Source organism: Astyanax mexicanus, chromosome 11 (assembly GCF_023375975.1).
Source record: "Astyanax mexicanus isolate ESR-SI-001 chromosome 11, AstMex3_surface, whole genome shotgun sequence".
In the NCBI taxonomy this organism is placed as follows: domain Eukaryota; kingdom Metazoa; phylum Chordata; class Actinopteri; order Characiformes; family Acestrorhamphidae; genus Astyanax; species Astyanax mexicanus.
Genome location: NC_064418.1, coordinates 42,247,367 through 42,490,426, shown reverse-complemented (window position 1 = coordinate 42,490,426; position 243,060 = coordinate 42,247,367). Strand labels below are relative to the sequence as shown.

Here is a 243,060-nt window from a genome sequence, read left to right as displayed (position 1 = left end):
CGGAGGTGGGCGGGGTAAGATTGATGGCAGAGAGGACCAATAGATTTTAAGCAGCTGAAGGAACACAGCCAATTGGAAAGCAGATATCTACAGAGGGCTGGCGGTAACCAAGGCCAAGAAGCGCGGTTGCTAGATAGATAACAAGCTTTTTAAATGAATGAGGTTTTGCTTGGGTTGTGCTCTTTTGGTTTTTGTGTGTATTTGTAAGTTTGTGGGGTAACCTTTAAATGAATATATATATGTATATATATATATATATATATATATATATATATATATATATATATATATATATATATATATATATATTTACCATCAATATATGTATAGTGGTATAGCACAACCTTAAAATGACAATTATTTTTTATAGTAATAATTTTTAGGAACAGTACATCACTCTAAAAATTGGTTATCATGACACGATCAATGACACATTTGTGAATTCTGCTCTTTATTCTGCTCATATTATAAACAGATGGCCACAGTGCCACACCAATAAGAGACTTTTAACTCTCACCTGAAATTCACCTACCTGTATGTTTATTTGACATGAGTTCTTAAAATTTTATTTAATATGATGTCTCGTATAAAGATAGTTAGTTTTCCAGGTATATTGTCATGTAACTATTGATCCTCTAAAGGAAACATCAACATCAGAAGAAGCATTAGTACTTCCATCCATCAGCCCATGCTTACTCTGAGGCCTTCAACTGTGACAGAATGACCACATTATATTTTCAATGGCCAACATGACTCTTGTTAGACTTGCTACACATGACAGAGTGTAATGTCAGGATTAGCATAAGCGCTGTGCTGTGTCTAGTGAGGTTGAGATTAATATCGCAGCAGATAAAGAACACTCAGACTTCTAGTGACCTTTTACCTACACCGTGACAACATGAACCATGAATGACTTCCATGCAGGGAGCTCTGCCACTTACCATACTTAGAAACAGGCACATTATGTGTTCATTAATGGCATGAGAAAGAAAGCTGATGTGGTCTCAGTGTGCGAGTGTGTGTGCGTTTGTGTGTGTGTGTGTGCCTTTGCGGGTTTAATGGCAAGATAATGAACCATCAGGCCTTAATTGTAACCATGTACACATTTTGTTTAACAGTATGCATGGACACCACTTCTAATGAATGGATGCGGATGTGCAAATGCACAAGCACAGCTTGTCCAGTCCCTGTAGAGAAGTCTTGCCAAAAGAATAGGACTCTCTAAAGCAGCACTAGTGCTCAGGGGCTTTATATCCCTCTTGCTGTTGCATATCTTGGAATGGGCATGATGATGATCTTAGCATCAAGTGGGGCTGCTCCAGAGAGTTATTTTCTATTGGAAATTCTTATGTATGGAGATTAAACAAGATTTGTGGATTTAAACACTTATGCTATAAGAATAAACGTACCTGTATTGGGACACCTACATATTTTTGCTTCTTCTAAACAAAGGTATTAAAATGTGTTTACCCTGCTTTTGTTGGAGTAACTGTCTCTAATGTCCAGGAAAAGCCTTCTACTGGATTTTGAAAGATTGTTATGAAGATGTTATTTCATTCAATGCCAAAATACTAAGAAAAGTTACTATCTATTCTTATTCCAGAGAGTCCTATTCTCTTGGTAATACTTCTCTAAGCTGTGTATGTGTGTGTTCAACATCTGTGTTAGCAATCTGTGCCACTTTTACTTATTAAATTTACTTATTATGGTAATTTGGCTATTTATAGGTATATGTTTGAGTAAAATTAACAATGTTGTTTTATTCTATAAACGAAGGACAACACTTCTCCCAAATTCCAAATAAAAATATTGTTATTTAGAGCATTTATTTGCAGAAAATGAGAAATGGCTAAAATAACAAGTTCATATTCATATAGTATTAAGACTTCTGAAATCAATATTTGGTGAAATACCCCTTGTTTTTAATCACAGTTTTCATGCATCTTGGCATGCTCTCCTCCACCAGTTTTACACACTGCTTTCGGAAAGCTTTTCAGCTTGGTTTGATGGCTTGTGATCATCTTCTTCTTGATTATATTCCAGAGGTTTCCAATTTAGTAAAATCAAAGAAACTCATCATTTTTAAGTGGTCTCTTATTTTTTTTTCCAGAGCTGTATATTGTAAACTGTATTACTGTAAAGGTGAACTTGTACTGTATAAGTGTGTTATATTAAACTGCAGTTATATAAGACGAGTAAGTTACTGAAAAGTGATGCTCTCCATTCTTTCACTAGTGTTTTGCCTGCAGTGTGTTTAAGCTATTCCTATAGCCATGACAAAAGGCTAAGCACTCATCCCATTCTTCATATACGCTCTATTCATATCTCTTTTGCTGTCCTGGTTTTTACAAATGGATTTTTTTACTCTAGATACATCTTACTGCTTATGTTCAACACAAAAAGCACTGCATCTCAAACAGAAGCAGCCAGGCTTAGGTAATGCAAGTTTCTTCTTTTCATAATGCTATCACATCCTCAGGCAAGAAGAACAGACCCCTTCTCTCTCTCTCTCTCTCTCTCTCTCTCTCTCTCTCTCTCTCTCTCTCTCACACACACACACACACACACCAGTGTTTTTCCCTCTAGTGGTCTGTTGTCAGTCTGTCATCAGTCCGGACACAAACACTGGCATCTTTAATTAGCTGATCTTTCATAAATGTAACAAGTTTAGTTGTGAAAATTTGGCGTATTCCAGTGGAATGGAAAACAGAAAATCCCTCACTATATACAGTCCTATTAGGGGTGCAAAATATATATTTTCAGCATTGTTATTACTATACTGTGCATGCACTATTGTCACTATCCATGACATGTAATATCCTGTGCATTGTAAAATTATAATATACAGATGAGATGTCTCTCCAAACCATCACTGATCATCAGTAAATTTTGCATTTAATTTGTAAATCAAGGGATCAGAGTCTGGAGGAAGAGTGGAGAAACACACAGTCCAAACTGCTTGAGGTCTAGTGTGAAGTGTCCACCTATCAGGGATGGTTTGGAGAGACATGTCATCTGCTGGTGTTGATCCACTGTGTTTTATTATCAAGTATAAAGTCAGAGCAGTTTTGTTTTCCCACAAAATCTTACAGCACTTCATTCAATTCAAAAGTACCAATTGGCCTTATATAATATTCTAAATTTCTGAGATACTGATTTTTAGGTTTTCATTGGCTGTAAGCCATAATCATCAACAATTAAAGAAACAAACGCTTAAAATAAATCACTGTGTGTGTAATACATGCTATATAATATATGAGTTTTACATTTTGAACCGATTTTCTAAAATAAAGTAACTTTTCATTGATATTCTAATTTTTGAGATATATATATATAGATGTATATTTCTGTATATATTTTGCTGTTTGACGGAAAAAGAAAACACTAAATATCCAAATGTTTGTGGGCAGTGGTGACTCAGTGGTTAGAGCACTGGGTTATTAATGACAGGGCAATGAGTCTGTTGCCCATGTTTGCTAAGGTGCCACTGTTGGGCCCTTAAGTAGGAACTGCCAAAAGAATAGATCAGGCAACTTACCTAATGCCGAAATAGACAAAAAAGGTAGTATTACTGTAAAATCACTTACAGCACACTCTGGGAACAGCACAGTATGGGAATCATTAAAAATCATAATACTGTGTTTTATATGTTAACAATTATATTTAATTAAAGCAAAACAAGTGTGTTAGGCCAGAAATGTTAGATCAAACAAATAATTCAGATTTACTTTTAATTATTTACCCAGACATTAATGTTTCTATATGCAGAGAAAGAGGAAAACTTTTAGAAAAACAGTTTGAATGTGGCAATTAATAAACAAATAAAATAAACAGTATCGAAACACACAAACAGAAAGAAAAGGCAAAAATAATGAAATAACGAAAATAATCTTTCAGTTCAACACAAAACAAGAAAAATAAAACTTACATTACATTTTAAAAAAACTTGTTAAATTAGATAAATATTAAAAGTCACACAATAAAATCTATAAAAAAACAAGGTCAGCATTCAAACTTTACACTTCAGAATTTTTCAATATCAGCAAACATATAATTGAGATGATATTCAGTGTAATAAGTATACTCTTAAATACACTTACTTTTATACACTTATTGTGTATGCAGTAACGGTAACAGTGAAATTAGCCTAAATGTCTCAGAGATCTGTCTACTGTACTTCTGTTTCTCATACACTATATGATCAAAAGTATTGGGACACCTGCAATAAAGTTATCCTAAGCATTAGTTAAGAGTTTATAATGCTTTTGTTGGTTTAACTGTGCCTACTGTCCAGGGAAGACTTTTTTACTAGTTTTTTGAATATTGCTGTGAGGACTTGATAGCATTCAGCAACAAGAGCCCCGCCACCTCATCTCCAACTCCCTAACTCCTCAAATATTAGATGGGGAATAAGGCATTAGATATGATGTATGTAGGTGCCTGTTTTGTTTTGTGCTCCAGAGAGTCCTACTCTCTCTACAGGGACTAGACAATTTGTTTCTGTGTGTGCATTTGCACATCTGTTTCAGCGATAAGTACTATTAAAAGTAGCTAAATGCATTCATTAGAAAATGTGCTCAAAAACTAACAGTTTTGGAAAAAATTAAGAGACCACTTCAGTTTCTAAATGAGTTTCTCTGATTTTGTTATTTATAGGTATATGTTTGAGTAAAATGAATATTGTGAATATTTCTCCCGAATTCCAAATAAATATATTATCATTTAGAGCATTTAGAGAGTTTAGAGAGTTCATATTCATAAAGTTTTAAGAGATCAGAAATCAATGTTTGATCGAATAACCCTGATTTTTAATCACAGTTTTCATACATCTCGGCATGTTCTCCTCCACCAGTCTAACACACTGCTTTTAGATAACTTTATGCCACTCCTGGTGCAAAAATTCAAGCATTACAGTTTGGTTTGATGGCTTGTGATCATCCATCTTCCTCTTGATTCCAGAGGTTTTTTAAGTGGTCTCTTTTTTTTCCAGAGCTGTATATCTGGACATATAGTGTATTATCATGTTCAGAGGATATCAGTAACACTGGAACTTGATATCAGTTTAATTAAAATAAAGTCCTCCACTTGATTCTTCTTCATTATAATAAGCTCTTCATTAAAAGCTCTTCAGTTCAGTCACAAGGCTTTTTATTACAGTAGTGTGACCAGAGATAATGATCCGTGCATCCACCTACACACACACTATACACAATATAAACCAATGGCTCATAAGCACCTCATATATCATCATTCTAAAAGGACTAAATACGTAAACAAGTGCTTTTCTCCTCCGCAGGGCCTGAGATGACCTTGCTGTTAGCTCTCTCTCTCTCTCTCTCTCTCTCTCTCTCTTTACTGCAGCATCAGCTGCTTGTATCACAGCTATGCTAATGAGACATGGGGGTGAGGAGGGCCACCATATCATCACTTTATGACCTAGTGCACTGTGGGAAATGGTGCATCATTTGCGCTGAATCATCCTCTGGGCCTGGCCGCGAGACACTTAAAGAGCAGCTGCAGAGACGTATCAACACACAGCAGAACCACAGCTTAATGCATCTGCTCAGGTCACGCAAACACGCAGAGCATTCAGATTTATAATAAATTACACAAGGCCTTCAATGAAAAACCACATATTAACGATTTTCTTCCTTCTGGGTTTTATTTTTATTTAATTTCTGGTAAAAAAAAATGTGTGCTTTATTTAAACCTATATTTTTTGATACATAAAAGAAATATAGGTCCGTTTTTGGGCCCGTTTAGACATTGTATTCTCTGGGCTTTTTTGTTCAGAGTGGTCTTGCTTGCCAACTAAGTGACTATGTGAAAACTGAAACATGCCTTCTAATGGCATTCTTTATTCATAAAATATTAATAAAGAGGTATATATTAAAGAATAGAAAAGTTTCTCTTTTATGCTAACATTCATTTTTTGACATAATGTAAATCTGGCAGTTGTTTTTTGCATTGTGTGTTGCAAAATTATCTAATAAATAGAAAATCTTCAGAAGTAAAAGTAGAAATTACTTGGAATTACATCTTTTACACTGACCTTTATTGAAATGTTATTCTTTTGGTAATTTTCCTTCTCCATGTTGGTGATACGAGATATTTCCTCCCAAAAATATATATTTATATATATAAATATACATTATATACATATATGATTATTCAGAAGGGCTCACATGTATGTGAGCATAAATATATATATTGTTAAAAGGGTAATTTTTGTAGTGGCCATTCCCAAGCTGTTCCCTGTACTGTTGGTTGTACCCTAAGATTTTTCTATATATTTCGTCAGTGTATATAGGAGAATAGTACACTATGCACAACATTTAGTCAAAAACTGATTCAGTTAGTCTATGAAATATATGAAATAGTTCTGTTTTCAGTGTATTTTTTTTCAGTGTATTTCCACAAAAAAATGTTCTTTCCTTATTTTTGGCCTGTAGTGTAACTATGTTTCTATTGTCTCTATAGTGCCATGTTTAGTTTAGTGCATTGTTTCCTTTTCCAAAAGCCTTAACATTACAATAATTCCATTGTTACAGACCCTGGCTTTCCACAGAGCATTGTCTAACTCCCCTCACCTCACCTCTGTTCAAACAAAAGTGGGTTTAAGGTCCTCTTTAAAGTTAACCACAGGGTGCGAGGAGCGGCACAGCTCCTCAAATTCACTGTCCGAAGTTTCGGAGGTGCTGCTGCTTCCGCTGGAGGCGTACGGGTTGTGCAGGCAGGCTTCACAGTAGGGTCGGTGGTAGTAGCAGTAATCCTCTGAGCTGCTGGACTCTGAGTCTGAGTATCCGTACGGATCTGGATCTCTAGTCCCGTCTAAATGTCTATGTCCTTCCAAGGGACTTTTAGGACGTCTTGCAGAGGACGACCTTCGATATCGTCTAGAACCTCTCCTGTCCAGCCGTGATTGGCTGCGTGAAAGACGGCATGACCCTGTATGACCATGACCTCCGTTACTGTCCTCATCACTTCCAGCTTGATGATTGTTTGAGTCTGGTTGTGTAGGAGTGCAGTTCGCCTGAGCAGAAGTGGAGGCTGTTTTGGGGTCTTGTTCCTGCAGTCTCTCTTGGCCTGGTGGTGCAGAACCCCTTCGGCAAGCTGTAGGAGGTGCTGAACCTGGGTAATAGTAAGGAGGCGGGCCCATTCTGGAGGTGTGGAAAGGAGGCCTGCGCTTTCGCATCATGTAGGGTGATATGCTGGGGAGGTGGAAGTGCCTGGGTGATCGAGGAGAGAGAGGAGAGAGTGGAGAGAAAGGGACGAGGCCGCTCAAGTCCTCTTGAGCAGGATTGGAGGGATTTCTCACTCCTCTGACAGTGTTCACACTCAAGTCCTGCAAAATCTCCTGCAGCTGCTCGCTGCTCACAAAGCCTTGCCGGCCTCCCGTTGGTACATTATGCTCTACCACTGATGCGGTGGTCTCACCCTGAGGTGGACTGGTACCAGCAGGGGACAGGGGTGTGCAGTCCTGTGGTTTATTCAAGCTTATTAGCTTGTGAAGTTCTGCTGAAGGTCCAGGCCCCACAGATACACTTATAATGTTCACACTTGCATTGGGTTTCTGCATCTTCTGCATCATTTCACCTGTGTTCCTTGTCAAACTCTCACACTCAAGCTTCAACTGGACATCCTGAGACTTCTGCGATGATCCGTCAGGACTGCGAGAAGACAAAGGTGGAGAAAAAGCCGAAGAAGCCAAAGGAGCTGAAGGAGCTGCATCAGGATGTACCAAACAAGGCACCAAATGAGGTTCAGACTCAGAAGGATGTGAAGGTGGATGCACATAAGGTGGAGGAGACAGAGCAGCAGAAGGAGAAGGCTCTGGATCTGGCAGAGGAGAAGGAGGAGCGTCTAGAGGGACCACAGTGGTCTGCGTGGAGCAGGAGTTGAGGTTTGTGTTGGAAGAGTCCAGTTCTCTGTCGTCCTGGAGGTGACCCACAGACATCAGCTTCAGAAGTTTGTCCTTGGCATTGTTCACCTGTTCTTGGAGGCTGTCTATGACTGCGTTTTTCTGTGAAGACAGAGATATAATAAAATTATTTTTCAGATGTTAAAAACCTGATATATATATATGATATATACACTGTGGCTAGTGCTAGTGGTTAGCCGCTAACGGTGCTGCACCCAGCCTTAGTGGAAATCTGGAAATCAACAATTGGGATTGTTGCTCTATTAGGATTTAATTGCAATATTAAGTCCTACAGGTTGCTCAAACATTGTGCTTTTAGAAAAAATGACAAGACAGTGCACAAAAAAGAAGGTACATTAGTTTCAAACTGGATTTGTATAATACAAATTACATTATCTTAGAAATATTAGAATATTACCATATATATATATATATATATAGGTAACTCTGTGTCAGGCCGAATCAAACACACTCAAGAGAAAACTTTAGTCTGTAGTCCACACTGTGGCCAGCCCTGCTCTAGATCATCAGGTTTCCTCTAAGATGACTCAATAGACGACTTCTGGTTTCCATAAATATGTAGGCCTTGAGAAATGGCCAAAATGCCTCAAGCTGATAGAGATCACTTGGAGTGAATGAGAGAGGAAGGAAAAGCTTGAACAGGATGTGAGGTCACAAAGCAGTGCCTTGAGGAAATGTAAAACAAAAGGGCTGAGCCTCGGATATGGGTCAGTGACGCATGGAAATGCGCGCCTCACGCCCACCTCTGGAATCTGGGTTCAGGAGCTTTCACAAACCTCTAATCTGAGAGCTTGTGGTGTTATCATCTTCACTGAGAGCTGGCTTTAGATTTGTAATTGTATAGGAACACCCACAGGACAGAAACAGTCCCCTAAATGGAGTACAGCCTTTACCTGAGAGCTCACCTGGCCTATAGTGCAGAATGTGATAAAGTTTCTAATGGATTTGAAATAAACCAGTGCTATAAGTTACAATAATATATAATAACAGCCTTTGCTTCATAATGTGCACATGGACAATAATCACATCACAAGACATTAAATGTATGGTGCATTTTAAAACAGAAAAAAGGAAAATTTACACTGTTCCATAACATATCTACCGTATGTACATTTAATCTGCTCTATATTATTTAGCATTTAATGAATCCAATAGTACATTATTAATATCAGGACATGGATCACATGTTCATTTACATTTACATGTATGGCATTTAGCTGACACTCTTATCTAGAGAAACTTATAAGTATTACAGAGGTGGGACAATGTAATGTTAGGAGTCTGCCCTTGTCGTTCCTGAGTCACTTCAGTCTGCCTGCTTTCGATGCTGAACTATAGAACAAAGACTCCACTTCCCAGCATGCACTTACACCAGACTTCCCAGACTCTGCTGATCATGTGACGCTTTGGTGTTCTCGCTCCCCCAGTTACTGATTGTTTCCACCTGGCCTCTCTAGTATAAATACCCCTCAGTTTGCTCTGTTCCTTGCCTGAGTATTGAATCTAGTTATCTAGCTCTTCTACAACATGGTTCCTTTGTTTATTTCCTTTTGTTTCCGACTCTTGATTTTTGCCTGTGTTGTCAACCACTTTTGTGTACTTTTTTTGACTACTCTTTTGCCTTAGCCATCTCTTTGCTGGCTTTACTGTGTTTGACCCTGTTTTGCCAGACCATGCTCTGTTATGTTGTTTATAATAGCTGCCATATTGTTACTGACCCTGCCTGTCCCTTACTACTCCTGTAAGCCTAGCCCTTTTGTTAATAAACCTTGTGTTTTTTATATGCAAAATTTTCTGTTGTGTGTCTGGCCAGCATGACAGCCCTTCCAGCAGGACAGTCTTCCACATGATGTGGTAGTTCACTGACAGGGGGTGGTGTTATCCACTGCGCCACACCAACCACTGGTTCACATGTTCTGGTGAAATCTTATAAATATATGCCTGTATTATTTTTAAAATTGCAATATATCAGAGTGGGCAAAGTTGGAATCAAAGCTAAATGTGCTACTTTAAAGAATCTAAAGTATAAAACATAAAAGTATTTTGGTTTGTTGGTTTGTTTAACACTTTTTTTTTTGGTTTACTTTATACAGTTATTGCATCTGCGTTCCTTCATAGATTTGATGTCTTCAATATTAATCTATGAAATGGCATTTGTTTTTTTTTTACTTTTAACTGAATATGTATCAGAGAAAAAAAGCATTTTGCTCTGTAGGTTCTTTCCCACTTTTTCCACTATTTATTCTGCAAGCTCAGCAGAATGTCAGAAGTTTACACCCATTCCGGCTGAGCCATATTGGAAACAGCCTTTTCTAAATGTTGTAATATTTTCCATTACGTATATACAGCTTGCCAAGATATATGTAGCATATAGATACATATATACTAGTCATACACCCTCCTCCTGAAGGCAAACTGCTGTACAGGGCTGTGAATAATTGAACTCACATGCTCCCCCTAATCACGTTCAGCAGGAATATCAGGGCCAGGTGTATTTGATTATGGCTGGAAGTGAGCTCTGTAGGAGGGAAGATCTATAAGTGAAGGCTGTAGGCTGCCCTGCTGCACAGTGACACATATTTCAGCGATGAGAAGATGGCCCATACCTCACTGATTAGCCTCTTCATGGAGTCGTTCTCTCCGAGCAAGTAGTAGACCTCGTCCTCGCTGTACATGGAGCGCAGGCTCTTGCTTGGACTGCTGAAGTACTTGGCCATCTGACTGGGGTGGGGGTTCACCTCCTCTTCAAACTGCCTCCATTGGGTTAACTAAGAAGATACAGAGTAAAGAATGTTGTGTACATTTCTTACATACATTCCCTTCTTCCAGATGGAGGTACGTTTTTTTTGTTTAAACCACAGAGAGACGCTGTTTGAGGCCTTTACTGATGTGTATGATTCATCAGTCAAACCCTTCCTCTGAAGAGTTCCACTGATGTGCTTTATCTTACCATTAGCCACACACACACACTTAAGGCCGATCACATGTATACATAGTTTACATAGTCTCCTGTCAACATGTACATTTAGACCACTCTTGGCCTTGAAGCTGAGTGCAGTGTGTGTGATTTATGCTATATTTATGCTGTGTGGATACCATGCCGGTGCCAGTCCAGAAAGAGCTTATTCAATCCTTGAACTCTAATATGTTAGGTTTTAATATTAGGTTAATGATCATAATGCAGAAACTATTGTTAATTATTTGGAAATTATTTGATGTAGTGAAACTCATGGAGTCCCACAGGGTTCTATTTAAAGGCCTGTTATAATAGGCGTTTAATAAGGACAGTAAGGTACAGTAGTGAAAATATGAAGTGTGCTTTTTTATACAGGGGGTTAAAGAAACAGTTTTGCAAACAATCTATTTAACTCAATTTGTTATAAGAACAAACATACAGAAGTCTGAATTGTATAAGTAATTATTTGCACAGATCGCAGTTCAACTGACAATACTAATAAATTACGGTAAGTAAAAGTTTATTTAAGTAAAAGTTAAATTAAGTAAAAGTTTATTTAACTAAAACTGCTTTGTTGGTTTCTCTGTCTGGTTCAAGTGCCACGTAATGGAAAACTGTATTTATCTAGTATAATTTAAGTTAGTATAGTTCATTACATGGCACTGACTTAATAAATATATACGCTGAAATTCTGATATTATTTTTTAATAGAATCAATTTCTACTCATCCCTAACCAGCCCAAAATCAGCGCTTCTCCCAAAATACCACACTGATTTTGTACTAAAACATGTAATAATTTCTTCAACACAGAACAATATCAAATGTTTCAGCACTTCAGATCCATTTTCAAACCTTTTAAACTCAGTGCTCGAACTGTAACTCCATTATCAGCTCATCAACCAATCAGCACACAGTAGCAGTAATGCTAGTGCCTCTACTTTATACTAATACATACTGTACACTAATACTTTACTCTACTTTCCAAAATTAAAGGAATACAGTTCAGCATTCACACAAAAATTTACAAGTGTTTAATGAACGTGCACAACACTGTTAACAGAGATTTCAACTCCAAATCTATTATCACCCTGGAAATAGAACACTGCTGTCTTCTCTCACCGGACTGTGAGTTACTGACTCCTGACAGACACTAGATAATCAGGATATCCAGAACAAACCCTAACTTCAAAAGCTGTGCTGCAGTAATATCAGCCAAGATCCACTCCGTCAAAGAGCTGAGGCCAGCAGTGTACTCTCCATGCTGACATGGACGTCTGGGTAAACAGCTCTGATGCTGGATGCTGAGTCACCACTTCTTCAGATAGTTTTATTGATTGATAATGCTTTGATTCATTCTTTTTACTCAAAGTAAAATCAATAGGGAGAAGATGTGAATAAAGTTTGAGGTAAAAGTTTATGGGCAACTGAGTGGTCCAGCGGTCTAAAGTACTACCACTATGATTGGGAGATCGCTGGTTTGAATCCTGGTTATGCAGCTTGTCATTGGCAGCCGGAGCCCTGAGAGAGCACAAATGGCCTTGCTCTGTCTGGGAGGGTAGATAGATGGTGCTCTTTCCCCACATCACTCTAAAGGGTGATGTTGATCAGCACAAGGCGTCTGTAAGCTGATGTATCGGAAATGAGTCGCTGCACTTTCCTCCAAACATGCTGCAATGCTACTCGGCAATGCTACATCAGCAGCAGTTCAAAAAGAGGTGGTGGCAGACTTCACATGTATCGGAGGAGGCATGTGCTAGTCTTTACCCTCCTGGTGTTGGGGTATTACTAGTGATAGGGGGTAGGGGGGTTCTAATAAGTGGGTTGGGTAGTTGGCCTTTTTCACACATTTTCACACATGATGCATTTTTACACACCCCATCAGCTGCCAAAGCCCCTAAAGAGCACAATTGGCCTTGCTCTCTCTGGGTGGGTACAGAGGATGGCGCTCTCTTCCCACATCACTCCAAAGGGTGATGTCGCTCAGCACAAGGCATCTGTGAGCTGATGTATCAGAACATGTCACTGTGCATTCCTCCGAGCACGCTGTGATGCTACTCGATAATGATGCATCAGCAGCAGTTTGAAAAGAGGCCGAGTATGAGTCTGAGTTTACTGTGTTCACCATCTCTCTCCTGTCCAGTTTTTTTTTTGTAGCACAGTTCCCTGCATGTTTGCTCACCTGAGGAACGAAGAGGAGGCAGTTGATGGTGGTGGTGCAGATGAAGATGGCTCCAGATATCACGCTGTAGACCAGGTTAGGCCAGGCATACAGGTAGCGAGAGACAGGCACAGCCACAGCCGTAGACGCCGTAACCAGACACACGGCAGCCGTGATGGTCATAGACTGGTTGACTGGGGGCAGGCTCACGTTGCTGGTCAGTCCGGCCAGGTATGTGCCGTACAGCAGAAGACTGCACTGTAGCAGAGGAGGAGAGAGCTGTGTTAATTATAATGATGTGTTTTTACACTCCATATCCAAAAGTATCCAAAATACTTGCTAATGCGTTCCCACATTTGCTGACACATGATTAATAGCAGCACACACACACACAGTTTGTCCAATGCCAAGTGTAAGATTTGAGCTACAGAGCAGTGTAACTGTGTTCTCTATCTTTGGAATGCAATGCAGTGGCATTTGTGAACAAGAAAATATCATGCAGCATCGGAATGCAATCAAATCCTCACAGAAATGTACCAATCTCTTGTGTAAAGCCTTTCCTAAAGAGTAGAGACTCATTGATAGTCTAGAGTAGAACTGTGTTCTCTAGTGGTGTGACGAGATCTCGTTCCATGAGATCTCATGACATTAAAAAAACGCCACAATATTTCTGGTCAGGTGTTAAATGAGTGTTGTGAGATTTTGCACAGGTAGCCAAAACAAATGTTCGATCAATCTGGATGGCATACAGCAGCACACACACACACACACACCTGCCTCTTTGTATCTGACTTAAAACTTTGTTCTGTGTTGCAATAATCTTGTGGTCTACTAAGCCTAAGATTTGGTCATAGGTTGCCAGGTCTGTATAAAACACTGAATACAAAACCTTCACTTGGGGGATTCTAACAATAATTCTAAGATCTGAAATTGATAGGTCTATGGTAAAACCAGCTGCAGTACTTATATGCATACTGTTCTGTATTTTACTGCAAATAATAAATAATACATAATTCATAATCAGAGAAAAAAATGATTGCCATCCATTACAAGATGATTACTTACAAAATATTTTTAATCATTTAAATAAAAAAATAAAAAAATAAATCACCTGAAGTTTTGCATTTTGTGAGTTTCAGTCTAATAAAATATTTTTAATCATATATAAATTTGTAATAAAAAACTAGTCTTGTCTCATGAACCCAGTATTGTCTTGTCAAATGCGATGAGTCTCGTCACATCCCTAAAAATATATTGGAGTGGCGATAGTGATCAAGAATTGATTGTCCAACATGAGTTCCTGACTATACGTTCTATAGTGTTCTTATATCTAGTGTAAATACTTCTCAGAAATGTAGATTATGTTGTTGCTTAATTCCCTTAATTTCAGAAGAGAGAGTTGCCAGATGAGTGCAGATGAACAGGTGTCTATTCTCTTACATACCTCAAATAACTATATAATTAACACGCAGCCTGAATTAATCCCTCTAACACTTTACATTAAAGGGTGAATGTTTGCATTAGTAGGATGTACAGCATGTCGTAAGAGAGGTTTTACCTTGACGGCACAGAGGAGAATGGCCCACAGGTCTGAGTAGTGAGAGGAGCAGGAGTCCAGCTGAGATAAGGAGTAATGCACATCAAACTCTACCACCTAATAAATGAGAGAAAATTAGTTTTGCAAACACACTAAAATATTTATAATATATTTTTTATTTTTTTTTTGCTTCAGCAAACTGTGCTTAAAGAGCATAATGAGTATATCACAGTTATACCAGTTATTACCAGTCCTAATAAGTTAATTTAAAGAGGGTCTGGGGTCCTAGGATTTAGAATATCAAATATATAATTGAATGAGGTAAATTCAGTACCTTGACCACTGCACTGACTGAGCGGGAACACCTGACAGGATCAGTCAGACCCCACGCAGTCAGAACCACCACATCCACCAGAATCAGCAGAGCCACCAAACCCATAAGCTGAATATCTCTGATTATCTGAAACACAGGAGACCAAACAGGAAAAAATGCTGAAAACAGGACTGAAGACTGACTGAACAAAATATCAGCATATCAGATACGAGTAACACTTTATTTAAACTGTACCTACATACGTAATTACCAAACTCATAAGCATTAAAGAATGCATTTATAAAGCAATACTTCAATATTTATATATATAATGCCAGTACACAGGACACAGGAAAATACTTGCCTGTTAAGAATATGAGTGGGACAAATATCTATAAGACGCACCAGATTTTAAGGCGCATTATCAATAAATGTCTATTTTCTGGTCTATTTTCATATATAAGGCGCACCGGATTATATAGCGCACTGTCAATTTTTTGGGAAATTAAAGGATTTTATGTGCGCCTTATAATCAGAAAAATACAGTAATACAAAAATGCTTTTGTTTGGGATACATTATCAATACATGGAGTCAAATATCTCTATATTTTTTGAAACCCAGGTGCTTCGAACTCCCTAAGACCTGCCCCCTAATTTGTCTTTATGAAAAAGTTACTGCTTTTTTGCCCACATGGTGGCACTAATCAAATGAATAGGATAAACCTGTAGTGAAGAAAATTGGTTGTTAAATTCTGTTAAACTGACTCTAATACATTTATAATTTCTGATATTTTCTTTTTTAGGAGTATTTTTTTTCTCTTCAGAAGCATATATAAAAAAAAAGTAAAGTATCATAGAGAATTGTCTTGCAATTTTCTAAGAATCGCTATTTTGGGCAATGTATCGTCATAATATTGTATCATGAGATGCCCTGTGATTACCATTAGATAAGAAGCACATTTTTCCGCTTCATAAAGGAATTTAATGTCCTTAAACTAATGTGATATAACTTTGCTTCAATTATAAGTTTTGTTTTTCTTGGAATGTTTGGAAGTTTATAATATAGACACATATTGTTATAAATCTATGAATGGTGGCACATTCTCTAGATATGTTGAGTGAAAAAAAAAATTAAAAGCAATAAAAAAAAGGATCAGAATGTGATCTGCTCTAAATTTATTTATAGCTAACACACAAATGTCACTAAAATGTCACTGATATTTAATGAGTGTTGTGTCAATACCGTCATGTTGCATGTACTGGAATTATGTATTTTTAAATATTTATAACCATTGATTATAAAGTGCTTGTAAATGTGTTATGAAACCCTTATGTAGGTCCCCTTTAATCTTACAGCTTTATAGATTTTCTCACCACTCTCTTGTCCGGTACGCGCTGGGTAAAGACCCTGTACAGACGCCACGTTTTACCCAGGATTGGTCCAAACACGAGAGAGCTGCCAATACACAGTGTCCAGACTCTTGCCTGATACAAACAGACAGACAGACAGATAGAAAGTCAGTATTATTGTAAGCATAATGAATATAAACCCACTGAGAGGTATTCCTGTATTATCTCTATATTAAGCATATTTGATATTTTGTTAGTCACAGTGACAGCAGCCGTTAAATCTGATGATCTCTTGAGCCGAAGCCAAGACACTACTGCACTCTTACTGCAAACTATACAAGAGAATGAATTATGGTGTGTGGTTTCCACATAATTCCGATTTTATGATTATCGCTTATGAAGTGTCTAAACACTGAATGAAAGCCAAATGGTGGATGTGTGTCAGTTCCTGAGAATAAAACTAGTCTAGCAGCTTTTACAGGCCAGCAGCACAAACTCAAATACAGATGCACTGTAAATCACCACTGCTGGTTATTAAAATGCATTAAATAGGGCTGTGTGACATAGTAAAAGTATTACATCATGATATTTTAAGGCAGTTTCATGATACATACTTTTTTATATGTAAAAAAAACAGACCAGTAACTGCAGATTTTTAAATAATGTCCCAAAACACCATCCATTTAAATTAAACTATTAAACAAAGCTAGTTACACACTCATATGAATCACAATAATAGTATTTATTACAATATGTTAAATATAAAAAAATGTAAGTCACCTCTAGCATTAAACACACCAATATTATTATTCAATATCAGTATTCATATCTGTATCTGTAATTTATAATACATTAGCTGGACATGCACAAATCTTCACACACAGATAAGACAGGTTTAGTAACTAGAAAAGTGGTGGCACAGCTAACATTGCTCCCACCATTTACTATGGTTGTTTCTATGGTGTTGCTAAGTGGTTGCAAGGCGGTTGCTAAGGTGATTGCTAAGGTGTTGCCTGGTGGTTGCTAAAGTATTGCTCTGGCCGTGGAAGTTGCTATGGTGTTGCTAAGTGGTTGCTAGGTGGCTTGTAGGGTGTTGCTATGGTGTTCGTGGTAGTTGCTATGGTTTTGCTAAGTGGTTGCTAGGTGGTTGCTAAGGTGTTTCTATGATATCAGTGTTGGTTGCTATGTAGTTTCATAGTGGTTTCTAGGTAGCTGCTAAAGTGTTGCTAGGTGGTTGCTAAGGTGTTGCTATGGTGTCTGTGGTGGTTACTATGGTGTCCATGGTGGTTGCTAAGGTGTTCCTAAGCGGTTGCTAGGTGGTTGCTATGGTGCCTGTGGTGGTTGCTAAGGTGTTGCTAAGAGGTTGCCAAGGTGTTGCTAGGTGGTTCCTATTTCTTAGATACAGAAAATATATAACAATAAACAACCTATGTTTTATTTGCAGTAGCATTTTTTCTTTTGTTCTAGAGGTCTAAACCTGAAAGAACTCTCAAACTCTCTGTTTTATGGCAAAAAACTCTTGTGTGTGCTTGTGTGTGTGTGTGTGTGTGTGTACCTGCAGTACCGCTCTGGGCCCTGCTGAATGTACGGGTGATCTGTCATCCACAGCAAACAGGAAGCCGCTAGTGTAGGTCAGCACACTCCCAAACAGAGTGAGAGCGTTCAGATTAGGACTGGACATCTTCACTATCCTGTAAACAGAGTAATCAAGTATATGCACTGCAATTTAAATAGTTTATGATGAATTTTAAAATATTACTAAAGTATCATTGAAATTGACATTATTCTGAGATGCAAGGTTTTAGAACATTAGTAGACCATGATGTAACAAATAAATACTATGACTATGAAGCTAAAGGACTAAAGGACATATACACAAAAATGATGATCTCATGCTCCCTGAACCCTGAACTCTTTCACATCTCCAGCCCCATGAATCCTGACATTGTCATCTTGGAATATGCCTGCGTCATCAGGTAAGAATAAATCCATTGATGGAATAACCTGGTCTATATTTAGTATATTCAGGTAGTCAGCTGACCTCATTCTTTCAGCACATACTGTTGCTGAACCTAAACCTGCAGACCAAATGCAGCATCAACCCCACATCATTTACTTACTTACATCCAATTTTTTTTTTTGGCCAGGCACTGTATGTTTATGTACGTTCCACTAATATATATATATATATATTAGTAGACCATACTAATACATATATAATGTTATATTAGGGGTGAGAGATTTCTTTACCTGTTGTTTTTATAACGGATGGTAAAGATGAAGAAGAAGAAGGCCAGGAGGATCCCACAGGAGTGCAGCGTCCAAACCAAGGCACAAAGAACTGGAGACAGAGATCTGCTCTGCACCTCCACTACCCTCTACACACACACACACACACACACACACACACACACACAATTAAATAGTTATTACAAATTCCTAGAATCACATGTGTGACTGTCATTGCTGTAATATATATGTAATAAAAAGTAAATAAAGTGTATGCGTCCGTCTGTGTGTGTGTGTGTATGGTGAGTGTGTGTGTGTGTGTGTGTGTGTGTGCGTGTGTGTGTGTGTGTGTTTGTGTGTGTGTGTGTGAGATTACCGTGGACAGTGAGCAGAGTCTCAGCAGGATGTCCCAGCTGTGTGGGCTGCTCACCGCAGGATGAATGAAGCAGGATCCTGCCTCACACTCAGCGCTGCAGTTCGGCCTGAGTTCCATCACCAGCCTCAGTCCCGCCTACAGCTCACACACACATCCTGAGAGATGCACACACACAACCGCACACACACACACAAAGAGACAGACAAAGACAGGTCAAATTAATACTACTTTAAACCTTACCTGACTTACAGTAAATACATTCTAATACACTATATACCTGCTTCTATTGAATGCATTCAGTTACTTTAATTTGTACCAATTGTTGATACAGATTTACAAATGTAGACACATACAGCACATACAGTCTAGTCCCTGTAGAGAAGTACTGCCAATAGAATAGGACTCTCTGGAGCAGACAAACATGAAACTATTGCAGGATACAGGGGTATAAAGCCCCCAAGCATTGAAATAAGCTTCCACTGTGTTCTCTCGAATGGTGGTGCTCCATCCAATACTTTGGGGATGAGTTAGGGAGTTTAATATAAAGCTTAATAATAGATAAAGATAGATAAAGATAAAGTAAGGTGCTCATGTGCCTGAATGCAATCAAATCCAGAAATCTTTCTTTAAAGTATCTTTATTATTTTTGTGTATTGAGTATTTGACTTGCCTTTTTAGTGTGTAAACACTTTATATGGATTTATATAATACTTTTTGTGTGTTTTTAGCATCTCTTATTAAGTTACAATATTAAATCTATAAAATATATCTTATTCCATGCTTTTAAATGAGTGAAAGATGAAGTAAAGGTGAGTTACAGTAAGTAAAGAGCACTTATCCAGCAGTAGCACTGCACATGCTGACCACCAGAGGGCTCTCTTCTGCACATTAAAACTCTATAAGACACACACACACACCTGGCCCATGAACTTAACTGGCCCTCAGTGTTGTTACATAATGTTCATCATCATCATCATCATCATCATCATCATCATCATCATATAGAAGAGGGCGTTTTCTCTCTGAACAAAGGCCTGGGAAACGAAGCCCCCTGTTAAACTCAAAGCTCAAAAAAATGATGAGTAAAATTTAGTTTGAAAAAGTTTCTGAACTTTCTGCATTTGCTTTTTTAAAGCAAATTTAATTTCAGATAAATTTAAGTAACTTCAACTTGGTTTCAAGACTTAAATGTTACATAGAGTAAATAAGTGAACTGAACTTTTTTTGAGTAAACTTTACTTAATTTATTTTTGCTGAATCAATCCTTTCTTTTAGTAACCTTTACTTAATATCTGCATACAATATTACCAAATCACAATTACTTAATTTATACAAGATGACTCAAATAATATATGATACATAATATTTTATAATTCCTGAAATTTAAATATTTGTAGTTAAAACACACACATTACACTCTCTCAACACATGGATGGCACATGGATAAATTTCAGGAATTATAATATATTATGTATTCAATTATTTAAGTAATATTGTATGAATTAAGCAATTGTAATTAGGTAATATTGTATGCAGAAATTAAGTAACTTTTACTAAAAGAAAGGATTGACTGAAGTTCAGTAACATTTAAGTCTTGAAACAGGGTTGAAGTTACTTAAATTTATCTACAAATATAATTTACTTAAAAAAAGCAAATGCATAAAGTTGCAAAACTTTTTTTAACTAAATTTTACTCATCATTTTTTTTAGTGTGGGAGCCCATTTATCATTATATAATAGCACCTCTCCTCCAAACACATAAACACTCCACTCCTGCAGATAAATGAGAGAGTAGGGGAAACGCCAGTGTCTTCACGCCACGCTTTACGCTGTTTAACACACTACACTAACACTGCAGCAGCTCATCATCTCATCAGACTCCCAGCACACAATGAACCAGCCCTCATCAGACTGGAGCATAAGCCCCGAATGCCCGGGCAGAGCGGGCGTGGCGTTACAGTGGGATCTCCACAAAAGACTGACAGATCCCCTTCTCCCTCTCTAAAGCACAAAACACAATACCCGCTGATCCGCTCGCGGTGTGAGTGATGGTTTTATGGCAGCAGAAGTGTTGTACAGACTTGTAGTGATGACGTCCTCGTGCTTAACAGAATGTAAAATCTTCCAGGTCTAATTGTGCGCAATTCCATGTGCGCCCGATCTTACCATAACATTACCTTTGCATGAGTGTGTCTGTGTGTGTGTATGAGTGTGTGACTTCCTTGGAAGTGTGTGATTGTGATGTGTTTAAGGCCCATACTTATCAAGCTTCTTCCTTGGTAAGGAGAACATCAAACGGAGAAGATACCTCTTAGTACTGATATCTAGTACAGAACAATACCAGCAGATAATCATCATCATAATTATCATAATAATCAGGCATGTCACAAGAAATATTTTTAGTTTGAACAATACACTGGCCTAGAAAAGATAAGCTATAGAATAAATGTATATATATTTAATTTTCAAGCTATGAAAATACATATATTTTTCACTTTTTGAAACAGAATCTTACAGGTGTGTTTATAGTGTGTCATACTGTGACTAAATGTCATGAGTAATGGAACAATCTGACCAAAATGCTCTGGAATTTCTTGAATTATAATCATTTCCCATTGTCTTTCATCGAAGAGTATTTACTCTGCTGTTTTTGAGATCATTTTGAGCTTTTTGCATGACTGAATATTCAGTCATAATATACTGCATAGAGCAGGGGTGTCCAAACTTTTTTTGTTGGGGGCCAGAAGGAGAAATATATTTGAAGTCACGGGCCACAGACTCTGCAATAAAACAAATGAAATAAACCACTTTAAATAATACATGTTCCTGATTATTTTCATTTACACACCATTTTACTTGACTTACTATCTTTATCTTTGAGAGTGTTGTGTAAACTAAGATTTTTCAAATTGATGTTTCATTTCATGATGTCTCTTAATATTAAACTCCTTAATTACGGCAACTTTTAGACTCTTTTGCCCTTTTTCTACGCTACAACTGAGCACTCTCGCCCCTTTTAGACTCTTTGGTCCCGTTTTCTGCACTACAACTGAGCACTCTCTCCGCTTTTAGACTCTTTGGCCTATTTATCTGCGCTACAACTGAAAACTTTTGCCACTTTTATACTCTCTGGCCCGTTTGTCTGCGCTACAACTGCGCACTCTCTCCGTTTTTATACTCTTTGGCCTGTTTTTCTGCGCTACAACTGAGCACTCTCGCCCCTTTTTGACTCTTTGGCCTGTTTTTCTACGCTACAACTGCGCACTCTCTCCGCTTTTAGACTCTTTGGTCCCTTTTTCTGCGCTACAACTGCACACTCTCTGCTTTTATACTCTTTGGCCTGTTTTTCTGCGCTACAACTGAGCACTCTCGCCCCTTTTTGACTCTTTGGCCTGTTTTTCTACGCTACAACTGCGCACTCTCTCCGCTTTTAGACTCTTTGGTCCCTTTTTCTGCGCTACAACTGAGCACTCTCTCCGCTTTTAGACTCTTTGGTCCCTTTTTCTACGCTACAACTGCGCACTCTCTCCGCTTTTAGACTCTTTGGTCCCTTTTTCTGCGCTACAACTGCGCACTCTCTCCGCTTTTAGACTCTTTGGTCCCTTTTTCTGCGCTACAACTGAGCACTCTCTCCGCTTTTAGACTCTTTGGTCTCTTTTTCTGCACTACAACTGAGCAGTCCCTCCGCTTTTAGACTCTTTGGTCTATTTATCTGCCCTACAACTGAACACTTTTGCCACTTTTAGACTCTTTGGCCCATATTTCTGTGCTACAACTGCGCACCCTCTCTGCTTTTAGACTCTTTGGCCCGTTTTTCTGCAGTAGAACTGAGCACCCTCTCCGCTTTTAGACTCTTTGGCTTGTTTTTCTGCGCAACAACTGCGCACTCTCTCCGCTTTTAGACGCAAATTGTCCACTGGCCATAGTTTGGACACCCCTGGCATAGTGGATACATTCAGGTGAATGTACGCAAAAGAACAAACAGCTATATAAATGGCTAATTAAAGGTTTAAAGACTCTCATTTGACACACCAAAGAGGCAAAGAGGTTTTTAAGAATGTTGACAATGAACATCCTATTATATAAGTACTGTTAATGCACACATTGTGATAAGCATCCTGAAGTACATGGTGCAGCCCTATTATTAAGTAGTTTATTGTAGTTAGTGAATTATAAGCATGCCGTTTAAAGGTTTAAGTAGATAATATAAAGCTGTGGTTTGGTATAAGTCATGCATTCCCGTAGGCTTTATTTGACTGTTGGAGCAGTTTGACCAGTTTGAGCACCGTTCTTCTTCTCTTCAGTGAAGTGAGTTCAGTTAAAACTGCTAACTGGACCAAATGAACTTAGATTCTTCCACATGCAAATCTTACACAAATTGACTAAACCGTTGTAGAGAGAAAGTGCCCCTAAATAACTGTCAAATTAAAGATGATAAATATCAAAATTAAACACTCTTAGCATCTAAAGTATTACATATAATCTCAAATGCTTAACTAGTGTTGCAATAGTTTAAGGTTTTCATGGATCATAATCATCTCAAAAATATTATGATTACATGGTATTACAGTATACAGTATTTCACTATTCTTCCTCTTTTTAATGTTCTTATTATTTTGCTCATTAAAGACATTCATTTTTTTTGATTGAAGAAATCCAGGTCTGGAAAAAATGTATATCAAATCAAATATATATCAAATTTCTTAATTTCTTAATTCTTAAAACTTTATGGATATGAACTCAGGTCTGAAAGCTCTGCATCTTTTTTATTATTTCAGACATTCATCATTTTCTGCAAATAAATGCTCTAAAACTATATTTGGAATTTAGGAGAAATGTTGTATATAGTGTATGTTTATATAAAATATCTCTCTTTTGAAAATAAGTAAAGCTACTTCCTGCATGTGAGAATCTTCTAAATAATTTTCTTCCAACCAATGATTTTTTAAATTAATATATTTCTCAATATATTTATGTTTTGTTTGGAAAATAGTAAAACATTTGTGGGATTCTCTGTTTTGCCCAATACTGGTATTAATTAAGCATACGGTACACATTATAATAACCATTAATGTTCAAACTTTTGTTTCTTTATTTTTTGCCAAACTTTTTGCTCTAATAACAGTATCCCTGTTCTTATAAACTCCCCTTATTTTATATTCCTTAAGTCCCTTTTGATGAAAATAATCTGAAATTAACTTTCATTTGCTTTTATTTTATTGTATTTTTTTTGTTCCACCTTAAATGCAGCAGCATCTGCCATTTGCTGCATCAATTTAAGGTGGAATGGGAAAGTTAGACAGCTAGCTAGCTGCTTTTTGTTAGGAAGAAAATGTCCAAAAACCTTACAACTGCGTATTTAACAATGGTTATATAGTAGTTATTGTAATTTATACAACAGTTAGTTCCGACCTTACAATCTGATTGATTAAGAAGTGTTTTAACCGTGCTGATATTTGTGATAACAGCATGGCCTTCTCACACTAAATCTGCCATTTTTTGCTGAGTAAAGGCATGTACACACAGGACAGTTTTGAATGATTGCCTTCAGAAGCAACAGCATTAGCTTAGCACAGGCTAGCGCCCAGCCAAGCCGGAAAGGTAACCACCAGCCAGGCTAGGCTATGCTAATGCTAAGCTAAAGCAAGCTACGCTAACCTAACCACAGTCCAGCCGGCTAGTTAACCAACACCACCCAGCAAAACAAGCAGAAATTCTTGCAAAAGCGCGCAGCTTTCACATGAAAACGACTCCACAGAGCAGGAGAGGAGAGTTTCAGCGTTATTATAAGGTCCTAATGTTTACTAATCCCTCCTTATTACTTAATTTTGATTTCAAGCTAACGTATAAACCATACGCCGTTTTGTATTTACAGTTCTGTTACAGTTCACTTGTTCTACTTTTTGGCAGAAGGCACAATCCGTATTAAAGCATTATATTTTTTCATTTTCATTATATTTATTTTTTATTTATTTTGTCTTTTATTTTCTTTATTCATCTTGTGAAAAAACTGTTAAAAGCAATAGAACACTCAAAGTTGTGTGGTATCGCGAATAACATCATTATTATTCACGATAACACACATTTCCTTTTGTGTTCTATTGCTCAATTTAACAAGGAAAACACTTAAATTTATGGTTTCTTTTGTCGCTTGTGTCAGTGCCATCTTGCCAGTAATTCTCATAGTCCTCTGTTTTGAGCGTGCCTCTGAAAAATCTCGGGTTGGAGTCCCATGTAACCTTAACACTTATCCCTACCCAATTTTTATTATTGTCATTCATATTATGTTCAAAGCAACTACTGTGACGATTCTGTTTACATGCTTGGCAGCTCTATAACACATAACTTCATAAAGCCTTACAATAGTGTCATAGTATCATCCATGACTATATATGTACAGACTGTCTGTTTGTCTGACTGTCTGTATGATCAGAGGTCTGTCTGATGTCTGTGTTTATAAAATAAAGCACCTGTAAGTGTCAGAAATCACAGAAACAGTAAGTGAGTAATCTCCTGACTGGAGTTATATCAGTGACAGTGTTTGTATGATGCTGTTTCTGTGACTACACGCTTGTTAAAAGTCTGAATGTGTGTCAGCTTCTCCAGGTATGACTAAGCGCTGGTGGTTGAGAGGGTGTCTATGTATGAAGGTGAGCTCCGTTTAAAAGCCCTGAGGCCTTCTCACTCAGTCACACACCACCATCACAGGCACAGACACATTTATATAGCAGTGTTTATGCAACTCTGCTGGAAATGACTGATAGAACAGACGATCAAAGATCTTTTCAGTTTCATTTTACTGTATCTTACACCCTGTGCAATGTAACATTTTTCCAAAATCGTGCAGCCTTATCACTATATACCCTATATCTCACTAGAAAAGGTTTGTGTACACCCCTAATATATAAATAAATGCATTTAGCTAGGTCTGTCACAATAACTGTTTTTTATCATCTATTGTAATTGCAATACATTATTTTAATATCATATAATGCCATTGATTTAATGAAAATACAGTAAAATAACAATGCATTTACACATTACTAGGTGTATACAGCCCCCAGCACTGAGCTGTGGAGCAGTGGAACTGTGTTCTCGGGAATGACGGTACTCCATCAAATACATTTGGGATTAGTTGGGGAGTTTGGGATGAGGTGGGGTGGTGATCATCCAACATCCTGACTATACATGTTATTGAAATCCGGTTGCTTTTGAGAACTAAGATAATAAATACCTGACTGTGACTATGAAATACTGGAAAAATAGAATCCCAGTGGGAGTACTGTGAATGAATAATCATGGAAAGAATTTCATTTACACAGCATTGTTTCTAATGCCTGTGTTTCAGGGTGAACCTGTGTCTGTGTTACCTACACTGTGCCCCTTTCTGATAGAGCACTTATGCTTTGCACCCCATAAATACAAACAGAACTAATTTAATCCCAGTATTATGTGTTTTTTTAACTAATAATAATGTGATGTATAATAATGTGAATCTGGCAACTGTGTTTGACATTGTGCTATAATTTCATGATAAATGGATCAATAGGAATGCTCCAAAATTAACTGTTATAAAATAATTTTACACTGGCTTCCATGTACAATTATAAAGGTTTTTAACTTATCCGGTGATGTTCCCATTTGGAGAAAATCAAGATACTATCATCATTATTCTAACATTTCTGCTGCGTTTGACTGCTTGTTTTTCTAGCATTTTTAGAGTTTTTAAACATTTTAATATTGCAGTTCCAGTTGTTTGAATAAATACTTGGACATCTTCGGTTAGCTCATTTGGGGTTACATTTGTTTTTCATTTGTTTAGTTTCTTTTTGTTTTAGTTCCGGATTTCTATAAAGCTGCTTTGTGGCAGCGTCAGGCTGTAAAAAGGGCTATACAAAGACTTGACTTGACATGACAGCATTCCAGTCCCTAAAAACAGGAAGGAAGGAATAAAGCTATTTATTCTTATTATTGTTTGGCTATTTATCAGAAAAACACACCTGTCCACAAGTCAGCTGTTAGGTAATGGTAACAGGTGCATATGAAGGCTGTGCCCTGATGCTGGTGCTTCACTTTATGAATCTTTAAAGATCAGAGGCAAATATGCATTTAGATTGAATAAGAAACTGTAGAGCATAACTCAATATACACCAACTGAACACTTAGTAATTCAGACTGTAGTTTTGTATGTGTTTTTTCTACAGACTTAATTATCCTCCTTTCACCCTGTTTTTCAATAATCAAGACCCCACAGAGTTGTGCTGGAGTGGATCAGATACAGCAGTGCTGCTGGAGTTTTTAAACACCTCAGTGTCACTGCTAGACTGAGAGTAGTCCCCCAAATAGAAATATCCATTCAAAACCTAGGTAGGAGTTTGTAATTGACAATGAGTGAATACAGTGTTTAAAAACTCCAGCAGCAATGCTGTATCTGAGCCACTCATACCAACACAACACACACTGACACCTCATACACCACCACCACCATGCTAATCAGTGCTAATCACAGCAGTGCTGAGAATAATGATCCACCACCCAAATAATAATAGCTGCCATGTTGTAATAATTATAAATATAATCACATATAATACATCACATAGTCATAGACCACTGGAAAAATGATCCACATTAGAAACGTAACTGAAAAAGTACCATTCTGTTTAGTCAGTAAACAGCACTTAGGCCAAAGGGTCCACAACATTCATTCACTCCCAGTCCATTAGAACCACAGCAGTGCACGGTTTAAGCAGACTGCCTGCTCCAGTACACCCCATTACACTCAGAAACTGTGATAATGGTCCAGTGTGTTGAATCAGCTGGGCTGAAGAGGAGAAACTCTGCAGTAAGCAGTAAGACGTAAGGCCTGAGGGCAGGGAGGGGGGCTCGTTCACAGCATTACTCATTTACACACACGCACAGTCACAGAAGCTACAGACGGTCCATATTTTATCGGGCAAATAAAACATAATAAATGACTAAGCTTTCTGCAACAAATATTAGTGATGTATTGATATGAGACAATAATACAGACATAAAATGTATAAATCATAGATTAATACTTTTGCTACTGCTTTTCGGTAGTACAATAAATACACCACCAAATATTAAACAAACAGTAGAAAATTAATGTCAGTACAAAGATTGATAGATCCTTAGTCATCCATAATCCTGCTACCAGTTAATCAGCTGTCTATCTGTGCCTTGTTTAACATGTCAGGGTCCTCAGAATTCTAGAACGAAGTGAGGAGCAATTATGAGATTAATGTTATTGATGTAAAAATTAGTGATTTCTTTGCACGATCAACACTATGCCCCTATAACTTGCATTGTGAGTCTGTTGGGAGCATCGGCTAAAAGCGCTGTGTTAAAATACTAGGGGTGAACAGAGGCAGACTGTTAAACAAAAGTTTGTATTCCTTATCATGTTTCACTGCACCCACATACATTTGCACACTGCATTTCTCCTTTATATTAATCCTTTATATTCAATTAAATTTATAAACAGACAATATCTAATGTGTAAAATAACCTACAGTGTCTTCTATGTGACCCATTGTCTTAATAAAACAAGCATAGGTTTGCTAATACTGTAGAAGGTGTAACTTTCTAATAATCATGGATTTAACTCTGTAAATCAGTTTGTTAACTGTAATGTGGGAGGTTTGGAAATTCCTCCAGTTCCTTTCTCAAACTCTATCGTCACCTTCCCAAATTTAGATCTGTAGCTGACAGTTTCCTGCAGGCCAGACCGGTGGAGAAAGGCATTTCCGACCATTTTTCACAGAACCCGCCGGCCACTCTACGGGGATGAAGCCTGCAGCAGGAGGCCGAGGCTGTGTCCAGAAACTTTTGCTACTCCTCCTCCTTTCCTACTGCTCCTCTCCCACCCCAGAAAAAGTGGTGGAGGAATAGAGAGGAGCAGCAGGAGGAGTGGAGAGATGGAGCAGTAATTAGGGAAATGAGACAGCTGAGATTTTTCCAGTATGATATTGACTACTTATAGGAGCCAACTGCCTCCTAAATGGCTTTAGGAAAATGGACATATTAGGCACGTCTGTAGGATTACTTTGTTTTACTTTGTTTGTGATGAATAAAACTCAAGATTTAAAACGTGAACTTGTGTGGATTCACGTTTTACTTTTGGTTCATGAAACCCATTACACTACTATTGAACTAAGCCAAACTAATTGCTCACTTTTATCTCCCCTTTTAACACTGCCCCTCCAATCACAGCTGATGCAAGCAGCCAGCACATATGTGGTTTACATGTTGGCCCCACATATGGATGCCCAGCAGGATCAGTGATGCGAGCAGGAGGGGTTAAACATGGGCCTCATTTAGGGTTAAACCCTCTACATGAAGTCTATATGGAGGCCATAAGAGATTAAGTTGATGGACCTGCTCAAAAGCCATGCCCACCTGGGACCCACCCAGTCCACATACTACCCATGCAAGCCCTACATATCCTTGTTAAGTGGATTTTCAAATTTGGATTTCCAAAGTTTTGCTGAGATTTAGCATTTTTCGATCCACAGTGTCTCATGTGTACCAGGAATACATCATAAACGGCTTTGCCACCCACACTGGACTCTTAGTGTAATGAGTGGTAATGATATGATCGAGACCGTTAGCATCTGGCTAGAATTGTCCATGCGAACAGACAAGCACCCCTGGCAGAAATCTCATCCATACTCCCCATTCATTGCAGAAGGCCTCACACACACACATATCCTGTAGGTCTGTAAAGCATTCTTTAGCTTCCGTAGGACGTGGCAAAAGTCATGGCACACGATTCTAGTTCTTGTCTCATGACGTGAGTCATGTCAGTGTATAACCTAGCTATGTTACCCATGAGGAAACAAAGCACAGGTTTAAAGTGCTTTAGAATTTTTCACTGTAGGCCAAACAGACAGGCCTCTTTTCCTACTTTCAAGGGGTTAAAATAACACACAGCACACACTGCTGGTGGGATTTGCTAAGTGCTGACAGGAGTGTGTGTCTTTTCCTGTTAAAGAGGATTTACCCACCATTAAAGAGAAATGGTGAGGAAAAAAGGGCAAAAGGCAATGGAAACTGCTTCTCCAACCCACTGCATTACACTGTAGATCTATATGGCTTTATAATAGACCTAAGAGGTCTAGCAATCTTTATCCTGTACCCATAACTAGACTTAAGCACAGCTTTAAAAAAAATAAATTGTGCTGAAACAGTTTCATAATTAAGTTTATTTTTTTCATTTTAAAAGCATTTAACTATACTAAACTAAATCATTTACACTTCTTATTTTCAGTGTATTTTCATAAACTGCCTTTAGAGGTGTGCAGTATCATATCATGCACAATTATATTGCCAACAATTAATTTATTTATTTATTTTAATCGTTTAGTTGCCATTTACATCCACTACATATAATTTGGTGGTATTTTTTGTTACATTACTTTTTTATGTTTGTTTTCTGGGACTACTCAACTCCATATTTACTTTATACACAGAGTGTGTTATTAATACTATGAAATGTTAGATAGTTGATTTGTGGTCCTTATTTTTATATCAAAAATAAAAATATTGTGAAGTATTTTTTTATATATATTGTGCAGCCCTAATAAAATATAAAATATAATCCCTGTGTTTTTACAATAAACTTTTGTATTTGAACAATGAACATAAATAAATACTTGCTGTAGCATGAATGTAGTATGAATGAGTGTCTAATATGCTTGGTGTAAAAAGTAATTTACTTCAAATTGACACACACACTATTTTGTGTGTCAATTTACTTTTATTTATATTTTAACTATATAACAAGTATCAAATAAAGTATAATATTATGTTACAATTAAGTGCTGAAATACAGATTAAATATTTTTACAAATCTGTTTCTTTGCATATAGCTGAAGATTATTGTTATAGTAAAATATTCTATACACTATTATTAAAAAGTTCTCTACTACAGCACGCTTACATTTTCCACTAGATTAGAGCTGTTGGCACTTTTTAATCCAGTTGACCACACAAACTCAATCTCTCACTCTCTGACTCTTTCTTTCCTGATCCTTCTGTAGAGATTAGGCTCTTGTGGAGCAGCTGAATGAGACGCTGAGGGTTTTTGGGGGGTAATATTGAAACATTCCCCATCACTCTGAAATCCGATTAGCAATTTAATCTGATCTGATCGAGGAAGAATGCCAGTTAAGCTGCACCCTGCCACTTCATCTGCTTTGAAAATATACCAATAGCTATTGTTAGACACACTGGAGGACATTGTTCAGATTTTTGTGGATATAATCTGCATTATTTGGCTAGTCATGTATCAGTTTATAGCAATATTTGTTAGGGTTCAAATGCTAAATAAAACCACCACCACCAGGCTTATTATAAAGCTGAGTGAGCGATACAAGCTCTGTGTGTCAAATTGGGTGAACTGAAAACAATTGCTTTTATTTTACAGTAAATATTTATCATAACATCCTGTATTCAGAGATTAGTGCATATTACCATATTTCCTCTGCACGCCCTTTTTAACTATTTACCTTCAGACAACAGAAACTAAAACTGACTTTTACAAGTACTGTAAATGTTTATATTTTATATCAAGATATACTATATGCAGTTTTAGTCAATTAATACTTACTCTATTACACTATTTACAAAATGAGGTAGTATTTGCAGTAGTGTCCTTGATGTTTAACATTTATTTAAAAAGTTATAACTGTAATTAAGCATTAATTACATTCTTTATCTATAAATACACGGTTAAATTTATTGTATATACACTGCATAATACTGTTTTTTATTTGTTTGTTTTTTACAGTAATTTATTGGGTTTTTAATTTCTGTAAAGTTAATATAAAATAAATTGCAATCCATAAAAAATGCACTTTGATTGGTCATTAACCTAAAGTAATTGTACAATAAAATTGTATTTTGTTGCTTCATATTTTAGCCTTTCCACTTATCTTTTTTTTGGGGGGAATTATTATTTCATTTCTTCTTTATCAATTCTTATATTGTTTGCTTGTTTTTCTAATGCTTTTACCATTTAATTTAGACTGTTTTTTTTTTGTTAAGTGTCTCATTTTAGCTCACCTGAATAAACATGTGATTTTAATTTTAATTTATTTTTCAGTTCCTTTAAGTTGTAAATGAATGGCTCAAAATATTACCAAGTGACAATAAAGGTTGATTGATTAATTGATTGACATACAAGACACCACTACATACAATCACTGCCTGGCCAAAAGGACACACACTCTAATATATCGTTGGACTGTCTTTATCTTTGATTGCAGCACACATTCACTGTAAAATAAAGAAATAAGTTTCTGCAATGTTACAAGGTTTATTTCAATCCAGTGTTGCTGGATTAATTTTTCACCAAGATCTTGCAGCAGCATTGATGATGTTAGAGTCTGACCACTGCACAAAGCCTCTCTTCTCCATCCAGCACATCCCAAAGATTCTCAATGAGGTTAAGGTCTGGACTCTGTGGTGAACTCTCTCTCAATCCATGTGTGAAAATGATGATCTCATTCTCCCTGAACCCTGAACTCACAATTCCAGCCCCATGAATACTGACATTGTCATCTTGGAATATACCCATGCCATCAAGGAAGAAAAAATCCATTGATAGAATAACCTGGTCTATATTCAGTATATTCAGGTAGTCAGCTGACCTCATTCTTTCAAAACATAACTGTTACTGTTGCTGAACCTAAACCTGCAGACCAACTGCAGCAACTTCTTATTTTTGGTCAGGCAGTGTATTTATTGAAGCTACTTTTTACTAGGGGTGGGCGATATGGCTCTAAAATAATATCACGATATTTCAGGGTATTTTTGCGATAACAATATACTTGGCGATATAGGAAAACAAAAATAATTAATTAATTTCAGGAATATAGTATAATAGTATAACAGTATAATCATAATGAGGCAAGATAAATAATATAGCATAAAATAATATAATGCAGCAAATAATATTGCAGAAAATTTAGTGCATGCATATAAACTGCAAACTAAAACAATTACACAATAAATACACCTAAAGCTTCACAGTAAATAATAGACTACTTTTAAGACAGAACAGCCCTATTATCACGATATGGATTTTTAATATCATGATATTTCTGTGTCACGATATATTGTATACCATATAATATTGCCCACCCCTACTTTTTACGCACACCTTTAACACACCTTAAGCAGAATAACCACAACAAGCACGAGGGCAGAAAAGTTCTATAAATGTTGACAAACCTGTAGTAAAGGCATGACAAGCAGCAGATCACTCATCCACAAACTTCTCCTCCTTCTTCTGAGCGCCATCCTCTCCTCAATCAACCCCAAACCAGCCGCCCGGTTACAGCATGAGTTTAACCACAGCTCTCCACACGAGATTATAATACACACACACACACACACTTTATACCTCCACCCTGCTCCCTCTGCTCCTCCTCACTGACTGAGAGAGAGAGAGAGAGAGAGGGGAGGATGGAAGTGGGCTGGACCAGCTCAGGGTAATTGCTGGGTTGTAGACGGTCCTCCCTGTGCGCATGCGCTGAAAGGCTACACGCTGCTGTATGGGGTGAGCACGCGCGCGTTTTACCCCATTGCTGTTGTTGTTGGGGCTCAGCTGAGACAGTGCTGCTGTCTGACTGGCTTACACATCCTTTTCCCATGGATTTTAAATTATACTGTAGTACTAAACCCAGCCACACCCCTTCCAAACACTCAAATCTCTGGCTGTTTAACAAGTGAAAATAATTAGAGGGTCCATATCCTACATTTTTCTCCCCTTTATTGTATGCCCCCTCCCCTTTAACATCCACTTATGACGTTTGTGTGGTTTTGTGTGTTTTTGTGTACCAAGAAAATTTCTTTTCAGCCTCTCTTTATTCCTAAAAGATGAGTGGAATTTTTTTTACATAGCTTAGCATAGTTGAATAATGAGAGATCAGCAAAGTAATGTTTTATACTGTAACCTATACCCAGCTGGTGAACATTGACATTTGGTTGAAGTAATGTATGAAGTAATGTTAAAACAGCCTGTAATGTTAAATGGTTGTGCCAATGTTGAAAGTTAAACATTAAATCAACATAATGTCCTCAATTTTCAGTTTTTTTCTTTTGAAGTAGCATTTTATATTTCATCACCATACAATAAAAAATGGTTGGACAAAGGGATGAAAAAGTGGTTTTACTTCCATTTGCAGTAATTGCTATTTAATTTGGCACCGATTCTTCACCCTTATTTGGCATCAATTCGTCATTCCAATGTTGTTGCATTACTTTATACTATTTTTATGTTATCACACTATTATTATTTTATACAAAATCTTGGTATCTAACTGTTTGCAAAATAGACAAGATAGATGTAATTGTATACAAACCATTGTTACGTCAAGTGTCAAGTAACCGTTACCTTACATAAGCAGGAATTTTGGTTATTTTTACTTAACTGGAGAAAATATTTATCAGACGACTTTTTACTTCTACACACCTTACATTTCTAAACAATTAACTTAACTTTCTACTCTTTAAATTAAAAAACAATATCTTTGTTACTCCTATTTCATTTCAGCTTGTTTTCATTAGGCTTCTCATGGTTAAAAAAACTCTATCCAGATAAATCTCTCTATCCAGATAAAGTAAATCTGATTATGGTTGAATGTAGAGAAGTATAAACAAACACCATTCCAACTCCCTATTGGTTTATACTGTGATCCATCACACCTGCACAAGTCCCCCCCCCACACACACACACACTCCAGCAAGAACATAGCAGACGTATGAAGATGATCCGTGCAGAGACTCAAGAGAACTCCAGCCAAACTCCAGTCCAACGAAGCTTTAACTTTAATATATTTACAATATACTAAAATACATTTATTTACAATGGGCATATATGCAGCTGAAACACTAGGCAGCCTAGTGCATCCCAAATTTATCAACATTAACATTTTAATAATATAACATTATAGCTTTTAGACCCACGCCAGGTGTGGGTTAGATGGGTGTAAAGCCTCCCAGTGTTGAGCTGCATTCTCTGAAATGATGGAGCTTCATCCAGTACTCGAGTAATTGAATATAAGGTGGGGTGGTGATCATTTAACTAAAGTCACAAATCAACAGGCTCTACAAAACATGAAATGTTGTGATATGAAAAACTGTAAATAATTATTTGAAAGCATATTTTTGTTATTGTTTTAGGAGCATCTTCCATCCCACAATGTTTGCTTATTGTGTAACTGTTTATCCAGATGAGTTTATGATTTGTGTGAGAGAAGTTGATTCAGACGGGGGGGCTCTCGTGGGACAGGGTGTATGCCACCAGTGACCGCTCACTGTTCAAATAAATACTGTCCTATCATAATACACAGCTGAGCCAACGGAAAGAAATGCATGTTTATGACAGTCACCAGCTCCATTACGCATTACGCAGGTGTGTGTGTGTGTGTGAGAGAGAGAGAGAGAGAGAGAGAGAGAGAGAGAGAAAGAGACAGACAGACAGATAGATTTTATTATTTAGTAATTACAGTTACTTTTATTTTATTCTAATTTTGTTGTTATTATATTATATTATATGTTATTATATTGTGTAATGCTGTTCTAATAATGTTGTCTTTGACTGTTCAGTCTTTATTTTAATTAATGATATTTCTAATCACTACTCTTATTATTTTGTAATTATTGATTCTTTTAGGGAGAGACAGACTAGGAGAGACAGCAGACAGCAAGGAGCGAGAGACTATGAGAGAGAGTGCGAGAGAGAGAGAGAGAGAGAGAGAGAGAGAGAGAGAGAGACAACAGAGACAGGGAGAGAGAGACAAGGAGTGATAGAGAAAGAGTGAGAGAGAGGGAGATACAGACAAAAGAGAGAGAGACAGTCAGACTGAGAGAGAGAGGGAGAGAGAAAAACAAAAGAGCAATAGACAGAGAGATGTACAGAAAGAAAGAGATACTTAAAGAGAGTAGACAGACAGAGAGAGAGAGGAAGAGACAAACCGAAAGAAAAATAAAAAAGAGACTGGGATGCTGAAACAGAGTAGACAGAGAGAGACAGAGAGAGAGAGGGAGAGAGAAAGACAGACAGAGAGAAAGACAGACAGAGACTGAGATACTAAAAGAGAGTAGACAGACAGAGACAGAGAGAGGGAGAGACAGAGAGAGCGGAAGACAGACAGAGACTGCAGCAGCTCTGTGTCTGGACATGTGCTCATCAGTATCTCAGTGGTTTCTGTAGAAGAGCCATCATGCGCAGAGAACTGTGATCTACATATTTCAGGATCTTCTTCTTCCCACTCAGAGAAGTGAAAGGTGTCATTAAAGTGTCCTGGGGGAATTTACAGGGTCATTCCTGCAGAGGGAGTGCCGCCCACAGACCTGCTGATCAACGTCACTCTCAACACTCTGAGGTGAAACCACTTGGCTGCCAGATCTGCCCTCCTTACCCACTGACACTAAATATACTCATATACTGCTGCAAATATGCTATATATTATAATAAAACCGGTTATTTTCACACATAACTAAAGACAGCGGTGTTTTTACGCACAAGTTTAGCAGGAATTGTACAAAGCAAAAGGTGAGAGGGGAAGTAATTCATATTTTTTTGTCATTTTTATTAATATTGTGTAATTGAATACAATCACCCAACATACAATTACCCAGATCATAAACTAAAAATAAATTACTCATATTTATTACTCAAGTAATTGTAAGCTTCTCCTGCTTTTGCATAGTTTCTAATTCACTTTTAATTTCACTTCTAATTCTAACTCTATGCTTAACAACCCTGTTACTGCCGATTTAAACCATTACTTGACAATCTTTGTAAAATCCATAGGGCACCACAGATGAGGAAATAGTTAATCATATGCTTCCTTAGAATCAATTCTGACATTTTATAAAAGAGAAGTTTGTAAATTTTCTATTATGGATAAAGGGTTTTACACACCTAGACAATGAGCAACTCTCAGCTAAATGAAACAACTTGCTAGGTAATCCTTACCAAAGAAATATGAAGTATAATTCACTATCTATAAAATATTTAGTAAAGGCATAGTTTTATCATTATAAAAAGCAGTTATATAAAATAATACTAAGTATACATTTTTATTAAGTACATCACCAGTACAAAATTAGCATAGCCAAATAAATTATACTTTTTCAAAGTATACTGAAACGCAGTTTAAGTAAGTAAAAATGCAAGCATAAGAAGAAAAAATATACTTTAATTATTACGCATTATTGCACATGTACATATTTGTATTTATTGTCTAACAGTGTTTTATTGTACTGTACAACCCAGTATCAGTATAATGACAAAAAATAAGAATTATTTTGAATAACACACTTGTTAAGAATGTACGCTTAGCAAAATGACAATTTCTCATCTTACTATTCGTTATTTTATTTTATTATATTATCCTATTTCTGTCTAGGCCTGTTAATTGACCATTTGAGCTCATTAAACACACATCACCACTGCTGCCCTCTAGAGGTAGATAACCAATAGGTCTCACCAAAAGCAGGCTGTGTTGTCTAGTAAAAAGCCAGTGTAATAATAAATGTTTAATTATTTGTACCTTACTTTGGATTGACTCACAAGTAAAGACAGCTTGGCCATGGTTTCAGGTTCCTCTAGGTCCTGTAGGTCAGCAGCACACCTGAGGTCAGCACTGTACCTCATTCAGTACTGCATCTCATTAACACTTGATTTAACCTCCCCAGGCTCCTTAGGAGCTGAATTTGTTGGTATTTGTGCACTGTGGCTCAGCAGGACCTGAGTTTTACACTCTAGTGCTGGAGAAAAGCAGTCCGTGTGTTGGTGTGATAATCCACCAGCAGGTGTCAATGTTCAGTTCTAGCTGGAATTTGTTGGGCAGATGTGATGTGATGTCCTGTTTTTCACTAGCTACAGTATCTTCAGATCACACACTGAAAATATGCTGTTTCTGATAGATATATATGGGACATTCCAGGATTTTGGTACATTTCCTGTCCCACCACTTAAATTTCAAATGTACGTATCCACAATATCTAAATGACTATTTTTGTGAACAATGTACGTTATAAGACAAACTGTAAAATATGGTGGAAAAATAAGCTCCTTAGATATTATTCAAAAGACCGAATACCTTTGAACCACCAAAAAAAATGGCCGTTTTCTCTTGTCCCACACATTGGGTGACCAACTCCTTTGGCAAATTTAACAATTAAAATAAGCTCTAAATAAATCACTTCCTCTTGTATATTGTTGACATGCATCCCCTTTACTTATGAAAACAACTTCATTGGTCTACACTGTTTTGCATGTTACAGTTTTTATGCTATTAAGTTGTGTCCCACAACATGCACGCAACCCTGTTACCATAAAGAATTTTACCTGGCAGAGAGGAAGTGACATCACAAGGACATTTTCTGCCCACATGGCAAGACCAAGAGTAAGTGCTCTAACAATTGTCAAGTTTTTTTTCTAAATATATTTGTCCAAGTTGTGTCACTCAGTGAATGCAACCCTGTTACTCATACTGTAAGACTAATAATGAGTAGAGTCAAAATTTACTTTATATACTTATATAACCATTTTTGTCCCTGATCTTGTATACATAGCTAAATTTTACAGTTAGCATCTGTTCCTGGGTTAAACCACAACCCTGTTACTCGCAACCCTGTTACTGTAAGTTACCAAATATATTGCATAATCTAATTAAAAAACTGCTTTGATACCTGAGCTTGACGAATCAAACTTTTTGATAGTCTATTACCTGCATTTAATAAATATATGACTAAAAATGATCAAATTGAAGATCAAATTTTCAGAAGTGACCACCCCTGAAATGTACCTAAATCCTGGAATGTCCCTTATATAATGACAATCTTTTTTTTTTTTTATGATTTTAAGGTCTGAATGTATGTCCACTTAACAAAGTTGGGACCTTGGTGACTTCTGATTGAACTTGCTTGATTTAAAATAAAATTAAAGCTATTTAAAAAATCAACATAATGCTTTTTAAACATGTACCATTCATATGAGTGTTTCTCACTTCTGGTATGATGATCTGGGAAACCATTGCATATGACATTTGGTCAAGGTACATAAACAGCTCATCGATATGAACAAGGCATCCTGCGTACTGCATACATGCTGTATGCTGACTCAAATGGCAGGACCTCTAAACGGCATTTTTTATTGAGCAAGGGTTTCCCAGGAATCTCTCACCAGACTGCAGCACTTTCTTGGCCTGCCTAGTTGCCAGATTTATCAACAAATGAGCATTTATGGGACCAGCTTCAGCAACCTATGAGTGTGCAGGATCTAATTTGCACTATATGAGCTGATTATTATATAGCCATCAGTGATCAGGCGTGTTGGGAGCAGGGAAGAGTCTAAAAAGTGCAGGACAGTGATCCTCCATGACCAGGGCTGAAAAACACTGATATATACCAGGCTAGATTATACAGTGTATCATATAGCCAAGGTTCTACAATTGAGACAATCCTGCATGTAACATCATGCCTATATAATTGCTAAAGGTCTGAAGTAATATCTGTAAATTGCTGCTGTATATGAATGAGGATTAGTTCTCACAGTGTTGCGTGAGGATCTGAGCACAGGCCTCAGATCAGGTTAGACTCAGAGAGTAGATATTGTGCTTCCAGACTCAAGTTGCAAAGTGCTGTTTAATATTTCATCCAGGGCAGCCAGCAGTAGATGGTTGACATTCACAGTAAGAAACAAATAGACTTCCAAAACCAAAGTCTGGATAAGTTAAATTTAACTTTTTTATTTTATTTTATTATTAATATTTACTGAAAACTTATTAATTTTGTCAGGAAACAGATTTCTATTTAGTCTTCTTTTTTATTTAACTTTGGAAAAAATTAAGAGAGTAGGTTGTTTTATTCTATAAACTACAAACAACATTTATTGTCATTTAGAGCATTTATTTTCAGAAAATTAAATTGTTCAAATAACAAAAAGATGCAGAGCTTTCAGACCTCAAATAATGCAAACAAAACAAGTTCATATTCATAAAGTTTTAAAGGTTCAGAAATCAATATTTGATGAAATGACCCTGGTTTTTAATCACAATTTTCATGCATCCTGGCATGTTCTCCTCCACCAGTCTTACACACTGCTTTTGGATAACTTTATTATGCCACTCCTGGTGCAAAAATTCAAGCAGTTCAGTTTGGTTTGATGGCTTGTGATCATCCATCTTCCTCTTGTTTATATTCCAGAGCTTTTTAATTTGGTAAAATCAAAGGACCTCATCATATTTAAGTGGTCTCTTTTTTCCAGAGCTGTATATATGTAAAATACTCAGAAAATAGGTGGAGAAAATGCTATAAAAAAGAAAGTGCTATAGAGTGGACACAGTAGCAGAGAATTGACGACTTGCTCTTACAGCCTACAACAGATAATCATAAAGTATGATCTATAGTTTTAACTCATAGACTGTGTATAGCTGGACAGAGCATCGTTTCTCAAAAGTGAAGCCACCACAGGTTGGGCGCCCCCTGCTGTTCAGTTGCAGAAAGCTGTGTAACCCCACCCATCCCCATAGGTTTCAATGGCAAAACAGACAACTTTAAATCACGTTTTTTTCCCAATATACTGTAATTCTACCACCATTATTTAAATGCAACAGCTAGTGTAACCTCTGCTTATATCGTACATTTTTTATATCCCCACAGAATTCGTTTTTAAAAACGTTATTCAGCTCTATTTAAAAAAGGTGTGGTTGTTGTAAAAGGGCTGGGTTACACCTAGCCGGGGTGGGACCAGTGACTGTATGGGCGGGACCATAGACTGTGTGAGCTCTGTGGAGGCAGCCCTCAGGGGCGAGGTTATTTAAATGAGTAGGCTGTCTCTCCACAGTCTTTCTCCCTCCTCTGGTCTCTACTGCGCAGACTCGGGTTTCAGGATTGCCATCGTGGTGGAAGATTTTGGCTTCATTTTCATTGAATGAATGGGAACGGCGACGCGGCGTCCATCTTTTTTACATTCTCTGTTTTAACCTAATTGAGGTAGCCTGGAGGGAAATGACTACACACTGATGGTGAGTGTCAGAAACTGAGGGACACAACCAGTTTGCAAATATAGTGTGGCAAAAACCAATGCAACAGACTAAATTAATTTATTATAAGTTGATTTAACTCAAATGTCTCCATTAGAATGTATATGTGGCCATTCTGTTCACCAACTAAATGTTAAAACAGACTTGATTTATTTGAGTTCAAACTAACTGTATGTTTACAGTGTAGACATGTATTTGTTTTGCGCAGCGAAAGGCTTCAGTATGTCAGGCTTTTTCATCAATTAAAGCAATTACGACAATGTTGTAAGAGACCAAACCCAAGCCAGACTGCAAACTGCACCAGATTATCTCTGCTTGTGGTTGATCTTCCATTATTTTCAAGGCAACTGTGCAGAGAATAGTGTGTCCGGAAGACCCTGACAGAACATGAAAATTTACTGCGTTTGTTCTGCAGGGGTCATGGTCTAAGGAAGCTGCACAGCATATCTCTGTTCTGGAAGACAAGGCAATCTTTTGACTCTGTGCAAAGCCCCTTTCCTGACCTCCCCCTGCGGCATGTGTAGTGTAGTATTCAAGCTATGCTATTACACCACTGGCTTTCTACAGTTACAGTGCACCTTCACACATGAGTTTAGTAGACCACCAGAATGTTCTACACTTTTTTCAGGTTTATTTATCCTGTGGGTGTGATTTCTGTCAGAATTAATTGTCTATACGCAGACACTGCATGTCACGGTCATTGCCACCCACTGCACTGTTCATTGCTGGTGGCAATGCCTTCTGTGATGTTTTCTTAAATGTGACACTGTGGATCGAGGAATGTTAAAGGTCTCATTCCATTATTTTTTATTCATTTTAAAATGTCTAGTTGTGGTGTGTAGTATGAATCAATACCATGTGAGCTGGTTTTTGTGAGAAAAAGGGCTCCGGTGATGGTATAACCGTGTTTTAGTCCCGTGGAGGACTGGGCGAGGGGAAACAATACGATTTTGGCACTGCGACACCAGGAGGCAGTGGGACGGACAACAGTTAGAAATGTCATATGTCACTTCACAACATGTGTAATGCCTTGCTAAGTGCAGTTCAGCCACTGAGCTAGTCTTAGGGTCTCTGTAAAACGCAAAATCCACCGGAGATCTTATGTAAACCTATAGTTACACACAAAGGTGGGTAGTCCAGGTCTAGAGAAAAGGTGAATTTTAGTGGAAGGAAACTTCAACACTCTTCAACACTCACAAGATAACACCTCACAACTTATACAGGCGTGGGCATTCACAACCCTTCCCCTTGAAGTGTTATCTTACTTCTGCTTAATGATACCAAATTCATTTACTGTACATTTTATTTTCTTAAAAAAAAAAAAAAAAAAAAAAAACTAAACAGCCTTAGAATATGGATACTATGGAGACGTAAAGAGGTTTAAGGATCCATTTTCTAGACAGGGTTTAAGCCTAGAAAAATAGGCTTTTAATGGAAAATCTCCATTAAAAAATGCTTAGTATTCCAAGACCAAACTTATTCTCTTTCTAGGAAACTGCTGCTACTGGTTAAGGAGATTTCACCTCATACTGTATGTCTTACCTGCAGAGAAGCTCCAGACAGTCTCCACTGATGCTTATCTCAAACTCCTGGCTGCTCAGCTGATCTTCAGTCCATCGCCCAGGCCGTACTCCATCCTTCCAGGAACGCAGAAGCACCAGTGGGATTAGCACCCAGGTTAACAGCTCCTCCTGATTCACACTTCTAAATGAACGCCTCTTCTGCTGATGGAGTGCTGCACGTCACTGAGAACTTCACTTTGTTCACCATTCTCCTCTTACAGACGTTTAAACTGGAGCGATTGGGTTTCATCCTGGCGTCTTCCACGTGGCTCCCTGGGTCGGGTTGCAGGTGACAGCAGGCTCACACACAAACATGATGTGTGCTTATGCTCATCTAACACACACACCTGGCTGTTGCTTGGTGATCTTCATTAGTTCGCAGCAGACACACCCTCCCTCAGACACCTCCAGAGACCCGGGACTGCATGTTCTGTAATCAGAGGTGTGTAAAATAGCTTAAATCAGTGATTCTCAAATTGTGGTAAGTGTAACACTGGGGGTAAACGAATCGCCCAAGGTGGTATAAAAAAAAACACAGAATGTAGAGAGTGTAGAAAGTGTCTTAAGAAGTCTGTAAACTTAAACTTAAGCCCTATTCGGATGGGATTAGTTTCTCAGGGGGTTCTGGGGTCATTTTCTCCTTTATGGGAGGTCCTCTGTGATTTTATTCCCATCCAGAACGATCATGTATGTGTTTGTCTCAGACGTCCTCTGAGAAAATGACAGGCTGAATAATCTACACTTTGGGCGCACTTTTCTACGGACATTCACGTAAAAACACAACAGCGAGTGGAAATGGGGGAGCTACTGAACACGATGTCATGTGACCGAGAAAACCTGAAAAAAAACCTCACTGGTCCTCCTGAGTTTTATCACAGTAGAGCAACTGTCTATAAGTATTGTGGATTAAGTGGGACCTCTCTGGTGAGAAAATTACATTGAGGATTTGCAAAAGTATTTTTTGAATGCCTGGTAATATAAAAAAATACTGTGTGAAAATTTTACTGTTTTTTTTTTTTTAGTATACTAGTGTTTTGTTCATTTAGTTTTTTGAAATACTATTAAAATGTAATTACATTCAACAAACCTACCAGACAACTATTTTAAAAGTTGAGAAAGTTAAGAAAACTCAAAATTTCAAAGCAACTTACTGCACTACATTTTTGAGTTTTGAGGCCAACTCAAACTTTTAAGTTTCAAAAAAAAAAAAACAAACACCACCAGTTGTGCCCATTAGAAATCTTTAGTTTTAGAAAATTCATTTTTCATACGTATAAAAATTTGGCCAGGCAGTTATATATATAACTATATTAAACATATAGAAATCCCAAGAAAAGATAGCCTGTGGGGAATGACTACACACTGATGGTGAGTGAGAGATGGGAGGACACGCCCAATATGCAAATAGTGTTACCAACATCGGGTTAAAATCCCTGTATAATTGTTCAGTAGACCACGTTTATCTAAAGAGTCAAACTGAGCATGTGCAGTAGTGCAGAGTAGTTGGGTTGGTCTCAAGTAGAGTTCGACTACAATTTGTAAATTTTGCCAAAACAGATTATTTAGTTATACCAACAATTTAACAAGAAACTTAATAATTTTAGTTGAGGCGACTAGTTTGCTATAGTTTACAGTGTAATTTAATATTTTTTTGCGCTTCAGTGATTTAAAAATCACATTAAGGGACAAGAATAAGTTTCATTTTTTTAAAGTGTACTTACTTTAATAAAGTGAGGATTCTGAAAGAAGATCCACATATGCAGGAATCTTCTCAGCTGATCTTCTGTCTATCTCGTTCATTAGAATCCTAGAAAGCCCTTAAAGACGGTTCCTTGTCGGACTGAAGTGAACCTAGAGCTCTGAGACCAGAGGCAGTGTGAGCACCAGCAAAGCAGCTCATCCAAGTGCTTAACTCTTTAAAAGATGGATTATAGACTGGAAGAGGCAGGTCTGGAAGATCTTCACCAATGAACATCTGTAAACTCAAGTCAACACCTTTTGTTCTCCAGACGTGGTTCATCAAAACAGTGAAGGACCAGCCGGCGTTAACCCGCATTACTGTCTGACTGAGCATTCCTGTGGTCAGAGATCCAGTTTGCTGTGTACAGGTAGATGCATGCACAGCATGAACTGGTGTGTGAAGTTAACAGTGAGTGAACCTACATGATTTAGGACATGCATACAGCTCTGGAAAAAATTAAGGGACCACTTTAGTTTCTAAATCAGTTGATTTTGCTATTTATAGGTATATGTTTGAGTAAAATGATGAACTACAGAAAACATTTCTCCCAAATTCCAAATAAAAATATTGTCATTTAGATCATTTATTCGCAGAAAATGAGAAATGGCTGAAATAACAAAAAAGATGCAGAGCTTTCAGACCTCAAATAATGCAAAGAAAACAAGTTCATATTCTTAATGTTTTAAGAGTTTAGAAATCAATATTTGGCGGAATAACCCTGGTTTTTAATCACAGTTTTCATGCATCTTGGTATGTTCTCCTCCACCAGTCTTACACACTGCTTTTGGATAACTTTATGCCTTTACTCCTGGTGCAAAAATTCAAGCGGTTCAGCTTGGTTTGATGGCTTGTGATCATCCATCTTCCTCTTGATTATATTCCAGAGGGTTTCAATTTGGTAAAATCAAGAAAAACATCATCATTAAGTGGTCTCTTTTCTTTTTTTTTCCAGAGCTGTATATTGATTAAATCAGTATGTATATTTAGCTACAAAATGAGAAAAGAGAATTTTAAAATATGGAAAACTGGACCTAATCATTGCAGCTCATTTAATTATTTCTTGAATTACATCATATACATTTTCTGAAGACTTGTTTTGGAATTATACGTTTTAGCTGGCTCTGCTGTTTTTTCATAGGCCATCCATCTTTCTCTTGATTTTATTCCATCGGTTTAAATTCCTGTTTTTAATTTGGTAAAATCAAAGAAACTCATTTTTAGGTGGTCTCATTTGTTCCAGAGAGGGTTGAAGGCTAACTGAATTACTGAATTCATTATATAATGTAGTGTAATGTAGTGTAAATCAACTCAACAATCTCCTGCTGCTTGGTCCTGTGTGCACTCATAATGAGCAAGTGTGAAGAAGAGTATGTCTATGTGCTTTCAGCTTTTATTTATAGACTTACAGCTTGTTGGGTAATCACTAGTGAAAGAGACAAACACCCACCGACTAAACCACACAGAGAAACTCTTCTGTTCTGCTGTCAGTGAAACACCAGGGGGCCTAGAGCTCCTAAGAAACCTTTAAAAGCAGTCAAACAACAGCAAACAGCAAACAACATCTCTGTCCTTCAAAACCATCAAAGTCCCGACAGAAATCCCTCTCCAACATCACACAGGCTGAGCACAGGGTGTAGAGAGAGAATAGAGAGCGGTGTGTGTGTTTGTGTGTTAACGGGTTCTGAACTGAGAGAAAGAGTGTGTTGTAATGGACTACAAGTTTGGGATGTGAGGTGTAAAGGAGATCTTTCTGTATTCAGCAGCGCTGGAGCGTTCCCTATTCATATGCTAATACAGGAAACCTGGCCCTGAACTCTGTACCACTCACCAAGCTGAGGGGCATCTGTTGGGTGGGCTATAAAAAAACAGCTAAAACTTATGAGCCCCTAAACAAGTCTGTAAAATAGGATGTGATGTAATTCCAGAAATTACATAAAATAATCTTTTCTAATTTTGCAGCTAAATATAAATAATCAATATACAGCTCTGTTAAAAAAAATAAGAGACCACTTGATGATGATGTTTTTCCTTGATTTTACCAAATTGAAAACCTCTGGAATATAATCAAGAGGAAGATGGATGATCACAACCCAACAAACCAAGCTGACCTCTTCGAATTTTTGCACCAGGAGTAAAGCAGTATAAAGTTATCCAAAAGCAGTGTGTAAGACTGGTGGAGGAGAACATGCCAAGATGCATGAAAACTGTGATTAAAAACAGGATTATTCCACCAAATATTGATTTCTGAACTTGTTTTTGCATTATTTGAGGTTTGAAAACTCTGCGTCTCTTTTGTTATTTCAGAGAATTCTCATTTTCTGCAAATAAATGTTCTAAATGACTCATTTTATTTGGAATTTGGAAGAAATGTCTGTAGTTTATAGAATATAACATCAATGTTCATTTTACTCAAACATTTACCTTTAAATATCAAAATCAGAGAAACTGATTCAGAAACTGAAGTGGTCTCTTAATATTGTCCAGAGCTGTATGTTTCCTGGCTCTTTGAAGATTTGAAGACTTGAAGTCTTGACTAAAAAAAAAAAAAAAAACTGTTCTCAAAAAAATTAAAAATTAAAAAATTCTTTAAGAGAATCTCATGTGTCCCTGATTATGAGCTAATATAAAACAATATAAAAACAAAGAACACAAACTAATCTACCTTAGAATGTTTAAAAATTAAACACTGAATTTGATCTGAATTTGAATGGTCTCGTTTATATTGAAATGATGTGGCAAGATCTGGAACACTCAAATCAAAACATAGAAATATCATTGAACTGTACAAAATCAGGAATTTGACCTAGAGGCTAACGCTTTCACAGCACTCTATGCGCAACCTGTTACAAAAAATGCAAAAATACCCATTTTTTAATAAAACACTTTATTACAAGTTTGTATATTAGAGATAAAAGTGCATTTCTACAAAACCATTAGAAGTAGAGTAGAGTAGTGAGGACTAACTCAGCCTTCATCATCTGAAATGAAATATATACGTACCATAAAGATTCAGAACACAAGAGAGAAGATTACTCGGTACAAAAGCAACATACACAGAGTTAAATACAGATTAAAATATAAATCACATTTGTTTGCATAGTCATTAATACCCACTGTACGTTCAGTAAAAGGTAAAATGAAAGTTAAGGAGCTCAACTAGAGGGGGCAACATTCAGACTGCTTCACACAGCCCAACACCTTGACTTTTAGTCAAAGTTATGTGATTAAAAAAAGGGTACGTTTTAAAACCCAACAACAGGTGGGTTTTCAATTAAAAATAGGTGGACTTTAAGTCATACAAAAGCGTTTAATTGTTCTGTTATAGGACAGAAATGCCTTATTTGATCGATTTGTAAAGATGGAGATTAAATATGTGTAAAGAAATTAATCATAATAGTAACATTTTAAAATAAGAGTCTCTAATTGTGAATCGGTAATTGCTACTTGCACATTAATAAATTAAGACAACAGCAAGGTAACAATGGGTGATGTACAGCCCTGTAGTTATTAGATGGATTATTATGTGTATGTGTATTTAAAGATTTTTTAATATAAAATTAGATTAAATTGAACGGTTGCAGGACATTACCCAAAAATGTCACTTTTATTAACAGGTAGAAATAGTAGGTTTTTTATTAATGGGGACCTCAGGAACTGAACCCTTCCTGCCAGTAGTTTTAGGCTCTCAAATGAGTGTAACAGCTATCTTCAAAGACAGCATATATGTTTGTTTTTTTGTAGAAACTAAAAAAAAAAAAAATGCATTAAAAGCGACTACTCATGGATGTGCGTGACTGCAGCCAGATACTGAGAGAGAGGCCTCAGAGAAGTAGAACATGACCGGTCACGATAACTATATTTTTAATATTTTATTGGTATTTGTGATCAAATATACCAGTTTTTCCATTTTAAAAGCGTTCTACAGCTCTTGAAAAAAAGAAGAGATCACTTAAAAATGATGAGCTTTTGATTTTACCAAAATTAAAAATCTCTGGAATATAATCAAGAGGAAGATGGATGATCACAAGCCATCAAACCAAACTGAACTGCTTGAATTTTTGCACCAGGAGTAAAGTCATAAAGTTATTCAAAAGCAGTGTGTAAGACTGGTGGAGGAGAACATACCAAGATGCATGAAAACTGATTAAAAACCAGGGTTATTCCACCAAATATTGATTTCTGAACTCTTAAAACTTTGTGAATATGAACTTGTTTTCTTTTAATTATTTGAGGTTTGAAAGCTCTGCATCTTTTTTGTTATTTCAGCCATTTCTCATTTTCTGCAAATAAATGCTCTAAATGACAATATTTTTATTTGGAATTTGGGAGAAACGTTGTCTGCAGTTTACTCAAACATAAACCTATAAATAGCAAAATCAGAGAAACTGATTCAGAAACTGAAGTGGTCTCTTAACTTTTTCCAGAGCTGCATGTCACTTATATAATGATATAAAATAGCATATTCAGAGATGGCATCATTAAAGCATTGGTAATTGCACACACACTGGACTCGGACAGAGAGCATAATAAAGAATAGAAAATGTGACTGGCTTAAATCAGTGTCTTTGCTAAATTATATACAATTAAACACAATAGGCAATATCAGCAAAAATATTCGGGGTCATGTCCATGATATACTGTATGATAAGCCAATGATGTAATCATCGTGACAGGCCTAAGTAGGACAGTTATAAAAAAAAAAAGCAACTGCAAGGCCAACGGTTATGAGGCCTCTAGTAAGACCATTATAACGTCTGTATGAACTCTTTTACTCACACTCTTTCATACACATACACACACACACACATATACAAACACACATACACATGTACAATTTTAGACCTCAGTCTGTCAAGGCAAGATCACGTCTTTGTTCCCAGCCTTGTTTTTTTTTCTTTTTTTTATCTGTTAACTTCACAGTAAATCTGTAGATAAAGTGTGCGTTGCTTAGCAAGAAAAGACAGCATTTAGAGACCTCCACATCTCCACACTTCCAACAACCAGAGACTCAGAGTCTCTCACTGAGAGCTATAAAGTTCATAAGAGCTAGGCACTTCAAAAGATTTCATAACCCATGCATTAACCAAGGCACTTTTACTCCTAAACATAAAGGTGCTGTTAAGAGTTCTTTAAGAGACAGCATAGAAGAGTTAGTTTAACTACATAAAATAAGCCTGTTTTAAATAGAAATTGTTTAGATAGTGAGAGTGAGAAACCCCTAAATTAGCTTCTTCACACTACACTATATTTAATTTAAATGTTTGTGAACACCCTTTCTAATGAAGGTATGCAGGTATATTAAGACCCAAAGCCACCAGCATTGAATGTGGGTATATTGACCTCACTAACAGTGCTGGGTGGTATACAGGTTCATATGGTATACCGGAGGGGGAAATGCATTTTTCACATACCGCCATTCCACTAGAGGCGCTGTAGAGCGCTGTGTAGAACAGCACCGCCAAAAAAAAAGCACAGTAGCAGAGCTCGCTAGCTAACGCTAGCCAGTTAGCATAACAAGCCAACACAGCCTCATGCTTTCCTGTCTGGAGAAACATGAGAACAGAACTGAGAACAGATTAATACTGTAGAGTGAAGGATATTATTAATTCACACTGAATTACTGAATGTATTTGTTAACTGGAGAAAGAAGGGAATTGTGATAAACTGATAAAACAGCTGCTTTAACACTTTAATGACTCTAATGGCTTGATTAAACAGATATTAAACTTGTGTCTTCCTTGTGCAATAGAGCTTCTGAAAGATATCTCTTTTGAATAAAAATTTAATATTTTAGGTCTGTTCATAGTGTTTATGGAAATAAAATATTTTGCTAGTTTTGTAAAGGAAGTCATGTTAAATATGTTGCCGTATCTATTTTTAAGGTCTATTATTTATATTCTTCAGCTGTTTTTCTAGTAGAAAGTTTTTGCTGGATAGGAAAAATGCACTTGATTTGTCTTAATACTAAAAGTGTAGTTCTTTATGAAACTAAACGTGGTTCTTCTATAGTATTGCTCAAAAGAACTCTCTGTAGCACCTTGATTTTAAGAGTTTGTTGCACAAATTAGTTAAATAAACTACTAAATACTAAACTACAATAACCAGTATGCATTCAGAAGATTCTGGAGCCACACAGTAGAGGCCCCCTGTTTAACCCTTGAAGTTGCAGTTATCTCCGGTGATAACAATATAAACGGCATATTCAAACAAAACACTTTTTTGTGAAAAAGGAGAATATTTCATGATATTATTACGTTTTAATAATAAGTCTTTAAGTCTTGTTTTACCAAAAATAAATATTTTGCCATTTCTTTCCATACGGAACATTAATGCAATCTAACATGCAACAATCTACACTGTTAAATATGTAATTTCATTTACATACTACAGCCAAACTCGACATCTCAGGGCTAACCTAGGCCAAACTTACTATTACACTAGCGGGTCTTAAACCCTCTTTAGCTGTGTAAACACAGCAACCCGCTGCTGCAGGCCCATTACATTCTCCTCAGTCTAGTATCTTGGAATTACTAGGTTAGAACATGAACGGTAGTTAGTGATGAGGAGGCGTGTAGTGTTGAAAAGCAGCTCTCCCACTGCACCGGAGCACTTCACTCTCAACATGCTTCAACTGGCTAAAAAAAGAACATTTTTGGCCTCAGATGACAAAACAAACATGTCATGAAGAAGTTCAGTGTTTGGTGGAGTAGCACCAGAGAGAGAGAGGGTGAGGAGGACTGAGAGAGTAGACAGGATGTTTGTGGGAGTGTAAACAGTGCTATCCCAGCAGTACTCTCTGCAGACGGTCAGCCGGCACGCTCTGGTCATCGTCTGAGTCGGCGTCGCTCTGTGGGTTGGAGCTGCAGGGAGAGGTGCATTCTGGGGAACACAGGTAGTGCATGAGTGGCAGCCGGTACTTCCCACAGAAATCCACGAACTTGATGTGCCGCACGCACGAGTCGAAGTACACACCTAGAGAAGAGGAGATAAGAGTATATAAATGTATGGATTTCAATTCAATATAGTATTATTATTCTATAAACTACTGACAACATTTCTCCGAAATTCCAAATAAAATTTATTTGCAGAAAATTAGAAATGACTAAAATAACAAAAAAGATGTAGAGCTTTCAGACCTTGAATAATGCAAAGAAAACAAGTTTATATTCATAAAGTTTTAAGAGATCAGAAATCAATATTTGGTGGAATAACCCTGGTTTTTAATCACAGTTTTAATGTATCTTAGCATTTTTTCCTCCACCAGTCTTACACACTGCTTTTGGATAACTTTATGCCACTTCTGGTGCAAAAATTCAAGCAGTTCAGCTTGGTTTGATGGCTTGTGATCATCCATCTTCCTCTTGATTACATTCCAGAGGTTTTCTGTACTGGATTCGGCTCAGCTCGTCTTACCTGCACACTTGGGGTTGGGGCACTTGCTGGCGAGGTCCAGGTAATTGAGCAGGTGGGCAGGCATGTCCTCCACAGAGTAGCGAAGGTTGCGTGATTTGATGGTCCGACCAGCCAGTTCCAGCAGCGACGGAGGATCATAGGTCATGTCCTTCACAAAACGCACGACCAGAGGGTTTCCACGCAGACTGAGCTCCTGCAGCTGCACCAGGCTGAGGATCTCACGGGGCAGGTAGGTCAGGAGGTTGTTGTGGAGACTGAGAGAACGCAGGGAATGAAGCCTGGAGGTGAGAGACACAAAATATTAAAAACCGAGGCAGAGTGAACAGAAAAGAAAGAGAGGGATACAGTTACTTAATTTGAAGGGGAAGTCGTCAAATACTGAAATCCTGTAGAAGCTGTGTGATGTTATCCTGTGAGTGAGGTTGAACATTGGCCAATGTTATCATGGCAAGGTGGCATGAGACATGACTTGAGTGAGGCCTGATAGTGAGGACATTGCATTTCTGAAGTTCTGCACGCATTTAACATTCCTTGATGATCCACAGAATCATGTGTGTACTGGGCATTAATCACAAAAGGCATTACCACTCACAGTGGAGAGTAAAGTGGGTGGTAATGATAAAGACTGGCGATGTCTCTCTATAATTGTCAGTGCTAACAGAATATTGACTCTTGCAGAAATCATCTTTTCTGCCACATGACACTGGGGAGGGAAAATGTCTAATTCGGCACAATTTGGCCATTTTACTTAAGTGTGTACTCACTTTTGTTGCCAGCAGTTTATTTAATGGCTGTGTGTTAAGTTATTTTAAATGCACAACAAATTCACACTGTCATATATAGGCTGAACACTGACTACTTTACATTGTATAAAAATGTCATATCTTCAGTGTTAAATTTTTTATAAATTAAAAATGTAAGATCTATTTTTAAAAATGTGAGGGCTGTACTCACTGTGAGATATTGTAAATAACAGAGAGTAGAAGTGTGTGTGGTGCACCGGTGGTGGGGTGTTTACCTGGTAAACTGTGGTGGGATGCTCTGGATGCGGTTGTCACACAGCACCAAATAGCTGAGGACAGGCAGGTTGGCCAGCTCTACTGGGATATCCGAGATTAGATTCCCTCCCAAATACAGCAACTCCAAACTGCACAAACAAACACACACAAAACAGACAATGCATGAAATTATCAGTCATGAAATGTCCAACCTCGTAAAGTTATGCTGTGGAGCTTAGTACAGAAACGCCTCCAATGTTCTGCTAAACCAATAAATACAAAGTTGGACCGGCTCCACATTATTAATGTATGTGGGTTTATAATGGGATGACATGAAGCTTAAGTCTAAGCCTAAGAATATGCAAGTGTAATGAGTAGGTTTCCCACATTGTAGGGAGGGCAGAAAGAAAGGGTGAAAAAGAGAGAAAGAGCGAGAAAGAGAGAGAAAGACCGAGAGAAAGAGAGAAAGGCAGTGGGAGCTGTGCTGCCCTTTCTACTCCACTGAGCTGCTCTTTCCGCACGGTCGAAAAAGAGCCATTCATTTCTGCTTCAATACCTCATTCTCCTGCAGAGCCAGCCCTCCACAATTACTGCTGTAGAGAGAGGGAGAAGGAGAGAGAGAGAGAGAGAGAGAGAGAGAGAGAGAGAGAGAAAGAGAGAGAAAGAGAGAGAAAGAGAGAGAGAGAAAGAGAGAGAGAGAGAGCGCAGCAAGAACGGAAGTGGGAAAGAGAGGATCAGCTGCTCTAATAGACAGACCTGGTATCTAATATGGGCCAACAGGGCAGCCGTCGATGTGTGTGTGCGTATGTGTGTGTGAGAGTGTCAGAGAGTGACTGGCTGTAGGCCCAGCTGGACCCTGTTGACCCGATGTTCCTACAAAACTCTCTGCTGCATCACCCGCCATCAAACTGCAGCCCAACCTGAAACACTACTGCTGCTCAAACCATGACTGTCCCAAATCAATCTGAATTATACCTGTATGAAGAAAACCCTCAGAAATAACAGTATATTTCCACAGTAATCAAGACAAAATACACTGTAAATTAGCTAAATTCCCAAGAAAGCATTACAATCAACACGTGATATGTGTATTATGGCTATAGTTTACTCAAGTCATTAGATATTACCATTCCAACATTAGCTGATGTTTGATATCAGAATGACGTTTGTTGGTTAGATATGGTATGTTTGCTCTTTGAAACTGTGTGTATAATGTATGTACATTACTCTGGTCTGCCAAAAGACTGGGATTCTCTAAAGTTCATTAGTACCATGCCTAAAGCCAGGTGTGGGCAAAAATGTTTTCCTTTATCTAAATGAAAATGAATTCAAAGCCATTTTGAAGCATTTCTATTGGTTCATTCACCATGAAACCGTTACACAATGTAAATAATAATGACCAAACTTAGAGTATATAAAATGTACACTTATATATCACCTTTCTGGACACCCAAGGATGCACACACCAGACATACAGACTTGAAGTTATTCTCATTATTACTAAACTGCTTGGTCAGGTTAACTAAAAAAATGTTGACTGCTTATCTGATAATGTGAATGTAAATGCACTTATTGACCCTGAGCTGATATCTCTGTACTTTGCTCTGAGGAATTCAAGAAACGAAAACCTCTTTACTGCTCCTCTCTCACGTCTCCTGGACATGGATCCAGCTAAGCAAACTGGATATGCTTATAAACTCTTGTATGCCATTTCTTTCTTCCTGGTGTTGATATTGGCAAGGCTACCATTGACTAGATGTTTATTGTATTTTTTAAAGAGCTCTCGGCAAAAATGGGTGGGTAAAATGTCAAAAAAATCTATCACACTATTTAGACACAGATTGAATGCACCTGTAGATAAAAAAAAGGTTATTAAAACATCTTAGTACACAGACATTCAAAATCAGCTAAAGTACGTCAAAATAAAGTTTATTATTTTATTTCTAAATTTTCACCCATTTTCCCGCCAATTTAGCTAAGCCACTTGTCCCACCCATTCAGATGCTACTCAGCTGTATATCCTCTGTAGTGATGCTACAACCCCAGGAGTGTAAAAAAATAGCACACGCCTCCTCAACACATGCGAACTGTTGTTGATGCAGCATTTCCAAGTAGCATCACAGTGCGCTTGGAGGAAAGCGCAGTGACTCGGTTCAGATACATCAGCTCACAGATGCCTTGTACTGATCAACATCATCCTAGGAGTGATGAGGGGTAAGAGCGCCATCTACCCACCCAGAGAGATCAAGGCCAATTGTGCTCTCTCAGGGCTCCGGCAGCTGATGGTAACCAGCGATCTACCAATCATAGTGGGAACGCACACCTCTAACTTAAGCTCCTCAATTAATATTGCCATGTAAAGCTATTTCAAAGCTTTAAACCTTTTTCTAACGTATTATGTTAACATTAGTCTACACAGTTCCTGTTGTTATGTCCTGGTCTACTTTACTTAGCTATACCACACAGCAAACTACAAGTTTAGACTGTATTTATATCTATATTTTAGATTAGTTACTTTTTAAAAGTACATGATCTGCCATTTCCTTCTGCCATCACCTCATTTCCAATAGTTATGGATCAATACTATCTCCAGATCTACCTCAGAACCAATTCTTATGTCTGGACACTAAAAGATCTATACTGGCCAAGCCAAATGTAATGATTGGTCTTTAACAATTCAATAAAACAAACTTAGACATTCTGATAAGGTGGGACTGAATGGGTGGAGTAATCACAGCACAGAATGTGTTTTATCAGTCTGGACTGAATCATTACTGATCTGTTGCATCACTGAGTCTCTAAATCGGAGAGCTGAGCTCAGCTAAGACAGTGAGAGTTTCTGTCAGTGGGACAAAGAGTTGAGATAAACTCTACTGGGGGCAGTCAAGAGTGAAGAGAAGAAGAAAGACATGTTCAAAATAAAAAAGTCAGGAATTGGACACCAGTCTGTTAAAATCTAGTTCATCTAATATAGTATCAAGAGCTAAGTCAACATAATCAACAATTAAATACTGTTGATAATAAAATGGCTGACTCCAATATTCAGTGTAAACTAAAAATGTTTTGCTTAGTTTTTTACTGGATGTGTCGACATAGTTTGGTTTTCAAAATCCTCTGAGCTGAAGCACCTTCAGGAACTTCTTTAAGATGCTGATAAGACTACAGTAGTAAAGCCACTCCGCTGAAGTACAGCATTATAAACGAATTTCAGTTTAGTTTCCAACAGTATTAGCATTAGCTGCTAACCGCGCAAAAAAGCTAGCTCTTTGGCCGTCCAGAGGTGAGTATTATCCGCCGGTACCCTGCTGCTAACCCCGGCTAGCACCCGCTTGGGCAGCATTAGCATTAGCCGCTAACCACACTAGCAGTTAATGGTAATGCTCCAGCTCCAGTGGAAATATGGAAATCTAAGCTTACTGTAAATAAACGGGAGTGCTTTTTAGTCACCCAAATAAACCGTTTTTAAGAGAGAAATTAACATTCAGCACACTTTTGACTTGTCTTACATTTTTTTTAAAGAATTACAATTTTATTTAGCTTAGTTTAGCTTTACAGCTGAATTTAGAAAGAAATGAAACGAAAAATACCGTATTTTGTTTGACCGCCTTTAGATTTGATTGCTTTGAGGCTTTGACGCATTCTCTGTTGCATGATTTCAATAACCTTCTGCAATGTTACAAGATTTATTTAAATCCAGTACTGCATTAACTTTTTCAAGATCTTGCACTGATAATGGTAGAGTCTGACTGCTGCACAAAGCCTTCTCCAGCACATCCCAAAGATTCTCAATAGGGTTAAGGTCTGGATTCTGTGGTGAACCCGCTCAATCCATGTGTAAAAATGATGATCTCACGCTCCCTGAACCACTCTTTCATAATTCCAGCTCCATGAATCTTGTCATTGTCATTTTGGAATATATATGGAATATGCCCGTGCCATCAGGTAAAAAAAATCCATTAATGGGATGATCTGGTCTTTATTCAGTATATTCAGGTAGTCAGCCTCATTCTTTTAGCACTTAAGTTACTGTTGCTGAACCTAGACCTGTCCAACTGCAGCAAACCAACATCATTTAACTGTTACTTAGTTAAATCTTAAACATTTTTATATTATTAATATTATTCTACAGAAGTCTTGGCAAGTTAATGTTTACTTTAATGTAGTTATAAACTGCTTTATTTATAATGAATCTCCTCACCTGGTCAGATTCTCGATCTCGGCCGGGATCCCCTTCAGCCTGTTTCCCCCGAGAGAGAGCGACTGCAGGCGGCGGAGCTGCAGGAACTGCGCCGGGATCTCCTCGAAGCGGTTCCCGCTGAGGTTCAGCAGCTCCAGCGGCAGCGAGCCGAACTCCTTGGGGAGCGAAAACTCGTCCAGGCGGTTGTTTTTGGCTATGAGAGTCCTGAGCCTGGTCAGGCGGGTGATACCCTCGCTGAGAACCGAGAGCCCGTTGTTACTGAGGTCCAGAAACTCGAGGTTGGTGAAGCGCTCGATGGAGGCTGGGAGCGCCGTGAGTCGGTTGTAGCACAGATGGAGCTGCTTGGTTTCTTCTCGCCTTTTCTCGCTCACGTTGTCGAAACTCACCACGCTGAAGTTCAGATGAGACAAATCCAGCACTGCCTCTCCGCTGCCGACCCCCTCGAACACCTCCATGCTTTAGTTTCCTCTCAGTCTTCGGAAATACACGTAAATAAATCTAAATAATCGGGTTTTAGTGGGGAAATTGGGACGGTCCGGGGTCTCAGACAGCTGACCCTGCAGATCGATAACCTAGCTGTGATTTAAACAGGATCATCCATAGAAATTAGTTAGTTAAAGTAGATTTCTAAAGCTAGATTAGCTCAATCTCAGTTCCCAGGCTCATTTAGACCCTACACACACACACCCCCATTCGGTAATATAGGTCATCCTCCAGCACCCGCACAGGCTCGCAGCCCGCTGTCTGCGCAGAGCCGGAGTTCAGAGCCAGAGCCGCGGTCAGAACCTGAATAAACCCCGCGGCTCCGCAGCCGGAGCACTGTAAAATACCCGCTATTCATGTTCCAGGGCTGGCCTCCCTGACCACGCCCACACTGTATTAACCCCTTACTGCCGGTCAGCTGTGCAGGGAGACACGTGCAGCAGTACAGCTCAGCTCCTACCGCACTGATATTACAGCTTATCAATATAACAACATAATAACATACAGGACAGTGAGTGCTGTGATCATGCGTTGGCTGGATAATTCTCAGAAAATTAATATCTGATTTAGTGTCATGTAGGAATTGGGTCTTTTAAAAAAGTGGGGTTTGGAGCCCCCCTGGACCCCTGGTGGTTATGCAACTGCACCTGCTACTAGGATTTTATTATGCAAGAGGGGAAGAAGCTTGCCTCATGCAGTCTTTCTACTTTTTTCTATGTTTTTACGGAATTATAAACATCTAGCCAGCCAAATGTGTAATTTATGCTAAACAAATATTTAACATATACAGAAACCCGTGCAGAATTATTGTGTACAAAAATGCTTAAAAAAAACTCAGTGCATCACATTCAGAGTAAAGAAAGTAATAAAACAATTACAAAGGAGGACACATAAAGTAACCAAAAATAGTGGAACAATTCTTTATTGATGTTCAGTACAGAGCCAAAAGTCTTAATACAAGTAAACTTAAATCAAGTTAAACAAGACTTTACACTGGAATGGATGAATTGTCTTACACTCTTCAAAATAAAGGTGCTTCAAATAGTACATTTAAACAAATACAGCAAAACAATCAATGTAGTTCATCAAATGAACTAACAGGCTTGAATTGCTTCTGGATTTTTTTTTACTGTAAAATACTTTTTATGCTTTTTAACCATTTACCCAATTATGGTTCTTCTTTGGCACAACTCAAAGAATCTTTCGAAGCTTCATTTTTAAGAGTGTAGTTGGTGTGAAATGACAAATTGCAGTCACTCACTGCATAACTTCTGCATAACTATCATAATACTGCAAAGTTCCTCATGGACTCCTACAACAGATGGTTAGAGTTAGATATGAGAAGGCCATTCTACCTGTGGCGCTAAGGATATATATATTTAAGGCACTCGTTACCACAAAAGATCCTTAATATTAGTGGAATTTAGTGGAAAATGAAGGAAAAAAGCTAACACACTCTTATATCCACTCTCTCTTACACATACACACACATATACATTTGCAGGTACACACACACTCAGCAAGAATGCATCGAAGCTAAAGAGGTGACAGCGATTCTAATCCTTATTCTGACCGCTCTTTGAAATAAAAGGTATAGTGTTGTTGCTGGGTCCAGAGTAGTGGTTTACCTGGAGGTTTTGTAAAACATTTAAACAACCTAAACATCATGCTTTGGTTTCAGGCGACCCTGCTTATGCTCATCCCGTTCAGTGCCATCAAACGCTCGCAGAATGAAAAAATTGGACACATTAACACTGGTCATAATTCAGCAGTGCTCAGATTTCTGTCTTTCACTAAGATGGTTCATGTAGCTTTTAATCATATTCATAATCCCAAAATGAGCCAATTCTAACAGAAATGAGCACAGCAATAGAGCTGCAACACTGACTATTCCTACATAAAGCAACTAAATTACAGGCAGGAGAAGCAGGTCCAACACAGAAGCATCTGATCTGTTCCTAGAAAGCGTTCCTGTCTGAATAGAGATAAAAGGAACAGAATGCTCTGTCTGGTCAAACCACAGGCTGTTCACAGGCGACCTGAAGGAAGCAATCTTATCAAAGCAGAATTACATAATCAAAATGATCCAGACGCTCTATCACAAAGATTAAGAGTCAGCAATAGGCTTAATAGATACAGTCAATCCCAAAGATGTTCATCAGAGCTTCATAACTCCATTTTATCCCAACACTTATCAATAGAGCTTCATGACTCCAAGTTTCATTGGCTCAACTCATCCCAGGACTTTAATAATCCATCTCATCACAAAGGTGTTTAGCAGAACTTCATAACTCCATCTTATCTTATCAGTTTTTAATAGAGCTTGATTGGTTCAACTCATCCCAATGGCATTTATGTTTTATAGCATAATTTCAAATCATCATCCCAAAAAAGTTCCACCAAGGTTTATGACTCCAACTCATCCCAAAAGCATTCAACAGAGCTTCATGACTTATTGTTACAACTCATCTCAAATGTGTTTTCATGAATTTCTTTACTCAAACTTCTACCAAAAAGTGTATAACAGAGCTTTGTGACTCAAATATTCATTGCTACAACTCATCCAAGTGGTTAGTAGATATTCTTCACTCCAACTTAAGCATTCCAAAGGTGTTTAGTAGAGATTTGTCAGTCCAACTCATCCAAAAGTTGTTCAGTAGTGATTTGTTAGTCCAACTCATCCCAAAGGTGTTTAGTAGAAATTTGTCAGTCCAACTCATCAAAAAGTTGTTCAGTAGTGATTTGTTAGTCCAACTCATCCCAAAGGTGTTTAGTAGAGATTTGTCAGTCCAACTCATCGCAAAGGTGGTCAACAGAGATTTGTCACTCCAACTCATCCATCCCAAAGGTGTTCAGTATTAATTTGTCAGTCCAACTCATCCCAGAGGTGTTCAGTAACGATTCGTCAGTCCAACTCATCCCAAAGGTGAAGGTGGTGCTTTGCCATTCCAAAGATCATACTTTGACTGCTCTCTACAATCCATTGTTAGCAGGTTTACACTCCTCTAGCCAGTACTTAAGATTGTGTGTGTGGTGACCTTAAGCATTTGTGCTGTTCCAAAGCATTCCATTTTCAGCAATGGTTGCACCATGCAGTAACTGAATCTGCTAATTAGAAGAGGCGTCTGGATAATTTTGGGTATGTAGCATGTCATCCAAAATTCTGACCATACCACAGTTCTCCCAATGCCTGAGTCTTCTGGGTCTCTGCTTTAGCACTATAAGCTATCTACTACTTCTACTACTACTACGCAAACTAGAAGTAATCTAGAAGTACGCATGCAAGAGGGCAATACTGCAAACAGAAGAATACGTATTAGCACCTTTTCGAAAGGTCTCAAGACTATGACTGCCTTGTCTCTGTGGAGAGAGAGAGAGAGTGTGAAGGAGACATGAAACGTGTTTTTTTTAATACCCTGAAAAATGTAGGGCATGTCATCACAGCTGATCTTATGGATTCATTCTCCCTCCATCACACTTCTTCTCCATCTAACTGCCATTGTCTCAATCAAAAGCAACATGTATACAAAACCTAAATCTAATAGACAAATACATGGTAAAAAAAATCATAATACAGTACATAAAAAAATAACAACAGCGTACAAAATAGCCCCTATATAAAGTGCTGGGGCCTCTTAGGCAAGGCTTAGAGTGATACAACAAAACAAAAAGTACAGCACTTGGTGATACGCAGACGTACAAAACATTATCAGACATTATTAGGCTAAAAGTAGAATTGGGCTACAACTGCGATCTAACAAACATCGACTGAAAAATCGATTATAACGACGTTATACAGAAAGAGAATAATAATAATAGATAAACAGACTATATTCATAGAGATAAAACAATAAAATGGTGTGGTTCTCCCAGCAACAGTACGTCATCTCAGGAGTCCTGATTGTGGTCAGTAGGAGAGGAAACTCATCCCCTCTGTCTCTCCTTCTTCCTTCTCACCCCTCTTCACTCTCGTTTGCCTGGACTTTAAACTTCCTTTGTGCTGGACTTCATCTTCTCCACTGTCTCCTATAGAGGAAGAGAAGATGATTAAGAAGTTCAGTCTAGCTCGGTTTAGACCAGATTCATTTATAACATGGAGAGGTGGAGCAATGAAAATTTACAACAAGACATCTGTAAAGTTTATGACAGGTAGAAAACCTCATTATAAATGACTGAGATGGGAGCGGTTACTGGTACTTCATTTGTAGTGTGGTATGCATGGCAAATTGGTTAGAGTGAGCTAGTAAAATATGAAATATGAGTTAAATCTCATAACTAACACTCACTCTCTTACACCTCCCTTTACTCATTCTTTTGCTTCTCTCTCTCTATTTCTCTTTTACACACACATACATATACAGAACTACCTTTGTGTAGATATTTTATGTTTTTTTAAATAACCTTATTGTGGTGCATCATTGTGTGTGCAAAATATGTTTGAAAAATAATACGAATATATTTACACAAAAAATATGTTTGTGCAATTTTCATTCCTTTTTTTTATTTTCAAACAGCAAAACTACCACTAAACATGACTTCAACAGATAAATAGGAGATTAAGCAGGTGGAAAAGAAAACATGGCCAACTTATGCTGCACAGGAGTGTGAATGGGTGTGTGAGTGAGAGAAAGAAAGAGAGATAGAGAGAAAGAAAGAGAGAGAGAGAGAAGCAGAAATATTTAATCCTTATTTTAACATGAATAAAAATTAATCTTCCTTCTTGAGTCCAGAAGGACACAATAGCGACACAGTGTTTTACATCGTTAAATAAAAACGCTAATGCTAATATTTCACCAGGCTCTCAAAAAAGAGCAAATTATCAGAGGATGTTGGGGCTAAACTGAAGAACAATACATTTAAGTTTCCAAAATAATCACATGCATTAATATTGATGGCACTAAATCATATATAAACATATATAAGGGAGTAATAATTAATTTTAGTTTGAAAGTTAGCAGCTGTTTGCTATTTTGAAGCACAAAACTTGCTTAAAGCTGCAGATGCGTGTTGCAACCTTTGTCTTGTCTTCTGGATTTGAGTGCTAAAGTTTTCCACATTCTTAAACGACCCAAGTTACCTGTGCCATGCACTACGAAACTAAACGCCTCCTCGTGCTCCTCTATACAATAAGAAAAACCCCACATCATCACTTCCACAGTGTTTGAAGAAATATATAACATATGTGGATTTGCACAGGATTAATATAGTCTAATATGGACTAAAATCACTGAAAACTAATCCCATCCAAATAGGGTTTACGACTGTAATTTGCTCCTCTATCTATTCTACTGTAATCCTACACATTAATTTTTATTACCTGATGTCTCTCTTATCTCTGATCTGTAATTGCTGGCCTGTGTGCCAGGCTTTAAGCTGTGAGTGGCTTGTTTGTGATGCTCTGTTAAAAACATCTAAATCAAGGCAAAGTCAAGGCCAGCAGAATATAAAGAATAGACAGATCATATTTAAGCCACAATACCATCCACGAAGACGAAGCACATCAAACTCAGCCTGTGGCCATGAGGAATTCTTTACGGGTTTGACAAGGCTTGCAGTTTATAGCAGTGTTTAGTATATTGGTGTGTAAAAGCAGCAAGGCCACGGGCTTTCTGACATTAAATCAGGCTGTGTGATCCAAAGCTGCTCTTGCACGAGTTCTGCTTTTACAGCCGCACACCACTGACTCTCACTTAATAAAACAACAGGGACAAAGTCTACTGCTGTTATTTTGGGAATTAGTTTTTTTTTAAGGCTAATAATTAGCATGGGTCCAAATGTACATAACAGGTGCCTCTTTTAGGAAGAACATAATACTAATTAGATACAAACGTCAATATTAGGTGATGTGTTAATGATCAGTAAATTGCACTGTACCTAAAAGGCATTTCTTAACATTGACAGTATCAGTCAAAGTTCTGAAAAACCTTTTCATTATTGTTTTTTTTTCTTTATTTATTTCTTTTTCTATATTGCTAAGGAACACATTTAGAAAAAAACAAGTGTTTGCTCTTTACAATCCTAACCCACTAAACCTAAAAACTAACTGAGGTGATTTGGGATGAGTTGGTCTCTAATGTAGAAACCAAAAAAAATAAGTAAATAAAAACATTAATTAAGGAGTGTGTCCAAACATTTTTTAACTGGTACAGTACATACTGTACATCATCACACAAACAGTCTCCAAAGTGTCATCTATCCAGAAAAGGAAGAAATCCTCTCAATTTTAATGGAAGTCCATAAAAACAGATTTTATTCCAAGTCACTTTGGAGCATGTCTATTGGTCCATTCATCATTCATATATGATGGTACTGTATATGGTCATTGAAAGAGTGCGCAAACCTGATGTTTGTTGAGTTCGGCCACACGACGGCTCCACTCTTCCTCGGTCATCTCCTCATCACCAGTAGCTGCCTCAGGTGCTGGACTTTTCTCTGTAAATAAAATAAAACTGTGATTATTATCTTTATTTCTTTGGGCTGTCTTTAGCTCAGTGGTCGAATTAGAACCGGTCTGTTTTTTTTTTTACTGTTATAAAATCTTGACCAACCCTTCATTAAGAACAAAAAAACAAAACAAAAAAAATTATCTCTTAAAGTCCAGAGTTTATGTACAATGTTTCATGATGTATCAACAGTTATAACATCTGTACTACTATTTGTGGATCTGCATTTTCTGTGGAATCAACTACAGATTTTAGTTACTCAAATTGTATGCATTTGATTACGTTTATACTATTACAATTTTCCTAAAGTTTATTAAAACATGATGTACTAAAATATCCTAAATAATAATCCCTGTATTGTGATACACTACCAATGCACAGCCCTGTGCTGTTGCATACTAATAAGACTAAGTAAATATCAGAAAAGTTGGATTTTTTTCTCTTGAATTTTCAGTTTTACTTAAAATGAAGAAACAGCTAAAACTTGGATAAGAATCTGGCCAATAAGAAGCCAACTTGAATTTGAACTTTTAAACAAACATCAAAGTCTGTGGACTTTGCCGTCTCTCTGTTTGCAACATGGTCAAAACGATAATTTTCATTTTTTCTTTATTTAGTTCTCTAAAATGACTTTTGACCTATTTCAAGCGTGACTCAGCAGCTGCTGTTACCTTAAAGATTATCAACTAGCAGATACAGGGCACAAGTTTAGCCGCATGGGATGCATGGGAAACTGGACCTTGAACTGGATGGAACTTGAACTGGACCTTGTACTGGAATACTCCTGACACTGTAAAACTTGAACTTATTTCTCACATTGTCTCACGTGGTCTTTGCTAATGCCTGCAGACCAATTTCCCTATACCAGAACTACTATACAGTTTTAATTTGAACTGTCCTCAGTAGACTAAACGATATCCACTGCTTACAAGTAATACTAGTGCTTTAATGAAATCACATTAGGAGAGGCTGGTTCCAGTCCTGAAAAGCAGGAGTCCAAATTTACCAGTCCAAACTAGAATTTAGATTCTCTGCCTGAGCCCAAGTCCAAACTGATCCCTTGGGCCGAAATTTCCCACCAGTTTCTTTGGGCCAGGTCGGGTCTCAAGAAAATAATCTGTGACATAGGCGTCTGTTTTTTAAGGCTAATTTTATTTTATATAAAGCTATGGTGTGATAATCAAAATATAGCAAAGTAACAAATCAAACTGTGTTTAAAAAAAAGTTTCCCAAGTTAGAATGTTATAATCATGCAGCTCTAGGATCACACTTGAAAATGCTTTTAAAAAGCTCAGTTTAAATCAGGTTGGGCTCATAATAAAAGAACGTGCACGGGCTCAGGCCAGATCGGGCCCGATTTAAGCTCTAGTCCAAACAGACCTGTTATGTACCTTTTGTCTGAACAGGGAAATCATCAAACTGCAAGTTTACTTCCTTCTGAATGCTGCCAAGAATGATTTGTCACAAAGCAAATTTGCCTGAGTTAAATAAACACTGATAGAAAGTGGTGACCTTTTAATCTCCCACTAGTATAACTTGTGAAAATAATGGAAGAAACAGTTTGCATTTCTTCTTATTTACAGAACAGTCAGGGAATAAGATTTAACATTTACTTTGTTGGATGGATGGATGATATTCTCCTTTCAATAGAAAATATCCATTAAAAACACTGCGTTGTCCATGACTTGGCTTCATCCCAGTCTGGTAAACTGTCCCTAAGTTCTAAAATGTGCAGTGCTGTATAAGTTTGAACTAATCTAGTGTTTTGTTTGTCTCACCGTCGCAGGTCATGGCTGTGCAGACCCAGTTGCCACATGCACAGACACAGCGGTTACACTCCACCTGCGTTTCTGCTCCGTCTTCATAGGTCTCGTCTTCCAAAGCACACTCTGCAACACACAACACACCAGTTACACTCACTGCTAACACTCAGCCAGTTCATTCCAGCCTCAAACCATTACCCAAAAATATACAATCTATCAAACATCTAATTCCAGCTAGCTTTGTCTTGGCTGATTTGCAATAACACATGGTGGAACACAGCAAAAATCCTTATAAATCAAGTCGAAATATGTAAAATGTTTAGATTTAAATAATAAATATTAGATGGAAATCTTGTTTAAATTAACTGAACTTATTTTAAAGCAGAGTTTGGCATATCTGGCTTCTGGGGTCTCCCTATGCAATTTTCTACAGAACGACACACTTTCCACAGGCATTTCTGGACAAGCTGAGAGAACTAAAAGAATCATGTGGACTGAAGTGACAGGGTAATGTTGCAGGATTTTACATAAATATACTGTAAAGCAGTGTTATGATGCAGTTCTGATAAACATTGCTTTTGATTAGCAATGACAGACAGCATGCTTATTATCACAGCCAGTGGGGCACCAATATGATTTTAAAGCCAATATTTTAAACCAGGGTTAAGCAGTCATTCCTTAAACTAATCAAAATATTATGTTAAAATTTGTCAGTAGAACAATCACCATAAGCTAGAAGAATAAGTTCAAATCAATGATTCTTATAATATTTCTATAATAAAAATAAAAAGTAGATAAGACTACATTTAAGAGGATATATTTATTATCAAGATTTTGTGTAACACTTGCAATAACCATAAGGGTACATTAATTAAAAATGTAAAAAATTATGACAGAATGTCTCAGCTAATTTTCAATGTCCTGACACTAATACTGTACCTCAATTCATTATGCTTTAAAACATTTTTAAGCATTTAAAAGAATGAGTAATGTTTATTAATAACAGGTCTTATCTAGTGTCACTTAATAATTGTTTCTGACATTACTTAACCATATAACAATATTTATTACGGACAAAAGTACTGTTAATTGTGACCCATATTGTAAAGTGTTACCAGATTATCATTAATAGCTAATTTTGTTTAAAAAAGACAGACAGCTCTCTGAAGAAGTACAATGCCATAAGCAGCAACTGGAGATCTCCTGTCTCCTGTAAACAGAATATCTTACTTCTTTCCTAGGAAAGATATTTTAAGAGAGGTCTTGCAAAACTGTAGGAATTTGCTGACAGATAATCATCAGCAGGCTGTCCCCTCAGTGTGAAAGCATGGAATTCTTCACTGTAAGTCATATTTCTCTTGTTGTCCAGTACAAGAACAGGGAGAAACAGGGAAGAAATCAACACGTAACCTTTCACCCAGTTCTCAAACTCTGTGGTGTTTAGCTGAGTTTAACTCCCGAAAGTTTCCATAAAAATTACACAACTCTTACAAAACATCCTGACAAATATAAAGACTGGTTTCCTCTACAAGAATTACAAAGCAAAGAGATAGAGAGAAAAAGAGAGAGAGAAAGAGAGAGAGAAAGGACCAAACATGAGGCAAATTCTACTATCTAAATTCTTTATAGAAACATTTCCAAAACAGGAAAAGAAAAACTGGAGAGAAGAGAGAGAGAAACAAAGAGAGAGAGAGAGAGAGAGAGAGGCAAAAGAGCCACTCGATATACACTATATGACCACATGCTCCAGTTCTCAGAAACTACTACTGCTCTTAGCATTCTAAGAAATCTGTTTCTAATTTTGCGCAGTCCAGCAAAGTAGACATCACAGAAACCTTTCAACTTTCTGCATGCAGCACAGTTTATTATGTTCTGGTATAACTTGGTATACATTTGCTTCTCCAAACTCTAAATCTTTCCATTTTCCCTCTTTCTATCATGACGTATCTATTTTTGCTCCTTAGTTTCTCCATCTTCTGCTCTCTGCCTCTGTCCTCTTTTCCTAGCTGCAGTTTTCCTGTAGTAAATATAAATCAGAGCCATGTTTCTGGGCTGGAATGTGTGTGCGAGTTGTGTCAGATAGTGAAGAAGTAAACCACCCTCTCCCTCTGAGGTGAACTCTGACCTACTTTTCCTACTTCTCTCTGCTCCCCATGCAAACACAGTCAGACAGCAGCAGAACAGCAGCTGAGAAAAGCAGATTTAATCTCAGGTTCAAATCTGCGCTGCTAAAAATGACTACAGCTATTTCACTTCCAAGAGTGAAATCTATTTTGTATATTCTATTTCTTTTATTGTATTCTTTTTTTATCTATATATCTATTAATAACAGCTCTTTGGGTGTAAAACTGGATAGTGAGATCACAATTTCGTTCCACCTCATGTACCACATGTGATGCGAATGACAATAAAATCTCCTTGAATCACAACAACGCACAGCTATATAGAGAAGTCTGAACACTGAAATTCCGGGGATTTCATATGTGGGTTTTAAAGGGTTTACTCTAAGTTTCTAAAAAGGGTTACTTTTGTAAGGTCCTGGAGTTAATATGAGAACAACTGGGGTTTTATCAGGGTCTATGGCTTTCTGGGGGTAGTTGTATTAGTTTCTTGAGGTTTAGTGTATGAGTTTCTATTGGTTTATGAGTTTCTAAAGGCTTTGAGTATTGAGTTTTTTTTTCAGCCCTAGTGTACGGGTTTCTGGGGTTTAGTGTGTGGGTATTCAATCCCTTAACAGACCTTGGCCTGTATACGGGTTACAGGTGTAGGTGATTCCAAACCCTTTATCTCTGCAGTAAAATAAGTAATTTATATTCTGAAAATGTAAGAGCTTTGAAGAGATTCTCATACAGAACAGATGGAGAAGCTGCATGTTCACTCTGTACTCTTAATCATTTTATATCAGTTTTAAGAGAAATCAACCCCAAATTCTGCATGATTGAAAATAGATATAAAAACTAGACAATTGTAACAAAATGAACAGTTTGGAGGACATGAAATGATTCATTTGTATTTAGGAAAATATTGATTTTAAAATGTTAAACATTTAGGAAAGTGCCAATTTTATGTTTACAGTTGCAGATTTACTATTTTTCAACATTTTCTATTACAATTACACCTTTATATGCTTAAAACGAAATCCTAAAGATATAACTGTGTAATATTAGGCATACATTTTACAAAAATTCTGGCATGTTAAGGGGTGAAAGGGATTTAGTGGGTGAGTTTTTAAGGGCTTAGTGTGTAAATATTAGGGCAGGGGTGTCAAACTCATTTTGGCCGAGGGCCACATTGGCATATTGGCTGTCCTCCGAGGGCCAGATGTAACTTATAAATATAAGAAAATGTAACCAAATGTAATATATGTAAATGAATGTAATTACTCCTTAATGTTAAATAACTCTCAATATATTATTTATTCAATCAAATATTACAGTTGCATGGAAAAAATGTTTGCTTGTTGCTCTATTAACATAAATCCTGTTATGAAATCCAAAAACTCCATCAATCAAGAACCAAACTATACAAGTGAATAGAAATGACATAAAATACAAGTTATATTAACTTTGATCAAAACGTTTGATACTGAAAAGAGGCTTAATAAATATAAAATCAAAAATTGTGAGCTGTGACAGATTTAGCATTTCCTCATCCAACCACTAGTGGGAGCTGCAGCAGCACAAGCCCACAGTCTTTACTGAGTCAGAGCTACAGCCCGGCCACGGGCTACAGGACTCAGCTGAGCCAGTCTGGAGCGTTTTTAAAATTTTAAGTTCTTCTGTGTATGAAATAAAATAACCCCACTAACCGGATAATACAGCTCTCTACAGTTCATATTTCAGCCCAAGCAGCTAACAGCAGCAGTTTAGAGCAGCCATCCCGGAGTCACTGCTCGGATTACATTATAAACAGGTCAGTTAGCGCGCTGCTAACCTCAGGATGTTTATAACTACGGAGTTTAGAACACACCACGGCTGCAAGGTTAGACTGTTGAAGGCTACTGGAGACTATTAAAGGCTATTGGAGGTTATTGAAAGGGTTATTGGGGGCAGAAATCAGTAAAGGCTGGTTAGATAAGTGATTCACCTCCTCGTCCTTTGCTGAGGTGAAACTGCGACTAGCCATGTCACAGTGATGTTTATTAACCTCATTAAAACAGATTTTATCAGCTATTGTCTTATAAATATTTACACATAATTTATATCTCTTCTAAAAAGCGTTTATTTTGGTCAGTAACACAAAATGCATACCGGTCTTTCGCCTTGAAGCACAGCCGTCCGTCTGCATCAACTTTTCTTTTTCTGGATATTATGGGATAAACATTCCAATTCCACCCGCGAAGTTACACCTTCCCTCCGGCAGGGTTTCCACATCAATGACTACACTGCCGTGTAGTGGCAGTAAGCCGTAACTTTGCGGGTAATACAATCGACAAGCATTGTGGGAAATGTATTTTTTGGTCAAAGAACGCTTCTGACCTATTTATTATAGACACTAAGATTTTACAAGCTCTCGCGGGCCACATAAAAAGACGTGGCGGGCCACATTTGGCCCGCGGGCCTTGTGTTTGACACATGTGTATTAGGGGGTTTTAAAGTTTTGTTTCAGAGTTTTTGGGGTACTTTGGGTGTGAGCCTCTGGGGGTTTACTAACTGATCTTCTGAGGTTTTAGTTTGTGATGTTCTGGGGTTTAGTTTGTTCTCTGGACTCTCTAAGGGTCAGTATATGAGCTTCTTGTGATTTAGTTTGTACTTTTCTTTTTTGTGTTTTTCTTGGTGTTTACTGTAGAACTGGAATGTCATTGTGCGTTGAATAGTTTCTAGGGGTTATTCTGAAAGTAGTATATGGTATATGGGTATATGGGTCTCTAGAGGTTTAATATGCAAGTTTATGAAGCATTAATGTGAGAGTTTGGGGGTTAGTTTGTAAGTTTCTTGGAGTTTTAGTGGGATTTTAGTGTGAGAGATTCTGATGTTTAATTGTATAATTTCTAACAACTGGAAGTGTGGATATTTTCTGTAGTTTGAACATAAATATCACACTGTTTGAACCAGTAAATCATTGACATCAAGAGTTGATACTTTAATACATTACATGCTGGATTATGGATGGTGATTGGATAATGATGTGAATGTAGAATGTATAGTGTGAAAACAAAGCAAGAAATGTGTGTTCTTACTCTTCTCTGGGGGGTTGAATCCTGGGCGCAGGCAGTTGAGGAACTCATCAAAGCTCAGCTTCCAGTCCGAGTTCTGGTCTGAAAGCTCAATCAGAGCATCGACACACAGGCTCCTGAAACACAGTCAGAGAGAACAGGGGCAATATTACTGCATTTATGTGTTGAAAAGTGTTAGTAGTTGGTCCCTTTAACCAATATCCCTGTGATTCAGGACGAAAAGCTCAGTGTCCAGCTGCCCACACACAGGAAGCGGCTGTGCTGGGCAGCAGTGGAATGTTTGGCTGAGGCAGTGCAGCGATTGTCGGCGGGGATTTTTCCTTTGGCTTCTGTTCACTCAGGTCGCTCTGAACTCATACAACTCTGACTGTTTCATAAGCACACACTGTCTCTATCTGCCTCTGCTCTTCTGCCTGTTACCTATCTAAGGTTGTTTCACACTTTTCCTGTAAAAATGAGTCCATATCCAGGACCAATTCTGGGCTTGTTTAGGGGAGGGGCTCCTTATCTGTGGTTTGTTCTTAAACGCAAGAACTCAATCTGAACTATAGCCCAATCATACCTTACCACTTTTCTACGTGTGGGATTACGAAAGCTTCAGTCATTTGCTGCTTTTTTGTTTTCTTTTTTGGGCCCTATTTTAGTGATCTGTTAAATTGCGGATCATGCAGCTTGATTAAGGGCGTCAGTGTGTCTTTCGTATCGTTAGGATGCAAAAAGACACCTTGCACGGCTCGAAACGCGCAAAAGGCACGTAGTAATTCTGTTAATTAATCATGGGTGCGTTTTGGGCATAATGTGAAATAAACCAATATGTGATTTACTTGCCATTTTCTTTAAGAGTCAGGTGAGCTCTGACTTTGGCGTGTTTGTATCTTAACAGTGCAGCGCTTTGTGCGTTTCAGCAGAGGATACTGACCTGCCTGTTCACGCAGTGAAGGTATGCTAGCAGCTCAGTTAAGGGAACAGCAACGTTATTTTATACTTTATTCTGTTTATTGGGTTTGTTTACCGAGCGAAGGTGTATGCACGCTGGGTGCACCTATAGCAATGGACTCTGACGATTGACTGTTGTCTGGGTTTACTTCAATGAGTGGTGCACCTGTGTTTGAGGCTGCCAAAATAGCAAAACACCGGAAATTTACCTGAACTGTAGATTTATACCTAAACTCTGTCATTGTTCAAGAAGTATTTTTTGCAAAAACAGTGGCTTAATATGGGGACAGTAGTTTATTATAATTACTAAAATAAAAAAAAATAAAAAAATTATCCTTGACATTTGGGATCAGAAGGACCCAACAAGTCCATAAACAATGTCAGCTTGTACAGTAAATAAAAGAACATTTTAAACATACAATTTTATTAGAATTTTTACCTGGTCCATATTTCTGTCTGGACTGGCTGTGGAAACTTTTAACTGGGATTCCCACCATCTTGTTTTCAGTTAATTGAGTTAATAATTCACGTACAAATGTATAGGTTATAGTGATTATAATAGTATATAATAATAGTATCTATATTTAAAGTGGCAGTTCGTATTACAGCCTTAACAAGCAGAACTCTTTTATCGCTGAGAGAAAATGTGCTTAGGTTTCCACAGCACTGCTGTAAAGACGGTCTTAAAATAACTTTTTAAGCTTTACACCAAGAGTCTTTACTGCATCATGGAAACAGAACATATGATATGTGTCTTATATAGTCTGGTATGGAGAGCCCTGATTTTGTGTTAGTGTGTCAGTGTGTTAGGTTTCAGCAGTGTAGTAAAACAACTGACATGAAAACATATTTAAATTTTTTAACTTTACTGTTTTTTTTTTCATAATTTTCAGTAAACTTTTCTGAGCCTTGTGATATACTCTATATGGACTATGGCTATTCATTGTTTCTTAAAAATAGTATTTATTGGTATTAAACATCATTTATTCTGCTTGTGTTGGAGTAACTGTCTTTACTGTATAGGGAAGTATTTTACAGCTACAGTTCTTTCTGTCATTCAGGATACTTTTTAAACCAGCTCTGTAGCTTCAAACTAACCCTGTAAAATAGCAGATTAAGCACAATAATAATACTATTAAGCAAGCATTTCAAATCATGAATAGTTTAATGATTTCCGGTATTAATGCTTCTGTATGTACACAGGTTTTTGTGCACATATTTTTATGTTTGCGTGTGTGTGTGTGTGTGTGTGTGTGTGTGTATGTGTTTGTGTGTGTGTGTGTGTATGTGTGTTTGTGTGTGTTACCTAAGCAGGCGGTTGTTCTCCTCCTCTGCGTATGAGCTCAGCTCCACCGCTGACTCGTTGTGCTGGATGAAGTGGAGCAGTTCAGTGGAGTCCATCTGAGAGTCGCCGTTATCGTAGTTCTTCAGTAAAAGCAGAGAACAGCACACTTCAGTGTTACACATAAAAAACAGTATTTTGATGATTCGAAACAGAAAAGTTCATTTGTATCAAAATGTTTGTGAATAAGCTTTCTAAAGTAGCTGACACTGATGTGCAAATGCAGACAGACAGCTTGACTTTGAAGAAATTTAATGAACTTATTGGCATCATGCCTAATGCCAGGTGTGGGCTAGATAGGTATAAAGTCTACAGAACTGAACTGTGGAGCAGTTTTTACAGAGAGGCCAGGACATTGATTATAAAATGTAATCTACTGGGGGATCTACCACAGACCAGTGGAAAACAGAGCTAGTTTATCTACACACTGTTAACATGTCACAGATTACGGTGCCAATCTTCCTTGTGAACTTCAGAAATGTTGGTTATATATATTTTACCAGAGTAATTATTTTTCAAGTGACTTTTTACTTCTACTTCTTACATTTTCACACAATTATCAGAGCTTCCTTCTTCTTACATTTTAAAAATAGCCTCGCTTTTTCATTTCAGCTTGTTTTCATTCCAGGTTCTCATCTTTCAATAAAACCCATATTCAGATAAATCTCTCCATCCAGATAGAGTGAATCTGATTGTGATTGGATAAGAAGTATAAACATATACCATTCCGACACCCTATTGGTTTATACAATCCATCACACCTGCACACGTCCCGCCCCATTTACATTTACATTGCATTTAAGTATTTAGCAGACGGCCTTATCCAGAGCGACTTACAACAGTTGTGGTGGAAATACCTGTGACGATTAATAAAGACAAATATTAAGTTCTGAGTCGTGTCAAATGAGTAACAAGGTTTTATTAATGCAAAATATTGAGAGTACAATCAGTCATGAAACCATCACGCTCTGAAGGTGCTCTGAGTGTGCTCTGAGAGTCCAACAGTTCCTCAGAGTGTGTAATCTATTCTCACTCTGCCTTATTATGAAAACATAAACCATACATGGGCATAGCCTGAACCTGCATCCTTCAAAACTCCCTTCTGTTCTGTTCCCAGACAGAGTCTAATGTCAGCATAACCTCTTCTCACACAAAATGGTTATCAGACAAGGTTTCTCTGCTAGTCAGCACATACACAAAGTGTCACACTAACTCAAGAGCAAGTTTGCAAATGAACTAATATGAGTGAATTACCACTGTGAATAATAAGTGTGAATAAGCACATCTAATAAAATGAAACATGCATACAAATGATCACCTCTAGTGAAATGAATAATCATACATATGATCACACCTAGTGAAATGAATAATCATACATATGATCACACCTAGTGAAATGAACATGCATAAAATGATTACATTTGTCATAACAAGGTGGTTATAATGGTGATAATGAAATTTCCCACGTCACTGTGCTTCTATGTTACTTCAAATATCTATGGCTAATTTGTACACTAGGATCAAGAGATAGCCCTACACTCCAGCAAGAACATAGCAGACGTATGTAGCCTAGTATGAAGATGATCCGTGCAGAGACTCATTGGAGCTTTTAGAAAAATGTGTTTTGGGGGGAGTGCACTGTAGGACCCTGTGGTGCATCACTTGTACTTTTATACTTTAAGCAGTTTTGAAACCAGAACTTTTACACTTTTACTTGAGTAAAAAGCTTGATAAAAAGAAGTATTTTTAACCTTAGTATCTATACTTTTACCTACTTACCTTAAAGTACTTCAGCAGGATGTCGGTGAAGTTGGAGCCCTTAGTGAACCAGCCGTCTGGCACCACCTCAGTCTGCAGCCACTCAATCACACGCCTACGCAGTTCATTACGATCAGCCACATAGCAAACCACTGCACACACACAGAACAGATACACACATACATTTATAGTATACAGCAATAACAAGACAAATGTGGAGAGACACTGAACCCTAGTTTAGTGAGAGCCCTGTGAAGTGAGAGTCCAGGGACAAATGTGAAAGTTACATTTGCTCATTTATCCATATTGTGTGTAATAAAAAAACTATAAAAAATGGGTAAAATGTAAAAAATGAAATGAAAAGAAAATGAATTTGACCTGCCTGAAAAAAGGCTTGAATTTGTGCCCACTTGCCTCCTTGATCCGAAATCAAAGTCAGCAAGACCCACTCACGGGTTTATACATTTCACAGAGCATGGTAGGGTGTTAACTGCTTAATTATATCAAGTGAAAAAAAACTCTTCCTGCTGGGAAACATCTGCTTTTGCTATGTTTCTACTTTCAATTAGTCAGGCTTTTATGTTAATTTGTTACTCATCTGCACAAATGTTCTTAAAAGAGTCAATCAATGCCATCCCTGATCTGTAATATCTATAAGTATAAAGAAACATTTTACAACTACATTTTTAGAAATGAATGAAATATAATATATATATATAACTTACAGTATATATCTTTATATATAACTTTATAGCTCTTAGGATACACATTTTTAGAAGTAATAAATCACATGTAAATGTATGTAAAAGTCATGAGTAAATGGCCTTATGTGACCTAATGTGCTCTACCTGTACAGAGGATTATCTAATTCTTAAGGTGCAGCAGGGACTTATTAGCTGCACTAATGAACCTGCAGTAGACCCCGAGAGCTCAGTGCTGACCAAGCACACTCTGCTGTGTCCTCAATCTCCTCCATACCCTCACTCTGCTGATCAGCAGTACAGGAGCTGATCAGTGTGCCAGGCTGATAAGCAGTGAGATAGGAAAAATCGGTCAGATGCTGACGCTTCACTCACCTGGACTGGCAGCGGCTTTCTCTGTTTTCCTCTCTGCAAGAGACAATCAGAATCAGATCAGTCTTCCATTATTCAGGCACAAAATGTACAGTCTGAGTTAGTTAGTCACTGGCTTAGCGTTCTTTTATCAGTCAGAGAAAGTCATCATTTATCAATCAGTCAGTCGTTGGTACACTTTATCTATGTGCTAATATGTTAATTATCATCATATTTAACAAACAAACTAAGAACTTTCATCCCACTTCTTTTAAAACATCTATTTAAAAGAAGTGGGAAAAGAAAGATTGACCAGAAACATCTGGATTAGATAAAGAAAACCATATTAGCAAAAGTATTTGCTCCACTGTCTTCGCAATACAAACTTAAGTGATATCCCCTTCCTAATCCATAAGGCATAATATGAGCTCCAACTCTTATTAAACATCAGCTCAAACTTTTCTGGGAAAACTTTCCACAAGGTTTAGGAGTGTGTTTATGGGAATTTTTAACCATTCTCCCAGAAGAACATTTGTGAGGTTAGACATTGATGTTGGACAAACAAAAGACTGGCTGCAGTCTCTACTTTAATTTAGTGATATGCCCTTCCTAATCCATAAGGTACAATATGAGCTCCATCTCTTATTAAACATCAGCTCGAACTTTTCTGGGAAAGCTTTCCACAAGGTTTAGGAGTGTGTTTATGGGGATTTTTACCATTCTCCCAGAAGCACATTTGTGAGGTCAGACACTGGCGTTGGCTGAGAAGGACTGGCTAGCAGTTTTCACTCTAATTTTACTATAAAACTGTTTTATCAGGTTAAGGTCAGGGCTCTCTACAGGACAGTTAAGTTTTTCCACACCAAACTCAATCATCTATGTCTTTTATAGACCTTGCTTTGTGCATTAGTGTGTGCATTCAAGTTGGAAAAGGAAGGCTATCCCCAAACTGTTCTAGCAATGTTGGGAGTATGAAATTTTTCAATATATAATAAAGCAAAGTTTAATTAAATTTAAGGTATTAAATAATAAAAAAACTTGTTTCATATGTGTTTCAAATAGTTTCCTATTGCAGCGAGGCCGTTTAGAGGTTGCAGAGACATGAAATGTATTACCCTCCTCCAGGCAGAAGTTAGAGATTTGTGTTCTTTGGAAAAACTCAAATATAATGATCGATATGAACTTGCTGTGAACTTGTGTGTATGAACTGGTTGTGAACCCTGCACCTGATGGAACAGGTGCTGTACTGATTTGCATGCTGAGAGGACAATTATTTTTTATATGTATTTACATATTTGAATGTATAAATAGGGCCACTGAGAATTTAATTTTTTTGAAAGCGTTATCTATATTACAGTACAGTATAGTGCAGTCCATCAAAGAGCAACCTTTTCACCTCTCCATATGACCTTCTTGCCTGATTTGTTGACTCTACGTTTTAATCTCATCTTATATTAGAAACTGGAAAATAGAATTAGTGTTTTAATGTTAATAGAAAAAAATAATGTATTAGGCTAAAGCATTAAGAAAAACAACCCATAATCCCCCTCCACCAAAATTTACACTCGCAGGCACAATGCAGTCAGAAAAGGACGGTTCACCTGGCAACCGCCCTAGCCAGAAACATCCATCGGATTGCCAGAAAATACATCTTTTCTGCACTGAAGTCCAGTACACTGCAATGCTGCACTGTCCATGTTTTTCTATGGCCACTGATTTCGCGTTAATTATTACTAACAAACAGTTCAAAATATAGAGATTACTTAGTTGTAAATAATTTCTGGACATCACCAAAAGAGATAAACACAGCCATCTTCTGTTGCTGCTTTTCTGTGAGTCTTTCTGCTTTAATTTGGCCTTTAGTAAGTGATAAAATCAGGTAAATAACTACACTTTGAGAACAATGTACTTCAGCCTTAAGAAACTCTTGGGTTGTTTTGCTGTATGAGTTAATGACTGTGTAAACTGTGTAATATGAACTCTATGTTCTAGTCGCGTCACATCCGGAACATTACTCCAGCTGAGTGAAACGTTTTGATCGTGTTGCAATATGAAATGATCTAATGATGCACTATGAACCTGAGATCTAAGAGAACTGCCTGGTCAACGTCCAGCTAATCGACCCAGTCATTAATGAGTCCAACAGGTTTAATGAGGTTTCTGCTGGTTCATATCCGCACACAGCTCAGCTCACTGATGCACGGCCAGATCAGTCCAGATCTCAGAGAACACCACAGCCTTTACTCACTGTGATGTAATCTGTTCCTCAACAGAATCATGTACATCCTGTATAAACATCTGATGGAAACTCAATAAACGTCTTACATCTTTAAATGCAGGAGATATTAAATACCCATAGGAATTAATCATTGCATGCAAAAAAATATATATTAATACAAAATAAAGAGTTTTAATTAAGGAACTAAACACTAGTGTAGCTCCATGTAGCTCCGTGTGTGTGTGTGTTTTTGTGTGAATATGAGAATGACAGAGGTAGAGTGCGTAAACTTCAGCATAAATAAAATGGATTCAAACTCTAGAAACTTTAAACCCACTAAAACTTCACCAGGCATGATTATTCTTCTGTAATTCTTTGTCTTGATTTTCAAAATGTAACATTTTATTAAGTGCCCAGCATCCCAAAATACCCTGGCTCACCTCTGCAGTGCCCATCATGAGCCACCTGGATCTTCAGACCAGTAAGGCAGGCGTCTCTGTGCAGCTCACAGTGGTTTCTGTACGTCTTTCCGTTACTGCCACACACTGAGCGCTTGTGAGGCTTACATTGCTGAAAATGAGAGGAAGAGAGAAAGAGAAAGTATTGGGACACCTGCTCATTCATTGTTTCTTCCTAAACCAAATGCAATCAGGTCCTCACAGCAATGTTCTGAAATCTATACGGCCCAATGAAATTGTTTAATTTTCCCAAAAATCATCAGTGTGCCTTATAATCTTGTGCACCATATGTATTAAATCTACTAGTCAGGTATTAAGGAGCAGTAAAGCCACTCTGCTGAAGTACAGCGTTATACAGGAGTTTCAGTGAAGTTTCTCCAGCATCCGAGACTGGAGCAGTATTAGCATTAGCCGCTATAGCAGCGCTAGCTTTTTCGACGCTCAGAGCTAAGTAAATTGAACTGTAGTCTGTGTGTTTACTGTGTTAAAAACAAGTTACATGGGAGGAACTGCTAACTGATAACACCCTGGCTTACCGGAACACTCAGGGTCCATTAGTGTAGCGCTGTCAGGGGCATTTACTAGCGTAAAATCTGTGTAGATTAACAACATGGTGACACCTTTGTTCCTTACTATTGTTGCTAAAAATGTGCCTTATGTAAGAAAATAGACCAGAAAATAAACGTTAAACGTTAAGTGCACATTATAATCCTTCATAATTAATCTGTTATTATGAAGAGATGCACCTTTAGACAGAGCAGTACTCTGTTCTCTGTGTGCGTGTGTGTGGTTTAAATGAGCCTTTGAAGTCAATAATCTGTCAGGCCGTGTGGCAGACACGCGACACACACACCCTTTTTACCAGAACACAGACCATTATTACCCCACATGACCACAACGCCTGACCCACACTGCCACCCATGAGATTTAGGCTAGTTAATCCCTCTATTCATAATCATGCCACATTGTTCTCAATAAACAGGGGGTATGATTATTATTATGATGGCTCTCACCATTACGTACAGTCAACTAAACTGCATGATTAAATATATAACATACCAGATGTACCCGTAATTGTGATAAATCAGCACTGATTAATTGGCAGGTTGCAAAAAAATATCATGTTAAGGTTTAATATAAAGGTTTTGTATTTGTTTCTTCGTCATTTCAAATTTTAAACAATCACCAACAAAAACAATGGAAAAACACTGTAAAATTATTTTTTACAGTTAAGTTTTTCATAATCTTTAAATATCTTTATAAAGTCTTGCTACGTCATAAAATGTTTCAATCTGGTCAATTCAGTCTGGTGGTGAAAGTGTCAAGTATAAATACTGGAATATTTTCTCAGTATTTCTTTTTTTATTACTTAAGGCTTAAGTAAAGCCATGCCAGTGGCATGTTAAATATCAGTGATAGAAGCTGGCTGCAATGGCTGGCTGAGTGAAACAATAGCATCTTTATAAGCCCCTACACTGGGTGGGCTTTCAGTGCAGTGTATAGAATGGCTTTTTTCTACCACTAATAAAAGCATGATGTTTTACAGAGGTTTAAAGGCTTAAAGCAAAGAGTTACGTTTACTGGGCACAGAATCTCAGTATAATAGATTAGCTTTTAAATTAGAACTAAAAATGAATGAATGCTCAATAATACATACATATATTACATTCATAAAAGTCATGAACTAATTCTGTTAATTAATCATGAGTGTGATTTGGGTGTGTTCCTATCTTAATAGTATAGTGCTTTTGCGCGTCTCAGCAGAGGATACACCAGCAGCTTATTTAAGGGAACAGCAATGTTATTTTATTCTTTTTTTTTTTCTTCTAATTTTTCCCATTTTCTCCCCAATTTACACAGCCAATTACCCAACCCACTCCCCCTATCACTAGTGATGCCCCAACACACCAGGTGAAGACTAACACATGCTTCCTCCGATACATGTGAAGTCAGCCACCGCTTCTTTTCGAGCTGCTGCTGATGCAGCATTACCGAGCAGCCAGCGCGCTTGGAGGAAAGCGCAGCGGCTCGGCTCCGGTACATCAGCTCACAGACGCCCTGTGCTGCAGACATCCCCGTAGGAGTGATGTGGAGAGAGAGCGCCATCTACCCACCCAGAGGGAAGCTCCCTCTGGTGGGGAAGCTGCTTTACCGGCAGCTTGATGGTAAAGCTGCATGAGCTGGGGTTCGAACCTGCGACCTCCTGCTCATAGTGGCAGCGCTTTAGACCGCTGGACCACTCGGCGCCCTGTTATTTTATTCTTTGTTCTGTTTATTGTTGAGGTAAAAGTCTGGATTGCAAACTGCAGCATGTCCATGTGTGTGTGTGTGTGTGTGTGTTTAATGAGCGGGTGTGTACGTATGCTGGGTGGACTCTTGACTGTTGTCTAGGTTCATTTCAGTCAGTAGAGCACCTGTGTTTTCTGCCGCCAAAGGTTCAATTGAACCTGAACCTGTTTGCGGGCTGTAAGATGGGTAAATAAAATCAGATAGGGCTCTTTATCTTACCTCAATACACAAGCAGCTGGGCTCTCCTTTCTCAGTGACTGAACACTCTCTCCCTGCTCCACAGAACACATTAGCACACACCTTTGACTTGCTCTGTGATTCCTGTAACACAAACACACACAGAAACATCACTGTCACATTACCTTAACATGCATTACAAAATACATTAAATACAAAATACACAAAATACATTACTGTAAAATCATGTGTGGTTGGGTCAGCATTCTGCAAGCATGAATGGCATACTCTATATGCTTTAAAACACATACTACCAATACAATAAGAAATGTATCACAATATGATAAATATTGTCATTTTGATCAGCTTTTTTTTTATCAGCCTCTTTTTTAAACTAATGTTTGTAACAGCAGACTGCATGGCTGGGTGATTGATTTTGTATACAAAGTTGGACAGTTTAATAGAATACAACACCTGAATTCAGTCTAAACAAGTTTAATATAAAGCTCTGGAAAAAATTAAGAGACCACTTCAGTTTCTGAATCAGCTTCTCTGATTGTGCTATTTATAGGTATATGTTTGAGTAAAATTAACATTGTTCTTTTATTCTATAAACTACAGACAAATTTCTCCCAAATTCCAAATAAAAGTATTGTAACTTAGAGCATGTATTTGCAGAAAATGAGAAATGGCTGAAGTAACAAAAAAGATGCAGAGCTTTCAGACTTCAAATAATCAAAAAAAAAAAAACAAGTTCATATTCATAAAGTTTCAAGAGTTCAGAAATCAATATTTGGTGAAATAACCCTGTTTTTAATCATAGTTTTCTCCTCCACCAGTCTTACACACTGCTTTGGGATAACATTATGCCTTTACTCCTGGTGCAAAAAATTAAGCAGTTCAACTTAGTTCGATGGCTTGTGATCATCCATCTTCCTCTTGATTATATTCTAGAGGTTTTCAATTCGGTAAAATCAAAGAAACAAATTTTTAAGTGCTCTCTTTTTCCAGAGCTGTACGTCCGTATATTGTACACTGGGGCCCAGCAGGAAGGTTTATTGTTGCAGTTACACACACTCAGCACTAGGTGGGGCTGTTACACTGTTCAGATTAAAGAAATCAATTAAGCTGTTGGTTTGATCCCCAGGTCTCAGGACATTCAGCTGTTCCAGCCACGCACCACAACACCTGACTGATTCATCTGACTAATGAAGTTTTCTTCTTTATTATTAAGCAGAAAAACTCTGATAAGTCTAAGTGCTGAGGTCCTCATTATGCACCAGTCCTGCAGAAAATGACAAACTGAAAACGTCCACACTGAGTTCATACTGACTTCTCATTAAAACATCAAGGTATTCTCATCAAGCCGCTTTTTAAACAAACATTAGGCTTTCTCTAAATACATATCGGGTCATTGAATCCCCCAGGCGTGAAGACCCCATGCACCGCAGACGGCTGTGTTTTCTCTAATCTAACTCACTTAATTCAACTCATCAACTCACTCTGCTAATTACCAGGGCCTTAATGAGCCGGGCCAGGTGTGCTGGAGCAGAGGAACAGTGAAATGTGCACAGCATAAACCCCCCCGCGGACAGGAACAGTGAATTACTGCGGTACCCTCTCACTGTTCACTGCGTTTTCCAATCAGGCACGCTGAGTGTGGGCTGGGTTTTACTGAGGGGAAGTAAGGGTGTGCCATACTGAACTGTATGGGATGATACTGATAATATTTTTGAAACTATATTTTAAAAATCCCATATTTTTGCAATAGTAAGTTTCTGTCTTGAAAGTTGTCTATTTTGTTTGTGTTTTAATACACACTGTAAAGCTTCAAATGTTTTTATATATATATATAGTTGGTTTCTATGGTCCGAATCGGTTGATGAGTTCCCCCGATTAGTTTCACACAGGCATACACCTAAACGCACCAAAATACGCAGCAATAAACCACGTGAGCACGTTGTCTCCTCTAATTGGTCAGAACTATCTGGCACTAGAGCAAGAAAGTAGAAATAGAGTGAGAAGATTCGAGAGGGGGTTTGATCCTCAAACGGCAACTGGCAACAGGAAGTGACACCTACTGGCACCTGCCTTTCAGGAGTGGCACTGGCCACGAACTGCGCCTGTAAACTCTGTTTACTAAACAGCATGGAGCAGAAGAGACAGCGTTTGTTCATAGCTGTGGTAATTAGCATTATCTGAGTAATATATCAGATTAAACTGAGCCTTGGCAGCAGTTTAGCTCAAATAAATGGACTATGTTTAATAGCTGGGTCGGATCAAGGAGTTTTCAAACCGACACTATTTGGTCCGGTTAAAACGAACTCTGGTCCGTTTGTAACTTCAGTGCGTTTTATTTGGGCAGGTGTGAAAACAGTAATCGAACTCGGGTGTGAATCAAAAGAATCGGACCGAGACGACCTCTTCTAGCTGGTCCCAAACGAACTCTGGAGCGGTTCGCATGTGGTGAGAACGTGATCCGGTCTCGATCCGACCCAGGGTGTTTCCACACCTGTAGTTCGTTTCTCTGGTCCCAAATCAGTTGATGAGTTCGTTTTCTTGGAGCGTTTTCTCGCTCTGTTCGGTCTGGTTTCACACAGGCATAAACCTAAACGCACCAAAATGCGCACCAATAAACCACGTGAGCAGTCTGTGTCCACTGTGTTTCAGCGCACATATCTGTGCTTTAACACTGAACGTTGAAACGCTGCGCTTTCAAACACAGTGTTTCTATTTGCAGCGCAGATTTATACATAATAAACAGAGTCACGCGGCTGTGAGCAGTGAAGGCAGCGCAGAAGGCGCCTGCTTTGACACGGCGTTTGTTCATAGCTGTGGTAATTAAATTAGCGTTATCTGGCTAATATATATTAGTTTAAACTGTGCTTGCTCCAACAGCAGTTTAGCTCAAATAAATAGATCATATTTAATAGCTGGGTCGAATTGAGACCGGATCACGTTCTCACCACAAGCGAACCGCTCCAGAGTTCGTTTGGTACCGGACCCAGACCACCTCCTCTAGCTGGTCTCGGTCCGGTTCTTTTGATCCGCACCCGAGTGCGAATACAGTTTTTACACCTGCTCAATCGAACCGCACTAAAGTTACAAACGGACCTGAGTTTCTTTTTAACCGGACCAAATAGTGCTGGTGTGAAAACGCCCTAATATTACATTTACAAAAATCATAAAAATAAAGAAAACACATTAAATGAGAATGAGTGGGTGTTTCCAAACTTTTCACTGGTACTGTATGTCTGTGTCCTTTTCATTTAGTTTCTCTTTCTTTTCTGAAATAAAAGGGTTATAGTAAACAATACTTGTATTTTGTTAGAATACGTTCTGTGTTTTGCTGCAATATAGTTTTCACAAAAATATTCTATATTGTGATATTATTTTAGGGCTATTTCGTGCTCCCTTACTGAGAGGACATGAAAATCGTCCCTGACGCCTATAGAGTTTCACTATCTCCTCTGAAATACACCAAACAGTCATTTCAAAACCACAGGGAACACACACACACACACGCAGCGCCTGGGGAGGGGAGATACATATCTGACTCTAAAAACAGCAGAACCCTCTCAGTTCCCTGCAAACTCCCATAAGGCCGCCAGCCACTGGTTACCCTGACAACAAGATGTTCTCAGTGAAAACGAGAGCGAGTATGGTGTCGAACGCGTCCCCCCGCCTGTTCCATAATAAATGGTACTCCTCTGGGGGACACAAGCCGCAGAACGCCCTGGACCCACGCGGCAGCATGTCCAGCAACAACCCAAGCAAAGAGATACACAGAGCTCCCAAATACACACTGCATGAGCTCAGTTCCAAACCCAGCTGCATTTTGGGTCATTGAAGCTGTTCCAACTGAAGGGCCCTTCATTTATAGAGCTGCAAATGATGATTATTTTGGTACTTGACTAATCGGTTGAATGTTTTTTTTTTGGATTATTTGATTAGTTGATTTTTTTCTGACTTCAACTGCTTTAAAGAGCTACTAAAACCTAAACCATATCTTTTCCATTAGTAGCTGAAATGCGTTCCTTTGAAGTAATGAAACAGTCCTACTGAAAAATTTGATAAACCTTTCCTAAACTTTATATTTATTGTGGTAATTTCTGCCTCTGCAGTGCCCTCTCAGGTTCAACTGTGCTAGGAGTAGAGTATGATGTTTCCGAGTACTTTGGTACGCAAACACATCACAACATGCAAATCAGTCTATTAATAATCCCACCCCCCTTCATGACGTCCAATCCTTCTGCAACTCAACCAATTGGCTCTACCTCCTGCCCTACCTCTAAACCCATACATCACCCAGTGCCCCTCCCAAAACTTTAGCCTTTTTCAAATTGGAGGTTTATGCTGTTTACCTGTATTGACCTTGCTTTCTCTGACCACCCCTTTGTCTTATACTTTATTTAATAAAAATATTCTTTGATTTGCATCTGCACCTTTCTAAGCCCTACTCAACTACGACCCCATCCTGGCCCAGAGCAGGGTTTTCAGCAGGGTGTCCCCCACCAAGTCATTCATTTAATAAGTAAAAAGGAAATTCGTCACATGACGCCAAATGTGTATCTGGTGGCAGTTTCAGATTATGCCACTTTCAGTATGAAATGTAAACCAGTGAGTTAACAGCACACCCCCCAACTATTGTGCCAGGAGTGTCACCCAAGTCACCCAAAAGCAGTGTGTAAGACTGGTGGAGGAGAACATGCCAAGACACATGAAAGCTGTGAATAAAAGCCAGGGTTATTCCACTAAATATTGATTTCTGAACTTTTAAATCCTTAGTTTTGTTATTTCTTAATATATATAAACTCGTTTTCGTTATTTTGACAATTTCTCATTTTTCTGGAGTGGTATGTAAATGTGCTTATTGTCATGAGATTACAAAAACAGGCCATTAAAAACCATTAAAAAGTAAACTTTATATACTATAAACACCAATACTACACAAGTCTCAAAGCTATGGTCCTTTAACACTGTTCATACTATACTCACAACCTTACATTCCTGCTGTATGACATTCATCCACCCCTGGCTGTAGATTCACAGACAGGTTATCTACAGTAGGGGGCAGCACTGAGCCTGAAAACAAGTTCCTCCACTACAAGCCCAGATTTTGGACTGCTCTTTTTTTGGAGTCTTTCTTTCCTCCAGCTTTGTTTCTTCCTTCTTTGGTTCTCCTGGAGTTGAGAACTCTTGGAGTGGTGGTGTGTTTCTTGTGTCTGCATTTCTGACACTTTTAGTCCAGTTTCTCCTTCAGGCTCGAACAAAACTCAAGGCAGCCCCTGTTTTTCTTCCCTTCTTTCTTTTTTCTCTCCGTCGTTCTTTCTTTCTTTCTCTCTCCTCCCCTGAGGTAAGGATCATGTGAGCAGAGGGCCAACCAATCACGTGCTGCCAAGTTGAGCTGGAAGTAAGGATTTTGGAGGCCAGAGCATGCACAGACACACACACACACACACCCCAGAAATGTCTCCTGTGTCCAGCTCTCCTACAGAACTGCTCAAGGACAGTGGTAGAGTTAAGGACTGGCCTCTGCAGTTTGTACTGTATGAAGCGAAACTGAATCAGGATCAGTTTTGCAGAATTTATGTGGTAATAACTAACATGGCCATCAGCAGATTCATAAATATACGACAAAAAAATACTTAAACAACATATATTTTACAAAATACAGGAAAAACAGGGCTCATTTGAGCTAGTCTTATGATCACATTTTTTATTCTATTGTGAACCTGAGCCATTATGAGCCTGAAAAAAGATGTAAAAATCTAAACATCTAAAAACCCATTTAACAGACTCTACATTCTTAAATATAATTTTGTATTTGATATTTGATATACATTTTTATAGTTTTTTTTTCATCTTGAAGCCAACAATTTTAAATGATCTCTTCATTTAAAATGCAAACACGTCTAAGAAATCCAAAAATCCTGGCAAATAAACACCAAAACTTTAGATTAGATATTAGATTTATCTTTGATTGGCATGTTTAACATTATCAGTAAGAGAAACATTTTTTAGGATATATATATATATATATATATATATATATATATATATATATATATATATATATATATACGTATATATATGTACGTATATATATATACGTATATATATATATATATATATATATATATATATATACGTATATATATATATATATATACGTATATATATATATATATATATATATATATATATATATATATATATATATATAGCTTTCTGTACTGGCATTGCTAAACCATTTAAACAAGCTGAACTTAAAGCAGCATTTTTTTTTAATTAGTTATTTTAAATTATAAGCAGTAATATTCCTAAATGGGGAGAAGACAAATATTCTTCTACATACAGCTTCTACAAGATTTGTCCTGCAAAGACAAATATATTCATTCTAAAAACAGTGTATTTTTGATTTACAGCTTTTGCTGGTTAAATGAACAACAGAGCTGCTGATAGTGCTGATACAAGAGCTACTGCGATCATGGAGACAGTAAACTCAGTCTTCATCTGCGTATTCACACACAGTTAATCCAAATGAAACATATTTAAACTGAAAAGAGCTGCTGTGTTGTGAGTGCAATAGTGTTCATCTCTCTTTTTTCTTTTTTTTTTAGCTCTTTTCTACTTCTCTCACAAAATTTTACATTTTTTCTCTTTAACTGTCTTATTCTTGCTCTTTTGTTCCTTACTCTCTCTTTTTATCCATATTTCTCTCTTTCTCTTTGTCTCATTCTCAGTTTCTCTCCCTCACTGACTCTCTCACTCTCTCTCTCTCTCTCTCTCTCTCTCTCTGTCTATTTTCAACTCTGTCTAGTTTTTACTTTTTCTCTCTCTCTCTCTCTCTCTCTCTCTCTCTCTCTTCTTTCTCTCTCTGAGTCAGTACTCTCTGGAAGCAGTTCTTTTCTAATGGGATCTAATGGCCGATATGTGTGTTTTCTGCAAGGGGTGATTTCACATCTGGATTCTGGCATGTTCTCTCTTTTCCCATGAACTGTGTTTGTTGCAGCCACACACACACACACACACACACAGTCTGTAAGTGGGTCGAACTTGTGTGTAGTCAAGTACACTTGAACACAGACACTCTTTCCCCTCCATGTATGACTCAAGCAGTGAAGCTGAATTTTCCATAGCTGAGATCTTTCCTGTTTGTTAAAATGAGAACAGGCTAAATCAAATACACATATTACATACAAACATTACATACAGATAGTTGTACACATCTTTACTTTACTCATGTTGAGGTCTGATTTTGGGCTGAACTGGAAATCTGACCTAAATGTTTTCCATTTGTAAATAATTTGCTGAACAGTGAAATGGCTGATTTCACATTACAAGCCACATGGCTTAAATCCAGTTTATTTCTCAGATCAGATTTGACTAACTTGACGGTTCACATTCACAAATGTAAGTGACCTGTATATGTGTGAAATGTGAACAAATATGTCCCTGAAACACTTCACATGCTGCACACTGATACGTGTATAAACGTCTCCTTCTTCACAAACAACAAAAAACGTCATATTTGAGAGACGACTCGTAGCTTTATAAAGGGAAATTGATGAGTTAGCAGCCATATGTGGAGCATCTTTTGCTGGAGTGTAGAGTAAACAGCTGGTCTGAAGTTCATGCTCAGGTCGAGGAGGTGAAAAAAGGCCAGGCGGTTTGCTTTTGCTGTTTTTGCAGCTACAGTTGCACAGCTGCATCAATAGATGTGTGAGTACGAGAGAGAAGCACGTAGCGCAGTGTAAAAAAAAAAAAGATGCATGAATTCCGATTTGACCATTTACATTCATGTTGCATGTCCATGGATCGGATACGCATTCGATTTAGGACCACATTTGATAAAGTGACTTAAATCTGATTTGAAAAAAAAAAAAAAACGGATTTGGCATGTTCACACAGCCAAGAAAAAAATCAGATCAGAGCTACTTTGAGCAAAAAATCTGATTTGAGTCACTTGATACTGTTAATGTGAACAGAGCCTTAGAGAGAGCTCTTTGGATCTGGCCATATTAATTCCACTCACTTCGACAATCAAGATCATTAAAAAGTGCAGCTACATACCATGAAATCCAAACATCGCAGGTAAATCGCTAACATTTTAGTTAGTTTTTTTAGTTATCTAAAACTGCTGTATTAAAAAAGTAGTAAAAAACAAAAAAAGCTCGAATTTAGACTCTGCTTCATGTGAAGATCTGCAGGGATAAGATCCGGTCTGGAATTCCAGCAGGAATAATCGCTCGCATTAGGGAAAGGACAGCAGAGACTTCTGGCATTTGGAGCGATGAAGCGTCCTCCCTCTGCTGAACCGGGAGAGTGAAACTGACATTTACTTAACGAGCGGCGAGGCGCACTTTTAGCTCCACCAAATAAAAAATCGAGAAAAAAAGAAACTCTGAACTTCAGCAGTCACCATGGCAACCAGACAGCGGGGGCTGAGAAACGGATGGTAGACAGATGGAGAGATGGATGAAGAGAAAGAAAGAGAGGCGCGTAAGCCCTTTGAACTTTAACCTGGTGGCTCTCCAACTGTGCTTCCGAAGAAAAGGCAGGAAGAGCAGGGTCAAAACATCAACACAGAAAAATCACGGATCCTGATTCAACAGACAAATAGAGGAAATCTACGCCTGACAGTTTCACAGGTTAGTATCTGATGATGGAATCAAGCACTGTATTATCTGGAACCACGGTGAGAACTACCTGCACTACACTACCTCTAGTAGCCAGTCCATCACATGGTACCTTATTTACTGCTCCTTACTGCTAGGAGGTATAGTTCTATCAATTTTAACCCTCTGCAGAATCTAAAATTCCTCCTAGCTTAAAGGGTTTCATCCATGTTCTTGCTGTTTTGTGTGATGTTGGGTTCAGAACCTTTCAGAAATCATTAGCCAAAACACTGGTATACCCTCTAAACAGGGTGCCAGTCCATCACAGGGTACCACACACTTATTCAATTAGACTAATGGACAATTTAGTTCAACCTCATCACCTACCATGCATCTTTGAGAGTACCTAGGGACAAGGACGCAAACCAACTTCTAACCAAACTCCGCACAGAAAGTGACTGGGAAAGGGAATAAACCAACAACCCTAGGCCCCTGGAGTGTTGGGACTGTGTTCCACAGTGTTCCATAGAGTTCTAATAAATTGTTTTAATGATACAGGACATTTGATTATAGGGGTTTTGAAACTAATTGGTATCTCAATTCAGTACCTACAAGAGGCAAATTTTTCCTAAAGATTAGAGAAGTAAGACTGGAAGGTTGCTGGTTCGATACCCTGGTTCACCAGGAGTTGAAGACACTGAAGGAAGTAAAGACATGGAAAAATAAAGAAACAGTCCCTTTCCCTTTGCCAATTTTGTGACTAACATCCCAGGATTTGTGGTTAAGGCTCGTCCCATCAAATACCAACAACTTTTTGTTGGTTTCTTGGGATCAAATGGTTGCTGGTTTAAAACCCCGGACAAGCAGTAAGTAAAAACATGGCGACTGAAGAAACAGTGCCTTTCCTTTCCTCAAATTTCTTGACTAACGTGCCAGAATTTGTGGTTGAGGATCTTCCCATCAAATTCCAAAGACGTTTTTGTTGGTTCTAGGGGCGTATGGTTGCAGGTTTTAAATCCCTGGAACAGCAGTAAGTAAAGACATTCTCTTCCTTAACATACTTTAACAATGTGCCACAATTTGTGGTTAAGGCTTTTTCTACCAAATTCCAAGGACTTTTGTAGGTTCTAGAGGCCATAAGGTTCCTAGTTTACACCCCTGGACCAGCAGTAAGTAAAGACAAAGGGACTGAAAAAACAGTGCCATTCCCTTCCTCAACATACTTCACTAATGTGCCAGAATTTGTGGTTAAGTCCCTTCACTTCAAATTCCAAGGACGTTTTGTTGTTTCTAGGAATCGTAAGGTTGCTGGTTTAAACTCCTGGACCAGAAGTAAGTAAAGACAGGGCAACTGAGGAAACAGTGCCATTTCCTTTCTCAAAACTATTGCCTAATGTTTAACAATTTGTGGTTAAGGATCTTCCCATCAAATTCCAAGGAGGTTTTTGTTGGTTCTAGGGGCCATAAGGTTGCAGGGTTTAAACCCCTGGACCAGTAGTAAGTAAAGACAAGTGGACTGAAGAAACAGTGCCATTGCCTTCCTCAAAATACTTTACTAATATGCCAGAATTTGTGGCTGAGGTCCGTTGGAACCAGAAGGTTGCCGGTTTAAACCCCTGGTCCAGTAGTAAATAAAGAAACTGGCAGTGAAGCAACATTGCCTATTTCTTCCTTATTAAAATTGGTGACTAAGGTGCCAAACTTCATGTCTAAGGCACACTACAGAAACTAAGCAGTCAGAGAGGGGTCAAGACTTTGCCTCATCGCAAATTCTGACATTTAAGTTAATTTTATGTTCCATCAGTGGCTCAGTGGGGTTCCTCCAGCCCACAGATCTGCAGGTTGTCGGATGCTGATTTAGGCAATACTTTTAATGACCTACTGCTATTAGTGTACAATAGGCTGCTCCAGGGGTGCTGTAATGTAACTCCCATTTCCTCCCACACTTCTGCACCAGCCTCTTTCTACACAGACCCCCCACGTATAATTACAGGCTATATAACTTGATAAGCCAAACACTTTTCTTCCTATCTGGCAACAACCTATTTTATGCCTTTAAAGAAAGGTTTCAAAGTCTGTGTTACTTTGTTGAAACAGACATAGAACAAGCAAAGTAGTTTTCATAAAAAAAAAATCTGTAAAATTCAGTTGGAGCCAATGTTTGTATTGTTTTATTTACAGTTAAAAGTTCAGTTTTTGCTTCCTTCTCTTTTAGTGCTGGTTATGTATTTCTCAGCTTGTCCAGAAATGCATGTGAAAAGTGTGTCTTTTAGCCAAGGCTTAAACTGTTATTCTTGCATAAACATGTAACTATACATAGATTAGCATGTGAGACAATAAACAAAGTAAACCAACATGGAGGCTATGCAAGTAGTGCTTCAAAGAAATATTGACAATACAGAATCATTTTAAATAATTAGTTTACATGTAGAGATTGGTGTCAGAAGTGGTTAATTTAGTGTTGTGTTTAAACTTCGACCATTAAATAGATTTTATAAATATATATTTTCCTAAATTTGATCTAAATCTTAACTAATACATATCTTATTGCCAAGTTCTTGCCAATACACAATACAGAAGTTTGGGAGTGTCGTATATATATGTAAGTAATTAAAAAGAAAATAAACATCATACCATGTGCACAGTGTTGCACTTTTTATAAGGAAAAGTGACATCTGATATCATCTGGTGACAACGGGGAAGCATTTTAGCTAAAAGTGTAAAATGCTCACAAATTATATCCTTTCATGATGCAGGCAAGAGACTCATCTTAATTGAATGTGTAATTCTGAAAGCATGGAACTGCTTTTTTTGCTGTGAAACAAATAAAACACATTAGCCTGCCAGTTACTCAGCTTAAATGAATCATCTCACCAAGGTCACTGCAACCGCTGGATATTTTGAGCTCTGTACAGTTGTATGGGTGGGCAAGGTTGTTAGAAAAGTTCAGGTGATGCAAATTTCAAAGCTTTTATAAATAATCAAATACTCCTGAAACCCTTTTGGCTAGTTCAGTTTATAATGTAAAGACTGATAAAGACTGATACTCTGGAGTGGTGGTGCACTATTCTACTGTGTGGCAATACTTGAACAAACATGACCTTCATGTAAAAATACAACAGAAGAAGATATTTCTTCTTTTTTGTTTTGTTTTGTTTTTAAATACTTGCACTGTTATGTGTAAGTGCTTGTATGCATGTTTGTTTTTATGCACTATACCTTTTGTCTATGGCTGTGTTGTTAAGTGCTTTGAGTTTTTAGGAAATGCGCTATATAAATAAAATATTATTATTACTATTATTATTTCCTGCATCTTCATTACAAAGTTTAGTTTCTTTAATAATGCAGAATAAACTAAACTAAACTAAATCATACCTTGAAAAACTCAATCAAAATCAAACCACATACTGTATAGTAAGAGATTTAGGAGTTTAGGTAAAAACACATACATACTGAAAGACTTGGGCCATTGTAGTGTTAGGAGTCTTGCCCAAGGACTCTTAATGGTGTATCACAGTATAGTCACCCAGACTGGGAATTAAACCCCAGTCTCTCACATGATGTGGAGGCTCACAAGCAGACAGTGGTGTTATCCATTGCACCACACCAACCACCAACCATTATACTATATATTAATGATTATTATTTATAACAAAGCTATTCACTATGCTCTCACCAGGCTGGTTACGCTCTGAAAGTTCTGGAATCAGGATTTTAGTTTGCTGCCTGTGGACACATGCTCTTCTGCCCTTGTGTCAGAACAGCACAAATCCCAGCTGCCCTGGCATTTCATTTTCATTCTCCTGTCACTTCTCAAACTTATGGCTGCAGCCACGGGCCAGTGGCATTCTGGGACCTGAGAGAGGCTTTCTTTCCCTCTGTGCTCTGGAATTGTTGATACACACACACACACACAAACACACATTGTAAGGCAGTGTGAACAGTGTTGCCGCTGTTTACCCTGTGGGCTGCTCTGGCAGAGAAAATGAGCGATGGAGAGAGGGATAGATAGAGTGAGTGAGAGAGGTAGGAATGGAGGGAGAGAGAGAGAAAGAGAGCGAGAGACAGAAAGCAAACATTCCCTCTGGAGAGAAGTCATGGAATGTAGGACAGAGTGTGTCTCTGGAGTTACGACCCCAAAGAAATACACACTTCTCGCTAATGGTCTGGTGACAGTGATAGCAGTGCTAAATCAACCAGTAAAGACCAAATTAGAGCTTGTTTGTTAAAAGTATCCACAAACTCCGCCACAGCAATGCTGATATATGAATATGTCCTGAGATGTGGACAGTTTTGTTTGGAGTGCATATTTAATTTATCCAAGCTATTTGGGATTAGAAGAACCTAACAAGAATAAAAACTTAACTTTTTCTTTGTACAGGAAGTCATTTTTGCAAAAAAAATTAAATAAATAAATAAAAATAATGTCCACATATGGAGACAGTAGTTTATTTGCCACCTGGGATCAGAGGAACCAGTTAGTTCAGTTAGTCTAATTAGTTTTAAACATACAATTTGCCTGGCCCAAGTTTCTGTCTGAACTGGCTGTAAAAACGTTTGACTGGGATTCCCACCATCTTATTTTTCATCAATTGAGTGTTATGTTGTCATTTGACCACTAGATGATACGGGCAGTGTCTCCATATAAGGCCAAAGGGTTAAAGATTTTAAAAAGTGTCATGATGCAAAGAAGCAGAAATGTAATGTCCCCATATGAAGATGCAGGGTCTCAAGGGTTTAAGCTTATTAAACATGATTTTGTGGGAATAAAGAATGCAGGCCATCTTTAAACATGTCACAATAAAAATAGACCATTTGGGATAGACAATACAGTTAAATTTGATAACATTTTTAGCAAGACAAAAATACACTTAATCTATGTAATTTATTAAATTGCAAACAACAAGCATCTGTGGGATGTGCAACAGATAATAATAATAATAATACCACTCACAGCTAATAGAGGAATATTTTTTGCACCATTTCTTGGCATATATCTATCCAAAAGCAGTGTGTAAGACTGGTGGAGGAGAACATGATGCCAAGATGCATGAAGACTGTGATTAAAAAACAGGGTTACTCAACCAAACTTTGATTTCTGAACTCTTAAAACTTTGTGAATATGAACTTGTTTTCTTTGCATTATTTAAGGTCTGAAAGATCTGCATCTTTTTTTCAGCCATTTCTCATTTTCTGCAAATAAATGCTTTAAATGACAATATTTTTATTTGGAATTTGGGAGAAATATTGTCTGTAGTTTATAGAATAAAACAACAATGTTCATTTTACTCAAACAAAAACCTATAAATATCAAAATCTGAGAAACTGATTCAGAAAATGAAGTGGTTATTTTTTTTTCCAGAGCTGTATGTCATTTAGGAACTTCATGAGTTAAAATAAGGGACAGAGTGCTTTAAGGAACTTTCAATATCTGTGACACATATATGTCACCATGGGCTCTTTTGGGTAAACACAAACACTCTCATTATGCCAAGGCATGTTTGGTGTCTGAGATTTGCTCCTTTAGTTTTGTGTAAATTAGATTTTTTTGGTGAATCATTCCTTTAATCATCACTTTGGGATGCACTGACTCATTTACCATCATAGCTCTTTCCTTTAAGCCTCCTCTGCCATGCCCTTTCTCAAAGCTGTTAAAATTTCTGGGAAGATTCGGTTTAGATAATTAGCTAGAGCAGGAGCTCACAGAAGCAGAGCTAGCAGAGTCCAGATTTTCAGACTTTTCATTTTTGACCAAAATTTAGTCTTGATCATGGTGGGGTTAGTCTACAATAAGAAAGCAATTCTAGATGTTTAGTACATTCAGACTAATTACAAGAAGTTGAAGCATCAGAATCTGATTCCTCTTGTTGTGCAGATGTTTGAATGTAAATGCTTATGCTGGTGATTCCTGTATCTACTGTGACAGTAGATTTAAAAAAAAAAAAAATATACGGATTATTACAGTTATCTGTTACTCTCATGCTGAAGTGAGTGAGACACACTCATCTATATAGGGAGTTAAATTCGGGCAAAGAGGCAGAATTTAGCACAACACCTGCAAACTCGGCAACTTGGCAACTCAACAGCATGCTGTTGTTTGATGCACACCCTTCTACAAACCAATCATTGTGACTTCTAAGGAGACAGCCATCCATGTAGGTGATGTCAGGAAAGTTCCTTGGTCTGCTTACTAAGACCCCCGTCCACATGAATCCAGATATTTTTAAAAATGGAGATATCAAAAAATATCCTCGTCCACACATAAGCACCGTATTCCTCATAAACATTGAAACAAACGTCCACAAGCAATCTAATAATAGCTGTTTTCCTATGATGCAAGGTCGAAGTATTTCACTCGAAGACACAACAGATTCTCTAGACCAGAGTCCTGCACGAGTCGGTTTTTTGAGACCCGCACCCACCCATATCCGCAGAGTACAGCACACACCCACTCGCAAACCCGTGGTTATTTCAAAGTTAAATCCGTACCCGCCCAGACCTGTTAATGTTCTACCTGTTACCCACCTGTGCCCGTGAAAAAACACACAAATCGAAAGTATTCCCATAGCACACGTTATTTTTTAATGCACCTGTGAAAAAAACAACCCACGAGGCTTCTATAGGAAATAAGTGCCAAGCTATTGGTAACATGAGACATTTTTGTTTCAAATTTTTGTTTTATTTTCGACGAAAAACATCAGTATGACAAAGTAAAATCGCCCTGGGCATGGTAGGGGCTATCTTAATATCTATTTATCTCAGGTTGCTGTGCAGGAACAGTAGCCTCTGTTAATTACGTAGCAAAAATGGCTACTAAAAATGACTGCTTATTCACATGCCACCCATGCTACCCACCCGTATTTAACTTACCCGCCCGCATACCCACCCATAAAATTTTGGTATTTATAAAACCCACCCGTTTCAGCATCTATTTGCCCGTGTCCGCGGGTACCCAACCCGGTGCAGGACTCTGCTCTATCCATTCAGAGGTTTTCTCACCACTTCTCAGCAACAAATACCTCATTTTCAAAATTGTCACACCAGGTGGGTGCTTGTTCATCCAGGCCTGGTCCAGAATCTCAGTTCGCAGTAAGGTTTGTACCACAAGACACCATTTTTGAAAAGCTCAGTTTTCAGTGATCAAAAATGCCATTTTAAAGTGGACAGAAGTCCAAAAAGAATACAAAGACCTCAGTTTTTAAAAATGTCTGGATTCGTCTGGACGGAGCCCAAAACTGCAGTGTGAATCCAAATCTAACCCAATGTATACAACCTAGCCAACACAAAGCCACTGGTTCAGACTCCGATCACGGAGTATAAAGGTATAAAAAACAACCACAGAAAAGTACTGAAAAAAGACCAGTAGTAGAAGCTGTTCAGTGAACTGAAAAGACAGGAAAATGTTCAGAGCACTAGTATTCATTTAGAAACAGAGAGAATAGAGAAGAAGACTGTAAACGTAGAGTGACACGACACGTCTCTATCAATAAAGCTTCACAAGCCCTGCAGAGAGTGTGAGGAAAAACGGAGTGTATTAAAACATGCAGAGTTAATTTACTCATGAACAGCATTATCAGATGGCAGGATAATTGAATCTGCTGCTTTATATTCATGTAGAGAAAATTTATAGAGGCTAAATTGGCCTACGGAAAATGATACTTTTAGCACAAAATACTGGAAGTTAAAGTCGTTGGACCATTTCTACTGGTCCATTCATCAGGAAATTCTGATTTATTGTAAACAACTACCAGATTCATTAGGAAGTGAGGTGTGTTTAGGTTGAAGTGCCACTGATTAATTTAAACCTTAACAAAAGTCAACCAGCAGACGTTCATTCCTACACGTGTGCACCCCTACTCGTTACACACGAATATGCAGCAGCAGCAGTGCACAAACCCAACTATTACATCAACCATATACAGAGTACTACATAAATAGCATCTCTGTTCCTGTAAATAACTTGCTCTTGCACCTTCACAGCGTAAACCAACAGAAATAGCACTGCATTGTTAAAATAGCAATCCGCCAAAGTCAGAGCATACCTTGTTCCTCTAAGGAATGGCATTACTACATACCTTTTTTTGCGTTTTAAGACGCACAAGCTGCCCCAAATAAAGCTGTGCATTTGATGGCTCGCCTATAGAACACTAAAATAGGGCCTACAGTGATGTAATTACCATGAGAAGCGCTACTCACGCTAGTTAGTGCATCATTAGTATACAGATAATAATATACAGCTTTGGAAAAAATTAAGAGACCACTTCAGTTTCTGAATCAGTTTCTCTGATTTTGCTATGTATAGGTTTATGTTTGAGTAAAATGAACATTGTTGTTTTATTTTATAAACTACAGACAACATTTCTTCAAAATTCTAAATAAAATATTGTCATTTAGAGCTTTTATTTGCAGAAATTTAGAAATGGCTGAAATAACAAAAAAGATGCAGAGCTTTCAGACCTCAAATAATGCAAAGAAAACAAGTTCATAATGTTTTAAGAGTTCAGAAATCAATATTTGGTAGAATAACCCTGGTTTTTAATCACAGTTTTCATGCATCTTGGCATTTTCTCCTTCACCAGTCTTACACACTGCTTTTGGATAACTTTATGCTACTCACTCCTGGTGCAAAAATTCAAGCAGTCCAGTTTGGTTTGATGGTTGGTGATCATCCATCTTCCTCTTGATTATATTCCAGAGTTTTTCAATTTGGTCAAATCAAAGAAACTCATCATTTTTAAGTGGTCTCTTACTTTTTTTCCAGAGCTGTACACTCACTATAAATATAAAAACTAAGAACTGAATAAAAAAAGGTTATTTTAAGGTACATTATGGCTAAGGTCAGGTTGAATGGTTTAGGTTTAGAGTGAACAAACCGTTTTCGCAGCCACTCTGGCTGAAACTACGGCTGTTTCAGATTCACTGAGTCCTGAGCCTCAGGTTAGAGCAGCCTGCTCTGACTGACAGCCGGCTAAATCCCGGCAGATTCAGAGAGCCGAGCAGAGCGGGTAAACAGGAGGGGGCTGACAAAAGACAAAAGCGAGGGAGTGGAAGAGAGGCAGGAGATAGAAGAGAGAGTTAGAGAGAAAAGCACTCGGCGCAGAGGGAGAGAGTGGGGCGCTGTAATTAAACGACAGAGCTGGAGAGAAACACACTTCAGTCATGCACATCCCCTTTTTACATTACTGCTCACAACAAGCCTTTAATACTTTCCCCTCGCAGTACAGTTCAAACCGGAGCGTAACGCAGCGCTCGGGATCCGCTTCAGTGCGCAAACACTTGTTCCTTTTCAACAAGCCTTAAACACAATCAATAAAGATAATAAATAATAAATAACACCATACCTAGACGTCTTACTCTTCTGCAGAGTCATCCTGCAGCCCGGCTGCTGCATAATGGAAAGCAGCTCTAAGGTAGCAGCAATCGATAGAACAAAATGGTGTAAATAACCTCAGGTTATTACTCATTTTTACTTTTTATTCGGGCAGCTATCAGTCCAGTCCTGAACATACACAGTTTAATAATTACATATTGACCAAAGCACAAGAAGACTGATGGTTTCTGGGACACACCTGGCTGTAATGAAAATAAATGTGCCCCTAGTGAGTTAATAGAACTCCATTCACAGAGAGAGCGAGCACAGTGCTACCAAACTCTACATACATCACTGTCTGATTCTTGGTCTAAAGGAATACTCCAGTGCTGCATTCAAACAAAGCTCAAGCGTGACAACTATGAATGCACCGACATGATATTAGGATCAGATATTGATCCTGATATTAACAAGATTAGATGGATTAGGAATTAATTAAATGGGATGATCCATGGGACAGATTCATTTACTAAACCCAGTGCCCTTACTTTTCTGTGCTTTCTAAAATCAACCACATTCACCATGTTCTGAACCTCTGAATTAACCCCCTTCTGCTTTTAACCATTCTTGCACACACAAACTAGTGAGCACAAACACATAGTAATACAGTAAATACACATGTGCAGAGTGGTGAACAGCCAATTCTTGCCTTAGGGTTAAGGACCTTGAGGCCCAAGGGGGGCAGCACAACAAACTTTGGTAACCTATAACCGTGTCTTTAATAACCCGGCATGTCTGGAGTCAAAATGCATATTTATAATGGAAGCCAAGTTGGGAGTAAAGCTGGATGATACTCGGAACAACAGACCTTGCATTTTCTGTGATATTACTGTGTTATTAAAAACATTAGATTAGATTTCACAAAATGTCAGTGAGCCAACACATTGTGACAACACTGCTAAAACAAAATATGTACAACCCTTAATTGAAAAAATGCATTTAATGTTGTAAAAATTTTTTGGTGTTTTTATTTTATTGATGCCATATTTTAAATTTCCCCCATTCCCCCCCCCCCCCCTACTTTTGCCATTATGTGAATAACCTGGTGCTTCTTTTTTTTTTTTTTTTTTACAATGTCTCATTTTTTAGGGATGCACCAAGGTGGGAATTCTGGGCCGATGCCAATACCAGAGTATGTACAGTATTTATAAATTAAGGAGAGACTAGACACCCTGGTATGATTTTATAACTAATAAAAATTAATAAAAAGTAGATTAAATGAATAAATTAATTAGTACAGTGTCAGCCAATTGTAAAATTGCAACCAGTTTTGTTAGGCCTTTTTCAGCATACAATAAATATGTCAGCAAGTAGGGATGCATTGAAACCATTTTTTCCAACCAAATGCACCAAGTACATGTATTTGTGTACTAGCTGATACCAATACCTACTTAGAGTTAAGCAATCAGCTGAGCTCACGATTCGAGGGCACCGTAAAAGTGATGTCGGTCTTAGGGAGGAAAAGGTATTAGCAGGTAATGCTAATGCTGATCCAGCAGTGCTAGCCGGGGATAGCTGCAGGCTACAGGCCAAAGAGCTAGCGCTTAGCGGGTAATGCTAATTCTTCCGAAGAAACTTCACTGAAACGCTGCACTTTAGCAGAGTAGCTTTACTGCTCCTTAATACTTGACTGGAAAAATTCATACATAAGGTGCACCAGATTATAAGTTGCACTGCCGATTTTTGGGAAAATTTAAGGATTTATGCACCTTGTAGTGTTAACGTGCACCAGGTATCGGATGTTAGCATCAGGGACCTTTTTGGGCAGTATGAGTTCATTAGCATGGTATTGGGCTCAGTATTCATGCATCCCTATCAGCAAGTTTTATTTAAAACATCTGATTTTTACCTATTTATACTTAAATTTTATTTATTTTATTTTGAATATACAAGGATTGTGTACTACAGCAGTAATATGCTGCAGATGTATCAGACAGGCAGTGAGGAGTTTGAAAAATGCTAAAATATTCCTCTAGCCGGTTTCTCATAACTGAGCTCACAGAGCTGGGGTGAGGGACCCAGCCTGCCAGAAAGACCCCCCTGGGTCTGGTAATGGAAGAGAAGATGGAGGGAGATGTTTTAAGGAGGAGCAGAGAGTATAAAAGGCTGTTTTTCTTTTTTTGTAGCTCGTGCTTCACTGCAGTGTAAGGTCAGGCACCTGCGATACTGCGGAACCGAACTGCGACCCACCTTCCTCTTCTCTTCATCTACAAACTCCATCTCCTCCACTGCTGATAATTACATATCGCTGCCATTCTCATCTCCATCTGTTCCTCAGCCCTGTTTTTCTCTGTCTGTCTGTCTAAATAGCAATCTAATCTCCGTCAGTTATTGTCTGCTGTATCTCACTCAGCTCCACTTGGTCAGCGGTGCAGAGCAGCCGGCTCTCCTGGGTCTAATTTAAGGTACTCAGCAGAGACAGGAAGGAGCTATCCAGACAGAGAACAGGAGGAGAAGGAGTGAAGGTAAGAAATTGAGCGAAAAGAATTGAAGGGAGAGAAAATTGCTCCATTATCTTACCACCAGATTTTACATGATGAGTGGAAGAGAACATTACAGACTAACATAAGAAATCCAATACATAATCCACCAAATTTTATGTCCTTCTGTCTCATTTGCAGCCTTCCTTCATTTTTAGTTTAGATTATTTTTAGATTTTTTACTCATTTATCTACAGGAAAGTAGGCTTATAAACAGCAAGTCCAGAGTTGCTCGTCTGCATGCATGGACAATTCCTGCCAGATGCTGCCAGTCAAAATCATTACCACCCAATGCACTGTCCACCATAAGTGGTAATTCCTTATATGATGTATTCCCATTGATACGGGTAGTAGCATCATCTATTGATTAGAACACAATCGGAAACTGATTATCGATGCTTTTTATGGTTCTGCATTAACAAACACTTAATTGTAAAAAAGGTATATTATATTCAAGTCACAGCATGCACTGTAATGCAACTGATGTACAGCTCTGGAAAAAAGAGACCACTTAAAAATTAGGAGTTTCTTTGATTTTACCAAATTGAAAACTATAGAATATCACAAGCCATCAAACCAAGCTGAACTGCTTGCAGTTTTGCACCAGGAGTGGCATAAAGTTATTCAAAAGCAGTGTGTAAGACTGGTGGAGGAGAACATGCCAAGATGCATGAAAACTGTGATTGAAAACCAGGGTTATTCCAACAAATACTGATTTCTGAACTCTTACAACTTGTTTTCTTTGCGTTATTTGAGGTCTGAAAGTTCTGCATCTTTTTTGTTAGTTTAGCTCATTTCTCATTTTCTGCAAACAAATGTTCTAAATGACCTCTAAATGTTTTTATTTGGAATTTGGGAGAAATGCTGTCCATAGTTTGTAGAATAAAACAACAATGTTCATTTTACTCAAACATAAACCTATAAATAGCAAAATCAGAGAAACTGATTCAGAAACTGGCGTGATATTTTTTGGGGTCTTTTTCCAGAGCTCTATATCAATCATTTACACTAAGATACATTATGAATACTGACAAATGGTAAACTGACTAACTTTTTGTGCTCATTTATATGTTAATAAATAAAATCCCAATATAATGGTGTAAATGTTAACAGATGACTATTTACACATTCCTCTTCTGAAGCACAAAACTAAACTAAAGCTAAAACAGCACAGAGCTGAACTGCTTCCCATGAAACCAGCAGAGTAAAAATATTCTCTCATCCATTAAGTGAGTGCTGAACGGAGTCCCGCCGTGGCCTGTTGTGAATACGGCCCTGATTAAACTCTGAGTATGCGCTGCCGTCACCCCGCTGCTCTACTGTAGCCCCGCTAATGAAGCACAGTGGGCTGTTAAAAGCCCCTGAGCTGACCTCAGACCAGCTGGCCATCTGCAATGCAGCAGTGAGATGCATTTACACTGCTCTGGGATCATCTCTTTGTGAGCAGTTCACGTTCACACACACTGTTGCACTCTTCTCAGTGTGGCTGATGCTATTAACATAATGTGCCGAGTAGGGTTGCGGCGGTAACTGGTTTCTCAGTATACTATGGTATGCAAATTAGAGAAAAATAGTCTAAAAAAGTCATCAAAACTCATTTTTTCAAACATACTGTTTTTCTGTTATTCAAACCTGCTGTAATTCTATATCTCAAAAAAGAAAGACTTTCCCTATCAAACCAATGCAGTGCACTTAACCTGTCGTCAAGTGGCAGCGAGTAATCCAGCTAAGAAAAACAGCTAAAATTCGAATTGTTTCAGTTAAATTAGATTACATGGTTTTCAAAATGTTAATGTCTTATTGTGCTTTGTTATCATGTCAGCATCACAGCTAACACAATCTAAGTCTGCTGAGGCGGGCTGTTAGCATTGTGGCTATTCCACTCCAAAGCTGCCAAGCCCAGCTTTTAGATTTCATAAATGCAAGTTCAGTAAAATCTACAGTATAAATACACATATTATAGCAACACTAAGACATATTCTATTTATGCTTACTACAGCCTGTTAGCATTGTGGCTAATACTGCCTAGTCTGGCTGTTGTGTCAGTTAGCATCTTTAACCTCCTCTTCTAGGTTTTATAACAAGGGTTCAGAATAACCTACAGTCTGTCAACAACTATCAGCAAGTAATCCAGCTCAGGACATCAGATAAAACCATATATCCATGATCCACAATATTTATAATTCTGATAAATGTTGTTATTATTATTATCATTTTGGTAATGAATCAGAGTAATTGTGTAACAACATCATACTGTGATACCATGATAGTTTCTGTGATATTTATCATATCATCAATCTCAATAGTATACTGTTGTAGTTCTAGTGCAGTAAAAATAACACTTTGTGAGTGTATGAAATAGAGCGTAGGCTAGCTCTCAATGGTTAGAGTTGTGAGCAGATGAGCTGCTCGCTAATTAAAAAGTCCATCCAGAAGAATAAGTCGCTGACAAAGCAGCTGGGCTAATGTTATCTCTCTGAGAAGTACACTGAAGCAAACACCTCTCAGATATAGCTGCCATCCCACATTCACACATCCACGGGGGAGCACTGAAACTGGCTTAATTAACGCTCTAGTTTTTACTCTAATCTCTTTAATTATGATAAAGTATCTTAATACCCGCATCAAAAAGAGAATTTAAAACATAAATCGGAAGGTCGGCGGCCTTCTTTCCACTGTGAACTTCCGCTTTAATCGCCAACGTATTTCAAACATGCAGGTCTCAGCTATCAGACTGTAATTACATGGGGAACTCTTCTGTGCTTTCATGCCAAAGGCCCTCATCAGAGTTAATAGCAGCTCTTACACTGACTGCATTCACAGGGAGAGGGTCTGATCCGGCTGATAACAGCAGCCCTGTTCTTCTACGGTCAGGCTAATCTACAGGCTTAGCTGGAGATTAAAGCTGAAATGAGGCGGAGTAAAGAATGTTATGACCTGATGTGACTACCCAGTAATAGAGGACACAGTACACGTGAACTCACAGCAGAAAATGCTAAAAGCATTACTTTTAAAGTTGATGGACACCCCTTGGAATGAACGTATTCAGCTCTTTTTTGTTGCACCCATTGCTGACACAGGTGTGCAAATGCACACACACACATACAGCTTATCTAGACCCTGTAGAGAGGTATTGCCAATAAAAAAAAGCATGAGCCTATTTTATATACAGCACATTGAAGCAGCTCAAGGACGCTTTACAGTTAACATTCTACACAATTCTTAAGACTCACACTCTCACACCAGCAAGAGCACAAAACATACTCCCAAAGAAAATGACCATTCACCTGGAGAACAGCATCCAGCATGAGGGGTACTTAGCCAGGATAGCATGCTAATCCATATCTGGGCATACAGACATACACACATATACATACACACCAGGGTAATCTAGAATTACCAAATTCTGAGCAATTTAATCTAAACAATTTACCAGATCACTATATTTTTAAACTGTGAAAGGAAAACGGAGTGCACAGAAACCACTCCCAGACAGGGACTTGAACCACAGACCCCAGATCTGAGAGTCACCAGTGCAATTCAAGCCACCATACCATCCCTGTACCTATCCCATGAACACGAATCTATTGGCACCATATCCAATGTCAGGTCTTTACTATAGGGGCATTAAAGGAGAACTCCAGTGTAAAATTGACTTTGGGTGTAGTAGAGTAACCTATGTCTCCAAGCACCACTACTTTAAAGCAAAGTAAAGTAGATGTAGCTAACGCTGCGGGTTGTAAAAACAGTGTTTTTAATACATTTCTTGTGCACTTTTAAAGTTCTTAATGCCTTGTTTTACATGTCAGGGATCTCAGGATTCCACCAATCAGGTGTGTAACTGCTTTGAGCCTGGATAATGGTGTAAAAAGCGATGTAATCAGCAGGGGCAAGAATATGCCCCGTATCACCCAGTGTAAAGGGTGTTTGGACAAATGGAATAAAATGGCTGGATCTCTGAAAGGAAGGCGGATCTCTGCAGGAAAGCGGAGGTGGGCTATTCAACAAAGGTTAGTACTCTTTATCATGTTTTACTTCACCCAAAGTCCATTTCACACAAGCGTTCTCCTTTAAGCCCCCCAGCACAGAGCTGTGGAGCAGTAAAAAACATCTGTGTTCTCTGGAATGGTGGAATACATTTGGTATAGGGCGATGAGGATGAAGTGGAGTGACGAACATCCAGCATCCTGGCCTTTTTTAATCGTCTTGCAAATGAGTGACGCAATCAAGTTCTCACAGCAAATGCTTCAAAATGTAGTAGAGCACAATTTCTAGGCTCCAGTTCAACTAAATCAGATTAAACTCTTTTTAATACCACTGAGTGAATGTGATGGACTGATTGAACACACACACACAGAAAGAGAGAGAGAGAGAGAGAGAGAGAGAGAGAGAGAGAGAGAGAAAGAAAGAGGGGCTGAAAAAGAGCAGATGGGGAGAGAGGACGTGAGGTCACAGCAGAGGCTCACGTGTGCTCGAGCTTCCCAGCCATCCAGGTGTCTATTTATGGATGAGGATGTAGGAGGTATGAAGACCCCGGTTTTCTGCTCAGACACTCCACACCATGCCCTGACTACAAGTCACTGCACACTGGTGGAGATGATATATATTCATATAGTCACTGTCATCCAAAATCTCGTAGCTTTCAATGGATATATTTTTTCTCCCAAGTCATTTTTGCGCATTTTTATTGGTCTGTTAATCATTAACAATTTTGACTGAATATGAAACGCTGCCAGACTGAATTTATACCAGTAAGTAAAAAACAGCAGAAGAGGAGATAAATTTTGCAAACACTTTTTTGGGCTGCATGCTTTCTTTATGAACTAACTAGGCAACATCTTTAGTATTTAATACACTGGAAAAGATAATATCTTAGCAAGTGTAATTATGCTAAATGTCATCTAAATAATAACTCCACTTTTTAATGTACTTAATTTTTACAATCACAATTTTGTCTTGTTAAAGACTTTTATTTCTTTGGCAGATACACTGATGTGCCAAATGTCATGGGACAGGAAATATAACCAGAAGCCTATCTGCATCTGTGTGATATGTGTGAGAGAGATCTCCTGCATTGTCTGTTTCCATGGAACATTTTAGCCAGACACCACCGGTCACAATTACAACATACTGTACACATATGTAATAATATTGCCAAAGATTTTGACAAGATAAAAACATCTCTATTTAATGATATTGTGATATTCTTGAAAGCAGATCTATTTTGTATTTAGTTTGCTACTTACTGCATTTATTTTAATAGTTTGTTTGCAGTTTATATGCACTAAATATACTATGTTTAGTTCTTGTGGTATATTTTTATTATTGTTTCATTTTTTATTTTTATTGTTTTATTTTTTATCATTAATTTATACAATATTGGGGTCTCAGTAAGTTACAGTTTACGAAACAGACAAATACTTTTTTGTTTGTTTGTTTCTACTTATAACTGTCATATTTATACTGAATAAAACTTTAATATTTTTGCAGAAGTATATTCCTGAAATTAATTTGAAAAATGTCATTTTTTTGTCATATCGGCAATAATATGGTTATTGCAAAAATCTCCTGAAATATTGTCATATCGTCCACCTTTAACTAATGGTAATGCTTTCTATGAAATAACACCTGCACACAGTCCACTGCATGCCGAAAGTCATGGCAGAGGTAACAGCTTTTGGGTGGTAACAGCTTTTATTAATGTGGATTAATAAACGATAATACACACACAACTTTTCTTTCATGGTTTTCTCAGGGATTTTTTGTTCTAGAAAAGCAAAACAAACAAAAAAAAAACACACACACACATGCACATGCACACACATACAAAAACACACACAAAGTTAGCAGGAAACAAAAAATAGGAAGATATCCAAAACTGCAAAAACACACACAGTAAGTGATAGGGCATTTACTCCATCATGCAGACACATACAATCACAAACACACACTCATACACACACATACATACAGAGTCTATGGAGTCTCCAGAGTCTCAAATAAAAAGGACAAATAGGGGGAAAGCTTAAGGCCTGCCTCGCTTCCTTCATACACAACTGCCGGATGTTTCCCTTTCCCCTGAAAGCCTGTTTAGTTAAAGGCTTCATTATTTTCTGAGCTGAGAACTCAACAGCCCTGAGTCTGATAACAGAGAGAGAGAGAGAGAGAGAGAGAGAATCTTAGAGAAATAAATAGAGAGAGAGAGAGTGCAAGAGAGAGAGAGATTTTTTTCTTTAATATCGTACACGACAGACCCAGCTTGATTAGAGCTCCACATAGAGACCCCTGGAGAGCAGATGGAGAGACCCTGATGGTGCCTGTTTATTTTTTGCTTTTTCTCCCTCCTGAGACTGTAGGAGAGCTTTCACTCATCCCCCCATCCAGCACCCCCTACACACACACACACATATACACACACACACACATGCCAGGGGGGTATTTACATATCCATAACTGCAGCGTAAATGTCACACTGTCTGCAAAAACAGAAGCCTGCTGACAGCAGCGGTTCTGGGTGGGAGATTTATATCAGCCAAAGTGTGAATGTGTTTGTGTAACTGTGTGTGTGTGTATGTGTGTGTGTGTGTGTGTGTACACCCCTAACACTAAATGTTAACAACACCGGGGGAGAAAATGCCACCACTAATAATGTTATTTTAGTGTGAATGAGCAAGACCAGCAAGGTTCTTGAGTAGGCTAGCACCTGCTGGAGTACATACGTGTGTGTGTGTGTGTGTGTGTATGTGTGTGTGTGTGTGTGTGTGTGTGTGTGTGTGTGAGTGGGTGTAAATTATATTGCAGGTGGCAATACAGTTGTGAATAGTGCTCAGGAATGCAAGGCTAAAGCATAAACTTGAAAGCTTTTTATTCATACTTTATATAAGTAGCGATAAAGGTGACACATTAAAGATGTGCTAATATAAAAATATGTTATATAGACAAAGTTATTAAAACATCTGCAAGTTTAATGTTTCTTCTGACACAAAATATATAAAAAAGTTTATCCTGCTCTTGGAGTAACTGTCTCTACTCTACTGCTGTCCACTAGATTCTAAAGAAAACTGCTGCTGTGAGGATTTGATTGCACTTAGCAACAAGACTGGTTTAAAACCTGAAAATCAAAGTTCATGTGTTTGTTACACTGTAGTCTGTTTAGTTAAAGGCGTCATTATTTTCTGAGCTGAGAACTCAACAGCCCTGAGTCTGATAACAGAGAGAGAGAGAGACAGAGAGAGACAGAGGGAGTGTGAGAGAGAGAGATACAGAGAGAGAGAGATACAGAGAGAGAGAGAGAGAGAGAGAGAGAGAGAGAGAGATTCATCTCATCCTGGTGTTGGGGGTCCAAATGAATTGGCCTTGTAAAACTGGGAAGAAAATGTGATTAAAAAAAACCTTATTTAAAATATGTAGTGAAGTAAAGGTGGCAGTAGGAGAAAAAATATTACTCCAATAAATACAGACAACAAATACAGCATTTAAGCATGTAAGTACAGCAGTAAAGTAATTCTATATCCTTACTATACATCTCTGCTAATTGGTCAGAATGTCCAAACCCTTCAAAAAAATAATTTCACACTGTAGAAAACCTGAAACATGGTTCATGGTTATATAAGCTATTTTGGTTTGGACAAAGCTCAAACGTCCAGACCAAACAAGGTAGGTTTGAAAGCACTTAAAAGCACACACTGTGGTCAGGATATTAAATGATCACCATCATTCCAGAGAACACAGTTCCACTGCTCCACAGCTCATTCTATTGGAAATGCCTATCTTCAGGAACTAAGCAAGCTATATGTGTGCATTTGTACATCTGTGTCAGCAATGGGTGCAACTTAATGTAACTAAATGCATTCACTGTATAGTTCTGCTTCACCACCTGAAGTATTGGACAGATTTAAAAAATTGTCCAATCAATATCTGCTAGAGCTGGGCGATTAATCAATTTTATCGATTAATTCGAATTTACAGTTAAGGACGATGTGTTTTTATGAAAATCTCTGAGTTTCTCCAACCCTCCCAGCCTCCCTCCCTCCCTCCCGCGCGCACGCGTATCCCCGCCCCTCCCTCCCTCCCTTCCAAATTTATCTCTACACCCTAAACAGAAGCATGCAGCGGAGTGGGAGAAGTGCTGTTCCCAGCGGAATGAACGAAGCAGCAGCTCTAGCTCCTCATTCAACGTTAAACAAGCAACTGTCCCTGACACATCTTCCAACTGTTTACCAGGTTCTGTATGCAAGATTTTTTGCATATTCGTGAGAAAAGATCATCTCATTTTATAGAACACTGGCACTTATTTAAAAGCTTTGTTTTGCAATTCTAGCCCAATGGGGAAAGGTATTTACTTAACAGCATATTAAATTGTACTTGTTTTCTATTTTCTATTTTGTAAGTTTTATCAAAAAGGGCACCATTTTATTTCTTTCTATTAGTTTTTTTGAGGGTGGGTTTATTTATTTATTTTTTTAAGTTTGGGGGTGCATTGTGTGAGTACCTTAACTATGTTGGAGAAAGCTTTCTAAAAGTTACTTGATGTTCTCACTGTTTACAGTTGTTTTTTTGCTTGTTTATGGTTGCACTTTAACCACAAAGGGAACATTTTAAGTGAAAACAAATTAAATAAGAACTAGTTTTTAACCATTTTCCATCTTTAGTTTGATTTTTAGTAGGGGAAATAAATCAAAAACCGTATTAAAAAAAAAAAAATCGAAGATTTTTTTTTTTGGGCCATATCGCCCAGCTCTAATATCTGCATTCACAAGCTATGTCTCGAAAATTATATGGGTAAATACGTTGTGCCTTGATTGGATGATGATTGGATGATAGGGAGTTATGGCCATGTGTGAGGCCTGTGTGTGTGTGTGTGTGTGTGTGTGTGTGTCAGTGCAAGATCCTATTGCATGAACCTCCCCTTTAGAAACAGGTTTCTACCCAGCCGTTTTCCACCACTCCACAGCTACAGCTCCTATCTGCATACAGCTGATCGATTTCAGCAGGCACACACCCGCACAGGCTCAGTTTTCTTGGCCTAACAAGCTAGCCAATTAGCTCTATAGAACAGAGGAATCCGTAAGCTAACGGTTAGCCAGCCGGAGGGGCCCTGCTAATGAGTGCTGAGGAGCTGCAGTAAAGGCCTGAATGAAGGGATGTGACCCCACGAGCATCATCAATCTCACAGTTACTGAACTCCCACACCGGCGCTGACATTCCTGATAGAACGTAATCAATGTGTCGTTATCTCTGTAATGGTGAGGCAAAGAATCAGCTATTTCAGTTATTTCTATTTCTTAACTTCTGAGAGATAATGCAGCATTGATTTTAGGACACACATATGATCTAACAGATTTGATCTAATGATCTGGAGAAATGTATTGTTTTGTGTCACAAATTTTGTACTAGGAGGAATAGATACACAACTCAGTGGCCTTCTATACCAATGTACCAATGTATGTCACACTGCTTTCAATACTACACTGACATGATAAGGTCCCATACCATTTCCAAGTTGTACACATGTTTTCCACATGTTTTCGAGTGTAACCCTTCCACTTGGGCAGAGTTAAAAGAGCAAGCAGTGAAATCCTCTCCCTAAGAATTGACCTTTAAGAACCATGTAGGTCATTTTAGGTCATCAAATGTCTTCAGACAGGGGGCAGGGGGTAATAAATGAATTATTACTGTGCATTCCATAATCCATCTGTGATGGGGAGCTGAAATTAGCTTTGATCTGATTTTATTTTTCTATTCCACCTTAAATGCTGCCTCTGCCATCTGTTGCACCATTAAGTAGATAGCTATTGACTGATTAATGCGATAACAACTAGCAATTTATGTTATGCTTGTTGTGAAGAAAATGGCCATAAACATTGAAACTACACATTAAACTATGGTAATACAGTGATAATTATAATTTTTCCTTGGTCTCTTATGCTGCCATCTTGCCAGTGATTCTCATAGACCTCTGTTTGGAGTGTGCCTCTGAAAAATCTTCGTTTAAAAGGCCAAGGGATAGACCAAATATTTGGCAAATGCAAAAAGAATACTTTCCGAGGTTAGTTTCAGAGTTTTAGTAACAATGAAACAAAAATGAAATGAAATGAAATGTTTTCTTTAAAAAGCAATCATATAGCCTTAATTTCTGTTTCAGCCAAACATTTTAATTTTGGTGCATCCCTAGAATGCTTGCACAAATTCAGAAATAGAATGATGCCTTCCTTATCGCATCCAAAATCAGGCCTCACTCCTACAATTCTGCCTTGAACCTCACTCACAAGAGAAAACCTCACCACTTATACATCTGTAGGCATCCTTAGCCATGCGCTGAGTTAACATGTCATGATCTTGACTTTTGCTAGGTCAGGTTAGGTACCCTCTAAATGTAGTACATTTAAATCCATATCAATTGTAAAACTGTTTGAACTTTGTGCTTATCAACACTTCTGTTACCTGATACCAGAGATGTGTTTTGGACTAAACGGATATGAATCTCTGAACAAACATGTGGAAAAAAATCTGGCTGTTTTTCAAGCATAAGAATGCATCAGAACATCAGCTGAGGATCTAATCTGCATATCACAAGCTAATTTGCATATAGACAATGCAGTTGTTGTTAACATAGCTAGTTACTGCATAGCAAATTCACGCCACGCATCCATGCCTCTGCAGTCTGCAGCACAGTCTTTCCACACAGCCAGTGGAGCTCAAAGATCACACAGCAGAAGAAATCACCAGAAAATGCTCAGAGGCTGGAATGCAGCGCAGGTTTTAATGAGTTAAACTGGGAAAGGATGGGGCTCTGAGTGGTCCAACAGATCCATGGATCTTTGAATATTGGATTATGCTGCACAATTGGCCATGCTCTCTCAGGAGTGGGTTGATGGAATCCCATTGTGATGCTGGCTGGTACAGGTGTCTGTTAGCTGTCTTCTCTGATCCTAAAGTTCATAAAGAGGTAGTGATTGACTTTACATGTATCATTGTCCCTATATTCCCGAGTGCTGCGGGCATTGCCAGTGAAGGGGGAAGGTTCATATAAACACAGATTGGGTATTTGTCCTTAGAAACTGTGCAGAAAATGGTTTAAAATTAAAGGAAAGAAAAGAGTAGCCAAGTACAGAGTCTCTAAACGCACCACTGACAAGATATGAGGTTAGGTAAACAATGATTCATTCTCCGAGTCGTAAACACTACAATTCAATCACTGTATATTCCATTACAGGCTAAATGCTAAATGCTTGGGATTTCTTTCATAACAATGTTAGAATAAACCAAGCCTGTGCAGACTGAGGGAAATGCCTATTGACTCAGCCTAACGCTGAACCACTCTGCACTGACCAGATAACACACACACACACACGCACACACAAACTCCAACAGTAACACACACTCTTACAGCATGAGCTGTCTCAAAAACACAAGACAATTTATTACAGGAGAGGAACAGCAGGCTCGACACAGCGGGCGGAAATAAACAACTCAGGTAGAGACAGATACAGACAGAGTGGGGGGCAGACAGAGAGAAAGAGAGAGAGAGAGAGAGAGAGAGAGAGAGAGAGAAAGAGAGACAGAGAGAAAGAGGAAGAGAGAGTGAGAAAGAGAGAGGATGAGAAAGTGAGAGAAAGAGAGAGAGAGAGAGAGACATTCTCCTCATTTTTCATCCATCTAGATTGTAACTTGCTCAGTTCCATTAGTTTAGCAAATAGGCCTGTCAAACAGAATCTGTGCAATTACCATGACGATGCCACACTGGCACTGCCAAGCTACAGCCTGGCTCACACACACACACACACACACACACACACACACACACACACACACACACAATCAATGAGAGTGAGAGGAAGTAAAAAAAAAAAGAACAAAGCAAAAGAGGCAGGGTGACAAAATATAGAAAAATACAGAGAAAAAGAAAAAAGAGGTACAGTTTATTTCTCCCTTTCTCTTCCTTTCTTTCACATTTCCCTTTTTATGTCCTACTCTCTTTCTCTTCTCTCTCTTTCTCTATCTCTCTACAATATCAGCTCAGCTGTTGTTGTGCTGTTGCCTCATGATAGGGCTTCCAACTGGCATTTTTCAGCAGGACAATGCTCACACACAGCAACAGTTTGTCTTTGCCAGACAGCAATACTTCCTGGTTGCCAGTGCCAATTTGCCAGTTTTATTACCAGTTGAGCATTTATGGGACCAGCTGGTACATCAACTTTGGCAACCTATGAGTTGACAGGATCTACAAGCCCAACTGCAACATATGTGGGCAAATGTGCCAGAGAATTCCATATGGAACCTGTATGCCTCCATAACCAAGCGTATCTCATCTTGTTTATACTGTATAGAGCCAGAATGAGAGAGAGGAAGAGAGAGAAAACAACTGAGTGAAATAATTAGAAAGGGAAAGAGAAGCAGACCAAAAGACAAAAGAAAAGACAAAGAAACAAAAAAGTAAGAAAGAGAAAGGGAGGAGGGCTTTAGGCAAAACAGAATTGGCTCCATCAGTCCTGAGGTAGAGTGGGTCAGGCTGTGTTCCAAGTTTTGATTATATCTGCATGTGTACAAGTATGTGTGTGTGTGTCTGAACAAACAGGCAGAAATGACCATGGTTCTGTTTAAAAGAAAAAAGTATGTGTGTGTGTGTTTTGTTTTTTTTTCCTGGCAGATAGAGATACAGTTTACTCATCATATAAAACAGAGCAAAACTTACGACACACAGCAGACTAAACACCTCTAATAATCAAACATCACAAAATAACAACTAACCTCAACTAGTCACCATTAGAACTCGTCTACAGGACACTCAGGACCCAACAAGTCCTGAATAGACGCTGAGCAGGTAAACAGTATGAGCTGTGTGTGAACACCCAACAGACAGATACAGGGACAGACAGATGCAGAGACAAACAGATGCAGAGACAAACAAAGACAGAAAGAGACCTACAGAGACAGAAAGTTTCCGAGACACAGTCAGACAGAGCAAGAAACAGATATAGACACTGAAAGAGGCACACAGAGACACGCAGTGACATAGGGCCAGAGACATATACATAACCAGACAGACAGGCAGTCAAAGACAGAAAAACACAAGAAAGACAAGAGACAGAAAAGGCAGATGAAGTCAGACACAGAGAGGCAAACACAAACAGAAAGACAGACAGAGATATACCGAGAAACAGATACTGACAGACAGACAAAGACCTAGAGCCAGAGACAGTGAGAGACAGATAGATATAGTAAGAGACAAACAAAGACACACAGAGACACAGACAGGGCCAGAGACATATACATAAACACACAGACAGGCAGTAAAAGACAGACAAACAAAGACAGAGACAGAAAGAGACTGGCAAATCTGACAGATGCAGAGAGATAAACAGGCATAGAGAAACAAAGAGAGACAGAACCAGACAGAGAGACAGACAGAGGCATACAGAGACAGAAAGAAAAACAGAGATATACAGAGAAACAGATACTGACAGACAGACAGACAGACAGACAGACAAACGGGGCGATAGAGCCAGAGATAGTGGGAGACAAAAACAGACAGATTAGACAGAGACAGACAGAAAGACAGGGACACAGAGAGAGAGAGAGAAAGAGAGAGACAGACACGATGGACAGAGAGCAGCCCTGATAGGTAATTATTTTCTCAAGACATGTGAGTATGTCTGTAAGGGTGGGCTGTAATGGCCCCCACAATGGTCATCACATGAGTGTGTGTGAAATCAATAGTCTTGTTAGACAGGGCTGCTGACCAAGCACCATGACAAGCCTCTCCAAACCCCCCCCCCCCCCCACACACACACACACACACACATAGAGAAGAAGAATGACGGAGAAGGAGAGAGCTGAAAAGGATGGAATGAAAGAGAAAGCAAGATATCGTAATATAAAATAATTTTATTGGGATTTTTATTGATAATTTTTGGGGGGACTTGCCAATACATTAGTATAACATATGTAACCACATACTCATTTACCTACACCACATATATAACATTTGTGCTCTCCTATCTTACTGGCTGGACATTTTTAGTCCTCCTGGTCACAATCATTACCACCCACTGCACTGTCCACTGTGGGGTTCCACAATGTACCAATCATGTTGGTTAGTGGACTATTTGCAGTCCAGAAGTGACACTAAGGTGTTCATAAGCCACGTATTGGGAAGGAACGGCAGTGTGTAAATCGAGTAGCCACTCCCATCTCACTTCCCATCATTAATGCAGATATTTCTGTTTCTGTCCAAATCAGTCAGACATGTTTCAAATGTCCTGCAATAACCACCACCCCATGTAAAACTAACCTCATTATAAAAGATCGTAACAGTCCCGAAAAGCTGCCATATTGTTTTTCGCTCACCAAGAAGCCTGACTGGTGAAACTGTAAGGAATCACAGAGTGTGTGTTTTGTTTTACAGGACGATGAGATTTCTTAACAGTACCATCAACAGTGTGTTTTTCATTGCACAGTTGTGACATCATGCTTTTGTTTTTTTCTTCTACAAGTGTCTCTCATTGTTTTTTTTTTTCTTTTATGCCCTCATTGTTTATTCTGTTCCTCAACACGGACTACGCTTCAGTACCACAACTCTGACAAGCTTTATAACAAACGACCAGAAGAACCAGAGTCAGTTCACAGAAATGCTGCCTCAACCCCACACACATGCTTCCTATTGAGAGAGAGGGAGGAGAGAAAGAGATGGAGAGAGAGAGATCGAAAGAAAGAAATGGAGGGGAGGGCAGTTAGGAGAGTGATAGAAAGAGAGAGAGAGAGAGAGAGAGAGAGAGAGAGAGAGAGATAGGGAGACAGATATTGAGTGTGAGAGAGAGGGATAGCCAGGGAGAGAGGAGAATGAAGGAGAATGAAGAATGAAGGACACAGAGAGACAGATTGAGACAGAAAAAGCAATAAGTAGAGGGTCCAGAAGGGTGGGATGAATTCCTCTCGGCTGCATTCTCTCACGGGTCGTTCTCATTTGGGTTTGTCTCCTGCCAAAACTTTCTGTTATTTGGGTCAGAGGAACTATGACTAATACACTGAAGATCTCCAGCCAGAACTGCTCAAAACAAATTGGCTGCAGGTTCAGAGCACCACTCCCTACATATAATACATGGCCAAAAGTATACAGACAGTTTTTCTGAGTTATTCTGAATCACTCCCTAGTGCACTATTGGCGACCATTGGCTGATGCACCATATATGACACTGTTTCTGTATCTAATAAAACATAAATAAAACTGCGATTCTATTTCTAAACACACATATGAAACACCGGCTCATTCACATTAATGGATTCTCCTCACCAGGTTAACACAGTGAGCAATATTGAAGCTGAAGTCTGTAGGCTTTGGGATTTGTGGGATTTTTTTTGTGGGCCCTCTCTGGTGAGAATGGGTAATTGCACCGAACAAGCGGAAGAATCAGTTTAAACTGGGCGAGTGTGATGCGGTCTCCTTTCAGAGCAGATGAATCCAATTCCAGGTTATGTTCAGCCAGTGAAAGAAAGAAAGAGAGAGTGTGCTCAGTCATTTCAACTACACACTTTGTTTTAACTATGGGTGAATGAGCTACTGAGCTTTGAGTTTCCCCTTCTGAAGTCTCCATTGCTCGACCAGCCGCTGGCATTTGGTAAAACTGAGCAGGATCCTCTTTTAGTGGCTGTACATGCGACGTAAGTACGTAAAGACAAATGACGTGGCCAGATGAACTCCCACTGGTACCATTAAACACAACATTTTGTCTCTCCTTCACTCAGATATGCTTCTGCTCTCAGTTTAAAAAACAAAATACTATGGACTGCCACTTTAAGGTCAGCAAAATTCTTAAGGTTATGTTCATATATTATACAATAAGCTGATAATTTACCTTATTTAACGATATCAATACTTGTATGTGTTTTTTTAATAGTTTTATTTATTTAGGATATAAAAATATATATTCTAGTTCCAACATATTAATAATCTTAATTATTAAAGGTTCTCTGCTTTTTAAAGGTAATGCAAATGCATTTCTGTGCTACCTTATTATTTATAAGTCACTTACATTACTATATCACAAATGCTTTTGGAGCAAATTATTGCACCCACTGTAGCGAAGTAGATAAATCCCCTAATTAAACAAAGTGTCTGACAACTTTAGCACGTGAAAAAAATGTCTATATATTTTAATTCTGTTTTGCTAATTAAGCTAATTTTTTGGATGAGCTCTGTTGGGTTGCAGCTCACTGGCACAGTGTCTGTAAACGTGTCCAGTGTGTACAATAATACTGAATGTCAATAAATAACCAAAACATAGAAACACAGAATAACAGCCTTCTGAGATTCACTTATTTTAACCATGTCAGCAGGAATCTGAACATCCATCAGCCGGACACCTTACTGGAGCGCTGGCGAGCTGTGGACACAGAGGTGCTGAGAGAGAAAGAAATAAAGAAGACAGGGAAAGGAGGAGAACCAGGGGGGAATGGACAAAAGAGAAAAAAGGTGGAAGGAGCAGAAAAGAAGAGAAAGAGCATGAAAAGTAAAAAAGGGGAAAGAAAGAGAGGAAAAGAGAAGATGAAAGGAAGAAAAGAATGAAAATAGTGGGAATCAAGGTACACAGTGTAAGGGCTGGCTCCAGGGCTAGGCGCCCTCCGACCACCAGAGGGGGGCAACGGGCAGCCTCAGGTAGCAATCAGGCCTAATCAGGAACACCTGTGGGTTGGTTTTAAAAGAGTGAGGAACACAGACCAGCAGTTGCTGTGTCTTTGTGTGTGTGAGAGTGTGTGTGAGTGGCCAAGTGGCTACTATTCCCTTATACTTTCGAGCTCTCGAGTCCCTGAGACATAATTTCTTTCTTTCCCTCCTTTTCCCTTCCTCTCAACAAAGAGAGAGTAAAAGAAAAAGTAACAAATAAATAAATAAATAAATAAATAAATAAATAACTTATCTGTAAAAGGAAGGCTGTGCCTTCCTTTTCTCCTTTATTTTCCCCTATCTCAGTTTTTGAGTTTACCTTTTGTTGGAGGAGCCATTTTGTTTTGTTTAACTATTTTTTCCTGCCCCTGGGAAAGCCAGCCTCCTCCTGGCATCCTTTGTTCTCTTTTTCCCGCCAAAACCCCCACATTGGGTGCAGCTGTTTTGGCTAAAAGAGTGGTAGAGCACTCCTCTACCAATTAAACTTTGGTTTATATTTTATTTCCAACTTAATCTGCTCTCAGTCTTGTCTACACTGCCCTTGGGTCCTATTAACTGCCTTTACTAGGTAGCTCACCCAGTAAGGTGGTTTTGATCTAATAACCTAAGTTTGATTCCCTTTCTGGGTGAGCCCTTACACACAGAGAAAATAGAGAAAGATTATGAAAGTAAGGGAAAGTTGGGAGAGAGACAAATGACGTGGAAAAAGAATGTGGAAAAGAGCAGAGATTCAGGAAAAGGAAAGAAAAAACAGAGAAAGAAGAGAAAAGAAGGAAATAAGTGAAAGAGAGGGTGGGAAGAGCAGGAAAGTAGGGAAAAGAAGAGGAAGGAATTTAAGTATGGGGACAGCAGGAAAGAAGATTTTTTAAGAAGGGATGCAAAGTAAAAGAAGTACAAAAGAAAGAAAGAGAAGTGAGGTAAAGAAATGAAGATATAGGGCAATAAAAGTAAAGATACATGGAAAAGGAGAAGTGAGAGGTGGAATAGAGGAAAGAAAATGAAGAAGGGAAAGATACAGTTGTGGTCAAAAGTTTACATACACTTGTAAAAAAACATAATGTTATGGCTGTCTTGAGTTTTCAATAAGTTCTACAACTCTTATTTTTCTGTGATAGAGTGATCGGAACACATACATGTTTGTCACAAAAAACAGTCATAAAATTTGGTTCTTTCATAAATTTATTATGGGTCTGCTGAAAATGTCACCAAATCTGCTGGGTCAAAAATATACATACAGCAACATTAGTATTTGGTTACATGTCCCTTGGCCATTTTCACGGCAACTAGGCGCTTTTGGTAGCCATCCACAAGCTCCTGGCAAGCTTCAGGTCGAATGTTTGACCACTCTTCTTGACAGAATTGGTGCAGTTCAGCTAAATGTGATGGTTTTCTTGCATGAACCCGTTTCTTTAGCACTGTCCACATGTTCTCAATGGGGTTTAAGTCAGGACTTTGGGAAGGCCATTCTAAAACCTTAATTCTAGCCTGGTTTAGCCATTCCTTTACCACTTTTGATGTGTGTTTTGGGTCATTGTCTTGTTGGAACACCCAACTGCGCCCAAGACCCAACCTTCGGGCTGATGGTTTTAAGTTTTCCTGCAGAATTTGGAGGTAATCCTCCTTCTTCATTATCCCATTTACTTTCTGCAAAGAACCAGTTCCACTGGCAGCAAAACATCCCCAGAGCATAATACTACCACCACCATGCTTGACAGTAGGCATGGTGTTCCTGGGATTAAAGGCCTCACCTTTTCTCCTCCAAACATATTGCTGGGTGTTGTGGCCAAACAGCTCAATTTTTGTTTCGTCTTACCAGAGAACTTTCCTCCAGAAGGTTTTATCTTTGTCCATGTGATCAGCAGCAAACTTCAGCCGAGTCTTAAGGTGCCTTTTCTGGAGCAAGGGCTTCTTTCTTGCACGGCAGCCTCTCAGTCCATGGCGATGTAAAACACGCTTGACTGTGGAGACTGACACCAGCTGTGTTCCATCAGCTTCCAAATCCTTGCAGACCTGCTTCTTGGTGATTCTTGGTTGACTCTTGACCATCCTGACCAATCTCCTCTCGGCAGCATGTGATAGCTTGCGTTTTCTTCCTGATCGTGGCAGTGACACAACTGTTCCATGCACTTTATACTTGCGTATAATTGTCTGCACAGTTGCTCTTGGGACCTGTAGCTGCTTTGAAATGGCTCCAAGTGACTTCCCTGACTTGTTCAAGTCAATAATTCGCTTTTTCAGATCCACACTGAGTTCCTTTGACTTTCCCATTGTAGCTTTTGTAGCTGAGTCTAATCACTGGGTCAAATGAGCCCTATTTAAATGGGCTCATGAGAAGTCAACAGCTGTAGTCAATCAGAATCACTTACAAGAAGTGAAGAGGCCATGACATGAAGCTAATTTGATTGACACAACTCGCTACATCACCAAAATTGACAAATTTTGTTGCTGTATGTATATTTTTGACCCAGCAGATTTGGTGACATTTTCAGCAGACCCATAATAAATTTATGAAAGAACCAAATTTTATGACTGTTTTTTGTGACAAACATGTATGTGTTCCGATCACTCTATCACAGAAAAATAAGAGTTGTAGAACTTATTGAAAACTCAAGACAGCCATAACATTATGTTTTTTTACAAGTGTATGTAAACTTTTGACCACAACTGTATATACATGGAGTGAGTGTAAGAATGAGGAAAATGAAAAGAGTAATTTGTTATATGAAAAGATAAGTAAAGAAGGTGGTGGGGAGAAAAAGGAAAGTGAAGAGAGGGTGAAAGAAGAAGTGAAAGACAGGAAATGGACAGAGTAGAGGAAAAGAGAAGCAGAGATGGAGAAAGGAAAACAGAGGAAAAGAAGAAAGAAAGGAATAGAGTAGAATAAAAGAGATCATCAGTTATGCAGAATGGCGGGAAGGGAAAAGAAGGGGGATATTTGGGGTTCTAGGTCATGTGGTGGTCTCTCTCTTTCACGCTCAGTGCGACGGTTGGAAAGGGCAGAAGAACAGAGGAACAGCAGCGGAGGAGCTGATCCGCTTTTTGTGCTCTCCTGTTCTTCATTTGAAAGGAACGCCGTTACAGCATGATGTCATACAGCCCAATGCCTCTGGAGAGAGCTGGGTATGACACCAGCACAAAGACACAGTGGAGGAGAGTGTGTGTGAGCGTGTGGACGAGCCGCTACAGGGCAAGCCCTTATTTGGCTGTTGTTCAGGGCTCAGGAGACAGGAGACAGGAGATTAATCCCTATTCATGCAGGAGAGGCATATGTGAGACAAGCAGGCACAGCAGGACTCCACTGAAAGCTATGCTATTTGCTCTTTCTAATTTTCTTGGAAGTTCTTTTACACATTAATTTACAGCTCTGGAAAAAAGCACTTCAGTTTCTGAATCAGTTTCTCTGATTTTGCTATTTCTATGTATGAGTAAAATGAACATTGTTGTTTTATTCTAGAAACTACAGACAACATTTCTCCCAAATTCCAAATAAAAACAAATGTCATTTAGAGCATTTACTTGCAGAAAATAAGAAATGGCTGAAATAACAAAAAAATGCAGAGCTTTCAGACTTCAAATAATGCAAAAAAAAAAAAAAAAAAAAACAAGTTCATATTCATAAGCGTTCATAAGAGTTTTAAGAGTTCAGAAATAAATATTTGGTAAAATAACCCTGGTTTTTAAACCCAGTTTTCATACATCTTAGCATGATCTCCTCCAACAATTTTACACACTGCCTTATGATAACTTTATTTAACTCCTGGTGCAAAAATACTACTTTTTAAACAAAACAGTAATTACTGTAAAAAATAAAAATGATTACTGTAAGATTTGTGTTTATCACATTTTTAAAGGTGTTGGCAGTGTATAAATCGAGTAGCGCCTCCCATCTCAGATGTTTATATAGGGATTTCTTTTCCCTCACAAATCGGTCATGAATTTTATATTTGATGTCATGTAGTAAAAATAACATTATGCCACATTACCATGTACAACAAATAATGTCCAAATACGAATTAAAACTTATTATAATTAATTTATGATTAAGAATAACATGGAAACTGGTGCAAACTATATGAGTTCAGAGTGTAGAAAGACATAAAAGAGGTGACATATTAAAGCCTGATTCAATCCAGTATAAATACTGTTATAGATAACACAGCTACAGTTTATTATATGTTACAGTAACTACATACTTTAATTAAAAATATACTTTTAAATTTTTGGTTTAATAAAGATACTTCAAACTATCAAAAAGTACTGGAAAATGTTTAGCTGTCTTCACCAATGGAGGCCGTGACAAAAAATAATCGTGACTATTCGAACAAATAATCGTCTGATTAGTCGACTCCTGGTACTAAAATAATGATTAGTTGCAGCCCTACTTTAAATGTCAGCTACTAAATAACTGCAGAGTTCCAAACCTGCTGTAAAAGCAGCAAAAAAAGGGGTTTGACTCCAAACTAATGCCTATAGATTTTCCATAAATTTGAATAGTGTAGTATAAAATTGGGATCTTATAACGACCCTAAGACCGGATCACACTATCACTGAGTAGTAGCGTAGCATATAGTCACCACGAGGACAGCACAGCTGCTGCTAGAGTACGTATCCGGTTGAGAAAAATAAATCAGGAGTCAGTCCATATGTTCTCGACCATCACAGAGTGAATCTAAAGTGCTCAGTTCTCCCAGTAGAGCCCATCTTGCTGGCCATACAGCAGTGCAGTGCTGGGTCTGGGTGTGGGATGCTGGGTGAGAGCCAGTGCAGGGCAGGCAGCCAGAGAGCAGGGTGTCAGCGAGGCGGTCTCTTTCAGTCCATACATCCTCCTTCCCAGCCTATTTAATTACACACTTTCCCTATCTGTCCTCCCTCTCAATTTGCTGGCTCTCTCCTTCGTTCTTTTATAGTGGGTCTATCCATCTCACTCCTCCTTTATCCACCTCCCTCTTCCTTCAGCCTTTCTTTCACGCGTCTCATTTTCTGATTTTTCCTGGGCTCACAGCCAGGAGTTCTCCTCCTTCAGCTGTCTTTCCCGCTCATCTCACATTCTCTTTATTTCTTAAAGAAACGTTTTAGAGAAAAGTCAGATTTGCACAGTTCTTTCTCTCTTTATCCCAAAATGCAGCCAAGATGTATTTGGCATCATATGTTTGCTTCTTTAGTTTTGAAATTAAGCTATGAGCCAAACGCAAGTGCGTTTGCCAAATGAACGTCATCCGAACTGTGCGTCTATATTAGGGGTCACCAATTTTACCAGCAAAAGGACGGTGTAACTGCAGGCTGATCAAAAACATAGAATCAGATGTGCTTCTGCTGTACTGGAATCAAAACCTGCAGCCACATTATCTGATCAGACTTGTGAACCCTGGTCTATGTGGTCACAATTACTGTATTTTTCAAACTATTAGGTGCATAAAAAAATCCTTCAATTTTTTCCTAAACCTGTCAATGCGCCTTATAATCCAGTGCCTTATGTATTCATTTTACCAATCGGGTTGGTAAGAAGCAGTAAAGCAACTCTGTTTAAAAAGGTGTTTTAGTTTAGTTCTCCAGCAGTATTAGCATTAGCTGCTAACTACACTAGCCATTTGGCCATTTAGAGGTAAGTATTATCAGCCTATTATCAGTTTGCTGCTAACCACAGCTAGCACTGCTGGAGCAGTATTAGCATTACCCGCTAAGCACTCTTGCCATTTGGCCGTTCAGAGGGGAGTATTATTGGCCTATTTGTTAGTCTGCTGCTAACCCTGGCTAGCACTGCTGGAGCAGTATTAGCATGAACAAACAATTTCTTTACTACCCTTAATTTCAGAAGAAAACCTGAATGCACAGATGCCCAGGTAACAAAGAATGTTTAAAGAACATTTAGCAATGTTTTCAACAGGTTCCAATAAGGTTAACCTGAAATATTACAGAAATAATAAACATGGAACGTTTTGAAAATGTGTGACGAAATAATGGATTTTATCACTATGTTATTAGAATGTTTGTCACGTAACATTTCCAGGGTGATTAACAGTAACATTCCCAAAAGTAAAAATCAACACATTGACACAAGTGACATTGCAACAACATTACCAAAAAAATAAAAATTTTCCAAAATCCTATCTGGTCGGGATTAGTTTCTCAGGGGGGCGTCTGTGAAAAATATTTCACACTTCTACTCAGTGATAAAACTCTTGCATCCGGACTGCATTAAAAAAAAAAACAGGAGGACCAGTGAGTTTTTAGGCTTTCTCTGTCACTTTTTTACCAACCAGAAATACAGCCTAGTTTACAAAGCTGAAAACTACTAAAACATCCAAAGTAAAGGCAGAACTCTATCCATACTTTTGTCTGTGTGCCATTTGGGTCTTGGCTTTTTTATCTGGGATAAATGGGGGAGGGTATGTATGCTTTCTTGCCAAATTATTTTTTTCACTCTCCATCTCACTCTCTACTTCTCTTTACCTCCATCTGGCCTCTACTCTTCCAGCCCTCTGCACGCAGTACAGCTGAGAGCCTCTAACAGCTCCCCCAGACAGCGGTTCCCTCAGTGGGGGTTGTGGTGAGGGAATGCCTGGCTAATGGCTGACGTGTGTTTGCAAAAGGAAATGCGCTCATTTCCACACCCACATTCTCCACAATGGCCTTCTTTTTCCCCTAACCACCACAGCACAGTCCAGCACAGACCACTGCTGTGCTTCTACACCAGAGAGAAGAGCTCAAACAGCTCTCGAATTCCCTGAGTAACCATCCACACCTCTTTAACTGCACATTATGATAATGCAGTTAATGAGTAATGGAGCTGTGAGACGACGGTGTCACTGACAGCCTCTAAACAAATTCACGTCTGAATAATGGCCCAGAACTCCTCAGAGTTTTTCTCCACATCGTCTGAAGTCATTTCTCTCTTTATGTCCCCATCCCCAGTGTAGATAAAAGAGGCAGAAATGAGAAACAAACACTAATGGGCCACAGTCAAGCATCTTAACACTCCTACACCCGGCACCAGCCAAAAACAGAAACTGGAACGCAGACAAGTGGGTGAGGAGAGGTGAAAAGAGCCGAACACAGAGGCAAGAGGAGACAGAAATCACATTTGTGAGACACTTTTTCCAAATAATATATAATTACATACTAGTTTCAGGCGAAATAATGTAACATTAATGAGCCCACGTTTTCTGAGAGATGGTTTTAATAAAACTCTTCTGTACTGTATTCTTATTACATTACACCAAAGAAAAAAAAAAAAATATTCTTATTTTTTCAATTTCATTTGTTTTTGTTTTTTTTTCATTTGTATTTCTCAGCTTGTCCAGAACTGCATATGTAAAGCATTTCTTACTTTAAATGTGTATCAATGCTTTACTTCTTATCTGTAGAGGGACCTCAGGTGCAAGAAATACCTATACTCACAAAATACTGCTTTAAACTCTGTCTAGCCTAGAACATCTTGGGGATAAACACCACAGCACAGACCATATTCTTGCTAACTGAGGCTCAAATGTTTAAAGAACGAAGCTAAAATATCTGGGAGCACAGAGATGAGTGAATGGAAATCGTCCTGATTTTTTCACTTTTGTAAAAAACACTTTGCAGACTGTTTAGATTTCATCTTGGTTTTCTATTTTCCATTTTATTTAAACCTAGCATGTTACTAAACTTTAGGGCCATGATATTTCATGATATTACTTCAAGTGACCTTGAAGTAATATCATGAAATATCATGGACCTAAAGTAATAACATGATATTTTAGAGTCTTTTTTTGATAGTGATATTGAAAAGTACAGGATATGGAATAGTGTTTAAGGGAAATTATGATATATGGTATAATGCAATATGACAAAACCTTATCAAACAATAATGTTAAATGATCTCTTCTTATTTGTACTGTGTATCTAATTTAGCATTTACTTCCTCAGCAAACTGCACTGTATTATGTTGTTTGAGTGAAATAGTCACACTTAAGCTAAATCGAACTTAAAATGTTTGTACGACATAATTTGCACAGTGCTGTACTCTACTAAGTGTTCTCTCTCTGGAAACTAAACCATTTCCACATACACACCACCCATGTACAATTTTTTATCAGAAATAAATCGCAATTTTGATGATATATTGCCCAGCCCTAGCATGACATCAACAATCAATGTTCTCCTATAGAACCCCACCTCATGGCCCCCTTTAATGCATGTATAGAAATGAGTGCTTTTGGCCGTGTGTACTAGATACTAGACTAGAAGATATCGCCACAATTTTAGATAATGTGACATACAGCATAACAGTCATACTGCAACACACATATATATGTGTATCTCACAGCAATATCGATTTTCAGTATGTTTCAGGTGCAGATGATTTATTATCTAGCCTGAGCAGAAAACCATCTGGCCCTACACAAAAACAGGCTGTTGTAATCTATACACAACCTCTAAATCAGTAGCATTTCACCATTACACAAAAAAACACAGTACACCCTTCTGTTCCATCCCCCATAAACACCTCTCCACCCCCTCTCTGCTATCAGAAGCAACACACTGGGCACAAGTATCAGCCTCTCTCTTTGCTGGTGTAATTTTCCCCCGTCTGCTCATCCCTCGCTCCCTCCTATCTCATTACGAGGGTCTTTCAAGCCAAGCCAGCAGGGACGGCCACACCGAACCAAGGCTGTAAAATTGAATTGAATTGAATGGAATTGAATTGGATGTGTTTCCTGTCATTGCACAAAGTACGGCCAAATCAGATGGCTGTCCTTGACAGTGCAGGAGAAGAAAATGAAGGAAAAAGAAACAGAATAGCTAAACTAATCTCATAAAATCAGTATTTAAAATATACACTGGAATATTGCCCACATAAATATTGCATTTTAAAATAATTGCACATCCAAGTCAAGTACAAAAACACAGTGTTCAAGGAGATAAGTGTTATAACAGCTCTGTGGTAAATCGATTGTTAACTCTGATTTTGATTTTAAAACAACAGCAATAAGCCAATGAGAGGACAAGTGCACTTTTATAGAGAGAGAGAGAATAGAGCACGACAGGTGGTACAGGAGCAGGAGGCCAATTCAAAGAGAAGTAGCAGGATGATCCACAGAAATCCAATTTACAAAAAAATAAAATAAAACGAGGACTAGGGTTGAAATTACAGGGAAACAAATAGTTAGATATAGAAAGATAGATAAAAACATATAGGGCCCTGTCTTAAACCCTGCGCAAGGTTAATCGCAATGCTCATTGCTATCTTACACCCTGCAAACGGTCAATTTTCAAGCCTTCCACCTTTGTCGTTTAAATAGCAACGAGGATTGTGAATATATTTACAACGATGGACGTGGTGGTCTGGAAGTGTGTTCAAATAAATTTCTGCCGTATTGCTATCTTGACGATGAAAAACACAGGTGTGCCACTGACAGACAAACGTTCATTGCTATAATTGCTGTGTTGTGTTCAACGCAACCCCGCATGCACCGTGGCATGCAGCAGGTCTCTCCACTGAAATAAATAAGATGCAAGGCAGCTGTCTATGGGGAGTGGCTATGTTAATTAGAGATATTCAGTTTAGAGGGGTCACCATAATGTAGTTTCATTGCAGTTTTATCCAACTGGCTGGGATTTAAGCTGTAAGTGAGCAGTAAGCCAGTTAATAAAGAACCTAGCTCTGCATCTTCTTGACAAAGGGTGAAGTATATGTTGATAAATGCATCCACTGAAAGCGTGGCTCAGGAAGTTGTTGGACCACCACATATTAAGATGCCAATAAAGAGTTTCTCCCTTACTTAAGAAAGCTGAAATTTGTAATGTATTTGTAAATGTATGATGTAAAAGTAAAATTACTTTCTTTTACTTCAAAAATCATGAAATTTGACATTTTCATGCTGTACATTGCTTGAATAATTCAACCAAGTAACATAATTATACCGTACCGACGTCAACTTTCAGATAAGAGATTTCTAATGTATTAATGCAGTATTTTTTTACATATTAGGATGGCTTACTAACAGAAATTTATTATACTTTAATATTATACTTTAATCATTGTTAAATTAGGTACACTAATTCTCTGTAATTTTACCATCTTTCTTTTTTCAATTTTGTTTTTACAGTGTATGTTAAAATAAGTCAAAAAGACAGCATTGGGTTGCTCCTTCTTGAAGCCTGAATGTTTTGCGTGTGTTTGTCCACTTTAACAGATAACAGCGTTCCTTATACTGCCAGACACTTCATAAGCAAGTCTGTTTGAGATTACTTTGCAGACCAAACCCAGTTTGAAGAACGAGCTGTGTGATGATCTAGGAATGCAGCCTGCTTGTCCCTGCTGTCACTTGTAGCCTCATAGCTCCAGTGCAAAAAAAAAAAAAAGCATGAACATGAAACCTATTGATTACATTTAGAGGATGAGATAGCTATGCAGAACTATCACTCTAAAGATACAGCTCTAATGACGGCCCCACAAGACCTGACATCTTCTGTCAGAGTTAAGGAAGACGAGTGTAGGAGAACGCTGCCTCCCTGTTCCTGACCTCACAGATGTTAAGCCCAGTTTTTTTTATTAGGCTTTACTGAAGAATGAGTTTAGTTTGGCTGCTAATGAACCTGTCCTGGGGCCGGTGTTGATGAGGACGCTTTCAGGAGGACAGGAATGTGTTCCTTCAGGCTGTTTGTGCTCACAGCTCTGAGCAGCTGGGCAGGGCTCACATTCTGGCTGGGGGCGACGAGGACCTGCTCTCTGTGGCAGCGCATGGCCCAGTTATACAAATAGCTCATCTATAGGGGGACTGAGAGCTCCTGAGAGAGAGGCTGAAGTGTTTGATAGAGTTAATGAGTCACTAGGCCTGGCTGTGTAAAAGTGGGGGGACTTCATTTCATTGTCTGGCTTGTTTACCTACTTATACTGGAAAAGACTAAAGACAAATTTTGTTTCTCAAATAAAAAACTCTTAATCACATCATTTAAAACCCACAGCATTGAGTTTCAAGCACAAGGATGGAAATAAACACCTGTGAGTGTTTTTAGATCTGAAGGAGAATATTAAATAAGCTTTAAAGTAACATTATAAAGTAAATGTCCCTTAGGAGCTTCAGAAATGTTTTGATGCTCCACTGACTGCAGTGGGGTAAATGAAATTTTGACACAATTTAAAAAGCAAATGTTTTTCACAAGGCAGTGTCTATAGAATGGGATTTTAAAAAATGCTATATACCACCTTGCTTACATTATCACTATATACAGTGCCTTGCAAAAGTATTCTGCCCCCTTGAACTTTTTTACCTTTTGACAAATTTCAGGCTTCAAATTTGTGTGAAGAATAACAACAAGTGGGACACAATTCTAAAGTGGAACAAAATTTATTGGATACTTTAAACTTAAAACTAAAAAATGAGTCGTGCAATATTGTTCGCCCCCCTTGCGTTAATACTTCGTAGCGCCACCTTTTGCTGCGAGTCAGCTGCAAGTCGGGTATGTCTCTATCAGTTTTGCCCAACGAGAGACTGACATTTTTGCCCATTCTTCCTTGCTAAACAGCTGGAGCGCAGTGAGGTTGAATGGAGAGCAGTTTTCAAGTTTTCAGCTCTTTCCACAGATTTTCCAATGGATTCAGGTCTAGACTTTGACTTGGCCATTCTAACACCTGGATATGTTTATTAGTGAACCATTCCATTGTAGATTTTGCTTTATGTTTTGGATCATTGTCTTGTTGGAAGATAAATCTCCGTCCCTGTCTCAGGTCTTTTGCAGACTCCAACTGTTTTTTTTTGTTGTAGAATTGTCCTGTATTTGGCTCCATTCATCTTACTTTTGCAAGGCACTGTATTGCATTATATTGAATCTTAGCCACTATGAACATATAATATACATATCATATACATCTTGCCTATACACAGCCCTGGTCTACATGATACTAAGCTGCTGACTATAAGCTTCTACCTCCTGCTAAAATCGCTTCATACAGATACAGAATCACACTCTGGACACCACACAGGGCTTGGCTGACTGACTGCATTTTCAGGAAGTGTAAAATAGACTTTTTGCCAAACAAGACGGGCCTCCACAGAGAGTTTCCTGTGCATTCGAATCTGTTTATGCTAATGTAGCTCTCCTGTACGCATGCCAATTAGATCTAATTGCAGGAGAGCATCCTGAGAGCACATCCCTCATCACTGTAGAACTGACTGTGAACTTCAGCAGCATCGAAGCTTCACTTACCCTGGAGATAATGCTCTATCTGTACCCCTCTTTCTTTTGTTCCTTCCCTCTTTCTTTCTGTCTCCAGCTCAATCTCTACTCTCTCTGTAACACTCTCCCCCGTCCTTATGGCGATATCATCTCCTTATCTTCCTCACATACCCCCCACCGGGTGTTCTTCACTCTACCCCCACCACTATCTCTCCGCTCATCTCTCTTTTCTTGTCATATCTCGGCCTCTCCTTCTATCAGGCGGCGGATCTTTATTTGGCAGGAGCTTATACTGCCTCTCTCTCTCTCTGGTTTTTGCTATCTCCCTGGCTTTATTCTGTTATCAGTAGAGCACTATCACGATCAGATTAAGATAACTGTATCATCTTCCCTTTGTGTCATTCAGCCCTCAGGAAAAAAGCCAAGAGGAGCTCAGATCTATCCCCTACTGCAGTATATATGTGTGAGAGTAAGTGTATATGTGTGTATACTGTATATGTGTGTGTATACACTCATATTTCAGTATATGGTTTGGAAAGCCTCCATCTTCTATAATGCCTCTGAAAACATCCTATTTATTCCAATGGTGATATTTCTCAAACTGGGTCAGAAAGAGCACCAGGCCATTTGAGGATTCCAGACCAGTTCAGCTGTCAGCTGTTTTTTGTGTGTGGTGTTTTTTTTGTTTCTGCAAGCACAACAGTTTTTTACACTCAGGGAATCTATAGCCACCCTTCTCTGAGCAATCCTGGACCTGTGTCCAGCAGTTTAATTGCTGAAAATGTAAGTGCTCAGCAAAATCAAGTGTGTACTCCAACTCTAGTGAACATTTATATAAAAAATGTAAACAAAATATGATCAAAACCATACATTTTTATCAAAATTAGGAATGGAGCCAATATTTGGAAACCTGCATTAATCTACTAACAATGACAAAAAAGCACTTTCACTGTTTGGTGAAGTAAATGAAAATGGCCCAACTATTTTATGCATTGACATACGTATACAAAGGCATATCTATAAAATGATATTAAAAATAAAACTAATCAAAATATTTTAAATGAATGCTTCGGCAACTAAATTATTCTGCTGAAAAATGAGAAGAAATACCAAACGAGAAGTCATTTTGTGCTTTGTTGGTATGTTGGTATATGCTGGGATATTAAAAATATTTAGTGTTTGATACACATTTTTAATTGTAGCTAATGCATAATTACAGTTTCTTTTTTAAAAGCAATATAAACATATACTTAGACTACATCATTTATACGATAGGGAAAAAAGTGGCAAATTTAATGAAAATCTGCAAAAAAACACATTTTCTGTACTCAATATTCAGGCTTTGGCAAAGTGTTTGATTTTATTTGATTTTAGTTTCAGCCCAAAAATTTCATTTTGGTACAACCCTATTGAAAAAATGTTACATCAAGGAGCATTCACATATAGAAAGTTGTGCTTATTTTCACCAGAGAATTTCAGGAAATAACATGCTGTACTAATAACAGTCCTTGAGAAAGAACCCTAACACACATCCACCTGCTGCAGCAGCATCAATAAACAGTCTAGTCTAGTAGAAAAAAGTGCTACTATCCCTGCTGAACCTAACCAAAACAATCAAACAATGGGACTAAAAAATGCTCAGCATGAGCAAACACTTAAACAGCATGACCATGCTGGTCCACCATTATGATCATCATGGCAGAAACTGGTCAACTGGCTTAACCAAACTGGTCAACTAGTGTGACCATCTGAAACCAGCTGTAATGCATAACCAGATGACAAATTCACAAACATTTGAACCCCAGTCTCTCACATGATGTGGTAGCTCACAGGCATGCGGTGGTGTTATCCACTGCACCACACCAGCCACATATACATTACATACACATGACGTACACATAGACACAGCTTATCTAGTCCATATGGAGAAGTATTGCCAACAGAATATGAAGAGGATGAAGTAAACATGAACCTACTGGCACCCTGCCTAATGCCAGGCGTGGGCTAGAGGGGTATAAACCCCCCAGTATTGAGCTGTGGAGAAGTTAAACTGTGTTATCTGGACTGATGCTGTTCCATCTCCAAGCTCCAAAATCTAGTAGATGTAGTTCCCTGCACCACAGAGACAACCATAGGAGATGATTCTCTTTTTAATGCCCTTGATTTAAAAAAAAAAAAAAAACATGAATGAAAACACATTCCTAGAAAGCTATCAGCTTTTATGTGGGATAATACTGCAGCTATGCCAATGCTGGCATTTCCACCTAAATTCTCTCCAGTCTAGGCTTGTGTATGGCCGTGTGTGTGAGAAAAAAGGGGGTGTGTGTGGGGGGGGCATTTGAGCTCACAGAAGGTATGGTAGTGGGGTTTAATTTGAGCCGACACCCTTTAAGAGCATGTCTCTGTAAGCAGCCCATCATACCCTGGGGGATTGCAACATCTGACAGGCTGCAAAGCTACTGCTGGGCTCGGCACAGCGAAAAGGATAAGCAGAGGTCTATGGGAAGCCTGGAATGAAGGTGGTGGTGGTGGTGTGGGTGTATGGAGAGGAGAGGGGGTAAGTGGTGAATTAACGCCCATTAAGAGTGGCCCATGTCTCAGTGTAAATGTTTTATCAGCTATTCCATCGCTGGGAAAGTACATCCTCTGTATTTTCATGCATAAACCCAGTGGAACGGTGGAATGAACCTTCAGCTTTCAGATAGGCTCTTAATCTAACACAAACTAGCACTCAGCTCAGAATGGCATTCATCACCTTGTGGGTAAATATGAGCTGGATAAAAGCATCCTTACAGTGGCAAGTCGATATTATGCCCATTCAGCTCCTCATTCCTATTCTCTGGAGATACTTATCTTTCCATCATGCCTCCAGCTCAGGGATGGGGTATTGGATATGGCATTTCAGATCATTATTAAAAGCTTGTTTTTGAGCACTACTTTCACAAACTGAAACATGAGCACAAGATGAAGATGATGGGACTGAAGCACATAAAAACACACTTTTTAAAAGGGAAGCTGCCTTTAAATTTCCATCTAGAAAAGGATGAACAGACATACAAACTTAAGATCCATTGCTTCTGTACAGTACCAGTGAAATGTTAGGAGCATTTTCTTATAAATGGCATTTCTATGTATTTTTATATTTTACATTGTAGTTAATATTTTTAATCACATCAAAACTATGAAAGAACGCATCTGCAATTATAAAGAGTGTTTAACTAAATTAGAGGTGCACAATTCCAGTCCTGAAGAGAAGGGGTCTCCAGAAAAATATGTTATTTGTCCTACTTAAACCCACACACATGGACTAGCAATTAATTAATGAGTTGAAACAGGAGAGTTTGAGTAAATGAACTTTTAAATACAGGTGAATTCAACATTTATTATTCAAATCTGACTGGATTAGACATGTCCACACAGACTTGTAAAACACAGACCTGTATCACATTAAGGCAAAACAAAAAATACAGATTTGAGTCACTTCACCCTGGTAATGTGAACATAGCTTAATTACAGTCTTTCCTAGATTTTTCTAGATTTCAGATCTAGATTTCAGAGGTACTGCACTGTCCAATACTTATGTGCCCCACTGTATACAAATATACAAGATGCCCCTTCTTATTATTTATTCTCAATATATTAATTATAGATTAATATCATAGATTAATAAAGAAGACATCCGAACTGTGAATTAATGCATATGGAATTATTCATGTAGTAATCAAAAATGTCTTAGGCCCCCACAATCACCCTCAACTTCAGGGCTGTTGGAATCCTGGCGTTCCAGGTTCTACCTTATGAAGCTGACTGAGAGAAGGCCAAGAGCATGAAAAGCTGGCATCAAAGCTGCTACCCTGCTACCCCAAGGTGCTAATATATAATACTAAAGTATATTCTGGTTTGTTGAAATATTATTCTATATTAATCTTCAAAGAAAGAAACCAAAAAAACATTGAGAGTGGTTTCAAACATTAGACTGAAACCGTAGTTAAACCACAAACAGGACTAAAGTGTGAATCTAAAGGCTTGCGTTTTCAGTTTCACATCTCATGTGGTTCAAGCTAAGCTTGCAAAGCTTCATAACTTGGCACCGCTGTCTGTGAGCATGTACTGGAGCCAGAGCTAAAGTAACATCCAAGTCCCATCAGAGGCTGCAGCTCACTGCACCAGTCATGTCAGCTAAACTTCACTGCTTAGCTTTAACAGCTGCGCATGTTTACGCAGTGTGTTTACTTTACAGTCTGCTTCTTATCATCACCATCAACATCATCATCTCTATCTGTAAGTGTCATAATGATTTAAATGTGTATACGTTTTTGAAAAAAGGTAACAGCATCAGCATCTCATCAAAAATATTCACAATTTTCTCGATGGAACTAATTGTTTGTGCATATGTCTTTCATTTCACATGTCTTTCTGGCTACAATTGCCTGATTTTTGTTTACCTTACAAATGTTCTATGATTATCATCATCATCATCATCATCACCATCATCAAAAACATCACCATTAGATACTTTAACCCCACTGTTACACTGGTAATGGAAACATTTTTACCCTAAAGTACATAACGGGGAGGACCATATAGCTTCAACTCCAGACCTCAAATCCAGTTTACAGCTCAGGAATTTGTAACTACTTTACCAATACTAGTAGTTTAGTTCAACTGCTAATGTTGTGATAAGTTGGCCACCTAATGTCAAACTTAACAGGAGCTGCAAAATCCAGAACTGAAATGAAAAACTCTCTTAAAGATTTCTACCACACAGAGTTGCTGCTGAGAATTACAACATAGAGCATGTGCCTGTTATAACAGTAATTCAAACTGCAGCAATAAAACAATCAAAACAATGGGTTTGTTTACTAAAAGATCCAATAACAGATCCAATTATCAGGTTTTTTTTCAATTATCCTTTAATCAGCAAATGGGAAACCTATGTGACAGATTTACGAAAGTCATTAAGCATTAATCAGATTTCTACATTGCAGATTTCTCTTTAATTACCATTAATAAACTTCTTTATAAACTACAACCCTGGAAAAAAATAAGAGACCACCATAACGAGTTTCTTTGATTTTACAAAATTGAAAACCTCTGGAATATAATAAAGAGGAAGATGGATCATCACAAGCCATCAAACCAAGCTGAACTGCTTGAATTTTTGCGCCAGGAGTGAGTAGCATAAAATTATCCAAAAGCAGTGTGTAAGACTGGTGGAGGAGAACATGCCAACATGCATGAAAACTGTGATTAAAAACCAGGGTTATTCCACCAGATATTAATTTCTGAACTGTTAAAACTTTATGAATATGAACTTGTTTTCTAAATTACAATATTTTTGTTTGGAATTTGGGAGAATGTTGTCTGTAGTTTATAGAATAAAACAACAATGTTCATTTTACTCAAACATAAACCTGTAATTAAACAAAATCAGAGAAACTGATTCAGAAGTGGCCTCTTAATTTTTTTTCCAGAGCTGTACATAGTTAGTTTTTAAACCCTTTTATAAAGGAGCCTTGTTTTAAAGTGGTTCCAGCTTTTGTAGCTTACTGTATTATGTAATGTTCAAGTATAATGACCTCTAAACCATCCAGCAGAGGATAATTCTAATACGTTCAGAATTTATTCTTAAATAAGTCTGTTTGTAAAAAACAGTTTAATGAGAGGAGTTCAGACCTGGAGAAGGTCGAGGAGGACTCCAACTCCAGCCAAGTTGAACAGAGAGACGCTCTGCGCTTCATTTTAAGTTTTTTTAATGCAGAAAAAGCTTTTTTATACTCTTAAAGCAAACAGTGGGACTTACCTCAGCCTGACAGTAAACTACAGCCAGCGCGGCGAGCAGCAGCCCCCTCCGGAACATCTGTATCGCAGCGCGGGGAGAGAGAGAGGGGTGAACCGGGGTAAAAACAGAGAGAAAAACAGGGGAAAACAGCACAGAACAGCCCACTGAGGGGCTCTGAGCGGCGGGGGAGAGTGTGGAAGTCTCGGGCTGGTTCTCTTACCGTGTTTTCTTGCAGTTCTGGCTGGGTCTGGGTGGTTCTCTGCGCTGCTTCTGCCGCTGCTGATCCTCCTGCTGGAAACTCGGAGCAAAAACTCGCAGCTCAGGAATCAGGAATCTGCACTGGAGCCGGCCCCGCCCCCAACCTGCCGCAGCCAATCAGAACGCTGGAAACCGGAGAACACACGCGACAGTGTGTATTCATGTCTTTGTGGGACATTGTGATAAATAGAAAAAAAATATATATATTTTTTTATAAGAAATAAAATATAAAATACAGTACCATTCCCAGCTTAAATTCAGTGTTTTTTTAAATAAATATTCATAAATATATTCTGCATTGTAGATTAATACTAAAATCACCCATAGCCCTATTCGGACAGGATTCATTTCTCAGGGGGTCCTGAGGTAATTTTCTTTTTTAGCAAGGGTGGGGGGGGTTCCGGAACGACCATGTATGTGTTTTTCTATTACAGGATTACAGGATAATTACCTACTGTTTTTCGCTGAATTCTGTGGTCGTTAGGTAATTTTAGTCCTGTCCTGACTCACATCTCTGAGTTTCGTCTTTTTGCGTTTAATAAAATAGCTATTTGTCTACTGCCACACGCTGTAATTACACTCCACAGAGATCCACTTAAACACAACATCAAGTGGAAATGGAGGAGCTACTGAGCATGATGTCACGTGACCGAGAAAGCCCCAAAAATAACTGGTCCTTCTGTTTTTCAATTGCATTCCGAATGCAAGATTAATCACTGAGTAAAAGTGTGAAATATTTTTCACAGACGTCCCCCTGAGAAACTAATACCATCCAGATAGGGCTCATGAAGAACTATAAAGAAAAACATATGGAATTATTTATTAAAAAAACACCTTTTGCTTATGGTTAGAACTAGCATTTTCTCAGTCTGCTTTATGAGGAAGAGTCACCTGGAATTCAGGTTTTCAGTTAACAGCTGTGCTGTTAATTATGTAAATTATTATGTAAATTATGTAAATTAAAATTATGTAAATTTCTTCTCCTCTCAATGTGTTTGAGAGCATCAGCTGTAAAGTTGTGAAGAGGCAGAGTTGGTATACAGTGAATAATAGCTCTATATGAGTAATGTTCTAATCAATATTATACCACAGTTAGTTCCGACCCTGCAATGTGATTGGCTGAGAGGCGTTTTATGAGCGACATTATTAGGCGATAACGCACTGTAACCGAAGCTCTCCATGTATTACTCCGCCACATACAGGTAACCTAGCAACAAACCAAAAAAAACTATACAAACCAAATGCGATATCATTAAACACCACTGGGGGGCGCTGGATCCCATAGGCACATTGAAGAAATGCCATGTCTCCAATAGGCGGCGCCGGCAAAGACGCGGTCCACACAAATAAATGAACACAGCGATTCGAAAATACGCATTATTACACACATTATCAGTTTAATAGTTGTTATTATTAAAATAAAAGCTTAAGTGTATATATTTTCCAGTTAATATAGGGTATTTTAAGCTGAATGTAAGGTGGACTCCTCCGCTGGGAGGCGCCGAAGTAAACAAAACTTTAATTCTTTAAAAAAACATTTTCTTTCAGTCAAACGAGCACTGGACTTATCTACACAGATTTCTCTCCTAAAAAACGTTTATTTGGGTGAGTAAAGCGCTTCTGTTTATTTACAGTAAGCTTTGGTTTCCACATTTTTGACTGAAATGGCTGATAATGCAGAGCTTACAGTGCAGCTAAAGCAGAGCAGTAAAGGAACTATTTTAACTCGCTTTATGTTTTTATAACCAAACCGATCGCATTTTCTTGTCCTGTTTAACTCAAAATCTTTTAATAAACAGCATTATTGGAAATGTGGTATAATCGTAATAATAAGCTCGAGGTTCGTGCTATATTTAAGCAATAGAACACGAGAGGGTGTGTGTTATCACGAATAACATCACGGCTGTGATTCGGTCGTAGGCACAAGCTTTTACATTGCTTTTATACAACAGTTTCTTTTTTTACAAAATGAATAAAGAAAATAAATCAAACAACTTTAACAAATTCAGAATGAATATGCTTTAATATGGACTGTGCCTTCTGCCAAAAAGTAGTTCCACCACAACTGTAACAGAACTGAAACTTAACTACAAAACGGTGTATGGTTTATACAGACTAACACCACGAAAGTTAGCTTGAAAGCAAAATTTGGAATAAGCGAAGATGGTAACATTAGGAGCGTGAAATAACACTAATACTCCCCTCTCCTGCTCTGTGGAGTCGTCTTCAGGTGAACCTTGCACATTTTTTGAGCATTTCTGCTTGTTTTGCTGGGTGGTGTTGGTTTTAGCTAGCCGGCTGGACTGTGGTTAGTTTAGCGTAGCTTGCTTTAGCTCAGCATTAACTTAGCCTAGCCTGGCTGGATTTTCTTTCCCTTTTTTCCACAAAAAACAGCCAGCGCTGTGGGCGAGCGTGCCGTGGTTGAGCGCTAGCCTGTGCTAAGCTAACGTTGCCGCTGATGATTCTAAGCTGTCCTGTGTATATACGCCGTTACTCGGCAATGCGTCGGCGGAGTGATACAGGTTTAGTGTGAGAAGGCCGTGATGTTATCACAAATATCATCACAGCTAGAACACTTCTCAACCAATCAGATTGTGAGGTCGGAACTAACTGTTGTATAACATGTCATATTGGCACTGCTGTGCTGATCTTCGACCGCATCACAGCAGTGCCAATATGGCACGTTATAGCACGAACCTCGAGTGTATTATGGCTTAATTATGCTTTTTCTTTGTGGAAAGCTTCTACACATCCCCACAGTGTTAGAAAAGGACAGGCCTGTAAACACATATACACGTTTGTTTTACTACCATTATGGGGTATCTGGTATAAGTGATGAGTTACACCTAAATCTAATATCTATTAGACTTGGTCTCTTTCACTTTTTATGATTAAAAACATTTTTTTTTTTTCTAAAAAAGTAGGAATCTGGAGATCAGCCAATATCATATTGTTCTTCCATCATCCTGGGGACATCTGGTTCCCTCAAAGAGCTTAAGAGACAAACACACACACATACACACACCCCACACACATAAACACTAAAATCCACAGACCCTCAGGAACAGTGAGTCAGTAATAAATCATAGATAATGAGGGACTGTGGTGGCTGGAGCCGTCCTCATGGTGTACATGCATTGTTTTTAGGACAGCTTTCTTCTGAAACATTTATTAGCTTATTCAGTCTGGTTTTATCAGCGCCTTAGTCTCACATCCTGTTGCTATGTTTTATAAACAGATAATGATCTGTTTATGCCTATTTATAATAACTTATTATTTCTGTTTGTGTGCATTTGAAGGATGAGCCGTTGTGTAAAGGTCAACTGTAGCATGTTGTTTTCCTCCTAAGAATATGTGTAAATCGAACGTCATAAATTATGAATTAACCTAGTTTTCAGTAACTGTGCTCCACATTTAGGCCTAGTGTATCTAACACAATCCCAGTTCAAAATGTAGATTCAAGGTTTTTGTCAGGTATATTGTTGGTGGTTGGCAGATATTTGACATTTTTTAAATTTGTAGGTTTTTCTTTACACTTTATGAGGAATGGATCAATAGAAATGCTCCAGAATTAGTAGGATAATAATAAAGTATGCAGAGAAACCGATACAGGACTACAGTCTGTAATTATAGAACTATAAAGTGTTCCTTTATACTCATGGAGCTGATATAATGGATAATTGGTGTCAGTCATAATGATTATCTTGATGTATTGCTATAAATAGAGTACACATAGATGAACACAGGCCTGAGCAATGAAATATGAAATGTCTCTTATTAGATGTATTTCATATAAATTAATTTATATTCAGGCTACCAGGCTTCTCTAAAATGAACAAACCTGCATTTAAGGTTTCACATTTCCAGTCCTGGAGTTCACCATTCCATTACTTTTCTTTTGGCCTTCAGAGCATTGAACCTAATCTAATGCATCTATTGATCAGGTCACTATTCAGCTGAATGAAGTGTGTTTTATAGAATGCATTATATTATATAGCACTTTGCCTTGGTAGAGTCCCTCTCGTGTTCAACCGTTCCTAAGAGGTTGTTTCCGGTTAAGAATGGGCTGTGCTCAGCTGCGTGCTGCTTCCCACGAGTGTGTGAGTTAATTGAGTGCTGAATGTAAGGGGTTGTGTAGAGTGTTCATGGTAAAGTGTCCTTGGGCTCTAGAAAAGCATTATATCAGTGTAACATTCATTTATTTATTCATAATGTACATTGCAGCTGGACCATTGGACTAGATGAATGGAACTGCCATATCCGTCCTCTCCAATATACCAAATGTCAGTCCTGACGTTGTCTGTCTGCATGCCATGGACTCTATCTCACATACTAAAGACTCCACTTCCTAGGATGCACCTGTGCCAAAACCCCTGACATACCAGATCATGTGACGCTTCAGTGTTCCAGCTCACCCTGTTTTTGAGTTTGCTTATACCTGTGTTCCTTAGTATAAATAACCCCACTGATTTTCATTTCATCCCTGCCTAGTATTGAATTTAGATTCTTGGCTCTTCTACCTCGCGTTTCTTTTGTGTTTGCTTCTTTGTTTTCTGACTCATTTTTTGTATCCTGACTACTCTTTTTGCATAGCCCTGTATTGTTTTTTTTACTCGTTGCCTACCTTATTTTGTATTTTAACTACTCATTTGCCTTGTCCTATAAATTTATTACTGGATTACCCATGTATGACCATTTTGCCTGCTCACTCTGGTATATTGTTTGGCTTTGCTGCCTTTCTGTTTCAGACCTTGCCTCTCCCTGACCAATCCTTTAGGTTTTGCCCCTTATTTAATAAACTGTGTGTTTGGTATCCATGTGTGTCTGTCGTGTGTTTGACCACAGGGACACCAAACCAAATCAGACCAGAATGTCAGCTGGGCCAGGACAAGATGAGACAAGTGCTGATTAGTAAACAACATACCAGAACATACCAAAAAGCCAAAACCAGAGTTGGTACACGGTAAGACAAGCAGAATAAACTGGAAAAAGCAAGAGAGTAGTCATAGGAGGAAGCAAGGTCGGTAACTAAAAATCCTGAACAAAACAAAGGACTAGGCAAGAGAGTAAACAAAGAGCAGACACGGGTTGATGACAAGAAGACAAGAGAGTGTAGGCAAACGCATTGTAACAGAGCTAGAAAAACTAGATAATACTCGGAACCAAGGGAACAGAGGGCTATTTATACAACTACAAACAGGTGTGGGAAATGAGCAATCAGAAGGTGAATGCTGCAGAGTCACATGTTCAGTCAAGTCATTGTAGTCCATGGACTGAGAATTCTGGGAAATGGAGTCTTTCTGAGAACCATTGTCCTGAATGGGCAGACTGACAGCATCAGGGCTGACACAGACTGAATGAACAAATACTCCTGGATTATTATCAGACAAACACAAGAAGTGTAACAGATTGATGAGATGTACATAGTTTGTGAAAACTTTTCTAATATTGTATCTGAGTAAGCATAAAATTATATCTGGAGTTAAGTGTGAAGCTGTAAAGTTTCTGTCCACAGCAACAGAGCAAGTTTCTGATGTTCTGATTTATAAGAATAATAAAACCCCACGCCACACTGCACGTTCTAATTAAATTTGTCCGTGATAAGCAAATCTGAAGCCAGCGAGTTCAGGCAGCACAGAAGCATAAAAGCTTGACGCCGTTAATCACTTGGTAAATGCTAATGCAGTCTGTGGCCTGTGTTTTGCTCTCATAATCAGTCGAAACTCTCTGAGAGCTGAAACGTTGAATTTTGATTGTTTTCAGGGGGGGAGGGAAGGGCTGTGGAGGGGGAAAACATTTTTAAATCACTGCTTAAATATAAATGCCTCTCTAATCCTTTACATAAACAGAGAAAAACAGCATGCTTACATTTTACACTGCGAACAGGAAGCTCGGAGGGTGGTGATTTTAAAGGAAAGTGGAGGCTTAAGAGAGGCTTTGTTGCTGTTCTATTTTCCCATTTTTTCTTCAGTGACTACTAATGGCTCTGTTTCCTTAAGTATTGGGTGGGCTGTGTTGTATTTAAAGTGAATATCAGAGTTGGAGGTCTGAGGTCTGATAGCGTGTGCCAGATGGTTGGGACTTGTCCATATCTGAAGTCGTGTGGTGAACATCATTTGTCAGTCCTCCATCTACAGTGGTCCTGTGAACATCTGGAATACATAAAAAGCCATTACCACCCATAGTGAACAGTGCAGTGAGTGGTAATGATGGTGACCAGTGCAATCTGGTAAAAGTTGTCCATGCAAACAGACATGGGTCATCTTTCAGAAATTACATTCACATTTAATGATTAAGGATGTAAGCATGTAAGCATGTCCTGTAGGTTAGTTGACACCTTAACCTAATAACTGATTATGCTACTCTTTAGATAAGGCTATAGGTAGCTATATATACAGTGTACAGCTCTGGAAAAAAATAAGAGACCACTTAAAAGTGATGAGTTTCTTTGATTGTATCAATTTGAAAACCTCTGGAATATAATCTAGAGGAAGATGGATGATCACAAGCCATTAAAACCAAGCTGAACTGCTTGAATTTCTGCACCAGGAGTGGCATAAAGTTATCCAAAAGCAGTGTGTAAGACTGGTGGAGGAGAACATACCAAGATGCATGAAAACTGTGATTAAAACCAGGGTTATTCCACCAATTATTGATTTCTGAACTCTTAAAATGTTATGAATATCAACTTGTTTTCTTGCATTATTTAAGGTCTGAAAGCTCTGCATCCTTTTTGTTATTTCAGTCATTTTTAATTTTCTACAAATAAATGCTCTAAATGACAATATTTTATTAGAAAGTTTGGACATATGTTGTTCGTAGTTTATGGAATAAAACAACAATATTAATTTTACTGTGATTTTAATTTTTTTACTTAAAAAAATCACTTTCAAATGCAAAGGTCACACAATTTAAATCCACCTTATGTAGTTCCATCTATGTGAGGTCAAAGTCATGTTTCCACCAGATAATTGCCGCTTCACAATGGTTTATGGTTAAAGGAGGACTTCAGAGGAGGAAAACATTTTACATAACTGATTAAGTAAAAAAATACCCCTCTAATCCTTTACAAAGGTAAGCAATAAACAGAGAAAAACAGCATGCTTACATTTACACTGTGTACAAGAAGCTCAGTGGGTAGAGACTTCTAAAGTGGAGGCTTAGGAGAGGCTTTGTTGCTGTTCTTTTTTCCAGCTTTTTGTTGAGCACTAATTGCTCTATTGCCTTCAGTATTGAGTGGGCTGTGCTGTATTTCAAGTGTTTTGATCATGAGGATAGGATATGTGTGTGTGCTTGTGTGTCGAGCGTTTTAGCAGCGTGATGGAGTAAAGGAACGAGCCTTCAGCTCTGCCACCCTGCTATTAGCAGATGAAGCGTCTGAAGCGAGGCTGGCAGGCAGGGCGGCAGCGGCATTGTGTTCCTTCGCTCTCACAAGGCTGAGTGAGCCGCTGGATTACAGACAGGTGTGCAGCTGATTCACAACTGATTAGACTGCTGAGCTTTATGCTCTTCCGTCACTGTCTGCTTTAATGTGATGGGAAATTCAACAGACGTATCGTTTTAGCTGGATCACACATAGACACAGTGCAGTATTGCTGTATTTGTGCTGATGTTAATGTGATACATGCACACATATAAGAAAAAAGACTAGACACAGTATACACTTATCATCAAAGAAATAGTAGAGGTGGAGTGTTGATACTGTGTTCTATAACATCACACACATTTTTAATCAGGGATAGATCCGACAGGCAACCTCTGGAGAAAACAGCAGTATGTGGACGAGCATTGTTCTGTTGAAATAGCACACTGGCATGTGCATTCAGAAAGGATACACAGAAAAAAAATTATTGTCTCAACTTAACTCAGTCAAGTCATAGTTTTGCTTGTAAATATATATAATTTTAACTTTATTCAACTTTTTGTTTTGTTTTGTGCACACAACAATAGTTTAATTATCTCAACTGTTTTGTTCAAGTATTGTGGACTTAAGGAATTTAGTTTATTTTTGGGAAAAAAATATTTTGGTATTCTCAACTTATTAAGCAAATTTTTTTAAAGAACCAACTAGACTGACAGCATAATACTGCAGTAGTACATATAAATAAGCACAAATAAATAAATAAATAAATACACCGCTCCTCAAGCAGGATCAAACCTGTGTCACCAGGGTCGCGGTCCAATGCACTACTGCTGCCCGAGCTAGTGAATTGGGACACGGCTGGGGAAAAAATGCCCTTATAAGGAGTTAGGGAGCCCAAGAACGGGTGGAAAAACAAGAACAGGTGAAAACTAAAGTCATGCCGAGCGACAGAGAGACAGGGGCAGAATGTAAACAAAAGCTCACCAGAGAAGCATTTTTTTTTAACTATTGCTGACCCCTGGTATAGTGTCATTAGTCATGGCAAGTTGCCTTGGTCCTGCAGAAGCAAATCAGATCCAAACTATTACACTACCACCACCATGTTTGCCAGTCAGCATGATGTTCTTTTGGTGGAATGTGGTGTTGTTGTAGCTTTGATTTATGGGTCCACAGTGTATATTATCTTAAACATTTTAGATGTGGAAACACAACTTCCCAAGGTAGTATGACAGATGACCTCAGAGAATTTACTGCATGAACTAATTTTTTTAAATTGAAGTCTGTAATATAATTTGTCATTTTCTATAACTTTACATTTGTTCATGTTTAGTGCTTAATCTGTTACACCTTGTATATAAACCAACACTTCACCTTTCCACTCTCATAACTACAGTAGTATTATTATCAGTTCCAAAGGCCCTACAATAGAACCCTGTGGAAATCCACAATTCCCACAATTCTGGTTTCTGCATTAGGATTATTAGCTGAATATTTAATCTAGGGTTCAGGGATACCATATTTTACCCTGGTTATTATTATATCACACGTTTTCAGAATGTTCCTGAAACATTGTTTTTTAACTTTAAACATTAGCCCTCTTGAAACCTTTTCAAAACATTGCTAAATGTTCTTAGAGCGTTCTCTGTTGATTGGGATGCTGCTCTGTTCCAGTTACCAGTAACAACAGAAGATACAAGTTACTGATGTAAAAGATGTATTTGTGAAAGGTCATCCTACAACCCCTCAAATGTATCTCACGTAATTTCAGGCGTGTATTTTGTGAACTTGTTCCAATAGAGGCCTTTAATGGATCAAACCTGTTACCATGAAATATGATTATTGTTTTATGTTGCAGCTCTCCTGTAGATTAATGCAGCAGAGCCACGTTCACAGCAATATTACAGCAATAAGTTCAGCCACACCAGATTAATAAATCACTGTTTTTGACTGTTATTACACACACAGGAAGTCTGGAGCAGAAATAGAACAGGAATGGCAAAAGTGCTGATGTTTGCCCATTTCGCTCTCGGATGGGATCTCATTAATGCCATTCAATCAAACACATTACCCTGAACTTCACAGTCACAGGGTAATGAATCCCCCCTGTTCAAAGCTCCTGCTGGTTACTGCACATCAGGTAGGCTGGTAATGAGTTCACACCCTCCATAGTTTAATTCAGACCCCTTTCTCTTTCTGTCTGTCTCTCTTTCTTTCTCTCTCTCTCTCTCTCTCTCTCTCTCTCAGGTCTGTCAACCAGCGGTGTCAGAGAGAGGAGAGATAAAGCCTGTGACTTTCTATGTACAATCTTTTTATCTGTAGAAAAGAGAGAGAGAGAAACAGAAAGATAAAGAGAGATAAAGAGCGAGAGAGATTACTGATCAATTAACTGATCAGTTACTCCAGATCCTAATGTAATTTCAGTTAGCCTGTCTTTGTGAAGACATGAAAAGATACATATCACACAGCATTAGAGTTTTAAACACACACACGGGTGACAAATCCCCTGCTTTTCTCCCTCTCTCTCTAAAATCCCTTTATCTCTGTCTGCCACACACACACACATCCCAGCCAGACCACCAGGCAGGTACAAAGAGGAGGTGGATAAAGGGCTGGGTATAGAGGGCACAGATGGAGAGAGAGAAAAAGAGAGAGAGAGAGAAAGAGAACACAGAAGGTGATGGGATGAGCCAGTGAAAAAGAAAGGGATAGAAAAACAGGGAGTGAGAAAATAGAGAGATGAAAGAAGGACAGAAAGGAAGAGAGATTGGGTTCCATGCAATAGAAAGATTGATATGGACAGTGAGACAGATAGAGACAGACAGAGAGAGAGAAAGATGAGAGAGAAATGAGAAAGTGAGGGCAGTGCAATGGAAAGATGGATGTGGGAAAAAAAGACAAAGGGAGGGAGAGATTAAAGATACAAAGAGGGGAAGAGAGAGATTGGGTTCAGTGCAATGGAAAGATGGATGTTGGAGAGTGAGAGAGAGGTAAAAAGGGGAAAAATAGTAAGAAGGGAGAAAGAGATTAAAGATATTAAGAGGAAAAGGGAGATTGGGTTCAGTGCAATGGAAAGATAGATATTGGGAGAGAAGGAGAGAAATGGGAAAACCAATAGAGAGAAAAATGAAAAGAAGAATAGAAATGAAACAAACACGAAAACAGAGATGGATGGATTGGAGGTAGAGGGAGAAAGAAAGAGAGATGGCTAGAGAAAGAGAGAAAGTTAGATAGTAAGAGAACATTGGGCATTTAGAGTAACCCACAATTAGTATAATACATTACATTACATTACATTACATTAGCAGACGCTTTTGTCTAAAGCGACTTACAATAGTGAAGTACATAAAGTAAAAGAAGTTAAAGGTAAAAAACTTTTTTAGATGGGCCTAAAGAAGGTCAAAGGGAAATAATGGGATAGAGGAGTGAAGGAGGGGAAGAAGGAAATGAGGTTAGAAGTAGTTAGTGTGTTAGAGGTGTTAGGAGAGTAAGTGCTCTTTGAAGAGCTCTGTCTTCAGGAGTTTCTTAAAGACAGCGAGAGACGCTCCTGATGCTCCTGATCTGGTAGTGGAAGGAAGTTTGTTCCTCTATTATGGAACTCTGTATGAGAACAGTCTTGATTTGTGTGCTTTGTGTGAATGTTTGGTAAAGCGAGGCGACAGTCATTGGAGGAGCGCAGCGGGCGGGAGGTGGCGTAAGCCTTCAGGAGTGAGTGCAGGTAGGAAGGAGCTGTTCTGTCATCACCTTGTAGGCGATTGTAAGAGCTTTGAATTTGATACGAGCAGGAACTGGTAGCCAATAGATCTCAATGAGCAGCGGGGTGACGTGTGCATTTCATATTTTGCCGGCTGCAGAAATGACGAACCTTGCTGGCTGGCTACAGTCAGCAACTAGTAGGAGGGGCCTCCTTTAGGGGTATTTCAATAACAGTGTCTTTAGACTCTCCTGCATTAATTGTCCCAGAATTTAAAGTGGGGCTCACACTGTTTATTTTTGCATTCAATTCATAACCAGACGTTGTCAAGTGGCTGATACAGAATCTGACACCAACAAGAAATTTGTGAAATAGTGTTGTGTGATTTGTAGTTGGAGAAGGTTAACGCTCCTGCACAGAGCGATGCTGCTCTGTCAATGAAAATCTCACAGCAATCAATAAAGCACCTGACTGAGCTGAAAGAAGGCTTTCTGAATAGTGGCAGGCAGATTTCTTTTAACATCCTCCTTTGAAGGCCAGGGAATTAAACACTTGAGCTGCTGGAACCTTACATTTATCCAGTCATGAAATATTGCAGACACTCTTTCACAACTGTAGTGAAATTGGTATGTAAGAACCCAGTGAATAAGACCAAGGAGCAGTTTCATCAACAGCACACCATGTAGATCTGTAAAGCTGGTGAAGGTGAGACTGTGTATGGCATCCAAGCAGCGGTGAGATCTGCCAGCAGAGTAAAGAATACTTTGGATGAGGAGAGTCCAGTATGAACCTAAAACTGATTATATGATCATTCTTTAGATCCATGATGTTTATGATGAATGTGAGCATTTCTCCAGTCTCCAGACTCTTCAACCTCTCCCTTAAACTGGCATTCTCTTTCTGCACTCTTTAATGGAGAAGTTCCAACATTCTTATTCAATGTTTTTTTTTTCTATATTGTAAGTTAATACTGAAGTCATCAAAACTATAAAGGAAGCTGATGTCTGTAAGTTTAGGGATTTAGGGTCCTCTCTGCTGAGAATGGGTAGTTTAACCAAACATGTGGAAGAATCATTTTAAACTGGTCGGGTGTGATGAGGTCTTCTATCAGAGTGGATGAATTCGATTCCAGGTTATGTTCAGTTAGAAAAAGAGAGACAGAGAGAGAGAGAGTGCGCTCAGTCAGAAACTTCACTATTTTGTTTCTTTTGTTTTACTATGAGTGATTAAGCTACTGAGCTCTGAGTTTCCCCTTCTGAAGTCTCCATTGCGCCACCAGCTGCTCGCATTCAATTAAACTGACGCATTGAATTTAAGATGTGTCCAAACTTTTGACTGGAACTGTACCTCCATCGGACTATACACTTGTAAAAAAAACTTTTCACCTGAATCTGTTATCTATATTGCATATATATAGAATTATGTATCTTAGATTGGAAGTTATTTGATGGTTGTGCTTATTACCCACTTGTTTATATTCACATATCCACATTTGAATAATATTAATAACCTAATTTATATAATATTTATTACTGATACCATTGATAACAATGCATTATGCATATCCAAACACCATGATAATACATATTAACAGGTAGAAGCTGAATAGTACTTTGTGTTTAACTAATTTAATGTATAATATTACTGTGTTTACTACAGTAGTTATGCCTGTCCGAAATTGTTGAATTGTTGATTCTGAACTCGGGGGATTGTGAGGAGTTTAAACAAAACACATTAATAGAGTTAACTCAGGGTCCCAGCATGATTTAATAAGGTCCTGGGTGTGATATCAAATATATTGTTAAATGTTATTGTGTTGCATTAGTCCTCATATGCATGACATTCATTTCAAAACATGGAATTGCTTAATTGAAATGCTTCTGAACTGTGATATTAATAATAAATTCTTTTCTGAATAATTCTGGATGCATTTTTTTCTCCCACACAGTAATAATACATTAATGACCGACCGCCTTCAAATGAAAAAGGATTCATCCAGATTTCTGCCGCATGAGAATGAGCCAGAATTTAAATGAATTCCACTGTCTTTATTAACAGTACACGCTCTCCTCCCCTGCGCTGCCGCTGTCAGTGTGAATTTGACAGGGCTGTTTCCTGGCCTGCACAGATTGGCAGGATGTGATGTTCTTAAATAAGCCTGTAGAAAAAAGCCCAGTCTAACCTCTCTGTGCTGTCAGCGTGAGAGACATCTCTGTACCATCAAAGACAGGGATGGGAGTGTGATATCAAAGGCTCGTCTCCTACACACACATGACAGTTCATGATAATGCGCAAAGAGCCTGGCTGGTAGCTACTGTTGCAGCCTCTGTACAGATGAAAATAGCCTCGGGCGGCTCCTCACACCTTTCTTATGAATTCAGCTACAGTACGGTATGGCGAACTCATTGCTGACACTGCACACACATGATGTGTACTGTATAATCTTCATATAGAAGCATTGCCAATGATATTTTTCATCTTATGCAATATCCAGGGGTATATAGCCTCCTAGGACTGGAGTAATGGAACTCTATCCAATACCTTTAGCATGGATTAGAGGAAAGAATTGTGAGTCAAACCTGATGATCTAACATGAGAACCTAATATCACAGACAAGACAAGAGACAAAACTATACATAACAAAACAAGACAAGGCAAAAGACAAAACAAGACAAGAGACAATAAGAGACAAAACAAGAGATAAGACAAGAAACAAGACAAGATAACTCAAGAAACAAGACAAGTGACAAGAGACAAAAAAAGACTATCCAATATCTTTTGCTTGAATTGGAGGCAAAAGTCAAGACAAGAGATAAGACAAGAGACAAGACAAGTGACAAGAGACAAAAAAAAGACTATCCAATATCTTTTGCTTGAATTGGAGGCAAAAGTCAAGACAAGAGACAAGAAAACAGATAAGGCAAGACAAAACAAGAAACAAAAATAAGACAAGAGATAAGACGTGAACAGTTAGGAATAAGACAAGACAAGACAAGAGATAACAGACAAGGCAAGACAAAACTCTATCCAATATATTTTGCATGGATTGGAGAAAAAAATATGAGCCAAACCTAATGATCTAACATGAGTACCTAACATCACAGACCAGATGAGGCAAGACAAGAGACAAGACAAGAGAAGACAAGAGACACTACAAGACAAGAGATAAAACAAGATACAAGACAAGACAAGAGACAAGACAAGAGATAAGATGGGACAAATGACAAGGCAAGGCAAGACAAAACAAGATACAAAACAAGACAAGAGATAAGACACGACAGGATAAGATAAGACAAAGGACAAGACAAAACTCTATCCAATATCTTTTGCATGGATTGGAGGAAACATTGTGAGCCAAACCTAATGATCTAATAAGAGAATCTAACATCACAGACAAGACAAGACAAGACAAGAAACAATACAGGACAAGAGATAAGACAAGAGACATATCTGTAAAGAGAAGTGGGACAAAATCCCACAATGTGATCCCAACCCTTTGACAGGTGCAATTATGACAAGATAAAAAGATAAAGTTATTCACTTTACCTTGTCAGTGGTTTTATGTTTGGGAAGTACATGTGTGAAAGCGATGGGTGTAGCCTAAAATACTAAAGCTACATGCTTTAAGACTAGAAGGACATCAAATCCTCCCTACCCACAAAGGTGGCCACTTACATCTGGACATATTGTGTTTGCTGAATACTGTTTATACTGTTTATACTGAATACTGTTTCCACTCTAAACACAAAGGTACAATATGACATATTTAATATACTCAGTCATCATCAGTAATTATCATCACAGCCTAAATGAATGCATGCTCGGAGGCTGATTTTTGTGGCTGCGTGTAATGCATGATGATCGCAGTATCTCTCTGTCCAGCACAGTGATTAAAGTCGGCCTTTTGTACCCTTGACCCTGACAAGCTGCCATGTTCTATTCTGTGTCTCCTAAAAAGAACAGGTGGCTCTTAATGATCTCCCAATGGACCATAAAGCGCTTCTCTTTTAGAGAAAGAGAGACAGAATAGATTAAAAGATAACAAAAGCAGATATCAGAGGATTCTTCAGAAGAGCGTAGAGGAGAAACGCACTCTGAGGTAAGCCCAGAGCCGCAGACTAAAGAGAAAACTAGAGCAGCTCATATCTGCAGATGTGGAGGAACCGCAGCAGAGGATCAGGCAGAACCAGATAAAGATAAAAGAGCTCTGAAGATACAGACACTCATTTCAGTACAGCACCATTCCCACTTTATTTATTCTCTATAAAGTTTATTCAACACAGTAAATAACTTCACGTTAGATTTTCTGAAGCACTGAATCAAAGAATTTCATGCTGTTTCTGTCAACAAAATAACAGAAAAGACTCTGAATACAAATAGTGACGTTAAAAAACAAAAAGATGTGAATTTTCACAGCTTGTTTTTTGTCTGCAGGTACACTCAAAAAAATCCTTAACTGAACTACATTTAATAATTGACAGTGGTTTCACGCAGCTCAAAATGTCTTTATGAAACTACATAAAAACCTTGTGGTTTTTTGGGCTTTATTTTAACAATAATTTTGGCATCAGACAATTACGCTTTGCGCAGCTGACTTTACATGTATCGGAGGAAGCATGTGTTAGTCTTCACAAACTTCACTAACCTGGGGCATTACTAATGATTACTAATGATTACTAATGATAGGGGGAGTCCTAATGAGTGGGTTGGGTAATTGGCGTTGTAAATTGGGGGGAAAATGGAAAAAAAAATTAAATAAAGTCATGGATGTGTTTTAGACATAGTGTGAAATAAACAAATCAGTGTGTCAGTTATCATTCGCTTTAAGAGTCGGGTGTGCTCTGACTTTGGCGCATTCGTCTTCTTCCAGCGCCGTACTGAGCGGCAGCCTTTCCAGTAGCTCAGTCTTTTGTGTACTTTTTTTTAGCCTTTTTCCTTACTTTTACTTGTTTTTAGACACTTATTGTTTGGTTCTACTGTGTATTGTTTGTTTCTACTGTGTTATGTAACTGTGTGTGTGTGTGTTTATCGAGTAGGGGTGTATGCTCTGGCGCACTTATAGGAATGGACCCTGACCATTGACTGTTGAGCACTTGTGTTTTCCGCCGCCAAAATAGCAAAACTGCAGAATTTTACTGGACATTTACTGAACTCACTTCCAGACCACCATGCCCATCAGTGTAGATATATTCCTAAATTCTGATGCTATTTTCACGGCGTGGGTGCAAAGCGTGAAAATAGACTGTTGACATGGATGATAGGGCCCTAAAACATGTGAAAGCTGCTACTTTAGGGCTGGAAATCTATTTGTTCATGTTAAAAACATCTTTGACATCTTTTGTGATACCTGTGCCCCTCCATCTCCACACAGATGTGGATTTCCTCCCCTGATCAGACATTACTTTGAGGGTGAGGAAGTGAGTCTAGTGCTCAGAGTGAGTGCTGGTGAATGCTGTATGCATGTTGACTCGCGCTGGAGTTTCAGCGCTCTGCTGATTTAGATGCTGTGGGCTGTGTACATCTCGGCCCTGGAAAAGATTGGACTCTCTCTCTGATGTTTCTCCTTCACAGTGTTAGATTGCATTTTACCCGTTCCATCCAATCATGCAAATGCAGCAGTTGAGTCCACATAGCTGCTAGCTGTTTCCTGGGCCTGTATAGTATGCATACAAATACTGTATATACAGAGCCTACAGATATGATTTCACATTCTATTATGTTATTATCTGAAATAGCAATGGATTTATTGAGTTTTTTTTTTTTTTTTTCAAAAATAAATATACTAAATTATTTACAGAGAAAAAGGGCCTTATTTATCCTGAAGGATATTTCAGAAAATAAATGATTGGCTATTCATTTTTGATGCTGTGAAACCATTCTATATTTTCTGGTGGATCCAACTGCCAACAGAAATCACGTAACTAGCTGAATGCCATTTGTGTTTGTGCATTATACTGTCAGTATAAATAAATAAGTCTCTGAAACTGAAAACTTTTTGTACCATATTTTCTTACTATAAGGCACACTGTATTATAAGGCAAACTATCAATGAACGTCTATTTTCTGGTCTATTTACATTGCACTGTATTATAAGGCACATTATGCGACATTAGTAAACAACATTGGTGTGGCCATGTTTTCCTTTTAAAAGCTAAGCTAAGCGAACCTAAGCAAAACTGTAATTATTAAAAAAAGGCATTTTATTTTAAAGTACAACGAGCGCTGAATGTTAATCTACACAGATTTCTCTTCTGAAAACTGTTTATTTGGGTGAGTAAAGTGCTTTAGTTTATTTACAGTATTTTTTTTCTTTATAGCAAGTTATTATACTCATTTACAGCGGCGGATAGCAGCTAATGGTGGCCGACCCTGAGTCTTCTATTTAGCCAGGGCGATAATAACTAGCGGTTCGTCCCATGTAGCTTGTTTTTACACGGTAAACACTCAGACTATAGTCTGATATACTTGCCTTTGAACAGCGAAAGAGCTAGCACTTAGCATGGTTAACGAGTAATGTTAATGCTACTCCAGCAGTGCTAGCCAGGGATAGCATCAGGCTACAGGGTGATACTCACCTCTGAATGGAGAGAGAGCTAGTGCTTAGCGTGGTTAGCGACTAATGCTAATGCTGCTCCAGATTCAGTGCAGGAAACTCAGCAAACTGAAACTCTTGTATGATGCTGTACTTCAGCAGAGTGGCTTTACTGCTCCTTAATACCTGACTGATAGAATTCATACACACGGTGCATCAGATTATATTCATTTACTGTTAATTTTTGGAAAAAATTAAAGGATTTTAAGTGCATATTATAGTGCGAAAAATACATGAACCAAAAGCCCAGTCAATTTAAGCAAGTGGGAGTGAATACGTCCTGTAGGCACTGTATGCACACATAAATCTGTGTACATATGCATTGGACTCCCTTACCAATGTTTCTCTTTCTCATTGGCATCCTGTAGATACAGCAGCTGCGAGTGCACAGCCAATAACTGTCTCCAGGGCCTGTATAATATACATATAAATACATCAGTGCATATAAATGACCACATACACACACACACACACACACACACACACACACACACACACACACACACATCTGTATGCATGTGTACATCAATATTCTGCAACAACTGGTCATTTTTGGTTGCACAGCAGTATGGAAAGCAGCACTTAGAATAAACACTGTATCACAAAGCTGCTTTTATGTGAAATTATTCACCGTGATTAATGAAAGGTGTTGCAGCTGCAGCTGTAAGAACAAAGAACTGTAGTGACTAATCAGCTGCTTACAAACCAATGAACTTACAGTACAGTGAGTACAGTGAGTAATGGTGAAACAGAGAGTTCCAGGTAAACGTTTCACACACACACATGAGTATACATACACTGCCATACCAAATAGTTATGGGATAGTTGGATATAAATTGATTATGGTGATTGATTTAAAAGTGGGCTTTTAAATTGACTTTTTGAAGCTGTTTTTTTAGCTCCCCCTTCTGGAGCTGTCTGTGACCACCACTCTGGGGTTTCTCTGAAATATTGATAAAAATATTTTCTTTATCATGTTTGTGTTATTCATATAACACACTGCACTAATCTATTGTTCCCTGTGCCATGTGTTAATACCACTATGAATAGGGCTACTCGTTGTTTGTTTATGCTGCAGGGCTGCAGTCAGGACCACTAAGGGAGAGATATTATAAAAATCAATAAATACAGAATGAAGCTATGAAGCTTTAGCATTAGCGAGTAAGTACAGAATTTTATATGTTGTCGAGAGCTTAATCCTGAGAGGAAAATCCATGAATAAATGCTCAGTGTCTGTTTGCGCTTACTTTAGCTGCTCTTAAAATCATAGGGAATTCTAAAATCAGAAGTTTCACAAGTATTTTTAGGGTCCTTCCTTTTGAAACTGTGGATGAACCACTTATGGTGCTTTGAGAAATGGTTTTTCAGATGGAAAATAAGTAACTCATGAATTATCCATTGTTGATGCTTCATAGATGCTCAAATAACATTTAAATAAATGTACATTAAATTAATCGAAACTGTAAGCTGAATGTAAATGATTTTCTATTGATATTGCCTATCCCTAAACCTAACTTTAACCATAACCGTATCATTTAAGGGTGGGGTTTAGGGTTATATATAAGGTTAGGTTAATATAAGGATTAGGGTGAGGTTTTAGGTAAAGGTTTAGGTGTGATTAGACTCTACAGAGCATTAATAGATGGTCAGTTGAATGCTGGTTGAATGTAGGGTTTAAACCAGGGGTCACCAACATGGTGCCCGCGGGCACCAGGTAGCCCGCAAGGACCTTATGAGTAGCCCGCAGGCCTGGTCTAAAAATAGCATTTTTGTTGCTATTCTTTTTTTTTTTTAAATCACAGTTGCATTGATGTAATTTTAGATTATATTACATTAATATTAGCTTAGAGATAGCCTATAGTTTATATATTATTATACAATATAATGTAATATAATATGTAATATTATATTAAAATATAATATAAAATGTAAACACTTGCAGAGATTTATAATAATAGTGTTGCCTATTGATATCTGTGTCTTCACATAGATGAATGTCATTAATTATTAATAATAACATATAATTAAAGGTAAATTGAGAAAATTTGTAATTTCACGAGTGTGTATTAAACTGGTAGCCCTTCGCATTAATTGGTACCCAAGAAGTAGCTCTCAGGTTCAAAAAGGTTGGTGACCCCTGGTTTAAACAGTTAACTGAAGTTTACTTTTAATACAAACGAAAAAGTACAACACTGCCATCTAGTGGTCAACGTTTAAACACAACACTAAATGAACAAATGTCTGACATTAATATTTACATGTAAACTAATAATCAAAAATCAATGCTGTTTTTGATAATCAATACAATATTGCAAAACAAAATATTTCTGTACTCCAATAATAACTTACACCCCTAATTAAACTCGCATGCCAAAAAGACATGAGTCAGGAGAAAAATAACAAAGAACAGTATTGACTAATTAGCTGCTTAGACAGCCAATAATATTAGAGTATATCACAGTCTTCAGATAGGAATGTAAATTGTTAATGAAGTGTTACCACAAAGGGAAGGTTTGAGAATTGCCACCTCTGTATAAGCTGGGAGGTGTTATCTTGTGAGTTTTAACACTGCTCTGCATGTTGATTGCAAGGTGACATGAAACATGATCAAAGTATAAGTGAGGACTGATAGTGAGTGCCAGATGGATGAGTCACTCTATTTCCAACAAAACTGTGCATGCATTTAACATTTCTTGATTCAAGGTGTCACATGTTTACCAGAAATACATCACAGAAGTAGGGCTGCAACGATTAGTCGGTGTAATCGTTGACTATAAAAAAAAATACTCGACACGTAATTTCATTGTCCACGCGTCATTAAAGTGTGATAGAGAGTATGGCAAGCCAACTAAGCCAAAACGTGTGGGAAAGAAACGCCTCCACGCGTAAAATATCACGTGTCCGGTAAGTGGACAGTGCGTTGTAACCCACGTAAGCGTCTTATGAATATGCAATACAATACGTTGAGATAAAAAAAGGGGTGAGACAGAAAGATACACGCCTAGTGAGAGAGTGAGCATCCTGATTGGCCTCTCCTCGTGCTAAGTTAGCCAATGAGGTTTCAGTGTGGGTGGGACAGCGCGCGCGAGAGAAAGAGCGCGAGGTCGAGGCGCGTGAAGTGTAATATCAGTGTTGTGTCCATTAAACACAAACAAACACATTTAACTCCACAAAAATAATCTACAGTCTGTCTTTACTAGTTCTGTACAGTTCAAACACTGATTTCTAGATTACCCGCGGAGAGTTAGATTACTGCAGAGAGCTGCTGAGGTGAGTTTAAACAGGCTTTACTCCTTCATTAACATTAATAACATTAGATAAACTAACGTTAGCTGGATAAGTGTTGGGGAGATACTGTACTCTGTTCAATCTGTTAAAATTAAGTTATATGTTATAGCAACTACAGACTTTATTTTCTTAAAGACAAACGATAAAAAACACATACAAGTATCCTAGAATCTCCTGATAATAACATCCAGACTGAGTGAATGTTTCCTATAATATACTTTGTAATTTTTAGTTTAATATAGGTACATCAAACTATCAAAATGTACTGCAAAATTGTCCTCACCAGTAGGAAATACACATGGAGGGTATGGGACAAAAATAATCACGACTAATCGACTCATCGAACAAATAATCGGTAGAATAGTTGACTACAAAAATAGTCATTAGTTGCAGCTCTACACAAAAACCCATTAATACCACAGTGGAGAAGATAGTGGATAACAATGATCATAAGAATTACACAGGTCATATCAGTGTTCTATAGCTTCCATTGGACATGGCAAAATTCATGAAGCATAATACTGGTTTCTGTACCAACAAATTGTGATAAATGTGTCTAGATTATACAGCACGTGTGCATTAATGCATGCTCTTGAATCCTTGTGTGTTTGTGAAGTCAGGCTGATACTGATGGTCTTTGTTGCTTTATTTGGGTTTCACCTGTGTGAAGAAATGACTCCAGGCAAGGACATCAGCTACAGCGGACCAGCCATCATTCATAAAACACCACAAAACAGGTCACATGCTCACTGTCAAGGGCAGAGAACTACACAAAACACAGCCCCCTCCTCCTCCTGCTTCTCACATACAGATTCTCCTACTTTTTGTGGCAAATCCCATCTATTATTTTCAAAATAAACATGTAAACAAAGTCATATTTGATGCTCAATTTTGTTCAGAATTTGTCTAAAGTGAAAATTCTTTCTCATTAAATTATACTGCTTTTTTTTTCAGATTAATAATAATATAACTTTCGGTCTAAATTTCATGCCCTTGACCACTTAGTATTTTTTTAAGTTTTATATAATAAATATTTATAAAATAAATACGTTCAGATTAATTAACCATCATAATTCTTTTTTTATGCTTAACAATAACTATTTTTTATTGTTTGCTCAAAATGCCCACTGTTACTATTATTTAGCTGGAATATCAGGTTTGTTGAAGATACAGTGAGAAAATGAACCAGTTTTACAACAAAATGCATATTTTTTTTATCATAATACATTTAAAATGCTATGAGAGATACTGTTAAAATAGGGCCATATTATATCATATTATATCTACATTTTTAGTGGACACTATATCATTTATTGTTTTATCTGAAGGCAAAAGTGTTAAAAAATGTTTGATTTTGCATAGATACATCAGCTCACAGATGCCTTGTGCTGATCAACATCACCCTTTAATGTGGGCAGAGAGTGCCATCTACCCACCATAAGAGAGCAAAGCCAATTGTGCTTTTTAATGGACTCCGGCAGCTGATGGCAAGCTGCATGAGTGGGATTCGAACCAGTCATCTTCCTGATCACAGCGGCAGCACCTTTGTTCGCTGGACCACCCGGAGCCCCCAGGCCACATAATCTTAATTTACTGCAAGAAAGGGAAACAGTCACTCAATCTCTTTTTTCTACACGAAAGGCAACCAGTAGGGCACTTTTAACTATTTTTGTGCCACTTTATTTCCCACCCCCATGCATTTACATCATGAAGATAGTTGTTATTTGCAGTGCAAATAAAGTGTGAGAAAAACTAGATCACACCTTGTACCACAGGTGGAATTAGACAGACATGTTATGTTCCATAGAAATTTAACACTTTGGGTCAGGTGCTAGTGAATAACCACTTCTTAGGTGGTGTAGACGTTACCCAGCAAAGCATCATGTGCAGATGCATGACTACAGCACCCTTTCTCAAGTTTACGTGACATTAGTCACACTTTAATCTTAACCTGAGAGCAATTTTTGCATTCCCTTTCACAATATTTATTATGGTAAATACCTACTGTAGACAAATGTAATCAGACACTTGCTTATTTATTACTTCTCTTGAACTTGTTAAAAAGTGTGTTAAAAAGAGTTTTTATCCTGTTTTCTACTAGACATTGGAGTATTGCTGTGTGGATTTGATTGCATGTAACAACAAGCATGAGATGATCCCCCATCTCATCTCAAAAGTATTGGATGAAGCTCCATCTTTCCAGAGAACCAGAGCTCAATACTGGGAAATGCATTGTGCCAGTTGTTTTGTGTTCATGTGCTCCAAAGAGTCCTATTTTATTGCCAATACTTTTTGCAGAGATTAGAAAATGTGTGTTAATGTGTGCATGTGCACATCTGCATTATCTATTGGTGAAATTAAATTACCCTTAGAAGTGGTCTGCAAACTATGTTGGATCTTTTTATCTTATACAAAAAAAGGTTTTATTAGGAGGAGTTTCACAGGGATAAAGAGTAATAATTGCCTGGTACATTCTTTTAAAATAAAGGCACTTCCAATGGTTCTTTGAGCGATGCCATACAAGGACCACTTTTTAACCCAAACTAGTTCCTCTATGGCATCACTCAAAGAAAAATTTAAATCACTTTCAATGTTCAGATTGTACAGTACAGATTTCAGATGTTCTCCAGTTATACATGTGCCAAGTTTGAGCTCAACAATCGTAGCTCACAAATTGGAAGGGTGTGAATCTTTTTTTTTTTTTTTTTTTTTTTTTCTTTTTTTTGCGTAACTGGGCTTTTATATAGGTTTGTGACTTTTACTGCACTGTTAGGAGTACATATACACTAATATAAAACACTAAGGCCCTAAATTAAGGCTTTAATTCTTATTGGGTTTACTTTGTCCCACAAAATGATGCAATATATATAGAAATCAGACTTTATTTGCAGAAAAACAGCTGAAGAATGTAAACCGCAGACCTTGAAAGGAGATACGCCAACAACTTTAACACAGCTTACTTTACAAAACAAAAATTTTAAGTTTTTCCATTATCACTATAAACAGATCTAAAATACTCAATGTTTAAGTATTTAAAAGGCATATCTTTTTCAAAAGCTCTATTGCACAAATAAGACACAAGTTTAATATCAATTTATAGTATGTTTTTCTTGAAGCTATTAGTGGCATTACAGTATTGAAATCAGACGCAATTCTCTTCTTTCTCCAGTTAACAAATAAATTCAGATTAGTGTGCATTAAAATCATCCTTTAAGCTACAGTAAGCTACAATGATATATTTAAAAGAGTCTCTTTTCTGAGTGAATAAGTGCAGTTTGCTCTTGTTCTTTTATTTTGCTCAGATAAAAACACACACTAATACAGTACGAAACAGCAGCAGGAACTCCTCAGATAAACTTCTGTTCTCATTTCTCTCCAGGCAGGACAGCGCTAGAGGAGCGTTTGTCTCCAAATAGTTGAGCTTCCAGTGTTTTAGCTTGTTATGCTAACAGGATAGCGTTAGCTAGCAAGTTGTCTCTGCTTCTCTGCTACTACACTGCGCTCCGCAGCACCTGTAGCAGTATGTGAAAAAATGTATTTCCGTTATACCCCCCCGCACTAATTTCCAGCCACGTGTCAAACAGCCGCAGTGTGGGTTAGGGTATCGAGCTGTCTGATTTATCTCCTTTTCTTGTCTCGATCATAATCAGAATATGTCGACCACATGCATGACTTGGGTTAGATGTTTGCGTTGGTGTTTTCTCAAAAGTTAAAATGTAGAAGCACTTTACACTGCAATGTCTTATTTTAAACCCTGTTTTACTATGCCAAAAACGTAAAAAAAAAAAAAAAAAAAAAAACATCAACAAAAATCTTTTTTTAAGGTTTGAGGGCTAAACGCTTAATTTTTTCGCCATTCTAAAGGCTGAAGTGATCTTAACCTGAAGCTCCAGGCTGCAGACACCAGTTAGACATGTGCTAAATTTAAGCTCAAAGCAGCTTAACAGGACATGTAATCATAGGTCACAAGGTGGGAGGGTGCAGTTCATTCACTGTAAAAAAAAAAAAAAAGTACTTAGCATTTGCATTTATTTCCAGGCGTGTGTCAAACGGCTGCAGTGTGGTTTAGGGTGTCTAGCTGTCTGATTTTATCTCTTTCTCTGATCTTGTTTATGATCAGATTAGTGTCAGCTTTGAGTAAAAAGCTACAGTGAATTTAACTGAAAGATGTAGGGGAGCAGTAAAGCAGTATACCAATGAGTTTCATGAATCCTACCATCATTTTTTTCTGCATTTTTTGCTTAATTATGTAAAGAGGAACATCATATTAATCCACTGTTTAATTTAAATGGCAAGCACTGAATGCTACTTCCACCCCCTTGTGGAGAAACTATCAAACTAAACTACAGATGTACAGTCACACTGTTTTTTTTACATTTTACACAATTCTAAAAGGCTCTACTATAAGCTATTTTATATTGTTTAAAAGTAGCACCCCTTTTTGTTTTGTTTTAATTGATTAATGAAGACCAGTACTATTTTCTTAAAAAAGAAGAGCATAATAAAACAGATTTTATAGGGCCCTATTAAATCCATTAAGGGCGCTGGACTGAAGGAGTGTTGGGACATGTGGGACATCCACTCCCCTATTCACAGCTCTAGCTTGTATGTGTCTTGTGTATGGTCGGGTAACTCATTATACATATATATATGGAATGTATATGGCTATATAGCACAGTAGAGTAAATAAAGCTAATTATTTAACCTTTGTTTAAAGCAAATTCTTGTTAAACTTAAACTTTTAACCAAGTTACAAACAAACCCAAAACTCTATTAAATCTTAAAAGACATCATTGTCAGACTAATTACAGACATTCTATTAAAAGATTAGTGACACTAGAGTCTTTTTACGCAAAAATTGAACCACATCCTATCTTACACCCTGTGCAGAAGGTGCCCCTATGCTCATTGCTATTTCACACCTTCTGCTTTCACCGTTTAAATAGCAACACTGTTTATGAATGTATCTATGTTGATGGACGAAGTGGTCTGAACGTGAAGTGTGTTCATGAAAATTGCTGGCATATTACTATCTAGGAAACAGAAAACACTGGTGTGCCAATGACTGAATACAGCTTAGAAAGCTGCCAACTGTCAGATGTTCATTGCTATCTTGGCAATGGTCATCATACGGTACACGTACCCCCACTTGTTTTACACACAAGGAAACGCAGCAGCAAAAACCCAACCTATACATTAACAATAAACAGAATATTAAAGAAAACTAGAAAAGTGCATTTCCTGATTGCGCAGCTAAAATGATTGCCACCGTTCACCAGGGTGGTTGCTAAGGTGTTGCTTGGTGGTTGCTAAAGTGTTGCTATGGTATCTGTGATATTGCTGTGTTGTTGCTAATGTGTTGCTGTGGTGTTGCTATGGTATCTGTTGTGGTTGCTAAGGTGTTGCTATGGTATCCATGGTTGCTAGGTGGTTGCGACAAATCAGTGTGAATGCGCAGGTCAGTTTTCTCTGCTGAGAAGTGCAGAAGAACTGCACTGTTAAAATACCAATCCGCCAAAGTCAGAGCGCACTTGGCTCTTAAAAGAAATGACAAGTGACACATTGATTGGTTAATTTCATGTTACGCCCAAAACACACCCATAATTAATTAAGAGAATTGGAACATTCCTTTTGCTTGTTTTGAGCCGCACGATTTGTATTTTTAACGTTGTTACAATAGGAAAGACACACAGACACGCCCTAAATCAAGCTAGATATTGGCAGCTTGCCTACAGATCGCTAAATTAAGCCCAAAACTTGTTATAAAAATGATAACAGGACATAACAGAGCTTTAACAGAAGATGAAGATGGTACTTATACTCAAGTGGATGTCTAAAGGGAAGATTTCTACTTTTACTGGAGTCATATTTTACCTTGAGTATCTCTGCATTAATTCATGGGCTGCATTTACATGGTCTGGGATCTTTGTTCACCGCTCTATTCGAACAAGTAATGAAGTAGACTTACCGAACTATTTAGTGTTGGAAGGAGATGATGAGCAGGGTGTGACTGGTCAGCAATATGTGTTCTCAGAAGACGTGTTAGTTGTTTACAGAGTTTACGGAGCAAGCAGGTTCACACCGGTTTCTGCAGACTCAGTGATGCACTGTAGGTGTTCAATACCACTCAGAAAAGGCCAGAAAGCAGAAATGTGCAGGATTACCATAAACATGCAAAATGTGCACTCCCTGTTTTTTGGGGTTGAGTGTTAACAGCTGAACAGCCGCAGTGCTGTTTGCATTCACATTCTAAAAAAAAAGACACATTACTGTCAGACTGTCAGAGAGAGCAGACTGTTTATATCTGGAGAAATGTTCCTTTTTATCATCATCGGCGCCACTGTAGCCCTAGCCATGCTTGCGATCTGCATCTGCTCTCTGCAGGATTTGTGAGTGAGTGGCCAATACAGCAACCTGCAGAAACACTACACAGACATGGTCATATAATCCAAACATCATAGATTCATTTAATTATATGCCTTAACCCAAAAGAGCCCATAGTGTTGTATGTGTCACAGACCCTTTAAAATCTGTGTAAAAGTTCATTACATCACTCTGTCCTTTACTTTAAGTCATGAAGTTCCTAAGTAACATGTACTGAACAGTGTGTTGATCTGTGTTCCTTATTTGTCCTTAATTACAGAACTGTAGTGCAGGGTTAGTGTCTTACACAAGTCACGTCGCAATGTTTATTGCTATCTTACACCCCATCAACAGTCTGTTTTCAGACCTTCGGCCTGCATTGTTTAAATATCAACAGTGGTTTTGAATATATCCACGCTGATGGGCATGGTGGCCTGGAAGTGATAAAGGTGTGTTCAAGTACATTTCTAGTGTATTGCTATCTTGGCAACAGAAAACACAGGTGCACCACTGTCTGAAATGAACTTAGAAAACAGTCAACATTCAGATGTTCATTGCTATCTTGGCAACGCAGGCAATTCACTCACTCAACCTTCACAACATGAATACGAAGGTCAGTTTTCATTTTCTCTGTTCATAAGCGCTGCGCCATTAAAATAGCAATGCGCTCAAGTCAGAGTGCACCTGGCTCTTAAAGGGAATGGATAGTGATACGCTGATTAATCACACCCATGATTAATTAAGAGAATTAGTACATGCCTTTTACACATTTCAAGCATCACAAGGTGTAAGTTTAACATTGTAACCATAACAAAGATTGATTGACATGCCGTAAACCAAGCTACACAGTTGACGGCATACTTATAGATCGCTAAAATAGTGCCCTGGGTCTTATTATTAAAATGATAACAGGACATAACACTTTGCAAACTTTTTGTGTTGGAAAGAAATTATGAGCAGGGTGTGACTGGTCAGCAATAGTGTTCTCAGAAGGCGTCTTAGTTGTGGAAGTTTACAGAGCAAGCAGGTTCACACTAATTTCTGCAGACTCAGTGATGCTGATACTGTAGGTGCTGAATTCCACCCAAAAAATGTGCACTCCCTGTTTTTTAGGGTGGAGTGTTAGCAGCTGAACATCCGCAGTGCTATTTAAACTCGGGTCCTAAAAGACACATTACTGTTGGACTGTCAGAGAGAGCAGACCACTTATCTCTGGAAAAATGATCATTTTTATCATCATCGGCGTCGTTGCAGTCATCATTCTGATATCCGTATGTGTGTGCTGTGCTCGCAAGAAATCTAGGTGAGTGACCAATACAGCAACCTGCAGGAACACTACACAGATTTTGTCATATATTCCAAACATCATCATAGATTTATTTAAAAATTTGCCTTAACTCAACCTTAAAATCTGTGTAAAGTTTGTTACAGCACTCTGTCCTTTACTTTAACTCATTAAGTTTCTAAGTGACATCATGACAGCATCATTACAGAACAGTGTGTTAATCTGTTCTTTATTTGACCTTATTTACAGAATGTAAAATTGCTGGGTTCTTATGATAAAACAAGCTCCTTTTTAAAGTGCACTTTTAGCTTCTACAGGTCTGTTCCAAACATTTCAATTAAATTAAATTAAATTCAAATGTTTAATTTAAAATTTTACTATCAATATGACTGGTTCTGATATGATTGCTAGAACAAAATGTTCAATTATACTGTAAGTTGGGAAATTGTTGCTGTGTCATTTATGTTAAATCAGGATTTTAACCATAAAATATTAACAGTCATGTGCCGACAAGAAGAAATCTGATTCAATTTTAAATTTGGCATCAATATTCAGAAATGAGTCTTGGCAAAAACATTTACCTTAATACTCTAATTTTGGTGTGAGTGTCTCAATCTAATGTCTCAATTTAAAGGACAATAAAATAAAATGTAAATTAATTAATAATAGATAGAAATACGTCATTAAAATTTTGGTTCATGGACTCTCAGTCTAAGACAAAGTCACACCTTTATGTAAAGTATGTAGTTGTTGTCGAACAAAAATCTTTATTTATCTATAATTATATATCTATTAACTGCTTGAACTACTTTATTTATCTTTATCTTCCTTTCACCTTGTTCTCCAGTGCTTAGGACCACACAGAATAGATCAGCATAAAGCAGCAGCTATTATTATTTGGGTGGTGGATCATTATTCTCACTGATTAGATGGTGGTGGTTTTTGAGGAGTTAGTGTGTGTTGTGCTAGAACTGTGAGTGGATGAGATGCAGCAGTGCTGCTGGAGGGTTTAAACATTAGATATAAGCACTCACTGTCCTCGACTCTATTACTCACTCCTACCTGTAGTTGCTCCAACTTGTAGATAAAGTAAAGTAGAGTGACCAGACGTTCTCTTTTCTCAGACATGTCCTACTTTTAAAGTTAGGATTACATATTATAAAACTACTGGAGCTGAAAACATATAACCTGTGATTTTTGTTACAGGAGTCAAGACCGTGGACATGTGAGTACAAACACATTCTTAATTAAACCTGTTTAAAAACTCTGTTGTTTAGGAGCTAGGTCTTTGTGCAGGTCGTGTTAGTTTGGACTCTTTGGCCTTTAGATCTCTGTATAACTGTATCATTGTTCCCTTCCCTTTTCTCACCTGTCTAGGCTGACAATCATGATCACTGTACTAACAGAGAAATGCCGCAGATTGTTCCTGTGTGAGTTTCTCAGCACTTTCTCGCACTCACACCCTACTACTACCATACACAACTCTTCTGTTTCATCTCATCTCAGACTTTTGTCTCTCTCACAGGGTTACACCATGGCAACCTGGGGTGAACATGCCTGTTGCACCTGTAATGCACCTTCAGGGTCATCATCCTACCTATGTTCTATAAACCAAAAAAAAAAAAAAAAAAATGCTATTGTATACTATATTATATCTATGAAATTCCCCCAAGCTCTCATGGTAGTACAGTGCCTTTGTAAAAAAAAAAAAAAAAAAAAAAAAACATTTTCCCGAACATTTTTTTCGGCACATCATTCAAAGGACTGATTATTTAATAAAAAGCACAGTTAGGTCAGTATTTCATATCCACTGATGATGTCATTGATATGCTAAAAAAGCATATTATCGATATGATAGAACAATATTTTTTCGATACAATAAAATACAGTCATATTGCCCACACTAATTTGAATATATTCTGGGTCTTAAATTAATGTTTTTTTTTTTGTTGTTATTTTAGTTTCTCAGTCTGCATGCTTCTTAACCCTTGTGTGGTGTTCGGGTCTGTGACATATATCAAAACACATTTTCGATAAACACACACTGTACACCCCCCCCAACCATTTATATTACATACAGTATGTTTGGCCAAGGGCTAATAAACATTGCTTCATTTGTACATTTGAAACTAAACAAATTTTCTACTCATATCTTGAGTTTAATTCATAATTCATTTTATAAAAAAAAACTAATAAACAAAGAGTAGCACTTTTTGAAAGAAATGTAACATAAGAAAGGTAAAGGGCAAATATTAACCATGTAAGCTGTTTATATTGCTTGCAATTTAGGTGAAGCAAGCATGTGTACAGCATTTTAATGTAAAATTGCTTAATTTAGTAACAAAAATATGAACACCACACAAGGGTTAACCTTTCTTACACAGATACAGATTGTGCTTCTACAGGATATCTCTCAGCTTGGTAATAGTTTCACGTATACAGCTGTCCAGGAGGGTGATTAGTCAAAGTGTGATTTGTATTTACTGCAATGGTGTAAAATAGCATTGCTCTACAGTACCAATCAAAAGTTTGGACACACTCTCATTTAATGTTTTTTTTTTTACGATTTTTCCTACATTTTAAATTAATACTGAAGTCATCCAGAATATGCAGGGACACATAAGGATTTATGTAATAATTTTAGGTGCTCTTATCTGGGGAGCTGTTAACTTGTAGTTTCTGAGGCTGATAACTCTGATGAACTTAACCTGTGCAACAGAGGTAACTCTTAGTTCGTTCCTGATTAGTGCCAGTTCTATCATAATTTTTTTGATGTTCTTTGCATCTGCATATATAGTGAAAATCACTGAAAATAAGGTGTGTCTAAACATTTGACTGGTAATACACATACATGGACAACAAATACAAACACCATTAACAGTGTTTATCCTGGAAATATATATATATACCTCCAAATACGGATTGTGTCTTCTTTTCTGCCATTTTGAAAGGTTGCAAGTCACCTCAGAATTCCCACTAAAAATAACAACTTAATTGGGTAATTGTGTAAAACTTCCAATTAGCATAATTCTAAAAGCATTCTAAAAGATTTGTGTTTTTTATTAATTTTGTCCCACCCAATATTGGAAACAGGTGGATTTGTCCCCCCCAAAAATGATATCGTTTCGCTCAGATCAGCTGTACTATTAATGAGGAGACAGACCGGACCAATCACGGAGCCGGTTCAGGTATTAAGTCCCGCCTCTCAGCACAAACAGCCAATCAGCTTGCTGGTTTTGCGGCCCGCGGTGTGCTAGTGGGGGAAGCCCCGCCCCCTCGCTGTGAGATTTAGCAGCGGGATCTGGCTGCAGCAGCTTCAGCTGATTAAACTCTGGATATACGGGGATTTTTCTAAAAGAAAGGTAAGGATAGGCTAACCACATAAACTGTGATGATATTTCTGATAGCTGGTTAAAAATACAAGACTCTAAATCAGCACACAGTTTAAACCCACTGTGATTAATAAACTGCAGCTGTGTTAGTGAGTTAGCTTAACTTTGGAATTAGATAGATTGGAAGTCAACGTTAAAGAAAAAATAAACTTTATACGTAATGTTCAACTTGCCCTGTACCTTAATTTAGGATTACAGGATTTACTGTGAGCAATAATGAACAAAAATTCATTTAGTTAACTAGTTATCTAGAAGCCAGATGTAGTGGATAGTGAGAATTTAGTACAGTACTTTATGTTTGTAGTTTAAAGCAGTTTCTTAACCCTGATCACTGCCCCAAAATTGTGTTTTCCACCTGATCCAGATGATCAGCTAATAAACAGTCATTTACTGAGTTTAATCATGTATATCCAGCAGTGTATTAGACACATCATACCACCACTTACTTTATTAAATGTCTTTAAAGCAGAGAAAGCTCTAGAATATGTAGAACAGTGTTAATATTCAGTAGAATATGTAAGAACAGGGTTCACAGTAAGGCCACATGTCCTGACGTTTATAATTAAAATCTTTATGAATCTTTATGTTACATTCTTTTACATAAAAGGACACCAATCTTTAGAAGAGCTCTTAATAGAAAAAAAAAAGTGTAGGATTTTTTTTAAAGAGTGGAGAAAATGTAAATATACAACAGAATTGACATGCCAATACATGATTATAATAATAATAATAATAACCAAATCTGTTATATTATTTTAAATATTAGGTGATAACTGATCATTTTTGTCATATGTATATGTATATGCATATTTTTTTCTTACAACAGTAAATGTAATGTGAAGTAACATGTTTAGGTTGTAAAATCACCTTGTTAACTTATAAAAAACAAAATACAGAAAAAAAAAATATTGTTTGTGTGGAAAAGTAATTTCCACAAATGTTGTTCTAAGAAACTATAGGGTGGGCTTGGGTTCATATTGGCAAATGTGTCCCCCCCAATATCAAACCTGCTCCTACGCCCTTGGCATCAGCTGCTACCTGCGCTAAGCGCTAGCTCGTTCGCCGTTCAGAGGTGAGTATTTTAGGCCTGAACCATAGACTGTGTATAGCTGGACCGAGCACCGTCTCTCAAAAGTGAAGCCACCACAGGTCGGGCGCCCCCTGCTGTTCTGTTGCAGAAAGCTGTGTAACCCCACGCATCCCCATAGGTTTCAATGGCAAAACAGACAACTTTCAATCAAGTTTTTTTTCCAATATACTGTAATTCTACCTCCATTATTTAAATGCAACAGCTAGTGTAACCTCTGCTTATATTGTAATTTTTTTATATCCCCACTTATTCAGCTTTATTCAAAAAAGGTATGGTTATTGTATTGTATTGTATGGGCGGGACCAATAACAGACTGTCAGCTCCGCTCTGCTCTGCTCCTCAGCCTGTGACCTCGAGGCAGCCCTCAGGGGCGGGGTTATTTAAATCTGCTCTCCACAGTCTTTATCCCTGCTCTGGTCTCTACTGCGCAGACTCGGGTTTCAGGATCGCCAACATGGGGGAAGATTTTGGCTTCATTTTCACTGAATGAATGGGAACGGAGACACAGCGTCCATCTTTTTTTACAGTCTCTGGCCTGAACCCTGCTGCTAAGCCTGGACAGCACTGCTGGAGCAACGTTAGCATTACCCGCTATCCGTGCTAAGAACTAGCTCTTTTACTGTTCAGAGGCGAGTAAATCAGACTGTAGTCTGCGTGTTTATAATGTTAAAACAAGCTTTGTGAGATCAACTGCTAGCTAACATAGCCCTGTTTACCTGAACACTCAGGGTGTGAATAGAACTGATACAAAACCAAATTTTGCCACTAACTTTCCTCAAAAAACATATAAATACATATATAATCTCCTAAAACAACACTTTTTTACTGAGCTTTTTTGCTCTGCTTACCTTCTGCACTGCAAAGGAGCTCCTATAGAGGGATAGTTATTATTTTTTTTAAATGCTGTTACAGCACATGAATTTACCTCGAACCGGAGTATAAAGCTTAACAACAGTCCTTTTTGTTTATCAAAGATTAATGTAATATTCTATAATATTCGCTAGCATTTTTCTCATTACGACTCTTAAACAATATCGAAATTCAGAGGATCCAGTGTTTTTTAGGGGGTAAATGTGCACAGAATAAAACGTAGAGGGTTCAGAACATATTTATTTACCACTGAATGTGATAGAGGCGGGTTTTTGAAAAAGTCTATTCATTTTCCTCATAGGGAAAAAACGCTTTCTGAGGCTGAACGTACTTGAAGACTTGAAGCTGGCATTCAGTGCAAGATTTGGGCAGTTCAGAAATGCACAAGCTACACTCCAACTACGTGCTGATCCATTCTCTGTAGATACTGAAACTGTACCTGGTGAATTACAACTTGAAATAATTGAACTGAAGTGCTCCACTGCAATGAGAACTAAGCACAGGGAGATGCCTCTCCTAGAGTTTTATCAATCCTTGGACGGGAAACAGTTTCCAAACCTTTTCGCTAATGCACAGAAGTGGATCTCCGTGTTTGGAAGCACTTACATTTGTGAACAGATGTTTTCCTTGATGAAGCTGAATAAACCTCCCCTGCGGACTATACTAACTGATGAGAACCTGCAGGCGGTGCTCATACTTGCAACCACCTCACTGGAGCCTGACATTAATCAGATTGTGTCAGAACGGCGCTGCAATATCTCCCATTGACCAAGATATTTCTTGTAAGTAGCTGATATTATGCAATAGTAGCATAGTAAAACAATGTATTCCAAAATTTGTGTGGAGACACCTGTAAAAATGTGTGGCCCTCTGGTCTAGGTGTTAATGTGAAATTGGCCCTTGGTTAAAAGAAGTTGTGCACGCCTGCTGTAAGGTGATGATATTGTTAATAGGTCATCCCAGAGAGGACTGTGATTAACTTGTTAGGGTTACAAAGATATTTTTATGTACACTGCTACACGGTGATCTCTTCTAACTCTTAGGGGCTGTGGTCTGTTTACTCAGACTGTTAGAAACCCACTTCCTCCATCTGCACTTCCTAGTGTACTCAGAAGAAGATCTTACACAAGGCTACAACTGTAAAATACCCTTTTTAATTTGATTTAATCACTCTGGGAACAGTGTTGATATGGCGGTTCTTCAGGCTGGGATTCTGCATCTGGCTCCTTGTATCCTGATGATTCTCCTGACCTGTGGAGGTATTGTGTTGTTGTGTCTGTTTGAGAAACATATAATTGCCTTTCTTAAAACATGCTTTGGTTTATCTGAGGGTTAAGTGTCAAGTGAATAAGTGCTAATGAAATTCTCAGCTGTTTTAAGTGGATTTTTGGTTATATTTTTGATACACTTGCAGTGGGCTCACATTATATTTTAAGCATTTTATTATAAGACACTTTAGTTTGACAGCTAGACATATTACTGAGTTATTACCTATGAATGTAACCTCAAAGTTCATAGTTGGGTTTACTGATACAAAGGGCTTTGTGTGTAAAAAAAAACTCTGTTCATATGAAGCTGAAATGTCCATATTATTAAATATGTTTAAAAACACAAAGGTGGGGTGACTTAATGTGAAAAATTAAAGTCACCCCTTAAAAACCTTTGTCTTTTTTAACATATTTAATAATATAGACATTTCAGCTTCATATGAACAGAGTTTTATTTTTTTATAGATTAGGTTTAAACAAACAAATACAATTGAAAAAATAATAATTTTAAACATAAGCTGTAAAATGTAATGAACAAAAATGTAAATGTTTTGGGAGGAAAAAGTTACGTCACTTTGTGGCCTAGTAGCTGGTATTTTTGCTGACCTCATGTAGACATTTCCGCTAACTGTCTACTAGATGTAGAATTCTTTTAGCTGTGTGATGTTTGATGGGTTTCTTGCGTACACTGTCCATTTCATATCACCCTTAGCATAACAAAAGAATTAAGATCTGGACTTTGACTTAACATTAACATTACAGAGCTCTAGTTTTTCTGTTGAGACATTTCTTGGTGAATTTACTTAAACGTTTTTGGTCATTTTCATGTTGCATGGTCTATCTTCAATTACTGTAGCTTATATTTTAATCAAGCACCCTCTGATATAGTGAAGAATTAATAGATGATCTATGACTAAGAGCATATCAGGGCCTGCTGCAGCAAAACAGCCACAAATCATAGCATTTCCACCTCCAAGCTTCACAGTTGGTATAAAGATCTTGGGCCCTAGTGTAGACCCTTCGCAATGCGAGTCACAATGCTTGTTGCTATCTTACACCCCATCAACAGTTTATTTTCATGCCTTGTGCCCCTGTAGGAGTTTAGGAATAAAAATACGTGTAAGGCGTATTTTTTGTGCCCTCACGATACCAAAGACACACTGACACGCCCCTAAATCCAGCTGCACAATCTGCAATTGACTGGTGCACTATAGATCACTAAAATAAGTCCCCTTCTGTTCAGATGCTGTGTTTGGTTTGCTCCAGAAGTCCTGGTATTGTCTAGGTGTTGTCTGGCAAACATTTTCACGTGAAATTGCTCTAATGTTTGTTTTTTGACAGCAAGGGTTTTCTCCTTACATTTCTCCCATGTAAATCAAATCCATTCGATCTGTTTATGATGTTTGATGCTGTACTTTGACATCAACTGTAAGCAAGAGCTACCTGTAGGTCTTATGATGACATTTAAGAATTGATGAACACAGTGTAATGTGTATTCTGTATGTCATTGCATACTGTTACACCTTGTCACTCACGATGATCAAAATGACAGATCACGTTGTTGTTGGTTTTTTTTTTCAGACTTAACCGAGGTATATAAGTTTAAAATACTTCACTGGATCAACAAAACTGCTGATCAGGGTGAAACTGTTGTTTTATACTGTAATGGAAGTGAGGATAGTGGAGAAGATTTTGTTTGGCATAAGAATTGGAATGCTCTTTTTATCTACAGCCCCTTTATTAACCAAACTGTAACAAACTACACATCAAGCAGGATGAGTGTAGATCCCAGTGATCCACGGAAACTACAGATATCTAACGTTCAGCCTTCAGACGCAGGAACCTATCTATGCTTCCCATCAAGAATTCAATGGATTCTGACCATAAAAGGTGATCTTCTACTTCTATCAGTGGCGGAAAACACAGGTGCACCACTGACTGATTAAAACCCTGACAGCAGTCAACAGTCAGCTGTCCAATTCTATCTTAGCCATGCAGGAGCGCTGTGCACCCCACTCGTCAAACACACACACACACGGACATGCTGCACCAAATAGCATTGCTGTTCCCTTAAATGAGCTGCTGGTGTATCTTCTGCTGAGATGCGCAAAAGCGTTGCGCTGTTAAGATACGAACATGCCAAAGTCAGAGCTCACCTGGCTCTTAAAGAGAATAACAACTGGCACACTGATTGGTTTATTTCACCTTATGCTCAAAACACTCCCATGATTAATTATGTATTAGTTTTAGTACATGACTTTTTTGTGTGTTTCGAGCTGTGTAAGGTGTATTTTTTGTGCCCTCACGATACCAAAGACAAACTGACACGCCCCTCAATCCAGCTGCACAATCCACAAATGACCAATGAACTATAGATCACTAAAATTAGGCCCCTTCTGTTCAGATGCTGTGTTTGGTTTGCTCCAGAAGTCCTGGACTTTGTTTAGGGTTGTCTGGCAAACATTGTCCTGTGGGTTTGCTCTAATGTTTGTTTTTTGACAGCAAGGGTTTTCTCCTACATTCCTCCCATGTAAATCAAATACATTCAATCTGTTTCTGATGGTTGATAGTGTACTTCAACTGTGGCAAGAACTACCTGTAGATCTTACGATGACAATTTTATATTAATGGACACAGTGTGATGTGTATTCTATATGCCATTGCATGCTTTTACACCTGGTCACTGATGCTAATTAAAATTACAGACCATTTCTCTGTTTTTCTGCAGCTTTTACCAAGGCAAATATTTTTAAACCATTTCCCTGGATCAACAAAACTGCTGATCAGGGTGAAACTGTTGTTTTACACTGTAATGGAAGTGAGGATAGTGGAGAAGATATTTTTTGGCTTAAAGAGAAGAATCTTCTTTTTATCTACAGCCCCTTTATTAACCAAACTGTAACAAACTACACATCAAGCAGGATGAGTGTAGATCCCAGTGATCCACTGAAACTACAGATATCTAATGTTCAGCCTTCAGATGCAGGAACCTATTACTGCTCCCCATCAAGAATTCTATGGATTCTGACCATAAAAGGTGATCATCCACTTCTGTCAGTGTTTGTTTGTTTTACATTTTACCTTTTGATTGTGTTTATGCAATGTTTGTATTTACCAACAACAATATGTTTTAAAAACTAAATTAGACAATTTATTTGATATGTTATATTAAACATTTGTATGGTAGTATAGTTGTGAAAATGTAAATTAAATATGCAATGATTTAATAATACACTGCATAATACATAAAACACGTTTATGACAGCAGCCAAATTGGTTAAAAGTGAAAAAATTATTTGGTTTTTGGATGATATTGAACACAATTCTAATCAATCAGCTGTCAATATTGTGCAGCATAGTATAATTCACATGGTATAAGAAATTATATATTATAACACATTTTACCATTTATGTTTTTCTGCTGCAGAACATAATAAACTATAGCTAAGCTCACTGAAATGTAATTCAATTGAAAAATAGACAATGTAAATAAATGAAAGTGCAATTATACTTTTCATACAAAGTTGTATGACTAATCTACACTCCTCTACTAGTTCTTTAATCACCTAAAATGTTTGAAATGTATACATTTTCTGTATTTTAAGTAATTTTAACTAAAAAATAGTAAAGCAACTTTCTGTAAATTATACAGAATGTCTGGATATTGGGCCATTTTTAAGATATTGGAGCTGGATATTAAAATTGTCATGTGGCTTAAAACCTTTAGCACATTTATTTAACAATCTATGAAAAATTACAGTTAAAAACAATCATTATTGACTTTTGAAATTATTTCTATTGCTTAAAATCTTCTAGTTTAATTTGATATCAAATAAAACATTTTCCAATGTTTTCTTTTAGGAATATCTGTGCCTGCGTCACACAAAAGCACTATTTTTATCATTGTCCGCTCAGTTGGAGGAGCTGTTGCAGTGGGCCTGTTGATCTTCTGTGCTGTTTGGATTCCTAGGTGAGTGACCAACAGAGTGAAAAACCAAATTAGAAAACTGCAAGAGTGTCCCCAGAGTGTATTACTTCATACATGGATTTGTTTTTGTCATGTAGAGATTTGCATTATTTTTCAGATTTACTGAATGTAATAAATGTATTAATGATACAGATTCTGATAAATTATTGCCTGTGAACTTCAGAGGACGTCTTGATTTATAAACTTGACAGTTTTAAAACATGCTGGAGTCCTTTATTCCGGTCACTGACAGCAGTTTATGATTTATTACTATGTGCAATAAAACTGCTGACTTATTGCTGCTGAATGGCTGCTACTAATATGTAAATTAACCGTGCATAACTTAACCATCACCATCTTTGTGTGTAATTCAGCCTGATGCAATCATACCAGTGTCAGTAAAGCTGATGTGCTCAAAATGGCTCACTGCCAAATTATCTGGTAACAGTAGGTACATGACCAACAATGAAATTGTGCAGCAGGTCATCTTCATTTATTATCTATATGTATATTATATTTTTGTTACAGGAAATGTAAGAAGTGTGGGGGCTCTGCTCAGGGTGGAACAGGGTATGTGAGTTCTTTATCTGCAACTGATACACTTATAATTATATTAATACAGAATAGCATCTGAAATCAAACTCTAGTAATACATAAAATACCCTGAGGGAACAATAGTGATGTGAAAGATGTTTTATGTATTTATTAAGAAGCACAACCAAACCTGCACAATATTTTTACAACATTAGTGATTTAGGTTATTTTTATAGACCATTTCTTATTAACTTTTTACAGCAGGGGTCAGCAATAGACGAGCATGAAACATTACACATAATGGCTTGGAAAATATCTGGCCCACGGCCAAACTTCATTCCCGACCCCTGTTTTACAGGTTCCTAATATTCAAAATTATTATGAGAATTCTATTGTTTTTATGTTTTATTTTATTATTTTTAATTCATTATTTACATAAGGTCAAACAATGCTGCATAACATCACAATGAACAGAAGGATATTGTTCAAAAACAGTAACAAATCAATAGTACTTTTAAGTATATTGATACATTTTAAGGATATTTAATCGGACATTCATTCATGCAGTTTTTCATGTTTTTGAAAGCACTGCTTTTACAGGCAGATTTACCTTGTACTAAGGCTAATGTTATTTCTTGTTTCTGTGTCTCTCTCACAGGGCTACAGTATAACAGGCATGAATGAAGCTGACATGGATCAATTTCACTGAACCTCCTTAGACTTCAGGGTCTTCAGATAGCAGGATCGACAGTGGATTCTCTGGCCAATCCTTTCTGAAAACAAGAAAAAAGTGATTTTACTCATTTATAAACTCATTAGCTTTTTGTTTAAATTATGTGTCTTAGAAATGGAGTTAATTTGACTTAATGAACTGACAAACTGAACTGTACTGTAGTTAATAGTAGTATTTGTGTTTTTGCTACCTGAGTTAAACAAATTGATACTAACAAATGGGATTTATATGAAAAATGTCATTATTGTCGTCTATGACTGCAATAAATGTTTATGACTTCTAATAAATAGCCACCTGGTGAAACACCCCAATGGTTAATTTTTTTACCATTTTTTACCATGTTTTTACCACTTCAATCAGGATTTAAGCTCTATAAAGGAAGAAAGAGGTGGGGATGAGTAAAAGGGGGAGGAAGAGGGAGGGGGGAGGATGAGTGAGTGGGGAGGAGGAGTGAGCTGGAGGGGTAAAGCAGCTGGAGGAGTTCATGGCCAAAGAAAACAAGAACATTCAAATGAAATCAGAGCAATCTTAGTTGATTTTTTCATAAATCATAATTCACAGTCATTTAAGGAGCACTGTGAACAGCCAAAACACATTGAATCTGACATTTTCATGTCCAGTTTAAGCCCTTTGTGGTATTGAAATTCAATACATACCCAATTTGGTGCAATGCGACTTTGTCTGAATGGGCAGATAGTAACTCAGTGTACTATTCATGCAACGGCATGAAATGGCAGAATGTGGCCACAGCAGTATCAATGGAAAGTAAAAAGCTTAAAAACTAAGTTTATAGAAAGAGCTGGCTGTCCGTGGCAGAATAACAAGCCCTTTTTAAAGTGAAGCTTGAGCAAATTCTCAACAATAAACCCACCTCTAGTCTAAACTCATTCATAGGTCTTAAGATTCTGGCGCGGATTAAAGCAAAACTTAATGTGAAGCAGCGCTGTTTTACGCATGCACATCAGTTACACAGCATGGACTGATGAGACAAATGTCAGATGCGGATTCTAAAATAAACACCACCGTAACATGCTGTATGAAAATAGCAAAAATAGAAATTACCCAACCAACTTCACCCAGCATTTAAACAGGAACAAGCAGCATGTTCTCAGAATCAGGAGGGTTTTTCTTGTCCTGTGCAGACCGACAGGATGTGAGGCTGCCTGTGAGTAAGAGACATCGCTGTAACATCAAAGGGAAAAATGTCAAGGTGTCAATGTAATATCAAAAGTGTATTTCCTTCGATAACAGTGATGCTGCTGCTCAGACAGCCAGGCTGAGCCATGCCATGCAAGATCACTCTCACTGAACTCCTCACAACCTTGTATTTGAAGATACACTGGCGGTTTCTGATGTTTTCTAAACCACAAACAAATTGCTCACTGTGGAGAGCTCTATCACCAAATAAGCAATGAGCAATATTGCCTCAAACACGCACCAGATACACATGCACACTCACATTGTTCAGAAAATTCATGTCTATTTTATCAAAAAACCTACAACCAAGGGTGTCAAAGTATTCATATTCATTACTTATCTAGAAATATAGATACTAGGGTTTTTTTATACGTCTGTAGAAGTTGAAGCATCAACTCAAGCTTTTTACTTTTTAAGTAAAAGTGTAAAAGTCTTCGCTTCAAAACTACTTAAAAGTAGTATAAATGTAAAAGTACTGTTAATTGTCATTAAGAACAAAAGCTTAGGTCACACCACAGGGTCCTATAGTGCATTACCCCCCTCCCCAAAACATATTTCACATTTTTCTAAAAGCCATATTGGCTATAATGTTATATTAAAGTGGCATTAATCCCCCTGATTATTGCTGACTCCACCCTCAGATCTAATTTGTTCAAGGTGTTTCGATTGGTAATTTCAGCACAATGTTTAATTCCATTCAAAAACACATTAGTATAGAGATTTGTGTGAGTGTGAAGAAGCTTTAAATAAGTGTCACGTCCTGGCCTTAGTTCTTTGTTTTGTTTTCCTCCCTTTCCTAAAATCTTCTTTGTACACATTTCTATTACAAACAGAATTTTTTCTGTCCTGCATGTAAAAAAAACAGCTATTTTTTTGTTGTTTTTAAAAATGTCCTGTTTTTTTAAAACAGTATGAGTATTTTTACAATTCTTTTCTGGCAACCCTTATGCCTGTTCTTTATTTGTGATTTGTGTTTTTATTATTTATATAGTGCAGTGTTGTTTACTCTCTCAACCCTGACAAGCTGCCATATCACATTCCACAGAAATATGAGATTCTTTCAGAAATATGATGTATGGTAATATTTCGATGTTATATATCTTTTACATGCACTGAACTATATATTTGAATGTATGTCACATACATGTCTGCCTGGCAATTTTTTTAGAGGACAATTAGCAATTTTTGTCATGTATTTTATATGTGCAAGATTATAATACCCTTGATTTAGGAAGAAACAGAGACTAAGTATGTAATGTATATAAAATATGTAGTAGTACATGTCCATAGATGTATTTACCTACCTGTCAAAAATATGTGTATAATACATATATTATACACATGTACAATAAATCACAGACACACACAGCAGCTTTCTATCTGGGTTGTTATAAAGACAGAATAGAATAATAGATAACAGAGGCAGATAACAGAGGATTCTTCAGAAGAGCGTAGAGGAGAAACGCACTCTGAGGTAAACCCACCCAGAGCCGCAGACTAAAGAGAAAACTAGAGCAGCTCATATCTGCAGATGTGGAGGAACCGCAGCAGAGGAACAAGCAGAACCAGATAAAGATAAAAGAGCTCTGAAGATACAGACACTCATTTCAGTTCAGCACCATTCCCACTTTATTTATTCTCTATAAAGTTTATTCAGCACAAAGCACTGAAGCACTGAATCAAGGCATTTCACACCGTTTCTGTTTCTTTTATCAAAAAATAAAAAAAGACTCTGTACACAAATAATGACATTCAAAAGCATAAAGAGATGCAAATTCTGACATTTTCCGTGTGTTTTGTTTGGTCTGCAGATGGTATTCAAGCATACAATGAACTAAAGAACAGAATGTTCGGAGAAGAAGATCCAAAATAATGTAAAAGAAGAATCAGTGAAGATGCATGCCAGATCATAATAAATCTGACCTGAAATCCCTTGTGTTCAAGCTATGGATGTCCTGATCCAGAGATGTCCAGGGATTTGGAATCTGAGTCAATCCAGGCATAAAATATTGGACCGGGTGTTTGGAGTGCCACCTAGTGTCATTAAGATGCCATAAATGACATAGATGATAAGATGACATTATTGAGAAATATATCACTAAGGAAAGTTCTCAGAAGGTCAATAAAAAGTTTAGTTAGAGTTTGCAGTGTGGAACTATTTTACATTAGAGCATAAAAACATTACATGACGTCTGAAACTGTATAAAACCACTGCTGAAAGACTCTGTTTTTTTTAAGGTGATTTAGATAAGATCAATGTTGGCTGGCTCTTATCATTAAGAGACTGAGGCTCTGAGTGGTCCTGCCAGAAGGATCACTGGTTCGAATCTCAGATCATACTGCTTGCCATCAGCAGCTGGAGTCCGAGTGAGCACAATTGGGCATGCTCATTACTATCTTACACCCTGTTAACACCCTGTCTTGCACCTGCGCTTTTTTTTAAATAGCAATGGTGCTTGTGAATATATCTATGCCAATGGGTGTGGTGTTCTCGAAATGAGGTGTGCTCAGGTAAATGTTTGGCATATTGCTATCATGGCAACAGAAAAAAACAGGTGCGCCACTGACTTAAAAAAAGGTTAATTGCTACCTTGGCAGTGAATTGTTAATAGGCGCATCCCCAATGTGCATTCACCCCGCTTGTTATGCATACATTGACATGCAGCAGTGCACAAACACAAAGCACTTTCCAGTTGGCAGCTATGCAAACTCAAAGCTGCTGTTGAACACATCCTGGTAGCTGCACCTCTGAAATAGCAATGCCTGTCTCTTAAAGGGAATGGCAACTGATAGACTGATTGGTTTATTGCACAACTTATATGCCCAAAACACACCCATGATTAATTACATGGATTTTGCGTGTTTAGAGCCGAAGAAAGCATACTTTTTCCATTGTTATGATAGCAAAGAATAACTGATATGCTGTGCAATATGCAGTTGATGGCTCACCTAAGGATCACTGAAATAGAACCCATGGACTACTTAGAATGTTCTAGAGAATAAAATATCTGAAAGGTGTTATTTCAGTATGCTCAATTTTTTTTACATTAAATATGGTTTGACATACATGGTGATACCTGTCAACTGTGGATTTCCTCCAGTGCTGATCAGACATTACTTTGAGGGTGAGTAAGTGAGTCTAGTGCTCAGACTGAGTGCTGGTGAATGCTGTATGAATGTTGACTCACGCTGGAGCTTCAGCGCTCTGTTGATTTACATGCTGTGGGCTGTGTAACTCCAGCCTTGGGCTACAGTGGACTCTCTCTCTCTCTCTCTCTCTCTCTCTCTCATGTCTTTCTTTCACAGAGGCTTCATGCAAATGCAGGAGATGAGCATGCACTGCCACTATCTGCTTCCTTTTTTTGCTATGTGTTTGGGTTAATATAGTATGCATACAAAGATATCTGCATTGACCCCATTCTCACATACTGTACACTCAGCTGCACGTATAAATAGTAAACATCAAAAATTCGCCCGCGACTGAATATTGAAAGACAGTGTGAGTCTGTGAGTAAAAGTGAAACTGAGAATTATAGATTAACATGCACATGGTACACATGCACCCCCCCACACACACACTCCCACAGTATAAAATGTTTATAAACACAAGCTATAGAAAGCCAGGTGTCACGGAGACCCAGGCAGGGAGACGAGGAGGCGGACACAAGTGCAGGTAGGGTGAAAATAAATAATAATTTAATAAATAAATAACAAGAAAAACAAGGAACAAGTAACATGAAACAAAGATACACAAATAACCAATAACCAAAACAAATCAAAGAATATATATACAGGGAGCTAGGGAACAAGAAATAAAACAAGAAACTAGAAATAAACAAGGAAATAAACCATAAACGAGAAAACAAGAAATAAACAAGAAACAAGGAACCAAGGCTAAGAGAGACACTGAGAAACGTTATGAAAACACAGAGAGACGAACGACAGGTGAAGGTGCAAAGACCGACGGAGGACAAGGTGGCAGAGGAGGGCTATTTATAGTAACATAAAACACACTAGAATTGGAAACACCTGGGGAAGGGGCGGAGCTACAAATGAGAAACACATGGTGGAAATCTACTGACAAGAGACACAGAGGAGTACAGGTCACGTGAGGAAAACACACAGAGACATGAGACAGGGCTAAGACATGACACCAGGCGTGCATATACAATATAAATGTGCATATCTTCTTGGGTCAGCCATTTCTACACACTATTTGTGGACACCCCTTCATTTGCACAGATGTGCAAATGCACACACACACACAGGTGAGATTGCCAGTAGATTAGGACTTTCTAAAGCTGATCAATTTAAACTTATTAACAGCATGCGTTGAGTTGGTCATCAAAGATCCTGACCTTGCTAAAGCTCTTGTTGTTAAGGATTTCACTCTGTATTATAAGTTCACAGTATACATTAATCCAGTTTAAAGTTTTACATAAACTGAACTTTTTGAGGGTTAAACTGCATAAGATTTTTAGTTCAATATCCCCACTCTATGAAAGATTTAAATTATTTTGTCCTGTTCTGCAAGACTTTTGGGCAGGTGTTCAATTGGCTCTCAAGAGCTCTTAACCCTTTAAACCCTAGGCTGTTTTGGTGTGTTTTTTCTCCATTTGTGTCTGTTTCGCGTTTTCAGGTCTTATAACACAGTAATTATATCAGACAGTCACATGCCCTAAGCTCTTTTACTCCAGAAGACATACGGCTGCTCAAAAATACAATCATTTAAAATGTAAAAGGGAACAGAATTGTTATATTTTCCTGGAACTGGCCATGTTTTGGTCAAAATTTTACAAAGCGACTGTTTTTTTTTTTTAACTTATTTTTGAATGTATAGATTTTAAATATATTCACACCGAAGATATATTTTCAAAAATGGTTAGACTAGAGTGTATATGAGTTGAAAGCATAAGAATATTGACGATAATTCATTACATGGTTTATTACTTTGACAAAATACATGGAAGATGGAGAGGTATCACACCTCAAGGATACATGTAGATACTAAAAACTTGACACTCAGAGCAGCCTATGCCTTTTAGTATTTTGATAAGGACACACAAAGAAAACTATATACAAAAATGGAAACTCTTTAGTCTAAATTAATAAAAATGTTTAGTGCAAAATAACTACTTAGTAAAAAAGTGCGCTTCCATATCCTGTACAGCAAGTGGTAATGGCTGATATGGTTGTGGCCAAAAAGCCGATCCTCCTTGCCAGGAAATTGTCCACTGCTCCATCCTTTAAAAATACAAAATGAACAAATAAAATATATATTTTTAAAAAGCTGTTGTTGTTGAATGCAACCAAATTCTTTGTAAACCTCCCCACTGTGGAATTAATTAAGGATTATCTATCTGTCTTGACAGACAGTTATTTCAACAAAACCACATGTGAAATTATATTTGTACAGTTGTATATGTTTTATCTGTGGAAAACACTTCTCATCCCACACTAAACATACATTGTTTATTTCCCTCAGGATACTGTTTAGTATGCCTTTATGAAAACTTAGCATTTTTAATTTGTTACTAAAATTCAATACATGTAGAATATAACTGAGTTACTTAAGCTGTACAAAGTCCTTATAAATGGTTCATAAAGAAGTTTAGTAATGGTTATTAATTATAAATATAAATACTTCATTTATATAAAATCACTATTAACCAGTTAAAGCATTATTGTTACAGGGGTTGGACAATGACACTGAAACACTCATTTTAGAGTGGGAGGTTTCATGGCTAAATTGGAGCAGCCTGGTGGCCAATCTTCATTAATTGCACATTGCACCAGTAAGAGAAGGTTCAATTAGCAGGGTAAGAGCACAGTTTTGCTCAAAATATTGCAATGCACAAAACATTATGGGGGACATACCAGAGTTCAAAAGAGGACAAATTGTTGGTGCACGTCTTGCTGGAGCATCTGTGACCAAGACAGCAAGTCTTTGTGATGTATCAAGAGCCACGGTATCCAGGGTAATGTCAGCATACCACCAAGAAGGACCAACCACATCCAACAGGATTAACTGTGGACGCTGTAAGAGGAAGCTGTCTGAAAGGGATGTTCGGGTGCTAACCCGGATTGTATCCAAAAAACATAAAACCACGGCTGATCAAATCACGGCAGAATTCAATGTGCACCTCGACTCTCCTGTTTCCACCAGAACTGTCCGTCACCACAATAAATTATTTTGTAAAATCAGGTTTCAGTTTCATTGTCCAACCCCTGTATATCAATACCTGTTACAATCAATCATGCTAAAATCACCAGGCATAATAATACAGAATATATACAAATTATATAGTAATAAAGTCAATTTATTAATTTAATATGTGAAGGTACACCACATTATTGCTTCTGTAAAAAAATGTATTTGACATTTAATGTATTTACTGCATTTCGACACTACAGGAGTATAGCAGAGTAGTGAGACTAGGTATTGCTACTGGTCACATTGATATGCTTTAATTTTGTGTGTTTTGTGTTATTATGAGTGACTATGAGTGACTATAACACACTTTTTTCTATAAATGTACGCAAACATGTTATAAGTGTATTGAACACGTAGTAAACATGTTTTTATTTTTCTGGTGGTGTGTTTGTGAAGACAGTGTGATACTGATGGTCCTCATTGCTTTATTTGGCTTTAACTCTGAGCAAGGACATCAGCTACAGCGGACCCGCCATCATTCATAAAACCCCACAAACAGGTCACATGCTCACCGTCAAGGACAGATAACAAAATACAGCAAACCCCCCCCACCTTCTCCAGCTTTACACATGGGCACTTATTATAGGTTATTCATGGTTGAATAAACATCATATTAAGGCTGAATAAATTATATCTTTTTTTCCCACGTTTAATAAGTTCAGACTGAAGCAAAAATAACAACTCAAAGTTTGATTAAAAACTTTACTTTTTAGTTAACACAAATATTTAGATATGTGATCAATGATCAAAATCTAATAAAATGCTAATAAAATTGCAATAATAGATCTGATATTAGCTCAAGTTAAAATGTCAGTATAATGAATAATAGGCCCTATCACACACCCTGTGCAAGGTGAAATACTTTGCTCATTGCTTTCTTTCCCCACGCTAACAGTCTATTTTCATGTTTTGTGCCTGTGCGTTAAAAAAGTAAAGGCGCTTATGAATAAATCTAAGCCAACTGGCGTGGTTTTTAGGTTTTCAGGTACATTTCTGGTGTATTGGAATTTTGGCAATGGAAAACACAGGTGCACCACTGACTGATTTAAACCCTGACAACAGTCAGATGTTCATTCCTATCTTGCCAAGAAAGGTGCGCCACATGTGCTCAACACTCATACACCCCCACTCGTTACCCACACAAGGACACACAGCAGTGCACAAACCCAACTTTTACATTAACTTTCAGAGGTTACACTGGTTTTGTTAAGACTGTAAAATGTCTTGCAGTGCACTTTTAACCTTTACTATATAGCTATTTAAAAGTGCTTTCACACCTAACTTATTTGGTCTGGACATGTGTCAAGCTGACCATAAGCTCACTTGTTTTGTTGGGTTGAGTTTCAGTTTCTGCCACACATGTTGAGCTTGTGTTATCTGCATTTATTTTATTACTGTATCATATTCTCTTTTTTAAAACATTTGTAAAGTGGACACTGTGAAGTTTAATAGAGATAAATAAGGGGGTCTGACACTTCATGTCAGACAGGGCTTTGAGGTTAAAAGTCAGAGCAACTTTCCAAAACATTTGAGCATATGCCAAAATGTGGGAGGGTGTTGGTTATCAGTCAGAAATAGTGTAAAGGTCAACTGCCTCTGCTTCCACAAAAGTAACAAACGGCTATAAGTTTCTCTCTCTCTCTCTCTCTCTCTCTCTCTCTCTTACACACACACACACACCTAAGATGAAACAGTTTATAGTTGTTCACAAATGCATGAACAGAAAAGCAGTTGATTGCATTTTCAAGTTTACTTATGAAAACTTTGTGTTGAACAAAAAACAACCATAATTCATAATACATTATTTTTTATTTTTGCAATGATGTTTTTGTCAAAAAATACATATTTTCATTTTAGATATTTTATCTAATATAAAAAGCATGTTAACATGAATGAGCATGGCTAACTAACAACAACTAAAAGTTTCACAACTTTTCCTTAAACAGCAAACTGAGAAAACATGTCTAATTGCACTAACAACTACATAAAATATAAGTCTAATTTAAAACAGTGCAGTTTACATTTAAAACTTGTAACATGTCTGATATAACATTTTAAACTGAGACCAATAACTTTTTAATTGAGACTAATTATACCAGATATGTCAGAAGAAAATACTGGCAACATAACCGGCATTCTCCTTATTAATATAGTTTTTTGGTGATTGGATCACTTTTGGCTTTCACTTTTCTGCATGCAAAGTCCTGAATGAACACTTTAAAACTCATTGGTTAGATTATAATCAGCTTACATTACATTAATCCATTATAATCACTTAAAGCACATTTGGGGGTGATCAGAAATGATGGTGTGCTCTTTATGTGGGAAATTAAAAACAGATGTCACCTGTGAACACATTTTAATGATAAGTGTAAACAGAATCCAGTCAAAGTGTATCCAGAAACGAGGCAGTTACAAAACGCAGGTTAATGCCAAGTGTAAACAGATACAAATAGGTCCAAAAATCTATCTATCTAGCTTTGTCAGGGTTTGAATCTGATGTGAGAAGCTACAGGAAGCCGGTGTAGAGAACGCAGCAGAGGAGCTACAGGACTAAAATTAGAATGATTTAAGACGAAGTTGAGCTGGGTCCCGATAGCACACATAGCAAGACCAGCCATGAGGGAAGTTGAAGGAGTCAAGACTTGAGCTGACACTTATGTATGAGTGTATCATTGTTTCAGTTGGTAAGACATTAAATCACACAGGGCCACGTGCACTCTTGTGACTTTTTGTTCCATTTCAGTGTGGTTAAAATGTAGAACCTCTGAGCTTTCGGATGAACAGCTGCAGTTTCTTTAGTGGTTAAACTTTCCGCCATTCAGGGTCTACTCTGAAAGCAGACCGCAGAGAGAATCACTCCCTATTCTCCTCTAGTGTCACGCTTCAGCAGGGGTGGACTCAGACTGTCTGAAAGGCACGAGTGAAAAAATAACCGGGCTTCTACTTTCTACAGGAGGTGTGGCCAAAACTGAAAACATAAATGGATCAAAAAATGCAAAATGATCAGCGTGGGTGAGATTTTTATTCTTTGTGCTATCATTGACATTGACTGCCGCCTCAACATAAAAATGACAACCAGTTTTGACAAAACTCACTTTACTGGAAGCTTTGCTCCCTCTTTGGTGAGTACAGGATTGTAGAAAATGTTTTAGGCACCAGTGAGAAAGAAATTCAGTAAAAAAAATAAGTGTCTTATCTGTGAAGTAAGTGTTTATTCGCTCAGTAAACCACTAACATTACAATAAATACAAACAGCAATTTTACAAAAAGCATTTTCTTTAAAACATCTCCTAACTCCTACCTCCCAACTCATCTGAGTTTAATAGAGTTATTTCTAGTTCTCATCATATCAACGCCTGGTTTGGTAAATTCAATTCATATGTGGTGCTTTTTATCAGGTAAAAACACTCATATTGCTGAAATAAATAGATTAGTGTAATTTGCTTTGGTGCCTAAAACTTTTGCACAGTACTGTATATGTATATGTGAGGTGGGAGGGAGGGGTCTTGCTGTGTATGTGTGTGTGTGTGGGTGGGTGACGCAGAAAAAGAGAGGGTCGCTGTGTGACAAAACAGCCAGAGTGCTAGTTTTAGCTAGTTGAAGCATCGACTGTAAATGTTTTTCTCGTTCATCCTTTCAACGTGTGAAACCAGACACTACAATATCTTTTTACTAAGAAAATTACAAAAATAGTTATGCACATTGACATGGATAAGCAACTTTGATATGATTACTGGACAGGAAATAGTAACACATTAGATTACTCATCACTGGAAACAGATTAAAGGGATAGTTCGGTATTTTTGACATGAGTCTGTATGGCATCATCATAACCAGTGTCGTGCATCCACACTGACTTACCCCCCACAGCGTCCTGTGAGCCGAGTTCTTGTCCAGTTTAGGTCAAAGCGAAAGTAGTCCGGCATGTTTGCTGGGGTCAGGAAAATAACTCCTTTTTCTTCCCAAAGCAGTACGTGTTCAAAAGAGTGATTTATTTACATCACAAAAAACTAACCCTGCAAAAGTCACGCCTCGTAAATCACTTCTTGGTAACAAGTAGAGCAATTACCTGAGCACATCCTTGTCTTTTGTTCCTCAGGCCATAAGACTTTTCGACTCCTCTCAGCACAGCAAACTAAAGACTCTGTGACACTTTTTCACCCTGGCAACTCTGGCCACACCATGGACACACCCTCAGCTACTCTCAGACTTGCTGATGCCTATAACACTATTTTTATAGTTGTACCCTATTTTGCAGTAGTAGTTCATTCACTGGTTCATCCATCTACTGTTTACATATTTTTTGCACTGCTGAATTTAAATAAGTATATAACTGTTTATTTGCACTTTCTGTATGGCTGACATCAGTTAGCCTCACTTTATGCACATCAACTGGTGTTCACTGTCTATTGTTCAACTGCACTACTTCCAATCTACATTACACACACACTAAAGACTGCATTTTTACATTGTACATTCTATTTTTTATTTGATTGTATTTGTATGTATCTTTATCTTTATATTTTATATATTTTATTTTGTAACTTTGTGTATTCAATTTGTAACTTTGTGTCTGCTGCTGGATGTCTAGAATTTCCCCTCGGGGATCGATAAAGTATCTATCTATCTATCTATCTATCTATCTATCTATCTATCTATCTATCTATCTATCTATCTATCTATCTTTTTCACCCATACAGTCCCATTTTCTCGACTGGCAGGGCATTCTTTGGGACAATGACTAGTAGTGATTGAATAGAAGACGCTTCATAAAAGCAGCACTTTCTACTGGGAGGGCAGAAAAGCGCCCATAGACACCGAATAAGATATACTATTATAATATCTTGATCTAGAGGGCACATTATCATAATTTATTGCAAGAAGGTGCAAGCAGTAACTCAATCATCCTTTTCCCACAGGAAGGGCAGCCAGTAGGTCACTTTGTCCCTCTAGGTCCCTGTACCACTTTAGAGGCTCTTTAGTGAGGCTTTTTACCCATGGGGGCACCAGGGGGTCTGACAGTGCTCCTCAGACTGCATTAGACCGAATTGGACACATTGAAAACTCTTTTTTTTGACCTGGCCTCTGACTTAAATGTAGTCTCTACTTTTAGATACAGTTCAACTTCCTGTTTATCGACTCCTGTTTCACATCTGTGTCAGCAATTGGTGTTAATTAAAGTAGCTAAATGCATTTTTTGTTAGAAGGGATGTCCACAAACGTTTGGACATGCAGTTTATGTAACACATACACATCAGTTAATAACATCTTTTCTGCTCACACTTTACTGTTTAACAATTTGAAAACTTAATGTTGACCAATGTGTCAGATAAGTTATCAAAAAAAACTTTTATAGCTTCTGTATTTTATGTTTAGTTCCCTTTTGATATGTGAAAAAAAGTTAATTGCATACAAATATGCAGAATTTTGCTAGAAAGAGATCAACAAATTATGTCATTAGACCATACAGCAAATTCCCCTTTTTAAAAAGTTCAGAGTGACCTGCTGCAGTTGCACCGGCTGTAGAGCGAGCAGTAAATAGGTCAGGTTAAAAGCTGTGGTACACGTCAGTGTTTCCTAGTTGTAGATGTTCAGACCTGTACTTCACATCTTCCATTAAAAAAAATCCAATAATTATGACTTGTTTTCTGCAACTTAGCCCTTCTAAAAAATAACTATATAATAACATTGTTTCCCTTTAAAAAAAAATAGTTATTCTTACTTTTTTTTATAAGTAAAACTAAAATGTGTTTTATTTAGACTTATATTTCATCATCCATGAAAGCACCTAAAATAAAATAAGGGGCCTACTGGAAAGAACTGTCTCAGTTTCTTTTGTTTTTGTAATAAATCTATGGAATTTGGCCCTTAAATTCACAAAAGACCAAATGTAACTGAATGTTTGTCTTTTAACTCATTTACAGCTCTGGAAAAAAAATTAAGAGGACAGCTATGGACAACATTTCTCCCAAATTCCAAATACAAATATTGTCATTTAGAGCATCTTTTTGCAGAAATAACAAAAAGATGCAGAGCTTTCAGACTTCAAATAATGCAAAGAAAAGTTTAGGAGATCAGAATGCAATATTTGGTGGAATAACCCTGGTTTGTAATTACAGTTTTCATGCATCTTGGCATGTTCTCCTCCACCAGTCTTACACACTGCTTTTGGATAGCTTTATGCCACTCCTGGTGCAAAAATTCAAGCAGTTCAGTTTGGTTTGATGATCTGTGATCATCCATCTTTCTCTTAATTATATTTCAGAGGTTTTCAAAATCAAAGAAACTCATCATTTTGAAGTGGTCTCTTATTTTTTCCAGAGCTGTTTTATTTACAGCACTTAGCAGATGCTTTTATCCAGACTAACCAAATTTGAATTATGTTACTCAGGTAGGAGAATATAGTAAATCAATGTCTATAGCACCTATTTAATGGTTATAAGCTTCACCACTGAGGTCATAACAGAACTACAACATGTCTGACACATGATTATTACCTTACAATTTCTGTAATAGTGAGTGATATCAAAGTCAGTGTATTTGCGCTGTGTTTCTTTAGTTTGTTAAGTAGCGTTTCCGTTACCTCTACCCTATTTACTGGTCGATCCACCCCCCAGCCCTCATCCCCTTCAACCCAGTTTAGTGTGTTTGAGACTCTTTGATTGTTTCATTATCAACATGGCAGCCCTTCGGGTCACATTACTATACCCAGTTTTCTTCATGTTTCTTCTGCTGTGTGCAGGTACGGCTCTGATACTGTACAAATGATTAGCTATGTTTGTCAGGGTTTAGTGGTTAAATGCTTTGTTAAATGTTCGGGTAATAACACAGCACAGCTTAACATCGCGCTTAAGTAACGTGTTAACTTTAACTGAGAGTTACTGTAAGTGTCTGTAGTTGATCTAATTCAGAGAAAAAAAAAGTTACATCCATGTGCATTTAGTATGTAAATGTTAATAATTTAATTATTCTAATTATTCTAATGCTAATTTCATATTTACTTCACAAGTTAAAATTAATTAGTTCATGAATGTAAAATGTCTTGTGTTTTTTTTTTTTTTGCAGATTTTTCAAAGTCACAGAAGGAAAACTATTTTCAGTGGATTAATGAAACTGCGGATGAGGGTGAAACTGTTGTTTTATACTGAGGATAGTGGAGAAGATTTTGTTTGGCGTAAGAATGAGAATGTTATTTTTATCTACAGCCCCTTTATTAACCAAACTGTAACAAACTACACATCAAGCAGGATGAGTGTAGATCCCAGTGATCCACGGAAACTACAGATATCTAACGTTCAGCCTTCAGACGCAGGAACCTATTACTGCTTCCCATCAAAAATTCAATGGATTCTGACCATAAAAGGTAAGACTACATTATTCACAGTGTGTTTTATGCATAGCATATTAAGGCGTAACACATGAATGTGCAACATATAAATTTGCAACATGTGAATGCAATCTAGTACTAACACAGCCCAGCCAACATCGTGCTTAAGTAACATGTTAACATTATCTGAGAGTTATGTGCCTGTAGTTGATATTATTTACAGTATAAAGGATTACATTTATATACATTTAATATGTAAATGTTGATAATCTGGTTATTCAAATGCCAAGATAGTTTCATATTTAAACATATATTTTAATGCATGCATATTAATCAGTACGCAAGTTGATTCCTAATGCTAATTTTACAGATTTCTAAGGAAAGAAAATGTTAATGTTATTTATTCAAATTACAAAGGATATTAACCATGTGCAATGTTTCTTATGTGATTAATTTGAGTGATGTGTTTATTTTATATTTAACTTTAGGATACTAAGCTTTTTTCTTGTGATTCCGATTTCAGTCAGTGAACCAAGTAAACCAAAGCAGTCTACAGATCTGCACATGTACATCATACCCTCAGTAACAGGAGCTGTCGCAATATTCTTTATTATCTTCGGCACTGTGTGGATTCAAAGGTGAGTGACCAGTACACAACCTGCTGCCCACCTGGGTCACCTTTCTCACATTTATCTTTTTTAAAAATATGTCTACAACTGTTTGAAAAAAGGCTTCCAATGAAAACCAATGCGTCTAATTTATACCAAGGCATAGCTGGACGCTCACCTCCCCAGAAATATAACACAGACAGCAGCGATCTCAATTGTTGAAGTGGGCTCTCTGAGGCCTTCAGAAAGAGGTGTAGGAAGGGATTTAAGAAGATCTCAGAACAATTAGATAGATAGATAGATAGATAGATAGATAGATAGATAGATAGATAGATAGATAGATAGATAGATAGATAGATAGATAGATAGATAGATAGATAGATAGATAGATAGATAGATAGATTTCTGTCTCATTTCCAAAAATACACTCATGTATCAGTGTACTTCAAATGTGGATCAAGCCCTTGCTGTCTGATAGATGCTTAATTGAGGTGAAGCTTAGTTGAGGGGAAAAATATGTACATAATATGTAAGAGAATTCACTGGCAGTGCATTTTCTGTTACAGGAGATGGAGAAGGAATTAGGCTGCTGGAAATAGAGGAACAAGGAATACGCTTGTGAGTCATCTTTCTTTTCTTGTCTTACGAAACTTTTGATTGGTATTCAAGAATACAAATGATTTAAAATATAAACAATGGCAACGCTTGTGGTCAGTGGTGAATTGCGTCTGTTCAGTTTGCAGTCAGGTTGAGTACAAAAAAGTGTGCAACTGGAACACGTTCAACTCTATTACAGCTTATCCTGTGGCTGAGCAATCCTATATAGAACATTAACAACAACACTATGGTTAACTGATACTATCTGTGTTCATGAGAAAAAAGCACTGAACAATAACAATTTGTGAGAGGTTACCACAAAGGAAACCAATCACCCTCCAACAAATAACTGCCCATCTGAAGAGACTAAGCCACAGGTTAACAACAGCCCAGATAAGAGCCACTTAAATGTATTTTGATTTGTTTAACACTACATGATTCTTTATGTGTTCCTTCATAGTCTGAATTTACAAAGCTTTTCTTTGACTTTCACCTGGTTGTAACAAAGGCTGCACTACCCGTTGTGAAAGCTGCAGCCTTCCGTGTGAAAGCTAGCCAATGGGGGCAGAATTTAGAAGGTACAGATACGCACCACAAGTGAGCATAAATACGATGTTAAAAAATATGATGAAGCTCTTGATGCAGGGAGTATAAACCAGCCTTTACTCTCAACCTGCAGCCTGTGTGTAACATATCTTCATTAACACCATTCTGAACAGCTACGTTTTAACACTCCACCTACTAACAAGCGTCAAAGATTCATAATGACAGTTTATGGGACAGTTTTTTTTTTCTCATCACTTCAATTGAAATGCTGGCTGCCAACAGGTGTCTGTAATCTGATGCATCTATGGCTTTCCTCTGAGTGTACTGAATGCCAAATGATGCTGCATTGGCAAAAGTTGGAAAAAAGGAAGCTTCTGACTCACAGAGAGGAAGCAGAAATGTTTTATACAAAACATAAAAACACAAGCTAACGTTCACCAAATAAAGAGTTGCTAGTCAAATTGATTGACTAATTTTATTTTTTTAATACGTTTTAGTGTTTTCAAGTGTACCTCTACTGTGACGAAGGTTAGCAAAATGATGAGAACTTCACTGCCCCGTGCCTCTAATCCACCCTCCCACCACTTCCTTTCCTAGGAGGCCAACTGAACTTATTCGACTACACATGAGAATGACTACGAGATGAGAACATATTGATCTAGTTCCTTCTCATCTAATTTTAGCTTTTTTAAACGTCAGGCCTAACTAACTGTTACTGCACAATTTACCCGCCTCCACGCCCTTACCCATAAATAATAATACTAAATTTGTTAATAAATATAATATGATAATATTAATTACCACATACTATATCATGATACAGTGATATTGAACCTTTGTTGGGATGGTGGGACGGTATGTTCACAGGACCTACAAGTAGCTCTCATCACAGCTGAGTACAGCACAAGTACCATCAAACAAAGAAAAATAATCAGGCCAGAACTTTTAGAATTGTTTACTGTTAACCTTTGTTTTAACTTTCTTATTTTTTAAATATTTTTTTATTTGTTTTTATATATAGATTTTATATTATCTGTATTTCACAAAAGTAAGTGCATCCCTTACATTTTTGTAAATATTTTATTATATATTTTCATGGAACAACACTGAAGATATAACAATACAATGTAAAATAGTCAGTGTACAGCTTGTATAACAGTGTAAATTTGCTGTGCCCTTAAAATAACTATGCACTAAAGTAAGGGAAAATGGATAAATGGGCAAAAATTGGTCTTATCTTATCTTATTTTATCTTATCTTATCTTATCCTAAAGCTTTTTAGTCTAGCCTTAGTGTTTTTAGTTTTTATTTTAACAGCAAGGTTTGCCAGAGAGTTTCCCCACATCTTTTATAAAGACCTCACACAGAAATTGCAGAAGTTCAGATTAGAGTAAAATGTTGTTTTACGTGATTCATTTTTTGGAACTATCTACATTATACATATCATTTCAAATGAACATGTTTTTCCTTCTTTATCTATTCTGTCTGTCTTCTCAGGCAACTCTGCTAAATGCCTTTTACTTTTACAGAGACACGCTGACTTCCTGTGTAAGTTTCTCACCAAAACCAACACGAGCCCACCCCCAGCACCCCACATGCACAGCACTCCCACCATGTCTTTCAGCCTCACTGCCTTTTATGCAATGATTATCACACCTCAGGTTTTGGTCTAACTGATCTGTTTTCCTCTTGGTTTGTGTATGTATCTCAGTTTGCTGTGTGTTTTAGACAGGAGTGCACCAGAATGAGCTTAAATGAAGCTTCCACAAGAAGATACAGACCTGCTGCCTGAAAGCTGCAGACAAGCCTACCAACATCTAACTAAACAACATCAGCTTTTCCTGCCGCCATCTCCAGACTCGAACACAGCGTGCTTCACCCTTAGCATGTGTGATCTCAGAAATGCAGTGTGGTGATCATTATCAGATCTCAGCACTTTTAGCCGTCTAGACTGCATCTGCCTATATCAGACGCTAGCTAATGCTTCTTTTATTAATCTGAAATGGACAAATAATAAGCTGACAAATGTTTCAGATGTCATATACTAATATTTAATATATATATAAAGTTAGGCTAATCACAATAATGGACTGTAAAAAAGTTCTGCTTTGTACAGTTGGACACCCTTTGTATGCTTTCAATTTTTTAGCCTTTTGTTCTCTAATTTAGCTTAGCCAATTATTTCACCCACTCAGTTGGACTCCACCTATCTTTTGCGATGCTCCCGACACTAGTCCCTACAAGACCATGTGCATGCCTCGTCCAATATATAATCTAAAGCCAACAAGTTTGCTCTCTCAGACTCTGGCTGCTGATGTCAAAGCAGCATTACTGAGGATTCAAACTGACAATCTTCAGGCCACAGTGTCAATCCTTTATCCTGTTTAGCCACTTAAGGCTTTTGTTTGCTATTTAACGGTTAATGGGTTAATGTTACATTGCTGATGATAAAATGTAGCTGCAAGCGTCAATAAAAAAGCCATTTTTTAATGTTTTGTGTTTGGTGTTTTGGTTGAGTGGGTTTTAATTTGAAAAACCTTAGGAACTAATATATTAAGACATTTTAACTCACAGTTCTTGGTGAATTTCGTTAGAATTCATTTTTAGTAAATGTTATTTTATAACACAATCACTGAATAATATTTTACTTTCTGTACCTTAGTAGATTTAACTTATATAATGGTGCACCACATTAACCCATTCATCTTTCCTATTGATTTCTGGCATTTCTGGGTGGTGGAGTCACACGCAATATGCAAGTAAAGGATGCCAGGAACCACTAATAAAGTTACATGGTTTATTATGGTGCTGCATATAAGATACAGCAAGTAAAACAGACTTCAGTGAGCGTGAGTTGCAAAGTCACTTCTGCACACACAAGATGCTGTACGTTCAGTGGTATTAATGGTCTGCATTTGTTGTGTAAAAGGAACTCTTCATTTCCTCTTTCATTTTCAGTACTGTCCAAGTAAACACTGAGTAAAACACTTTACTGTCCATTTAAGCTTGTTTTCTCTGCTATGAAACATTTAACTCACTTTAATCATTATATGAACAAATGTATTGGGTCAACATCTCATTAATAGTTTCTTCCTCCAGTTCGTTCTGCTTTTGTTTGAGTAACTGTTTATATTGTACTATAAATTGTACTATATTTTAAAGCATTGCTGTGAGGAAATGAATGATTGTATTCAGCTACAAGAGCATTAGAAAGGTCAGCATGTTGGACGATCACAACCAAACCTCATCCTAATCCTAACCTTCCCAACTCATCCTTAAAGTATTGGATGGAGCCCCATCATTCCAGAGAACACAGTTCCACAAAGCTGGTGAATGACAGAATCTTTGTGAAAAGAGTGAAAGTGGGTTTTAATGTGAAATATATGCTTAAGGATGATAAGTGAGTCATGCTGCTTTCACAGCAAATTTGCCAGTGATAAATAAACTCTAATAGTGTTATATGTAGCACTCTTTGGGTCCTATCTAATATTTCACGGAAGGTGTGTCACAATACTCATCTGAATTGGGGTTGGGTCTATGAAGAATACTGACAAATGCTACTGATATTTTTTGGAATAATACAAAATGCTCACACTGTGCGCTTTGTTGGTTTGTTTTGCTAGCAGTAATTATAAATATGTTTACTTTTTAGAATATGCTTGTGTTGTTTCTAACTAAAATCACTCAAATAAAAATCATGTCATACCTACAACCTCCAAAGTCATAAGTATAAATCAAATATCTTAGGTGCACCTAGAGGTCTGCTGTCCTTTACTTTTTTTTTTAGGGTTTTTCTTGCTCCCAACACACCTGATCCAACTAATCAACTCATTTGGAGCCTATTATTAAGTTAAAGTAGAGTTAAGAGTTATAAATCTAATTTATTATGTTTGGAAGATTAGAGGCACAATAAATTAGTCAAATTATATTTAAGAAAAAATGAAAAAAAAATATTTTCATTTTATCTCTCTGTTAATACAATGTACTGTATCGCCATTGGCTGGTCTTTAGAGAGGAGGATATACAGAGAGACAGGGGTGTGTGTGTGCGAATGGCGTTGTGGGTGTGCTGTCCTATATTTACACAGCACAGAGAAAAGCTGCTTGAGGCCATGTTTGTAAAGAGATGTTTGTAAAAGGTTGCATAATTTATTTTTTTACTTTCTGTATATTATTATTATTTTTATTATTATTTTTTAAGAATGATGACTAGACAGGAAATGCTGTAGACGTCTCGACATCACGGATAATCACGAAGCATGAAATTAGGAAGGAATTTACCACAGAATGAAACTTGCAACTTGTCTTCCCAGCTGAGTTTTGCAACAGTTTTTCTTTAAAACATCATCAGCTGGTCAGTTTCAGTTCACACGCTCTGAGACATGGATAAAAGAATGATCTGTTGTTGTGTTATTATTCACAGTTCCCAGATACTTAGATCAGCACTCTCTTCTATACTCTCACTCCTCTTATTCCTCTCACTCCTCTCACTCCAGCCTCTCAGGTCAGAATTAGTGCTTGAGGTTGTAGGAAAATAACGATAAAACTTTGATCTGCACAAAGGTAAGGTCAGTCATTCCCCACCTTTCTGACTCTGAGGGGCTGTGGTCTGATGTTCTGCTTTCAGAAAACCACTTCCTCTATCTTCAGACTCTCTGGGGCACTGCTAGAATTCAGCAGTAGTTCTCTTTACTAACGCAGCACTGCTGAGCGCGTTAGAGTGAGAGACAGGTTTATTTACTCGCTCTGGGATCTGGGGAATGACACTGTTATGGCGCTTCTTCAGACTGGGGTTCTGCGTCTGGGTCCCTGCATTATCGTCATGCTGCTGACTTGTGGAGGTATTTATTTTATGTTGATTTGTTGGATTTTTACTGTATTACCACAATGATGTAATCAAAGGAGTCACCTTTTCACCTTTGGTGTCCATGGTGTGCGTGATTTGCATGATTGTGGATTGGAAGGTGGTTATACAAATAATTAGGTCTCAACTATATAATATATAATTAGAGCAAGTAAGCACATTAGATGTTGAAATATCATTTTTATATAGAAGTTTGAGCAACAATCTATTTTAAGTTGAGTTGGCAATAGAATGATTTCTGTAAACAGTAAATAAATCATTCTATTTAGTTCAACATCTATTTAGTTTCTTAAGTCAGATGTCAATTTATTGCACCTGCTTTTAGTTTACATTTTTATAAAATAGGAAATGTTCACATATATATTCCTCAATATGTTTCTATTTTTTTTTTTTTTTTGCAGATTTGTCCAGTTCAAATAAGCTTAACATATTTCACTGGATCAACAAAACTGCGGAGCAGGGTGAAACTGTTGTTTTACACTGTAATGGAAGTAAAGATAGTGGAGAAGATATTTTTTGGCGTAAAGAGAAGAATCTTCTTTTTAACTACAGCCCCTTAATTAACCAAACTGTAACAAACTACACATCAAGCAGGATGAGTTTAGATCCCAGAGATCCACGGAAACTACAGATATCTAACGTTCAGCCGTCAGATGCAGGAACCTATTTATGCACCCCATCAAGAATTCAATGGATTCTGACCATCAATGGTAAGCCCTTATGATCACATGTGGTTTAATTAATATATTCATACATATTTTTGCAAACATAAATACTTCTGAGTTACTATAAATCCATATTTCCTTACATTTATATTTAGATTAGATATATTTATTAATTTTGTCTTATTTTTGTTTCCAGGCACACAAAGTAGTTTAGATGAAAGTCTGATCCTGTACACGGCCTCCTCAGCTGCAGGAGTTGTTGCAGTATTCTGTATTATCCTCTGCACTGTGTGGATTCACAGGTGAGTGGCCAGAAACTCATAAAACTTCATAGAAACCACAGCAGTCTTTCATACTGTAAATTAAAACTGGAATGTGGGTGATTATTACTGTTGTTCTTAGAAAACATTTAGTTTTAAGTCTGACATTTCTAAATATTAAGAACCAACAACAACTAGATTAAACGTTATATTGTATATAAACTTAGTATTTAATCTGCAGTCTTTTCAAAAGAAAAAAGTCTTCAGTTGATGTGATAAAAACACCAAACTATTTATATCTTATATATCCTTTTCCTTTTACATTTGTACAGTAGAGGCGTTAATAGATTACCAACACCAAAGGCAGAACATTACAAATATTTAAATTTAAATACAATAAATAATTACTGAAATAGTGCTGCAATCGTATAACTATGGCTGGAGTTTAAGGTTGACTCTGAGTTCATATAATAAAAAGAACTATGGATGTAAATATTTTTTTTATTTAAAAAAAAGCAATAACAACAACAATAAAAAACTATACAGCTATACAGTAATGAAATATAGACAATTAAAGCTACTATATATATATATATATATATATATATATATATATATATACACTATATGACTATAGCCAAGTGTATTATAATTAATTATATTGGATACTAACACTCTTCCAACCTTCTCAACTGAATTATGAACTAACTCAACTCAACATCAGAACTTGTGCAGAACTCGCCTATGAATTATTTTTGTTATAATATTATATAGTGATAAAGTAAAATAAAATACTGTAATTATCATTAAATTAAACAGCCTTTAATTCTATAGCCTTATTGGATAGATTTGAACAGGTTTAAGCCACTTTCAATAACAATAAATAGTGTAACACTAAACAGCAAGTTAAATTTAATGCATAAAGACAGTAGGACTATTAAAGGGCTATAGCTGAACACTGACCAAATATATTATAAATCATAAAGCATAATAAATTAACCCTGGCTTATTGTCAGTTTAGCAAGTTATCTACCGGATTATTAAAATCTTTTGCTCATTAAAAAAAAATCCAGAGTGAAAATACATTGTGAGTTATATATTGTTTTATTTTATTGCTGTAACACAACAGCATGTCCCTTGTTTTTTTTTTTTTTTTTTTTTTACAAAAAATTAAATGATATTTTATGAGGAAAAAAACTAATAACACCTAAAAAGAAGTGTCAGATTGGAATGCTATTTAAAAATGAAAAATAAAGATTACCAGGCATAATAAATGATTGAACATTTTATCAGCTAAGGGCAATATTCATTGAGCTACACATACAGAACTGCACTCCAGACATCTCGGCATGTGCAGAGTTGTAGAGGTTCCTAATGGAGTCCTGTGATAATGCATCCTATGCAACTTGAATATTTTTACACAGTTCCTGCAGATTTTGTGATAGGGGAGGAGTCCTAATAGCGCATCCAAAAGTATCCCACATATTTTCAAATGGAGATAGATCTGTTGATGGCATTGCATATGTGTCTTCTAGGCAAGCTGTTGAGAAGGCAGTATATGCATGAGAATTGTCCTGTTGAAATCACACACTGGAATAGTAGCTCCACTGGTTGCATGACCTTTTTTACTTAATGTTAGGCTGCGAAATTGCCTGTAATGAAGACTTCAGGTGATCAGGCATTGTAATAAACTGTACCCCGCACCATGTATGACCACAAACTGTTCATCTTGGTGCTTACCGTGCTTACACACATAGATTCATTATCAGTCTTATCAGTCTTATCAGTCTACATTTCCAAGTCTAAAAACCCATTATTGTTCCTGGTGACATTTATCGCAGTCCAGGATTTATTGTGTCCAGCATTTCTCAGCATAATAGGTCTATGCTTCTTCAGTGTTGTAATGTTAATAATCATCATTTTGAAAGATTTTGCTCATTCAAACAGCCCTTTTTAAAAAGCTTTTTAAAAAGCTTCAGGCCCGATATAAGCTCTAGTTCACCCACACTGATAGCCCACTTGTCTTCTGACTTGCTTGGTCGTGCTGTGAAGGTGCACAAAAAGCTAATTTAACAAACGCTAACAAAAGTAATATGACAATGATCTTGATATAATATATTGTGTTGATGTAAAATAATGTTATTTTATGAGTTTGTGCACTGCTGCAAGCGCCTTTGTGAATTTTGAAAAGCACTATATAAATAAAAATGTATTATTATTATCTGTGCATAACAAGCGGAGCATCCAATTAAGATAGCAATGAGTATATATTTGACTGTTGAAGTCTGCCTAGGTTGTATTCAGTCAGTGGTGCACCTGTGTTTTCTGTTGTCAAGATACAATGATGGCAATACATCAGAAATTAACCTGAACACACTACCTCTACATTTAATAACTAGGCGTGAGCTGTGTGTAGGTGTTGGGTGATCTTGTTCATATCATTGCAAAACTCTCAAAAATGGCAACTTTGCAGGGGAACTTTTTTAAATTTCAATAAAAAATCACTGTAAATGGTGGTCAAAAATTAAAAACCTGACAGTGACAAAATGTGAGATATTTCACATCTATCAGCTCTGTTTGATGCTAACCTGCTGCTTCTGGAAGACCTAGTGGGCTCTCAGTGTGGGTGAACTAGAGCTTAGATCAAATCGGACCCCACCAAGCCCGAGCCTGTAAACGTTCTGCCTGACCCCGACCCTGTCCCGTAAACTATCATTAGAAGCCCAAGCCCAAACACAATTTTTTTTAGTAAGTAGAGCGTTGAAACTGAGCTTTTTAAAAGCATTTTTGGGCTGTTTCAATGAGCGAAATCTGTTCAGAATGATGTTAATTAACATTGCAACACTGAAGAAGCATAGACATACTATTTAAGATAAATAGTCCCGAAGCTGCATGATTACAACATTCTAACCTGTGCAACTTTTATTTAAAAAACAGATTGATTTGTTACTTTGCTATATTGTGATTATCATGCCATAGTTTTATATGAAATAAAAATACCATTAAAAAAACAGCTTATGTCACAAGCTATTTTCTTGAGCCCGATATCCATCCATCCTTGTTTGACAAGGTACTTCTGTTTTTTTTTTAAGTTATTAAAAGTAGCTAAATGTTGTTTAGGTGATTTTTTAAATTTGTTGTATGTTTGACTTTGTTACAGAAAATGCAAAACAAGAACCAGGAAAAATGAAGTTGAGCTTGTAAGTTTTTTTCTTTTTTTGCATTTAAACTGAAATTTAGATTATTTAAATTATATGTGATTAATACTGTATATAGCTGTTGCTCTTATAAATAGTGCTATATATTTTGCAGGCATAGTTAACAGTTCCCTCTACCTTTAATAACTAGATGTGAGCTAGTCATTAATCCAAAGCTATCATCAATCCAAAAATAACAGCTTTACAGGGGAAAAAGTAAAAATGGAAGTCAATTTAAATGGTGGAAATGTCAAAAGGTAAAAAAAAAACATGACAGTGAGGATATGTAAGATATCTCACATCTATCAGCTCTGTGTGCTACTAACCTGCCGCCAGATGTTTCTGGAAGACCTAGACGAGTGGGCTATTAGTGTGGGTGAATCCTCACCACTGTAATTTCTATACGATTACCCGGGTTCAACAGCTCTGTTTGGTTTGTTTGAATCTGGGTCAAAAATCTGTGAAAAGGATAAAGAGCATTTTTAAACATATGTAGTGAGTTTCATTAACATATTAAACAGGTATTTTCTAGACTTTCAGTATGATTAGAATCTAAGTATCATAATAACAAATTAATTATTCTCAATACCTGTATTAGCTACCAACACTTCAATTTAAGCATTATATATATATATATGGTAAATAATGCTCCACCAGCAGAACCACCACAACCCACAAATGGGCATGTATATCTTTATGTGTGAAATACATTTCAAATATACTATTTAAAATCATAAACTATTTTTAAAAATCCCATGTTTAAATATTTTTTTTCCATATGGGATGAAAGAATAATAATATAATAAAAAAATGTTATAAACCTAAACAGTGTGTTTATGTTTATAACACTAATTTTAGCATCCCTATCTTTATTCTCCTTCTTTACTTCATCTTTGAAACTCCTTAAGTACCGACCGTATTAGCTACATGCCTTGTTGTGAACCAGGTACAGCACCTTTCATACACAGTGGCAATTTAAAGTCCAAACTACAGAAATATTTAAGACTCAACGTAGGACAAGTTTAAAAAAAAATTATGAGAAATTATAAATTAATTGAAAAAAAGAAAAAAATTATAGTAGAATTGAAATGAATAAAATTGGAATAGAGAAATAAACTGCATATTGACTATGCTAAACTAGCCAATTCCCTGTGCCTTATTTAGATAAGACACTATAGACACTTTAGGTCTAGATAACTGATCTCTTTTGGTAGGTATCTCTGGAGGCTACAATTCTACAATATGGCTCCTTTTTAAAAAAGATAATAATAATAATAATAATAATAATAATAATAATAATAATAATAATAATAATAATAATAATAATAATAATAATAAATCATCTTAACTTTCAATGGAAGGCAATGTAGAAAGAGTTTGTCCAATTCATTTTAGAGCATTTTTATTGGCCCATTAATTACATTTTGACACAATATTAAGAGCAGTCAGATTCTTAATTGTCAAAAAGTGAAAAAAGCAAAAATAGAGAGTAAAAGCTTTTTGCATGGCATTACCAATATAAGATATCTCACTCTCGCTCTCGCTCTGTTTGCTGCCGCCGGATGCTGCCCGAAGGCTTAGCTGTGTGGGCTGAGTGTTATGATCACAGTGCATGTGAACTCTCACCATTTATTACCAGAGGGTGAATAATGCTCCACCAGCAGAACCACCACAACCCAGATAGCATTACCAATCTGTCTAAACTTGGCTCAGCTGAGATTCCATGTGGAATTATACTTGACGATCGGAGATTTGGTAAAGGGGCCGTTTTTTTCAAGGTGTTGGTATAAGCTGCAGTATCTGTTTGCAGTATTAAACTCATAAACTGAGGTGTTGGCAAATGCAGCACATGCACTGGAAGTGAGCCGAGCATTTGGGCCAAAACTGGACCTAGGGCCCTATCTTAGGGCGTTTTCACACCATAACTATTTTCTGTATATTTATATTTACTCCCATGCACACAGCTCTGACCAATCAGAAGACACAGCCTGCTCGCGTGGTTTAGTGGTGCGCATTTTGGAGCGTTTAGGTTTATGCCTGTGTGAAACCAAACCAAACTGAGGGAGAAAACGCTCCAAGTAAACAAACTCAACTGATATGTACCAGAGAAACGAACTACAGGTGTGAAAACCCCTTTATACCCTGCTTAAGGCGCACCACAATGCTCATATCTTATCTTACAGCCCGCCTTGCCCCTGCTCTGTTAAAATAGCAGAGGAGTTTAGGAATATCTCTATGCTGATGGGTGTGGTGGTCTGGAAGTGAGGTGTGTTCAGGTAAATTTCTGGCCTGTTGCTATCTTGGTGGTGAAAAACACAGGTGCGACACTGACTGATTAAAAATCCTGACAAGGGCGCCGAGTGGTCCAGCGGTCTAAAGCGCTGCCACTATGAGCAGGAGGTCGCAGGTTCGACCTCCTGCAGCTCATGCAGCTTTGCCATCAAGCTGCCGGCGTTAGAGGGAGCAAAATTGGCCTTGCCAATTAACCAGGGTGGGTAGATGGTACTCTCTTACCACATCACTCCTATGGTGATGTCTGCAGCACAGGGCGTCTGTGAGCTGATGTGTCAGAACCGAGCTGCTGCGCTTTCCTCCGAGCGCACTGTGATGCTGCTCGGTAATGCTGCATCAGCAGCAGCTCAAAAAGAAGTGGTGGTTGGCTTCACATGTATCAGAGGAAGCATGTGTTAGTCTTCACTCTGCTGTGTTGGGGCATCACTAGTGATAGGGGGAGTCCTAATGAGTGGGTTGGGTAATTGGCCGTGTAAATTGGGGAGAGAATGGGAAAAATTAGAAACAGTCACCAGTCAGATGTTCATACATCACCGCTCATTACAGATACAGACATGCAGCAGTGCACAAACCAAACTTTTACATCAATAATAAACAGAATACTAAATATTCTAATACTAATATAACATTACTGTTACCATATATTACTAAAATATGCACCGTCACAGTGTGAATGCATAGGTCAGTTTCCTCTGCTGAGAAGCTCAGAAATGTTGCACCATTAAAATAGCAATCTGCCAAAATCAGAGTGCACCTGACTCTTAAAGGGAATGGCTAAAGATATGTTGATTGGTTTATTTCACATTATGCCCAAAACGCACCCATGATTAATTAAGAGAATTAGTTCATGCCTTTTGCAAGTTTCAAGATGTGCAAGGCGTACTTTTTACTTTCTCAGGATACCAAAAACATATCGACATGCCCTAAATCCAGCTGCACGGTGCACGGTTGATGCCTCACCTATAAATCACTAAAATAGGGCCCCTAGATTTAAACTGAAGAAACTCAGAAATTGCCCGATTTGTGCTATTTGGGAACTAAATGGCATTTATCTAAACAAGAAAATACAACACACACAACCCACATCATTTCAACACAAGGAAATGAGAAATCAACTCCTTTAATCATACTTTAAAGCAATAAAGACTTCAAACAGATTCTCTTAGGCTTAATTTAGGCTTAACATATCCATTGAACTCAGTACAGAAGTGTTATTTTAAATCCAGACTAAATAATGATGCAAGTTTACAATTGATATTGGTGACCAATCATAAATTGGAGAATATATTTAGATAACTGTAACTCATAGCATATTTATTTTTGTTGCAAATGCAGTAATAGTCTAATAACCTGTTGCTAGATGTGCTTGTTTTCTGATAATACGGAGTTTCTTTTAGAATACCTCTTATTATAAATATATAATTATTATAAGAATAAGCCGGTATCACCCTCTTGTGGTGACAGATGGAATTAAAAGAGGTTTTCTGGCTTTAAAAATTAACAGACACATTTGCCCTCTACTTTTTTCTGAAACATTATTAGTCCTGAATAGTTCTTCTACAGCACAAATATTAATATAATATAATATTTATAACAAAGAAAATAATATGTGTTTTCTTTAGGACTGAAGTTATTTTTTTTCATCTTGTCAAATCGTTATTTCACCATTTTGCATGTAAATCTTGTGTGTTCGTTTAATCATTTTAATATAAAATGATTATATTGTGTTTTTATATTTGTTTTTAGCAGCAGCCACATGGAAGAAGAATGGACAACGTTCAGGACAGACAATATTTTGAGAGATTTAATTCTTTATATGGACAAATTGTCTCATGAATCCGGTAAGCTCTTTTTACGTTTTAATGGCTTAAAATATTGCATATATAAAGAGATAGAAAAGATCTTATATGCTTTTTAATATGTTTGGTCTGTACAACTAAAAGGAAAGTGTATAGGGCGTTTTCACACCTGTAGTTCGTTTCTCTGGTCCGAATCAGTTGATGAGTTCGTTTACTTGGAGCGTTTTCTCCCTCTGTTTAGTCTGGTTTCACACAGGCATAAATGTAAACGCACCAAAATGCGCACCAATAAACACGCAAGCAGCCTGTGTCCTCTGATTGGTCAGAGCGTGGTCTGGTGTGGAAGTAAATATACATATACAGAAAAAGTAAATATAGCGAGAAGATTCTGTGTTTCAGCACATATATGTGTTTTTACACTGAACGCTAAAACGTTGCGCTTTCAAACACAGTGTTTGTATGTGCAGCGCAGATGTAAACATAGTAAACAGAGTCACGCGGCTGTGAGCAGTGAATGCAGCGCAGACGGCGCGCGCATGGACACAGCGTTTGTTCTTAGCTGTGGTAATTAGCGTTATCTGGCTAATATATCAGTATAGACTGCGTCTTATCAGTCGTTTAGCTCAAATAAATGGACTATATTTAATAGCTGGGTCGGATCGAGACCGGATCACGTTCTCACCAAAGCGAACCGCTCCAGAGTTCGTTTGGTACCGGACCCAGACCACCTCCTCTAGCTGGCCTCGGTCCGGTTCTTTTGATCCGCACCCGAGTGCGATTACTGTTTTCACACCTGCTCAATCAAACCGCACTAAAGTTACAAACGGACCAGAGTTCGTTTTAACCGGACCAAATAGTGCTGGTGTGAAAAGTGTATTTGTTTTTTTACCATAGATACAGTCTGTAGTTTTTACACACAAAAAAATAATAATGTGAGGACATTCTTACTGCGTATTGGTCAGAATATTGTCTCAATATTTTATCATAACAGAACAATATTAAATGTTCTGCTTACTCTGCTCTGATGTCCAAAAATTGTTTACTATAGAAAAATCTTTACTTTTTAGTAAAGTACTTCATTCTACATTCAAAATTAGGAGGATAAATAAAGAATATCATGGACAAGCAATTGGACATTATTTTTAACTGGAATTTTTAGCCGTTAAACTCTATTCACCAAACCGAGACATTTGGATTAAACTTTACTTACTTTAAATAAGTGCATCCTGTTTGTATTCTGTTATTATAACCTGTACTGTGGTCTTGAAGTGTAGAAAGGAAAGTTTAAATCATAATTATTAATAGTAATATAATCATTTGTGGGAAGCAGCTTTATTTATTAATGTGATTAAGCCTTAATGTAAGCTTAGAAAAGCTTCGCCCAACCATTTAAAACCTTTCAATTAGCATTGATTTAATGTTAGAATCACGCAATGTTAAATAAAGGCTGTTTTCCATCATCAACCTTAAAAGATTTAACGTTTATTTAATGTTTTTTTGTTATCAGAGAATGAATCTCACAAAGTTAAAACCCAAATCAGAGTCCAGTTTAACTGAACTAAAAGTGCAGGTGTAAAAACGCCCAAATTTCCTATTGTAATTGTACCATATGTGAGATTAGAGCTCCAACAGTGGGCTTTCATTGCCCTCTTGTGGTGAAAGATAGAATCGTTTATTTTCCATTATAATTATCTTTTTTTTGTTTTTGCTTGCAGGAACAGACTCCTCAGGCTCTTCTGGAAAGACCCTACACTAAATGTTTCGTCATTGCTCTGATGATTCGAGTTCATTCAGGCATGAGGTCCTTAGTGAGGTCAGGTTCTGATTTTGGATTCATCAGTTCCACCACCCAAAGTACTGAATGGAGCTCCATCATTTCAGAGAACACAGTTCCTCTGACCAGCAGCTCAATGCTGGGGCCTTTTACCCCAGCGTACTCCACTGGACACTCTGCATTGGACACGGTGAATTTTCGCTGAAGTGCAGCAGCTTCTCCAGGGCTTTTCACTGTAGTGCCACAACTTTTTAATGGAGAATGTACAGCCTGTGTTAGCACCTTAAAGTAGCTGAAGATGTAATGTTGGACATATATAGACACATGCATACATGTATTTAAATTATGTTTATCTGTACTCATTAAAGCATCTCCTCTTCTGTACGTGGGGGACTGCTTTCCAGCAGGTTTCATATCATGTAAATGTAATCTGATGCACTTGAACTGTTTGATTGTTTAATGCAGATTGAATGCACTTTTTGCAATGAACCAGCACCACCAAGAAACATTAAATCCAGATGTCTGGTAAAAAAAAAAGATTCTGAGGTAAATACAATTTGCTTGTTGTTACTCTTTCAAATTAAACTTAATTTTGTATCTTTAAAAAAAAAAAACTTTGAATCTAATAACACAAAATTAAAAGTAATATTATGTAGTAATGTATTATTATAAGTTATGTATTTTGGTAAACAAATAAATGAATAACTAAATAAATAAAAAGTTTTATATGTTTTTTTTTATGTAAAAACTTAAAGTATAAAACTTATGAAACGTATTAACTTTGATTTTGCTGAATTGCTATATATGAACCCATTCTTTTTTTCACCCGGAAGTGCCATCTAGTGATCAAACACACTCGGTAAAATGGATCATATGGGTATTCTGTTGTAATGCCTTAGAGTGAAGGTAGTAGGAATGACCCATAGGTAAGCCGATAGCTCTGATACATACTGTTCTACAGCAGAGGGCGCTAAAAGATTTTAAAAAATCATATACAGTCTATAGTCAACCCCCCTCCCCCTTATAAACAGTTGTTTTTTATTGTGCAGATATAAATATAAAAGGCTTTGTGTCAATAAATGATTATTGATATTATAAAATGCATTGTCATAAACATAATATAATCAATGTAATGAAAGCTCAAAAGCTCTGTTCCTGAGTTTAGTTTTGAGGGCACCAGTGTTATTAAGGAAAAGCAACAAAGCTTATTAGAAGGACCCAAAAAGTGTTGCCTCGTGCACATATATTGATGTTATGCACGAATAATTTTAATTTCACATATAATATTTTATATAAATGTAGTGGGATACCCCACCTATGGGACTCACTAGGGTGACGTAGTCAGGTGTGCATCCGGTAGTGACGTATATATTTGGGAGTGCCCGTGTTATTTCTTTTTGATCGAGACGGGTCTGCTCTTGGAGGGTTTGATCTAGCTGGTGGTCACACGCGGCCAGCTTTCGCGTGGTTGGCGGCACTTGTTTACGGTTGGTGCGTGGAGCGTCAGTAAGAAGATAGTGTTTACTGGGCATTATTGCTTATATTTTAAGAGGTATACTTTCATACTTTCACAAGCAGAATTCAGTGTATCCCTAATTAGATTTACTCTGCGCTGAACTGAGTAAATATATATTTAAGACTATAGAGGAAAACAATGCAAATTGCAAATGCCCTGTGAATGTTTAACTTTAACTTCTTTGTTTTTTAAAGTTAAACTATATAGGAGGACTGAAATAGAGCTAGTGTGACCCTTAAAGAGTTAGGTTGCCAAGCAGAACACCTCGTGAGTTTCTCCTCAAGAAAAAAATTCTACCCCAACATATTGGAAACATTACATGAGTTACCTAAAATAACTTTAGAAACATGGATAAGTTCAATTTTGATCTTTTATATAAAAAAGCCATTCAATTTAAGATATTTTTTTTAATTGAACATTTACAATAGTTTTTCTGCAAACAACATTTACAATAGTTTTTCTGCAAACCATATTCACATTACAAAATATCCATATACATCCCTCCATATATAGAAACATGTAGAGGTAGGCAGTGCATGCAGTCCACAGTATTTTGCAATAAACACACAAAAACAAAAGAAAAATGAAGGAACAAAAACAATGTGTTCTTACATGAGGATTGCTTAATGAGACATATTGTAATTCTGCATAGGTCAATGGTTTTATTCAATTTCTTATACCTCACTTTTATACTAGTACAAATGATTTTCACCTAAGGGGCGGGCAGCCACGGCTGTCAACAGTTGTCGGCGCTGTGAGATCGCTGATCAAGCTTAACTTCCGTTTTCTGAATTCTAGATAGACAGATAGGTGTTTAAAATAATTACAACTTACAAATTAAATACAACACATTCATCAAAATATCAGTTTATTTTACTCTCAGAAAAAGCATGAGAGCGAACCCATATCTCTCTCAACACTGCTCACTGCCCCTGCTCATCTCGCTCAGTTTGCAGTGCGCATGCGTGCGCATGCGCGGCACAAATCGGGCAGGGGGTACAGATCGGGGAGTGACAGCAGCACTGAGCTGTGACTGAAGTGAGGATGGACGGAAGTGATGACGGATCTGGCAGTGAGCCAGACTCGTTTGGTTGTAGGAGCGGGAATTGGGCTGGTGAGGGAGGAGAACGGCAGGTTGTGCGGTCTAAGAAGAGCAGACGTTTGTCTGAGGATAGAGATTCTAGCGGCAGTGGAGTGCGTGGAGAGACTGTGAAGCGTCGTAATAAGGAATATCTCATTTTGATCCAGTTTGAATCTGAATCTGCTGGCGTGCTGAATCCGGTCAGGTTGACATCTGAAATCAAATCAGCTCTAGGGGATGTGGCCGGAGCTATGGTGTTGAGAGGAGGTAAGCTTTTGATATCATGTAAGGATGAGCGTCAACAGGATAAAGCCATAGACTGTGTATAGCTGGACAGAGCATCGTCTCTTAAAAGTGAAGCCACCACAGGTCGGGCGCCCCCTGCTGTTTGGCTGCAGAAAGCTGTGTAACTCCACCCATCCCCATAGGTTTCAATGGCAAAACAGACAACTTTTAATCACGTTTTTTTCTAATATACTGTAATTCTACCTCCATTATTTAACAGCAACATGCAACAGCTAGTGTAACCTCTGCTTATATTGTCCATCTTTATATACAGTCTATGGATAAAGCACTTAAATTGAAGTTTCTAGGGGGTAAAAAAAGTTATACCGAGATTGTTTAGGGAAAAGCAGAGGCTGCGAGGGGTTATCACAGGGGTGTCATTGGATGTACCTATGGATCAGCTCAAACATAATCTGTCCGGAGGTACTGTGATTGAGGCCGTCAGGCTTAAAGGCTTCAGGAATGGAGTTAAAGGAGATAGTCTATCTGTGATGATTCTGTTTGATAGTGACATTTTACCGGATAGGGTTCACCTGGGATATATTAGCTTCCCAGTACATGCTTACATCCCTCCACCTATTAGATGTTTTAACTGCCAGAGGTATGGACATGTAGCTGCAGCGTGTAGAGGAAAGAAGGTGTGGTGTATGTGGGGGAGATCATGAGTACGGGCACTGTGCAGAGGGGGTTAAACCCAAATGTTGCAATTGTGGGGGAGATCATAAGGCTGCATATGGCGGATGTGACGTGCGGAAAAGAGCTGCTAAAGTCCAGGAAGTTCGAGTTACGCAGAGGCTAACCTATGCTGCAGCTCTAAAGAAGGTTAATACGGTTGCTCCTCCTGAAGGCAGTGCTGTTAGATCAGCGCACAGTTACTGATGTTCCTAGAGCCGCCCTGAGCCACCAAACGCACTGTCCTATCACTCGAGATACTCTGATAGTTGATAAGATAAAGTTTGTTATGTTTATGGCCGATGTGGTCAACTGTACTGCCCAGACTAATAGTAGGACTGAAAGAATTAAAATCTTTGTTAGATCTGCAGAAAAGTTTCTGGATATTAAAAGTTTGACTTGGGAAGTGATTAGCTCGAGTCTTGCTGGGAGGGTTCAAACTTCGCAGTCTAGTGATGGCCCGTAATGGGAATTTTAATATTACAGTGGAATGCAAGGAGTTTGATTGCAAATGGACAAGATTTTAAGAAATTTGTGATTAGCAGAAAACGTGTACCTGATATTGTCTGTGTGCAAGAGACCTTGTGTGGAATTCAAGATTGTCAATATATATAACCCATGTGATAAACTTTCTGTAGACGTTCTGTCGACAATGGCAGGACCAGGACAGGGTAAGGCACTGTGGTGTGGAGATTTTAATGTGCATAGCACACTATGGGGTAGTTCTGTTACTGATGGAGTTTTTAATGTAAGAGGGCCTGGTATGCTTAAATGATGGTAGGGCTACTAGGTTTAGTATGAATAGTCATACCAAGTCTGCTATTGATTTAACACTAGCTTCTTCTGATTTGGCTGGCATGAGTACTTGGGATGTGGTCCATTTTACTTCTCTGGGTAGTGACCATTATCCTATTTTTTGTGAATTGGGAACAGAGGTTGTTACAGAACCAAAAGGATACTTGCATAGGTGGAATGTTTATAAGGCTGATTGGAACAAATTCTCTGAACTGTGTGAAAACTGTAAAATCTGCAAAGAAGGAGTACTGGAGGTCCCTTTGTAGTAGTATTAGGACTGACATTCCTGTGACTGAAATTTGGACTATGATTAGAAAAATGAAGGGCATTAGAAAAACTGGGATGATTCCTGTTTTACAGAAGGGAGACTGGGAAGCTGTGACTGATGTGGACAAGGCAGAAGTTCTGGCTCAAGCTTTTGTACAGGTTCATGGATCTGCAAATTTAAGTAGTGAGCTGGTGGCCTGCAGGAGTAGAGTCCTTGCACAAAACCCTGAGGTATTAAATAAGTTGGTGTTTGATAGTGTTTTAGATAGTGATCTTACTTTACTAGAACTCAAACAAGCCATAGCGAGATCTGGCCGAACATCCCCTGGTAAAGATAATATCTGTTATGATATGTTTAAACATCTCACAGACAAATCTCTTAGTATAATTTTAGACTTTTATAATGAAGTTTGGACAGCAGGGCAGCTTCTGTCAGCTTGGAAACTGGCCATAGTGGTACCAGTAGGAAAGCCAGGAAAGGACTTGTCTGATACAGCTGGTTATAGGCCTATTTCTTTAACTTCACATTTAAGTAAACTTATGGAACGCATGATAACAGAAAGGTCCTACTCTCTCGAGCGTCAGAATAGCTTTTCTCCTTATCAGAGTGGTTTTCGTAGGGGCAGAATGATGATGGACTCAATCCTAGGTTTAGAAGCAGATATCAGGAGGGCACAGCTTCATAAAGAAGTGGTTGTTGCTGTATTTTTTGATATTGAAAAGGCTTGATATGCTGTGGCAAGAAGGTCTGCTAATTAAGCTGTCTGTGCTCGGAATCGGAGGGAGGATGTACAACTGGGTAATGGATTTTTTAATGAATAGGTCCATACAGGTCAGGGTGGGTACTTCTTGTTCTAAAGTGTATTCTATTGAAAATGGGACTCTGCAAGGCAGTGTCTGTAGCCCTATTTTATTTAATATTATGATCAATGACATCTTTTCTGGGGTTAGTCCTGACATAGCAAAATCTTTGTATGCAGATGATGGAGCTCTGTGGAAGAGAGGGAGGAATCTATCTTTTGTTAAGCGAAAGATGCAGGAGGCAATTGTTGGGGTTGAACACTGGGCAAATGAATGGGGATTCAGGTTATCTGTGGCTAAATCCCAGGTCATCTATTTTTCTAAGAGATCAAAAACAAATGAACTTGGGCTTAAATTGTATGGTCAGACTCTTGAACAGGTGAAGGTAGTCAAGTTTATTGGTCTGTGGATGGATTCGAAATTGACCTGGAAGCATCAGATTATGAAGATCATAGACAAATTCAAAAAAGGATTAAATGTCCTAAAATGCTTGGCGGGAAGTTACTGGGGGGCTGACCGTTCATCTCTCCTGTGCATTTTTGATGCTGTAATTAGGTTGGTTTTTGGCTATGGCTTCATGGCCTATAGATCAGCTACTGAGTCAAACCTAAAATTACTTGATGTAATTCAAGCACAAGCACTGAGATTGTGTTGTGGTGCAGTTAGATCCTCCCCAGTGGCTTCTCTACAGGTTGAAACAGGAGAAATGCCTTTGCATTTTAGAAGACTTGCATTGTCTACAGTATATTGGTCCAACCTGAAGGGGCACATAGAGAGCCATCCAGCTGTATCTGTTCTACATGATTGCAGTGCTCCTCTTCATGGTCCCTCAAGGAGTTTTGGGTGTCTGAGCAACTCAGAAGCAGGCGAAATGGGATTGCAGACTTGTGCATTCATCAGTACTGTTGCTATATCAGTGGTACCACCTTGGATGTTCCCATTGCCTAGTTTTGATTTTTCCCTCCTTAATAAAAATGGAGTGATGCAGGAAGTACAGCTGTTATGGTAGAACAACATCTGGCACTTAATTATTATGGTACTCTGCAGGTGTATACTGATGGGTCAAAGGATCCTACTGTGGGTTCCACATCAGCAGCTGTCTTTGTGCCAGAATTTCATGTGGTTATTAGTAGGCGACTGTCTGATAACCTATCTGTATTTTCCTCCGAGCTTGTCGCCATTCTTTTAGCATTGCAGTGGGCTGAGGATGTTTGCCCAATGAGGATGGTGATTTGTTCAGATTCTTTGTCTGCTTTACAAAGCATCAAGTCTGGCAACTCTAAATGTAAACAAGACCTAATTTTAGAAATATCTCAGGCATTATTTCGTTTGCACATGCAGACTATTTTAGTTCAGTTTTTATGGGTTCAGCACATGTAGGGGTGGACGGTAATGAGACTGCTGACAAAGCTGCTAAACAATGCCTGAAGCAAAATAGATGTGTCCTCGATATCCCTCTTAGCAAAGCTGAGGCAAGAGTGGTTGTAAAGCAACATGTTAGAACATTATGGCAGACTAATTGGGAACATGAACCAAAGGGGAGGCATTTGTTTGCAATACAACCGAGAGTTGGTTTGGGTGGGAGTGGAGGGTACTGTCAGAGGCAGGAAATTGTACTAACAAGGCTCCAAGTAGGTCACAGTATGCTGAATGCCTCTTTGCAAATAATACAGAAACACTCCACAGGCCTTTGTCGTCACTGTCTGCAGAGGGAAACCGTGGACCATGTTCTTTTTTGTTGTAATAAATATGCTGTAAAAGGAATTTTGTTTTCTTCTCTTAAAGACAAGGGTCACAAAGAATTTTCTTTGACAGGATTGCTTTCTTATGGGGCAGGGATGGGTTCGGTTCACAAACTGGTTTTTCAATATTTGAAAGCTATTGGTATATTTGACTTTATTTTTTATTATATATTTTTTTTCGTTTACTTTCTTTTATTTTTATGTACTTAGTTATGAATTTCCTTACGCCTACATTTTGCTTATTATTGGCCATGTCACTTCCCGAAATCACACTTCACACTCCTGCTCAGTAGGTGGCGGTAATGCACCTTCAGTTGGTCTGCCATCCGCAATAAACCTGAAAGAAGAAGAAGAAGAAGAAGAAGAAGAAGAAGAAGAAGAAGAAGAACAGTTTGTACACCGTGGTCTCAAAATTAAGGATTTTAAGTTTTACAGAGCTGTGAAGAGTACATTTTTATTAAATTGAGCATTCACGCCGTCCTGCAACAAAGTAATGGGCAAGGAAAGTTTGTGTGTGTGTGTTTTGAGAGGGATGGGGGTTCGCTCTCATGCTTTCTCTGAGAGTAAATTAAACTGATATTTTGATGAATGTGTTGTACCTGTTATTTGTAATAATTTGCTGTGTATTTTAAGAATAAAATTATGTGTTTTTTTTTACATAAATTCTTTGTAAGCTTGAGAAATACTACAACTGGTCAAAGACCACCCACCATAAGATGGGTATAACCCAAACAGGTTTGTTATAATGGTAAACTAATAAAATTTCTAAAGTGTCTTATACACACCCGTTAATACTAAATTGAACAAGTGTAAAATACTCAGTTTATATATCAATTGCTCAAGGACAAATAAAATTAGTAATAATTAATAATTATAATAATTTATAATTAATTATACTTTCTGGTTGATGTTTCTATTTTGTTTGTAATTTATCTCCCAGTCTATCTAGATTACAGAAAGATAAACTAATAAAATGTGAAATAGTTTACAGACTTGGTATATGTAAAAAATAATAAATAAATAAAAACACCTCAGGCTTATACATTTTGCTCAGTTTGCAGTGCGCATGCGCGGCACAAATCGGGCAGGGGGTACAGATTTGTGCCACGCATGTGCTGAACAGATCGGGAAGGCAATGGCAAGTTCAAGTATTACTAACCGGTTTAGCACACTGCAGGTTTAACATATCCATCTCCCAAAGATCTCCTTCTTGCAAGTGGGCATACGCCTACATTGTAAACAGGTCTGTTAAACAGACTCTTAACGTCATGCACATACACAATTTCCAGGATATCCTTATCTTGTAAGTCACAGATGGCTCACAGCTGGATAGAATAAAAATGGATGGTAAGACTCAGTGTTTCTGTTGCAGCTCTAGTTGTAGCTCTGAGGTCTGAAACATAGAATTATAGCTGCAGAGCAAGCACACCTGTTAGGTGTTAGGTTTCATCCAGTCATCTTCTTATCCACTGCTTACTGGTCATGGTCTACTGGAATCACTAGGTACAAGGCAGGAATACCTGCTTTGAGGGTAAGCAGGCGTTAGTTAAGTTGGTAGGGGATCAAGGGCACAAGTAATCTTGAAAGACTTAACAATGTTAGAGATGAAAGACGAATCAAAACAGTTAAAAGCAGTTAAGAAAGGAGAAGAAGAGAGTGGCGGGTGGTGTAAGAGTGATGGAAAGTGGGTATATAGGAATATTTGCTATTTTTTTACTCAAAGGAGTGTAGAAAAGCATTGCAGAGGGCAGGAGAGGGAACAAGGACATTGTCAGGGGGATTTAAAGAGTTTTATAACTGTTGAAAAGAGGTACTGCTGGTTTATACTATGCTGATTATTAATGAGATTGGAGATATAGCTTGTCTTCACATTATGAAGAGCATCTCATTAGACAGACATGCTGCTTTTAAGCATACACATGAACAGCAAGTCTGGACTTTTTATAGAGATGCTCAAGCTGGCAGCCAGCCTGCTTCATGGAAAGGAGATCAGCAGTATACCAGGGAGAGGTTGTAGAGAAAAACACTGTTTTTGTTTTCAGAGGGTTAATGTTTCCAGTGATTTAGAGAGAGCAGCGTTTACCATCAGTGCATGTGCTTCCAGGGATAAGGGAGTCAAAGTAACAGGAAAGATGAGAGAAACAGATTGATTAAGAAGAAGAGGATCAACAGATCGACTCTTGCAGAAAGAAATGTGTTTTGTGGTTGAGCTGTGGGGAAAGGCCAGCGGAGTGGTAAACAAGACAAGTTTATGATCAGAAAGTGGAAACAGTAAAGAGTGAAGGTTGAGAATAGGCAGGAAATTTTTAACAGACTTATTCATGGGTGTGGCCTTTGTCGTAGGTAGGTAAAATGCACATGTTGAGTAAAATGGAAGCATTCAAGAACAGTCATGGGTATTGACATGGATATTAAAGTCACCGACCAGCAGCAAGAGGTGCAAGACTGTTCAGGCCAATGTAAGTAGCTCAGACAGCTCAGGAAGACAAAATGCTCACCTCAATAATAGTAATGTTGCTATTAAAGATTACCACTAGACCACCTCCTCTGCCTAAGGAACGAGGTTTAGAGATGTACTTGAAGTTAGGTGGGATAGCCTGATTCAAAGCATAGAAGTCACCGACTTGCTGCCAAGTTCAGTTATGAAAAAGATGTCAATAAAGTACTTCAGTTTTACTACAAGCAACATCTGCTTAGCAACTCTTTGGCTCGTTTTCTCCTCAATAATTGCACACTTTTGCAGCTTATCAACTCTGGCTCTGTTTATTTCCGCCACAACTGTACACTTTCGGTGCTTATCAACTTGTTTTCTTGGCTAGAAATGCACAGCGGCTGGTGGAGCAATGGAGACTTCAGAAGGGTTTATTCACTCATGGTAAAAAGAAAGTGTGTAATTGAAGTGAAGATTCTGACCTCTCTCTCTCTCTTTCTCTCTCTCTCTCTTACTGAACATAGCCTGAAATCGGATTCATCCGTTCTAAAAGGAGACCGCATCACACCCACTCAGTTTGAAAATGATTCTTCTGCATGCTCTGTGCAATTACCCATTCTTACCAGAACTTATGGACATCAGATTTAATGAGCTATATAGCCTAATCGTAACATAATTGTTATAATTGAAAAAGCCTTTATTTTGAAATTACTTATCATACTGCCCTGTTATTAAGTGAGTGACACATACAAGTGATGTACTATCAGGCCTATGTGAAATTGACCTGTGATAACAGGTTGATGCCTTTTAGTAACAGTTTAAACCTAGAGTAAAATAACATAATTGTTATCATTTAAAGGGCCTTTATTTTGAATTTACACATCATATTGTTTTATTATTATGTGAGTGACACATAGAAGTGGTGTACTATTAGGATTATGTGAAATTGACCTGTGTTAAGAGGTGGATTCCTTTTAATAACAATTTAAACCTAGAGTAAAACATTTTTTTTTATTTAAAGGGACCTTTTTCAATGTACACATCACATTGTCCTGTTATTATGTGAGTGACGCATATAAGTGGTGTACTAACAGATAGATCCCTTTTAATATCACACCACAGCAGAATGACTTGATATAAAAGTTTTTTTATTTAAAAAATGTAAAAGGCTTTTACTTTGAAATGTGTTCCGCCACACGCCCTTGCCGTAACGTATGTAGTGTATGTGCTATCGGACACTGCGTTTTGAGGCGAAGGCTTAGCGTACTGTTTAATGTGAAGCCATGTTTAGTGTCTTACGGTCTTTTTTGAACAAAGCAGGGTTTAGTTGGATGGCGCGGTTGGTAGTGGATACTGGCTGCTCGCAGTGGCAGTATTTTGTTTTTGTGTAGAACTGGATCGGAGGATTTTATTTTCTTTATCCGGCTACTGTTTCCAGATGACGTGCGAGGGAAAAGACTACGTGCTAATTAGCGCTGGATAAAACTGCAGCGTTTTAGTGATGTATTTCTCCCAGCGTTTCTTCCTACAAGCTGTTTTTTTCTTCACATTGCCTTTCCTCTCTGTTACAGGTAGGACCTCTGTTTATACTCCTCTCTTTCGTTTTAATATCCCGATGCTCCATAACTTATATATATATATATTTATATATATATAACCGATAACTTATATATATATATATATATATATATATATATATATATATATATATATATATATATATATATATATATATATATATATAACTTATATATAAATAAGTTACGCCTCTTAATCCCAGATTACTTTACATTTTACTCACCAGGCCACGCCGCTTTCCCCTTTGTTGTAGTGTTGTAAAGACAAAGAAACTTTTATAATCTACTTGAATTGTGTGATTTCTCCCTGCTATCTGTCTAGTAGACACACACATAGTACCAGTTCGGGCTCGGGGATGTAATGTTTTTATTTCTTTAATTGTTTTCCCTTCTTTTTCCTAATGTATTTTCTATGTTTGTGTGTATGTACAGTTATATGAAAAAGGGTATTTGCAACAGCCATTTCAGTTTGATGTATCTAATAACTGATGGTCACAGTAATATTTCAGGATTGAAATAAGGTTTATTGTACTAACAGAAAATGTGCAATATGCATTAAACCAAAATTTGACTGGTGCAAAAGTATGGGCGCCCTTATCATTTTATTGATTTGAACACTCCTAACTACTTTTTACTGACTTACTGAAGCACAAAATTGGTTTGGTAACCTCATTGAGCTTTAAACTTCATAGCCAGGTGTATCCAATCATGAGAAAAGGTATTTAAGGTGGCCAATTGCAAGTTGTTCTCTTATTTGAATCTCCTCTGAAGAGTGGCATCATGGGCTCATCAAAACAACTCTCAAATGATCTAAAACAAAGATTGTTCAACATAGTTGTTCAGGGGAAGGATACAAAAAGTTGTCTCAGAGATTTAACCTGTCAGTTTCCACTGTGAAGAACATAGTAAGGAAATGGAAGACCACAGGGACAGTTCTTGTTAAGCCCAGACAAGTTGATGAAGATGGAGGTGGATATGCACCTGGTCACCTGGATCACTGACATGTTCAGGATCAGGGACTGCTCCTCTGATACATTAATCAGCAGCACAGGAGCACCACAGGGGACTGTTCTCTCTCCAGTCCTGTTCACACTGTACACATCAGACTTGAAATACCACTCGGAGTCATGCCACATGCAGAAGTTCTCTGATGACACTGCAATCGTGGGGTATGTGCATAATGGTGATGAGAAGGAGTACAGAACCCTGGTTGAGGAATTTGTGATGTGGTGCAAGACCAACCATCTGCAGCTGAACATCTCCAAAACCAAGGAGATGTGTATAGACTTCAGAAGGTCCAGGCTCTCTGCACATCAAGTCTTCATCGAGGGGGTCGATGTGGAGTTGGTCAAATCCTACAGATACCTTGGTGTACACCTGGACGATAGGCTGGACTGGTCAGTGAACACTGACTCCCTCTACAGGAAGGCACAGAGCAGACTGTACTTCCTCAGAAGGCTTGAGTGTTTCAACATCTGTCAGAAACTCCTGCTGATGTTCTACCAGTCTGTGGTAGCCAGCGTCCTCTTTTACGCTGTAGTGTGTTGGGGATGCAGCATCAGCAAGAGGGATGCTGGATGACTGGACAGGCTGGTGAGGAAAGCTGATTCTGTGCTTGGATTAGAGCTAGAGTCCTTAACACCACTGGAAGAGAGGAGAGCCCTCAGCAAGCTGCTGATCACACCTGTCAGATAAGGACAGGGAACTGAGGCTACAATTCGCACAGACTCATTAACAGTTCATTACCTGGTCTGATGAGTTCCGATTTCTGCTGTGACATTCGGATGGTAGAGTCAGAATTTGCCATCAACAACATGAAAGTATGGATCCATCCTGCCTTGTATAGTTATTTTTGGGCACATTTTGGACCTGATTAAGCATCGTGTCATTTCCACATTGAGCCTATTGAGTATTAGCCTATTGAGTATTGTTGCTGACCATGTCCATCCCTTTATGATCACAGTGTACCATCTTCTGTTACTACTTTCAGCAGGATAATGCGTCATGTCATCTCATAAAGCGCCAATCATCTCAGACTGGTTTCTTGAACATGACAATGAGTTCACTATACTCTAATCCCTCAGTCCAATAGAGCAGCTTTGGGATGTGGTGGAACGGGACATTTGCATCATGGATGTGCAGCCGACATATCTGCAGCAACTGTGTGATGCTATCATGTCAATATGGACCAGAATCTCTGAGGAATGTTTCCAGTACCTTGTTGAATTTATGCCATGAATGATAAAGGTAGAAAAGGGGATCCAACCTGGTACTAGCAACTAGTGTACCTAATAAAGTGGCCTGTGTGTGTGTGTTTGTGTGTTTCTAGCTTTACAAAGTTTTTTGGGAAACCCTCTCCTGATCAGTGACCTGTTAAATTTTTTGGAAATGTATTTAAAAAGCCTATGCTTAGGTTTACTCATTTTATTATATGTGTAGTAATACAGGGGGTATATATGTAGTGGTTGGAGTTCAAACACAATTGAAATGAACTACTGTCTGCCTTCAATCTTGATCATGTATTCATTATCTCTTTGTTCAAAATGAATACAGTGTTTAAAAAAAACAGTATTGCAAAAAATATTGCAATACTTTGATATTTCTGTTTTCTTACATTCTATTCTTAAATTCTATTCTTATTTTCTATCTTTATCAGAAATAGTTAAATCAAGAAGACTAAGTAATAGAGAATGAATAATGCATTATGGAGCATGTTTGTTTGTTCAGCTGCCTTACTTAGTTAACAGCAGGTGTGCTTCAGACAGGCAGGTGGTCAGCATCGTCAACAGCAGGGAAATTGTCAGATGGTGCAGGACAAAGGTCCATCCTAACTGAATTTGTGTTGGCTTGTGGATGATGCAAATAAGTTTTCCATGGAAACAGATGTCTGATAATGGAAGGCGACAGAGCATATAAATAAAATATCTGCTTGCACTAACAAGGCTGTTCCACTACTGCAGGGGTGTCCAAACTTTTTTTTGTTGGGGGCCAGAAGGAGAAATATATTTGAAGTCATGGGCCACAGACTCTGTAGTAAAACAAATAATGAAATATACCACTTTAAATAATAGATTTTTCCTGATTATTTCATTTACACACCATTTTACTTGACTTACTATCTTTATCTTTGACTAAGATAAACTAAGATTTTTCAAATTGATGTTTAATTTCATGATGTCTCTTAATGTTAAACTCCTTAATTACGGCAACTTTTAGACTCTTTGGACCGTTTTTTGGCGCTAGAAATGCGCACCCTCTCCGCTTTTTTAAACTTTTTGGCCTGTTTTTCTGCGCTAGAAATGCGCACTTTCTCTGCTTTTAGACTCTTTGGCCCGTTTCTGACACCTAGCGTTCAAACTTTAAATCTCACACTATAAAAACCTGCTTAACGGCGGGCCAACTTTCATTCTATTTCTAAAATACCTCGCGGGCCGCTCCAAAAAAGGAAACGGGCCGCAAATGGCCCGCGGGCTGTGGTTTGGACACACCTGCACTACTGTGTCAGTGTTTGCATCAATTTTAGCCCTTTCTGTGTTGTTTTCGTTGTTCCCAGCAACACTAGCATTTATTTCCTCCATCAAAACTCCCAGTAAGTCAACTCATTACCATTTTTTATTTTAGCAAAAAATAACTAACTGATTGAACACCCCCCCCCCCCCTCCACCTGTTAGTATCAACGAAAAAATCATTTGCCACTAGTTCTTGTTTTCCTGAAATATTTGATTGGTTTGATTTGTTCTGGTATTCTTTCATTTTGCTCAGTACGGATTTCTTTTAATTTTAGGACTTTAAAAATTATATTTGCATTGCTTAAAATAAGCTATGAAATGAAGCATACAAATCTATGCTACTAGCTACCTAGCTATAATGTCAGCTATAATTAGTTAGAACACACTGTCTAAATGATTTTAGTGATATTTTTTTCAAATCCCACACACTATCTAAATCTGGATTGTAATCAGTCAGCATCATTTTTAAATGTTAAATTGAATCGAATTGGTCATTTCAACACGGTGCATATTAAAACAGTGTTTTAGTTGTTCTGTGATGTATAAATAGCATATATACACTATATTGCCAGTATCTGATTGTCTGCATTGAATTGGGTAAAGTGAGATTTGGTTGGAGCTGCTCAGCCATGTAAACCTATTCCATGAAGCTCTCTACGCTCTACTGTTCTTGAGCTTATCTGAAGCTGCATGTAGTTTGGAGGTGTGTAGTGATGTAGTGACTCTGCAGAAAGTTGGTGAACTCTGTGCACTATGCTCCTCAGCATCTGCTGACCCTGCTCTGTTATTTTACGCTGACAGAGCACAGAGTCGCTGTTGTTCCCAATCTCTTCCACTTATAACATCACTGACATTTGAATGTGGAATTTCAGCAGTTCAGCCAGTCTCCAGAAAACGACACAAATGAAGATAACTGCTTAATCTGATATAGTGAACATTGTGAGGAAAAAAAATGTTATGTAGTCTGAGCTTACCTTAACTTGAGAGTGCTGCCTCTTGTTGTGTCATCTCGGCACGGTGTCTTGCTGCCTCTTGTTGTGTCGTCTCGGTGCGGTGTCTTGCTGCCTCTTGTTGTGTCGTCTCGGTGCGGTGTCTTGCTGCCTCTTGTTGTGTCGTCTCGGCACGGTGTCTTGCTGCCTCTTGTTGTGTCGTCTCGGCGCGGTGTCTTGCTGCCTCTTGTTGTGTCGTCTCGGCGCGGTGTCTTGCTGCCTCTTGTTGTGTCGTCTCGGCGCGGTGTCTTGCTGCCTCTTGTTGTGTCGTCTCGGCGCGGTGTCTTGCTGCCTCTTGTTGTGTCGTCTCGGCACGGTGTCTTGCCGCCTCTTGTTGTGTCGTCTCGGTGCGGTGTCTTGCTGCCTCTTGTTGTGTCGTCTCGGCGTGGTGTCTTGCTGCCTCTTGTTGTGTCGTCTCGGCACGGTGTCTTGCTGCCTCTTGTTGTGTCGTCTCGGCGCGGTGTCTTGCTGCCTCTTGTTGTGTCGTCTCGGCGCGGTGTCTTGCTGCCTCTTGTTGTGTCGTCTCGGCGCGGTGTCTTGCTGCCTCTTGTTGTGTCGTCTCGGCGCGGTGTCTTGCTGCCTCTTGTGTCGTCTCGGCACGGTGTCTTGCTGCCTCTTGTTGTGTCGTCTCGGCGCGGTGTCTTGCTGCCTCTTGTTGTGTCGTCTCGCCGCGGTGTCTTGCTGCCTCTTGTTGTGTCGTCTCGGCGCGGTGTCTTGCTGCCTCTTGTTTCGTCTCGGCGCGGTGTCTTGCTGCCTCTTGTTGTGTCGTCTTGTCGTCTTGCTACCAAACTGAAGTGAAGTGATTTTAACCCTCTGATGTTGTCTTTGATGATAGCTGCTATGATGTAGTCATTTTTCTAAGAAGGCAAACTAAAGAGAAAAAGATAAACTATGGAGAGAAAGATCCCGTTACATGGCGTCTGATGTCTGCTTCAGCTTCCGATTTGTCATGTGCTTTTGATCTTATCTATTGCAGTAATTTACGGGAAAACGATCACAAAGACTAAATGGGGCTACAACCTGAATTAACTTAAATACTGTATAGACTGGAGGTATAAACACCTTCATATTTTCCATAACTGTCTCGTTTTCCTGCTTTGACTAGGCCTTTTTTTATATTTTAGATGTGTGTCATTTGGCAACATAAAATAAAAAAAAGTCATGACACGTTTGAGGTTTGGCCCATTTTACAGTATTTTACAGCACCCATTTTACAGCACACAGCCAACACAGAGTTAGTGTCTTGGTCCTACAGCCTGAAACATAGAGATCAGACAGTTCTTATAAATATAATGTATGATCAACAGTGTGACAGAAGGTAGACTGAAGGTAATCGCTCCACCTAGTATGCAAATAGAATGTGCCAGAAGCCAATAGAAGAAGCAGTCATTCAAAACACACTAACCTCCGTTATCATAAATTGATTCAACTCAAAGATTTCCTCTTAAGTTCATACAAATTGTGGCGTTTACAGTTTGACATTGTAAGACCATTGAAAGTGCAAGTATGTTTGCTGCCTCATTGCATACACTATTAAAAGAGGAAATATGTAGTAAAAAGTACAGTATTGACACAAATACACAAATAGAAAGTTAAAAGTAAAATAGAAAGTAAAAATGGTGTTTTAAAAATGACAAATTTGTGAAGTGAACAGTGATAAATGAGTGATACTGGTCCCAAACACAAATTAACAATGTTCTACAACACAGGAGCAAAGTTTTGATAAAAGCAGCACTGCTTAAAGTACTTTTAACATGGGGGGTTAAAGACACATTGCTAACGCCACTGTTTTACCAAAGTTCTTTCTAAAATGTGAGAAAAAAAATAGTAGCTAATGCATTTATATTACTTTTAAAGATCACTTAACATGTATTAATTACAAATGTTTAGACCTTGGAATTGGAGTATAAATATGTTTAAATATCCTAAATTAATGAAACAAATTAGAGGCAGCTTACTGGCTTGTTTCTGTCAGTGGGCTAGTCTCGTAAAGTAACATTATGCCTATATAGTGTACAATAAGTACAATAATGTAACTATTGTGAAAGGCCTGTTCACACTTACCTTCTTTGCCAAAGACACTTTAACCTTTTTCTAATTAGGTCCTAATTAGGGTCAGAATAAATGAATAAGTGGCTCAGTTTTTTTACTTCGTTTAGAAGATAAAAACATTAATGAAGTAAATAATCACCAGTTCTGTACATATATAGCATAACATCAAGTTTATTTTTAACCAGTAGCTTCTGTTCACCGATAGTTAAACTGTTTATTAATCTTGCTTTGTTTTTGTATTGTTTGTCTGTTTTTACACAGCCATTTATGTCGCTGGTCGGAGCTCCACTGTTACAGTAGGCGAGGACGCTATCTTGTTCTGCCAGCTGATTGGAACAACTGAGAGACTAACACGGATTACGTGGCAAAGAAGGACACACACAAGTTCCACAAATGAGAATATTTTTGTCATCATCCCAGACGGTAAAGCAGAAAGTGTAAACGGATTTGGAGACAGAATAGAATTTGTTGGAAACACAAAAGAATATAATGGCACAGTTCGTATGAAGAACGTCACATCATTAGACCATCAAATCTACACATGCATCTTCAACATCTTCCCAAGTGGGCCTTTTGAAAAAGAAATCAATCTTAACGTATACGGTAAGAAATGTCTATTATGTTTATATAATAAATGCATTTTTAACTCTATTCATTATATTTGGCTTCACCACTGTCAACCTGTTCTCTTCTGCGCATATCCCTACATCTCAATCCAGATTTTGACGGATTGAGATGCCTCACCTCCATGGAGGCCCCACCTCACTACGTACAGGAGTTAAACACACCATTGACGTGTTATTGAGTTTATACCGCAACAGGTCAGAGCTGTGTTGATAGGATGAGAGGAATTTAAAAAGTTGCGTCAGGTTCCCAGACAGGGATTAAGGCTAATCCTGGACTACACCGCATTTTGAATTGAGTTTTTTTATTGTAAGACTAGTCTTAAACACTGTCCGGGAAACTGCCCCTTTGTCTTTTAGTATTTTGATACCATTTCACTGAAACTTTTCAGTTTAAGACTAAGCTGCTTTAGGGAGTCAGTAGATGAGTTTATTTGCAAACACAGATAGGTGTTATTCTTTAAACATACTTTTATGTTTTTTTGCAAATTAACTCTTGGGTTATGGAGGGCAGTGTACAATGGCCAGGTTACTTGTAGAGGAGAGTGTTCTCTGTGGACAGTTTACTTTCAAAAACGCCAAATTTCCCAATTTGACTGAGAAATGCAGACTGCATTGCCACACAGTAAAAAAAAAAAAGCACAAGTGTTGAATTTCCAGTGTTACTTACTCTAGAGTCACGTTGTGTTTCTTCAGAATTGTCCTGATGCTAGCGAATGATGATATAAGCAGATAATATTTAGTCACTACAGTCAGACAGAAAAAGCAGAAAGACTGTTTTTACATATTCAGATGTTTAAGTGTTAAGTTAACTATGTAAATAATGAATAAAACTCACACTGTTCCTACTGACTTCTAGTACCACCAATTTTCATGTCAAACATGTGTTTTGTCCCTCTCACTGGCCATTGTTAAAATGTCATGATTCTTCCTATGCTAGCTGCATGTAGGTGTCCATTAGGGGTGTCGCGATTCTCTAAATCCTCGATTCGATTTTATTTCCGATTTTAGGGTCACGATTCGATTCGATTTTTTTTTCTTTTTTTCTTTTTTTACAGCAGAGAGGCCTATGTCAGTTTCAGATTAGTCAGTTATTGGTTTGATTCATCAAATTTACAATATCTTATTTCAAAAGGTGGGCTTGATATAAGTGATGCAAAGTGATACATGTGATCTGTAATACACCACATTAGGCACTAATGGTCAAATTTAAATAATTTAATTAAGATATATATGTAATGCCATCTAGTGTCTTTTTTTGTTAGCAGCAGTGTGCATTATTAAAACAGCAATGTGCAACATAACAAAATAAATACTAAAAAAATATAGAAACAGTCATGTACAAAATAATAGAACAATTAGAGCCTTAACAAACTGAACTCTATCCTACTATAACAGTTAAATATGAAAAATACGAATTTTTCGGTCCCTGAGCACGACATGTTTTTTTCTTTAACAAAGATATATTATTAACTTTATCTGAGAGAAAGATGCTCCTTAAGGTACCGAAACTATTAACATATTCGAGGCTAGACAAAACAACTGTTATTTTTTATATTTTCAAGTTTTTCTTTAAGGAGATGAGAATGTCCACATTCTCTGGAGAAAGGTCGGCTACAGTGTGCTGCGCCATTTGCGTATCGCGTGCTTGCGTAGCTTAGAGGGAGGGATCGTCGATCCTCTTTTTGACTTCGAGGCTCGAGACCATGACATAATTTAGATCGATTTCGATTAAATACGGAAATCGTGACACCCCTAGTGTCCATGCATGTGCTATTGCAGCAATAAATGATAAAAAAAAATCACTGTGAAGATGCTGAATGTTAATATGCTGATAAGTAAAAATGTTTTTTCTTTCTACACAAAATATAATCAGCACAATTTTGGAGTGTTTAAACACATGTAGTTAATTTATTTGGTCGGAATCAGTTAATCAGTTGGTTAACTTAGTTAACAAAACATGTGAGGACATTGGCTCGGGTAGGAGCAAGAATGTAAAAAGGGAAAGACGATGCGCCACAATCAGGCTTATTGTTTGTTTGATCCAACAAGATCCAATAGCTGGAGCCTCTCAGGATGAGAAGGATTTAATAATAAAAGTGCTCGAACCCCATTACAACATTCCATCCCATTCCATCTCTTCCAAAAAACAATTACAATTGTAATTATGAAGTTAATAAAGGTAAGGCTATACAGAATGCCCAAATGATTAAATAGTACTGATATAAAAAAAACCTATAGAGAGTCATGACTGCCTCTACCCAGTGATATTTAAATAAACATATAATTTATAAGGGTGTTATACTTTGCTGTATAGGGAAGCACACAACATGATAAAATAGATCATGTTGAAAAGTGGATCCTCACTTCTGCTCTATAAGTGACAGATACTGTACAGCTGGGAAGTGGTCAAAGGGAAACAAAGGATAAATATAGGTTATGTTTTAAATTAAAGGTTAAAGTGAATAGCTTCTCATGTTATTAAAACAGAGCAACTCATAAAACTATTTAAAAAATGTTGTAAGTGTTGTAAGAGATATGCAGTATTTACAGCATCTTCATTACAGCACGCTGCCGTCTGTTGACTGCATTTAAGGCGAGCAAAAACAGCAGAACACTTCAGGTTTACATAGCATGTCGGATATTTACCACCCTGCCTAATCCCCAGCTCCTCTTAAAAGTACATCATTCCAGAGAACACAGTTTCACTGCTCCACAGTTCAGTGCTGGAGGATAGATTAGGCAAGGTGCCAATAAATTCATGTTTATCTTCTCCACAGAGTGCTGTTCTATTTGCATATACCAATATTTGTGTTGATTTACATATGTGTAACTGAACATTTTAATATTTTTGGCAGAAAGTCGCATTAAATATTAACTGAGTTACAGGTGTTGGACAATTATAACTGAAACTTGAGGTTTAGGCCACAATAATTAATTGTGGTGACGGACAGTTCTGGTGGAAACAGGAGAGTTGAGGTGCACATTGAATTCTGCCGTGATTTGATCAGCCGTGGTTTTATGTTTTTTGGATACAATCCGGGTTAGCCCCCAAACATCCCTTTCAGACCGCTTCCTCTTACAGAGTTCACAGTTAATCCTGTTGGATGTGGTTGGTCCTTCTTGGTGGTATGCTGACATTACCCTGGATACCGTGGCTCTTGATGCATCACAAAGACTTGCTGTCTTGGTCACAGATGCTCCAGCAAGCCGTGCACCAACAATTTGTCCTCTTTTGAACTCTGGTATGTCACTCATAATGTTGTGTGCATTGCAATATTTTGAGCAAAACTATGCTCTTACCCTGCTAATTGAACCTTCACACTCTTACTGCTCTTACTGGTGCAATGTGCATTTAATAAAGATTGGCCACCAGACTGGTCCAATTTAGCCATGAAACCTCCCACTCTAAAATGACAGGTTTCAGTTTCATTGTCCAACCCCTGTACGTATTGTGTCCTATCTGCTGTAAACCTGCTGTGAGCAAATTTATTATTATTATTTTTATTATCCATTAATTTTTTTCCTTTGCTTTCCTTTTCATGTTGCTGTGTAATGAGAGATCTGTCTTTTCTTACAGTTCCTCCTGATGTCAGTGTGTTTCCTGATGTTACTCCTGTTGTTGGTGATTCTGAAGTGATCCTAGTTTCCTGCATTGCAAGATCTCGACCTGCATCAGAAGTGACCTGGAATCTGGGTGATCTCAATAGCTCTCTGAAGATAAAGACTGATGTGTCTGCAGGTCCTAACGATTACTACACTGTCAGCAGCCGCCTGATTGGTGTACCATCCAAAGAGCTAAACGAGCAGAATGTCCAGTGTGTGGTCAATCACACCAGTCTAAAAAAGGAGATTGTTCAAAACTATGCACTCGTCATTCATTGTAAGTCACTGTCAGCAGACTGTCTGTCATTTACACACTAAGAGTTTGCAGTGTATTTTCAGTGTACGTATCAGTGAATAGTCTCTTTATATACACAGATAAACTGAAACAGTCATGCCATTGTGTCTGTCACTATTGTAAGACTGGAATGAATGAGATATTTAGGTGATTTCCAACCTTACCCACCATTGTTTATTGTTCTACAGTAAAGAGTCAGAATTACAGTGTCTACAAGGTATTGAGACACTTGCTTATTCATTGTTTCTTACAAGATTAAGGATCCTGCTTTTGTTTAAGTAACTGTACCTAACTGTACAAAAAAAGCGTTCTACTCTATTTTTGAACATTGCTGTGAGGGTTTGATTGCTTTCAGCAACAACAGTGAAATTCAGTGAGGTCAGGATACTGGATGATTACCATGCCACCTCATTCCCTCAACTCCACAACTCAAAACTCAAACCTAAAAGAATTGGATAGTGCCCCATAATTTAAGAGAACCAAATTCAACTGCTTCACAGCTCAATACCGGGGGCTTTATGACCCTCTAGCTGAAACCTGCCGTTATGTGTGGTTCCAGTAGATTAATGTTTATCTGCTCTTGAGTCGCAGTAGTTCTGATATCATGACATGAGGACATGACCTTAAATATTTTTTTGCTGACCTCATTATTGTGGTTAGGTTAGTTTTTTTTTTTCTTACGAAGGAGAGGACATTTACTTGAATAAAACAGCATTTTAATTTTTTGTTATTTATTAAGGATATTTTCAAACATTCAAATTCAAATTCTATTTTTCTAATGGTCCTAATAATTTAAAGGTCACCTTCCGTCGTTTTTTCTTTCATTTTAAAATGTCTAGTTGTGGTCTCTAGTATGAATGAATGACATGTGAGCCGTTTTTGTAAAAAAAAAAGTGCTCAGGTGTCTCTGTATAGCTCTTTTTTAATGGACTGTTTTAGGGGTGTGTCCAAAATGACCGGATTCCAGCTTTGCTCATGAATATTCATACATGCAAACAGCATGCAAATATCTCTCCTCTGATTGGCTAGGAGCACTGCGACGCCCCTCCACCGCTCTGCCGCTCACTGCCTCCCACCTCCTAACTGATGAGCGGTGATGTTGCGTCGCTTCAGCTCCGCCTCTGGGAGTTTCTCGAGCCAAGGTGGGCTGGTCTGTGAGTTTCTGCCTACGTAGGCAGAAAGATAATTCAAAATTCACCCGTTTTTCGGAGGGGGGGAGGGGGGATTTCTTTGCTTAGCTCCTGCAGACAATGGGGGCTGCAAAACAGTTTAATGTGCAGGTGTACACATTCAACTCGGAGAGACCTACTGGATTCCACAAAAAACAAGAAAAATCGGATTTTCGCGGAAGGTGAGCTTTAAAAAAATCTCAAAAGGGTGTAACTGCATTATTATTCTATTATATTATTTTTATATCACTGGCATACATTTGTCTTAAAATGACAATAATATTATTTGTTGCAATTATTTTGGGACAGTAGATTACCCAAACAAAAATAGTTATTGTGACACTTATTGTTTCAGTAATTCTCCACAAAGGTTAGACAAGCTATGTGTGTGTGCATGTGCACATCTGTGTCAGCAAAGGGCCCCTTTTAAAGAAGCTGAATGCGTTCATTAGAAGGGATGTTCACAAACATTTGCATACAGAGTGTAGGCAACAGCATATTTCTGTTTTTTTTTCCTGAGCATTTCAGCAAAAATACAGAGGAAACTCAAAAGAAGATGGTTGATAAAAATGTTTGTACCAAAGAACATACTTTGCACTAGCCTTTGCGTGTTTTCACACATATTTTTCAGCTTTGTTTTGCATGTTTGACATATTTATATAACTGTGACTTTTTTTAGTCAAATAGGCACAAAGTGCCCGCAAAGGAACAGACCCACAAACGAGAAGGACTCGTTTTTACTGCAACTCATTCAACATTCGACTGAACACTTCAACACTCATCAACTATCAAATCTAATGAGTAGTTTAAAATGACATGTTGGTGTGAACTGTTTTCAGACCTGTTAAATTGCTATTTACTAAGCAACTGTATCTTTTTGTTCTTTCTTCAGATCCTCCCCAGATTGTGTATATTACTTCAGTTAATCCTCCCACAAGTCATCAAGAATTCCTTTGTATAGCAGATGCCAATCCAAAACCAACGCTGTACATCTGGAGCAGGTAATTAACCTTTTCATGTGGTGGGTGCAGCTGCAGTTACAGAATATCAGTTTACCAAGAAAAGGCAAACGGGGCACCTGCCTATATCTTAACTTTCAGATGCTTCTGGTTTCTGGTTCACAAATAGAGAAGGACAGCTTTATTTAACCTGTTTTGCTTCCCTCTATGGTTCTTACTGCTGTGAGTATTTACAGTAAATAGAACTAGAAGTTTGTTGCCGTGTGTAAGTAGTAAACATTTCAGTAGAAGTCAGTTGCTTTAAACACTTACAGTCCCTGACTTTGTTACACCCTGATCTTTTTAATCGTTAACTACATGCAAAGCAGTGCAAACTGGCACAGTGTGTTCCTTAGTTACAGCAGCAGGGGATAAAAGCCAGGAATTACCATTAGTTCCAGCTGCTTAAGAGATTAACTGTGCCATGTCTGCAGCGTCACCTGGCAACCAAACCAACCCAACCATTTAATGTCCTAAAAAGTTCTGTATCTTCCTGTTTTTAGGTGAGGAGCTTCATTACTAGAGCTGTATTAATCAAAATGCAGGGGTGATAGCGTTCCGGCGCCGCGCCGGAAATCCGGCGTAGCGTGGCTCTATAAAAATATATATATATATATATAAATAAAATAAATAAATAGAGCCGGTTCAGGTATTAAGTCCCGCCTCTCAGTAGAAACAGCCAATCAGCTTGCTGTTTTTTTTTTTTTTGCGGAGGAGCGGGGGAAGCCCCTCCCTTGCTGTGAGATTTAGCAGCGGGATCGGACGCAGCAGCTTCAGCTGATTTAAAAACAGATCTGGATATACGGAGATTTTTCTCAAAAAAAGATAACGGTAGGCTAAACACGTAAACTGTGATGATATGTTTCTGATAGCTGGTTAAAAATACACTTCTTGTATCAGCACACAGATTAAACCCACTGTGATTAATAAACTGCAGCTGTGTTAGTGAGTTAGCTTGATAGGGAGTCAAGGTTTTAGAAAATAAATAAACTATATATGTAATGTTCAACTTGCCCTGTACCTGATCAGCTAATCACTATTTCACATATTTCACTGTCGTTATTAGTTTAGGATTACAGGAGAAAATGAATATAGCTAATTAGCTAGAAGCCAGATGTAGTGGATAGTCAGAATTTAGTACAGTACTTTATGTTTGTAGTTTAAAGCAGTTTCTTAACCCTGATCACTGAACTAAAATTGTGTTTTCCACAATTCCACAATCATTTCACCTAGATTTTCACCTGATCTTGATTTTCACCTAGAGTGACAGCTGTCACAGTGAAAATGAAGCGGAGTTATGAAAGTGGTTGTGCTAAACGAAAGAAACGGGCAGAGAGCAAAAGAATCGCAGATGCACTGCCAAAATTCACCTCCTTTTTTACACCTCCTGAACCGATCAGTGTTTTTGGGGCCGATTCCGATCGCCGGTCGTCTTTCACCACGATGGGCCGATCGCCGATACCGATCTTGGGCGGGGCCAAATGCCACATTAATGCCACACAGGTGCCTGGCAAACCTGGCTGGTACAGATTCCCCTAATTACATCCACACCAAAGCAAACACTGGTAATTTACGCTGCTAATAAATAAACATGAATGTTAGTGACCAAAATTTTAGGAGAGATATAAGTTCTGTGTAAATATTTATAAGACAATACCTGACAAAATCAGTTTTAATGACGTTAAATAAACATCACTGTGACAGCGCTAGTCGCAGTTTCACCGCAGTAAAGGACGAGGAGGTGAATCACTTATCTAACCAGCCTTTACTGATTTCTGCTCCAATAATGCTTTCAATAACCTCCAATAGCCTTTAATAGTCTTCAGTAGCCTTCAACAGTCTAACCTTGCAGCCGTGGTGTGTCCACTAAACTCCGTAGTTATAAACATCATGAGGTTAGCAGCGCGCTAACTGACCTGTTTATAATGTAATCCGAGCAATGACTCCGTGACAACTGCTGCTGTTAGCTGCTTTGGCTGAAAGGTGAACTGTAGAGAGCTGTATTATCCGTTTTTAAAACCTTTTCCTACACAGATGAACTTAAAAAAAAACGTGTAAAAAAAAAAACGCTCCAGACTGGCTGAGCTGAGCTCTGTAGCCCGTGGCTGGGCTGTAGCTGTGACTGAGTAAAGACAGCGGGGGCTTGTGCTGCTGCAGCTCCCACTAGTGGTTGGATGAGGAACTGCAGCTTCTTGTAAGAGAGCAGTTTCACCGGTTTCACCAGTTTCATCCACACACAGCTCTGATAAACTGCTTAACCCTAAACTCCTGAATCAGATCGGCTAAAATCATAAGAATATCTGCAGAACAGTGTTAATATGCAGTAGAATATACAGAACAGTGTTAATATGCAGAAGAATATACAGAACAGTGTTAATATGCAGAAGAATATGCAGAACAGTGTTAATATGCAGAAGAATATGCAGGATCAGGGTTGAGAAACACTGCTGTAATGTGACTTCTGTTCATTTGTAGTTCACAGTAAGACCACATGTCCTGACGTTTATAAAAATCTCTATGAAACATAAAGTTACATTATTTTACACAAGGACACCATCTTAAGAAGAGCTCTCAGTAGAAAAAGAAAAAATAAAAGTGCACTTTTTTTTACAAGAGTGGAGAAAATGTAAATATGAAAATGAAAACGTTATCTAAAATGTGTCACTTGACAATAAGGTTATACACAGACTATTAAATGTTTGAATAATGTGTCAACATTTATGCCTATGTTACGTCACATATGCAGTCTGTTGTCCCTCCCCAACAACCCCCCCCCCCCCCCCTTCCTCACCCTGTTGGAACAGGAAAAAAAAGTTCAGGCTCAGGATTTTTTTTCACTATCACCCCTGAAAATGTCTCCCAATTCAGTGCCTCAATAATAACAGTTTTTTTATTTCATAAGATAAAAAAAGACCAGACGCATTTCTGAATAATGATACTAAGTTCTAAAGTAAATCAAATAATTCAATGAGCAGCTCATTCATGTTTTTTTTTTCTACTCTGGGCACATGACAGTAAATATTTTAGGGTCAAATCTGGAGTAATGTAAATGATGCAAAATAGTTAAAAGGAACAAGTTTTATATCCTGATGCTCTCAGGATGTTCAGTATATGTCACGTAGGATGTTCATAAGTTAAGATGAAGGATAGAGTGCAACCAATTTACAGTATCACAATATCAAAAATTTGTCCCACCGCTAGTTTGATTACTCGTCCCACCCAAAAGATCACATTTTCTTCTGATAAAACATGATTTGATATATTGTTGATTGGTATTGTTTAAAATGTGATAAGGAGTATTAACATTTAATATTTTGACACAGGGTGAACAAGACTCTTACTGGCAGAGTTGATGTTGATAGGCTGGAAATTCCACTAAACTCTGACAGCAACGGCTTGTATAAGTGTAACGCTTCAAACCAGTATGGTAATGGAGTAGGAACTCTACGCATGCAGATTTCCACTGGTAAGTTTTTGTATACATAAATATTTAGTAGTTTATATACTGTGTACAGTACTGTGCAGAAGTTTTAGACACCTGAGACTGTGAAATATTGTTTATTAAGAGGAATAAACAGTAGATATTAGGGGTGAGACGAGATCTCGTGGCACAAGATCTCGCACTATTAAAACGGACGATATTTCTTGCCAGGCTTAAACCTGTCTTGCGGGGCCAAAAACAGTTAAGTGTGGACTTTTTAAGCGGGATCTGGCAACCCAGTAGCGATAGCAGTGAGTGTGGTGGCTGAGCAGTGAGAGCAGCTCTCAGCAGAAGAGGAAAATTCAGGCATTTGCATAAAAGATGCTTCTGCTTCTTTTAAGTTGTATGTCTGGCTGCATTTTGGCTCCAGTGGAAACAATAAACGGTAACAGAGTGACCAACAAGACACAAACCATATATAAATACTGTAAGTAAATCAAACACGTGACTGATTCATAGGCAGTTGTACTAATCCCTTAGCTCTGTACTGTTTTAAAAAAAAATGGTCTGTCTCTGTTTGCACTTCAAGCATAGTCTTAATATGACTGGTTATGGTTCTGCGTAGTTAAATTACAAGAGATTTAGGAGGAAAAAAAACAAACCATAGGATTAATATGACTGGTTGTGGTTTGCACTTATTGTTTGCACTATATAAGACCTAGAAAAGTTTTATTTTTTATTCTTATTTCTGTTTCTTATAGAATCAATGTGTGAGAGAAACCAGTGTGTTAAGTGTGCGTTATATGATTTTGTCAAATAAAACTCCAGTTTTCATTTTTGACGTTTTCTTTAAAATGTTATTTTTAAATCTCGTCTCGTTCTCAAACAAACCCAATATCGTGTCTCGTCTCGTGATATTAGTGTCTCGTCACACCCCTAGTAGATATAACTACATAAATATTTAAATGATATAAACAAAAATATAATTGGTGGGTTATTTTTATAACAAGCATAATGAATAGTTTGTTTCCCTTTCCACTTAGACTGTACCACCTGTTGGACGTCTTGCATCATTTGCATCTTTGTAAATGTTACTGCTCCTTTTTTAATATGGAAATGTTTCTCATCTGAAACATGCACCAAACGTATTTCAGATCTGAGAAAAAGAATTTTGTAAGTATTCTTTTGTGATATATACTGACTTTTTACAGCTGTTTTGTTCATGTTTTGAGTCCTAATGTACTGATTAATCATCTCAAATATTTTGAAAAAGTTCCCGATATTATTTAATATAATAAAATATTATTATTTTATATTAAGACCCAACAATTAAAGGATTTATCACTAATTAAAATGTATCCTTTTTAGGCCTACTTCACATGATCCTGTGTCTACTGATTCACCTACACACAACAGAGAACTAAACCGCATTGACAGTGGTGAAAGAGGAGCAGAATAGGAGTGAAGAAGTTCTGGGAACAATATCAGAGAAAATCATTGGAAAGCTGTGGAACATCCACACTTTAATGGAGAGGTTAGACAAGCAAATGAAGGAGAACGTTATGAGTCACATTAGGAGACGTCTGATAAAAAGATCTGAGATCAGCCCCGTCATCATTTTTCATCCCAGGTCTGTTGATCAGAGTCACCAGTTACACCTAAATGAGATCAGCGGATGTTTTTCCCTCTCCGACAGGATCATACCTTGCCGTGGTGGGGAGGCTTCAAACCCTTTATATATGAGGGCAAACTAAATGATCCTACAGAATTTAGTTAATATGAAGTTTAATTTCTGTTTAAATTATTTGGACCTCCACACCACGGACAACCACATCGGAATAAATAATAGAAGCAACAACACCACAGGCTTAAACATTGGAATAAATTAGAGAATGGAATAAGGGCGTTTTCACACCAGCACTATTTGGTCCGGTTAAAACGAACTCTGGTCCGTTTGTAACTTTAGTGCAGTTCGATTGAGCAGGTGTGAAAACGGTGATCGCGCTCGGGTGCGGATCAAAAGAACCGGACCGAGAGCAGCTAGGGGAGGTGGTCTCGGTCCGGTACCAAACGAACTCTGGAGCGGTTCGCTTGTGGTGAGAACGTGATCCGGTCTCGATCGGATCCAGCTATTAAGTATAAGCCATTTATTTGAGCTAAACGGCTGATAAAGCAAGCACAGTTTAAACTGATATATTAGCCAGATAACGCTAATTTAATTACCACAGCTGTGAACAAATGCTGTGTCCGTGCACGCGCCGTCTGCGCTGCGTTCACTGCTCACAGCTGTGTGACTTTATTATGTATAAATCTGCGCTGCACGTAGAAACATTGTGAAAGCGCAGCGTATCAGCGTTCAGTGTTAAAGCACAGATATTTGCGCTGGAACACAAAATCTTCTTGCTGTATTTACTTTTTCGTATATTTATATTTAACGTACTCCCGTGTCAGACAGCTCTGACCAATCAAAGGACACAGGCTGCTCGCGTGGTTTATTGGTGTGCATTTTGGTGCGTTTACATTTATGACTATTTGTAACCAGACAGAACAGAGCGAGAAAACGCTCCAAGTAAACAAACTCATTAACAGATTCGGACCAGAGAAACAAACAGGTTTGAAAACGCCCTAAAACAAATCCAGTAATCCTCTGCTCTGTGAAATGAAAAGCCTGTTGTTGCTGTTGACCCTGAGCATACTGATTTAAAAACACATGACTAGCATCTGACTACATCCTTCCACCCAACTGTAGCATGGGACCCAGTATGTGTTGATCACATGTTGTGTAACCTCATGCTTACACTGTTTTATTTGTGATCTCACTCACAGTCACACAACTCACAAGTGTTTCTTCAACACTTTACAAACTTCTATCCCATGATTTTTGGCATGACTCTGTATATTTTCATATAGTTTCATTCAATGGTGAGGCACTGCGGCATGGCAGAATGCAGATTTAACTTAAATATGTTAGCTCTCAAATGGATAAAAAAAACTAATCTCTTCCCTGATAGCAGCTATAATTTTGATTAAGATTTTTTTTTGTAAGACCAGTCTTCATCTGTGTTTTATCAGTTTAGATTACTTAGAATGTGAGTCAGCACTAAGAGATCCAGCCTCTTAAATTTAATTAGGGAGACATTTCCTGGGCAGAGAGATGCTCATTCAGCTTACAGTATAGACCAGGGGGGGCCAAACTCTGGCCATCTGGCCAAATTTTAATTTCCCAACAGTATAATACTTATAAATACATTTTTAGTGGCCCAACGTTTTTCCTTTCACCTAAAGGTGGTGGTGGTAAAGGCTGTGTTGTTTTAAGTTAAGACCTATCTGGACTGGATTATTTTTTTAGGGGGACGTCTGTGAAAAACATTTCACACTTGCAACTGGACTGAAATTAAAACGACAGGAGGATCAGTTATTTTTTATTTTTTTTTTTGGCCTTCTCAAACATGTGACATAACGTTAGTAGCCTCACATTTCCACTCGCTGTTGTGTTTACGTGGATCTCTGTGAAACCGCGCACCCAGAGTGTTATTACGGTGTGTGGCAGTGGACAAATAGCTATTTTTTTTTAACACCAGGAGACGAAAGTCAGAGATGTGCGTTTGGACGGGAATAAAATCTTTGGAGGATCACAGAGTTCAGCGAAAAGCAGTAGGTAATTCAGCCTGTAATCCGCACCCCCATCTCCCCCTTAAAAGAGAAAATTACCCCAGGACCCCCTGAGAAACTAATCCCAGCTGGATAGGACTTTAGCTAAACTTAGACATAACAAAAGCTGAATGGTGAGGACCAGTGATTTTAAGAGGGATATTTTTAAATTATTAAATGGCTTATGTAAGAGCTTAATTGAAGTGTCCAGTGCCGTTTTCCCAAGAGGAAGCATGACTTAATGAGCAATTTGCCTGTACCAAAATAGCATAAAGAGAACTGAGTGAGTAATCACATACATCAAGAAACTACTGAGCAATTGGAATGCTTTTAATAGTTTTCTCATTTGTTTGCAGTAAAAATAGGAATGTGATTAATACTGCCCAGCTGCTAGTTATTGAGAGAGGTTTGACTTCTAACATGAATATTCTGGCCCCTTTGAAAAAAGTTTGGACACCCCTGCAATCAGTGTTTGTGCACACCACTCTACATAAATGCATTTTTCCACTGTACTTAAGTTGCACCCATTGCTGACACAGATGGACAGATGGTCAGATGGTCTAAGTGTAATTTGTCATTTTTAAGCTATATCCATCATTATCGTTTCCTCTGCACCTTCTTTATGGGTCAGGTTCTAGAGCCTTCTTTAAATCACAGGGCACAGGGCAGGAATACCCCCTAGACAGGATGCCAGTCCATCACAAAATATCATGTACAATCATTTCCTCACACCTAGGGTGCAGTTTTGCAAGGCCAGTTCACCTAAAACATGTAGTTTTGAGAGGTGAGAGGAAACTGGAGACCCCAAAGGAAACACACCATATTCCTGACAGTGTGACTGGAGCAGGGTTCTAACCCACAGCCCCAGACCCCTAGAGCTGTGCAACACATGCAGTAGCATCAGAGAGCCCATCCATATCTTTAAATATGTTTAATATGGTTTTCTAATCTCTTGTCCGAATGTTCGGATGTATGTTTTGAACCAGTTCCCTTCTAGAGATATCAGACTTCTTGTTTATTTGGTAGATTGATAGTCACATTTTTTTCTTGCAGTGGTCTAGGTTTCAACTTAGTGAAGGACAAATTGCTGATTTATCAACAAGCTAGTTTATAAGTAGTTTTCATGTTAATTGTGAACATAAGGAAAGGTGAGGGTGAAAATATCGATTTTCCTCTCTAGATCTGTGTAGATGTCTGAACAGTGAATCATCTGGTCATCAAGTCATTGCGATGTGCGCATGTGCAATAGTTACATCGCAGGAGGTGCAATGTCACCTAAGGCAATAAATCAAACACATCTTGATGCAGTGTTTTGATTTTTGGCACAAGAAGTAGATACACAGCGCTGTCTCTGTGTCTGTGTGAGTGACAGGCTGCTGCTCCCTTAGAAGCGTAAGAGGGGGCGAGCAGGAGTAAACACAAGGTAACCGCATGGCCTCCATCCACATGGGCAAGTGCTTTTTAACATGGACACGTGTCGAAAGCTGTGCACCTCAGTCCAGCACAGATTTGCGCAGATATTTCCAGTTACAGCTGTATTCACACTTTTAATCTTAGAAATGCTTATAATCTTATTTACCTTTTAAAAAGCCAATTAAATGCCTGATTAAAGGACGATTATTGTTGTTTTGCTGTTTTCCTGGGGTTTGGGGCTGGTGACGTCATGGGCCCTGCATTGTTTAATTTCACGATGTATATATTGTCCAAAAAAAAAAAAAACATTTGCAAGGTATTTTTTTTCAATATCGTGCAGCCCTAATACCAAGGTTCTAAATTTAACCATGTCTAATCTAACACTGATCAGTGCTTCTAATAACACCATGAACGTATGTGAGAGGAGGATGTGCAACAGAGCAGCGCCTTTTGTCTAGAAATGGAAGACAAGCTTTTAGTGTGAAACTTGCCCTGACACTTTTAACGACCAGCCTGAAAACAAAGCTCAAAATACATTGATAACTGGACAAACCAAACCAAGTAAAGCAGATCCAAACCAACTTATTTAGACTTTTTTATCTTATACCCTGCGCAAAGCAGAGTTGCGATGCTTATTGCTCTCTTACAACCCCAACATTCTATTTTAACGATTTGCACCAGGGTTGTTAAAATAGGGACTGAATTTTAATATCTATGGGCTGATGGGCGTGGCAGTAAGGAAGTGAGGTGTGTTTAGGTAAACTTCTGGTGTATTGCTATCTTGGCAGCAGAAAACACAGGTGAGCCACTCACTGATTAAAACCCTGACAACAGTCAGCCATCAGATGTTCACTGCTACATATTTTTATAAATATAATAATTATATGACAATCAATAAAATAAGTCTGCAGTACATATAAATCTACGTTATATGTCCAAACCTAAGATTAAGAGCTTTTCTAGTCCCTGTAGAGAAGTTCTGTAAATAGAATAGGTCTATTCGAAAGGAAAGGATGTTTTTCCAGGTCATCAAAGGAGCATTGAGCTGTGGAGCAGTGGAACTGTGTTTTCTGAAATGATGGTGCTCCATCCAAAACTATAGGGATGAGGGGTGGTGGTGATCATTCAAGATTCCGGACTTCACTAGTACTTTGAAGCTAATCCAATCCTCACAGCAATTCTCCACAATCTAGCAGAAAGATCTCAGTGGACAATCGAGAGGGAGTTACTCCAACAAAAGCAGCATAGATTCTTTTTAAAACTTGTGTCCAAAAGGAAAAATGAATTAGCAGGTCTCCCAATGCATGTGTCCATATAGTGTCTCAAGTCACTAGGCTTAATTTGTCATTTCTATCATATGTTAGTAGACTTTGGAACATAGAGCTGCACAACACAGCAGTTTCTGTGTCGGGAGAATACAGTTTCATTTACTGTGCGTGAGGTATCTACAGTACACGTTTCCTGAAAATGAGATGTGTCTGATTGAGATAAGTGTGTGTGCACGAGTCAGTTAATTCCCTGTGTAAGGATTAGTTAATTCTCTGTGTGTTGAGAAGTCTAATGATTTGGGGGTAGAAACTGCTGCAGAGTCGGGTCGATTGATTGAGCTGTCCACAATGGGGGTGACTTTGCAGATGCAGCATACGGGGCCCTTTTTTAGCCAACTATAGTCAGCACATTTACTTTGCACTGTGCTGCTTGATTTCGAGCGTGTCAGTGAAAAAGGACGCGTTGTGTGAATAAAAATGCGCAAAAGGCATGTACCAATTGTCTTAATTCAAGCATGTTTTTTTTGTGCATAATGTGAAATAGCAAGAGTTCTGACAAACTTTGATATTCTGCAGTATTCAGATTATTAAATGAATGAAAATGCACTTGCATTGCTTCATGAAGGAGAGACCCCAATATTCCCTGTTCTACTCAGCTGTCCTCACAGTTGGCTGTAGGTCTTGTGGTTTGAGATGCAATTCCCGAACACCACATTGATGCAGCTGGACAGCATACTGTCTATCTTAATTCTATGACTGTATTTAGAAACACCAAACAGCCTGTGCAATGCTGTTTGGGCCTGCTCTAAGTTGAATGCAATAAAATGAAAATAA

The 243,060-nt window shown here is 37.9% G+C and overlaps 5 protein-coding genes and 4 long non-coding RNA genes across 14 annotated transcripts in view; 6 read left to right on the top strand and 3 right to left on the bottom strand.

Moving 5' to 3' along the window:
• Positions 1-5,636: 5,636 nt before the first annotated feature.
• Positions 5,637-43,030, bottom strand: gpr156 (G protein-coupled receptor 156). Of its 2 annotated transcripts, none has more exons than XM_022680110.2 (10): positions 42,490-43,030; positions 18,863-19,017; positions 18,508-18,635; positions 17,813-17,948; positions 16,282-16,392; positions 14,929-15,054; positions 14,616-14,711; positions 13,079-13,315; positions 10,549-10,710; positions 5,637-8,023 (listed from the first exon to the last, which is right to left on the bottom strand). In XM_022680110.2, exons 2-10 carry the CDS (start codon positions 18,977-18,979, stop codon positions 6,602-6,604), a joined length of 2,535 nt encoding a protein of 844 aa, XP_022535831.2. In that variant the 5' UTR covers positions 18,980-19,017; positions 42,490-43,030; the 3' UTR covers positions 5,637-6,601. The 2 variants fall into 2 exon arrangements, with proteins under 2 accessions (XP_022535831.2, XP_049341049.1); XM_049485092.1 differs by lacking the exon at positions 42,490-43,030 and adding an exon at positions 33,119-33,277.
• Positions 43,031-47,991: 4,961 nt separating this feature from the next.
• lrrc58b (leucine rich repeat containing 58b) lies at positions 47,992-57,662 on the bottom strand. Its single transcript, XM_007233069.4, has 4 exons — positions 56,860-57,662; positions 52,682-52,810; positions 51,664-51,941; positions 47,992-51,222 (listed from the first exon to the last, which is right to left on the bottom strand). The coding sequence occupies exons 1-4, from the start codon at positions 57,312-57,314 to the stop codon at positions 51,029-51,031; spliced, it is 1,056 nt and encodes a 351-aa protein (XP_007233131.3). The 5' UTR covers positions 57,315-57,662; the 3' UTR covers positions 47,992-51,028.
• A 586-nt stretch (positions 57,663-58,248) lies between these two features.
• fstl1b (follistatin-like 1b) lies at positions 58,249-136,403 on the bottom strand. The gene is made up of 11 exons (XM_049485093.1): positions 136,250-136,403; positions 136,051-136,107; positions 80,997-81,098; positions 78,471-78,600; positions 75,837-75,869; positions 74,782-74,912; positions 72,967-73,085; positions 70,728-70,840; positions 65,564-65,674; positions 63,683-63,774; positions 58,249-61,368 (listed from the first exon to the last, which is right to left on the bottom strand). The coding sequence occupies exons 2-11, from the start codon at positions 136,105-136,107 to the stop codon at positions 61,327-61,329; spliced, it is 930 nt and encodes a 309-aa protein (XP_049341050.1). The 5' UTR covers positions 136,250-136,403; the 3' UTR covers positions 58,249-61,326.
• Positions 136,404-157,029: 20,626 nt separating this feature from the next.
• Positions 157,030-159,597, top strand: LOC111194857 (uncharacterized). The gene is made up of 3 exons (XR_002651307.2): positions 157,030-157,203; positions 157,892-157,958; positions 159,323-159,597. It is a non-coding gene; the product is annotated as an uncharacterized LOC111194857 (long non-coding RNA).
• A 5,110-nt stretch (positions 159,598-164,707) lies between these two features.
• Positions 164,708-166,299, top strand: LOC125804910 (uncharacterized). The gene is made up of 3 exons (XR_007441132.1): positions 164,708-164,887; positions 166,076-166,094; positions 166,247-166,299. It is a non-coding gene; the product is annotated as an uncharacterized LOC125804910 (long non-coding RNA).
• A 5,019-nt stretch (positions 166,300-171,318) lies between these two features.
• LOC107196936 (roundabout homolog 2-like) lies at positions 171,319-177,015 on the top strand. Of its 5 annotated transcripts, XM_022680113.2 has the most exons (6): positions 171,319-171,480; positions 173,222-173,379; positions 174,218-174,526; positions 175,351-175,459; positions 175,985-176,026; positions 176,649-177,015. In XM_022680113.2, the coding sequence occupies exons 2-6, from the start codon at positions 173,265-173,267 to the stop codon at positions 176,659-176,661; spliced, it is 588 nt and encodes a 195-aa protein (XP_022535834.2). In that variant the 5' UTR covers positions 171,319-171,480; positions 173,222-173,264; the 3' UTR covers positions 176,662-177,015. The 5 variants fall into 5 exon arrangements, with proteins under 5 accessions (XP_022535834.2, XP_022535836.2, XP_015456715.3 ...); XM_022680115.2 differs by lacking the exon at positions 173,222-173,379 and having other exon boundaries at positions 174,369-174,526; XM_015601229.3 differs by lacking the exon at positions 173,222-173,379.
• A 14,941-nt stretch (positions 177,016-191,956) lies between these two features.
• Positions 191,957-195,701, top strand: LOC107196935 (uncharacterized). The gene is made up of 3 exons (XR_007441302.1): positions 191,957-192,102; positions 192,639-192,690; positions 194,944-195,701. It is a non-coding gene; the product is annotated as an uncharacterized LOC107196935 (long non-coding RNA).
• Positions 195,702-198,965: 3,264 nt separating this feature from the next.
• LOC103046189 (uncharacterized) lies at positions 198,966-208,602 on the top strand. The gene is made up of 4 exons (XR_007441316.1): positions 198,966-199,045; positions 202,164-202,203; positions 206,239-206,333; positions 208,007-208,602. It is a non-coding gene; the product is annotated as an uncharacterized LOC103046189 (long non-coding RNA).
• A 10,179-nt stretch (positions 208,603-218,781) lies between these two features.
• Positions 218,782-243,060, top strand: part of LOC111194881 (nectin-1) — a 29,455-nt gene continuing 5,176 nt past the window's right edge. Inside the window, exons 1-7 of the mRNA XM_049485310.1 lie at positions 218,782-219,226; positions 226,044-226,385; positions 229,986-230,288; positions 232,368-232,476; positions 235,797-235,939; positions 236,938-237,067; positions 237,263-243,060. The exon at positions 237,263-243,060 is cut by the window's right edge and continues 5,176 nt beyond it. Of these exons, the coding sequence (XP_049341267.1) occupies positions 219,157-219,226; positions 226,044-226,385; positions 229,986-230,288; positions 232,368-232,476; positions 235,797-235,939; positions 236,938-237,067; positions 237,263-237,353 (1,188 nt within the window). The 5' untranslated portion in view covers positions 218,782-219,156 and the 3' untranslated portion in view covers positions 237,354-243,060. The remainder of the gene's footprint in view (positions 219,227-226,043; positions 226,386-229,985; positions 230,289-232,367; positions 232,477-235,796; positions 235,940-236,937; positions 237,068-237,262) is intronic.

Coding starts and splice junctions, on each gene's coding strand:
- gpr156 (XM_022680110.2), bottom strand. CDS start 18,979: ATGGAACTCAGGCCGAACTGCAGCGCTGAGTGTGAGGCAGGATCCTGC. Junction 16,393..17,812: donor GGCCCAGAGCGGTACTGCAG/GTACACACACAC, acceptor TGTTTGTATCAG/GCAAGAGTCTGGACACTGTG. Junction 8,024..10,548: donor TGAAGAGGCTAATCAGTGAG/GTATGGGCCATC, acceptor CTGTCTTCACAG/AAAAACGCAGTCATAGACAG.
- lrrc58b (XM_007233069.4), bottom strand. CDS start 57,314: ATGGAGGTGTTCGAGGGGGTCGGCAGCGGAGAGGCAGTGCTGGATTTG. Junction 52,811..56,859: donor GAGATCGAGAATCTGACCAG/GTGAGGAGATTC, acceptor TTGTTTGTGCAG/TTTGGAGTTGCTGTATTTGG. Junction 51,223..51,663: donor CCCCAACCCCAAGTGTGCAG/GTAAGACGAGCT, acceptor CCTCTTCTCTAG/GTGTGTACTTCGACTCGTGC.
- fstl1b (XM_049485093.1), bottom strand. CDS start 136,107: ATGTTCCGGAGGGGGCTGCTGCTCGCCGCGCTGGCTGTAGTTTACTGT. Junction 78,601..80,996: donor CCAGCTGCTTGTGTATTGAG/GTAAGATAAAGA, acceptor TCTCATTTTCAG/CAATGTAAGCCTCACAAGCG. Junction 61,369..63,682: donor CCGAACTCAACAAACATCAG/GTTTGCGCACTC, acceptor CTTCCTCTATAG/GAGACAGTGGAGAAGATGAA.
- LOC107196936 (XM_022680113.2), top strand. CDS start 173,265: ATGAGTGTAGATCCCAGTGATCCACGGAAACTACAGATATCTAACGTT. Junction 173,380..174,217: donor ATGGATTCTGACCATAAAAG/GTGATCTTCTAC, acceptor GTTTTTCTGCAG/CTTTTACCAAGGCAAATATT. Junction 175,460..175,984: donor TGTGCTGTTTGGATTCCTAG/GTGAGTGACCAA, acceptor TTTTTGTTACAG/GAAATGTAAGAAGTGTGGGG.